The sequence below is a fragment of the Eschrichtius robustus genome, chromosome 19, assembly GCF_028021215.1.
Source record: "Eschrichtius robustus isolate mEscRob2 chromosome 19, mEscRob2.pri, whole genome shotgun sequence".
Classification (NCBI taxonomy): Eukaryota; Metazoa; Chordata; class Mammalia; order Artiodactyla; family Eschrichtiidae; genus Eschrichtius; species Eschrichtius robustus.
This window is the reverse complement of record NC_090842.1, coordinates 20151440-20395093: the sequence shown is the minus strand read 5'-3', so window position 1 is coordinate 20395093 and position 243654 is coordinate 20151440. Positions and strand designations below refer to the sequence as shown.

The 243654-nt window shown below is 42.3% G+C and overlaps 6 protein-coding genes and 4 pseudogenes across 7 annotated transcripts; 5 read left to right on the top strand and 5 right to left on the bottom strand.

The window, feature by feature from the left end:
• The first annotated feature begins 10628 nt into the window (after positions 1-10628).
• CMTM2 (CKLF like MARVEL transmembrane domain containing 2) lies at positions 10629-30637 on the top strand. Its single transcript, XM_068529410.1, has 4 exons — positions 10629-10889; positions 11030-11188; positions 29716-29817; positions 30302-30637. Exons 1-4 carry the CDS (start codon positions 10629-10631, stop codon positions 30536-30538), a joined length of 759 nt encoding a protein of 252 aa, XP_068385511.1. The 3' UTR covers positions 30539-30637.
• Positions 17748-18029, top strand: LOC137753595 (HIG1 domain family member 1A, mitochondrial pseudogene; annotated as a pseudogene).
• Positions 30638-44278: 13641 nt separating the features above from the next.
• Positions 44279-52197, top strand: CMTM3 (CKLF like MARVEL transmembrane domain containing 3). The gene is made up of 5 exons (XM_068529412.1): positions 44279-44546; positions 47198-47353; positions 48410-48505; positions 48911-49031; positions 51046-52197. Exons 1-5 carry the CDS (start codon positions 44400-44402, stop codon positions 51072-51074), a joined length of 549 nt encoding a protein of 182 aa, XP_068385513.1. The 5' UTR covers positions 44279-44399; the 3' UTR covers positions 51075-52197.
• Positions 52198-59779: 7582 nt separating this feature from the next.
• CMTM4 (CKLF like MARVEL transmembrane domain containing 4) lies at positions 59780-121201 on the bottom strand. Its single transcript, XM_068529411.1, has 4 exons — positions 120845-121201; positions 68976-69152; positions 61633-61731; positions 59780-60560 (listed from the first exon to the last, which is right to left on the bottom strand). The coding sequence occupies exons 1-4, from the start codon at positions 121028-121030 to the stop codon at positions 60396-60398; spliced, it is 627 nt and encodes a 208-aa protein (XP_068385512.1). The 5' UTR covers positions 121031-121201; the 3' UTR covers positions 59780-60395.
• Positions 121202-139981: 18780 nt separating this feature from the next.
• Positions 139982-164128, bottom strand: DYNC1LI2 (dynein cytoplasmic 1 light intermediate chain 2). 2 transcript variants are annotated; one of them, XM_068527335.1, is made up of 13 exons: positions 163980-164128; positions 163761-163834; positions 161637-161753; positions 157249-157479; positions 151812-151981; positions 150998-151091; positions 149646-149781; positions 147367-147478; positions 146662-146721; positions 145870-145911; positions 145346-145463; positions 144398-144514; positions 139982-142967 (listed from the first exon to the last, which is right to left on the bottom strand). In XM_068527335.1, the coding sequence occupies exons 1-13, from the start codon at positions 164084-164086 to the stop codon at positions 142867-142869; spliced, it is 1479 nt and encodes a 492-aa protein (XP_068383436.1). In that variant the 5' UTR covers positions 164087-164128; the 3' UTR covers positions 139982-142866. The 2 variants fall into 2 exon arrangements, with proteins under 2 accessions (XP_068383436.1, XP_068383437.1); XM_068527336.1 differs by lacking the exon at positions 144398-144514.
• Positions 147397-149627, bottom strand: LOC137753529 (uncharacterized; annotated as a pseudogene).
• Positions 164129-168472: 4344 nt separating the features above from the next.
• TERB1 (telomere repeat binding bouquet formation protein 1) lies at positions 168473-212707 on the bottom strand. The gene is made up of 17 exons (XM_068528923.1): positions 212644-212707; positions 206560-206670; positions 206242-206370; positions 204389-204520; positions 203410-203470; positions 203200-203315; positions 202992-203114; positions 198355-198507; positions 196926-197057; positions 195635-195760; positions 194341-194498; positions 180772-181121; positions 179399-179463; positions 179011-179106; positions 172813-172962; positions 172003-172068; positions 168473-168710 (listed from the first exon to the last, which is right to left on the bottom strand). The coding sequence occupies exons 1-17, from the start codon at positions 212684-212686 to the stop codon at positions 168523-168525; spliced, it is 2199 nt and encodes a 732-aa protein (XP_068385024.1). The 5' UTR covers positions 212687-212707; the 3' UTR covers positions 168473-168522.
• On the top strand, positions 183773-185461 carry LOC137753527 (inhibitor of growth protein 1 pseudogene; annotated as a pseudogene).
• LOC137753526 (large ribosomal subunit protein eL20 pseudogene) lies at positions 185502-186332 on the top strand (annotated as a pseudogene).
• Positions 212708-217959: 5252 nt separating the features above from the next.
• NAE1 (NEDD8 activating enzyme E1 subunit 1) lies at positions 217960-241876 on the bottom strand. Its single transcript, XM_068528733.1, has 20 exons — positions 241747-241876; positions 238471-238574; positions 238322-238382; positions 236563-236593; positions 235746-235817; positions 235428-235507; positions 234716-234825; positions 232608-232717; positions 231652-231714; positions 231188-231251; positions 230447-230538; positions 228399-228458; positions 228172-228305; positions 226057-226132; positions 225778-225817; positions 224430-224516; positions 223836-223928; positions 220440-220554; positions 220305-220354; positions 217960-218195 (listed from the first exon to the last, which is right to left on the bottom strand). Exons 1-20 carry the CDS (start codon positions 241797-241799, stop codon positions 218086-218088), a joined length of 1605 nt encoding a protein of 534 aa, XP_068384834.1. The 5' UTR covers positions 241800-241876; the 3' UTR covers positions 217960-218085.
• Between the last annotated feature and the right edge of the window lie 1778 nt (positions 241877-243654).

The following is a 243654-nucleotide window of genomic DNA, read 5'->3' as shown; positions in this document are numbered from 1 at the left end:
TAAATTACCAAAACTGATCCCAGAACAGAGAAAAACCTAAACAGACCAATATAAGCACAGGGGGGAAAATGAGAGTATCTTTCAGAAATGTGTCAGGCCCAGACTTTTTCACAGGTTAACTCTTTTCAAACCTTCATGGGATGCAAGTCTGATACTATTCAAACTTTTTCAAAGAATAGAGAAAGAAGAAACACTTCTGAACTATTTTTACAAAGTCAGTGTAACACTGATATCAAAACCTGACCAAGTTCAGAAAAAGAAAACTAAATAGAAATCTCAATCTCTTTGTATCAAAGCAGCAGTATCAATATATTAACAGAAAATGCTCATCAGTGCTTCTTCAAAACACACCATGAAGAAGAAACATAAGGATGATTCAATATTAGGACTCTATTAAACTAATCTGCCATAAGTAAAAGGAGAAAAAATTAGGACACTATCAAATAGGGTACAGAACACATTTGACAAAATTCAACATTCATCTCTGAGTGAAAAAAAAGTGAGCAAGGGAAGAAGAGAGAGACCAGTTAAATAGGAATACACAGATATTTCAGTGACATTATAAAAATAAACCCAAAAGTCAGCATCATATATAATTAAACCTCAGAAGTATTCCCATTAAAATGAGGAACAAAGAGGATGCCCACTAGTCACCACAATCAGACAGGAAAAAGGAATAAGAATATTTGAAAAGAAGAGGCAAAATATGTCATTTCTTACAGCTGATATGATCAAAGATCTAAAAAATAAAATCAACTGGGAAACAATTTAGAACAAGATAATTTCTACTAACTCATTAGTAGAAATGAGCAAACAAGAACTTAAAATAGAAGAAAATATTTCTCTTTACAATAGCAATCAAGATGACAAAATATCTAAGATTAAATGAAATAAATTTGAAAGACCTATATGAAGAAAACTTTAGAACTCTATTGAGAGATATTTTAAAAACCACTAAAATAACCGGAAGGATATACTTTGTTCTTGAAGAGTTAAGACTAAATTTTGTAATCTTTCCATATTATAAGTTAAAGGAAATCCCAATTAAAATACCAACAGGCTTAGCTTCAGGAACTTGACCAAGACAAAATTGAGAAACATAAACAACCTGAGAATGAGTACCGAAAGGGGGACTAAATCAGACAATAATACAACATAAAATGAGTTGCTTGTAATTTCAGAAGTACTAGAAAAGAAATCAGCAACTCAATAGAAGAAAAGAGTTTCAAAAGCATCCCGAATACATACGAAAATTTAGTATATGATAAAGGTTGGATTTCAGATCAGTGCTGTTTCCCAATAAATGATGTTGGGATAATCAACAGCTGTTCAGAAAGAAAGAAAGCTGGGACTCTACCTCACTCTTTCTATCAAAATCAATATATTTTTACTTTACTTGACCTGTATATACACAATTCTTTCTAGTATGAAATATACACTGTTAACAGTGATTACTTTTAAGGAGATAGACTAGGGTTGGGATGAGGGAGGAGAAAGAAACTTCTGTACTGTGTGCATTTTTTGTGTGTATTATTTCATTTCTTAAACATGTAAGGAATTTTAAAAATAATATGTATGTGCAAAACAATACAGGCAATTGCAATATAATCAGGTTTACAGTCTGACTGTTTATGATTTTATTTTGTTTTTTAATAGCCCATTTGCATTAAAACAAATCCTGTTTCTTTTACTGCAGGGCCTTCTCATAGGGGCACTAGTTTGTTTCATCATTGCTGAAGCCCAGGAGTCCTATATAGCAATCACAGTCCTGGAAACCTGCATCGTTCTTTATTTCATTCTAATATATATGCTAACCCTTCACCACTTGATGACTTATTTACATTGGCCCTTACTTGTAAGTGTTCATTTTCATAATTTTCATATAAGCTTTGCCCTCAGCCCCACAGTAAAGGCTCTCCTCAAGGAAGTGCAACAGAGAGATGTCTCTGGACAAGGACATAGCTGAGCTATGACAGAGTGTCACCCTCATCCCAGAGAGGAAACTAGCCTAAAGCCCAGAAAGATTCCTTGAACCCCTCTGTCTTTAGGACAACCAACACACACACCTGCTTCCATCTCATTACGGCCCTAAACACGTGGTACTTTTCAGCTGGTCCTAAAGAAAATTTTACTCAGTATGTTCAGTAGTATATTGCTTGTAAAACGGCACATGCTTCTTCTACTTGTCAAACAGCACCCTCTCTAACAGATTACAAACGTCCCTCTGAAAAGCATGTTTCTACAACATGGCTAAGTGGCAGAAAACTGTCACGTGTGCCTTGAAAGAGTGCAAGAGTCAAACTTTTCACGTGTTAAGGGTCCATCTTTTCCAAAGGGGTGCCGTATGGTGGAGTATTCAGGAAAAGACACTGCATAGCCTTCTTCAATAGCTTTTTCCAGAATTTCATACTCCTTACCAACTGAAAAATTCCCAAATTCCTCAGGTCTCAGAAAAATCCTTTTTATTCCAGAGTCTGAGGCTCTGTATCCTCACAGACTGGAGAGGAAGCATAGTTTTGTCCAGATACAGACATGGGTCCAGTTCCTGGCCCTGCCACCTTACTAGCTGTGAGAACTTTAGCCTCAGTTTCCCCATCCGGGAAATTCAGAGAAGGAAAAGTGTGAATGATAAGAGCTGTCTATAGGGGTCCTGTAACATTTAAATGTGTTTAAAGCAAAGATCACAAAAGGCTTGCCACAAAGTAAATATTCGCTACAAAGTGTGGGTCGGACCCCCTGAGGCAGTTGGGTGGCTTTTACCCTTTTATCTTTTGCACCGTGAACCATCCTAACTCCGAGCCCATGCCTCTTCCACATCATACTTTTTTATGGTACCTGTTTTAAACTGTAAGGTAGGATTGGTTGCTATTGAACTAAAACTCAGAATACTTTCTTCAAGCGTCTGAGGGATTTTCTGAAAAGGCTGCTGAGCTCTCTCTGTCCCACAGAGTGCTGAGCAGCAGAAAGCACACGAAGCAAACTCTGAGCAGCTTTAATTGGACACGTGGAAGACCCTCTCAGTTATGGAGAGCTATAACCATGGAGAGGTTTCTGAGGGGAAACTAAAATCTCTGTCCATGGAAATTTTCAAGAGGGGAAGGTAAAATAACTGTTTTTGAGCACATGCCACATACCAGATACTTCTTCATATAGATTACCTTATTTAATCCTCACAACAACCCGGCGAGGTTGTGGTCATCCCCCACTCCCCCTTGAACAGATGAGAAAATTGAATTAAAGAGACTGTGTTGCCCATGGTTGTATCTAGGCACATGGAAACTCAGATTTGAGCCCAGGTCTGTCTGACTCTAAAGCCCAGACTCTTTCCAGACTTTATGCCCTATAGCCTTGTGATGGTTTATCTTCACCCTCCCTACGTCTTTGTCTTCCTCACATTCTCAAAATCTTATCTTCTCTGAATCCTCTCCCATTTTCTCATGGTTTCCTTAAAATGTGCTACGAACGGTGAATTGATTTTCCTGGAGTGGAGGGCAGGGTACAAGCCTCTGGGGGTCGGCGAATGAGGGCTGCACCAAGGTCAGCAGCTGTGGTCAGGTGGGCCGGAGCCCTCTAAAGGTCCACGGCCATAAAGCTGGAGAGCTGGAGAGAGCCTCAAGGCACCGTGCTTTGCTGGAGGGTCCGGGGGAGCGTCCAGGAAGAGTCTCAGGGAGAGGCAGGAGCCAGGGTCTCCTAAGCATGAAGCAGGTGCTGCGAGAGGAGCTGTTCCCACAGTCACGGGCAGCTCAGGCCAGGCTTGTGGAGAGCTGCAGGCCTCTAGGCAACTCTGGTAAAGCCAGGCCCCCTTTTGCTACCTCTGTCCTTGGGGGAGGGCGTCCTCTTTTCTTTGGATAGCTATGGGAGCCCAGAGCGTGATACAAAGCCCCTGCCTTTTTCTTGCTCCTGTCCTCCAGGGTGTGGCCAGCTTTCCTCACCCCACCTGTGGTGGGGTCACTGTCTTCATTGTTAGATTTCATTATCAACTTTACCCACCCTAGTCTTATGTCACTAATCAGGGTACCCAAGAAAAGTATGAAGTATAATTATTGTCTTCTGAATAGCCCATATTTTAAACACTTCTACATTGTAAAAAAGGTATTTCCCCATACAGTCCGAGAAACTGAGTTCTGGTCAAGCTGATGTTTTTTCCAATAGAAAGCAATTTAGAAAAAAGAACATAATAAACATATTTAACTAGAACTCTATTGAAGGGATGATTCCAAAACTACCAGCAATATCTTTACATTTATAAGTAAAAGGTATCAGCTTCAGAATGTCCCCTTCAAATTCTGGTGATGACTGATCAGGTCTGCCATGCGTTTGGAGAACTCCAAGGCACAAATACCGCATAATGTTTATTGTATATACATCCTTCTTACAAATACCACATTTTGTGAAACAAAGTGTAAATGTTTGACTTCTTCCTAATATTCAGTGATTTTTAAAAAAAATAAGCATTCACCATCAAAGCATCTTTTTTTTTCCCAATTTTAATTCTATACGATTTTGTTTATCTCAGGGAACGGTTTGCGGGCTTTACAGAAAAATAATAGTCAAGTCACAAACCCATCTCTCACTGTGTCAGAGGCAGCTACTTGAGTCAATAAGGTATTTAGTCAAAGGGAGAAAGAAAAAGATGATGAGTAAGGATGACATTTATGGGGAAACCAGAAGTGCTTTTGCACATGGCAAGACTCAGCTGTAGTTTTACCCCATCTGGGAGAACATATCTTTCTCTCTGTCAAAGATGAGGCCAACAAGAGGGTCTGTGTATAAGGCAAAAGGGAGGGGGTGTTAGTCAGGAGAAGACCCGTGGGCTCTCAAGTCAGACTGAGGAGGGTCATAGCCACTTACTGGCTGAGCAACCCCAGGCAAGTTGCTTACCCATCTGTAAATTGGGGATAATGAGTTTGTTGTGAGAATCAAATGAGATCACATATGAACACCTTGGCACCATATGTGACACACAGTAAGTGCTCAAGATATGTGAGCTACGATAGAAATGTTAGGTACAAAGAAAGCATTACTTCCAAGGGACAGTTCAGAAGAGCACTTCCTTGCAAGTAAGGACCACAGTAAACTATAATGTCCAATAGTCCAGCGAGGAGATGGAATTCTGATGGGGAGTCAACAATTGGCTAGGGAGACCGAGTCTGCATTTGTTTTGTTACTTTTATCATTATTAGTGTGCATTCATCCAAATTCTCAATGATCTAGACCGCAGTTAGTTAATTTTTAATTTTATAAGTTTACACTCCGCTTGAGTCCTTGTTCACATTTTTTGATATCTTGGTTTACACAATCCTCAGATCCTATGCTTCCTGCAAAGCTGCAAACCATTGTACCTGCCCCAGTGTGGGCAGACCTCTCACTCAGCCTACAGAACCCAACTGGAACTGACTTCCAACCCTCACCAGCCCTGCACCATGTGCCCCGTCCAGTGTTACTCACCAGGCGCCCAAATAACAGACTCTACTGCCTTTCCAAGAGGCAAGTCCCATTCCACAACAGGGCTCCTTGCTCAACAGTCTCAACAGGAAGAACACCTGAAGTTCACAGAAAAGTTTACTATCTTGAAGGCAGATATCAGGAATCTACTCTTTGATGCATTCCCACTACACCTCATCTGATGCTTTCAGATTCATTGTGCCACTTAATCGTCAGAAGAACCCAATGAATCCCAATCATCATCCGCATATTAAAAATTAGCCTGTTGGGGGAATTCCCTGGTGGTCCAGTGGTTAAGACTCCGCACTTCCACTGCAGGGGGCATAGGTTCATTCACTGGTCAGGGAACTAAGATCCTAGCCTGTTGGCACAGAGGGGTGATAAAACACGCCCCAGGTCATACATCTAGGAATTGGCAGGCCAATTATTTGTCCTTATTTGTCCCATACCATTTTGACCCTCCATTACCCATTTCACAGAAAATGCCAAAGATGGATGCTGCACTTCCAGCCTTGAGGGATAGATCATTTCCTCCTTATTTGGGTGTCCCTGATGGGAGGAAATAGTGAGTTGAGTTCTGACTCCACTCCTTGGCAGATATTCAATCATAGTCAATTTAATGAACTTCTCTAGGCCTCTGTTACATCTTCTTAAAATGGGGATCCTAGCCATACTGACTTTGGAGGGTGTTTGTGAGGGTTAAATGAGATAACAGGGGAAACGCTCGGCACGCTGAGGAGCTCCACTTAGACCCATTATGATTAGACAGCAGGGCTCTTCGCTGGGTTTGGGCAAGCGCACCGGACAAGCTGACACTACCAAATCATGCCACCAAGACGTAAAAACTTAAAATATTCAGATTAGTTACCTGGGCCATATGGAGGTTATAGGACCCCGGGGTTTTACTCATCCTCCAACACTAGTGCCACTGACTCAGTGAGTACCTTCTATTTCATTATCACTGTGCTACCAAAGCCCAGGCTCTGCTTATCCTCAGGAGTGTGCCCCCTCCCACTCATCCTCATCCTTTATTTAGCACATGAAGAAACAGATTGGGCCAGCATTTGAAGAACCCAGTACCAATGTCCAAAAAGAAGGACACAGATAGCCTATAGATGTCAGTGCAGACTCAATTCTGGCCATGTTTTAGGAAAGAGAGAAAGTCACTTTCACTCCAGAACCTCAGGCTAGCTCCTCAGATGGGTTCCTGCTTCTTGGGATGTGGGACCCTAAAGAATAAATATGATCCAACTTCCAAAGTAACAGTTCTACTGATTTGCAGATTTGGAAGTAGAATTAAATCAGTAAAGTGTTCATCTACATTTTTATTTTTATATTAAAACAAATGTATTATGGAATAGAATGCAGAATTTACATTAATTTAAAATACAAAACATCAATAAGATCATATTTATGGAGGGTCAATATGGGTGAGGCCCCTAGACCTCTAGGTTTTTTTCTTGCCCATTTTCCTATGACCTTTAAAAAGTCTGATGGAAAAGTTGTCAGTTTGTTTTTTTTTTTAAGAGTGTTGTTTAATGAAGTTAAACCCATTTCTGCTGACGATCCTATCCAGAACCTTATAATCACATAAACTCATGTCTCTGGAAGATATAAGAATTATGCTGCTGAGAGTTCCTCTTAATATTAATCAAAGGGAAAGGTTTTTTGGGGGTTTTTTTTGTTTGTTTTTTAATAGATCTTTATTGGAGTATAATTGTTTCACAATACTGTGTTAGTTTCTGTTGCACAACAAAGCAAATCAGCCATATGCATACACATGTCCCCATATCCCCTCCCTCTTTAGCCTCCCTCCCATCCTCCCTTTCCCACCCCTCTAGGTCATCGCAAAGCACCAAGCCAACCTCCCTGTGCTATGCTGCTGCTTCCCACTAGCTATCTATTTCACATTTGGTAGTGTATATATGTCGATGCTACTCTCACTTTGCCCCAGCTTCCCCCTCCCACCCCAAGTCCTCAAGTCCATTCTCTATGTCTACCTCTTTATTCCTGCCCTGCAATCACGTTCATCAGAACCATTTTTTTTTTCTTTTTAGATTCCATATATATGTGTTAGCATACGGTATTTGTTTTTCTCTTTCTGACTTACTTCACTCTGTATGACAGTCTCTAGGTCCATCCATGTCTCTACAAATGACCCAGTTTCGTTCCTTTTTATGGCTGAGTAATATTACATTGTATATATGTACCACATCTTCTTTATCCATTCGTCTGTTGATGGGCATTTAGGTTGCTTCCATGTCCTGGCTATTGTAAATAGTGCTGCAATGAATATTGTGGTGCATGTCTCTTTTTGAATTATGGTTTTCTCAGGGTATATGCCCAGTAGTGGGATTGCTGGGTCATATGGTAGTTCTATTTTTAGTTTTTTAAGGAACCTCCATACTGTTCTCCATAGTGGCTGTATCAATTTACATTCCCACCAACAGTGTAGGAGGTTTCCTCAAAGGGAAAGTTTTTAAAAGGCATCCATCCTTAGATGGGTAACTGACCAATTTAAATATTTTATGAAATTACATTTTCATGTAAAGTTGACAATTTTCAATTCTGTATTGCAGGATCTTATCAACAGTTTCATTACTGCTGTGTTCCTTTTCTTAGTTGCCGTCTTGGCGATGCAAGAAAAGGAAAGAAGTCATTTATTCTACGTTTGAGGGGTAAGTAGAGGCCTTCATGACTCCATTTAAGATCAGTATTTCAAGACTCTTTGAAAAAGGGAAACTGGCAGACTATCATTATTTCATTTATAGAACACCATCCCCACCACCACCCTTTCTCTTTCTTGCGCTGACTTCTTCAGAAGATTTGAAGTTGCACAAACTCTAAGCTCATTCTCCAAATAGGTACGAAAACAATCTACAGAACCTCTTTTGAAAATCATACACACTATTTTTTTAAATGTTGCAACAAGATGTTCTTATCTATAAGTAGGACTTTGACTTTTCTGGACTAGAAAATCATACTTTAAATCACAAGAAAAAAATGATTGTAGAAAAGAAAAAGTGCATTGTCAAAAGTGAGTGACTCAGCCTGTTGAGGAAGGAAGAAGAAGTTCCCACACCAGGCTAGGCACATTCTGTTTTAATCTTTATAACTCTCATTTTTACAGATATGGGAACTGAGGTTAAATACCTTACCCTGGCTCACAAGGCTGGGACAAATCCTCATCATATGAAGACCACAAGAAATGGCAGATTAAATGCTTGGAAGATAGGGGGTGGGGAATGGGGTGGTGAGACTTTGATTCAAGAAGTTAAGCTATGGGAACAGAAATTAATCCAGAAAAAAAAAAGTTTAAGTTCTTTGAATTCATTCTATGATCAGTAAGTATTTGTTGATCCCATTCGACTGCGCCAGGTCTGAGCTCAGTGTTGGAGATAGAGTCCCTTCCCCCTTAGGGAGCTCATAGATTAGCTAGAGCAAGACCTACCTAGGAAAAGTTCATGAAGGCAGCCAAGGATTAAGTGACCGTAAAGAGAAACATACAAGGTAGACAGGAGCTGGGGAGCACTTGGAATCTAGGGTGTTGTAGCCCGCTGACCCCCATCTGCTAACTCCGCCACCAAGCCTTCTCCTACCTGCCAGGAGCTCCCACCACCTGGTCTCCATCAATTCTTACCTGGATGGCAGGGGCTCCCACCACCCCCCACTGGTCTCCCTGCCTCCAGCCTGGTTCTCTTTCCATTCATCTTGCGACAAGTGGGCTTTCTGAATCTGGAACCTCCCCTCCCCTCTTGATGAAGTCCCAGATCCTGCACCTCCCCAGCCTCAACTCTGCCCCCACCCTCACCAGCTCCAGACGTCTCACCCACACCAGATTCCTTGGAGACCCCAGTCCAGTACCTGGAGTTCTTCTCCTCCCAGTTGGTCCCCTTGGAAACGCCTTCCTGCCCTTTCAAACATAGCCCAAGAGTCCTTTCCACTGAGGGGCCTTCTCAGGACCCCACTGCCACCCGAAGCCTCCTAGGATCAGTGCCCTACTCCCGTCCTGGTGCCTCAGACCTTAGGCAAGTCCGTCACTGGCAGAAAAGCCCATTTCCAAAAACCCTTTCTCTGGGAATGCCAGAATAGGCTGCAGCAGCCAACTGGGCAGACACCAGGAAGGTAGTGGAGGGTCAGAGGGGGACAGGAGGCCGCACGCCCGCCGCCCGGATAGGGAGGCCAGGCTGCTGCGGAGCTGCAAAATAACCCCGCCTTTCCTTCCCGCATATGGTCTTGTGTCTGACAGTCCCTGTGTCTCACAGCGGCAATCGTGTGTCTCATCGATGCGACTGTGGTCACCAAGACGATGAGGAATACCATGAAAAAAGCCCTGGGAATCGAAACCAAAGCCAGTGCCTCCGCCGCCCAAGAACCCATCCCACCCACAAGGGTACCCACAAGGGGAAGCCCAAGGGCACCTACAAGGGCAACCATGAAGCAACGCGGCCTGTCGGAGCCACCCTCGGAAGCACCCTCGCGGGCACCCTCTCAGCCACCCTCTTGGGCACCGTCGCGGGCACCCTCTCGGCCACCGTCGCGGACACCTGCGCAAGCACCATCGTCTTCTCCCTCCCGCCGCTGAGCTCGCACGCTGTCACCCATTTCAGCCCACATGTGATCATAAAATCAGGGCTGCTAAACCCGGAACACTTCTGCTTGCTCGTGCTGCCTTGTGTAAAAGTCGCGTTACATTTTCAGGCGAGTGCCAATGCTACCGCGGGGCTCTGGGCGCGGCTGCCCCAGGAGGCCACAGTTTCAGCCAACCCGACCCGAAGGCGGGAGCAGCGGCTACAGCCCCCGGCAGCCCCCAGAGGCCTCGCGAGGCCGCGTGGGGAGTGCTCCGCGCGGAGGCGGGGCCACCACCGGAGCCGGCGTGGGCGCGGGGGCTCCCGCGCAGGGTCTGGGCGGCCGCGGACACCCGAGGTGCTTGCTGCCGGGCGCGCCGGGCCCCGCGTGGGGCGCCGGCGGCGGGAGGCGGGGGGCGGCTGGGCGGAGGGGACTCGCGGCGGAGACTAGGCGCGCGCCGAGAGGGCGCTAAGCGCTGGCCTTCGCTCGTCCTTCCCGGCCGTTGGCTGAGCGCGGCCTCTAAGCAGGTCGGTGGGCATCCGGCTCGCTCAAAGGCCTGGCCAGAGACAGCAAAAATTGGGCAGGCCGTGAGAAGCTGAGAACTCCACGGCAAGATGGCTGACAAAGGCAAAAACAGCAAACCCGGGGCCGCAGCAGCGCCGTCCCCGGCCCCGGCTGCCGCCGCAGCCGCGCCGGGGGCGGCCCCTCCTCCGGGCGACAAGCCTGAGGAAAAGACAGAGGAGAAGAAAAAGTCTGAGCAGCCCAAGGATGAAGTGGGAACGAGGAAGGGGTGTCGCCGTTACAAGTGGGAATTCAAGGACAGCAATAGAGAGTTCTGGGTTATGGGGTACGCTGAGGTCAAGCTCATTAGCTTGGTAAGTGGGCCCATATCCCTGGGCAGGGCGTGGGGGGTGGGGAGTGCCCAAAGACGGGAAGGGGGAGAAGGAGCGGGCTCCCCGAGGCCTCCTCTGGCCCCAGCCCTCTGCCGTGGCTCAAAGGGCATGTCTCCCGGCAGGGCTGCCTAATAGGTTCGCTGATAATGTTCACGGGGACCACTGTGCACCCCCTCCTGACACTCATCATCACCATGGAGTTGTCCATCTTCACCTTCTTCATCATTATCTACACCTTCGCCATCCAGAGATACATGCCCTTCATCCTGTGGCCCATTTCTGTAAGTGAGGGGCGGTGGGGAGTGCCTGAGCCTGGTATGCGTTCACGCGTGTATCTTGGCACCTGGAAAGTGACTGAACAGAGAGATACGCCTCATCTCCCTTATTTGTGCTCCGGGCATGGGCTCAGACCTTCCAGTGGGGCCAGAGCAGCGGCAGCTGAAGTTAGGTAGAAAAGGCTTCCAGAAAGCCCAGCTTGGGGGTGGAGGGCCTCTTTCCTACCTGGTGGTCAAAGGAAGGAGTCTTTGCCTTCCTGAGGCTTTGCTCTCCTTGGGAGCAGGGGAGGTGTAGCAACCAGTGGTTCCTTCCAACCCCTGTGCCAGCTCACACCTGACTGGAAAGACCACTCTGAAGGTACCCCATCCCCAGAATTCAAAGAAAAAAATCAGTAATATAAAATGAGAATCAAAAAAAAAAAAAAAAAATCACATCTAAAGCAGCCTCAGATCTCCAGTGACTATCCCTGCAAGGGATATTAAGCCCAGAAGGATGTTCAGCCCAAAGCAGTCATCCACTGGAATGGGACTGAGCTGGGCAAGTTACCAACCACTCCCAGACTCTGTTTCCTCATCTGTAACATGAAGACAGTAATAATCTTGTGTGAGATTGTTCCTTAGGAGTAAAAGTAAAGCCCTTGATGCTGTGCCTGAAGACTCATGGACTTGAATCCCTGCCCATTACCTCTATAATCACAAAGCTTACCTACCTAACTCCGGACTAACCCAAGGTCCCTTGTTTATTGCACATTCACAGCATGTCTCCAGAGCCCTATGTTCACTGTTTCATTCACTTTATACATGAAATGGGTTCAGAATGGCCAAGTAACTTGCCCCCAGGTAACTCAGGTAGTAAGTGGCAGAAAAAGGATTCAAACCCAGCTTTATCAGTAGAGTCTTGAGTCCCTAACTACACTCTGTCCTGCCTACTTATTAAAAGTTATTAGGGTCCAGGGATCCACAGGTCTCAGTGGGGTAGATGAGGACTTCCAGTATCAGGAGAAAGGAAAAGAGGGCCATATAAGACTCTTGGGAAACGGATACGCAGAGGACAAAGTAAAGAGACAGGCAGAGGACAGATTCCCAGCCAAGGTGCTTGAGAAGATACTTTTAGTTCCAGCAAGATGAAAAATCATTGAACCCTGAAAATCCTCCTGCTGCACTTTCCTAAAACTACTAGAGGAAATGTAAACACTATTGCTTTAACTGAATGGCTGAGCTGGCAAAAAAAAGAAGGGGAAACACAGAGGTGCTAGAAATGGAAAACAGGAGCAGTGACAAATCAGCTGCTTCAATGTGGGTGGAAATGACCCACGAGATATTATCCCAGGAACCTAGAATATGGATTCTCATATACTCTCAAGTTAGGAGATGAGGCCTTGGTCCCAAGCAAAGTGGGGATTTAGAACTGAGAATCCTGCATAAGGCCAGTACCCTGCAAAGACTGCACCCTAAGGGAAAAGACAGAGAAGATACCTTTCACCCACACAGAGGAACAAGAAAGCATGTTCATCTCTGCCCGAGTTTTGAGTGGGGAAAAGCAAAAAAGACCACCTTGAGAAATACAAACCTTAAGCCTACACTTTGTACAGATTTGGTTTAAGTTTTTCCTACCTTCAGCCTAGAAACCTTCATGCAGCTTAGAAAATGTAGTGCCTGGGAACTGGCATAAAAATCGATCCCAATTTGATGGTATTCTGAAGAAATCCATGGGACTCCTGAAAAACAAATGCAAAATCATAATCAAAGCATAAAGAGATTCTCACAGGACAGATATGGGTGGGGGGGTGGGGGGGTACAAAAATGAACTCACAGTTCAAAACTACAAAACACCTGATTTTTAAATCCCCATGACTAAGAATCAAGAACCAGCAAAAATAAGAAATGGGAGGATTAGAACCCTGAGAATATGAGATAATAAAAGAGCTGTCAGAAAATAATTTAAAATACACTTAAATTATAAAGACATAAATAAAAGCCCTAAGAAAAGAATAAGACATTATTAGGATGGAATAGACAGATTTTTTTTAAAGTACAAGATATAATGTCTAGAATTGAACATATAGTTACTGAAATAAAAATGTCAATAAATGGGTTAAAAAGCATATCAGACAAAAGCTGGGGAAGTAATGAGCTGAAGGATGTGGGGAAATTACCCAGATTATAGTACTGACAGATAAAGAGAGAAAATATGAAAGAGAGAAGTTGAAACATAGAGTATGGAATGAGAAAGTTCATCATAAGCCTAATAGGAGTTCCAGAAGAAGACACTCAAGAGAATAGAGAAGAAATATTCAAAGTGATAGTGACTGAGAACCCGCCAGATTTAATAAGAGTGACATCACTAAAAATGGCAGAGTGGGGACTCCAAATCTCTGTCCTTCCACTAAAGCAATGATCAGGTTCTCAAAAACTGTCAGAATCGACTTTTTCAGAACTCTGGAATCTAATTCAAAACAAAACAAAACAGGAGAATGCTCAATGAAGAAAGAGGCTGTTGAATTTTGGTAAGAGAATGTTGTAGCATTTTACTTAACCTGCCTGCCATCCCTTAATCCCCAGCTTGTCAGTGGTCATGAAGACAGCCCACATTCCTGGCCACATTCCTTGCTGGTGGCAGAGGGAACAATAAAAATCTTGTTCCCAAAGAATTAGAGTTGTGTGCTTGACCTGTCTGGTGGCTCCCTGAGGGAATAGCCAGGGACTTGCCTTTGTTTCACCTGCCTCAGAGTTTTCTCAGGGCTGAAGCAGTCTCCTAGATAGCATTTGTTAAAGCATTTAAAGGCATATATACTAATCATAGCCACCCGGGGCAAGGTTTCCCAAGCAGTAGACAGACCAGAAGTTTGGGAAGGAGATGCATGGGAGAATAAGAGCTTTGAAAAGCTCCCACCTATACCAGGGAATCTAGAAGGACTGCACATGCCCAGAGCTGGACACATGCCCAGAAAAAAAACCTAAGCTTTCACCTTTGGTTGACCTTTAGGCCCTACACAAGCAGCAAGTAAAAACTAAGAGCTCTAAACATCCTGGAGAGGTGTTGAAGGAGTGCCCCAACACAAAGGCAATCTGCAAAGACTTGTTTGTTTCCAGATATTTAAGGAAATCTCCATCAAATCACTACCTGACCATTACGCTAGTGAAAAACAAAGACTTCAGTGGCCACACAAGAGAAAGAATAGTCTTTCAAAACATAGTTTAGGAAAAATCATTAAACATACAAATGACTTTAACTCACAACAAGCAGCAACAACAAACTCTGGGGAGGAGAGGCAATATGATTTCCAGAGTAACTATATTATAATATTTAAAACGTACAGTTTTCAAAGAATTATAAGGCACACAAAGAAAGAAGTATGGCCCATTCACAGGAAAAAAATATTAATAGAGACTGTCCTTGAGGAAGCCCAGATATTAGACTTACTAGGCAAAGACTTTAAATCAGCTGTCTTTAAAATGCTCAAAGAACTAAAGGAAACCAGGAGAACAATTCATGAACAAATATAGAATGTCAGTAAAGAGAAGTTTAAAAAGAAACCAAATAGAAATTCTGGAGCTGAAAAGTAATATAACTGAAGTGAAAAATTCACTAGAGTTGTTTAACAGCAGATTTGAGCAGGCAGAAGAATGAATCAGTGAACCTGAAGAAGGTCAATTGAGATTATTCAGTCTGAGGAACAGAAAGAAAAAAGAATGAAGGAAAAAAATGAACAGAGCCTAAGAGACCCATGGGACACCATCAAGCATACTAACATAGGCAGAGTCCCAAAAGGAGAAGAGAGAGAGAAAGGAACAGAAAGAATATTCAAAGAAATAGTGGCCAAAAAACTTTCCAAATCTGGTAAAAGCTAGGAGTCTACACATCCAAAAAACACCAAGTAGAATAAACTCAAAGTGATCCACACTGAGACACATTATAATAACTGTCCAAAGACAAAGACAAGGAGAAAGTCTTGAAAGTTGTAAGAGAGAAGCAACTTATCTTGTACAAGGGACCCTTGATAAGATTAACAGCCAATTTCTCATCAGACACCATGGAGGCCTGAGGGAGTGGAATGATGTACTTAAAGTCCTTAAAGGAAAAAAAAAACTGTCCACCAAGAAGTCTATCTTTTAAATTTGCTATCTGTTATAAGTTGAATTATGTACCCCCCAAATATGTTGATGTCCTAACTCCCAGTATCTGTGAATATGACCTTATTTGGAAATAAGCTCTTTGTAGATGGTCAAGTAAAGATGAGGTTATCAGTGTGGACCCTAATCCAATATGACTAGTGTCTTTATTTTTAATTTTTTTTAAATCTTTATTTTATTCGGTTGCTCTGGGTCTTAGTTGCGGCAGCCAGGCTCCTTAGTTGTGGCTTGTGGGCTCCTTAGTTGTGGCTTGTGGGCTCCTTAGTTGTGGCATGCATGTGGGATCTAGTTCCCTGGCCAGGGATCGAACCCAGGCCCCTTGCACTGGGAGCACGAAGTCTTAACCACTGCACCACCAGAGAAGTCCCAACTAGTGTCTTTATAAAAAGGAGGAATTTGGACACAGAGACAGATATATACAGAGGGAAGACAATGTGAAGAGACACAGGAAGAAGACAGGAAGGCAAGACAAGCCAAGGAATGCCTCAAGCTACAAGAAGCTAGAAGAGAAGCCCAAAACAGATCATTACCTAGCACCTTTAGATGAAGCAGGGCCCTGCCAACACCTTGATTTCAGACTTCTGGCCTCCATAACTGAGAGACAATAAACTTATGTTGCTCTAAGCCACCCAGGTGGTGGTACTCTGTTATGGCAACCCCAAGAAATGTATACAATATCCTTCAAACTTGAAATTATCCTTCAAAAATTACCATTCAAAAATGAAGGAGAAATTAAGATATTCCCATGTAAACAAAAGTTGATGGAATTTGTTGCTAGTACACCTGCCCTACAAGAAATGCTTCAGGCTAAAACGAGAGGACACTAGACAATAACTTGAAGCCATAAAAGAAATAAAGAACACCAGTAAAGGTAACTAAAATAGGTAAATATAGAAGCCAGTATTCTTGTGTTTTTGGTTTGTAACTCTTCTTTCTTTTCTGATATGATTTGAAAGACAAATGCATAAAACAATCATTTAAATCTATCTTAATGGACCACAATGTATAAAGATATAATTTGTAACAATAATAATGAGTTTTTGTGTACTGTTGAAGCTCAGCTGGTATCAGTGCAAATGAGATTGTTACATATTTAAGATACCAATTATAACCCCAAGGTAACCACTAAGAAATTAACTAAAATATATAGAGAGAAAGGAAATAAGGGAATAAAATTGGTATATTACAAAATATTAAACACAAAAGAAGGCAGTAACAGAGACATTGAGGAACAAAGAGATATGACATATAGAGAATAAACAGCAAAATGACAGAAATAAGTCCTTATCAGTAACTACTTTAAATGTACATGGATTAAATTCTCCAATTAAAAGGTAAAGATTATCAGAATGGATTTAAAAAAAACATGATCCTACTGTATGAGGATCACAAGAGAGTTACTTTAGATCCGAAGATACAAATAGGTTGAAAGTGAAAATGGAAAAAGATACTCCATGCAAACAGTAACCAAAAAAGAACTGAGGTGGCCATATCAATATTAGATTTAATGAAAGACATGAATTCTCAAAGAGGGACCAAGAAGAATAAGTAAAAATAAAGCCACACCTAGACATGTCATAGAGGCACAGCTGATCATTAGAGACAAAGGAAAACAAAATCAAACCAAAAGAAAAGACAATTTACCTTAAAAAAGAAAGCTCAAACTATTAGACTAACTTCATATTTTTCAACAGCAAAGAAAGTGGCCAGAAAACAATGGAATAATTTCTTTAAAGGGCTGAGGTGGAAAGAGTAAAAGACACAATTAGACAAAGAAAAAAAAATTTTCCTTTCACCGACCCTCACTGAAGGAACTACTAAAAGACTTCAGGAAGAAGGAAATTAAACCCAAAAGAAATGTTTGCAGTGTAAAAAAGGAGCAGTAAATAAAGAACCTAGTAAGCTTGTGGATTGACTTAAATAAACATTAAGACAGAGGTTGCTTGGTTTTTTAAAATATATTAATAGCTTAATTGGGGGGAGAGAACACTAAAACAAGGTGGAACTAAAGCAGTAGCAACACGATAACATGTAAGACCACAGTGGTGGTATATGATAAGAAATAAAAGTCCTTTATTGGGAGTGGTGGTGGGGGGATTTGGTAATAATATTAACATTAATATATTAAAACCGAATACTACTTTACTAAAGAACAGAATTCCAGCATATATATAACATCAAACCTGTTGAGGGGAAAGGGTGAAAAGAGAATAAAGAGAAATGACTTAATAGAAGGTTAAAAAGGGAAAAATAAAAAGGAATGTTTGTTATATGTTAAATAGAAAAAAAATTAAATCGTAGACATAAATCCAAATATATCATAAATGACAGCAAATATAAATGGACTATATTCTTCACTTAAAAGACAAAGAAGGAGAAGCTGGTTGGAGCCTGTGACGCCTTGTCGTTGTCTAAAGATTCTTCAGTCACTATGTCAAGCGACACAGATGTTTCTCTTTCTTCATATGATGAAGATTAGGGATCTAAACTTATCCGAAAAGCTAGAGAGGCACCATTTGTCCCCATTGGAATGGCAGGTTTTGCAGCAATCGTTGCATATGGATTATATAAATTGAAGAGCAGGGGCAATACTAAAATGTCTGTTCACCTGATCCACATGCGCATGGCAGCCCAAGGCTTTGTTGCGGTACCAATGACTCTTGGTATGGGCTATTCCATGTATCGAGAATTCTGAGCAAAACCTAAACCTTAGAAGAGGGGATGCTGTCTTGGTGTTGTTGGTGGTGCTTGCTTTAGTTAGACATCTCATATTGAGGTTATATGTTTATGTTGAAAATAAATTCTGTGGGTCGGACAATAACATGGTAATTTGAATATTGGCTTCCTTTCTTGCAGGCTTGATTTGCCTGGTGACCAAGTTACTGGTGACTAGTTCACTAGCTAGGTCATTCAGGGGAGTCAGATTAGCACAAAAACATGTCACTTTTAAATGCACTTGACAGTGGTACAATGTCCACCTTCTGATAAAATTAGTTGTAAAGAGGACAACATGCCAGTCCTGAAAATGCTCCCAGTTGCTGCAGAATATCATATGCTTTTGATGTAATGTAGGAAGCCTATTTACCCCAGTTAATTTAACTCTTTCTGACTGCCTTGTGAACTGAGTACTGTTTTTAAGGGCTGGATGGCTCTTGAAGAACTCTTTCAGAACAGTGCACAGGATACAACATTATAAACCTCCCAGCAACTATGTGTGTGTTTTTAAACCAAACCTAAAGAGCTGGTAACAGAGCTGCTTTGAAGTAGTATCTATTTCAGAATCATAGTTGTAAACATGAGAATAACTTAACTGTAGATCCCCATTTGCTCTTCTGTAATTGCAGAATTATATTTTGCTGCTGTTATATTAGAATAAATTTTAAATGGCATTTTGAAATAGAAATGTATATTTTAAGTGCTAATGCAAAGGTAAATGAAAAATACTTTTTAAATGTGTGCAGTCTTGTTTATTTTCTCTGAAAGAATCATAAATGTTAAACAAAATAAATTGCCTATAATGGAAGTGATTTATGAGCAAGCTGGTTTGGTCAGCCATTATACAAACTTCAGTATACTACAGAATGCTTTGTCGTACTTGTGAAATTCTCTTGTCTAACCTGAATTTACATTCCATGGTGATAACATGGTAAATGTAGTGTTATTAAAGTAAGTGAACACATCAAAAAAAATTTTTTTAAATAAATAAAAGACAAAGGAGGACTTCCCTGGTGGTCCAGTGGTAAAGAATCTGCCTTACGATGCGGGGGACATGGGGTTCGATCCCTGGTCAGGGAACTAGGATCCCACAACTACTGAGCCTGCACGCCACAACTACTGAGCTTGTGCACCTCAACTAGAGAGCCCACATGCCACAATCTACAGAGCCCACACTACCTGGAGCCTGCGCGCCACAACTAGAGAAAGAGAAAACCTGCACACCACAACTAGAGAGAAGCCCATGCACAAGGAGCCCGCGCACCGCAGTAAAAGATCCCACGTGCCTCAACGAAGATCCCACGTGCCGCAACTAAGACCTGATGCAGCCAAAAATAAATTAAATTAAATTAAAAATAATAATAAAATAAAATGAAAGACAAAAGGACTTTAAAAATAGATTTTTAAAATCCAGCAATGTACTAAAATACAAGGCATGTGGAGAAAGGTTATAAGAGATGGAAAAAATAAGATGAAAATACTAACTAAAAGAAAGCCAGCATAACTTTATCACCAGATTAAACAAATTTTATGTTTAAAAAAATAAGTATATAAAGAGTGTCACTACATATAGCAATTCTGAACTTGTATGTACCGAACAATATAGCCCCCCCCAATATAAAAGACAAAAATGGACTTAATTTTAAAGAAGAATTGACAAGTAGGAACCATATTGGGAGATTTTAACATGTCTCCCTCAGTAATTGATAGCTTGATCCACTGACATACATAGAACATATAGAACCCTACACCCCAGAGTAACAGGCTAGGTATTCTTTTCAAGCACACCTGGAACAATCATAAAAATTATCTTCAATGAGACCACAAAGCAAAAATAAACAAATAACAAGGAACTAATATAATACCACATTCTCTAACTTCAATGCAACACAATTAGAAATAAATCAGTAAAATTTAAATCTTTACATATTTAGGAGGAAATCTAATGTTTTCCCACACACATATGGGGATTTAGTTATATATAGTATTAGCAAATACTATCTGTAGAATGCAGCTAAACAATTCAAATTTAAATCCATATACTGAGAAAAGAAAAATGAAAATTAACAATTCATATGTCTATCTCAAGAAGGTACCAAAACAGAGGGCAGACAGCAGAAGCAAGTAGAACTACAATCCTGCAGCCTGTAGAACAAAAACCACATTCAGAGAAAGATAGACAAGATGGAAAGGCAGAGGGCTATGTACCAGATGAAGGAACAAGATAAAACCCCAGAAAAACAACTAAATGAAGTGGAGATAGGCAACCTTCCAGAAAAAGAATTCAGAATAATGATAGTGAAGATGATCCAGGACCTCGGAAAAAGAATGGAGGCAAAGATCGAGAAGATGCAAGAAATGTTTAACAAAGACCTAGAAGAATTAAAGAACAAACACACAGAGATGAACAATACAATAACTGAAATGAAAAATACACTAGAAGGAACCAATAGCAGAATAACTGAGGCAGAAGAACGGATAAGTGACCTGGAAGACAGAATGGTGGAATTCACTGCTGCAGAACAGAATAAAGAAAAAAGAATGAAAAGAAATGAAGACAGCCTAAGAGACCTCTGGGACAACATTAAACACAACAACATTCACATTATAGGGGTCCCAGGAGGAGAAGAGAGAAAGGACCGGAGAAAATATTTGAAGAGATTACAGTTGAAAACTTCCCTAACATGGGAAAGGAAATAGCCACCCAAGTCCAGGAAGCGCAGAGGGTCCCATACAGGATAAACCCAAGGAGAAACATGCCGAGACATATAGTAATCAAATTGGAAAAAATTAAAGACAAAGAAAAATTACTGAAAGCAGCAAGGGAAAAACGACAAATAATGTACAAGGGAACTCGCATAAGGTTAACAGCTGATTTCTCAGCAGAAACTCTACAAGCCAGAAGGGAGTGGCATGACATATTTAAAGTGATGAAAGGGAAGAACCTACAACCAAGATTACTTTATACCTGTCAAGGATCTCATTCAGATTCGATGGAGAAATCAAACGCTTTACAGACAAGCAAAAGCTAAAAGAATTCAGCACCACCAAACCAGCTCTACACCAAATGCTAAAGGAACTTCTCTAAGTGGGAAACACAAGAGAAGAAAAGGACCTTCAAAAACAAACCCAAAACAATTAAGAAAATGGTCATAGGAACATACATATCAATAATTACCTTAAACATGAATGGATTAAATGCTCCAACCAAAAGACAGAGGCTTGCTTAATGGATACAAAAACAAGACTCATATATATGCTGTCTACAAGAGAGCCACTTCAGACCTAGGGACACATACAGACTGAAAGTGAGGGGATGGAAAAAGATGTTCCATGCAAATGTAAATCAAAAGAAAGCTGGAGTAGCAATACTCATATCAGATAAAATAGACTTTAAAATAAAGAACGTTACAAGAGACAAGGAAGGACACTACATAATGATCAAGGGATCAATCCAAGAAGACGCTATTACAATTATAAATATATATGCACCCAACATAGGAGCACCTCAATACATAAGGCAACTGCTACAGCTATAAAAGAATAAATCGACAGTAACACAATATTAGTGGGGGACTTTAACACCTCACTTAAACCAATGGACAGGTCATCCAAACAGGAAATTAGTAAGGAAACACAAGCTTTAAATGACACAATAGACCAGATAGATTTAATTGACATTTATAGGACATTCCATGCAAAAACAGCAGATTACACTTTCTTCTCAAGTGCGCACGGAACACTCTCCAGGATAGATCACATCTTGGGTCACAAATCAAGCTTCAGTAAATTTAAGAAAATTGAAATATCAAGCATCTTTTCTGACCACAGTGCTATGAGATTAGAAATCAATTACAGGGAAAAAAACGTAAAAAACACAAACACATGGAGGCTAAACAATACATTACTAAATAACAAAGAGATCACTGAAGAAATCAAAGAGGAAATCAAAAAATACCTAGAGACAAATGACAATGAAAATACGACGATCCAAAACCTATGGGATTCAGCAAAAGTAGTTCTAAAAGGAAAGTTTATAGCAATACAATCCCACCTCAAGAAACAACAAGCATTTCAAATAAACAATCTAACCGTACACCTAAAGGAACTAGAGAAAGAAGAACAAACAAAACCCAAAGTTACTAGAAGGAAAGAAATCATAAAGATCAGAGCAGAAATAAATGAAATAGAAACAAAGAAAACAATAGCAGAGATCAATAAAACTAAAAGCTGGTTCTTTGAGAAGATAAACAAAATTGATAAACCATTAGCCAGACTCATCAAGAAAAGAGGGAGAGGACTCAAATCAATAAAATTGGAAATGAAAAAGGAGAAGTTACAACAGACACCACAGAAATACAAAGCATCCTAAGAGACTACTACAAGCAACGCTATGCCAATAAAATGGACAACCTGAAAGAAATGGACAAATTCTTAGAAAGGTATAACCTTCCAAGACTGAACCAGGAAGAAATAGAAAATATGAACAGACCAATCACAAGTAATGAAACTGAAACTGTGATTAAAAATCTTCCAACAAACAAAAGTCCAGGACCAGATGGCTCCACAGGTGAATTCTATCATTTAGAGAAGCACTAACACCCATCCTTCTCAAACTCTTCCAAAAAATTGCAGAGGAAGGAACACCCCCAAACTCATTCTATGAGGCCACCATCACCCTGATACCAAAACCAGACAAAGACACTACAAAAAAAGAAAATTACAGACCAATATCACTCATGAATATAGATGCAAAAATCCTCAACAAAATACAAACAGAATCCAACAACACATTAAAAGGATCATACACCATGATCAAGTGGGATTTATCCCAGAGATGCAAGGGTTCTTCGATATATGCAAATCAATCAGTGTGATACACCATATTGACAAATTGAAGAAGAAAAACCATATGATCATCTCAATAGATGCAGGAAAAGCTTTTGACAAAATTCAACACCCATTTATGATAAAAACTCTCCAGAAAGTGGGCATAGAGGGACCCTACCTCAACATAATAAAGGCTATATATGACAAACCCACAGCAAACATCATTCTCAGTGGTGAAAAACTGAAAGCATTTCCTCTAAGATCAGGAACAAGACAAGGATGTCCACTCTCACCACTATTATTCAACATAGTTTTGGAAGTCCTAGCCACGGCAATCAGAGACGGAAAAGAAATAAAAGGAATACAAATTGGAAAAGAAGAAGTAAAACTGTCACTGTTTGCAGATGACATGATACTATACATAGAGAATCCTAAAGATGCCAGCAGAAAACTACTAGAGCTAATCAATGAATTTGGTAAAGTTGCAGGATACAAAATTAATGCACAGAAATCTCTTGCATTCCTATACACTAATGATGAAAAATCTCAAAGAGAAATTAAGGAAACACTCCCATTTACCATTGCAACAAAAAGAATAAAATACCTAGGAATAAACCTACCTAGGGAGACAAAAGACCTGAATGCAGAAAACTATAAGACACTGATGAAAGAAATTAAAGATCATACCAACAGATGGAGAGATATACCATGTTCTGGGATTGGAAGAATCAATATTGTGAAAATGACTATACTACCCAAAGCAATCTACAGAGTCAATGCAATCCCTATCAAATTACCAATGGCATTTTTTACAGAACTAGAACAAAAAATCTTAAAATTTGTATGGAGACACGAAAGACCCCAAATAGCCAAAGCAGTCTTGATGGAAAAAAACCGAGCTGGAGGAATCAGACTCCCTGACTTCAGACTCTACTACAAAGCTACAGTAATCAAGACAATATGGTACTGGCACAAAAACAGAAATATAGATCAATGGAACAGGATAGAAAGCCCAGAGATAAACACACGCACCTATGGTCAACTAATCTATGACAAAGGAGGCAAGGATATACAATGGAGAAAAGACAGTCTCTTCAATAAGTGGTGCTGGGAAAATTGGACAGCTACATGTAAAAGAATGAAATTAGAACACTCCCTAACACCATACACAAAAATAAACTCAAAATGGATTAGAGACCTAAATGTAAGACTGGACACTATAAAACTCTTAGAGGAAAACATAGGAAGAACACTCTTTGACATAAATCACAGCAAGATCTTTTTTGACCCACTTCCTAGAGTAATGGAAATAAAAACAAAAATAAACAAATGGGACCTAATGAAACTTAAAAGCTTTTGTAAAGCAAAGGAAACTACAAACGAGATGAAAAGACAACCCTCAGAATGGGAGAAAATATTTGCAAATGAATCAACGGACAAAGGATTAATCTCCAAAATATATAAACAGCTCATGCAGCTCAATATTAAAAAAACAAACAACGCAATCCAAAAATGGGCAGAAGACCTAAATAGACATTTCTCCAAAGAAGACATACAGATGGCCAAGAAGCACATGAAAAGCTGCTCAACATCACTAATTATTAGAGAAATGCAAATCAAAACTACAATGCGGTATCACCTCACACCAGTTAGAATAGAATGGCCATCATCAGAAAATCTACAAACAACAAATGCTGGAGAGGGTGTGGAGAAAAGGGAACCCTCTTGCACTGTTGGTGGGAATGTAAATTGATACAGCCACTATGGAGGTTCCTTAAAAAACTAAAAATAGAATTACCATATGACCTAGCAATCCCACTACTGGGCATATACCCAGAGAAAACAATAATTCAAAAAGACACATGCACCCCAAAGTTCATTGCAGAACTATTTACAACAGCCAGGACATGGAAGCAACCTAAATGCCCATCGACAGACGAATGGATAAAGAAGATGTGGTACATATATACAATGGAACATTACTCAGCCAATTTATTACAACGAAATTGGGTCACTTGTAGAGATGTGGATGGATCTAGAGACTGTCATAGAGAGTGAAGTAAGTCAGAAAGAGAAAAGCAAATACAGTATGCTAACACATATATATGGAATCTAAGAAAAAAAAAAAAAGGTCATGAAGAACCTAGTGGCAAGATGGGAATAAAGACACAGACCTACTAGAGAATGGACTTGAGGATATAGGGATGGGGAAGGGTAAGATATGACAAAAAGAGAGAGTGGCATGGACATATATACACTACCAAACGTAAAATAGATAGCTAGTGGGAAGCAACTGCATAGCACAGGGAGATCAGCTCTGTGCTTTGTGACCACCTAGAGGTGTGGGATAGGGAGGGCGGGAGGGAGGGAGATGCAAGAGGGAAGAGAAATGGGAACATATTGTATATGTATAACTGATTCACTTTGTTATAAAGCAGAAGCTAACACACTATTGTAAGGCAATTATACTTCAATAAAGATGTTTAAAAAAAAAAAAGAAAAGAAAAATATTAGTATAAAGAAGAGGTTTTAAAGATCACAGGGAAAATATGAACTTTTATGCCAATAAATTATAATATGAATAATTTCCCAGAAAAACATATGATGTACAAAAATTGACTCAAAAAGAAATAGAAAAACAGGGTATAAAATAATTCATCCATGTTTTCATCTGGCACTTGTTTCATTTTTTACATTTAAATCTTTTGATTTATTTGGAGTCATTTTGGTATATGGTGTGAACCACGGCTCCAGCTTTGTATCCTGATGGCTCTCCAGCTGTTCCACCTTATCACTCAGTTTATTCATTTATTGGACAGTACAACTTTCCCCCACTGATTTGAAATGGCATTTTTGTTAAATGCTAATATCCCAAATGTGGGACTTCCTTGGCAGTCCAGTGGTTAAGAATCCATGCTTCCACTGCAGGGGGCACCGGTTCAATCCCTGATTGGAGAACTAAAATCCCCCGTGCCGCGTCGTGCAGCCAAAAAAAAATAAAAGAATAAAATCCCATATGCAGTTCATTTCTAGATTCATATTCAGTTCCACTTGTCTGTCCCTTTTTTCTCTTAAAAAAAAGGGGGGGGGGGCTTCCGTGGTGGCGCAGTGGTTGAGAGTCCGCCTGCCGATGCAGGGGACACGGGTTCGAGCCCTGGTCTGGGAGGATCCCACATGCCGCGGAGCAACTGGGCCCGTGAGCCACAATTACTGAGCCTGCGCGTCTGAAGCCTGTGCCCCGCAACAAGAGGGGCCGCGATAGTGAGAGGCCCGCGCACCGCGATGAGGAGTGGCCCCCGCTTGCGGCAACTAGAGAAAGCCCTCGCGCAGAAACGAAGACCCAACACAGCTAGGAATAAATAAATAAATAATTTAAAAAAAAAGGGGGGGGGGTTATAATATGTTGTACCATCTGGTAAAGCTTTGATCTTAAAACCAGACATGATAAGGAAAGTAAACTATAGGCCTATATTATTTGAATACAACCATAAAAATTCTCAATAAAATACTAGCAAACTAAATCAAGCAATATATAAGCAAGCAATGCATCAGGATCAAGCAGGGCATCTGCCAGGAATGTAAAGGTGGTTTCGTCTCAAAATTCTGTTAATGTAATTCACCATCTTTTATTTAAAGGAGAAAACCATTTAATCATCTCATAAGCTGCAGGAAAACTATTTAGTAATATTCAATACTAATTTTTGGAAGACTCTTGGCAAACTAGGAAAAAAGGGAACCTCCTTAATAACAGAAAACTACCCAAACCTAAAATGAACATTGCATTTCATGGTAAAATGTTAGAAGCGTTTCCTTAGAGATGCCTATTATCCCCACTTCTATTTGACATTGTGCTAAAGATCTTAGTACAATGTGACAAGAAAAACAAAGGGTATATGGATTGGGAAGGAGAAAAAAACTAGCATTACTCACTGATAATATGATTCTCTACACAGAAAATCCAAGAATCTACAGTCAAATTACTAGAACTGATTGAGTTCCACAAGGTTACAAAAAACAAAAATAGTGTTTCTGAATACCAGCAACAAATAATGAGAAAATGTGGCTTCTCAAAGAAACCATTTAAAACAGCAACAGAAACTACAGGTGTCTGAGAATACACCCGTTCAAAGATTGTAAAACTTTACATAGAGGTTATGACATTTTGTTAATGGACATAAAAGAAAAATCTAAGTAAGAGAAGAAATATACCACATTCACAGGTGTGAAGAGCTACTATCATAAAGATGTCAATTTCATTCCAAAGCAATCTCCACATTAAATGAAATTTTATAACAGAGGTTGTTTGTGGAACTCTGCAAGGTGATTCTAAAATTCTTATGGAAGAATGAAAAGAATTATAAGGATGGATTCACCCAACGAGATATTGGAATTACTCTAAAGCTTTGGTACTAGCTCAGGGGTTGACAAAGACTAATGGAATTGTAATGGACTGAATGTTTGTGTACCCCAAAAATTCATATGCTGAAATCCTAATCCCCAGTGTGGCTATACTTGCATATGGGGCCTCCAGAGTGGTAATTAAGATTAAATGAGATCCTAAGGGTCTGATAGGATTAATGTCCCTATAAAAAAAGACAACAGAGACCTCCCTCCCCCTTCCTCTCCCCTATCCCTCCCCGCACCTTGCCCACCATGGAAAGGCCATATGAGAAAATGGTGAGAAGGCAGCCAGGCAAACCAGGAAGAGAGTCCTCACCAGAAACTGAATTTGCTGGCACCTTGATCATGGACTTCTGGCTTCCAGAACTGTGGGAAAATAAATGTCTGTTGTTTAAGCCACCCAGTCTGTGGCATTTTGTTATGGCAGCCTGAGCAGACTAACATAGGAATAAAAAAGAGAACCCAGAAATAGACCTACATACATATGGCAACTTGGCATATGACAGAGGTGGCATAACACAGCTGAATGGAGTATTTAATAAATGTTCTTGGGACCATGAGAAAGAGAGAAAGAGAAACTAGGCATACCATTAAAATTAAAACTTTACAACAGAAGACATCATAAACAAAATTTTTTAAACAAGCCAATAGAAAAATGGGGTAAGGGATATGAATAGGCAGAAAACCCAACTGCCTAAAACATGTTTTTAAAAATGCTTCATTAGTAACCAGCGATCAGGAAATTAAAACAACAATGAGGTACCATTTTGACTCACCAGATGGGCAAAAATAAATGAGCGTGGTAATCCTGGGCTTTGGCAAGGACATGGGAAACAGGAGCCCCTATACGTTTGCGGGCATGAGTGGACACTAGCACAAGCCCTTTAGAGAGAAACTTGGCAATACCTCAACAAGGAAAAGATGTGCGTGGGAGGCACAGACAAGAGTGTTCACTGCAGGCACAGTCGGCAATAATAATTTCCTAAAAGGGAGAAACACCCTAATGTCTCCAGTTTGGTTTATTCATACATCAGCTAAAATTAATGAATTCAATCTCATTAATCTCAATCTCATATATTTCTCAAGATGGGTAAATCTCAAAAACTTTATTAAGTTTAAAAAGCACGTGCTATAAGATATATCTTTTTATTTAAATTTTTGAAACACAAAATAGTATATATTGTTTATGAAAATATAATATGGAGGAAAATGCTACTCTGCACTTGGGAAGACTACCCATAGGCTTGGAACACATGCAGAAGGCAGGTAAAGGGATGGAATGGTGAGACTGTAGCTCATTCCACAAAGTTTTTTTGTTTATGGTTTGTTTTTGTTTTTGTTTTTGTTTTTGTTTTGAGAGCCCTGAGGCAAATATTGCAAGACATTAACATCTGTTTAATCTCGGTGGGTCACGGCGGGTGGAGGTGGGAGTGGGGATGGGATGTTCTATTATTTTCTGTATGTTTGAAGTTTATTAAAATCCAAAACGTTGAAGAGGAAAAGAAAAGGCCTGAGACAAAGTGGCCAGGGAAGTACAACCCCCAGAAAATGGCATCAGAGAAATCAAGGGGAAAGATGGGCGTCACCCAGCACTGCAGGGTCAGCTGCTGCCCATGGGATTAAGAGGATGCGCAAGCTCTGGGCCAGCATCACCGCAGGAGTGATGGGAGACGAAGCCGGCTTGCCGTGGCCATGGTTTGGCCAACTTTGAGTTAAGTTTGGCTGTGCCGGGGAGTGACAGTGGGTGGTACTTGAGGGGAAGGCAGCATGGGAGGCAGCCCTTTTGCCCAGTCTGGGAACATCTGGACCATATCAGTATAGGGTAAGGGAAACAAATATTGAGCAAGGGCAGGACTGTGGCCGCAAGGGACGGGAAGGAGGGTGGATGATGGAGGAAGTGATATGGCCTTGCAAAGGTGGGGGCGGGGGGGAGGGGGGGTTGGTGTCTAAGAAGTAAGGTGGGGGAAGGGGTGAGCAGGGGGAGAAGAGGCAGCTGCCAGGCTCCCAATGAAGGACCAGAGTCCAACAGAACCTCCTGCCAGCAACACAGCGCACTCTGGATTCAGAAAGAGGAGCTGGCCTTCAGAGAAGAAAGATGTTGTGAGGTGGTATCCAAGCGGGACATCAATTAGTTGGAGAGTCGTGCATTTATTTAAGTGGGCACTGGAAGGGGGGAAAACATAGCCACCAAATGTGTGATTTCACAGACAGGATGGTAGCTGACGTAGCCCATAAAGGCAGTTAAGCATCCTGGATTTTGTGTCTCAACTCAAAGAGTCCAGCTGGTAGGCCACTGGTATGTCCACCTAGCCCAGTAAATTATTCATCTTCCTATATTTTTTTTTTAAATCAGGCAGAAGTTTGAAAACCATTCCCTTTGGAGGAAGCTAGGCCAGGTCTGGTGTTGACGGGGCCTCGGCTCTAAGGCTGACTCATCTCTCCCATGCTTTCAGGACCTTCTCAACGACCTGTTCTCCAGTACTTTCCTCGTCGGGGCCGCCGTCTTTGCCGTGAAAACTCGGCAAACCATGCCAATGCACTACATTTATGGTGTGGTGAGTCTTTCGTGTTGGGCTGTTTATTTGTTCAGAAATCACCTCATTTGGAGAATGGTTATTTCCCCCTAAGGAAAAGGGTCTCTTTTCACAAAATCTTGGGATCCAAGCAAAGTTTAAAGGTAAAGTGGGTCAACGTTGCCGGGGGAGAAGCCATTGAAGGGAGATGATGTCCAGGGAGCCCACCCAGCTAAGAGCTTCCCCCTAGAAGCTTGCCTGCCGGCCCCAGAGCGAAGGGCCCCGCCCAGGCGGGGTCCAAAGAGAGAAAGAAAATGTGGTGAGGTGACCCGGCCGCAGGGCTGGGGATCAGAATCGGGGAGCTGAGGCCAGGGGAGGGGCAAACCCAAAGTCTCTCTGGGGTCTGGCAGTTTGAGGGGTCAAGGGGAGGGGTTAAACAGCACCTACGGACAATCAGAAGCCGGGAAGGAACTGTGACAGCTTTGGAAGGAAAAGCACAAGTAACGAGGATTCTTTTGTTTCCCAGATCCTCATCGGTGTGGCTGCACTTTTTGCTTTAATAGATGTTTGTCTTCAAAAGAAACACTTCAAAGGCAAGAAGGTCAAAAGGCATGTGCTGATTCCTCCAGGAAAGGATAAACAGGGCGAAAAGCCAAAGGAAGGAGAAAAACCAGGGGAAGCAGGCAAGGGGAGGGCAGGGGTACCGCCACCGCCGCCGCCGCCGCCGCCGCCGCCGCCGCCTGCCAAGGGCGGCAAGAAGTGAGGCCGAGGCGCCCGGGGTCGGAAGTGGCCGTGTATCTTACCGCAAAACATGTTTCCACTGTCTAACTTGTCTTTTCTCTAGAATGGTCTTCCTTTCCATTTCAACAACTCTACCTTTGCTTGGAAAAGAAATTTCTCCTTAAATGGATTTTAAAAGCTTAAAGTTGACGTAAACGTTATTTTGTTCATTCAACAAGAGTAGCCGAAGGTTTTGGCGCAGAGGGTGAGGCTGGAGTGGGGCCTCTGGAGGTGCTCAGGGCACGGAAGGTTTGGGGGACCAGAGCGTGGGTGATACCAGCTGTCAACACCGACCAGCCAAAGGGGCCAAAGGAAAACGAGAGACTGGAAAAGAAAAGGCTGCATTTTGTTCACATTGACATTTTCATGTTACATTTCTATACATTTCAAGAACAGGGAAAAACAGACATATCACTCTGCAGGGTCTCTGCACAGAGAGGAAATAGAAAGCAAGAGGCGTTGGCACAAAACAGTTAGAAACCTCTGTGGGTGGTCTTGCTCTCCTGGTGTCAAAATGTCAGGAAATCCAGACCAAGCAAAAAATAAGATTTTCAAGGTCAACATAAAAAGAACCTGATTTTTTAGTACTTGCAAACATAACTAAGCACAAGTGCCTGGAAGGAGATGAAGATGGCAGAGGAGGAGGACGCTGAGCTCACCTCCCCCTAGGAATACATCAAACCTACATCTACAGGTGGAGCAATTCTCACTGAAAACAAGTTGGACACTGGCAAAAAGACTCTTACACAACCAAAGCTGTAAAGATAGATCCATACAGAGTTGGGTAGAAGGGAAGAGAAGCGATCAGGTTGGGACCTATTCCCCTGGGAGGGGACACAGAAGAGGAGGGGGATTACACAGGCTCAGAGATCCTCCCTGGGGAGTGAGCAGTTCAAACCACATATGGGAACACCCCACCCCTGGGCTCTGACACCAGGAGTCTCCTTAGCTGGTCTGAAAACTACTGAGACTAACAGGAAGGGTGTAAGAAACCTAGACTCGGTTCGTGAAGAGCACACATATGCTTCCTTACTCCCGAGAGCAAGACAGAGGAAGCAGATTGAAATTGCCCAGAGCTCTAGCCAGTTTCCCACAACTGCCCCTGCGTGTGCCCCAGTCCACGACGAGTGCCTGCTCCAGCCTCTCTTGCTTCAGCACTCCTCCCCTCTGGGGTGAAGGTCTCAATACTGGGATGGAGGCGAGTGTGCACTTAGAGGGAACCTGAACTTCAGGGCTTCTGCTCTAGTACCTTCGGACCCTCCCCAACCCCGCATAGGGCGGTGTCAGCCACTGAGCAGAGGAGAAGCACTGGCTCACACCAGGCTCTGGCTCTAGCCCCTTCATCTCCAGCCCCACCTCTGACCTCCCAGCCCCATCTCCAGCAGTGTGTGACAGCTGCCAGCACACCCCGCGGAAAGACGTGACCCATGCTCATTTCAAACCCCGCTTTCCCACCAAAGCCACTGGGCACACGTAGTCGGCATAGGGACGCTCCCACACAAGGACACCCCTTCAAGACCAGAATAGGTAACTGTTTCACCTAATTTCATAGAGAAAAAGTTAAGCAAAATGAGAGACAGAGGAATTTGTTTCAAATGAAAGAATAAGAAAAAAAAAAGCCTGCAGTATAGCACAGGAAACTCTACTCAATACTCTGTAATGGCCTATATGGGAAAATAATCTAAAAAAGAAAAAAAAGTGGATATATGTATCTGTATAACTGATTCACTTTGCTGTACACCTGAAACTAACACAACACTCTAAATCAACTATACTCCAAAAAAATTTTTTAAACTGAAAAAAACAACTAATGAAACAGGGATAATTTACCAGTTAAAGAGTTCAAAGCATTTGTAACAAGAATGCTAACTGAATCAGGGAAAAGAACACAGTGAGAATTTTAACAAGGAACTAGAAAATATAAAAAAGAACCAGTCAGGGACTTCCCTGGTGGTCCAGTGGGAAAGAATCTGCCTTCCAATGCAGGGGACACGGGTTTGATCCCTGGTTGGGTAACTAAGATCCCACATGCCATGGGGCAACTAAGCCCGTGTCCCACAACTACTGAGCTCACACACCTCAATGAGAGAGCCAGCGTGCTGCAGACTACAGAGCCCACGTGCCCTGGAGCCCATGCACCACAACTGGAGAGAGAAAACCCACACACCACAACTAGAGAGAAGTCTGAGCACTGCAACAGAGACGGCGCACCGCAGCAAAAGATCCCTCATGCCTCAATGAAGATCCCTCATGCCGCAACTAAGACCCGACACAGCCAAAAAAACAAATAAATAAATAAGTATAAAAAATAAAAAAAAAAGAACCAGTCAGAGCTGAAGAATAAAATAACTGAAATGAAAAACACACTAGAAGGCATTAACAGCAGACTAGGTGATACAGAAGAACACATAAGTGATCTGGAAGGTAGAAAAATGGAAATCAGTCAGAACAGCAAAAAGAAAATTTTTTAAAGATGAGAATAGTTTAAGGGAACTCTGGGACAAGATCAAGCATACTAACATTCACAGGAGGAAAAGAGAGAGGGAAAAGGGTAAAAAAAATTTTTGATGAAATTATGGCTGAAAACTTCCCAAACCTGAAGAAAAAGATATCCAGTACAGGAATCACAGAGAGTTCCAAACAAGATGATCCCAAAGAGACCCACACCAAGATATATCACAATTAAAATGTCAAAAGTTAAAGAGAAAATTCTAAAGGCAGCAAGAGAAAAACAAAGAATCACACACAAGGGAACCCCCCAGAAGTCTATCAGCTGATTTTTCTGTAGAAACTTTGCAGGCCAGAAGGGAAGTGGCATAATATATTTAAAGAGCTGAAAGGGAAAAACCTACAATCTAGGATACTCTACCTAGCAGGATTATCATTCAGAATTGAAATTAGAAATTTTCTCACACCATATACAAAAATAAACTCAAAATAGATTAAAGACCTAAATGTAAGACTGGAAACCATAAAACTAGAAGAAAACGTATGCAGAACACTATGACATAAATCATAGCAATTTTTTTTTTTTGGATCTGTCTCCTAAGGCAAAGAAAACGAAAGCAAAAACAAATAAGTAATTAAACTTAAAAGCTTTTGCACAGCAGAGAAAACCATCAACAAAATGAAAAGACAACCTACTGAATGGGAGAAAACATTTGCAAATGGTATGACCGATAAGCGGTTAATATCTGAAATATATAAACAGCTCATACAACTCATATCAAAAAAAACAACCTGATTAAAAAATGGGCAAAAGACCTAAATAGACATTTATGTACACACACACACACACACATACATACATACACACACACATATACATACATACATACAATGGAATATTACTCAGCCATAGAAAGGAATGAAATTTTGCCATTTGCAACAACATGGTGGACCTGGAGGATATTGTGCTTAGTAAAATAAGTCAGACAGAGAAAGACAAACACTGTATGTTATCACTTATCTGTGGAATCTAAAAAATAAATGAATGAATATAACAAGACAGAAACAGACTCACAATATAGAAAACAAACTAGTGGTTACCAGTGGGGTGTGGGAAGTGGCAAGGGGCAAGATAGAGGTAGGGGATTTAAGTTTATAAAATAAATAAGCTACAAGCATATATTTTATAGCACAGGGAATACAGCCAATATTTTATAATAATTTTAAATGGAGTATAATCCATAAAAATATTAAGTCACTATATCATACACCTGAAATGAATATAATATTGTAAGTCAACTACACCTCAAGAAAAAAAAAAGAACAAGGAAAAATATTGTGAAAGAAATGGAAACAGTAGTTGCCTCAGGAGGTGGAGAATGGGCAGGAAGGAGCTTATGGGAGTATGAGAAAGTTTTATATCTTAATTGGGGGAACTGGTTACAAAGGTGTATACATTTGTCAAAACATCCAGCTGTATACTTAAGATCTGTGTGTTTCATCATAGGTAAATTTTATCAAAAAGCATAAGCTAAATATGACTGTGCTCAGAATCCAGTGGAAAAGGGTGGACCTTGCTAAACTCCTTTGTGTAGCCACTCCTCTCAATCCCTGTGGGTGGCTCTCTGAAGCAGGAAGTTTCTCCACACCCAATCAGAGAAGGTGTGATGTGCTGGTAGCCACTTGTTCTGCTGAGAAGGGGACTCCCGGTCAGGGACATGGTCACCACAGACTGCAGGAAGATGCCCCTTCAGAGCAAAACTACACCAGGTAAGTATCTGCCAGGAACAGCCTGCGAGTGGGCATATCACCTATGGATCTAGTAGAAATGCATATTCTGAAAAATCCTAACTAGTACATTCAGAATAAAGATGGATGCTGTGTCCTTAAAACAAGAGAGACCGTAAAAAAGGGCAGTAAGCTAACAATAGTTTTTTGGCGGGAGGGGTGGGGGGAACATGACAAAGATTTAAAAATTTAACAGAAAGTTTGAATACAGTGGAAAATCAGAGCTCTGGAAGATAAAGTCCAGGAAAGCTCCCAGAAAGTAAAGCAAAAAAGGCAAGGAGATTACTTTAGGAGAACTTAAGAGAGACAGGGAGGATAAATCCAAGAGGTTCAACAACCGTCTCAAAGGGATCCCAGAATGCGAGAACAGAAAAAAAGGGAGGGAAGAAAATAACCAAAGAAACAACTGGAAAACATTCAGCTATAGAAAAGCTAAAGTCTTCTGATGTAAAGGGGCCACCTAGTGGTGAGCAAGTTTACTGGAAAAGGATCCTCACGTCCACATTTCTTGGTGAAATTCGGGAACTCTAAAGATAAAGAGAAAATCCTAAAAGTTTACAGAGAGAGAGAAACAGCAAAAAGATGTTACTGACAAGAGAACAATACCAAACATCAAAGGCCACCCTGGATATTAGAAAACAGTGAAGCAGTAGCTTCAAAGTTTGGAAGGAACTAGCACTTAAGTGGAAAAGCAAATAAAAGTCTTCCCTGCCCCCACCCCCCCAACCGGTAATGACTCCAAGATTACCACTGACAAATACTTGCTAAAAAAAATAAATAAAAATGAAAAACGTAATACAACAAAAAAGGGTTTTATTTTGTTTTGTTTTGTTAATTGTAAAGGGAACTCCCTTTGTCAAATCCTTTATTTAGCTATAAAAAAGCAAAAGAAGAAAATGAAAAAAGAACTGCACCTCAGTTCAACTTGAAATTTATGGTAAAATATCAGACATATCAACTTGAAATTTATGGTAAAATACACATAAAATATACCATTAGTGACATCTAGTACATTCACAATGTTCTGCAACCATCACCACCCATCTAGTTCCAGAACATTTTCATCACTCCAAAAAGAAGCCCTGTACCCACTAAGGAATCACTCCCCATTCCTTCCTCTCCCCAGCCCCTGGCAACCGGTAACTTCCTTTCTGTGTCTATAGATTTGACTACTTTGGGTATTTCATGTAAATGGAGTCATACAATATGTGGACTTTTGTGTCTGGCTTCTTTCACTTAGCATGTTTTCAACTTTTGTCAACGTATAGTGTGTATCAGTACTTTGTTACTTTTTAAAAAGGGATAATTAAACATTTTATTGAGGTAAAATTTATATAATATAAAATTAACCATTCTAAAGTGAACAATTCAGTGGCATTTGTTACATTCACATACTTGATGTATGAAGAACCAGACAATGTCTCATGAAGGAAAAGACAGACAACAGAAAGTAATCCCAAGAATAACACAAATGTTAGGATGATTAAACAGATTTGAAAGAGAACATTATAACCATGCTCTAAGAATACATGAAATAAATGGAAAGATAGAAAGTCTTAGAGGAGAAATAGAAGATAATTTTTTAAAAAAGAATCAAGTGGGAATTTAAAAACTGATAACAATAACCAAAATACAAAACTCACTGGATGGGCTTAATGGCAGAATGGATATGACAGAAGAAAGAGTTAGTGAACTTGAAAGATCAATAGAAATTATGCAATCTCAACAAAAGGGAGTAAAAAGATCAAAACAAAATAAACAGAGTCTCAGGGACTTTAGAGATAATTCCAAAAGGTCTAACATTTGTATAAATAGATACTTAGAGGAGAAAGAGTGTGGGAAAAAAATTGAAAAAATGATGGCTGACAACTTCCCCAAACTGGCAAAAGACATAAATTTACAGTTTCAAGTTCAGTAAATTCCAAATAGAATAAATTCAAAAAATCCATGCCCAGATACATCATAATCAAATTTCTAAAAACTAAAAATGAAGAAAAAACTCTTGAAAGCAGCCAGAGGAAAATGAAGCATTACCTATAGAGAAACAGCAATTTGAATAATTGAGGATTTCTTATCACAGACCGTGGAACACAGAAGGAAGTGGCACATTTTTCAAGTGCTGAAAGAAATTAACTGTCAATCCAGAATTCTATATCCAGTGAAATTACCTTTCATCAAGGAAGGCAAAATAAAGACATTCTCGAAAAGAGTAAAACTAAGAGAAAGCATTTCCAGCAGATCTACTCTGAAAGAACTGCCAAAGGAAGTTCTTTGGACAGAAGGGAAATGATACCAGAGGAAAATATGGAATTTCAAAGATGAAGGATGAGCAACAGAAATAGTAAATATCCGGGTAAACAGAATATCCTTCCCCTTGAATTCTATAAAATGATTTTTGAAAGCAAAAATCATAACATTATCTGATGGGATTTCCAATGTATGTAGATGTAATATGTATGACAACTATAGCATAAAGAGGGGAGGACAAAAGAACGAATATGGTGGTCAGGTTTCTACACTGTATTTGAAGTGGTAAAAAAGTAATTCTATGTAGACTGTGAAAAGTTAAACATGTATTTACAATCCCTATAGAAAACACTAAAAAAACTGGACAAAGAGATAGAGTAAAAAACCTCAGTAGGTAAGTTATAATGGAATACTAAAAAATATTCAAATAATCCAAAATGAGGCAGAAGATGAGAAATGAGAACAAAAAGAAGGAACAGACGAAAAATGGTAGATCTAAATCCAAATATACAAATAATTAGGTTAAATATAAATGGTCTAAATACACCAGTCAAAATAGATAAATTGCCAGATGGATAAAAAAAAAAAAAAAAAGACCCAACTATATGCCATCTGCAGGAAACCCACTTTAAATACAGTGCTATAGTTAGACTGAAAATAAAATGATGGGAAAAGATATTCCATGCAAACACCAGTCAAAAGAAAACTGGAATGGCAATATTAATATCGGACAAAGTATAAAGCAAAGAAAATCACCAGGGATAAAAGGGACACTACATAATAATTAAAGGGTCAATTTGCTTTATGAAGAAGATATAACAATACTAAATGTTCCTAACAACAGAGCTTCAAAATGTATAAAGCAAACACTGATAGAACTGAAAAGAAAAATGGACAAATCCACAGTTATTGTTGAAGATGTCAACTCTTCTCTCAATAATTGATAGAACAGGTACAGAGAAAATCATCAAGGATCTAGAAGAACTAAACACCACCACCAATCAACTGGATCTAATTGACATTTACAGAACATTTCACTCAACAAATACACTTTCTTTTCAAGCATACATAGAGAATTCACCAAGATGGACTATATCCTGAATCACAAAACAAATCTCAATACATTTAAAAGAACTGAAATCATACAAAGTATGCTCTCTGACCATAACAGAATTAAACTGGAAATTAATAACATAAAGATAAGTAGAAAACCTCCAAATGTTTAGAAATTAAACACACTGCCAAATAATCTGTGGGTCAAAGATAAAGCCTCAAGAGAAATCAGAAAATATTTTGAAGTAAGCAAAAATGAAAACACAACATATTAAAATTTGTGAGATGAAACTAAAGTAGTACTTAGAGATTTATTGCATCAAATACTTACATGAGAAATGTATAAACAAGAATGCCGGGAACTTCCCTGGTGGTCCAGTGGCTAAGACTCCACGCTCCCAATGCAGGGGGCCCCAGTTCGATTCCTGGTCAGGGAGCTAGATCCCACGTGCCGCAACTAAGACCTGGTGTAGCCAAATAAATAAATAAGTATTTTTTAAAAAAACAAGAATGCCAGATAAATGCTAACAAAAAGAAAGTAGGGGTGGTGAACTTAATATTAAATGAAACAGAATTCAAAGCTAAAGGCATTCACTAGGAAAAAGAAAGATGTTTCATTAAGACAATATCTAGTAAAAATGACTATATGCTAGGCACTGTTCTAAGATACTTTTATACATTAACACATTTCATCCCTACAATAGTCATATGACTTAGGTAATATTATTATCCTCATCTTGCAGATGGAGAAACTGAGAACAGAGAAGTTAAGAAAGTGGTAGAACCAGTACTTATGCTCTTAACTGCTATACTCCACTGAATAAAATTACGTTAACATTTGTTCATCTAACATCATATCTTAAAAAAAAAAAAGCTCAAAAACTATTAGAAATGCAAGGACAGAGTAATAAATCTAAAACCTTAGTGAGGGCTTCCCTGGTGGTGCAGTGGTTAAGAATCTGCCTGCCAATGCCGGGGACACGGGTTTGAGCCCTGGTCTGGGAAGATCCCACATGCCATGGAGCAACTAAGCCCGGGCGCCACAACTACTGAAGCCCGCACACCTAGAGCCCATGCTCCACAATAAGAAAAGCCACTGCAATGAGAAGCCCACGCACCACAACAAAGAGTAACCCCCGCTCGCCACAACTACAGAAAGCCTGTGCGCAGCAATGAAGACCCAACACAGCCAAAAATAAATAAATAAAAATAAAACCTTAGTGAGTAGCTCTAATATACCTGTTTTAATAAGTCAAATATATCAAGTAAAAAAGGATAAGTATACAGAGGGTTAAAATTACACACTTAATAAGATATATAATAGATAAATTTTGTACCCAACAAGTAAGAGAAAATATTCAGTCTTTTTAAACACATATGGAACATTTACAAAAATTGACTCTCTGTTTATTAGGACACAAATCTTAACAAATTCCAAAAAGCAGAACATATAGAACTATTCTCTGAATAAAATACATAAAATTAGAAACTAACCACAATGTACAGTCCAAAATTTATCTAATTAAAAATGTAAAAATACCTTTTTAAAATTATTCTTGGGGGACTTTTGGTGGTGCAGTGGATAAGACTCTGCGCTCCCAATGCAGGGGGCCCAGGTTTGATCCCTGGTTAGGGAACTAGATCCCACATGCATGCCGCAACTAAGACTTCGCATGCCACAATTAAGGAGTCCGCCTGCCGCAACTAAGACCAGGTGCAACCAAATAAATAAATAAATAAATAAATATTTTTTAAAAAATAAAATAATTCTTGGATTAAAGAGGAACTTGAAACTGAAACAACCAGCTAATTAGAAATGGATACAAACTAGAGCAATATTTTGGGGATGTGTATGAAGTGATCTCCAGAGAAAAATTTATAGCTTTAAATGCCTTCATTAGGAAACAATAAAGAATAACACAAAAAATAAAATGAAATAAAAACTAGAGATCAATTCTATTTATGAAAATCAAGGCCAAAATCCCAAATAAAATACTAATAAAATGAATCCAGAGGTTTATCAAAAGAGCAAAAACACCATGACCAAGAAAGGCACACCCCACTACATCTAAGAATGGTGAGCATCATAGACCCTGCTACTGTCATTCACTACATTTATATTTTCAAGGAGAAAAACAGCAGGTTCTAAAAGAAAAATCTGTATGGCAAAAAAGCAAAGCAAAAGACAAATGACAAACCAGAAAAAAATATTCATAACTCACATTTCAAGATTAATTTCCTGAATATATGTATTCTTAGATATCAATTTTTAAAAATCAACAATAATAGAAAAATATGTGAAGGATGTGAAAAGTCAGTTCTCAGAAAAGGAAATGCAAATGGCTCTTACCATGCAAAAAACCCAAGTTTGAGCCACTCATAACTAGAGAAATGCAAATTAAAAGTGCCCAAAGGGGGCTTCCCTGGTGGCGCAGTGGTTAAGAATCTGCCTGCCAACGCAGGGCACACGGGTTCGAGCCCTGGTCCGGGAAGATCCCACATGCCATGGAGCAACTAAGCCCATGCGCCACAACTACTGAACCTGCACTCTAGAGCCTGCGAGCCACAACTCCTGAAGCCCATGCGCCACAACTACTGAAGCCCACGCACCTAGAGCCCGTGCTCTGCAACAAGAGAAGCCACCACAATGAGAAGCCCGCACACTGCAATGAAGAGCAGCCCCCGCTCACTGCAACTAGAGAAAGCCCACGCACAGCAACGAAGACCCAACTCAGCCATAAATAAATTAACTAATTAATTTTTTTTAAAAAACTGCCCCAAGGGACTTCCCTGCTGGTCCAGTGGTTAAGACTCCACGTTCCCAATGCAGGGGGCCCGGGTTCCATCCCAGTTTAGGGAACTAGAGAACTAGATCCCGCATGCCACACCTAAAATAGCCCGCATGCTGCAATGAAGATCCCATGTGCTGCAACTAAGACCCAGAGCAGCCAAATTAATTAATTAATTAATTTAAAAAACAACTGTCCGGAGAGATCTTGGTTGCTAAACACCATTCTCCAGTAAAAAGCACTGGAGCTTCTTGGAAGAACAGCTGATCCTAGGGCTGGGATGGGGAGAATATAAGATGAACCTGAAGCATCTTACAGGGTCAGAAAATAAGGAAATGTATGGGAACTCCCTGGCAGTCCAGTGGTTAGGACTTCACGCTTCCACTGCGGAGGGCAAGGGTTCGATCCCTCATCGGGGAACTAAGATCCGCATGCTGCATGGCCAAACAAAACGGAAAAAAAACGGAAAAAAGACAAAAAGACGGGGCATGTTAGGTACAGAAGCACCCACCTGAAGGAGGTCCTAATGGCCAAAGATGGAGCTACTTAACCAACAAAATTAAGCACAATAGTACATAATTATAACCCAAAGAATAAGATAAATAAATAAGTGGAGGAGAACAGAAAATATTCCTTACACAAAGAATGTAAAAGGAAAAGGGCCACCCCCCTTCATTCCACAACCGACATTTCTTGGTGCCATCCTGTGTGATGGGTTCTGAGATGGGGCGGGCCATGATGACAGGCCCCTGGGGAGCGCAGAGCCTGCGGGGAATGCACAGTCGTCATGGATATCTGGTCACCTCACACAAGGGTACCCACCCGGATCTGCGTGCCCTTTCCTAGGCCCTCTCAGCCACTCTAGTCAGTCACTGTATTTTCTTTTTTTCTCAGAACGCTTTCAGTAGAAGAGATATAAATTGCATGAAATACTAGGCACCCATTTTAAGTGCACAGTTTGATGTGTTTTGACAAACGTACGTCCCTGTAAAACCATCACCCCAGTCAAAATAAAGAACATTTCCAGCACCCCAGAAAGCTTCCTCCTGCCCCCAGGTAACCACTGATCTGACTTCTGTCACCACAGCTTAGTTTCGCCTGTACTAGAATTTCACAAAAATGGACTCATACAGTATCATCCTTTCGAGTCTGACTTTCTTCATTCAACATAATATCTGCAAAATGCATCCATGTTGCTGCGTTTGTCAATGATTTATTTCTTTTTATCGCTGAGAAGTACTCCACTGTATAAATGGCCCACAGTTAGTTTATCCCTTTACCTGTTGATGGACTGTGGGTGGTTTCCAGTGGGAGCTATTAAAAATAGGGCTGCTACAAACATCTGCCTACAAGCCTTTGTAGAGACATGTGCTTTCATTTCTCTTGGGTAAATACCTAGGAGTAAAATGGCTGGGTCATATGGTAGGTCTCTGTTTAACTTTTTAAGAAACTGCCAAACTGTCTTCCAAAGGGGTGGTAACAATTTCCACCCGTATCAGTACCGTCTGAGAGTTCTGGTTGCTCCACGTCCTCACCAGCACTTAAATGGCAGCATCCCCTTTTACGAAGCCATTCTGATAGGTGTATAGTACAATATGATTTCATTGTGGCTTTAATTCACATTCTTAGGTGTCTAATGATATTGAACATCTTTTCACGTGCTTCTTGGATGTTCATATATCTTTGCTGAATCATCTGTTCAGATCTTTGGCCCATTCTTTAAATTAGCTTGTTTTCTTCTTATTATTGAGTTACAGTTTTGGGCATGTTTTAATTAACACAGATCAGAACCAGGTCATCCTCTGTTCTAATCTTCACCTGGCCTCCTCCCAGGGAATTTGGAGCAAAATCCAAACACCAAGGCCTGGTCCTCCACAATCTGGCTCCACCCCTTGTCTGATTCATCTTCACCCCCAGCCCTTAGCTCAGTCCTTTCATCCACACAGGCTGCCTGGCTGCACTCTGAACCAGCCAGACATCTATTACCAGGAATCATCTAATTCAGGATTCTCTGGACATGCTTAGTGTTTACCCATCCAGCCTCCCCGCAAACAAAGCTGGGGTTTCCCTGCATCCTGGGCTTCTAGCACTGCTGTAGAATGAATAAATAAATGAGTGAATGAATGTCTCCTACCTAGCTGGAAAGGTCGGGGAAGTCTCCTCTGAGAAAGTGACAATGCAGTATGATCACAGAAGAAAAAGAGGAGTTAATCAGATAACAAGGTGGAGAAAGAACATTCCAGGTAGAGGGATCAGCATGTACAAAGGCCCTGTGGCAAGAGGGAGCATGGAGGAGATAAGAAGTTCTATAGGTGGGAGAGACAGAGGAAAGGGTAGCAAGGGGCTGTTTTTACTCTCTATACCCAGACCCTGAGCAAGATGGAAGCTCCCAAGGTTTTTCCAGGTGAGGAGAATGGAGGTGACTGTGACTGATGATTGAAGCAACCCTCTGGCTGCCAAGAGAGTAAGCAGAGAGGCCTCCTAAAGACACCCTCACAACAGTCCAGGAAAGAGACAGCAGTGGTCTGAGATCTAATGGAGGCTGTGGTGATGAGATGTGGACAGAGATCTAAGAAAGCTTTAGGAGGCGAAGACGTGCGCGCCTTGGTGACAGATGGGGGGTGAAAGTGAGGGTGGGGTCAGGGAGAACGAGGCCAATCCCCAGGTCTCTGGCTCTTGGGGGTGGAAGGGCAGATGGCAGTGCCCTTGGCAGAGGCTCAGGCATAGTGAGAATGTCATGGGCTGGGTCTTGGTCACACTGAACTCCAGATGCCCTGGAGACATGTGTGTGTTGTATAGGGGCTGGGGCTCCGAGGTCTCTATCTGGGAGTCCTCCTGGGATGAAGACGGGGGTGGTGCCGAATCCAGGGCTGGGGCAGCCAACAAAGAGGCCGCAGGAGGCTGGGCTGGCCAAAGATGGGAGGGGTGGCCAGGGGAGAAAGAGAGAGGGAGTGGGGCAGGGAGCTGACAGTGGGGTGAAAGCCGCAGGAAAACAAGAGAGAGGTCTCGCTGTTTGAAGGCCTAAGTTCCTGGATCTCCGACGCGAGCTAGGGCAGGAAGCTAGACGGGAGACAGCGAATGCAGACAATCTTCTGGGCAAGGAGAGATGGGTGGGAGCTCCGACGGGGGCGGCAATAAAAAGGTCTCCAGCCGCCAGGACAAGGGTGAGGGGAGAATGCGGGGGTGGGTCTAAGGAAGCCCCAAGCCAGCATCACTGCCAGTCGGAACAGCGAGGGCCTAAGCAGCCCCGGCAGCCAAAGTCCGAGGCGGGAGGAGGAGAGGGGAAGAGGAGGAAGGCGGGCGGAAGAGGGGAGAGAGGAGAGGAGGGGTCAGGAGGGGGGAGGAGGGGAGGAGGGGAGGAGAGGGCAGGAAGGGAGGAGGGGCGGGGCGGGGCGGGGCGGGGCGAGCTCCCGCGCCCAGCTAGTCTGGCTCGGTTCTCCTTCCGCACAGTCTGGGTTTCCGTTTCCCTCCTGTGCGTAGGGTGAGAGGGAGCGAGGCCGAGCTCCGGCCGCCGCCGCCATGTGGCCCCCAGACCCGGAGCCCGACCCGGACCGCGAGCCCGCCGGCCGCTCCCAGCCCCGCGCGGCCCTTCCCGGGCTCCGCGCCCTCCTGCCGGCGCGCGCCTTCCTCTGCTCGCTCAAAGGCCGCCTCCTGCTGGCGGAGACGGTGAGTGCGGACCCCCGGCCCCCTCCCGGCGGCGCCGAGACCCCTGCGGCAGCTCCCGCCTGCAGCTCCCGGGCGTGGAGCTAGGGGCGCCGCCTTCTGCACGCCCGGGTCCTGGCGCCCCGCCCGGCCGACGCCCCTCGCAGCCCCGCGAAGTTGGGCTGAGATCGGCAAACTTCCCCGCTTTGGGACGGGCTCGCTGAAGCTCAGCCGCGGGTCGGAGGCGAGGCGGGAGCCGCAGGGAAGCTTGGGGAGGGGGCCCCCGACGCGGCGGCCGGGCCCCTGGGAGCTCGGCCCAGCACTGTGTGACCTCCGGCGCCTCCGCCCTCTCTGGGCCCCTGGGACGGGCTGCGTTCCCGCATCTTCTGGCCTCCATCGCGGGCACCCCGCTCCGCAAAGCCTCTCGCCACGCCCGGGCCGGGCCTGGGAGGAATCGGCCGTTCGCGACCCCCAGGTCGGGGGCCAGGGTCGTCTCTCTGCTCCCTGGCTCGCTTTCTTGGGCTCAGGGAGGACCGGCCGGGCCTCGAGCTGCAGGGCGGAAGCCAGAGTGGAGTCCCGCCAGCTGGGAGGGGGGACCCCCGGAATTGGGTGAGGCCCGGGCCATACAGTGGGGGGCGCGCAGGGAGCCCACACCCACCCAGGCTGCTGAGAGGCGGCCCAGCGGGGTGACTTCATCCTCCTCCTCCTCTCCCTCGCTAGGATCCAGCCGTCCCGCCCCCGCTGAGCTCCTTCCCGCACCCGCCTCCCGCCCCAGGCCCATCAAGTGGCCTTTGTCCTCGGGACACTCCGAAAACTCACGCACTGTCGGCCTGTGGGGTTGGGGTTTGGTGCTGGGCCTCTGTGGAGGGAAGGGAAGAGGCCAAGCGGAGCGGAGGCGGGATAAGAGTGGAGCACTTGTTACTCAGATTTACAGCAATTTGATAATCTGTCATTATTCCCACTTCGCAGACAAGAAAGCTGAGGCCCGAGCCTCTAGGGGATTTGACGTGGGTCAGTTGAGGGCCAGGGGACAGCAGGGATCAGAGAGAGGAGGATTCTGCCCCAGCCTCTCCTTTGTACCACCCAGGGCAGATGGCAGGAGGCCGTCCTACCACCTCCTCTGCCTCTGGGGTCAGCCCAGAGGTCACCAGCCTGGCACCTGCCGGACTCCCAGATGAGGCATCAGGGTCCAGGACTCGCAGCTCACACTCCAGGGAGTTGCCTCCTGGTTGGCCACGCAGCCCCACTTTGGAGATTGATGGGAGCCACTTTTTCGGAGAAGCCTTGAATCCACCATCCCTAGAGGGGACCCCAACCACATCCCCACTCAGGCTCACCTCATGGGTGGAGGGGATGCTGGCCAGAGCCTAGAGGAGGCCCTTGGCAAAGCTGGGCGCCGAGAATCTAGGTCTAGGAGGATGAAGTGGGGAGGAAGGACGGATGAGGAGTGGGCACTGAAGACGCAAGGGGAGCCACTGGAGGTCACTCCTGCCCCCCTCAGGTCACCTCTGGCTGCCCCCAGGCCCAAGCAAGTGGGGAGGCTGACATGGGCAGGAAGGGGGAGGAAGTTGCCACCAGGAATCAGGGAATGAGGAAACAGAATCGAGAGGGGGATCCCCAGAATCAGGCTTTGGGGGTAGGGGACAGGAAAAGGAGGGACAGAACAGCATTTAGCAGAGGAAGTAGAGGATAGGGCCAGGCCAGAGTCCTGTGGCCTTGCCTTCCTGGGAGGCCCTAGCAGCCTCTCAGCCCATCTCTATGCCTTATTTTCCCATCTGTTCAAGTTGGGCTCAGCTACCTCCATTGTCATGTTCAGACCAGATATGGGTGCTCTGCAGCTCATTTGTCTGAAGCTACCACAGGGCCTCCTGTGGGGCATCTGGGTGTCATCCCCACATAGCCCCCTGGCCCACTCTGAGCTACTCAGCCAGGGACCTGCTCAAACCCAGCCAGAGTGACCAAAACCAGGACAGATAAAGGCCAGCAACCACAGGGCAGTGTTGCTTAAGAACTCCAGATGTGGAGTCAGCCAGGCCAGAGTTCAAATTCTGATGCCCTCTTACTAGCTGTACGACACTGAGCACAGCACTTCATCTCCCTGAACCTCACTCTTCTCATCTGCATCAATCCGTTTTATTATTTGATGCATTCAAAGTAAATTGCAGACATCAGTACATTTCAACTCTGAATACTTCAGCATGCGTATCATTAACTAAAGCGCCACATTTGTGTACTGTTTTTCAGGTAAATTTTTCATTCAAGCACAAACCTTGGGTGTTGGGTGTAATTTTCTGAAACTGGCTCCTGCTTAGTGGACTGCCTTTGAGACAGGTTGGGTTTGATTTTCCCGTTGGGCACCATCTGAGTTGGGTGGATTCTGCCATAGAGCCTCTGGGGCAGGTGGGAGTGGCGCAGCCCCAGGAGGCAGCTTCCTGGGGGGTTGGACGCAGGAGAGGCTGGGGCTTCCTGACTGGGTCCTGCAGGGAGCTGGCCTGAGGTCAGGATGCAGAGCCATGCCCAGAGACACTGGGGGCAGCACAGGTGTGCGTCTGATAGAGTTCTAATCGTGCAGCTGCAGGACTGGGCAGGTCACTTCACCTGCTGGAGCCCCCTCTAGTCCTGCCTGCAGGGAGGGGCTGTGCAGGGCTCTGACTTCTCCCTCCCCCACCTCCCAGGGTCTCTCCTTCATCACCTTCGTCTGCTATGTGGCGTCCTCAGCATCCGCCTTCCTCACTGCGCCCCTGCTGGAGTTCCTGCTGGCCCTCTGCTTCCTCTTTGCTGATGCCATGCAGCTGAACGACAAGTGGCAGGGCTTGTGCTGGCCCATGATGGTGAGGGCTGGGGCCCCGGGAGGAAGGGGTTGACTGGCCATCACGGAGAGGTGTGCATTTCGGCCCTCACCCTTTCTTCAATGCACTGGAGGGGCCATTTGCAGTTGGTTGAGCCTGGTGGGTAGGCCTGGCCTCGGATGATCCAGGCCCCACCACACGGTAGCCACATGACCCAGGGCAGGTTGCCCTGCCTCCAGGGCCTCCAGTGTCCCTCTGTGAGGCTACGAACCCCAGACGGCATCCTCCCCCCTCGCCGTCAGGTGGCGCTGGTGTTCCCAACTGGGCCCATCGGCATGAGTCTTTGCCGCAGGAATTCTAGCCATTTCCACATGGGGCAGGGCGGGTTAACTGAGGACTTGCAGGGCTTACCCAGATCTCAGCCACCTGACAACTCGTTTTATCACCTGGGAGGGCCCACAACCCCATCCCGGACTTTGCTGTATGAAATGGGTAAGAGAGAAGGGACAGCAAAGGCTGCACTTGAACTCTGGTCTCTTGACTTCATACCCAGCATTCTTCCTGATGGGCTGCACCCCGTCCCCATTTTAGGGACCGGTAGACAGAAACCATGATACATAAATGATCTGCCACAAGTATGTGGCAAAGCAAGGTCCGGGGCCAGATCTCCCTATCGGAGAGCCAGAGGGAGCAGTGACAAGATTTCCAACTTCTCCCTCCCCGCCAAACGGGGAAGTCTGCATCTGGGCCAGGCCACAGGGCAAGCTCCAGCCTGGTCCGTACCCTGCTGTCCACCTGGCAGAGGACGGCAGCCTACAGGGGGCCACTGGGCAGGGGCGGGGTGGAGGTCCGGGGAGGACCAGGGAGTGCAGGTGGGGCCAGGAAGAGGGGGAGCGCCATGGACGCTGGACCTGGGGGCCGGGTGTGTCCAGGCTGCCAGACCCATCCTCCCCTGACAGTGGGATTCCGGCCCTGTTCTTGGCACACAGTGCCCTTCTGAGCCCCTCTCCCCTGCCTCGGCTCCCAGTGGCCCCCTTCCCATGCTGTGCCCCACTCCAGGGAGCTCAGGGCGCTGTGACCATGCCCCTCTCTCCCCAGGACTTCCTACGCTGTGTCACAGCGGCCCTCATCTACTTCGCCATCTCCATCACAGCTGTGGCCAAATACTCGGACGGAGCTTCCAAAGCAGCCGGGGTGAGTAGCCACTCTACCCCTGGGAGGGGGGATGCCCAGTGATGCCCCACTCAAGTTCACCCCACTCCTAAGTGGGTGCCCCTCTTAGCTTCTTGGGCATATTTTGCCTCTGCCTAGGTACCTTGGACTTTCACATGGATCTCAGCGACTCCACTGTCCTCTTATTGGAGATTTACTCTGCCCGGAGTTCGAAAAGGCTGTTTGCCAAACCAAGTTAACAGCTCCTTTTCCTATCTGTCGTTAACGGGAGGGGTCTGTGTCCGCCAATCTGAGCTACTTATCCAAGCAGATAAAGACAAAGCTATGCGGATGGGGCAGCGGCTGCTCCGGGGCTGGCCCTCCCCATTCCCAGGCTCCCAGCTCCTGATGACGCATCCCATCCCCCCTGTCCCCTGTATCGCACAGGTGTTTGGCTTCTTCGCCACCATCGTGTTTGCAATTGACTTCTACCTGATCTTTAACGATGTGGCCAAATTCCTCAAACAAGGGGACTCCGCAGATGAGACCACAGCTGACAAGGCAGAAGGTAGGTGGCCACCCTGTGGGTCCCACCAGAGAACCCAGCGCATCACCTGGAACGGTTGATGCAGGGGCCCTGCTCTCCCCTGGGGACACTTGGCTAGTCTGAGGCTGGAGTAAGAGCATTTCCTCTCTCCCCACGGGCAGGACGTGTTTTCACAGCCTGGTCCTCCTATCCCTTCATGCGGCACTGATCATAAAGCCGGTCCCCTCTGGGAAGCACAGGATTCCCCAGGGCCACAGCCTTTCCAGAAGGGGCAAGCTGAGGGCACGCCCGGCACCTCCTCCTCATGAAACCTTCCCTGACAAGCCCCCAGGACGGCCAGTCACTCCCCTTCAACTCCCTGGACGCCATCCACTGGGCTGCAGCGTGGCCGCCTGTCCCACAGCAGCACCCCCGGTCCCCAGTCTCGCCTGCCCCCAGCCCAAGGGCCAGCGAACCCAAGCTCTCATGCTTATCCGCAGCGCCCAGGCAAACACAGTCAAGCTCGGGCTTGTTTCACTTTTTAGATCCAAAGAAAGTGCCACAGACTTTTTGGCCCCTCAAGCCATCCTTCAGCTCAGAATGGCTGTTGTATCGTTACCTGATTTAAAAAACAAAAACAAAAAAATCCCTGCAAGTTGGATGGCTGGTTTTTCCATCCACGACAGCAGCCATACCAACGTGTCACATCCTCAGGGTGCATGCACCCAGCTGGGGGCCCTATAGGGGTGCATCCAAACTCCAAGCTGGTTTGGAGCTTGTGATCTCCCTCGGGCCTTCCTCAGCCACAGCCCAGGGCTCTCCTGCCCAGGGAGGACACCAGAGGAGGTGGAGGTCCCTGCCCAGGGGGCAGGAGTCACAGGGGCGGTGGAGGCTCCAGCACAGAAATGCCGGGAAGCCCAGGAGCTGACCTGGGACCGAAGGCCCAGGCCATTTACCTGCCCCTTCCTCTCCACACCCCCAGGCCGGCTTTAAATGGAGAGGCAGATGTCAGCTTCCTGCAACTGAGTAAATCGGATGTTTGGCTCAGCACCAAACTCCCCCAGCCTGGTGTCCCCTGATCCCTCGCGGCCCTCTGTCAGCCTCTGTTGACCCAAACACCTACAGAGGCTGCCATGTGCTGGGCCCTAGGGATGTGCAGACGGGCAAGGCCAACTACCTGCCCTCAGGGAATTCAGCCCAGACAGGAATTAGACCCAGAGACAAAGTGGTGATGTACACACACGGCATAAACGGGGGCACGAGGAGCCCAGAGTAGATGTCAACCGTAACAGTACAATGAGAGCTGACAGAGGTAGGGATGAAGCAGCTGAGGGAGCACCCATCCTATGTGCCAGCTAGGAGGCTGTGGAGGTGACCCCATTGCTGGGTTTTGATGGATGTATAGGAGTGTGCAGGCAAAAGAAATGGGACAGATGGAGGGAAGACAACAGAGTATAAAGGGCAGGTGCTCCCGTCCAGGTGAGGTGTTTCTCTGGAACAGGTGGTCGCGTCCTGTGAGGATCAGCAGTGACATGTGGCTGGACAGAAGGACAAGGGGGGCTTTTGAGGGGCCTGCAGGCCCTGCCTTGGAGTTGGCATCTCTCCACTGAGTGCCTGCGGTCCCCAGGCAGGTGACATTGAAACTCCTGGGACAGGGGAGATTGAAACTATGAAATGGCTAAAAAGAAGCTTCCTGATTTTCCGGTATGTTTTACTTTCTTGGGCAATAGCTAGCCCCATCTTGACCTGCTGAACTGCAGGTTGGGGGGCAGATATACAACCCTGACACCTCCAGGTGAGAACGGCCCAGGCAGATTTGGGAGGGCCTGGAGCCCCAGAGCAAGGGGCATCTGGGCTCCCCACCTCCATTCGACTGCACCCGGAGGGTCCCAAGCACTCGACGGTCCTCACGCCAAGCAGACACCACCCACAGCGCCATCAGCTGCGGGAGCGGCCTGAGCCCCGGGTTCCAGCCGCCAGTGCCTCCCCAGAGACGGCTCCCGGGCACCGGTGGCCCCGAAACTCCTGCCAAGCATCCTCTTTGCTTTCCTTTCAGAAGAGAATTCCGACTCTGACTCTGACTGAAGACCCGACCTGCCCTGGCAGCCTGAGCCACGCAGGCCTCCGCTCCTGCACCTTCTGACCATGCTGGCCGGAGTGTGGCCAGGGGACCGTGCGTGTTGGGAGGGAGGCTGTGACTTCTCGAGCAGCAGCGGGAGTTGCTGATGGAGCAGGCCTCCTCACAGCCCCAGGGTGACGTTCCTGAGCCCGGCATACACGATGGCACCCCTCGGCTTAGCACTCTCCAGCCTCTCTGCTCGTGAGGGCATCGTTCCGCCACTTCTCGTTTCTGTCCCACAGACCTTAAGCCCTTAAACCTCTGCCAAAAATAAGCACAAGGGGACAAAGCAGATAGAGCCTTGTTATACCATCCCAGGAAGCACTTCACGCTGCGGTGAGTGCGGGGGAGAGACAAGGCAGAAACCGGCGGAGGGCCGTCCCCTGGGCCCCAGTGGTTTCTGTCTGCATCTGGTGCCCCTGCTCCCGGCAGGCATCTTGTGGAGAACGATGCTTCCAAGATTCTTTTGTTCAAGGAGCAACAGTTCCCTCTTCATTCTCGAAGCAGGGAGAAAACTGGCCTTTGCTGTATGATCTAGGAGAGAGTGGGTCCCAGTGCCCATGAGTGATACCTTACACCCTTGGAGACCATATCTTCTTCAGATGACATGCCTCTTCTGGGTCTAAGACTGTTTCAAGAAGAGCTCGTAGACTAGCTTACCAGGTCCAAGAGATCGAGGGCTCCAAACGACGAAGTGGCAGTGACAGCCCCCAGGGCAGCTGGGCAGGCCCAGCCAAACCCTGTCTTTTCCTGGGCCGTCAGCAGGCGAGAGGCTCTTGGGCCCTCAGGACAATGTGCTTCTGAACACCTGACCCTCACGAGGGGTGAGACGTGCCTTCTGTGTTCACCTAAGGACCTTATTATGCTGTGCATGTATCTTCAATGGGATTTTGTAACTTTATAATTTTTTTTTTTTTTTACACAAAAGCAGCTTCTTAAATGGCATTTCCTGTGACCCAAGAGGCCTTGTGAATGAGCCAGAGTTCTGGACCCATGTTTTGGGCATTTGTAATCTTTTTGTTCTTCTCTTGCATGTGAATCTCCTACCCTGAAAAAAGCCATAATGGATTAAATCAGACTGACTTCCTGCTTGGAGTGTGTGTGTTTGAAAAAAACCTTACACACCCGGAGCAACGCTGCCGGGTGTCATGCGTCAGCACAGAGTGGTCCCACGCGCCGTGTGGATCCTGGCAGCTCCAGGTTACAGCAGTGATGCACGCGCACTTGCTCCCCGCCAGGTCCCCGCTAGGCGTCTGCACGTGTACTCTACACCCCACACAATCCTCTTTCACAGCTCAGGAAACTGACGGAAGGTTCTGTGACTTGCCCAGGTCCTCACAAGAGGCCCAGGGTCTCACCCACGCATCAGGCTAACGTCCCATGGTAAGTCAGTGCTTTGGCCCCGGCGATGGAAAAGGATCGAGGCATTCTGCCCCAACTTTCACACACAGTGTGTTCTGAAAACACGTATGAAAGTGGACTGTGCGGAAGCTGACGGGCCTGTGGGTGTGGCCCCACCTCGCCAGGCCCAGCCAAGCTGCCTGTGGACAGCGACACCGCGGAGTCCTCACCCCCAACTGTGGCTGTGTTCAACCCCCGCCCTACGGGCCTGTTCCAGGATCTGGGCCACAGCCTTTGAAAGGGCGGGAGGCGAGGCAGAGCGAAGAAAGAGATGATACTGTTTTTACATGTCCGTTTATTAAACAAGAACTCCTTCATGACAATTTAATACAGCATTTATTAGCGATTAGTGTTGAGAAAATTATTTCCCTCTACATACAAAAATACAGATTTGAACACTATGAAAACAATCAGGACAAGTACCGTGAAAAATTGGTCCTTCAAAAGAAATAAAGAGGGAAAACTGAGGGCAGCACAAGGCTTTGTCTGCTGTCAGGGACAAACCAACAGGAGCAAAGGCTTTGGGGCCCCGAAACCACTCCAAATGGATAGAGTCAAACCTGGGAGCCTGTGGGAGCCGGGTGGTGTCCACCCCAGGGCATCCACACCAGCTTCAAAAGCCAGGATGGGAGCTCTGACCTACCAACAGCATAAACCAAAGTTTGCCAAACAGGCGGCACCTCAGGTCGCCCTGCAGCTGTGTCTACACTGCTAAAGGAAATAGACTTTTAAGAAGCAAAGTGTAGTAGTTGTTAAATTAACATTGCCCCTCTCCCGAGTACCACTGGGCCAAGTACCGAGTAATCACATGGGAATTATCAGCCATCTGACTCGACTTCCTTTGTTAGAAAATAATGACACATTCCGACCCTTCAAAGCGACAAAAAAAAAAAAAAAAAAAAAAGCTACAGTTGTATGTTTTAATAAATCCATTCCTTCATTTTAAATGGGCTCAGCTAGTTTACTCAAGACTTTTCTTGACCAGACATAACTCAGTCCTGCAGGGGTGGGAAAGCAAAAGGAGCAGTCGGCATGTCCTCTGTGTCTTAATTTCATCAAGCTTGTCACAGCAGGGAATCTATTATGTTTGGGCGGGAAACCAGGAAGGGCCACGGAACCTACCCAGGGCATCCACAAACCAATCTGAGATCCGAGTGGAAGGTGAGCCCGAGACCAGCAGAGATTTCCCCCCCCCCACCCCACCCCAGCACGTCTCACGCGGGCAGAGGGAGGCTGGCCAAGGCGGAGGACGGCGGCCTGAGCTGATCTGGAAGACAGACACCAGCCAGAGAAAAGGGCTTTTTTCACCGTTTTAGACCCAAAGATGGGGAAGTCAGAGCACCGAGAATGTTCTGTCCTTTTTTTATGGAACCACTTTCCTCTTACTATTTGAGATGAGCGGTGGCTGCTCAAACTGAAAAAGTGGTTTTAAAATGCCAAATGCAGTTATACTGATCAATAACTACTTCACAGCAATATATTCTCACTCTCAGGCTGTTTAAATAAGCAGAAACAAGATGTTGGGGAGAAAGCAGCAGAAAACAAGACCGAAAAAGCCGGGGGTTTGGGGTTTTTTTTTTTCTTCTTTTTTAAAATATATAATGAAGTTTAAAGGGAAAATGACCAAACCTCAAAACCAACATTGCTGGAAGCAATATTGAAAGGACACAATCTAAAATCATGCTACAAAAATAGTGTTATCTTGTTTAACTAAATGTACATCTTTTTTTTTCAATTCCATGATTGACAAGAGTGTTCATGTGACTGACACACGGAAGGCACCAAAGGTGAAGTGATTATTATTTGTCTTAAAATATACAAAGACATAATTACCTACTTTGGGAAAAGAAAAAATACAGTCATACCTGTAATAAATAGTTAAGTGTTTTTGCCACGGGTTCCTGAACCCCTACAAATTTCAACATATACAAATAGTTTCGACCCCTAGCATTCTTTTAGAGGAAACTACATCAGAATCAAGTTATGAAAAGCACTGCTTTTATCCACATACGTCAGTTTCATCATGCGGCAGGATTTGAAAACTCGGTTTTAAACGGGTTACGGAGTGACAGAGTTGGAGGCAGGCGAGAGGCCTTAGCGGCCTGGGCCAGTCCCGAGAGGCGGCACAGGCATCCTGCCCTCGCGCTCCCCCAGGAACCCTTGGACCAGCCAGTTCTCCCTCCAAGCACCGAATATCTGCCTTCCTCACATCTGCAGAAAGGAGAACAGAGTTGAAACTTGCAAAATCAATTCTGGAACACGCAGGAAAGCAAAACGGCCCACGAAGGGAAGCAGCCAGACCCGGCCCTGCCTGCGTGGACACCAGGCCCCCATGCTGTCCTCGTTTCCTGACCGTCCCTTCAGGTGGCTTTCCTGATAAAAGGGGTGCTTCCTACCGGGTTTCAGCAGTGTCCTCCAAAGACGACTCAGATTGGATAGTTCCAGGCTATTACTGAAACCCATACAAACCACTGGCAGATCAATTGTGTCACGCGTTCTCTCCTCTGAGGTGCACTTATGAAAAGAAACTTTGGGCCTCTCCTTAATCCCACCAACAAAACTGATTAAGGTCATTTGAGACAAGTTCCTACTCTAAATTAGAACCATGAAAGTTCTGATGTAGCTCACTAGAGTCCAGGCTATTAACCCCTTAATGAAGGCTCTCGGCCTTGTGTAGAATGCATCCCAAAGAAAACACAACACTCCAGGGTGTCTAGATAGCGAGTCACCCAAATTAAAGTCTTGGCATAAAAACTAGACAACAAACTAACCCTGTGAAAAAGATAGACGATTGAAGGATCCATAAACTAAACTTTATTCTAGGCAAGTTGCCACTGATTTACTCAGCGGACTTACGGGTAATTTTTTTTCTTTACTTTTATGTTTATAGAATAATAAAAACTAGAAAGGAAAAAATAAATCCCCAAGGTTGAGAAATTATATCCAAATGGAATAAGAATCTAGACCAAAGGAAGGGAAACTATATCAGAACCCACCCCTCTGTGTCAAGCCTAAAAATATATAAATGCCATTTACTGGTGTGAAGAAAAGTTAAACAAACATTCAACTTTGAGAAGAAAATTCTTCTAGATCTAACAGATATCGAGGGTATTTTCTTTCAGAGACAGTTTCTAAATAAAAGAAATGATGTAAAGAGCCAGATATTTCAAATTACCTTCTCAACCAGACAGTTATGATTTCAGCGATATCTGCTGAGAAGAGAAGAAATAGGAGATTTTATAAAGAGCCAGGAGCATTTACAAAGCTCAAGGCAGGCGGTGTTAGGCCTGCGTCCTCTCTGAGGGGCACCCAAATCAGAATCCGAGTCACCTGTCCAGACCTGTGAGTCCCCAAACTCACACTAAGAGCCCGGCGCCAAGGCACGCTGTTCCCCACGCTGGCTCCCGCTCTCAGGTGGGCTCCAGCACACAAGACCTCGCTTTTCCAAAGAGGGCAGGAAGTACCCTGGGTGGGTAACCATGTCCAGTGCCCTTGACAGGCCCACGGCAGACGGTCTGAGCCTCCCCCTCCTTCCTCTCCCCTCCCAGACCCGCCCCTGCTCCCACTTCACCGGCTGTCACCTAGCTGGTCCTGGGAATGGTTGCTGATGAAATAAGAGGGAGCCCCTGAGTTCTGCGAACTTCACTAGGAGCCAGAAAAGTGTCTGGAGACCTCACACGCTAATGGCAGTCGCTGGAGCAGGAAGCAACTTTTTATTTCGCTTGAGACAGTCAATTGGCAGCAGCCTAGAAGGTGTTTTCACCTTTTGCTACCTGTGTAATGCCACATTTTCCTGTAAACCAGAGGTGGAGAAAATGACAATCTGGCAGTGGCACGAAGACTTCATGGTTGCTTTGTTTTGAACGTGGACGGCACAACGGGACCCACTTCAGTCGTCACGGCCTCCCAGAATCACTACAGGGGCCACATGTTGTCTCCACACTTTATTCATCCGTTAGGACAGATTCTGAGAACAACCCACAGAACATCTTGTACAGCCCGAGATTAGGAACTTGGTCCGCCTCTTAAACACGTGGAGAGGTGAGGGGTTTCTTCCCAAACAGCACATGCAAGTCTACAAGAAAAGGTGAGCTTGGGCCACACACACCTGAAACAGGGAGGGGTTATTCAAGGGTCATTCACTGCAAGCAAGAATTCACATACATGTGCAGACAAAAGGGTTAGTGCTTCATCTCCTCAGAGGCCGCATGTGGCTTAACCCAAGATTGAATCACTAAGAAAGCTTCGAAGAAAGGCAGATGCAACTGCAAACTTTAAAAGAGTAGGAATGTTTTCAACTGAGTCACAAAGCTCTCTCCAGAAGCATCCGACACAGGGTGGGGTCGGATACACTCCATGCCTGCCCACGGGCATGAGCCTTTAGCCAAGGGGCAGTGATGGTGCCCAAAGGGCAGGGGGTGGCATCCACCTTCCAGAGCCGAGCTCTCAGAACCAGGCTGTGTCCTTGGCTTCCCTGGGGCCAGGCCGGGCTTCGTCCACACTGGCACTTTGGTTCAAGTTGCCATGGAAGACATGGCCATTGGGACTGCGCAGGCTACTACATTCTTGCCTTTCTGTGGGCAAAGGGAATCTCTCGGACGACTGTTGCTGTAGAGTGAAAATCTATTTTCTTTGCTTTAAATCGAACTTCTGTTGTGAGATTTTAATCTGTAACTGTCTTTGTCTTTCCCCGGCTTTATATGGAGCCAACAAGTATCTTTAGGCTCTCGTGATTAGAATCTCCCTGTATGAAAGGGAAAAGGTACTTACCCCCGCCCCACCCCATGCCTTCAGCAGTGTGAAGGCAGTGTGAAGGGAGGCTAAAGGAGAATCAGAGAAAAGAAAAAATACCGCATCAACCAAATCGATGCCAGGATAAACTTTCTCTGAAGACGTCAGTGTTTGCATCCATCTAAAACCACCAGAGTTTCCACCAAATGCTTGAGGGTTTCAACCATCCAGTCTCCAGGAACAAATTCAAACGTACACAAGTCTGGCACCAACTATGAAAGCCAATATCATCCCACCAGAAAATTGAGAAACACTAAGATTGCCTCAGCCTCAAAAATGCCCCAAACCAAACTGACATGGGTCCATATTGGAACTATTAAATGCAAAAATAAGCTTCCTTCAGTTTGCAAAAAACAGTCCTTTTAAGCCCCCCAAATCTAGATTGTCTTGTTTGTACACAGAGACAACATAAGGAAAATGCAGGGGTCTTTCCATTCACACTGGACAACCATATTCCTTCCTTCTCACCACACTGCCACACGTGACAGGACTTATGACTCTGCATCACACCAATTTGCATACCTGGCCACTTCCGGTTGTAGTGGGAGCTTATTAAATATAAAGAAATATATTTACAAAAACCATGGGAGAGTCTCATGGCACAAAGGACATTAAATAGTTACAGGGGAATAAATAATTCCAAGATTCTAACACTAAGATGCAAATTATTCAATAATCCCTAAGTGGCCTATGGCACAAGGTGTCACCACTTTTTATCATCTATCAGCGTTTACAACTGCGATGGGCTTCAGAACCGTTCCTTGCAGCTGACAACACATCCTCAGGAGGCCAATAGGCTCCTTTCAACCAGATGATAAACTGGTTTTACTGAAATGACTTGGGAAGATTTGGGCAACAACCCTGCCTGAACAGTCTTCTTTTTTTCAATCTCACTTCAAAGGTGGCTTTTTTATTGAGGCCAAGTAACATGAGTCCCAGCAGGAGATTTCTGATACAGTTCAGGGTGGTCCTTCTAAGTGGGCCCCATTTAATGCAAGGCTGAGTCTTTGTGACCCTGTTTTTAAATGGAACTCTCAGAGGGAGATAAGCCCCATTTTGACTAAGCATATACACTCAACAAATGCAAAATAAATACATAAAATGAACAGATAAAATCCAGATGTCATAATCTCCTCAAAAATCACTACACATAATAGGTACAGAGTTTGTGAAGCATGGTTTGTACTGCCTCACAACATCCATGGGAAGAGGGCTCCGTCAGACCCGCTGTGACCAGGCCTGGCTGCCCTCTGCGGGAACAGAGGGAGGGGAATTACCGCCTGATGAGCTGGGTCTGCATCTGCAGCCCACGGCCCCTGAGCAGACCAGGGGCTTGAACAGGTGACCTGGGTCACGGCCCTGGAAAGGAACTGCGGCAGAACTCAGATTGTATGGGATGTTCAGTTCAGGGGGCCCAAACCCCGACCCTTCAGAGATAGCACAGTACCATTTCCTGCGGAATCCCCAGCCAAGCTGCGCTACCTGATCAATCTACCCGCGCGGGGAAATCAGACGCTGCTCTGCTAAGCAGAACGTAATGCCATGTGTGCACAGCTGGACATTTCTCACACAGGCTCTGCTCACCCCACCCCCAGACCGACCCAGACCCTCTCTCTCGTTAACACTGCATGCTGCTGAAGCTGTAAACACTCACTAGGACAAGATCCTGGGGACTCTCCACGTTAATGCAAAATCTTCCCACCAGCAGTAAGCGTTTTTTTCCTCGGTCATGGAGAAACACAAAATATTAGAGCTAGAGTGAGGTTTGTAAACATTAAAAACAGTTCAGAGTGAAAACCTGACAAGTTAAAACAATTTTTCCATAAAAGAGACAATTAGTCTCCAACAGAAAAAAAAAAAAAAAAAACTACAGCATTGTAGGGGCTCATTTAACTCATTCACCACAATAATCGTCACTTTATCGAGAATCAGTTCAAAACCTTACATAACTGGAACTTTCCCCGACAGATTCCAAGATCGACATTCATGGTTACGACCCTGAGGCACAGGGATGACCGTGCCTCTGAAACATCAGTGAAAGGGTGTGTCATGGTGCAGATTCAAGTATTTTCAAATCCTAGACAGATCGACTCAGAATCACTCTAGAACTCTTCTCAGGCATTTGAAAATCAGTGCACACCCCTAAAATAGAGGTGTGTCCCCACCTGTGGTCCATGATGCCAGCAAATGGGCAAGGGTTCGGGCTGGGGGAACGGACTGTATTTCTTTCGTGGCTTTTACCTGGGAAGGTAAAATGACAGAAAATCTGCAGTCCAGCCTCAAAGTATTCAGGAAAGGGAGGAAACTGGAAAAAAGATGGTCCCCACATTCAGGGAGGTGATTCATTTGAGGAAGCATCAAGGGATTTCTCAGCAGGGTAGGAAACAAATGGTGACCCTCCCACAGGTCAGCAGTGCCGCGGCGCCGTGCCAAGAGGATGCCAGCTTTTCCCACCCCCCACCCCCCCGCAAACCCCAGACCCAGCGAAAAGCTCCGCCAGCACACCCACCGCCAAGACCCTCGGTGTCTCATGTGGCTTTCCAGGCTTGTGCTGGTGTCTCGATGCCCCAGGCGTGGAAAACAACGGGGAGAGGGGGATCCTGGCAGCGAGACTAAAGCTGACATGGGGCAGCTATGGGAGCTGCCCAGGAATCACTGCTCACCGACTGTTCCAACCATGTACCTTCATTCCTTGATTCCAACCCCCCCCCCCTCCTAGCAGCCCCCATTTAATCCAAAGTCCTGACTTGTCACAAATACATATGACAGGGTGGCTCAGAGTCAGACGTGAAGCCTGTGCTCAGGGACAGTGAAGTGGACACGGCAGCCTGTGAGGCCAGCGGCTCCCAGGGCCACCAAACCGGAGGATCTGGGCACCTGTCCCGCCCACCTCTTTCTGAACAGCTGGGCACGGGGCTCCCTGCCTCAGGCACCCGCCACAAGGGCCACTGTGAAAACCCTTTCCCAAAATGAACTTTTACCGAGGAGGACAAAATTCAACTTAGTCACATGAAAATCTGACGTGATGAGGGACAGAAAAACTTGATTGAAAGGACGGGCACGAGGAGCAGAGGGAAGAGGACTCTGGCGCGTCCTCACGTGTCCAGGCGCTGGATCTCGGGCCGGCTGTCCACGTCTCTGGACTCCGTGCGGGCGCGGATGTAGTCACTGGCGCTCTGCTGGCGGAGGCTGACCCTCCACTTCTGCGCGGCCAGGAACGCGCTCACCGCGTGCGCCGCGGTTGCCAAGAAGCCGAATATCTACGAGACACAAACCCGGTTAGTCCACGGGCACGTCTGCCGTCTGCGGGGTCTCTGGGCAGCTTACAGTGAGCCGAGCTGCGGCAGCTCTCCCAGCTCTGACCCCAACACGCAGCCCCGCTGAATGTTCAGCTTGTCATGGCCAAGTTCATAGTCGTGTGACCCACAAAAAGGCAGCCTAAGGTCTCTTTCAAAGTATTCTGGATCTACAAGGAAACAGGTCACAGAAGTGCCTCTTTTACAGACCTTCACGACACTGGTCCTCGGGGGAAAATACAATGTAGATGAAACGCCGTGAGATGAAAAATCAGGGTCTTGCTGTGTGAGCCCCAAATCAAACCGCAAGACCTGACATTCCAAATCACAGCCCCCAGCCCCCACCTGCTATCCAGCTGCCGCTCACCCGGGCAGCTCTGGGTGGGCAGCTCCAGGGTGAGAAGCAGTGGAGTTTTAATGATAAGATAATGACTGATGAATCTACTGACTGATACCTTGGAGAGCTAACAGTTTAGCATTTTTAATAAACCTTTTAACCATCCCCCGCAATTACAAAAGTGCTACATATTCTTTGCAAATACAGAACAATAAGGAAATGCAGAGCACAGAGGGAGAAAGTCTTACATTGTCTGGCCCCGTCCTCCCCACCCCCACCCCGCATTCTGCAAGATTGCATCTGCCTCATTAACACCCCATCCCGGCAGGGAAGGCCCTTAAAAGCAACACCACTAACAGACATCCAGGGCTCCATTGGGAAGAGACTAAAGCAGAAGTTCTCAAACCTGAGTGTGCATCTGAGAGCTTGTTAAAACACATTTCTGATTCGGCAGCTCTGGGGGAGGCTGAGAAGGGCATTTCTAACACGCTCCCGGGTGATGCTGAGGCTGCTGTTCCGGGGACCACACTTTAAGAACCGCAGCACTGAAGGAACTGGGACCTCCGCTGGCCCAGTAACAGTATCACTAGCAAAGACAAAGCTGAAGGAGAAGGAGTAGGACACAGGCCAGGGGACCAGAGGAGCAAGTCACAGAAAGTGTACAAATCAGCCCTGTTTTAACCTGTTGAGTTCACTTACCACGGCAGCAATTTCTGCTCCGGTTTTGTGGTTTAAAGCAGCCAGTACAATGGAAGCAATAAAGAAAAAGAAAGTGCTGAGTCCAGTGTTGACCAAATCCTAAAGAATAAGATAAAATAAAATCACTTGAAAAGAACCATTTCATGCCTTGCCCTAAAAGCAACTGAAGAACTTTCTAAATAAAAAGCACAATACCCTGCCTCTCTGCTGGCTCCATATTTTAGTCTTGATGGCCCACAGGTATTGGTCACACAGAGGAAGGCAAAGAGGATAACAGTTAATGATGCTATTTGATAAATCACCACAGCAAAATCCACATTTTAACCAACCACGTCATGTTACCATTTCTTAATGACCTATTATGGAAACCAAACTGCTAACCCACAAGGACACGCACACTAATTACCCAAAACACATTCAAATCCTCTTGGCATGGAAAAGAATGGACTGAAACTGGTGAAATCCCCTCATTCATTTGTGACATGTCAAGCACACTGTTTTCAGACCTGGAGAACACACTTAGCCAGGCCTCATGCTTCTCTTTCTCATGCATGGTCTTTCAAGTCTCCATGCTGCTAAAGCCTAGAGGATTTTCCCCTAAGCTTCTTGCAAAGCAAATCAGGTTACAAATCCAACGCTTCGAACATTTAACTCCTGTCTTACTTGTCGAGAGGAACATAGCACAGTGATTAAGGGTCACAGACGGATGAGGGTCCTAACTGACCATGACTGTGGACAAGCCACTTTGCCACTCTGTGTCTTATATGGGCGCAGCCCCCCACCCCACCCCCCGGAGGTGCTTTAAGGATTGGGTGGAACAGCCCATGTGAAGAGCTGAGCATTGTGCCCGGCCCATGGGAAGGGTTCCCTGCACATCTATTGTTACTTCTGATATTACTACCTGGGCATTAGGCCCCCCACAAACTGGGCCATACCAGAGCGCCCCTGTGACCTCTACAGGGAAAGAGAATCCAGGCAAAATCCTCAACTGCTTAAGTGCCAGGTTGACTGTGCCATCAATACCAGGTGAGTCCTCCTGGCTGGGCTGGTTTCAGGGGCCATCTCCTCTTTAAAGATGGCAAAAGGCAGCATTCACATCATAACAGTCCTGAGCCTGTGCAGCGGGACCCTCCAGGCACACACACGCTCCTGGCCAGCGCTTCTGCACCGGCTCACAGAGAGCAGCAAAGTACTGACTACAAACTCTATTCAGAAATGTCTGCCAGCAGGGCAGTTTTCAGTGGTGACCAGTGTGAAGCCATGGCAAATTTTTCACAGATTCAAATCAGCAAGTGTTTAGTTACACCCAACTCTGGGTAAAGAAAAATATAGGGATATTATAGGGATAAAGAAAAATATAAAATGTACTTTCCAAACCAAAGACTATTCAGAAACAGGGAAAATGTTTTATGATAAAATGCTGAGGCTGAACATCAAACAAAACAGTATGTACATTAATGGTGACAATATAAAAATATAAATGTGGTAAAGGGCAAATAGGTACTAAAGACTTTGAACTTTATTTGTCTATGAATTCCACATTTGGAAATTCATCTTAAATATCATACTAGCACAAAAAGGTCTAAGCACAAGGATGTTCATCATACTATTTTAAACAGCAAAAAACTGAAGGCAAACAAAATGCTTAAGAATCAGGGATTTGTTGAATAAAATGGTATTTCCATAACAGAACACTATGCAGTCATTAAAAATAATGATATAGTTTTATATTTAACATGGAAGATACTCAAGATAGTTTAAATGGAAAAGCATGACTTTAATGGTTCCATTTTTCTGCACTCACATATCACAACGTACATGCACATGTGAAAGACAGTCTAGGGAAAATATTCTAGAAGATTACACCCACATATTACAAATGGTTACTCCTGGATGGGTGCTATCACATATGATTTTATAACAGCTTTATTGAGATATAATTCACCACAATCTAATTTTAGAACATTTTTAGCACCTCCAAAACAAACCTCATATTCATTAGCAGTTAATTCTCCATCCCTTCCCTTAATCCTAGGCAACTAACAATCTGCTTTCTGTCTCTATGGATTTGCCTATTCTGGACATTTCATATAAATAGAATTATTATATAATATGGGATCTTTTGGGACTGGCTTCTTCCACTTAGTATAATAGTTCTAAGGTCCACTCATATTGTAGTATATATCAGCACTTCATTCCTTTTCATTATGGAGTAATATTCCATTGTATAGATACACCACATCTTATTCTTTCACCAGTTTTTGGACATTTCAGTTGTTCCTGCTTTTCAGTTACTGTGAATAATGCTACTATGAACTTATAAGCTTTTATGTAGACATATGTTTTCATTTCTCTTGGGTCATCACATGATTTTATTTTTCCTTTATTATCTGTATCTTCCACTTTTTCTATAACAAACACTTACTACTTGCACAGTTTAAAAGGCTTAAAACTGGAATACTGCAAAAGTTAGTCAGCATCAATCTCTTGAGTTCCTTGGCCATGAAACAAAATCAAGGCTTGTAGATTCACCCTTCCCATTAGGGAGCAGACACAGGCATGCCTTCAGATGTGGATTTGGGGAGGGGTTGGGTTTAGTCAACACTGGTGCTTTTTGTTTTTGGTTTTTTTTTTAACGCTTTTAATGGGACATGCACTCATCAGTCACATGCTTCATGTCTGGCTGCAGTCACTCCCCCTCCCTGCAGTCTCACACCCAGCCACATTGCTTCCTATGGGGAGGGGCCCTAGAATACCCAAGGTTGCAGCCCCTTCTTAGGCCAGGAGATGAGGAGGAAGGGCACCCTCACACACACAGGCTTTCCGGTCTCTCCTTCATTAACACATCAGTAAGCACAGGTGGGAGCCCAAGTAACTCCAATAACTGATCAACGGGATCTGGCCCACAGATAGGTTTGACTTATACACTGTTCAAAACAGATTTGAACAAGCCAACATTTAAATATCAGAAGACTGCACATAAGAAACTTCTAAAAAAAACAAACAAAATCCATCTTTCAGCTGCTCTTGAAAAACTGTCCTGAAGTCCCATGAAGTAACACAATAGGCTGTGACTGAGTAGAACGACCTCTCCGTCTCCCAGACCCCTGGCCCATCTTCTCACTTGCCCATTTCCGCCACATGAGCAGCCCCGGGGGACCCTGAGTCTGTGACCCTGATCCAATCCTAGAGAATGGGCCATCCTACAACGTGCCCCACCCTTCCATACTCTGTGCCCAGCGAGCACCTGTTCGTCCCTCAAGGCTCAACTGGAATCTGGCGTTTTCTCTGAATTTCCCCGACTGACCTGCTCCAGGCCCCCTGCCCCGAGGAATCCGTTGTGTTCTCCCAGGCCTCACACCAAACGGGATCACACAGAGCACACATACCACAGGAGAGCAGCTGGCATCTACCTACCCTGCCCTTTCAGTTCCCAAAACCTGGCCCAAAGCAGGTGTTCAATACCACTGGGCTCTGTGGCTAGCTTGAGTCAGCCCTACACATGGACAAGAGAGGAAGTTTACAACCACTCGGAACATACAGTGCACTGACTTGTGCCCAGATGGCCCCAGTATCAAAGGGATGATCGGAGTACTGATGACAGGGGCAGCTACCATCTACAGAGAGCCCACTGTGCCAAGCATATAACTCCCAGTGTCTCACTGAGCCCTAACCTAATTACCATCCAAAATACCTATAATAAAGGGCCTTTAGAGATGAGGAAATTGAGCGCTAGAAAGGATGAGTTTGGCATAATGAAAAATATATATTTGGTCTTTGTCCCAGATTCCTTGGAATTTCCTGAGTGATAGGAGTGTCTTGTCATTCTTAACGAGGCCCTTTCAACTGTCCCTGAGTTTATGCTAATGAAGTGACTCTCAAGCCCCTAGATAGTTTCTGGATGGGGACTGGTTATCAGAAAAACCAGCCAGGTGATTAGAGGGTTGGAACTTTCAGCTCCACGGCCCCTGTGGGTGGGAGAGGGGCTGGAGATTGAGTTCAACCTCCAAATGGCCAAAGATTTTAATCAACCATGCCTACATAATGAAATCTCCATAAAAGCCTGAATGACGGGGTTCCACGTGCCGAGAGGGTGTTGCCCCCCAACTCCATGGGGACAGAGACTCCTCTGGACCCTGCCCTATGCATCTCTTCCTTTTGGCTACTCCTGCTTTGTATCCTTTAGAACAAGCCAGAAATCATAAATAAAGCACTTTTCCAAGTTCTTTAAGTTGTTCTAGTTGACATTAACACACTCTTTCTGACTGCATCAAATAATGCTTGTATAAAATATATACTTACAAGCTGATATTAACACACTCTTTCTGATTGCATCAAATAATGCTTGTATAAAATATATACTTTGCATTGTCCTCCTTATTTACCATTTTTCATGCATATGTGAGTCAACTTATCTCCTGAAATGAGCCGGTTTTCTAAATCTATACCAATCACACCCTACGTCACTCATCAGCTGGCTCTGTTGGGGTCAAGAATACTCCTACCACCTTGTCAGAGACACACACACACCCAAGGCCAACCCACTGTGATGATTCCAGCCGGATCAGCTCTGAGAACTCACTTTTGCTCCTGTCCCTGAGAACAGATGACCTGGGCTCCCATCAGTAAGTACCATCTCCTCGAGTCCATGTAACTTACATACTCTTTTGTTGGATAAGCAGACACCTTCACCCGCTCTAAAAGGGTGGAAATCCTACAAAGGATCCCAAAGGACAGAAAGTGTTCTCAAGTGACCACGTCACCACCTGGTCATCGGCCCTAGCCAACACCATCCGAAAGGAAAGGAGGGATGTTAACTTTCCAGTGAAAAAGATGCACTTCGATATAACCCCAGAAATGTGGTTGTCAACCAGTGAAAAGTCTTTCACGGTGAAAATAGAAAAATCAGGATTTAAGAAAGCTCAACAAATAGGTATTTCTGTAGATAAAGGCCAGTATGAATTAGTTAGAAATCTGAAGTATGAAGTCTTTTTTGCTGTTGTTATGGTGATCTGTGATCCTTTTTTAATTAATTAATTAACTAATTAATTATTTTTTTGGCTGCGCCACACAGCTTGTGGAATCTTAGTTCCCCAACCAGGGATTGAACCTGGGCTCATGGCAGTGAAAGCGCAGAGTCCTAACCACTGGACTGCCAGAGAATTCCCAGTGATCCTTTTTATTTAAAATTGAAATGTAGTTGATTTACAATATTATATTAGTTTCAGGTGTACAGTACAGTGACTCAGTCTTTTTGCAGATTACACTCCATTATAAATTATTATAAGCTAATGGCTATAATTGCCTATGTTATACAATATAGTGAAGTATAAAGTCTTCTAACAGATTTATGGCTGCCAAATAAGTAGGTAAGACAGAATTAAGGGAGTGAAGTCCAAGCTGCTGGAAGTTTACAGGAGAATGATGTGGCTGACAGACACCAAGGGCCTCTGACTCACACAGTAAGGTTAATATTTCTCATACTGGCAGCACCCACTGCTTTGGAGCCTTTATATACACTGCCTCATTTCATTCTTAAAACAGCCCTGTAAGAAAAATATTATCATCTCAACTTGGGGCTCTAAGTGACTTGCCCAGGGTCATACACAGCTCTTAAGATCCACCTTGGACTTGAATGCAGACAGGTCAGCCTAACTTAAAGCCAGTGGGGTTTTTTGTTGTTGTTTTTTTTTTTGGCTGCATCGGGTCTTAGTTGCGGCATGCGGGCTCTTCGTTGTGGTGCGTGGGCTTCTCTCTAGTTGAGACACGTGGGCTTAGTTGCCCCGCAGCATGTGGGATATTAGTTCCCCGACCAGGGATCAAACCCGCGTCCCCTGCACTGGAAGGCGGATTCTTAACCACTGGACCACTAGGGAAGTCCTGCCCCTGGGTCTTAACCATCCTAGCAGCTGCTTCTTTGTCAAACAGGATCTCCAGCATGGTTTCATTCACAGCCCGGTCCAGCCCCTCCCTCAGAAAGTATTTATTGTGGCCTTAGAAACTCCCGGGGACCTGGGTCTCCAATGTACCTTGCCCCACGACAATGACCTTGCCCCCATGGAGCCTGCTTGTTAGTTGGGGGAGGTTTGTGAGGTTCTCTTGCGCTACCTGTTCATTACACTATCAATTTAGATCACAACTCTGTAAGCATTTTCTTATGGATAACACAGACTTCATCTGAAAAAGAGCTGAGACATTAAAATCTGTCACCAAAAACTGACAAAATGCCTCCAGTATCTTGAGGTTTTAGAGCTTTTTTCTTAGTTTTCAGTGCCGGGACAAAACCATCTGAGTTTGCAACTGACAACTTTTCTAGTCCAATTCTCTTTTTATTTTTCCTCCTAAGAGAGTCTGAACACCACAGAGAGCACTCTGTCAGGAAGACCATCTCCTCTTGGTCCCCCACATGAACACCATGGGAGTGGCCCCACCAGGCAAGGTGACCAGCCCAGGCCTCCTCCTCCTGGGCTCCTGCACTCGGGCCACACTTTCCACGGTGCTGCATACACCCAGCACCGGCCGCCAAGAGAGGAGCCTGCATGAGGGCAGGTGGTCTCAGAGCCCCCCCACCCACCCCCAGGCACAGAAGGAGAGGCAGCTGATAGCGCTTGCCTGTGTCTCCCTAACTGGTTCCCTGTGAGCTCCTGCACGTGTTTATCTGCAAAGAAATATCAAGAAAACCGAGGGCTGTGAAGTGCCCTTTTCCGTTTGGCACAGTAAGGACAAGTTACACAAGCCCAGGAAAAGGGGCCTGGGAGTGACCAGCCCTGAGATGCCTATGCCGATCAGAAGGTAAGGCTGTCAAACAGAGTTAAGACCCCCAAACCACAGAGGGAAGAGGACACGTTTCCTCAAGACTCTCTGATCAAACCAGCAAACCGTCTGGGACCTCCCAGCTGCTTTGAATTTAATAATATTCCTAGGTTTCACAAGTTAATGGCAATTTCATTCATATTTTCAATTCTTCCTGAATCAATACTTTTGCAAACAGCTTTTGGGTCCAGTGTGAAAAATATGCAAACGTATTAATTCCATGTTCTCTTTCCCATATTCTATAAATATCAACATTACCAATCTTCTCAGAGGACCCCAAAATCGAAATGACATCTTTAAAGAGGTCAGAATAACTGTTACGTTTCTCTCATTAGTGAAGATTCCATTAATTTTGTAGTCATTTGATTCAACCCAGTAAGGAGGTTTAAAATTTCACAGTTGCATTACAATGGAATATTTAAGTATCAAAATGAACTGGAACCAAACATGCCATGGACTGCTTCCTACTTTCCCTGGGAGCCGTGCAGCACCCGATCCTTTCCTAATCTGAGAGCGTGACTTCTACTCACTGTCAGGTTCCAGTTGATCTGGGGGATCCTCATGTGAAGGTTGAGACTGAACAGAATCAGCAAGACTCCAGTCACCACAAACGCACTGCAGCTCACAAACTCAAAAAAGTAGAGGCCTTCACACGGGGAGCACTCCATGATGGTCTCTATGCAGATGAACGCGATCAGGGCCAAAATCTGGGAAGAAAATCACAAACACACATGTACGTGTACGTTCAGCACACATCTGTGGACACACGTGTCTGCCGCGTTTAAATAAAACTCCACCACCGCCGCCACATACAGCCCCAGAGTTTTTCCCCTGGGGACGGCAGTATCACGGTCAGGAATGTGACCTGATCCAATTCTTACCTAAGAACAGGTATAGGGGCCTTAATGAAAGGGTCAGATTCCTCACGTGAACAACCAAACCCCACCACAGGACACTGACACCAGGCTGGTGCCGTGCAGCTCCTCGTGAGGAAGCAGACAGGAACGTGCCCGCAATGGTTTTAGTCTGCCTCTGCCACGAGTAAGTGGACACTGCCCACACACGCTTCTCATGTATAGTCCCCACCACAAGGATGCCAAACATCAAGAGAGCAGGGTCCTGGTGGTGTCCATTTCATGGCATCTGCAACTACCTTGCTGGTCCAGCTGAGGTCACACAGGCTGACTGAGACCCTTGATGGCTTTAGGAGAAGGATTTTCATAACCCCCTTCCCCCATTTAGAAGTCCCACCCCAAAATAAGGCCCACCTAATTAATTCATGAGCCATGCTTTTAAAAAGTTTATCATTGGACTTGATAATAAAGAGACAGCCTGGCAGTTTATAAAAACATTTTAAATCTACAAACAATAGAATCAATTTCTTTCTGAAGGACCAAAGTAACACTCTAGCAGTATGTCCCAAGCGACGAGAGATCATGAAGGCAAACAGGTATCAATGGAAATCACCAGGTCAACTTTCAAAGGGAGATTTCAGGAACAGGAGGCGGCAGAGGGGCTGAGTTAATGGCCCTGTGATCAAGGAAAAGTCAGGTGGCCTTACACCTAAAACCAGACCAGTCTTGGGCTCCTGGCCTGTACCCCACTTCCGCAACTAAGCGCCTCGCCGCCCACTACCTGTCAAGCCTGTGCCAGAGCTTCCAGGCCGCCCCCCCCAAAAGTCAAGGAAGCACAGGCAGGCAGCTCTGTGGTTCCAGATTGGTCCTTAGAACCAGCAACGTCAGCATCACCAGGGAGCTTGTTAGAAATGCAGAATCTCTGCCTCCCCTCCTCGACCTCCAGAGCCACAGTCTGCTTTTTGGACAACATCCCTAGATGACTGAAGTGTGGGAAGCATCGGAGGCACAGGCTGCTCTGGGGCCCTTCTCCACCTCCAGGAGTCCCACTCATGCCTTTCAGTGCTGCGCTCAGCTCACATCTTCCCCACGCCCTCCCTGATTGCACCTCTCCCCGCCAGACGTGACTGATCCCAGCCTCTCCCAGGAAAGCTTGCAGGTCTGTGGTTGCGTTCCATCTATCACACTTGCCACCATGGATCTCTCTGCCTCCTGAGCTCTTTGAGGGCAGGGACCAGTCCATCTCCCTCCACTCCCAAGGCAACAAGCTCACTAACCTGCACAAAGCCAGCGAAGGGGGGCCCGGGGAGCCTCTTCAAACCCACCCCAACAATTCCTGACGGACTTGTCAGTTTCCACATGAAAGGAAGGGAGGCTCTGCTTTTTCCATGCCTTTCTAACAATATGGGGTCTTTCCATATTTCCATTCTAAGTCAACACGTAACAAATATGGGCCTTACGGCACACTTTGTGCTTCTCCTAATGGCTCTCCTTATAATTCTCTACAGAACCAGACACTTTCATTCTCAATCTGAATTACATGCCTGACTTGCAATCAATTCACAAAGAAAGAGTTCATATAAGGGAAACTCCTAAAAAAATTTTTCTTTCTTTTTTTTTTTTTACCCCTGTAACTGGACCTAGTAATCTTGGGCAAGAAATAACACACATCAGTATAGAGTTACAAATGTCTCTGGTATGCTAACTTCAACCGTATTTGTGTGGGAAGGTAACATCTACATTCTTAAATATTTAAATAAAAATGGTTTCAAGAATATGCAAATCCAATAGGCAGTTCAATACAGAAGACAGACAAAATTACCTGCTCTCTAGCTCATATGCTAATGAAGGAGTTTTTAAAAAGTAGATTAAAAATATAGCATGTTAGACAGTGATAAATACAAAGAAGAAAAATCAAAGCAGGGGAGGAGAATGAAATGTAAGCAGGCAAGGGTGTTCAAAATTTTAGGCAGAGTGACCACGGAAGGTCTCTCTAAGAAGGTTCTAGATTTATTACAAAGGACATTAAAGTATACGATTGAAGAGCCAGATGAAGAGATACACAGGGCAAGGTCCAGAAGGGTCTCAAACACAGGAACTTCCGTCCCCCTGGAGTTTGGAGTGCACCCCCCGCCCCCCATCACCTGGATGCGTTTTTGGTTCACCAACCTGGAAGATCAATCCTCGAGTTCAAGATTTTTTATAGAGCTTAATCTGGAGCCCCTCCCCTTTTCAGAGGTCAGTGGCTAAGGTTGAAAGTTCCAACCCTCTCATCACCTGGTTGGTTCCCCTGGCAACCAGCCCCCATCCTTAGGAGCTTTCCAAAAGTCATCTCATTAACACAAACTCAGGTGTGGCTGGAAGGGATCTGTTAAGAATATCAAAATTAGGGGACTTGCCTGGTCGCACAGTGGTTAAGAATCTGCCTGCCGGGCTTCCCTGGTGGCGCAGCGGTTAAGAATCTGCCTGCCAATGCAGGGGACACGGGTTCAATCCCAGGTCCAGGAAGATCCACATGCTGCGGAGCAACTAAGCCCGTGCACCACGACTACTGAGCCTGCGCTCTAGAGCCCAGGAGACACAACTACTGAGCCCGTGCGCCTAGAGCCCATGCTCTGCAACAAGAGAAGCCCCTGCTCGCCACAACTAGAGAAAGCCCACATGCAGCAACAAAGACCCAATGCAGCCAAAAATTAAAAAAAAAAAAAAAAGAATATCAATATCAAACACCTCTTATCACTTAGGAAATTCCAAGGGTTTTAAGAGCTCTGTGCCAGAAATGGAATGAAGACCAAATATATATTTCATTATTATAAACCACAATATCACAAGTATTCCCATGTGTAAAGATACAGATACATAAATACGTACATATGCACAACTATATACATACAATAATTTAATCAATCCCCCACTGATAGGTAATTAGGTGGTTTGTAATACTCTAATAAGCTGTACACTTTTTATAAAACTTATTATATTGAAGTATAGTTGACAATGTACTGATCTCTACTGTATGGCAAAGTGATTCAGATACATATATTTCCCTGTGCTAAACAGTAGAACCTTGTTGTTTACCCATCCTATATATAATAGTTTGCATCTACTAATCCCAAACTCCCAATCCATCCCTCCCCTATCCCCCCCCACCCCCTTGGCAACCACAAGTCTGTTCTCTATGTCTGTGAGTCTGTTTCTGTTTCACAGATAAGTTTACTTGTGTCACATTTTAGATTCCACATGTAAGTGTCAAAGAGTGTTCTGCCTATGTTTTCCTCTAAGAGTTTTATAGTGTCCAGTCTTACATTTAGGTCTCTAATCCATTTTGAGTTTATTTTTGTGTATGGTGTTAGGGAGTGTTCTAATTTCATTCTTTTACATGTAGCTGTTCAGTTTTCCCAGCACCACTTATTGAAGAGACTGTCTTTTCTCCATTGTATATTCTTGCCCCCTTTGTCATAGATGAATTGACCATAAGTTCTAGTAAGCAGTATACTTTTTATGTGCCTGCGCTTTGGCACAGCAAATCAAATTTCTTCCAGCATGTTGAAATCTAACAATCACTGCTGAAGCAAAACGTATCAATTGGCCAATAAGAAAATAGGGACTGGGGGAATTCCCTGGTGGTCCAGTGGTTAGGACTCCATGCTCTCACTGCTGAGGGCCTGGGTTCAATCCCTGGTTGGGGAACTAAGATCCCACAAGCCACGTGGTACGGAGAAGGAAGGAAGGAAGGAAGGAAGGAAGGAAGGAAGGAAGGAAGGAAGGAAGGAAAGAAGGAAGGAGGGAGGGAGGGAGGGAGGGAGGGAGGGAGAAATAGGGACTCAAGAGTTATACTGGAAGCCAACAACTTCAAAGCGCCTAAAGAATCAAAAGTAATTCAACTTATAACAATTCTGAAGTACACAAATACACATGGAAAATTGTACAGAGATGTTCAAAAAGATGTAAATAAGGAATAGCTATTGCAGTTGCTAATCGGGAGATCACGGGTGCGCCCTTGAAGAGAGCCCTTTCCGTGTAGCATCTACCAACTGACCAGGAGCAAATATTTGCACAGTTGATAAGTAAACTGATATTAAAACGGTGTCAGATTTCCACAACTATGGCTAATTATGATTGGCAACGTCAAAAAGTGGGGGGTGGGGGGGACACAGCTGGCTGATTAAGGTAACATAAAACTTAAAAAAAATTCATAAACCCCGTTACCAGTGGTGGGAGTGAAAACCATCAGGACTCTTCTGAAGGGCTGTGTTAATAACAGCATGGTTCACAGTACATCCCGTTCTCCTCCCTCAGGGCACACTGTAGGGTTGGAGATTTGTGCTTAGTTTCCTGGGGCGGATTTACTCTCAAGATGATGAAGCTTATGCTCCAACATCCCATCCATCACAACTCCTTTTCCCAGGTGGTGATGGAGTAACAGTGGGCGTTTTGGGGATTCAGCTAACTGGAAGTTTGTTTTTTTTTTTTTAGGATTTTTAAAAAATTATTATTTATTTTTCGGCTGTGTCGGGTCTTAGTTGCGGCACGTGGGCTCCTCGTTGAGGCAGGCAGGAGCTTTCATTGCGGCACACGGGCTTCTCTCCCGTTGTGGCGTGCGAATTTTCTCTTCTCTAGTCGTGGCACACAGGTCCAGGGCGTGTGGGCTCTGTAGTCGCGGCGCGCAGGTTCCGCAGTGCATGGCCTCTGTATTTGCAGAACACGGGCTCTGGTTGAGGCACCAGAGCTCAGTAGTTGCAGCACACGGGCTTAGTTGCCCCGAGACATGTGGGGTCTTAGTCCCCGACCAGGGATCAAACCCATGTCCCCTGCATTGTAAGGCGGATTCTTTACCACTGGACCACCAGGAAAGCCCCGGCTAATTGGAAGCTGAGTGAGAGAGACGGTGAATTTGGGTTTGGTGGTCGCTTTCATGTACGGCTATTGTAGCCTTCCCTCTGATCTGACATCATGAGGAAGAAAAAGGCGCTAAAATTCACAAGATCAATGTGCCTGACAGCGCCAAACTAAAAGTGTGGGTGGTGAAGGGGGAACGGGGTTTGAAACATATGGAGCCAGAAGTTAGCATTCTTTAGAAGGAGAATTCTTCAGATCATCAAATGCCTAAAACAGCAAGTGGACAATTCTGTTTTCACTGGTGCCTAAATGGAAGTTGTGCCCTATCAGGAATATATCCAATAATGCAGAGTATGCAATTATAAACACACTATATACCTTTCCTCCCTTTTTGGTGGGAATCACATGAAATAGAATCTATCATTATTCTGGGGTTCGGGGAATTCCCTGGTGGTCCAGTGGTTAGGACTCTGCAATCTCACTGCCGAGGAACTGAGTTCAATCCCTGGTTGGGGAACTTAGATCCCACAAGCCATGCGATGCGGCCAAAAGAAAAAAAAAAAAAAAAAAACACACACATTAAAATAAGAAATTCCAGCAGTGGTACTATAAAGAGCAAGTACATATATGTGGGAGATTATTATAATTTATGCATCCCCGTGTATCAGATCACATCATAAAGTATCTGACAAATCTTGAACTGATAAAGTCTGACAGTCCCAAATAAAATGGCACACAAAGTTGCCTCCAATGAATGGAAACAGCCTGAAGAAACAAATGTTCCAACGACAACCTCCTACACACATTCACCAATAAGTTGACGTCCGCAGTGTAAGAGGATACTGATCGTGTAATGATGCTGTGCAATACAATGGAGTGGCAAACTACAACGTGCATTGTTCTGGGTACCCCTAAATTTCAGATCGGTTTTGTCTACTTTTTCAGAATTAACTGATCATACTAAAATTCAAATACCGTCGATCTTAGTGGAGGCCAAAAGTAAAAACAGAAAGAAAACACTTTAAGAATTTGTAATTTTGTAGGCTTCTCATTCTTAAATAGTCATTATTGCACCCAGTTTTATATTTTTAATTTCATATCTTTTTCCTTAGAGTGGGTCTCCAAAGTCATATGAGTCTCAAGCCTCTCAAAACCTGGCTCTGCTTCTGACTTTGGGCGATCAAAGGTGAGTGGATAAGTTATCTGTTACTTCTGGCAGCGGTCTTCAGGAACTGTGAGCAGTTTCACCACGCTCCCTCCCCCGCCAGCCGGCAGTGCTCCTGGTGGGGGTGGCCTCTGAGTAAGGCTGATGGGCAGCCAGCTCCCAACTGACCTGAGATGAGTGTGTAACACAGGGGAGAAGGAAACCTCCCTCGGGTTAAGTCATGGAGATTTTAGGTTTGTTTGTTACTTCGGCATAATCCAGCTCATGCCGACTAGGGAGGGCACCTGGGCATAATGTTAAATTTACACAACACGTCCTGGGTATTTAGTACAAAACTGCAAATTTTTACAGGATGAATATGTTACCACACCACTCACTCTTAAAGACACCCGATCCAAATGGTTTTACAGACCAATTCTTAACAGACTGTCAAGGTAAAGATACTGCCTATGTTATTTATAAATTTATTTATTTTTGGCTGCATTGGGTCTCTGTTGCTGCACGCAGGCTTTCTCTAGTTGCGGTGAGCGGGGGCTACTCTTTGTTGTGGTGCACGGGCTTCTCATTGCGGTGGCTTCTCTTGTTGTGGAGCACGGACTCTAGGCGCATGGGCTTCAGTAGTTGTGGCTCACGGGCTCAGTAGTTGTGGAACGCGGGCTCTAGAACACAGGCTCAGTAGTTGTGGCGCACGGGCTTAGTTGCTCCGCGGCATGTGGGATCTTTCCGGACCAGGGCTCGAACCCGTGTCCCCTGCATTGGCAGGCAGATTCTCAACCACTGCGCCACCAGGGAAGCCCAGTCCCATTTCTTTATCAGAAGAGTTCATCATCTCCAAGGCCTCCCTGACCTCAGACCATCCTGTTTCCTGGCCACCACTGCACTTTTAGCGCAGGGAGAGGGCACATAAGAAACAGGGCAGCCTTCTATATATATAAAGTAGATAAACAACAAGGATGTGCTGTTTAACACAGGGAACTATAGTCAGTATCTTATAATAACCTATAATGGAAAAGAATCTGAAAAAGAATATATATACATTATCTGAACCACTTTGCTGTATACCTGAAACTAACACAATACTCTTCGCTTAATTTAAAATAAATAATTCACACTGTATTTATTTCAGTAAAAAAAAAAACAAAAACAAAAAACAGTGTCGCTTTTTCCAACTTCTGAAATACTGTCCATTGGTTTTTTTGTTGTTGTTGTTCTCACTTATAAATAAATCAAACTGTATCTCAGTTAAAAAAAAAAATTTAAATATAAATTTCTTTTAACAAAAAAGAAAGGAAAAGAAAAAGGGCAGCCTTACTCTCACCAATGGGATGGCAAGGACCCTCCCCCCATGCCTCCCAAGTGAACAGTACTGTCCTGAGTATCTATGAAGGCATCTTGGAAGATTAGACAAAATCCTAACCTCCCTTGATCACCAGTTTATCAAAGGATTTAATGAAGTTCATTTTAAAATACACCTGCAAGCAAAAATCACAGCATTTAAAAACAATTTTCAGGGGACTTCCCTGGTGGCGCAGTGGTTAAGAATCCACCTGCCAATGCAGGGGACATGGGCTCAAGCCCTGCTCCAGGAAGACCCCACATGCCACGGAGCAACTAAGCCCGTGAGCCACAACTACTGAGCCTGCGCTCTAGAGCCCACGAGCCACAACTACTGAGCCTGCGTGCCACAACTACTGAAGCCCACGCGCCTAGAGCCCGTGCTCCGCAACAAGAGAAGCCACCGCAATGAGAAGCCCACGCACCACAACAAAGAGTAGCCCCCGCTGGCCGCAACTAGAGAAAGCCCGTGCGCAGCAACAAAGACCCCAAAACAGCCAAAAATAAATAAATACATAAATTGGGGGGAAATAAATAAATTAAATTAAAATAAAAACAATTTTCAGGAGTCTTAAAAACCACCATGTGCAAAAATGACTCTCCATTTGAAGATGTCTGTCACAACGTGAATCTGTGGTGGCTCCTATGTAGCCAGACAACTTCTTCAGTGACCCTGACAGCTCGGTGGCACCTGGGGGATTGCTGTGCTCAAAGTCTCTGTTCCAACCCAGCCAACACACCCCATGATACACGCACAGACAGGTAACTAACCAGGTACCAGGGGCTCAGGGAGGGGTTGAGGTTTGGAAGGCAGAGGGTCACTGAGGGTTTGGGAAACAGCAGAAGGCTCTAGAAGGCTTCCTGGAGAGCACTGGACTCAGTGATGTTAGAGAAAAAGCAAGAGAGGAACATTTGTGCATGGTAGTGCCTCGCTTGCCAGCTGAGCTCCTTGGTTGGGGGTGAGGTGGAGGGTAGGGACAGAACCCAGCCCCTCACCCAAGTACCTTTGTTTTAGAGGCTCTTAAACTCTTCTGACCAAAGAACAGAACACCTGTTAACAGTCTCCTGAACCAACGCTCCAGGAAGCATAGCTTGCAAATCAGCAGTCTGGTTTATACACTGGGAAAATATTTCTGTTGTGCTTTAAAAAAAAAAACTTTTTTTTAAGTTTGAAAACTACTATGGCAGTCTGACCCTTCCAGTTACAGAGAAGCAGTCCTGAATTCGCACAGTGTGCTTCGGTGTGGCCCCCATGGCCACCCACCTTTAGGTTTTCTCACGCTAAGCCCCATGCTGTTTCCATCATAACAACATCCCTCCTGGTCTTGGGGTCCTCACAGCACATCGGCATATTAACAGTTCTGAAAAGGCTCACAGTAAAAAAACCTGTTTACCTTTATTTGATGTGTGGATTATGTTACCTGAACACAGAATGTTTTTATTCCTCAGCACACCTATCAATACTACATAGTGGGAAAAAAAAAAAAAAAGTACTACATAGCGGTGTTTGGAGAGAAATGAGTTTGGGAAACACAAAAAGCATGTGCTGGTCAGTATTCAACTTTGTCAGGTCATACACAATTTAAACGCACAGAGTAAAATACAGAAGCTCATTTACTCAGCAGGGTAGCAACTACTAAGGACCCTGTTAACTGAGTGATACACACACACACACACAGAGCAAGGTCCAAAGTACCTTCAGAATCAGACCAAACTCTAATCAGCTCTAGCACGTTCAAAATTAAAATGTCTCTCTTCCCACCAGTACTGAAAAATTATTTGAGAGATGAGACATGGCTTGTATTTAGCCACAAAGATCCAACAGGCAAGTTGTTAAAACGCCGCTTCTTCTGGAAGACCCCACAATGTGCAGAAGAGAGAACCCAGAGAGGGCAGCAGAGGGCACTTCAGGAAGCAACTCCATTCTCATCACTCACAGTGGATGCTAAGATTGGGTCCTGGGGCCAGAACTGCAGAAGAGGCGCAGGAGCCCTTTCCCTTCCACCTCTCTGAGTCTGGAGGCCAAGGAATTTAAGTTGCTCTATATAGGGCCAAACAACAGATCACCTTAAAGCATAAGCTCCCAGGCCAGAAGCCATGTGGCCTGATCTGCAAAGGGTCTCAAACAGCTAGCTGTGCAGTGCCAGGCACCTCAGATTGACAATGGCTTGCATTTAGGGAGCATCAATAATGTAATCAGGACGCTCTCAGGCCCTGTGCTGGGCACGGTCCATTTGTCATCTCTGATGCTCATGACCACACCTCCATGGTGTGGCCCCGAAGCTCTGTCCCAGGCCCCAAAGGTAGTTTCTCCACATACCTCGTTCTTCTACACCAGATGCCTAATGGTTGATTTATCCAGGGTCCAGAACCTCCCCACACCCTTGGCCATGGGAAAAAGCATCAGTGTATAATTTCTCTTCAATGAACACAGCAGGAGACCCGGGGAGCCAGTGTCATGCGGGTCTCTGACAAAGCACGCAACTTGATTACTCAAAGGGATCTAACAACAGTGACATCTCACATTTTTTAAGCAAAATAATCCGTGAGTTGCTCCGCTCAAGGGACGCCATCCCACGAGGAAGGGAGATTTAAGGTATTACCCTCCTCTCCCCTGAGACAATAGAGCAACGAGCAAATATTTTTTGGTTCCGAAACAAAGGAGCTAATTACAAGTGTAAGTTATTTAACCTTCAATCAATACTTCTTGCATGCGATCTCTGGTTCCATTGTTTTTCTCCAGCTAAGTAAACAGTGTCCAAGGTACAGATCTGAGAGATGCAGAGAGTTAAAAGAAAACTACCTGCTCTGGAAATGCAGGGACGCCCCCAGGAGCTACAGCCACCCAGGCCGGCAGGGAACACTAATTAGGCAGTAGTTAAGCAAAGGAGCCAAGGGGCAGAGGCAAATAAGTTCCTGATTGTTGAGAAGAAAGGAAGAGGTGAGGACAAAAGAGAGAGAGGCTGCCAAGGGCTCCGGGCAGTCAGAAGAAAAGAGGGGACAAGAGAGGCCAGCTCTGCCAGCCACACTCCAGGCTGTGGTCACTTCAAACCTCTGAGGGCTTTGTCTTTGATTGAGGACAGAAGGACTCAGGCTGTTGCTGCTCCAGGGAGCTGTCTGTTGGTTGGTCTGAGCGTGGCCCGGGTCACAAGGCCCACTCCAGCCAGTGCTCTGACATGTTTTTCAAGCTGGGTTCTACTGTGTAAATAATTTTGCTATTTTGGAATCCTAAAGCCATATGTAAGTTAAGAGCTGAACTCAGCAGATTGCATTTCGATTTCTTCTTCTGGCAAGACTCTCACCTTTCACATAAACTATTATACTTAACAGCATAAGCGAGCTCTAATGCACACGTATTAAACCCACACGTTACTTGTTGGCAACGGCTGGCCATAGCCTATGACAGTCTCAGACAAATTAAAATAGGCTTATCTGGGGACATCCAACAACTGAAAGCACACAAACAGTATTATCCAATGAAATGCAAAAAACATTTCCTTGTTTTTAAAAAAAAAAAAAAACAGTCTAGAAAACTTTATTATCTGGTTGATGATATAATTGCACATGATTTCAGAAAACCACAGGACGGTCAGCAACTTTTTTGCCAAAAGAATGCCCACAACATTTTACTGCAAATGCCATCCTGGCCAAAAAGCTACATTTTCAGACCATCTAAATTAGTAATGGAGCAAAAACAATGCACATGTAGAGGACACAGGAAACAAGCGCCTTCAAACCATACACATCTGAAGATGTTTAACTACACTGCTGGCATTTGGATTTTCCTTTCCCCCTTCCTTTCTCATATCCTAGCTTCATGCATGAAGCTAAAATCCCGGGAAGCAGCGTCACATCCCCAACGTGATTCAAAAGCAAAACGCACCCCCCCGCCCCCTGCTCTCTCTGCTTTAATTCCCGGGCGTCTCCCGGCCCCAAAATCTCTGACAAACCACCTTGACAGATGGGAAGAAGGGGACAGCTTTTCTCAGTGAATGAGAAACCAGCAGGCCATGAGCAGCTTTTTGCTAAAGATTAATTTAGGCCAAAATAGCGACCTACATACTTTAAGAGGCCAGGAGGAGGTGTGCCTAGAAAACCCAACTCAGCCTTAAGACCCACAGCTGTAACGGCCCCCAGCACCTCAGCGTCATCCAACTGAGGAAGGGTCCCGCAGGAGAGGAGCCAACTTAAGTGGCCAAACCCCAGGGCCCTGAGCACAGATTCAGAGACTTAAGAGACTCAGGTAACTTCCTCCACACCTTAGCACACAAATCAAGGCACTACGGTTCAGCAGAGTCTTTATAAACTGGTGTCCCTAGCGCCACAGACAATAAGGACAGTGCCCCTAGAATGTGTGATCCTGTGGCCCTCCTAAAAAACCCAACATTTGCTGAGTCCTTCTACTGTGGGTCAAATGCTGTGCTGGGCACTGTCACAGGATTCTCTCCTTTTATTTAACCTCCATCCAATCCTGGGAGGAACATGGTTGGTTTGCTTGTTTTTAATTGAGATGTAATTCACCCATACCACAAAAATCATCCATTTAAAGTGTACATACAATTCAGTGGTTTTTTAGCATATTCAAAGTTATGCAACCATCACCATTATAGAATTGCAGGACATTTTCATCACCCCAAGAGAAACATCGTTTTTTGTTTGTTTGTTTTTTGTTTTTTATTTATTTTTGGCTGCGTTGGGTCTTCGTTGCTGCGCGCAGGCTTTCTCTAGTTGTGGCGAGCAGGGGCTACTCTTCATTGCGGTGCGTGGGCTTCTCATTGCGGTGGCTTCTCTTGTTGCGGAGCATGGGCTCTAGGTGCGTGGGCTTCAGTAGTTGTGGCAAGTGGGCTCAGTAGCTGTGGCTCACGGGCTCTAGAGCACAGGCTTCAGTAGCTGTGGCGCACGGGTTTAGTTGCTTCGCGGCACATGGGATCTTCCCGGACCAGGGCTCAAACTTGTGTCCCCTGCACTGGCAGGCGGATTCTTAACCACTGTGCCACCAGGGAAGTCCCAGAAACATCCTTTTTAATCCCCATGCTATTGATGAGGAAAATGAGGGAACCATGTTAAGCAACCCATCCAGGATCACAAAGTCTCCAGCAGAGCTGAGGTGAAACCCAGTCCCTGAACCCCTCACAGCACTGGCCACCACAGCACTGATCACCCCTCCATCCACCCATGGCTTCCGCCACTCCCTTCCCATCCTACCAGCCCGCAAACGGTGGGTGCTCCCCAGGGCTTTACCTCTGCTGCTTTCTCACCAGATAAGCATACCCAACAGATTTCCCTGATCCTGACTCCCACTCCCAAATCTACTTCTCTAGTCTGAGCCCCCCCGGATCCAGGCTGCAATACTGTCCCACTGGGCATCTCCACCTAAATGTTCCCAGGCACCCACAAATGTGAGAGCAGAAATCTCCTTCCCTGATGCAGTTAATGGCACCACCAGCCATTAGCAATAGCACTCAGCATAGTAGTTAAAGAGTTGGGCCTCTGAAGTCTCACAATCCTGAGTTCTGATTTCAGCTCTGCCAGTTATTAGCTCTATGCCCTGGGGACATTGCTTCTCTTCTCTGGGCCTCTATGGTTGCTTCGAGGATTAAACGTAAGACATTTAGGGCCACGCCCAGAACACAGTGAGTGTTAAGTGAATGGTAGCTGTTGTCATTACTATGTGAAAGGTCCAGCAGAACTCAGACACAGCCTCTGTCTTCACCAAGCTGACTCTTGCGGGGAAATGTGTCCATGTTGTAACATATGTCAGAATTTCCTTGTGAAGGCTGAATGATATTCCATTGTATGTATATACCACACTCTGTTTATCCATTCATCTGTTGATGGACACTTGGGATGCTTTTACCTTTTGGCTACTGTAAATAATGCTGCTATGAACATGGCTGTAGAAATATCCATTTGAGTCCCTGCTTTCAATTCTTTTGAGTACATACCCAGAAGTAGAACTGCTGGATCACACAGTAATTCTACTTGTAATTTTTAGGAGTCAAAAATTTAAGCTCCGGGGCTTCCCTGGTGGCGCAGTGGTTGGGAATTTGCCTGCCAATGTAGGGAACACGGGTTCGAGCCCTGGTCTGGGAGGATCCCACATGCCGCGGAGCAGCTGGGCCCGTGAGCCACAATTGCTGAGCCTGCGCGTCTGGAGCCTGTGCTCCGCAACAGGAGGGGCTGCGGTAGTGAGAGGCCCGCGCACCGCGATGAGGAGTGGCCCCCGCTTGCCGCAACTAGAGAAGGCCCTCGCGCAGAAACGAAGACCCAACACAGCCAAAACTAAATAATAAATAAAAATTAAAAAAAAAAAAAATTTAAGCTCAACATCACTAATTATTAGAGAAATGCAAATCAAAACTACAATGAGGTATCACCTCACACCAGTCAGAATAGCCATCATCAAATAATCTACAAACAATAAACGCTGGAGAAGGTGTGGAGAAAAGGGAACCCTCATACACTGTTGGTGGGAATGTAAATTGATACAGCCACTATCGAAAACAGTATGGAGGTTCCTTAAAAAACTAAAAATAGAACTACCATATGACCCAACAATCCCACTACTGGGCATATTCCCAAAGAAAACCATAATTCAAAAAGACACATGCACCCCAATGTTCATAGTAGCATTATTTACAATAGCCAGGACATGGAAGCAACCTAAATGTCCATCAACAGAGGAATGGATAAAGAAGATGTGGTTCACATATACAATGGAATATTACTCAGCCATAAAAAGGAATGAAATTGGGTCATTTGTAGAGACGTGGATGGACCTAGAGAGTGCCATACAGAGTGAAGTAAGTCAGAAAGAGAAAAGCAAATATCATATAACGCATATGTATGGAATCTAGAAAAATGGTATAGATGATCTTATTTGCAAAGCAGAAATAGAGACACAGACGTGGAAAACAAATGCATGGATACCAAGGGGGAAAGGGGTGGGGTGGGAGGAACTGGAAGACTGGGATTGACACATATACATTATTGATACTATGCATAAAATAGACAACTGATGGGAACATACTATATAGCACAGGGAACTCTACCTAATGCACCGTGGTAACCTAAATGGGAGGGATGTCCAAAAGGGAGGGGATATCTGTATGTGTATGGCTAATTCATTTTGTTGTGCAGTGGAGGCTAACACAACATTGTAAAGCAACCATACTCCAATAAAAATTAATAACATAAATAAAAAATTAAAATAAAAACAGCTGTATCCATTGAAAAGGGCTAGAAACAATAACTCAATAACAATGAGCACCTCAAGTACCCAGAACAAGGTCCTAAATATTATTTCCCACTAACAGGAATGGAAACTTCTTGGAGAAATGACTGATTCCAGGTCTGGGACAGGACGTATACAAGATAAGCATATCAGAAAGCAAGGATGCTATTAAAGACTACTGAGACTGAGTCAGAAGGACACAAGTGAACTTGAAGGGGCTCCCAATAGCCAACAAGAGGACAATATAAGCATCAAAATATTTATTTATTTATTCATTTATTTATTTATTTATTTAAAATAACATCCAAATCTTGGTTTCTAAATACCATTCTTTTTCACTGAAAGGAACCAGGGCTCCTTGGAGAATTGCAGGGCTGAGGAAGAAGAGTCTGAGATGAGTTTGGAAACCTTGTGTTAGAGAATGAAGGGAACACGTCTAAAGGACATTGGAGCCAATTCAAAGGGGCTATCATTGGCCAAATCCAGGACAATTCAATCATCAAAATAAATAATGATAATTAAGTATTAAAACCCACGACTAAAATATGAACTCATGAGTCCACACTGATATAAACAAACAGGGAAGAAGGGAAATCTCTTCTGTAAGATTGAAAATCCTGTTAATAAATACAGAAAGAACAATGGATTTATAAAAATGCCATTTGGCAACATCATAACAATACTTGATTCAAGCAAGAACCATCAATGGATATTAAAACTACTGAGTGAAATGCTGGAGAAGTTATAGGATATTTACATGGTCTAGAAGTATCTCTCCACAAAAATACTTACTAATTACATAGGAAAAAACAGTAATTTCACAGGAGAGAAGCCTGGAAGACATCATTTTAACTGAGTTAAGATCACCAGTGATGGAACGAATCTGTATCATTTGCTTCTACTATAATACACTGAAAAGAATACCTCTGTGGTATTCCTGACAATACTACAAAACAAGCAGAATCTAAACAGAATACGTCAGACAAACCCAAATTAAGGGACATTCTACACAATAACTGGCCTGTATTCTTCCAAAATGTCAATGTCATGAAACACAAAGGCTCCAGACCAAAGGAGATTAAAGAGACATGACAAGTGAATGCAACACCAATCCAGGACTTTCTTGTACTATAAAGAACAGTTTTGAGACAACCAGGGAACAACACTAAGGTGTATAGTTTAGCAATAGTATTGTATCAATGTTAATTTCCTGACTTCTATCATTGTACTATGGTTACTTAAAAAGTGGTCTTGTCTTTAAGGATTCTGAAGTATTTAGGCATAAAGAGCCATCAAGTGTGCAACATACTCTCAAAAGACTTAAAATATTATAAAAATATACATATACACATGTGTACATACACACACATAAACAGAGGAAAACAGAAAGGATAAAGCAAATGTGGTAAAAAGTTAACATTTGGAGAATCTAGGTAAGAGTATATATCATTTTGTACTCTTGCAACCTTTATGTAGTACTGAAATTATTTCAAAATAAAGTATTTTTGGATGACCACAAAATACTGAGATATATTAAATACATAAAAATTCACAAGTTTGTATGGACATTACCAGAGGGAAAAGCCCATTGTTCATTCACCTTTGGAAGTTGCTAAAGCATCAGCTTGCTATTAGGAAAACTGATAAATAAAGGAAAAGAATCAAGCATGTACCTTGCCTTTCCTGTACAAACTGTATTTCAGGGTAATCAAATGGATAATGAGGGAAAGTTCCTTACAGAATTCCAGCTAATAAATGCAGAAGGATGGATAGATTTAGAAAATCACCATTTTGTAATGGACAAAGGCCAGAGTTTCTCAATCCATTTGAAAACTAGAAGATGTTAACTTTGCTGGACTCAACCAAAAAGCTTTTTTTTCTGTCCGTTCACTTATCAAAGTCACTCTTCTATCTTCCTTTTGAGTCATCCTCCACTAAAGCTTTCTCTGGCTCTTTCTTCCGCCCAAACCAGTCTTATCTCTCTCTCTCTGATTTCCTGTAGCTCTTGGTCTATTACCAGTGTTTCACATCCTTGGTGCACTGGGGGATCATTTCAAAATTCTGATACCCACACTGTGCCCACCCTGTACTCCAGTGCAAGGTTTTCGCAAACTCAGCACTACTGACACCAGGGGCCAAACCATTTGTTGTAGGGACGGTCCTGTGCACTGCAGATGCTTAGCAGCATCCCTGGCCTCTACCCTCTAGATGCCAGCACTCACTCCAACCCCAGCGGTGACAACCAAAAACTGTCTCCAGATATTGTCAAATGTCCCCTGGGGGATGGGGGCAAAACCTCCTCCCACCTCCAATGGGGACCAGTGACCTAGGCCATGCTCATTAATGGCTGTTAGGCTACTAGGTAAAAGGATGATGAGGAATTTTAAATAGATAGATCAGACATCAGGCTCACAACACTTGCATCTGAAACCAAGTCCCCCTAAAACTGAGTTCCCCTACAGAGTTTATGATTAACCTCTCTATCCAAAACTTTATACCCTTTCTTGTCTCACCCCTGTTCCCCTCGAGACTGAGAAGTATCAGAGAAAAGGGGGGACTGAAACCAAGCAGGATTCTGCAGGACCCTCCTGGGTACAAAAGCCCCTCTGTGCCCCTGGTTCTTGTTTGTAAAAAAAGGCTTTTAGTCTCCTAGGTCTTCTAAAGAGCAGACTCAACAGTTACTAATTAGAGAAAAGAGGGAATGCAGAAACAAAGGAAAAGCAGTTAAGCAAGAAAAGTAATGATGGCTTTTTTTTTTTTGGCTGTGCCACATGGCTTGTGGGATCTTAGTTCCCTGACCAGGGACCGAACCCACGCCCTCAGCAGTGAAAGTGTGGAGTCCTAACCACTGGACTGCCAGGGAATTCCCAATCATGACTTAAACAATAGTTCAGCGGTAAAACAGAGTCTTCCTCAAGGGATATAGATAACACTCTGATGCATACCTTTGAGTTAGTCTGCAGAAAACTAAGACCCATACCCAAGTGGAGTTTGGTGACTACATGTAGTTCACAAGCACAGAGCCCCCAGACTGGCTAAAACCCCAGACTGGCTGATGATTAAGATTTCCAAAACATCACCCTGTTACCACCAACTAATCAGAAGAACGTCCATGAGCTGACCATGCACCCTGCAACCCTCACTCCTAATGTAAGCAGACAGGGTCGGGGGTGGGGGTCTCTGGAGAAAGAAAACGAGGCACGGCTTTCTTGACATAAGAGAAGCTGTTTTTGACCTAAGCCATTCTGTGATCTAAGCCAGGGCACAATGCTTGCCCTTGAACAGGTCTCAGTAATTAATGATCTTAAGGGAACAAAAGAATGCAGAAACACACAACTGTTAGCTGGCAAGAGAAGTAACAGTAGCAAAGATAATTTACCAGTTGTAAAGACTCCCAGTTTTGTTTCAGTGATAAAGATTAGCCTGAAGTGCTCAAGCATCAGATCAGCTGGAACCTAAGGGACGATGAGGCTGAGCTTTTCTGACCCTTAAGATTTCAATCAACTAAAGCTTGGACTCTGTCTACCACCCAAGCCCCTTCATGAATATGCATGAACCCTTAGCTTAAAACTTCCCCAGTTATGTTGTTGGAGGGGGAAATACTGCTCTGGGAAAGATCCCTGGTGTTCTCCCTATTTGCTGCAAATAATAATGAATCCTTCCTTCTCCCAGCCTTGCCTTGGCTGTGTCTTTTGGTTTGACACCCACCAAGAGGCAAACCCAGTTTTTCGGGTAACACTAATGTTGCTTTTTAAAACCATTCCTGAAAGCCACTGGGGAGTTTGGGTCTTTTGAGCATGAGCTGCCCGTTCTCCTTGCTTGGCGCCCTGCTATAAATGTTGTACTTTCCTTCACCACAACCCGGTGTCAACAGATTGGCTTTGCTTGGTGTTGGTTCCGTAACACACCCAACAATCAGCCTCTTGTCTCTAAAAAGTGAGGCAGTGAGACCCTACTGCCTTCTGATGTGGAGGCAGTAGGACATACACAGCAGCACCTATAAAGCTTTCTTGCAGGCCCCTCCCCCCAAATCAAGCCTCTAGAGTCAACCAGCTTACAGGAAATAGAAGAGTTAGAGAAACATGTTAAAACTGCACTAGAGGGGCCATCAGCCAAATCCAAAATGTGGGAAATTCTACATAACAAATTACCTCATTTCATCAACAAATAAATAGCATAAAAGGAGAGGGGAGCTGTTGCAGACTTACAGAGATTGAAAATACAAAGCAACAGAAGCAATGTGTGGATCTTGTTTAGATCCTAATTCATTCAAACCAAAAAGGCATTTTTGAGACCACTGGAGAAGAATGAACACATACTGGATATTAAATGATACTAAGGAATTATTAAGATTATTAATTATTTAGATGTGATAATTGTGAATGTATCATTTGGGGAAAAGCATCTTTAACTGTTAGGGATGCATACTAAGCATTTACAGTTGAAATGCTATGGCATCTGAGACTTGCTTTAAAATACTACAGCCAAAAAAAGGAGAGGAGTTGAAGAAACAAAAATGCAAAATGTTGATAGCTGTTGAAGCTGGGTGAAAGGTATACTAGCTAAAAAAAAAAAAAAAAAGGTATACTAGCTGATGGTTAACTTTGTGTCAACTTGACTGAGTCACAGGGCGCCCAAATTAAACATTGTTTCTGGGTGTGTCTGTGAGGGTGTTTCTAGGTGAGATTAGCATTCGAATCAATTGAGTAAAGCAGACTGCCTTCCCCAGAGTGGTTGCACATCATCCAATCTGTTGAGGGCCTGTACAGAATAAAAGAGCAAGGGGGATTTGTCTCTTTTTCCTGCCTCACTGTTGAGCTGGGACATCTCATCACATCTTTTCCTGCCCTTGGATTCATCATCAGCCCCCCTGGTTCTCAGGCCTTCGGACTCAGAGTAAATTACACCACTGGCTTTCTTGGGTCTTTAGCTTGCAGATGACAGACCAAGGAACTTCTCGGCCTCCATAATCACATGAACCAACTCCTCATAATAAATCTTTTATATCCTATTGGTTCTGTTTCTCTGGAGAACCCCGATTAATACTAGTAAATGTTTGAAAGTTTCCATAATAAAAAGTTAAATTTAAAAAGAATATTGAGGGGCTTCCCTGGTGGCACAGTGGTTGAGAATCTGCCTGCTAATGCAGGGGACACGGGTTCAAGCCCTGGTCTGGGAAGATCCCACATGCCACGGAGCAACTAAGCCCGTGAGCCACAACTACTGAGCATGCGCGTCTGGAGCCTGTGCTCCGCAACAAGAGAGGCCACAATAGTGAGAGGCCCGCGCACCGTGATGAAGAGTGGCCCCCGCTTGCCGCAAATGGAGAAAGCCCTCGCACAGAAACAAAGACCCAACACAGCCAAAAATAAATAAATTAATTAATTTTAAAAAAATAAAAAATAAAAAAAAAATAAAAAGAATATTGAGGGACTTCCCTGGTGGTGCAGTGGTTGAGAATCTGCCTGCCAATGCGGGGGACACGAGTTCGAGCCCTGGTCCGGGAAGATGACACATGCCGCGGAGCAACTAAGCCCGTGCACCACAACTACGGAGCCTGTGCTCTAGAGCCCGCGAACCACAACTACTGAGCACACACACCGTAGCTACTGAAGCCCACGTGCCTAGAGCCCATGCTCCGCAACAAAGAGTAGCAATGAGAAGCCCATGTACTGCTACGAAGAGTAGCCCCTGCTCGCCGCAACTAGAGAAAGCCCGTGTGCAGCAACGAAGACCCAACGTAGCCAAAAATAAATATAATAAATTTATTTTAAAATAATAATAATAAAATTAAAATTAAAAAAAAATAAAAAGAATATTGAAGGACTTATATCCAGAATATATAGAGGACTCTCAAATCTTTATAATAAGAAAACAATCCATGGGAGTTCCCTGGTGGTCTAGTGGTTAGGATTTGACGCTTTCAGTGTTGTGGGCTGGGTTCAGTCCCTGGTCAGGAAACTGAGATCCCACAAGCCAAGCAGCGTGGCCAAAAAATAAATAAATAAATAAAATAGAAAGAAAGAAAGGGAGGGAGGGAGAAACGGGGAGAGAGAAAGAGACAGAGAAAGGAAGAGATGAAGGAAGGAAGGAAGGAAGGAAGGAAGGAAGGAAGGAAGGAAGAAAGAAAAAGAAAGAAAGAAAGAAAGAAAGAAAGAAAGAAAGAAAGAAAGAAAGAGAAAGAAAGAAAGAAAGAGAAAGGAAAGGAAAGGAAAGGAAAGGAAAGGAAAGGAAAGGAAAGGAAAGGAGGGAGGGAGGGAGGGAGAAAGAAAGGAAGAAAGAAAGGAAGAGAGAGAGAAAGGAAACAACCCAATTAAAAGGCGGGTAGAAGGGACTTCCCTGGTGGTCCAGTGGGTAAGACTGTGCTCCCAATGCAGGGGGCCCAGGTTCAATCCCTGGTCAGGGAACTAGATCCTGCATGTATGCCACAACTAAGAGTTCGCAAGCCGCAACTAAGACCCGGTGCAGCCAAAGTAAATAAATAAATAAATATTTAAAAAAAAAAAAAAAGTGGGCAGAAGATATGAACAGACACTTCATGAAAGAAGATACCAAGATGGCAAATAAGCACAAGAAAAGATCCTTAACATAATTAGCCACTAGGGAAATACAAACTAAAATCACAATGACATGCCACTTCACACCCACTACAATGGCTATAATTTTTAAAAATTTTAAGTCAATAGCCAGTGATGGCAAGGTGCAATGTGACTAGAACTCTCATACACTACTGGTAAGAATGCAAAATGGTACAGCCACTCTGAAAATGGCTTGGCAGTTTCTTATAAAGTTAAACATACAGTTACCATATGGCCCAATAATCCCCCCTCCTAGGTAACTTCCCTAGAGAAATGGAAATTATGATCCTATATCTAAATATAAATGTTTATAGCAGCTCTATTTATAATCGCCCCCAAACTGGAAACAATCCAATGTCCTTCAATGTCCTTCAATGGATAAGCAAACAGTGGTATGGCCATAAAATGGAACACTACTCAGCAATAAAAAGGATCAAACCATTGATACGTGTAGCAACATGGAAGAATATCTCAAATACATGATGCTAAGTGAAAAAAGCCAGGCTCAAAAGGCTACACACTGTATGATTCTATTTATGTGACATTCTGGAAAAGGCAAAACTACAGGGATCGAAAAAAGATCACTGGTTGCCAAGGGTTGGATCGAAGTAGAGAGAGGGACTGACAACAAAACTGCAGCATGAGACAATTTTGAGGGGTGATGAAAGCATTCTGAACTATGCAGTGATGGACACATGACTACATGTTTGTCAAACTCAGAACTGTACACCAGAAAAAGTGAATTTATTGTATGTAAATTACAAATAAAGAAAAACAGAAAAAAGAAAATGCTATGAAGCCTGTTGGTAAAGAGAGGCATGTATAAAATTGTTGTTATAAATCAATTTGTAGTTAGTGTGCACGTGTTTGTGCATGTGTATGTACACACCCATATTTACACATTAATAAATACACACACAGACAAAAGTATTATATGTGCAATGTGAATAATGCTCATCTCTGATTAGTAAGATTCCAGGAAACTTGTTTTCTTCTTTTAACTTACTGGTGTTTTCTGATTTTTTTTTTCTAAAAAAATTAGTATTGCTTTTATTATTTATTTCTTTCTTTTTTAAAAAATAAATTTATTTATTTATTTGTTTTTAGTTTTGGCTGTGTTGGGTCTTCGTTGCTTCGCAAGGGCTTTCTCTAGTTGCGGCGAGCAGGGGCTACTCTTCGTTGTGGTGCGTGGGCTTCTCATTGTGGTGGCTTCTCTTGTTGTGGAGCACGGGTTCTAGGCACGTGGGCTCAGAAGTTGTGGCTTGCGGGCTCTAGAGCGCAGGCTCAGTAGTTGTGGTGCACGGGCTTAGCTGCTCCGTGGCATGTGGGATCTTCCCGGACCAGGGATCGAACCTGTGCCCCCTGCATTGGTAGGTGGATTCTTAACCACTGCATCACCAGGGAAGCCCCTATGATTTCTTTAAAAAGTAATTTTAAAACAAGCAGATAAAAAGAAAAATGCAAGCTCCTCTGAGACGCTTTTCCTGATTCCTCCACAACTAACCTTTTGCCTTGCAGGCCTCCCCTCCATCTCCTCCTAGCACCTACCACAGGCTGCCCTGCAGCCTCATTCTCTCTGTAGCCTCAGCCTCCCCTCCTGATGAGCTAAAGTGCCTCCTCACCCGCCTTGTTCCTGTGTTCACTCCAGTTTACTCCAGGGGGGCGCCTGTCTCAGGAATCACGTCCATCTGGTTCCTTGCTCTATCCCACCAGCCACCCCCAACAGGCACTCAGTAGAGAGCTGGTCAGTGACTCACCAAGCAATTGGGAATGAACAGGCATCTAATAAATGACCAGTAAACCATATCTACAGGTAACTGGACACTATCCAAAGGGTGATAATTAATGTTTCAAGTCAGCTTAGAATATGGACTCAGGTGAAGGGCCTTTGGGATGACCCCTGCCCACTTAAGTTTCTAGAAATTATTTGGGAGACAACATACAAGGCTGGCTTATCACTTACCATATTTGTGGATAAGAGACTTGGAACTGTTAATACTTAAAATGAGAACTTTCAGAATCATCCCAACATGTGATAAGGTAGACTCTAACTGGCTCATATTTAAGGTTCAAAGAGTCAGCTGTAGGAATACAGAATAGCAGAAAGCAGACCTGATAAAAGCAGTCAAGTGAAAACAGACCTGGTGATTTGAGGTGACATTAGTCTCGCTGAAGCTTACTGTCTGTCAGTAAAGGATGAAGTAAAAGACAAATTTTGGTGGCAGGGGTTGAGCTGAGTGATCACAGATCTTTTCTCATCTAGGACCCTCCATTTTCACATCTACAGGCTGAAGTCTATTCATTAGTTTGAAAAGATATTAAGTCCAAAACTTATTAAAATGGATATTTTTATGATTCCCTTCACATGCCAGGAATATCCAGAGTGATATTTTAAATGTCCTTACTTCAAAAACAAAAATAAACAACAACATAAACAAACCAAAATATCACAGCATTCTAACTTCTCTCTAGCCTAAGCAGACCAAGGTCCTAGCAGCCTGCAAGCCAATAACCTATTTGCTAAATAAAAACATATCAGAAAGCTTCCAAATATCACAACTTTGGAATTCCAGTTCCAGTTAATGGAGTAAGTACACTCTACCCTGAATGCTGCTATAATATCTGGAAACAATGCGTGGAGCAGCTATTTCAGGACTGTGAAAAATACATAGTAGTAGGTAAACGGGGGAAGAAGACCAGAATTCAAAGTTCCACTGAGCCGGCAGTCAGTTTCCTATTTTTCCTCCAAGATTGCCCAGTTTAGACTCAAAGCAGCCTCAAATCCAGAAAAGGGAACCAGGTGTGGACAGAGAGAGCCCCAGGACAATCCCTCCTATTCTGGCTGGAGATGTGGGCAAGGAGATTCTTAACACTATAAACACTGGAGGAAATTCTGTTTTTTGTTTTGTTTTTGTTTTAATTTTTTTCCCTTCATTCTCTCCTATTTCAGACCCCAGGCAAGCCTGAAGTGGCATAAGCAGCTGCAGCAACAGAAGCCTGAAGATGCCTGAAACTCTGATGGAGGGGACTCTTCCTGTATGATCAGAGGAAGGAGAATTCCAAGAGAATGGGTGAACCCCCATTGCTTTTTTCTATCCCTGTCTTCCCACTGTTTGGCCCCAGACAAACAGTAGTGATAGTAACTACAATAGTAACTAAAGTGGCAGCTTTCTGGACACAGACCTGAAAGGGGAGTTACAGAGAACTGGAAAGTACCAAGGAGACAGCAGAAAGAGAAAGCGAATCCATAAAGCTGCTTATAAACGTGGGGCCCACTCCAAGCTGTACATGCAAAGATCTGATTCTAAACAGCATAATAAAGACTTTAAGAACTGAACTATGGGACAGGTCACCACACAGGTCTCAGATCGGCCATTGGGTGGCACACACAAAGGAAAGATCCAAATAGCATTGCAAAGGCTTTGAAACAATTGACACTGAATTCTCAACCCACAGAAGACTGGCCACAACTTGCCACCTGAACCCAATCAGGCTGACTGCCTTCTAAAACAAAACAAAAATCAGCATTCTTCACAGGATTTAAACAAGACCAGAGTTTCAAAATATAATACTCAAATGTCTGTGATATAATCCAAAATTACTTGAAATACAGAAACTAGGAAAATCCCAGCTCACATGGAAAAAGACAATCAACAGATGCCAATGCGGAGATGACACAGTTGTTGGAATTATCAGACTGTAAAGTAGCTATAACAAGAATAATCCAAGAAAAAAAGATGGACACTCTTGAAAAGAATGGAAAGACAGAAAGTCTCAGCAAAGAAATTGAGATATAAAGAAGAACCAAATGGAAATTTTAGAACTATAAAAGGCAATATCCAAAATAAAAAACTCAATGTATGAGCTTAATAGCAGAACAGAGCTGACAGAGGAAAATAATCAGTGAACCTGAAGATAAATCAATAGAAATTACCAAATCTAAACAACAAAGAGAAAAAAATGAACAGAGCCTCAGGGAACTATGCGATAATACCAAAAGGTCTACTGTTTGCGTCACTGGAGTCCCAAAAGTAGAGGTGAAAGAATGTGGAATAGAAAAAAGTATTCGAAGAAACAGCGGCAGACAACTTCCCATATTTGGCAAAAAACATAAATTCAAAGATTCAAGAAGCTCATCAAACTCCAAACAGAAAAAACTCAAAGAAATTTATGCCCAGATGCATCATAAACTGCTGAAAACTGAGAAAGAAAAAGTCCTAAAAGCAGCCAGAGAAAAATGATGCATTATACATAACAAAACAATGATTCAAATGATGCAGATTTATCATCAGAAACCACAGAGGCCACAAAGAAGTGGAATAACATTTTTAAAGTGCTGAGAAACAAACTGACAACCCAGAATTCTACATCCAGCAAAACTATCCTTTAAGAATAAAGGTGAGGGCTTCCCTGGTGGCGCAGTGGTTGAGAGTCTGCCTGCCAATGCAGGGGACACGGGTTCGAGCCCTGGTCTGGGAAGATCCCACATGCCGCAGAGCAACTAGGCCCATGCACCACAACTACTGAGCCTCTGCATCTGGAGCCTGTGCTCCGCAACAAGAGAGGCTGCAATAGTGAGAGGCCCACGCACCGCGATGAAGAGTGGCCCCCGCTTGCCACAACTAGAGAAAGCCCTCACACATAAACGAAGACCCAACACAGCCAAAAAAAAAAAAAAAAAAAAAAAAAGAATAAATGTGAGGACTTCCCTGGTGGCACAGTGGTTAAGAATCCACCTGCCAATGCAGGGGACACGAGTTCGAGCCCTGTTCTGGGAAGGTCTCACAGGCCGCAGAGCAACTAAGCCCATGTGCCAAAACTACTGAGCCTGCACTCTAGAGCCCACAAGCCACAACTACTGAAGCAAGAGCGCCTAGAGCCCATGCTCTGCAACAAAGAAAGCCACCGCAATGAGAAGCCCAAGAACTGCAACGAAGAGTAGCCCCTGCTCCCCACAACTAGAGAAAGCCAGCCTGCAGCACCAAAGACCCAAAAATAAAATAAATAAATAAATTTATTTTTAAAAAAAGAAGAAACGTGAAATAAAGACATTCTCAGACAAAAGAAAATTAAGACAATTCATAGCCAATAGAGGAGCTCTAAATGAAATGATACAATTTCAAATCTTCAGATAGAATAAAAATTATACCAGAAAGAAACTTGGAACATCAGGAAGGAAAGAGGAGCAACAGAAATGGTAAAAAGCTGAGTAAATATAATAGACAATTTTTCCCCTTTTGAGTTCTTTAAAATATGCATGATGGTTGAGAGCAAAATTTATAACATTGTCTGATGGGATTTTCAATGTATATGACAATGAAAACAATGGAGGAGGCTAAAGAGGTAAAGGAACCTACATGCTAGTAATGTTTCTATATTTTACCTTAAGTAGTAAAATAGTAATTATAATTAGACTGCAAAATGTTAATGTTAGTGTTCTGTTAATTATGTATTATGTAATTTCTAGAGCAAATACTGAAAAACCCTATGTAAAGAGATATAGTCAAAACTCAGTAGATTAATTCTAATGGAATACTGGCAAATAGTCAAATAATCTAAAAGAAGAGAGTAAAGGGAAAACAGAGGAACAAAGCACAGAGGGAACAAATAGGAAATAAATCATAAAGCTGTAGGCCTAAATCCAAACGTAATAACAACATTAAATGTAAATGGTCTAAACACACACCAACTAAAAGATGGAGATTGTCAGAATGGATTTAAAAAACAGGACCCAACTGTATGCTATCTATAAGAAACTTCAAATATAATGATTTAAGTAGGTTAGAAGAAAATGATGGAAACAAATAAACCATACAAACATCAATAAGAGAAAGCTGGAGTGGCTGTATTAATATCTGATAAAAGATACTTCATAAGTCAGAAAGAGAAAAACAAATATCGTACACTAACACATATATGTGGAACCTAGAAATATGGTACAGATGAACCAGTTTGCAGGGCAGAAATAGAGACACAGATGCAGAGAACAAACATATGGACACCAAGGGGGGAAAGTGGCGGGGGGGTGGGATGAATTGGGAGATCGGGATTGTCATATATACACTAATATGCATAAAATAGATAACTAATAAGAACCTGCTGTATTAAAAAAAAAAAAAAAGATACTTCAGAGCATACAAAATTACCAGGGATAAAAAAAGAGATTTCATAAAAATAAGTTTCAATTCACTAAGAAGGTATAATACAACAAATAACAGAGCCTCAAAATACATGAAGCAAAACTGATCAAACTGAAAGAAATGGGCAAATATAGTCAATGACTTCAACATTCCTCTCTCCAAAGAATTAGGAGACAGAAAATCAGCAAGAATACAGAAGTACTGATGGATCAAAGAATATAGAAGTATTGATGGATCAAACACTGAAACATAAGACCTAAGATAATAAAACTCTTATAAGAAAACATAGGGGAAAAGTTTCATGACATTGGATTTGGTAATAATTTTTTGGATATGATACCAAAGCACAGGGTAAAAAATAAAAATAGATAAATTGAACTACACTAAAATTTAAATTTCTGTACACCAGGGGACACAATCAACAGAGTAAAAAGACAACTAGAGAACAGGAGAAAATATCTGCAAATCATATATCTAGTAAGAGTTAATATCTAGAATATATGAAGTACTTCTACGACTCAACAACAAAACAACAACCAGATTAAAAAATGGTCAAAAGACTTAAATAGATGCATTTCTCCAAAGCTATACAAACAGCCAACAAGCACATGAAAAGATGCTCAACATCACTAATCATCAGGTAAATGCAAATCAAAACCGCAATGAGATACCACCTCACACCAATTAAGATGGCTACTATCAAAAGAAAAAAAAAACAGAAAATAACAAGTGTTGGTAAGGATGTGCAGAAATTGGAACTCTTGTGCACTGTTGGTGGGAATGGAAAATGGTGCAGCCTCTGTGGAAAACGGGATGGTGGTTCCTCAAAAGTTAAAAAATAGAATTACCATATGATCCAGCAATTCCACTTTTGGGTATATATATCCAAAAGAATTGAAAGCAGGATCTGAAGGAAATACCTGTACACCTGTATTCATAGCAGCGCTATTCACAACAGCCAAAAGGTAGAAGCAACCCAAGTATCCACTGACAGATGAATAAACAAATTGTGGTGTATACATACAATGGAATATTATTCAGCCTTAACAAGGAAGAAATTCTGACATATGCCACAACATGGATGAATCCTGAGGGCATTATGCTTAGTGAAATAAGCCAGGCACATAAAGATAAATACTGTACGATTCCATTTACATGAGGTATCTAGAAACAGAAAGTAGAATGGTGGTTGCCAGAGGCTGGGGGAGGGGAGAAATAGAGAGTTGTTTAATGGGTGTAAAGTTTTAGTTTTGCAAGATGAAAAAGTTTTGGAGATTGGTTGCACAACGATGTGAATATACTTAACACTACTGAACTGTACATTTTATTTATTTTTTAAAATAAATGTATTTATTTATTTATTTTTGGCTGTGTTGGGTCTTCATGGGCTTTCTCTAATTGTGGTGAGCGGGGGCTACTCTATGTTGCGGTGCACGGGTTTCTCATTGTGGTGGCTTCTCTTGTGGCAGAGCATGGACTCTAGGTGCGCGGGCTTCAGTAGTTATGGCACGTGGGCTCAGTAGTTGTGGCTCTCAGGCTCTAAAGCGCAGGCTCAGTAGTTGTGGTGCACAGGCTTAGTTGCTCCATGGCATGTGGGATCTTCCCTGACCAGGGCTCGAACCTGTGTCCCCTGCATTGGCAGGTGGATTCTTAACCACTGCACCACCAGGGAAGTCCTGACCTATACATTTTAAAACAGTTAACACATAATGGATAAAGATGGTGTGGTATACACACACACACACACACACACACACACACACACACACGTATACATATATATATAATGGAATATTACTCAGCCATAAAAAAGAATGAAATACTGCCATTTGCAGCAACATGGATGGACCTAGAGATTATCATACTGAGTGAAGTAAGTCAGAGAAAGACAAATACTATTTATCATTTATAGGTGGAATCTAAAAAAAATGACACAAATGAACTTATTTTCAAAACAGAAACAGACTCACAGACATAGAAAACAAACTTATGTTTACCAAAGGGGAAGGGAGGGGGTGGATAAATTAGGAGTATGGGACTAACAGATACACACTACTATATATAAAATAAACAATAAGGATTTACTATATAGCACAGGGAACTATGTTCAATATCTTGTAATAACCTATAATGGAAAAGAATTTGAAAAAGAATATATATACATATATAAATAATTGAATAACTTTGCTGTACAGCTGAAACTAATACAGTATTGTAAATCAACTATAGCTCAATAAAAATAAAATGCTTAAAACAGTAATTTTTACATTATGTATATTTTATCACAATTTAAAAAAGAATATAGACGTACTGAACAATATCATCAACCACCTGGATCTACCTGATCCTTATAAAACACTTCACCTATCAAAAGGAGAGAACACATCCTTCACAAGTATGCATGGAACATCTCCAAGATAGACAATATCTTTGATGAGAAAACATACTTTTTTTTTGGGCCGCACCGTGTGGCATGCGGGATCTCAACCAGGGGTGGAACCCGTGCCCCCTGCAGTGGAACCAGAGTCTTAACCACTGGACAGCCAGGGAAGTCCTGAAAACATAACTTTAACAAATTTAAAAGAAAATCACATAAAGTATGTGCTCTGATCATAATGGAACTAAACTAGAATTAATAATGGAAAGAAAATTGGAAAAATCTCCAATCACTTGGCAATTAAACAATATGTTCTTAAATAATTGATGTGTTAAAGAGCAAGTTTCAAGAGAAATTAGAAAATATTTTGAACTGAATGAAAATGAGAATACAACTTACAAAAAACTTGTGAGATATAGCTAAACCAGTACTCAGAGGGAAAGTTATAACACTGAATGCTTACAATAGAAAAGAGCAAAGATCTCAAATCAACAATCTAAATTTCCACCTTAAGAAACTAGAAAAAAAAGTAATCCTAAAATAGTAGAAGAAAGGAAATAATAAAGAGCTAAATCAATAAAATGGGAAAAAATAGAGAAATGTCAACGAAAACAAAAAACTGGTTTACTTCTGTAGCCAGATGGCCACAGGAAAAAAAAGAAAAAATTTACCAATTATCAGGAATAAGAAAAGATATACCAACAGACCCCCACAAACATTAAAAGGATAATAGAGAAATACTACAAACAACTCTACACACATAAATTTGACAATGATAGGGACCAATTTCTTGAAAGCCACAAACTACCAAAACTCACCCAAGAAGTGAAAGATAACTAAATCTATACTCCTCATGAACAAAGACACAAAACTCCTCAACAAAATACTAGGAAATCTAATCCAGCGATATTATGTAAAAAGAATAGTACACCACAATCATTGTGATTTACCCCAGGAACAAAAGGCTGCTTCAGTTTTCCAAAATCAGTAAATGTAATCCACCATAAAACACTTCATTATGTCAATGGATGCAGAAAAAAACATTTGACAAAATTCAACATTCATTCATGATAAATGTTGCCAGCAAACTAGGAAGAGAAGGGAACTTCCTCAACCCAAGAAAAGGGCATCTACCAAAAATCTACAGCTAATATCATACTTTCTGAAGAAAATGAATGCTTTCCCCCTAGGATAGGGAACAAAGCAATGACTCAATTCTCATCACTGATATTTCACATCCCACTGGAAGTGCTAGCCAGTGCAAGAAAAACAGATAGAAGGCATACAGATTGGAAAGAAAGAACAACTGTCCCTATTCACAGACGGCATGATTGTCTAGGTAGTTCCACGGGAATCTATAAAAAAGCTCCAAGGACTAATGTGTGAGTTAGCTAGGTGGCAGGATCCCAGGTTAACACACAAAAATCTATTTTATTTCTGTATCCTAGCAATAAATCATCAAAAACTGAAATTTTAAAAAAATATATATCAGTTACAATAGATGTGAAAAGAATAAAACACTTACATGTAAATCTAACAAAACAGGTACAGGACCTGCACAATGAAAACTACAAAACATTGAAAAAAGAAATAAAAAACAACCTAAATAGGTAGACAGACGTACTGTGTTCATGGACTGGAAGACCCAATACAGTTGCAATATCAATTCTCTACAAATCGATCTGTAGGTTTAACACAATCCCAAAATCCCAGCAAGATTTTTCTATAGATAGAAAGAAGTTGATTGCAAAATTTATATGGGAAGTCAAAGGAATGATCAAAATTTTGAAGAAGAACTAAGTTGAAGGATTCTTACTACCTGATTTGAGAATTACTATAAAGCTACAGTAGGGGACTTCCCTGGTGGCACAGTGGTTGACTCTGCGCTCCCAGTGCAGGGGGCCCCAGGTTCGATCCCTGGTCGGAGAACTAGATCCCACATGCGTGCCGCAACTAAGAGTTTGCATGCCACGATTGAGGAGCCCACGTGCTGTGACTAAGGGGCCCGCCTGCCACAAGTAAGACCCAGCACAACCAAATAAATAAATAAATATATTTTTTAAAAAGCTACGGTAATCAAGACAGTATAACAGCAATAAAAGGATGGACACATAGATCAATGGAACAGAATAGAGTCCAGAAACAGACATACACAAATATGACCAAATGATTTTTGACAAAGGTGGAAAGGCAATTTAATAGAGAAAGGATAGCCTTTTCAACAGTGTTGGAGCAACTAGATGTCAGCAAGTATATAAACCTCAAGCTAAATTTTCCAACTTGTATAAAAACGAACTAAATCTAGATCTAAATTAATATAAAACATGAAACTATAATTCTCAGAAGAAAACATGGAAAATTTTTATGACCTGAGATTAGTTCTTAGATATGACTCAAAGAGCAGAATCCAGGAGAAAAAAAAAAAGTGATAAACTGATTTTCGTCAAAACTAAAAACTTGTTCTGCAAGACATGGTTAAGAGAATGCAAAGACAAACCACGAAATGAGTTTAAAATATTTTCAAGTCATGTATCTGACAAAGCTCTTATATCCAAAGTATATAAAGAATTCTTAAAGCTCAACAGTAAAAAAAAAAAAATTGTCTAATACAAAAACAGGCAAAAGACTCAAATTCTTCACCAAAGAGAATATACAGATAGCAAATAAGCCCAAAATGCTTACATCATTAGCCATTTAGGGAAATGCAAATTAAAATCACTATGACATGCCACTACACACCTATTACATTGGCTTTAAAAAAAAAAAAAAAAAAAGAAGGGCTTCCCTGGTGGCGGCAGTGGTTAAGAATCCGCCTGCCAATGCAGGGGACACGAATTCGAGCCCTGGTCCGGGAAGATCCCACATGCCATGGAGCAACTAAGCCCGTGCGCCACAACTACTGAAGCCCATGCGCCTAGAGCCCCTGCTTGGTAACAAGAGAAGCCACCGCAATGAGAAGCCCACGCACCACAACGAAGAGTAGCCCCCGCTCATGGCAACTACAGAAAGCCCACGTGCAGCAACGAAGACCCAACGCAGCCAAAATTAAATTAATTAATTAATTAAAATTATTTAAAAAAAAAAAAAAGATAACACCAAGTGCTATAGCCAGGATGCAGAACAACTGGAACTCTCATATACTGATGGTAAAATGAAAAATAGTGCAGACTCTCTGGAAAACTATTCAGCAGCTTCTTATACATTTAAACATACACTTACCAGGGACCTCCCTGGTGGTCCAGTGGTTAAGACTCTGCGCTCCCAATGCAGGGGGCCAGGCTCGATCCCTGGTCAGGGAACTAGATCCCACATGCCTCAACGAAAAGACACCACGTGTCGCAATGAACATCCCGCATGCAGCAACGAAGATCCCACGTGCCACAACTAAGACCCGGTGCAGCCAAAAAAATAAGTAAATAAATATTCAAAAAAAATAAATAAACATACACTTACCATATGATCGAGCAATTTCACTCCTAGGTATTAACCCCAGTGAAATAAAAACCTATGTTCACACAAAAACTGTATATGAATGTTTACAGCAGCTCCACTCATAATCACTAAAACTTGGAAACAACCCCAAATGTCCTTCAACAGTAAATGATTATAAAGAAACTGTAGTACATACCTACAGTACTCAGCAATAAAAAGGAATGAACTACCGATAAAATACAACATGAATGAATCTCAAATGCATTACCTTAAGTGAAAGACAAAATCAAAAGGTTGCATACTCTATGATGCTCTGGAAAAGACACAACTGTAGTGATGGGGAACAGATAAGTGGTTGTCAAGGGGTGGGTGTGACCACAAAGGAAAAGAATGAGGAAGTTTTGTGGGTTGATGAAACTGTTCTGTATCCTGATTGAGGTAGTGGTTATGTGAATGTATATCTGTGTTAAAACTCATAGGCCTGAATGCCAAAAAAAGTCAATTTTATTGTATTTCAATTTAAAAAACAGAACATGGGGAGACCACCAACATCCTTAGTATGTCCCCAACCTCTAGAGCTCAAATTTCTGCCAGTTTTCCTATGCTCTCAGAAAGAAAATGGTGTGAACTCCCTTATTAAATTTTTTTTCTTGTTGGTTTAATTCAAAACCACGATGTGATGAATTTCAAATTAGCTTTTAAATGCTGTTTTTCCAGCATTCAAAATATAGAATAAAAGCCCTTCAATTTTGCCACTCAGTCATGAAACAAAACAAAAATAATCTAAAGAAAGAAACAGATCAATTTCCAAAACGGAAACCAAAACAAAAGCAAGACTGAGTCTACTGGACGGGGCCGACCAGCTAGAGTCTAAAACATAATGAATCATAATGTTCAGACATTAGCTGTGTATTTAAGACTTGTGCACTCCACAACAAGAGAAGCCACAGCAATGAGAAGCCGGCGCACCGCAACGAAGAGTAGCCCCCGCTCGCCGCAACTAGAGAAAGCCAGTGTGCAGCAACGAAGAACCAACTCAGCCAAAAACAAATAAATAAATGAAATAAATTTAAAAAAAAAAAGACTTGTGCAGTTTTCTGAATATATACTACACTTCCATAAAAAGTCCTTAAAAGCAATAACATAAATCTACAGTTATAACTCCAAAAAAAAAAAAAAAAAACCCACCACTCTGTGCCATACCCAAAAGCAAGTTATAGAACAGCATGTACAATATCCCATTTTTACAAATATGCACACATAGGAACAAAGTCTAAAACAATAGATACCTGTTAACAGAAGTTCTCCCTAGCTGATGAGAATACTGGTGATTTTTACTTCTTTCTTCATTTTTCTATAGTAGTCTTTTTTTTTTAAACCACAGAGACAAATACTTTTATAATCAGAAAAATTTTTTTTTCATTTTGGAAAATAGCATTCAAGTTAAAAATGTGATATTTATACTACAGATCAATTTATATATGACTTAGGCTGTGGGCTCCTTGACATAAAGGAGCTTTGTAAGCCTCATACAGTACCAGATTCCCAAAAGACATTTTACCAGATGTGTGTCTGGAGAAGGAAGAATAGAAATATGCACGGCTTCTCACGAGAAGTGGTAACTTCTCTGGCATCTCTGAATAAAAAGAGGGGAAGAAATCAGGCAAGTGGCAAAGGTAGGTCTGGATGGAGGGAGGCCTGTGAGTGATGGCGAAGAGGCAGAATAGATCCTGACACGGAACGAAGGCAGGGAAGTAGACCGAGAGGGAGACCAGGAAATCTGGAAGAGGTGTGAAGCAAAAGACCAGTGTGCTCACTAAAAATCAGAGGGCTAACTATTCCATCCCTCTCCCCTCCCCTGCCTTCCCACCCCTAAGAGAAGTGACCCCAAGGCTGTTCCTTGCACAGGGGTGCCATGCTCAGGACCCCGAGTGCCTAAGGGGGGCGGGTCCCTGACCCAAGGGCAGCCAACCCACAGGCTGGCGAGGCACCTCTAATTTGGCCTGGCTAGGAAAGCTCCACCCAAATAGAGACAGTGGTAATCAGGCCAATCAGACGCTCTCTGGAATTCAACCGCAGTCAGCAAGTTAGCGTCAGAGAGAGCAGACAGACCTGGGATGAACATTTTAAATAATCTATCAGAATATACTTATAAGATGTACATCAGAAAACGCAACGCCTGCGACTTTGCCTAAGCGTTCTTTTACGACTCCTCTGACCTTTTAGGAGTTGCTTTTTGGTTTATACTGTCGTTTACATAAAATACCTAAGTGCACACACTGCAGAGCCTGAAAATGCTGTCCTGCACTTTTGTGCTGCTACTTAACAGTGAAATGTGGTTTGTTCCATAGGGCCTCTTACTACGGCAATTCCTTACAACAGGAGATTGTGTTTCCCACTGCTAACAAGTTAGGCGGCAATGTTTTTAACATACTCCCCCTTGCAGTCTTTTCCTCAGCCAGTTTTCTCTTCTTGGAAGTAACCAAGCAGAAGGTTCACATTTTATTAAGAAAACTGCCTTCCTCTGCATAGTTTTCAACCTCCACTCAGGTCCTTGACCAGACTTGCTGATGGGATTCTTTCAGGTTGACGGCACCCCGTCCTTGGCTACCTGAGACAGACACCCTGCCACGTGCTGCCCTCCACCGCGGGGCATGGCCCCTGTGCCCCTCCAGCCAGTTCCCATCCCCAAGTTCTCAGACCAAGGCAGTCAGTGCTCACAAGCCCCTGCCAGATACGCCCAACGGACAGATCCCCGTCCCTAACTAAGCAGGCCCAGCTGGCAGCGGATGAGGCACTTGGCTGGCCTCGGGCTAGAATGGGGCCAGCACAGAGCTGGGCAGAGCCCAATCCTCTTTCAGATGTGATGAGGTCACAGGCCGGGCTATGAAGAGAGGACATGGGCCGTTTGTGGCCCAGGAGCCACGGGCTGCCCTTAACCCAGCAGCTAGAAAGAAAAACTGAGTCCTGCTGAGTGAAGCACTGACTCAAGTAAAACTCCCAAGATTCATGAGGCCCAGCTGCTTGGCCCTCCCAGGCTTCCCTCCAAGACCTGGTGTACCTGGTCCTGCAGTCAACCCCAAGGGACCCACATGTCTCTCTGTTCCTGGCAACTCAGAGCTGACCGACACTGCAGGCATGGGCTCAGCCCTGGGAGCAGCCCACCCAGTCAGAGGCGCCTCAGTGCTCACACCCAGACAGGAGCTCCTAGGGCGGCAAGTGTGTCAGGATATCTGCCCCAGCCTCGACTACCCAAGCACACGTCATCAGTTGTTTGACGGATGTTCTAACAATAATTTAGGTTCGGAGCGGGACCAAAAGTTTAATTTCAACAACGCGGGAGCTCTTGTTGAAATGAGTCAGAAAGTTAACTTTTTATCTGTGTTCATCCATTCAGTCATGCAGTACTGACTTCATCTTCATGCACACACCTCACAGAGGACCACACAAAAGGCTAGAAGGCCCTGCACATGCTTACCAATCTAAAAAAAAAATCTGTTTTAAATACTGTATCTGGAAAACTAAATTTAAAGTTCACATTTTTGTTTTATTTGGTCTTATTTTAAAAATGCACTCCCCTATCTAGCTTAAATATCATGGCTAAGCCACGCCTCTAAAATAAGTTTCCCAATTAAATAATCAAGACATAAGCTGCTTCACATGGCACCTGTGTGCCAGTTAGAAACATTCCAGTCTGGGTGGCAACTTGGCTTGGCAAGATAGCAAATTAAAAACAGCACCTGCTCTGGGCTGATGAATTGGGACGCTGCCTAGCACCAGGGCATGAGCCTTGGCAAGCAGAGCATGCAGGCTGGATCTCAGCCTCCCTCACCGGCTCGGTTAGACCCACTGTGCAGTGCACAACCTGCCCAACTGTACAAAGGAGCCTTGGACAATAGAGATTTAGAGCAGGATCTCGGAGACTTTCTTTGTTCCTCTATGACAATAATAATAATAATACTGCTAAACTAATCTTGCTAAATCCTGTATTTGGCCGGTCTTGATGATCTGATTGTCAAATATTAAGAAGTTTACAAACAGGTAGAATTTTAAAGTATTGTTTTACTTTGTTTTCATTTATATTGATCTGGTCTGAGACTTAATCATAGATTTCACAGTCCATTAAAAAAAAAACAAAGGGACTTCCCCGGTGGTCCAGTGGTTAAGACTCTGAGCTCCCAATGCAGGGGGTCCAGGTTCAATCCCTGGTCAGGGAACTAAGATCCCGCATGCTGCACGGCACAGCCAAAAAGAAAAAAACAAAAACAAAACTGCAGGTCTCCTACAGAACTCCATGGAGCTAAACACAGAGGAGACCCTTTACAAACTACTGGGCTCCCCCAGGCTTCCCTCAACCTGGCAATTCATCATTCTCTGTGGACTTCACTCATCTAACTAGCTTTGCAACCCCTAGGCCTGCAAAGTCCCAGGCCAACAGCTGAAGCTTTCCCAAAGCGTCTAGTGAGGCAGGCGCAGTATCTCCCCAACTACCTCACCAAAACCACCTCTGAGCACAACGCCAGTAATCCTCATCACCACCTCCACCACCATCACACACCTCGGGACCATGCAAACAGCCATGTGAATGAACTCACCTGTGACAAGTGGGGGGTCCGTCTCCCTAGTTTCAGCTCCAAAACCATACTTGAAAGGAATACAGATCAATTTGCTGGCAAATTATCCTGATGCCAATTTATTATCAGAGAAATTAAGGAACTAAAAGGCAAATTCTATCTACCAATATCAGGGTTTTGTTACAATCCAAACTTTGAGGGCTCCCAAGTCCACTGCCCGCCCCAGTACATTCACTTGGGCCATTTGCCTGGGCTGGGTAAACACCTGCACTTTTTTATTTTTATTTTTTTAATGTTTATTTATTTATTTATTTAGGCTGTGCCAGGTCTTAGTTTCGGCATGCGGGCTTCTTACTTGCGGCATGCCTGCGGGATCTAGTTCCCTGACCAGGGATCGAACCTGGGCCCCCTGCATTGGGAGCACGGAGTCTTACCCACTGGACCACCAGGGAGGTCCCAACACCTGCACTTTAAACAGAGTATCACAGGGGAATCCCCCGGCGGTCCAGTGGTTAGGACTCCCCGTTTTCACTGCCGAGGGCCTGGGGTTCAATCCCTGGTCGGGGAACCAAGATCCCCCAAGCCGCGTGGCGCGGCCAAAATAAATAAATAAATAAACAGAGTATCACAGGCAAAGACTTGATTTATCATATACAGGCTTTCCTAGAACTACTATCCTAGAAAATGCCTGAGGATGTTAACTATTCATCTGTCTTCCCCATAATCACATAAAGGGTAAGAAAGATTATCAGAATTCACAGAGCTATCCCACATCTGGCTTCACAGAAAGGAATCAAACTGTCACCCTAGAGCAGGAGCCAGTCACAGGGGAAAGAATGCCAGCCTGAGGCCCAGGTTCCAAGACGACCAACAAACTGGCTAGCCATAGGTAAGTCACAACTTCTCTAGTGTCAGATTCCTCACATGTAAAAGTGCCATAAATGTTAGCTTCAGTATTTCTTTGATTGAGAAATAAACAATGAAAAATAAAAACAAGGAATATAAATATAATACACGTAACTGCCACCTCTTTACTCCCACTTGCCACGGTCCCTCCCGCCCCCGATCCTCACCTGGACTACTCAGTCCCTCAGCAGGCTTTGGATCATCTCATCCTCCTCAAAGCCACTCCTCACACCCTCTAACCCAGCGACAGCCAACAAAAACACGTGAGCCACGTAAGTAATTTTAAATTTTCTAAGAGCCATATTTTAAAAAGTAAAAAGAAACAGGTAGAGTTCACTTTAACAGTAAATTTTATTTACCCCGATATAGCCAAAATACCACCATTTCAACATGTAATTTTACATTCTGCTTTTTTCCTATTACCTCTTTGAACTCCAGCATGTATTTTACACCTATGCACACCTCAAAATTCATACTAGCCACACTGTCAAGTGCTCAACTGCCACAGCTCTGACTGCTCCTCATCTCTTTCAGAAAATCCAAAATTCATTAGCCTAACAAGTCAGGCCCAACCTGGGTGTCCCTCATCCCTCCCCTTCCATACCTTTGCCTGGTGAACCATACCTGGTACCTCCTTCCCACCCCTTTCCTGGGCTCGCCCTCAACTCCCAGGACTTGGTATACTCCTTCTCCACAGGACACACCACACCTCCTAGCCAAGCCCACTGTCCCCAGCCCCTATTACAGCACTTGGCTCCGGTGATCAGGAAGGGTTGTGTACTTTCTCTGCCTCATACCAAACCCTCCTCCAAATGGACTGTGAACCCCTTGGAGGCAGGGATTTTTGTCCTATTTATGTATGTCTAACAGTATCTGGCCCAGCCTCGACGTTCACACATATATGAAGTATAGATTTTTTTTTTTTTAAAGGGGGAAAATATGTTAGAATTTTTACCAACATCTAGCTACTGACCTTGATCTAACTCTAAAGTTATTTAGCCAACTCTTAACCTGAAATTATACACATGTGTAGGGTTTGGACCAAAAATGGTTGAGAGAAAGTAGACAAGCTAAAGAAGCAACTACTGCTGGAAGAGCCATTGCTCCTTGGGGTTTGTTTTTTATCCACTGGCACAAAAAACTTTTAGCCTTAAACTGTTTTTCATAGCTGTGCTGGAATAAACGGGAAACCACAAAAATGAAGGCTTCCCCTGCACCAGTCATCAAATTGTAGTGGCAAGAAAGAAACCATTCAAAACTATCCACGTTTGATGAAACTCTGAACATTTTAAGTGTTTATTAACCCATTTAATTCCCAAATTTAACCAACCATTTGAAATGTTCAGAGACAAAATTCTGGATTCCAGTATTTTCTACGGGCCTCTCCAGTCTTCACTGGAAATGGAGGCCTCCCTTCTCAGGCCTCACAGAACGGCTGTTCTTTTATTTTCATCAGAGAGGTCCATAAAAACAAGCACAAGGACCCTCAGCCTCAATCCCAGTTGTGACTTCTTTACACATGTTAAGTGCCTGCTCTAAGGATTCTCAAAATACTGACGTGGCAGATCCTCAGCGACCCTCTCCCCCAACATGTTAATCAGAAAGCAGACAACTTTAGCAATAATTACAGAACCCCTGGTTTTCATTTTATACGTTCCTAAGCAAAAAGCTTGGCAAAGCCTCTTATGGTTCCCCCTCCTTTTACAAAAATCTGTCTCCTAAGCAAAAGCTTCTGTTTCCTAATAGCACTAGATACACTTAAAACTCACGGTTAAAAAAAGAAAAAAATAATCACAATGGCATTTTATTTCCATACTTTCTCCCCAATATTTTCCACTTACAACAGAGTCCAGAAGCTTATTTGCTTATAAATATATAAATGTTATTGTTCCCTTATAGATCCCATGTTTTCAAATAATTTGACCTTACGAACTATGTTAAATAATACATAAACTGTTATTTTTTTCTTTCTTCTGTGAAACAGATATGTATATTCACCTGTTCATTCGGTGCCTCACTGTGGGCCAGGCACTGTTTTAGACACTGAGGATACCTCAGGGAACTCAAAACACAAGGCCTCTGCTCTCGTGGAGTTGGTATTCTAGTTGGGTGGTAAATGCTGAGAAGAAAAGTAAAGCAGGGTGAGGGGGATAAAGAGCGGGGATGGGGGAGTGTCCTACTTTTGGCAGGTGATCAGGGAAGGTCTCTTGAGCAGGTCTCTTGAGCAGAAGAGAAGAACAGCAGTTCTGAAGAACAGAGCCAAGTGGGCATTTCTGGGAAGGGGTGGAGGGGATGGAAGAATAAACCTCAGATGCAAAGACTCTAAGGCAGGAGTATGTTAATCAAAAAGTTAATCAAAGCTTCTGGTCAAGTGAAATAATCAGTACCTTAAAACCCCAGTCAAAAAAGAAACTGGCCTTACTCTGTTTAATGCAGTTTATATTAGACTTTCTGAAACACAATTGGTACCCAGCCCCTCAGTCTGATTCTCAACCCCCATTTCTATATTAATAAACTTAGGGCTCCCAGGGGAACCCCCACTCTGAAAACCAGTGGCAGACCCCACCATTTTATGTGAGGACACAAGGCCACACACGAGAGGTGCTGAGAGGAGGGCTGGGCGCCTTTAAGTGAGAATTTTTCACACAAAAATCCCCCCCATCAAGAAGTTAAACCGCTTCAAAATAAGATAGTTTCCAAATGCTAAAAAGGCAAGATCTTCTCCCGAAGGAGGTGTCACTTTCTGACTTCTGTACCCTTCTACTTATCTGTTCCCTCTTCAGCCAGCTGCAGGCCTGTTCCCAGCTCTGGACCACTTTGAACTGAGCCTTTGAAAGTTTAAACTGGCTCTTCGCCACCAGACAAGATGCTGAGGCCATCCCCTCATCCGGAGGTGCCTTGCTCTCTTACTCTCTGCCTTTCCTCGTCCTTCTAGACTCTCTGAAGTCTCACCCTGCTAATGAATCCAAATCCCAGTTCATCTCGCCCTGCTTTTTACTTCTCTTGCACACACAGGAATAATCTTATTTTCCAAACAAAAACCTCAGGACTCACTGTCAATATATGGTACTTGCTGCTCTAATTTCAATGCTTGGAATATTTCATAATTTAAAAGTACAGTAATTTTTTAAAACTTAGGATGTACTTACATATGGTCTGAGACAGCACAGAAAATTGAGACTGGGAAAATTTAGGCTCTATGATCAGTTACAGGCCTTTGACTATTGCGCTATGCTCTAACAAACAACTTTATTTTCCAAAGAAATACGACATCACCCTACGAAAGGATTTGGAGCTACTTCCACGAATGAGGATAAAGAGGCAGTGAGTGATAGCTGTGGGTTGAAGGCCAGAATGCTGCTATTTCCAGGTCATTTCAACAGCTCAGGGAGCTAAATGGACCATCATGGAAAATAATCAGCTTTGGCAGCCATACAGACCTCAGCCCTTAATGGGGTGGATCACATATGTGCTGCATCTCAGGTAAATCCAGCACTACCTCTAGGCTGGAAATATGCCTCTCTCCAGCATGCAGGTAAGCATCCATTCATTCTACCAGGAGGGAGAAGCATCACGGATTTGGCAGGGCATGTACACTGCCCTTGCCCCCTCTAAGCATCCTCTGAAGTGCCATGACCTGGGAAAGGCTCTTAGTACTTTGTAATTAAGAAAAAAGGTCATCAGGGACTTCCCTGGTGGTCGAGTGGTTAAGAATCCGCCTTCCAATGCAGGGGACACAGGTTCGATCCCTGGTTGGGGAACTAAGATCCCACATGCCACGGGGCAACGAAGGCCTGTGCGCCGCAGCTAGAGAGAAGCCCGTGTGCCGCAACGAAAGATCCCGCATGCCGCAACTAAGATCCAACCCAGCCAAATAAATATTTTTTAAAAAGAAAGAAAAGATAAAATGTCATCACAATGATCATTTTGAGGTGTACAGAAATATCAAATCGCTATGCTGTATAACAAGAACTAACGTAGTGTTGTAGGTCAATTATACTTCAACATCAAACTCATAGAAAAAGAGATCAGAATTGTGGTTACCAGAGGCGGCACGTAGGGGAGAGGGGGATGGATCAGGGTGGTCACAAGGTACAAACTTCCAGGTACAAGATAAATAAGTGCTAGGGATGTGATGCACAACATGGTGAGTATAATTAACACTGCTGCTGTTATATATGAAAGTTAAGCGAGTAAATCCTAAGAGTTCTTCTCATCACAAGGAAAAAAAATTTTTTTTCTATTTCTTTAATTTTGTATCTATCTGAGATGGTGGATGTTCACTAAACTTATGGTGGTAATCATTTCATGATGTATGTAAATCATATCATTATGCTGCACACCTTAAACTTATACAGTGTCTATATGTCAAATATATCTCAATAAAACTGGAAGAGAAAAAATAATTAAATTTTTTTAAAAAAGAAAGAAAGAACAAAGGTTTCCAGGGCTGTCAAGAAAGAAATTTTTTTTTTTTTTTTTTAATTTTGGCTGCACCAGGTCTTATGGCATGCAGGATCTTTTAGCTGCTGCATGTGAACTCTTAGTTGCGGCATGTGGGATCTAGTTCCCTGACCAAGGATTGAACCCGGGTCCCCTGCATTGGGGGCATGGAGTCTTAGCCACTGGACCACCAGGGAAGTCCCAAGAAAAAATTAATTTGGCCCTATGACCCAGGAGGAGTCCCGAAGGTCTTACTGAGCTCAGCATTTCCCACTGGTAAGTACTTGTGGGTAAGCACAATGTTAACTTGGGATAAAGTGAGACCTTTACGTATGTTGTAGGACCAAGTCCATATATTTTTTTTAACGTTCAGAAATGTAATGATGTTGCCCTTTGATCTAGTAATAGCACTCCCTGAAATTTAACAAAAAATAGTCACAATTCAAAAGAAGAATGAAGGACATTTACTGAAGGATCCTTCCTAATAGCAAAATATTGGAAACCATGATCAGGGGATCTTATGCAGCCTTTGGAAGGGAAAAATTCCAAAGTGCTTTTCATTTGACTATGATTTTTCCCCTAATTTCCTTCAATGTTACAATGGTTTTTTTATTGAGATATAACTGGAATATAACATTACATTAGTTAAGGTGTACAACATAATGATTCAGTATTTCTATATATCAATATTTGTATCAATAATGATATACACATTATCACTACAATAAGTCTTATTTAACATGCTTCACCATATATAGTTTAAAAATTTTTTTTTCTTGTGATGAGAGCTTATCAGGTCTATTCTCTTAGCAACTTTCAATTACAATACAACTGCAATACAGTATTATTAACTATAGTAGCCAGCCTATAGGGTAGATTCCTTTCAAATGGGAGAAATTTTTTCATTAGCATCAACAAATTTATTAAGCACCCACAATTGTGCAGAAGGCTTCTTCTTCTTTTTTTTTTTTTACAGGAAAATAGATTGAAAAAACTTTTAAGCTTCAAGTTTCTTCAAGATGTCTGTACTGTATTATCAAAATCATTCTCCCCAAAAGGGCCTCCAAATTACAAAGTAAGTAAAGTAATAAAAGGTTAACTAAAGATTATGATTGGTATAATAGCTTTAAGGCTAATCTATACTAAGGTAGAGCTAGTAACAGCTGATGCTTTGGGAATTTTTGAATAGAAGATATCTGCGTGTGGTATACAATTCAAATACAGTGAAAAATAAATCTCCCTTCCACCCTGACCCTTGGTCACCCAGTTTCCCAATTTGTACCATTCCAGAGATATTCGATAGTACTAACAGGGTGGTGTGACTTCTATGTGAGAGACACTTTGCTAAGGACTTTGTATGGAAGGCTCACGGGCGCCAGCAGCCCTCTCATCAGCCCTGATCTACAAATAAGGAGACCTGCTTGCGGCCTGAAGTGAACAAGCAACTGGCCAAAAGTCTCATGGTGGTAAGAGACATAAAGTCCATACTCTCACAGCCCCTCCCCATCCCACCCCCCAACACACACACACACTCTCCTAAACTCCATGTTCTATCTTCATGTTGTGTTGTTCCCTCTGCCCTCAAAACCAATCCTTCATCAACCCTCTACCTGCCTAACCTGACTTTTCCATATCAATTTTAGAATCAGCTTCTTTATCTAAAAAAAATCTTGCTGGGATTTTGGGATTATGTTAAACCTACAGATCAATTTGTGGAGAAGTGATACATATTATTTTTAATTTATTTTTTTTAAAAAAGCTTTTATATATATATATTTATTTTATTTATTTTTGGCTGCATTGGGTCTTCGTTGCTGCACAGGGGCTTTCTCTAGTTGCGGCGAGCAGGCTTCTCACTGTGGTGGCTTCTCTTGTTGCGGAGCACGGGCTCTAGGCACATGGGCTTCAGTAGTTGCAGCACGCAGGCTCAGTAGTTGTGGCTCGCAGGCTCTAGAGCACAGGCTCGGTAGTTGTGGTGCATGGGCTTAGTTGCTCCACGGCATGTGGGATTTTTCTGGACCAGGGTCGAACCCATGTCCCCTGCATTGGTAGGCGGATTCTCAACCACTGCGCCACGAGGGAAGCCCAAGAAGTGATATTTTAATAACTATATTGAATTTTCCAATCCATGAGCACAGTATGTCTGCCCACTTATTTCAGTGGTCTTTGATTTCCTTCTTCGGTGATTTGTAGTCTTCAGCATGTAGATCCTGTACATGTTTTGTTAGCTTTAGACCTAAGTATTTCATTCTTTTCAGAGCTATCATAACTGATATGGGTTGCTTTTTTTTTTTTTTTTTCAATTTCAGTTTCCAGTGATTGATTGCTAGGATATAAAAATATGATTGATTTTTGTGTGTTGACCTTGTATGCTGCCACCTTGCTGACTCACGCATTAGTCCTAGGAGCTTTTTTATAGATTTCCATGGGATTGTCTACATAGACAATCATGCCATCTGCAAATAGGGACAGTTGTTCTTTCTTTCCAGTCTGAATGCCTTCTATTTATTTTTCTTGCACTGGTTAGCACTTCCAGTAGGATGTGGAAGAGAGAACAGACATGTGGTGAGGACAGACCTCATTGCCTTGCTCCCCATCTTAAAGGGAAAGTATTTTCACCACTAAGTATGTTAGCTATAGATTTCTGGCAGATGCCCTTTTCCAGGTTGAGGCAGTTCCCTTATCTTACTAATCTTCTTGGCTACATTTATCGTGAATGAATGTTGAATTTTGTCAAAAGTTCTTTTCTGCATCCCCTGACATAATCAAGTGTTTTTTGTGCTTTAAACTGTTAGTATGGCAGATTATATCTCCTGATTTTGGAAGACTGAACCAGCCTTTTCTTCCTGGGATAAATCACAATGATTGCCGTGTACTATTCTTTTTACATAACATTGCTGGATTCGATTTCCTAGATTTCCTAGTAGTTCGTTGAGGGTTTTTGTGCCTGTGTTCATGAGGATGATTGGTCTGAAGCTTTCTTTTCTTGAACAATCTTTGTCTGGTTTTATAAAACAGATGTGTACTAGACACTTTTCTGAGGTCTTGGATGATAATTTTACTATTTTTAATCATCATAAAAACTTAAGAGTGGTTTTAATCTTTGCTTAAATTCTGCTAGAATTTATTTGACTTCAAGTTTTTGACCAGGAAGACAACTCCCAAAGATAACAATCTGCCCAAGGGAAAATGGGACTGTTTTATAAGAAGCCACCTTAAGGTAGAAGTGAAAATCCAACACAGTGAAACTACTTCACCAGCCATTCTCTGCACACCCTTGCCCTGCTTCTGTACAGCCCAAGAAAGCCAGAAAGGTGAGGGAAGTGCTCACCAGCATGGGATGAAAAACTGACACAGTTTCCATCAAATAAAAGATACGTTATCACCCAACCCTGAAATGCAAACGCTCACATTTGTCTTTGAGTTACCTAAGAAAGCACCTGTCAAACATTAACCCTTTAGTTCTTACAATTCCTAAAATGCTCAGTCATTACCACTCACATTCTACTACTGAGGAAGCCAAGAAACAATGGGGTTAAGAGATTTCAAGGAGATCAGCAGAGCTAAAATTTGAATTTAAACATCACCTATTACCCAACTTTGTTTAAAAAATAGTCCTAAACAAATGCAATGCAATGTCAGAAGGTCAATCAGGCGTGGGAGGGGCTCAAGAAAGGGATCCAGAGACTTCCCTGGTGGTCCAGTGGTTAAGACTCCGAACTCCCACTGCGGGGGACTCAGGTTCGATCCCTGGTCGGGGAACTAAGATCCCACATGCCACGGGGCGCAGCCAAAAAATAAAATAAAAGTGATGTAGACAAAAAAGAAAAAAAAAGAGAAAGGGATCCGAAGCAAAAGAGCTCCTTGAGAGGTGTTTTCGGAACTTAAAAGCTAATTCTGCTCTTGGCTCTTTTGAGAAGGCCCATCCCCTCAAGGCGGAAAGTGGCAGGTCTGCTAGGTGAGGAGCAGGACACCACACAGGAACTGCACGCCTAGGAACAGCGCAATGGCCACTGAGAAATCAAAACCCTTGTTAAGTCACGTAACAAGCACGTAAAAGTCACCTAAAAGTCACCAGGCAACAAAGACCTCAGAAATGTCCTTGGACTCAAGGTCTCCTCTGCTCTGTGGAACAACTCAAAATGATGTGTTCAGGAGGCAGGAAAGAGCACACCACCCGGGTTCAAATCCCAGCTCCACCAACCACTAGCCACGTGACCTTAAACGAGTCACGACCTCGGTGCCTGTAACTTTCTCATCCATAAAATAAAGGTGATAACAGTAGAGTAAGCACTCATTAATGATGCCTGCTGCTGTGATTCAGAAAGTTGTCCCGTCTAGGTCCTGTCCTCTTCTGACACTGTCCTAACATCATGGTATAAGCGATAGTATGCCCCATCCCTATCCCAAGAGCAAAATTCGGCTTTCAAGCAAGTGCTTTGGAAAAAAATCTAAACAAAACAATAAACAAAAGGCCCACATTAACTATTCATTAAATGATGTCTGAGAGCTAAAAACCAATAAGCGCTCCCAGAATCCACATTCAAAAGAAAGAAGAAGGTATTTAAATCAATAGTTTAAACCTACTCTTTTCCTACAAAAAGTACATTTATATTGTTTGAAATAACCACAGGAGATACTCTCCCCAACTAAGAAATAGGTATGGGGCTTCCCTGGTGGCGCAGTGGTTGAGAATCTGCCTGCTAATGCAGGAGACACGGGTTTGAGCACTGGTCTGGGAAGATCCCACATGCCGCGAAGCAACTGGGCCCGTGAGCCACAGCTGCTGAGCCTGTGCGTCTGGAGCCTGTGCCCCGCAACGGGAGGGGCCGCGATAGTGAAAGGCCCGCGCACTGCGATGAAGAGTGGCCCCCGCTTACCACAACTAGATAAAGCCCTCACACGAAACGAAGACCCAACACAGCCAAAAATAAAAATAAAATAAATAAAGTAGCTATAAACTAAAAAAAAAAAAAGAAATAGGTATGAGTTTCATTTTTAAAACATATAATCTAGGACTTCCCTGGTGGCGCAGTGGTTAAGAATCCGCCTGCCAATGCAGGGGACACGGGTTCGAGCCCACATGCCTCGGGGCAACTAAGCCTGTGCGCCACAACTACTGAGCCTGCGCCCTAGAGCCCACGAGCCACAACTACTGAAGCCTGTGCGCCTAGAGCCCGTGCTCCGCAACAAGAGAAGCCACCACAGTGAGAAGCCCGTGCACTGCAACGAAGAGTAGCCCCGGGGGCTCGCCACAACTAGAGAAAGGCCACGCGCAGCAACGAAGATCCAACGCAGCCAAAAATAAATTAATTAAAAAAAAGATATAATCTATGAAAATGCACTGATTAATTTCCATAATATTTCAGATTAGTTTTACTATCAAATAGCATTCCATTTAAAATATCGATGTAACTTTTAAATCACTAGGACGTAAACTGTCTTTAATTCAAATATGTAATTATAATTTTGGGGTGGCATTTTCACCAAGTTTCTTTAAAGGCAGGAAGTATTACTTAGCAACAGTGACAGCTAACGTTTTATTACACGCTAACTAAGCACCTAATAAACTAGGTGCTAATTTCTACATACTACCTCGTTCTCTTAATCCTTTGAGAGAGATATAGGCTCATTTTACAGAAAAACCTCAGCCTTGAGGTTGACTATTTACAGTTCTGATAGAGAACTGATTGCTAGTACTGTGTAAGGTTTTAACACTAAAATGATACGGAAAGGTAAGTCTCAAACCTTAATGTGCACGAGAATCTCCCAGAGGATCTTGCTAAACTGCAGATTATGATTCAGAAAGTCTGGGGTGAGGTCTCTGATTCTGCACTTCTAACAAGCTCTCAGGTGCTGGCAATGCTGCGGACCACACTTGGAGCAAGGACCTGCAGGTGGCGACAGGCCACAGACCACAAAAAATGTCTCTAAAAACTAAAACCAAAACAAGTCAAATGTTTTCCCAAAAACCACAGAATTAGAATTTATATTAGACATATTTCTTGATGGGATTCTGAGCTTTGTAACATCTTAGAAATATCTTCAGGGACTTCCCTGGCGGTGCAGTGGACAGGACTCCATGCTTCCGAGGCAGGGGGCATGGGTTTGATCCCTGGTCGGAGAACTAAGATGCCCCACGCCACGGCCAAAAACAAAAAGAAATATCTTCGTAAGGACTCTTGTTTTCTTTTCCAGTTTAAGTTGAGAGTCCAATATCTTTAAGTTTTGTGGCGGTTTTTCCCCCTAAAAAACCTGATTTTTTTTTTAACAAGGCTGAAAAGCTAAATGCATGGAACTGTTTCACGTTGCCATACCCTTCAAGCAGGTCCCCATCTTTCACTCACCCACACATAACATAACCTCTCGCTGTTTAAATTCTAGAGATTAGACAAAAGACAAGAGTTAGGCGAGATTTTAGGGGCTGGGCCCCAAAGTTCTTCCAGATGAAAAGTAAAGCTCTACAAAAAAAAAAAAAAAAATAGCACCTTACGAAAAGGCAGTGATAAATACCACTGGCTTCCATTTCTGGCTTTAGGTGACAAAATTCCAGCAATGAGGTGATATCTAACATTTTATATAAACTACTGGATTTCATTCTTTTACCAGATCTTTTGAGTGGCAAGCTCTATGTACTTTCAAAAGTCCAGAGTAAACAAAACAAGGTACTTAACAAGGCCCTAAATTCCACCTGGGCCCACATTCCCTCCCATCCTGCTCTTTTATTCACTTCTGATTATCAGTGCTGTACTCAAGCATCAGCTAGCTGCCTATTTTTAAAGGCAGTTATACACCTCCCCCACTCCTCCATTCACTTTGCTAACAGCAATGCCTAACTACTGAACAAATATATCTCTTGGAACATTCCACTTTACCAGATAAGGTCAGTTTAAAATTCTAGAGAGGAATAACCTGCTCCGTTTGTCTTTCCTGAGAGCCCTTCAAAAATACCCTCCTGCAATCAGCAGAACAAGCCTTTCACCCCAGAGAGAGAGAAAACAGTCTATGATTCCGCAATTTACAAACACTGAGACCTTTATTTAAAGGATATCCACACATTAAATGATTCCCAAGGAACCTTGAGCTATGTACTCAAGTAAGCACAAGAAGACCAATGCTTGGAAGAAACAAAATGCACATACATTGCAGCTCTGTGCAATGGCTTCTCTAGCTGAGAAGTCTATAAAGTTTTGCTGCCAGGCCTCAGAGAAAGGCCTACCTGTGTCAGGGGATATCGGGACACAGTTTTTTCCGAACTGGAGTATGCTCTATCCACAGCAGAGCTAAGTAACAAACCAAAGAGGCCTGTTAGAAAACCACAAAAGAGGGGCAGAGGGGACAGGCCCCTGCCCTGAACACCCTGAAAGCTAAAAATAAGAATTCTGAGAAATGAGCTCTACCATAGACAAGCCCAAAAGAAAGTTCTCTGTTTCTGTTACCTCCAAAACTGGCTGCTCTCCCATAGTGATTTAACTCTGGGTACCAACTGGGCAATGCTAGCCACTGTGCTGGGGCGGAGGATTCAGGGATGCCGGTTCTATCTTCTGGGCTAATTAGAAGGAATCAAAACCTCTGCAGCAGGGACTTCCCTGGTGGCCAGTGGTTAAGAATCCGCCTGCCAATGCAGGGGACACTGGTTCGAGCCCTGGTCCAGTAAGATCCCACGTGCCGTAGAGCAACTAAGCCCGTGCGCCACAACTACTGAGCCTGCACTCTAGAGCCCGGGAGCCACAACTATCGAGCCCACGTGCCACAACTACTGAAGCCCGAGTGCCTGGAGCCCGTGCTCCGCAACAAGAGAAGCCACCGCAATGAGAAGCCCGTGAACGGCAACAAAGAGTAGCTCCCACTCGCCGCAACTAGAGAAAGCCCCCGTGCAGCAACGAAGACCCAATGCAGCCATAAATAAATAAATAAATAACAAAAAACAAACAAAACCTCTGCAGCATAAACTGGAGACTCTGGGCAGATCTGGGCTCCCCCAATGCATCTAGACTACATGCCTACATTCAACATTTATTTGAGCGTCTACTATATGCCCAGCACTCTGCTGGGCGCCGGGGAAAAAACCGAGCCACAGTCCCCAGTGGTGGAAGCCGAGACAAACGAGGACCATCCGGAGGAGTGGAGGATGTGCGGGCCCAGAAAACCTAACACAAGTTGCTATGACCAGCAGTACCCAGGGGAAAGCATGACCCCCGCCGGGTTTCGCGCACCACCAAACCCAACAGTGAAAGAGGCTCGCGACAGCGAAGGCTGGAGTGGACACGAAGGCCCGGGGGCAGGTGTTCAGGTAGAAGGCGCACACCTGAGGCGGCAGGGCTGGGGAATGCAGAGTCCCCAGGGGAGGCGGGAGGGCGGCACGGGGACCCAGAGAAGGAGAGGGAGCGCAAGGACTGGGGCCATGGGAAGCGAGTGCGCGGTGGAGGCCGGCCGGGCCTGCGCCCCCTGAAGCGGGAGCAGGGAGAGAAGGCGCGCGGCTAGGCCGCCCGCCGGCACCTGGGGCCCCGCCCGGCACCTACCACTTGGGCGACCTTGAGGCAGCCGAACGCACCGCGCAGGTAGTCCGGGTCGCAGCGCAGGCCAGCCAGCCCGCGGCGCTGGCTCACCGGCTCGGTGGTGGGCTGGTACGGACTGCTGGCGCCCGAGATCATGGAGGTGCTCGAGGCCTCGCCCTCGAAGCCGTCCAGCTCCTCGCCGCTCCGCATGCTGCCGCCCGGCCCGGGCCGCCTTGCGCGGCTGGCCTCCGGCGCCCGGAGCTAGCGGGCTCAGCGGGGCCGCCGCATTGCCGCCGCCGCCGCCGACTAACTGCCCTCACCACCACCGCCGCCGCCGCCTCTGCGCCCGCCGCCCGGCTGCGGCCGCGGCTCGGTCCGCTCGGGCTCGGCTCCCGCCGTCTCGGCAGCGGAAAGGGAGGGAGGCGGGAGCGGGCGGAGAGGGAAGGAGGCGGGAGCCGGCGCGGCCAGCCGGGAGGGGGCGGAGCGAGCGCCCGCCCGCCGGCCGCTCGGCGGCGCTCCGCGGCTCCCGCGGGTGGAGGTGGCTGCCCGCGCTGCGGGGCCTCCGGAGGGCGGGGCGGGGCGCCAGGGCCTCTGGCTCCGCCCTCACCTGAGTGCGCGCGGGGGTCGGGGCCGCGGCTGCGCGCCAGGCGATCGCGGCAAGGGAGGGCCAAGGTCCGGGAAAGAGGGGTAGTGGGGAGCAGGGAGAATGGGGGCTGACGGAGGGTCGAGGCGGACCTAGGGGTCACGGAGCTGCTTTCCCAGGGTGCTGCTTCCGTTTCTTCCCTGGAGGAAGTGGGGTCCTCTTCAGGTAGGCCAGGGGACTTACCGGTGAAGACCAAGATGTGCTGTGCGACCCCCGTGCTGGGAACAGTACGGGGCCCAGGGTGGGCCTGACTTGGACTGTTTGACAAGAGGGGGCTAAGTGTCTGGGCTCCCACACTGGGCAACAAACCAGTACCGAGGTCAGGGACTGAGCGGGACAGGGGTGAGAAGTCGGGGTGAGTGAGGTCGCTTAGTACTGGGTCTGTAAGACAGACACTCGGCAATATTTGTGAATAACTCCCAGTGTACGCTCTGGATTCACCGGCCTGACCGAGAATGGGAGCTAGCCCACAGGAGACCCTCGGTGACTAACATTAGTTTCCTCTCTTAGCTGAAAAGGTTTTGCGATGTCTGTCTAATCACCAAGGCAGGTTAAACACAGATTTTTGCACTGAAGGGCATTAATTAGGGACCAATTTGCAATTCAAGTGTGAAGGATAATTTTAAGCTTAAGTAAAACACCGACTTTCTAAGAATTGTCCCTTTGGTATTGAACTCTTCCACACCACAAATATCTAGAGCTTACCATGCTTTAGACACTGAGGAAGGCACTTGAAAGTGTTATTCCCATTTTACAGAAGACCAGACTAAGGTTTCAGACTGGTAGTCCCAGGCCACACAATTGGTGGGCAGAGCCCACTCACTTCCAAATTTTTTCCCTACACAGTGTTGCCTAGTATATAATTCAGATGGGCTTGTGAACTTGTGAAGTGAGAAGCAGTAAATGTCATAACTCAGGAGATCTCAATTTAAAGGGCTCTCACCTTTTGGTTACCAAAGATGGGAACGACACTAACTCTAACACTCCATTCAGCCCACAAATATTTATTGGGCACTTATATGCTAAAGGATATGCTAGGACCTGGAGGTTGCCAATGAAAGATAAGTTGAATGGTTGGATGCAGGCTCTGGCCTCTGCTTTCTCCCCAAATCCCAGTGAAATGACAGTTACAGGGACATTTTTTAAGGGCATAAAACCACAGGGACAAAGAATGGGAAAGGAGACAATGGCAACAAAATGTTGGAAGCAGAAAAGCAAATGGGCAAGTGGTAACTAACTTAGCAGATCCAAGAAAGCTAAACCCTAAGTTGACACAGGGGAAGGCTGAAACGCAACCTAGGTCATATCACAGGAAAAAAGGCTCAGGAATGGGCAGCACCAAGCACATCTAGAAGTGGGGGGTGAAAGCAGGAATTTAAAAAAAAAAAAAAAAGACCAAATGAAAGTCTTTTTAAGAAGCAAATGGGGAGGGCTTCCCTGGTGGTGCAGTGGTTAAGAATCCGCCTGCCAATGCACTCAACAGGTTCGAGCCCTGGTCTGGGAAGATCCCACATGCTGCGGAGCAACTAAGCCTGTGAGCCACAAATATTGAGCCTGCACTCTACAGCCCGCGAGCCACAACTACGGAGCCCACGTACCACACAAGAGAAGCCACCGCAATGAGAAGCCTGCACACTGCAACAAGAGTAGCCCCTGCTCACTGCAACTAGAGAAAGCCCGCGTGCAGCAACGAAGACCCAAGGCAGCCAAAAATAAATAAATTAATTAATTAAATTAAAAAAAAAAAAAAGAAGCAAATGGATCCCTGGATCCCCACCCATGACCATCCCCCAAGACTGGAATCTTTTTCTCTGGAGAAGGTAAAACAGAGGGCCCCTTAGCTAGGGATCACTAGGCACAGTTGAGGGCAGGAGTACCATACTAAAAATTATATATATTTACGTGTGTGTGTCCTTGGATACTAAATAAAATGAAAGCAAAAAAATTTTAATTCAATATAAGAGTTAAAGAAAACCTCACAGGAAATAGAACCAAAAGACAAAGAGATGGAAAATGAGAGAAAAGATAAGAAAATTAGAGGTATAGTCCAAGAGAATAATAGAATAACACTCTAATAAAGTTAGAACAGAGAATATGGAGGGAAGAAAACAAAAAATAATAATTAAAAAAAAAATTCAGTAACACTTTCCAGAACCAAAGGACATGAGTTCTGGATTTAAAAGACCCACCAGTGGCCAGCACAATGAATGAACATGAACCAGCACCAGGTACACCAGACGACTGGGGGCAAAGAGAAGATCCTCAAGGTTCCAGAGAAGAACAGAGCACATTTCATTATAAAGGATCAGGAATCAGAAAGGCAACAGACTTTTCCACAGCAGCTTTGGGAATGGAGTAAACCATTCTACATCCTGAGGAAAAATGATCCCCACTTAGAAGTCTGGTTCCAGCTGGAGTATCAATCGGGTATGAGGACTGATGAAAGACTCTTTGGGACATGCAAAGACTCCCTCTGTCTCTTCTTAGGAGGCTGCTGGAGGAGGACACCACCAGAACAAGGATTTAAACCAAGGAAGCAGAGGACCTGGGAGCCAGGAAAGGGTGAGAGAGAGAGATGATAAGGGTCCTATGGTGAAGGGGACAGAGGCCCCTGTGCAGCAGGGCTGGGGGTTAACCAGCCCAGATTGGAGCAGCCAGAGCTTCGAGAGACATCTTCAAGATGAAATTAAGAATGTGTTTAAATACACAGAAAAGAAAGATTCATAGTTTCTGGAAAGTTTTGAGATAAATTAGTGATAAATGCATAGAAAATTAAGCAAATATTCATAGATGAACTGCAGGAAATAAAATGATATATAGAAAAGAAGTAAGTATGCTAAATCACATGTGAATAACATTTGCATACTTATAACAATGTAAACAATGAGTGCGGATCTAACCAAAAGTACCTGACCATATTACGAGGAAAGGATAGAGGGACAGGATGTGTGCATGTATGATAGGGAGAAGGGGAAGGTGGGCAAGAGACCTGAATACTCATCATCCATCATGGGAGATCAGTAGATGCTTAAAACTGAAAACTCAACAGGAAGCAGTATATGCATGTTAATTAAAAATATAAAGGTAAAGGGACTTCCCTGGCGGTTCAATGGTTAAGACTCTGTGCTTCCAGTGCAGGGGGCACGGGTTCGATCCCTGGTCGAGGAACTAAGATCCCACATGCCACGTGGCGAGGCAAAAAAAAAAAAAAAAAAATATATATATATATATATATATATATATATATATATATATGTGTAAATATAAAAATAATTGGTTAAAAGTTAAAAAATGTCAATTCTGGGGAGCAGGATATGTAATGGGGGTTATAGGCCTTGTAGAACTATTTGATTCTCTCAACTATGTGCGCATATAATTTTAATAAAAGCTAAATTTAAAATGATTTTTTTAAAAAAGGAATTTGAGAGTCAGATATAGTCCCTGCCAGCACAGACATGGAGACCAAGCATTGAAACCAGTAAATACAACAGAGCATGTGCTGAGTATTGTTCATGGTGGTATGGGAATTTCCAGGAAGGATTTCATTGAGTCTGTGGGTCAGAATTTCCGCTGAGGTCTGAAATAGGAAGAGCAGTTAGCAAGGCAAAGAGATGGTAAGGGTTGGTAGACGAGCATTCCCGGAAGAGGGAACAACATGTGCAAAGGCCAAGAGATAAGCAAGAAAGCAAAGCACAGTGAAGAGGCTCGAGTGCAGAATTCAAGGGTGAAAGGTGGCCTTGGGTGTCCCTGCAGGGCCTCAGGGACCATATGAGAGGGTAGATTCTGGACTGAAGCGTGTTAAGCAGGAGAGTGGCCCAGTGAGGCCTCCTTTTAGAATGCTCTCTTTGGCTTCATCGAAGGAGGTAGATTGAGTGGAAGCAAGATTGGAGGCTCCTCTCCAGTACTTGTTAACTGTTGCCTGTTCCTGGACACTAGCCTACGTTTATTTTTAGTTCTGGGGACAGACTCGAAATGTTTACTTCTAGTTTTTAACAGAAGTTCACAGACTTCAACGGGTGTTATTGGGAATCCCACATTAATAGAGTAGATAAAACTTGGTATTGTGCCTTCCTCAAGTGTTCAGTCGTAATACAGCAAGAGTCTGTGGCTATAGCTGTGCCTCCAGGTGTCTACAAGTGAAGACAAAATGAGGATGATAAATGACAGAGAAGTGGGTAGCCCTCAGGTCCCTGGCTTCCAGGGTCTGGTCCACATATCCAGGGCTGACTCAAGGAAACCAGACTCAGACAAGACTGATGAAGAAACCAGATGCTACTTTGTTCATTGTTGCCAGTGGATAGGCTCTGCCAGCAACCATAATGCTGATTCTTATCTCAGTTCCTTAACTCATCCTGAAAAAAAACTGCTCAGAGTATAGCATCCTTAGATACACGCTATGCCCCAGTATATGCCACTTCACCTACATCGAGCCTGGCCTCTTCCCAAGTCTCTCAGCCTCTCATTTAGCCGAAGGGCAACCACCTCCAAGCCTGGGGGATGATTCCCCACTCTAGCCCTCCTCCCCAAGCACACTGATTCCATAAAGCATTGGTCCTACAAGGACTTTAGAATCTGAATTCCATGAAGGGCTGGGAGCAAAACACCTTCCCAAACTGGGGTCCCTGCGTGTTCTGTCCCTGGAGGCGGTGCCTGATAACGGTGAGGAGGGAAGAGGTTCCAGTTTCACTTTGTTTCTTACTGAGGCCCCTCCCCAGGGCACCCATTAGTGTTGGGGGTAGGGCTGCTTTTCCTGTAACTTCAATTAAGCAATAGCGCTCATCTACTACTTTTAATAAGCTCAGTAATTAGGAGGTCCCTAGAGACTCCTACTTCAAACACAAAAATATAGACAGCGGTAGTTAAGGAGAACATCGCAAGCATAAAGCATGCAGTGGGAAAACTGAGTTTATCACGAACAGCTATCAATGTTAAGCATGGACCAAACATCCAAGAAAATCATGTTTAATGTTTCAAGACTAACAGCTTGGTCTGAAATGATTCTCTACCTTTAAAGGGCCTTTTAAAGAAAGGTACTGGTATAAACTCCTAATGTCTGAGGACTGTAGTCAAAGATGTGAAAAACAACAATCTCTTTCTGTGTTTGAAAGGAGCAAATGTCCCTCTCCTCCTCCCGCAGTGTTCCCACGAGCCTGGAGGGAGGGGCCGGGCCTGGGCAGATTCCAGGCGGGAGCGGTTCAGGGGTTAGAGTTAACTGCTGCTTCTGAAAGAACTTGTCCCTTCAGCCGGAAAAATGCTCTCCAAGTCATCTCTAAAAATAGTGCTTGCCGGGATTTTCCAGTTTGACATTCCTTCGGTTCCTATGACCAAGGACAACCCCGGGCCAAACCATCCGCGCCCCTTATCGGGGCCTCCAGTGGAATCCCACCCTCCGTGGGACCCCAGTTTGTTGTTCCCGCTGCCTCCAAACCCTGCTGGCACTTGATTCAGGGGAAGATTCGCCTGCTCAGCAGCTGCCTGGCTTCTCCCTGGCTGCCCTCCTCCGCCTTCTCTTCCCAGGGCAGGGGATGGGGAATGGTTTTCTGGGGAAGAAGGCAGAAAGTGTGGCTACAAGGGAATGTGGACACTGCCTACACTCACCTCCGATACCCGTGGCCATGCCGGCCTGGGCTGGCTAAACTAGCCTGTGAGCCTCTGGGAGCTGCCCAGGTAGCCAGGAGGCAACGTACATACACCAAACATTTGCTGATGGCCCACCCCCCTGTGCCAGGCACTGAGCCACATCCTGGGACCTCAAGGCTCTCTGAAAAGAACTGTGGAACTGTAGCAGACATGCTTGCTTCTCTCTGCCTAGCACCATCTGCTGCTTTTAATAACAGCAGCCCTCCTTGTTCTGGGGCTGCTCCTCTTCTACTCCAACACCTGCCTTCCTCCTCCCAAGTGATGCCCACCTAGGAAGAGTCGGCACCTGACCCAAGAATGACCAATCTTGGTTCTCTTCCACCCTAGATTGGCTCAGGGTGGGCACGGGACCCAAGCTGAGCTAATGAGAATCCTACCCTGGGTTTCTTCTCTCTAGAATACTGGCATCTGCAAACTTTAATGTGCATAGGAATCACTCAAGGGGTAGATTTTCAGGACCTCCCCCAAGAGTCTGATGCTTAGGCCTCAGGTGGGGAACAGGAATCTGCTGCTGCAATATTTACAGGACTACAAGGCCAGTACAATTGCCCAGGGTGGAAGAGGCCAGGGAAAGCTTCGACGAGCTAAACTAGGTCTTGAAGGCTAAGTAGGAGTTTACCCAACAGCATGTGATCCTGCCAACTGCTTCTGCCTTCTTGTGACAGTCCCCTTGCATGGCATGGATGGCCCCAGACACTCCAGATTTTCCTCCCACCTCTCTGGTTGCTCTTTTCAGTCATTTTTATGGGCTTAGCCCCTAGAGTTCAGTGTTCCTCAGGGTGCTATCTTCATCCCCTTTCCCATGACCTTTCTCCCCCTAGACATCACCCTTGGGTGTCCTGAATTCCATTAGGCCAGAACATAACTCATACTCTTACCTGCTGTTCCCCCTCCCACAGTAAAAACATCCATTCCTTTATAAGGCCAAGAGGAGGAGGAGGAGGGAAGAGGAGGCAAAGGAGGCGGCGGTACTTTTATCATGCTTTCTACGTGCCAGAACCTGATCTACTTGGTTTTCACATACTAACGCATTTAATCCTCAAAACAGCCCAGTGTGGAGGGCTAACTCCTGCATATCAGGAACACCTTCCTGAGTTCCCAGGCTGGGTCAGGTGCTCCTGCCCTGGCTTCCATGGCCCCTTGTATCAAAGTGTTTATTACACTCTGTTATGACTCACTGTTTACCCATCAGTCTCAGACCATGAGCTCTGAGAGGGCAAAGGCCTCATTTATCTCTGTTGTACCCTCTGCGCCTGGCTCAGGACCAGAAAACGGGGTAGACATGCAAGGAAGCATTTGTGCAACACAGGATTGTATTCACTGGCTGTATGGCCTCAGACAAGTTGTGAACATCTGTGGGCCTCAGTTTCCTCATCTGTAAATTGTAAAGGGTTTAGAATTGTGTCTGAGACAAAGTAGACACTCAGCAAATGTTTACTCATTATTGTTGCCATTATTCTCAACAAGCAAGGCAGGGCAAAGCATTCTGGAAAAAGGACCCAGCCTAAGCAAAGGTCCTGATGGAAAGGCTTGAGAGGTTCAGAAAGAGGTGAGCAGTCTGGGTTCTTGCTCAGGCAGAAAGGGGTTAGAAGGCATGTGAAGGCAGGGGCAGGGACAGATTCTGAAGGCCCCTGTAGTCAGGGGAGCCATCAGGGCTGCACTATGCTCTTTAAGCAGGGTGCTGACATGATTGAATTTGGGTGAAAGTAAAGTGCAGATGAATAATTCAAAGTCTTATCTCCACTGTATCAAATGGGTAGTAGAGACTGTTGTCTTGAAAAATGTACAGAGCCCTTTATTTTTAATTTTAAAATTTATTTATTTATTTTTGGCTGTGTTGGGTCTTTGTTGCTGTGTGCGGGCTTTCCCTAGTTGCGGCGAGCGGGGGCTACTCTTCGTTGTGGTGCGTGGGCTTCTCATTGCGGTGGCTTCTCTTGTTGTGGAGTATGGGCTCTAGGTGCGTGGGCTTCAGTAGTTGTGGCGCATGGGCTCTAGAGCACAGGCTCAGTAGTTGTGGCACACGGGCTTAGCTGCTCTGCGGCATGTGGGATCTTCCGAGACCAGGGCTTGAACCCATGTCCCCTGCATTGGCAGATGGATCTTAACCACTGTGCCACCAGTGAAGTCCTACAGAGCCCTTTAAAAGAAGAAGAGTCTCAGAGCCCCCAAGAGTGTATCTGTGGATGCCTAGGGGGTCCCCAGACCTATCCAGGGAAAGCCTGGGAGAGCCAGAAAAGCCCCAGGAGTTCAGCAATCTGGTTCTTGGAGGGGGCATGGAGGCCCCCCGGATCAATGGGCACCTGAGCTAAGCCTCAAAAAACAGACAGGACTTAGGTAAGTGATCAGAGTGGGCAGGAAAGCATGATGGTAGGACACACCAAGGGCCAAGTCTGGGAAGCCAGGAGACTAGGGAAGGAAGAATGAAATACAAGCTGAGAAAAACACAAATAAGTCATGACAGTGGAAAGGTTTTAGGAGTTACTGTGAGTGGCCTGAATGTCACACCACCTGGCTCTTCAGTCCATATGCATGGGTAGACTCGAAGGTGGTTGGTTTGTTTTAATTAAACGTATTCATTTGGAAAGTCTCAAAAAAATAGTTGTAAGTGCAGAACGAAGAACTTTTTTCCTCTAAACTATTTGAGAGTAAGTTGCCAACCTAATACTGCATCACCCCAAATACTTTAGTATTTGTGCTTCTGTCCTATCATCCTAAAGGAGGATGTTCTCCTCCTTTACCAGAATACGACCATCAAAACCCAGAAGTTATTCATGTTGCATTACTACCATCTAACCACTGGATCCCATTCAAGTTTTGCCAAATGTCCCTGTGTCTTTGTAAGAAAATGATCCCATTGAGAATCACATGTTACCTTTAGTTGTCATGCTTCTTTAGTCTCCTTCAGATTGGAAGAGGTCCTCACACTTGCCTTGACTTTCACGACCTTCACACTTTGGAAGCTTACAGCCAATTATCTTGCAGAACATCCCTCAATTTGGCTCGTCTGATGTTTCCTCACCATTAGATTCCGATTGTACACTTTTGGCAGAAATACCCTACATGTGATGTTGTATTCTTTCTCAGTACAGCCTATCAGGAGGCACAAGATTTCTGTTTGTCCTATTGCTAATGGCATTCACTTTTGGGGATTAGGCTTGTGTCTCCCAGGCTTCTCCACCATTACTCTTTTTTCCCCCTTGTAATGAACAAACCTGGGACAAAGTGAGCAATCAAATAAGTATTGATTGTAATGGATTATAACGCATCAAAGAAATCACATCAACTGAAATTTTGATGAGGCAGGGAATGCTGTTTCTCATTAAACTTTCAATTTATTTCTTTATATCAATATAGACTCACGACTTCTTTTTTTAATGGGTTGTAATCCATTACAATCTTTTTTTTTTTTTTTAATGCTCAGATTGTTCCTCAAATCTGGCCACCGGGCTGCAGTGTTTTTTTGACATGTCTCCATTGTTCTCTGAGCCCTTTCCTACTAACACAGACATTCCAAGCTTATCTTATACTGTCCCTGGCCCAGCCCTGGAATCAGCCATTTCTCCAAGGAGCCCTGATTTATTTTATTGGAGAACGGTACCTAGAAACTGAGTCTAGGCATGAGGTGTGTTCAATGGGCCGTTGCTGCTCCTAGGCCTGAGCTCTCAGCGCAAACAGCTAGGGAATATATGTATATAAACACACAGTTATACATGCACATATTTACATCTACATATTTTTTCTGTGTGTGTGTACTGAAAATCATGAGTTCACACTGATACCTCCAACTCCAATTCAACATTCCAGTTTTCTCTCTCTCCATTCTTTGTAACTCCCTTCTCTGGCAGTGAGAAACCTGGCTATTGTCTTTCATATGGTAATTTGCTTGATCAATGCCTCTGTATTAATCCCTTTTCCATCTCCACCATCACCCCATCCCTGCACAGATGCCCTCCTACCACATGACCCCAAACTGGGCCACCCGTCTCTTATGGAGGCTCTCTTCACCCAACTCAGGTTCTGACACCCCCTCTGGATGCCTTCCTCAGCCCACCCAGGCTGATAGCCTGAGTCAGGTCAGCCCTCCATGGGTTTGCTCTCTTCACCCGACTTGGGTTCTGACACCCTGTGTCCCCCCCAAACTCCTGCCCTGCACAGGAAGCTGCCCTCTTCACCCTGCTTGGGTTAACACTCCATGCCAGGCCATTCCCTCATCCCTACCCATAGTTGGGATTCTCTTCACCCAGCTCAGTTTCCAAAAACCAGCTCTGGGTCACCACAGCTCCCCACCCCACTCCAACCTATCATGTTCTGCCCACCTAAAGGGTTTAGGGCCAAATCGGTGGGGAAGAGGAAGAGCAGCACAAAGACCTCGTTTTTTAATTTGGGCAGAGAAGCTGACTGTGGTGTCAGGGACAGCAGTTGGCTTGTCTGTTGCTCCCGGAAGACTACAAGCCCTGCAGGGGAGGACCCATCTGGTTCACCTATCACCAGCATACTGAATGTCACCCACTCCTGCCCACAGTTCCTTGGAAGAGGACAGTGGTTGCTGAGGAGAGGCAGGGAGGAGGCCACATACCTCAACCACGTATTCGGAGGCCCACACATGCAGATAGTGGAGAGCTGCCTTGTCCAAGCAATCAGGCAGTTGCCCAGGTGATGGAGTTTATGGTGCGCTGAAAGCCTGTCTGCCCTAAAATAGCTCTCTTGCTCACAGTCTAAACTAGCAATTTATTTCTTCAGATTTAAGACCTGGTGTTCAGCACTCCCCGGGCTGGGGAAGGGTATGCAGATTAGGTAGCAGAAGGCAGGGAAGGAGCAGCAATGACACTTGGATTCTCAGTCCCAACTCTGCTCCTTTCTGTGTGACCATTATAAGTAATTTCCCTCCCTGGCCTTATTTCCCCATCTTGAAAGTGGCGATTTCTAAGATCCTTTCAAACACTAAGGTCTGTCTCTCACACAATTAGTTCCGGGTTGGTTCAGTTTCAGGGCTGTCTGCACACCAGGCACTGTGCCGTGCACCCATCTCAATGCATCCAGCCTCCTTGTGAGGTAGGTGAGATTGTCCTCACCACTTTCCAGATGAAGATGCTAGGATTCAGAGGTTAAGTTACTTATTTGTCACCCAAGTCCGCTAGACTCGAGGTTCTCAGCTGAGACAGCCCAGGCGTCCGGGCTGGAACTGTGGGCAATGGTTTTCCCTTTTATGTTAGAGCAGTTCTAGTTCAGCTCAACGCCAGAAACTCTTCTGGTTCCAAGTGTGGGCAGACTGGCTGGTTTGAAGCTGTGTTTGGTGATGCCTCCCTTAAGGACCCGGAGCCAGCAGCAGGGCGGTGTTTGCTGGCCTCCTTTGTGTCTAGGCCCAAGCCACCCATGGGAGTCACTGGAGAAACCTGCTCCCAGGGGCAAAACCTCCTAGGGGTTGTCCTAGTTATGGCAAACCCACCAATTTACAGAAAGCTGATTTCCCCTGGGGTAGCGAGAGGGAAGAGAAGGTGGGGACAGGAGAGAGGATACTGAGAGGCTATACACAAAGATCACCAGAGTCCAAATTCCAAGAGTCATGAAAACATGGACCTTGACCAAGCCTTAGAAGCCCTGCATGTGGATGTTCTCAAACGGCACTCTGTGGAACCTAGAGGATGTCCACAGTCACAGTCGGCTGGGAAAGCCCACACTTGAGCCTTTCTGAAGACCCACACCTACCCAGTCACCCATAAAACAAATCAAAACAAAAACCTGTTTCATTTAGTTAAAACTTGAGTCTTCTAATCCTTCTTAACCACCTGTATGATATGCCCAGAACACACTTTGGGAAGCCTAGATTTAGGCTTCCACAAATGCAAAGAGGAATGTCAACAGCAAGGCTGCTGGAGAGGGGCAGAGCCTGCCCAGAACCAGGGGGTGTGCTGTTGGCCCAGCTACAAAGCAAAGCCTTGCAGTTTGCCCACCTCCTGTAGCTCTGCTGTAAGAGAGAACAGATCCTCTCAGATGGGTCTTCAGGGCGCAAAGCCACCTAACATTAATTGGAACCTCTGAAATACCTTCTCAACATGCACATATCATCTGTATACGCAGTTTAAACAATTACAGTGTTTAGTTTCCCATGTACTCCAAAGTCTAATTCCAGGCTAGCATTTGTTAGATGATTGAGTAGGTCAAAAATGGATTCACAGTAAAATGGCACCAAATATTTTAAATATCAAGGACAGATGTACCATGCCACGGGCTGCTGACAGATGTACAAAGCACCCCACTCTTTAAAATAAATAACTGCCTGAAAATGGGACATAGTTAAAATCATTAAATTTTTCCCCAAATGAAATTTAAGATCTTATAATCTGAAGTTCATATCTTGCTTGTCTAGAACTTTAAAATAGTTCCATGAAGAAGCTGATTGGGTGAGGTGGGTTTGCGGGGAGGCAGGGTGAGGAAGACAGTGGAGGCTGATGATCATTTAGGAATGTTAACTCAGTTCTACACAAAAAAGTTCAATTATATGTTCTAGGAAAACATCATACAATCAAATACCTCGTATCACTCTTGAGATTTATCTTGAGTTGATGAAAACAATCAAGATGGAATACAAAGTTAAACGTTCACATTACTGGAAAAAATTGTAACTTTACCCACATAGGAATTTCTTAACAAGATCAGAAACACTTGACAGGTTAGGCTCCTCTTGTCTGAAATGCTGCCCAAGGATGGGGAACAGACGTCATGACCTCTCAACCCTCCCACACAGAACCCTGGTCCCCAGTGATCTGGTGACCACCCCACGCCCCATTCCTAGCCTCTCAAACCCCTGCTATCTCAGCACAGTGTCTCCTCTCCCTTCAAGCTGTTGAGTCCCTCAGAGCCCAGGGAGAGAGTTCTGGGCTGTCTCAACTTCGGCCTGGCTCTCTGCACCAGTGGGGGGCAATGTCCACCCAAAGTGGGAGTTTTGGCTTCTTCCTCCTGCTCCCAACAACACTGCCACAGGCCTGTCATCTCCGTCTCCTCCTAGTCAGAACTCACCATCTGCGCCTCATCAACCAAGTCAGAAAGAGCATCCAGACAGCACTCTGCATCCTCGTGGCTATCTGCAGGCCTTTACAGGGTAAGGAATACAGTATTAAGTAACAAGCACCGTCCTTGCCTCCAGAATTCAGGGCTCAGGCATGGGATCCCATGGGAACTGCACCAGGTGAATGGTTACAGGATGGATATCCATCCCTCCAACCTCTATTTTCTTTAGAGATGAGATGGTATTTAGACCACTAACTGTGAAATGCCACAAATGGAAAGGGCAGATTCTACAGGGGTACAAATGGGGTTGCTGGGACTTCCCTGGTGGTGCAGTGGTTAAGAGTCTGCCTGCCAATGCAGGGGACATGGGTTCGAACCCTGGTCTGGGAAGATCCCACACGCCATGGAGCAATTGAGCCCGTGTACCACAACTGCTGAGCCTGCGCTCTGGAGCCCGTGAGCCACAACTACTGAGGCCCACATGCCTGGAGGCCGTGCTCCGCAGCAAGAGAGGCCACTGCTGTGAGAAGCCCGCGCACCGCAACGGAGAGTAGCCCCCACTCGCCGCAACTAGAGAAAGCCCGCGCACAACAAAGACCCAACGCAGCCAAAAATAAATAATAAATAAATAAATTTATTTAAAACAAACCAAAAAACCAAATGGGGTTGCTGGAATAACATTAACTGAAGAGTTTCCTAGAGGTATTTTTCAGGGTCAACCATCACACTGAAGACCTACCATATGCCAGGCACACGTGCACCTCCTCTAATGTTCACAATGACAGGAAAGAAATTTTATCCCCACTTTACAAAGAAAGGAGGCCTAAGAGAAGTGAAGTTCCCCAATTTTGACTGTTTTCTTGTTCTACTTCTTGATCAATTTCTCATCTGTCTAAACTGTACTTGCCTGATTCAAAAGTAATGAGCCTTCCATAGGTCAGAGAAAGCACCAGGATTGGAACCCACTGGAGCCCATGCCCTCCCCCTTACTTGTACATTCAGGAGTATTTGTACTGATGAAGGTCTACATCTCAGGCCCTGCCAAGAGCCCTTACCACAGATGACCCCCAAAGCCATTCATGCCTTAAGAGGCAGAGATCCTTCGAAGAAGGAGAGTGGCAGGCATCCCAACCTGCCTTTCTCAACAAAGTAACTGACTGCAATCCCGTCCCACTTTGCCTAGGTGATTGTACACCTTCCCTTTGGGTACATTCTCTGCCATTTTTCTCCCGCCTAAGAAGAATGGCTCCTTCATCCCCGACAGAAAGGGGAAAAGGTTGAACAGGAGCACCATGTGTGCTTAAGACCACAGATGAAAACACTTCCAATTGCTTTTATTTCCCCCCATTTGCTTTAAAAATGAGTACAATGAATACGAGCACAGCACCGCTGACTGGGTTCAAATTCTGGCTCTGACCCTGGTAGCTGCCTCGCCTATCCATCTTTAGTTTGCCTCACAGGGTCTTTATAAAGATTAAATCAATTTACATACAACATCTAGAGGAGTCACTGATTCCTCCTTGCTAATAGAGGAGATAGCAATCTCTAATATAAATATTTGCCATGACAATGTTACTGCTAGTATCATCAAATTAAGTAATTCCTAAAGTAAGTATTTATTCACAAAACTTCCTAAACTCAATTTTAAGGCAAAATACAACAAGTTAATAATTTCCACAACTGCTGATAGATAGTACAGAATGATGTGATCTTTATGGAAGGGATTCTGAAAACATCTAGCAAATAGATGTTTTCTAAAAACAGAACTACCATATGACCCAGCAATCCCACTCCTGGGCATATACCCGGAGAAAACCATAATTTGAAAAGATTCATACAGCACTATTTACAATAGCCAAGACGTGGAAGCAACCTAAATGTCCATTGGCAGATAAATGGATAAAGAAGATGTGGTATATATATACAATAGAATACTATTCAGCCATAAAAAAGAATAATGCCATCTACAGCAACGTGGATGGACCTAGAGATTATCATACTAAGCGAAGTAAGCCAGAGAAAGACAAATATATGATATTGCTTACATGTGGGATCTTAAAAAATAATACAAATGAACTTATTTACAAACAGACTCAAAGACACAGAAAACAAACTTATGGTTACCAGGGTGTAAGAGGGGTAGGGAGGGATAAATTGGGAGACTGGGATTGACATATACACATTACTATATATAAAATAGATAAGGATCTACTGTATAGCACAGGGACTCTACTCAATATTCTGTAATGGCCTATATAAGAAAATAATCTAAAAAAAGTGGAATATGTATAACTGATTCACTTTGCTGTACAGCAGAAAGTAACACAACATTGTAAATCAACTATACTCCAATTAAAAAAACAAAGGGGGCTTCCCTGGTGGCGCAGTGGTTGAGAATCTGCCTGCCAATGCAGGGGACACGGGTTCGAGCCCTGCTCTGGGAAGATCCCACATGCCGCAGAGCAACTAGGCCCGTGAGCCACAATTACTGAGCCTGCGCGTCTGGAGCCTGTGCTCCCCAACAAGAGAGGCCGAGATAGTGAGAGGCCCGCGCACCGCGATGAAGAGTGGCCCCCGCTTGCCGCAACTGGAGAAAGCCCTCGCACAGAAACGAAGACCCAACACAGCCATAAATAAATAAATAAATAAATAAAAATTAAAAAAAAAAAAAAGCAACAGTCTTTAAAAAACAAAACAAAACAAAACAAAAAAACAAAGGGAGGACTTCTCTGGTGGTGCAGTGGTTAAGAATCCACCTGCCAACGCAGGGGACATGGGTTCGATCCCTGGTCCGGGAAGATCTCACATGCCGCGGAGCAACTAAGCCCATGTGCCACAACTACCGAGCCTGCGCTGTAGAACCTGTGAGCCACAACTACTGAGCCTGTGTGCCACAACTACTGAAGCCCATGTGCTCTAGGGCCCTCATGCCACAACTACTGAGCCCATGTGCTGCAACTACTGAAGCTCGTGCGCCTAGAACCCATGCTATGCAACGAGAAGCCGCCGCAATAAGACGACACGCACCACAACAAAGAGTAGCCCCTGCTCGCCACAACTAGAGAAGCCCGTGCGCAGCAATGAAGACCCAATGCAGCCAAAAAAAAAAAAACAACAACAAAAAAGGGAGTATTGCAATAAAGGAAGTCACACGAAATTAAAAAACAAAACAAAACAAACTACATTTACCTTTTGACAAGGAAGACCCATGGCTAGGAATTTACCCTGAAGATGCATCTCCACAAATAAAAGCAACACATGCACAAGGTTATTCATTGCAGCATTATGTAAAAACAAAAGACTGGAAATGTCTTAAATGTCTATCTATAAGAGACTGGTTGAATAAACTATGATACATCCACATAATCAAGTACTATGCAGCCATAAACAAGAATACTATACAGCCATAAACAAGAATAATAAACTGAATTGATATATAAAATAACTTTTAGGCAATGTTCAGTGAAAAAGTACATATTGCATGTCCACTGAAAGAGCCTAGATGCAACAGCACCCAGTAACATTAAGCATGCCTACAGTCCAGATCTTGGTTTCTAAATACCAATCCCCACTAAAAGAAACCAGGACTCGCTGGGAAAATGGCTGATTCCAGGTCGGAGGCAGGGGAAATGCAAGGTGAGCCTGGAACATCTTTTTGTGCCAGGAAGTAGGGAAATGCTCAAAGAACAATGGGGGCGAGTCAGAAGGACACAGCTATATCTGTAAGAGTCTAGTATCCAGAATATATAAAGAACTCTTACAATTATGCAGTAAGAGAAATAATTTTAAAGTGGGCAAAGGATATGAATAGACACCTCTCCTAAGAAGCTATGTAAATGGCCAATAACAACATGAAAAGATGCTCAACATCATTAGTCGCTAAGACACCATTTCACTCACTAGGATAGCTATAGTTAAACAAACAAAAAACTCCCAGAAAACAAGTGTTGGCTAAGATATGGAGAAAGAACATTACACATTGCTAGCAGGAACATAAAATGGTTCAGTTGCTATGGAAAAGTCTGGTGATTCTCTGCTAAAATAGAATTATCATATGACCCAGCACTTCCACTTCTAGGTATCTGCCAAAAGAACATATGTTTACACAAAAACTTATATATGAATGTTCACAGCAGCCTCATTCACAATAACAACTGGAAATAACCCAAATATACATCAACAGATGAATGGATAAACTAAATATGGTTTTCCATGCAGTGGGATATTATTCAGCTACAAAAAGAAATGAAGTACTGACACAATGCTACAACATGGATGAACCTAGAAAACATGCTAAATGAAAGAAGCCAGATACAAAAAGGCCATATACTGTATGATTCCACTTATGTAAAATATCCGGAATAGGCAAATCCATAGATAGAAAGATTTGTGGTTGCTAGGAATTGGGGGAGGGAAGAACTGGGACTGACAAATAGGTATGGAGTTTCTTTTTGGGGTGATGGAAATGTTCTGGAATTTGATGGTGGCAATGGGTGCACAACAGAGTGAATATACATACTAAAAACCCCTGAAATGAACATTTTAAAATGATGAATTTTATATTGTGAATTGTATCTCAATAAAAGGGAAAAAAAGGACACAACTGGTTGAAGAGGCTCCCACTCATCAAATCTGGAGCAATTTGACCATCAAAAAGAATGAGTTATTAGATTATAACACTTTGAATTAAAAAAACAAAACTGTAAATTCACAGTGAAAACAACTACCCAAAAAGGGTAGAGGAAAGAAAACTCTTCTTTATAGATGAATGCCAGCTAATACATGTAGGGGAATGATGGGATAAGAAAACTACCATTTAAGAACTCCTAATGTGGTAACTGATTTAGATAAGATCATCAGTGGATGTTATAAATGATGCGGAAAAGGTGGCTGAAATCCAACATCTTCAATGGTATCACCCCACTTTGATAGATATGTGGGACACTACCTTAAACAAGGCATCGAACCCAGCATCACCAATACAGGGACAACCTGATGTGCAATACTGGAACATACACAATCTCACTTATAGCATTCTTATAACAATTCTTACAAAAAATGTTTAACCTAAATGAAATCATGAGGAAACAATAAGACAAATCCAGATTGTGGGATATTCTATAAGACAACTGGCCTGGACTCAGCTAATATATTTAGGGGTGAAATGCCCTGGTGTTTAAAACTTATTTTAAATGACTCAGGGGGAAAAAAGTATATGTGTGTGTACTGAGACAGATATAGGGAAGGAGGGATGGAGGAAGAGAGGGACAGAGAAAGCAAATATGGCAAAAAGTTAATAACTGGTGAATCTATGTAGAACATGGGTATTCAATATATTCCTCTTTCAACTTTTCTGTAGGTTTACAATTTTTCAAAATAAAAATTGGGGGAGAAAATCTGTGTAATAAATCAGCTTTAAAGAACAGAAAATTCAACATGCTTAAACTGTAATAATCAGAAACACAATTCATCTCTAATATAAAGTGTCCAATTTTCTTAAACATACTTTACTGTTGCCCATTTCAGCAGGTGAGAAGCATTATGGTACAGCTGCTCTGAAATTCCTCTATGAATCCTCAAGGCTTCTAAATTAGTTAAGTGAAAATTTCTTAGCCCAATTCAGACAGTCAAAAACTTATCTAATAGACAAGAAAATATGCTGGACAACTCACACTCCTTGCACTTTACTTACAGCCTGGAACTCCACATATCTCAAAATACGGTTTTAAAATATTCTTTAAGAGAATTTCTGATAATTTCAAATGAGAGAGGTATACATTTTTAGCTACATGGTAGATACCTTATATGACTAGCAGACAATTCAGTGTATCTCCAGTGGGATGATTTATCATAAAGAAAGTCACCAAAAATTGTAAGCAGTCTGGATTCGTGTTTATTGAAGCCAGTAATTAGAGACATCTTCTTTTCCAGCACTAGAAAGCAAGGTTCCACATGACTGCATACTTCATTCGGATAGAGCCACACCCCTGGACTAAGGCTGGTGGGGGAATAATCTGCAGTCCTAATTTTAAGTTAAAAACACCAATAAACCTAGTATAGAGACAACAGTGAACTTTCACTTACAGCATCAACATTGTTAAGGTCATGATGTACAGAGCAGTCACTTTCAACTTTGTTAAACTAATAAAACACATCTTCAGTTTAAATACTGGTTTAAAAATGCCAATCCAAAAAAAAAAAAAAAAAGTGCAAACAAAATTAAATAATTCTAGCAGCATACCCGTTGCATTTTTAGGAAAGACCAATTCATGGCCTTTATTGTGGCCATATCTTCAAGGTTGGGCTTATTTCTTTGACTTTTCCATTTTAAAGACAAACAGCAGATGTAACCACTACAATGTACATAAATAGTCATAAAATTATCTTTAACAGTCTACCATACAAGTGTATTCTGCAAATGAAATGAATTTTACTTTAAAAAGTAAAGGCTGTTTATTGTTTGGCCTTTGGTTCCAATGCACGAAAATACCAAAATAACAAAAAATATGCTCCCCCCTCCCACCCTCCCAAAAAAGAACCCTGCAGCTCCCCAAAGTTGGTAGACTTTGGCAACCACTGAGCACATGACACTATCTATACATCAGTTTCTTCTGATCCTAGGAGTATCCACTTGTTATGAGAAACTAAAGTGATCTCCAAGAAACCTTCCTTCACAAGACAGGTGTCTTAGCATTTCTTCAGTTTTAGTACATTTTATATTGACACCAAAAAGTGCTTCTCAGTTTAAATGATAAAAAATAAACAAAAAGTAAAGTTTTGCATTAAAATTTAAAATCACACTGTATCCCTCTTAGGCATGTGCCGTTCGAAGAATTCTTTCTTATTTCTGAGGTCACTCATTTTGTGCCCCCTGCCCCTGCCAGCTGCTATGGAGGGATTAAGTGACCCCATCATTCGTGTGGCCACAAGCTGTTCGGCATCTATTGGTCATTATACTACAACCATCATTCCAAGTCAGTTTACTGTCATTACCTGGAAAATCTGGTAACTGGAAGCCATAATACATTAAAAAAAAAAAAAAAAACTGAATTAAAAAGGGGGGAAAAAGTGTATTTTCAACAATAAGACTGGCACAAGAAACACATTTTTATGTTTGTCAGAAAGGCAAGTAAATACTCAGCTTTCTCCTTAACAGTGTTCAGACCTTTACAGAAAAGCAACTCAAGACAGTCTTAAGAGTCTTGTTATATAACATACGATATTAAGTTATGCCCAGTATGGTTAGTGGTCAGTCAAATCTGGCATGTAAAAGTAATGACACTAGGGAAGTTAGGCTTAGACACAGTACAACAAACATTCATATAAAAAAGGTAAATTCCACATAAGTGAACTGTAGTTTTTCCCTTGATTTGACAACAAATGTTTTATACATTAAATTAATGGTAGTGTTTGCATTTCAACGTTCTGTGTCATGTATAAAATTAAAAGTGCCGTTTAAAATCCACAGAAGTCACTTCCAGGATGATGGTGTGACATGACAATGTGCATGAATTTGCCCTAAATGGAGACACCTGAAACACTTATTTCCATAAGAAAAAAATGCTAGTTTATGAAAAACATAAAACAAGAGAAATGTATCATTTCCATTTTCAATATAAAACATTCACACTTATTTGTCCATCTGATAGCACTGATCAGACCAGGGAGCTAGGACAAAACCCTTTTGCATCAATGGAACTCCACGAAGGTTTCCAATGACCATAAGGCAGGGACTGGTGTAAGCCAATTAATTGGAGTGTATTTACATTAAAAACCTCCTTCAAACTTTCTGTAGCACACTGCATTATGGTAAAATGAGAGGTTGGTCACCCATTCTCTACTAGTAGGCCAGCCTGTGGTAGTTAAAAAAAAAAAAATTTAAAAACAAAGCAGAAGCTATTTAGAAAACACAATTCAAAGTAAACTAATTTTGTAACTGCTGACTTTAAACATACCCCCCAGTGACTGCCCCACGACGCACATGCGTGGAGCCCAACACCTCCCACGAGGACATGGCCTGGGCTAAGCACGTGCGTCCTGGGCAGCTGCCATCTTCCCCACCCCCATACCGGCTCCACCTGACTCAGGCATCCCCACACTTAACACATCTTTCATAAGTTAAAGATGCATTCAGAACAAGTCCAATTCCCATTTTGCTTAGTGTTTAGTTTGGAAATGCTTCTGATTTTAAGTCTTAAAAATGATTATTCGACTTCTACTGAACACACAGTATTTACTAACACTGCTCATCTCCTCCTCCTCCACTTCCTGCAACATTCAGCTTCCCTACCAACACTTCTCTCATTCCTCCTTTCAGTCTTTCTCTTTCCTGGACTTTCTGCTACTTAATCTGCTTCCCAAGAACAAGTGAATCTGTTAACATGCAACTGGTCGGACTAGCCACCATCTGATCAATGACTTCCTGGTCTCATTGGCTCCACCCTGAAAGTAAGTGGGCCCTCTTTCTCTCCATCTACCTTCCCCTCCCCAAGAAGCCCAGCTGCACTTGCTGCCCATGAGAGAGCCACATGCCTGAGAGTCCAAGGGTTATCCTTCACAAAGGGGTCTGACACATAACCTTCCTAAAGGTGCATTTCACACTCGGACAAGCCAATGAAGTTTTTTTTTTTTTTTTTTAAGTTCATCTCCCCTGCCCCAAAAAACTGATAGCATGTGCCATATCAGAAAAATCCTGGTCTTAGAGCAGATCAATATAGTTATTTGGTCATTTTACATATGCACTTTTTAAGGAGGATCAGGCTTCATTTTCTGTTGAAGAGTTTGTTACCATGGAGTCTGGTTTTCGAGTCATTCTATCCAGTTCTTCCTGAACATTTGTCAACACAGTCTTTTGTCCTTTAAAGAAAAAAAAAAAGCAGCAGTGATGAAAGCAGAAAAAAAATTTTTTTAAAAGGGACATTTAAAATTATACAGATTTCTATCATCATTTTTGGTGATAATAACTCCAACAAGAATGAGGAAAGTCTTTTTTCATTGCAATGGTTATAAGGAGACAGACTCTAATTCAGCCCTTCTTAATTCCAAATGCCACAGGTCTGGGCTCCCCGACTACATTACTGCCCCCTGCCTGGGGGTGCCTTTGTGCCAAACACAAAGGCCTTTCTGAAAACCCTCTCACCCCTATGCACTCTCATCACCCATCTTCCTAGAGGTGGTATTTGAGTTTCTGGCATGCAGCAAACGACTTTCTGTGCCTCAGACAGAACAGCTGTTTATGTTTTGTTACTAATTACAACTGACTCACATGGATATCCTGGAAACATCATATTTCAATAAGAATGTAAGACTAAGGTTGGCCATTTCGATACTGCACAAAGTTGGTGCACATATTTTTTGTTGTTGAACACTAACTGGGGCCGAGAAGTGACTCCTATTTCCTCCCAGGGAATACCAGCTTATAGCCTGGGCCACCAGATCAGACAGACTCTGAGTCTCCAAGAACTCAAGAGCACCTGAAGGCACAGGCTGACCTGAGGATGGAGTAATTTCTTGAGGGTTTCCTTTGATTGGAAAACACCAATTAAGGAAAATACTGTATTAATATTCCTTATAGCTAATGGAAAATTAAAACCCTTTGGAAATGGCCTCAAGCTTTCTGGGAAAATTTGTAATTCCCAAGGAACCTGGCTCTTTTGTTTCAGAGACCTCCAAGACATAGACTTGCCCTATGTGCCCACACGGAAGAACAGATGGGTGGGCTGCCACAGAGATGTCTATGTGTGACAAGGGTGGGGAGCTTCATGGAGGAGAAAATGACAACCCTCCAGTGAGACAGTGAGGGTTCACAGGCAGCTGACGGCAAGACTGGAGGCAGTAGAGTGAGCAAAATCCTTATAAAGCAACACAGAATATTAAAGAGAGTAAATAAAATGTCAATGGTACACTCTAGACCATGATTTCCAACTGACAGGACTTCTACACCCGGGCCATGTACTGGGTTGACCAAAAAGTTCGTTACGTAAGATGTTATGGAAAAACCCGAAAGAACTTTTTGGCCAGCCCAATATTTAGGATCTACCTCAACTCACCCAACAGTCAGTTCTTGAGAACCTGAATATACATAAATCCCACCTTAAATGTACCAAGAAACACGCATGGTAATAAGGTAATCCTACTGTAAAGTATACTGCTCAGTGTAAGGTGGAAATCTGTTCAGAACATCGAGGGGTCTGCAGGTCAGTGAAAGCAGACACTCCTGTCCACCACCCCACCTTCCAGCACTCATCGATCACAAGGGTCCTAAGTCTTTGGGGGCCCTTCAGTACCTGACTTCTTGGCTGTGCCCTGCACCCCACCAGCACCAGGACTTCCAGGAGAGCCTGTTTTTTTACTCAACAGACTATTGAAGAAGCTGGCCAACACCCCTTCACTTGCTGCATTATCTAAGGAAACATTAAGAAAAAAAGCATCACACAAACTGAATGACTCAATTAAACAGCAACAAACTATTTTTCAGCTTGGAATTATCCATTTGTGGTTATGATCTTCCTAGGACACTGAGCAGATTCATTCACTATGATGCCGTATACACTGCCACTGCTAAGGCTGATGATGTGTTAGCATAGTTAGTAAGTGGAAACCTGTTTATAGAGTTCCCACCTGTTCAGAGGCATAACAGGTAACCTGTGCTCCACATCATCTCCCTGTCCATGAAGCAGTGTTTTTCAAAGTTTTATAAGCCTGTAACATTCCAAAGTTGCTGTGAAAAGCTCTCATTCAGAATAGAAGACAGTCATCGAACATGCAAGAATTAAATATAATTTGAGGGTTTTACTGCAGCCAACATCTTGGGGTATTATTAAGTCACTGGGTAAGGGCTACTTAAACTAGTAAGTAACTGAGCTTGACAAAACAAGTGACAATTCATAAATGGTAATAATATAAACCTAATAAGCAACAAAACCAAGAACTCAAAATATACATTTTAAAGTGACTTCTTATGCTGTATTCTTCTCTGAATATAGAGAGGCCTAACCAAGGTCTTAAACAAAGCCAGGTGCAAGGGCCACCAATTCCAACAAAGGAACAGGCCTTGGTCTCTGCCAACCATGAACCCCCTCTCTCTCAGAAAGAGGAAGTGGAAAGCAGTCCTTCTTGGGAAAGAAAACAGCTCAGCTACCTTGAGCCTCCACCTTCCAAACCCAGCTACTCAGCCCCTAAAGTAGGAATGAGGCCTAGGACTAAACCACTCTCCAAAGAGACAGGATACATACTTTTGATGTTTGGGTCCGGCTTCTTTACTGACGTGCCTGGGGAGGCACTAGGCACGCTGGCTGGCCCTCCCCGGCCCTGGGTTCTTGGAGAGCCAGAGGGTCCTCTTGCAGGGGATTCCTAAGTCCAAAACCAGCCCAAGTCACACACAGGCATAAAAATAACAGAAAATACATATTCCAAAAATGAAGACATGCTTCTGCAGGGTATTTTTCAGAGTCTAGGGAGAAGGGTGGCAGTAATGGGAGTTTGCACCCAACTCAGTCCCTTTTTTAGATCCCAATTTTTCTCCTGAGAGAAGAGACACCAAGATAACAAAACCTGTTCACTCTAACTCCCAGAGCTGTATTCCTTCATCAGACGTTTTCTGAGTTCCTACCATGTTCCTGGCCCTGGGCTTTTAGGGGGACCAAATTCCCTCTGAATATACAAAAGCCCCCACAAATGTAAGCTCTCACAAATAATGGTATAAAGTTTGAAGACATGACATTGGGCCTTGACCCTCTGTTTAGTTTAAGGTACTCACGGAGGCTCTCGTGGGTGTGGCTGGCTGCTTGGCAAGGAGTGACTGCAAAGAGAGGGACACACCGACCGTTAACCAAGGCCTGCAGAGTGCACTGAAGGTCTGGAGAAACACTTCCAAGTATTCCACTAGAGGGCACCATTAACAACAACCAAGTCAGAGGTTCTACACTATAAATGCAAAATATTTAAATTGAGCAATTTGGTATATGGTGAACAAAAAATACTCCCAGTAACCAGTTTTGAAGCTAAAGAAGCAAGGAGAGCACAAAAGGGAGGAAAAGTTGGCAAAAAAAATCAACGCCCCCTGCTGACCTGCCTGCATCATCAGGCAAACCCATGATGTGTCTAACACCACTCTCAGTGAAACAGAAAGGTGGGACTGGGTCTGCATTCTGAACTGTCAGCTTGGGTTTACTCTCCTCACCTACAAAATGTGTATATCAGCTCACATGCCTTCATGCACAGGGCTGTGTGGGGCTATGTGAACTAACGGAAGTGAGGTCAGGGCGTTTGGTAAACTGTCAACATGGGAAATACTATGCCAGAAAACCTACATTTGCAGACGGAACAGGTACTTAATAAGATACTAAGCCTATCACTATAGGAGAATCTGCAAGGCAGGAATGCGATCCTCTGAGGGGCCCCCTACCCTGTACCAATCCTAGAAATGGGAGAGAACAAGAACTGGTAGCAACCCCTTTGTCCCTGCAAGCTCTTTGTGATACCCCCGCCTCACGCCAGGGAGCTGGTTTCATTCGTGAGAAGGCCTCTGCTCTGGCCTCACTGGTCTTACCTGTTGCTTCATTAGGAACACCTGCTCATCCTCCGCTGCCAACTCTTTGTCGTGGACCAGCTGTGAAGTGAAGTGACACACTCATTCGTGGTCATAGAGCAAGAACACCCCCAACTACTTGTCAAAATTCATGCTGAAAGGAGAATCTTGTGCTCATGTCTCAACATGGGTTTGGGGAGTCCCTGCAGAGACTGCAGAGGTCAAGTCTTTCTAGCCTGGCAAAGACCCTGTTCCCAGACCAGCCTTGGCATATGGCCAAATGACATTTTTAAGTCTGGCAGGTTCTAAACAATACCTCCCAGATCCGGGTCTGCAGGCGATCACAGGAGCAAGTGGGATCTACTAAGAGTAATCCAGACGCAGCAGTGGCACTCCATCACTCATGCTGTGCCACCCAGAGCCAATTACATAACACGACTTCATCTAAAGACTTTTTTTAAAAGGCCCTTGGATTATTTTTTTTTTACCCCCCCAAATGGTTCAATGTGTAAGACTTGTTTCTTTATAAGTTTCTTTTCCCATGAAAAAAACCTACAACTATTTCTTTTTTTTTTGGTGGGGGTGCCGCGCTGCGCAGCTTGTGGCATCTTAGTTCCCCGACCAGGGATCGAACCCAGGCCCTTGGCAGTGAAAGCGCAGAGTCCCAACCACTGGGCCGCTGGGGACTTCCCCACCTGCAACTCTTAAAGTGATTGATTTGGGTACCTTTCTCACAGGAGGTTTCACAATAAAGTCTTCATATGCATCTTCTGGCTTCACAGTTGTGAAATTTTCATGTAAAATAGCTATTTTCTTTTCATTGTCCCAGCCTGCAGGTCTAAAGGCAAAGACACAGAGACTGACTTGCTTTTCCTGGGACTGCCTTACGGAATACTCAGCACACTCTGGGTTAGAGAGGACTCCCGGCTGAGATCCCTTCCCACAAGTTCTGGTCTGTAGTTGCTGGGCCGGCTTGTAGATTCTGGCAGACAAGCCAATATTCACTGCAAGTGTAGTCCATCAGCTCAACCTCACAGGTCCTGCTCCATACTGAGTTCATGAGGCCCAAGGCCTAAGGAGCCAGAGCGAGATCTTACTGACCGTACATGCTGACCCACAGGAAGTGTTCAGAGCTTTTCCACAACTCTGCCGAGAAGAACAAGGACACAATGGGGCCCTGTTCTGACAGAGTGGAGAATACAGAGCAACACACAGGACAGAGCTCAGGATAGGGCTGTTTCTCTGGGCTTTGGTATGAAGACACCCCTGTGAGCTGTTTCTCTGAGAACTCTTCTTTCTGACAGCAGTTTTCTTATGGATTGGTTAATTTTACTGATGTGTGAATATCTACCCTGGAGCCAAGGGGAGTAGCAGGACCTGCACTATCCTGGGCCTCAAACCAAAGGGACACAAGGAGTTCTTGAGGATCCTATGTGGGTGCTGCCCAGCTTGACATCACAGGGCAGGATGGCACCCAGGTTCCATTAAGTTAAGCTGCAGCCTAGGGTAAGGAACGATTGTAAAATGCCCCACATGACATACTTTTATCTAGAAGCTCTAAAAGATGGCAACTGATTGTTCCCACAGGCTTCTCATTCTCCATCCAACTCCTGCTCCATAGCCCTATAACCGAGAAGGTGCTTAGCCAGGGCTCTCCACCCCAATGGCTCCGACGACTTCACCGGCTCCCCAACAGGCAACTACCAACAGGACCAAAGGTGCAAAGGGACAGAGCATGATCAAGATACTGCCATGACCCGTGTCACCTTCAGAAGCTCTGAGCTTCTTCTCCACTCCAGACCAGCCCTGAACACATCCAGTCTCCCGGATCCTCCTTCTCCTCAGGATCACAAGTGATCTGGGTACTGACTGACTCCAAAAGCATACCACTCACTGAGAGCTTGTGGCTTTGGTGCTGGCCTGACTGCTCTAGACAACGATTCTCTAAAATCAGTCTAAGTCTCTATGTCTGCTGTCTGGGAAGAGCCCAAGTGAGGCTCTCCCTAAATGTTGAGGAGGCAGCCTATTGGGTCCCCCGAGAGCTCTCGGCTTTCACACCTTCAGTCTTCTCCCAGACTCTCCCGCCCTTCCACCACTCCTTCTGGCCTGCCTGGCACGCACCACTCATCCTCCCAGCATCACTCCTCTGCTCTCCCTGCCACACTACCTCTACTACCCCAGTACTGCCCTATCCCTCCTCGGCTGTGTGTGTCCCTTAAAGTGCCTTGTGCAGGAACCACATCTCATTCATTTCTGCCCTCAGCATAGAACCTGGTCTCCGAGAAAGTGCTCAGTATTTGCTGAACAAACTGTAATTCTTTCTTAAGAGGATATCTAAGCCTAAAAACATGATACTAGCACAAGTCCTCTCAGAGACCACACCTTCAACATTTATTTATGCATCCACAACACTCACCATTCTCCACTGAGAGAATGACACAAATTCGGACTAACAGGTATCCAAGTCTCTGCCCAGGACAATCAGCCCCAGTGGCTCCTCAAATGTGAAACACCAGAAACACAACAGGCATTCAGTACAGCCAAAGCCCAAGCTGATGGGGCGCGAGGGAGGGCGTAGGCAGTCATCCCTGTCAATGGATGCCAATAAACCAGATGCTTCAACAGAAAACGTTCAGGATCCTCAAAGCGCCAATTCCCTATACTGCAACTCCCTCACTCAGCCGGTATTCTACCAGAGTTGACAGTAAGTGGCAAAAATGTTTTAGCAACTTGCTCTCAATGAAGAAAGGCAGCACCCCTGACCTCACTCCACCCAGTTCCCTCAGACGGGAAGCAGAATGGCAAGTAATCTGGAAAACAGCAGAGATGGAAAGGTGGGTGTATATATCCCCTATGAGGTCCAACTCCAAGCACTTTGCCCCAAGGTAGTAGAAAGCTGGCTGTATAAGAGAGAGACAGAGCCATCTTACTTGGAAGGATAAAATGTAAAGAGCAAATGTACCAAGAAGAGAAGCATTTGAAAGCATCACCTATAAAGAACTCACATAAAAACTGCTTCCTTTTCCACAACTAAGGCAGGCGTGGTAAAGTGGAAACCGTATGTTTTATGAACAATGTACTTATACAACAAGTCGAGGTTTTTCTCTTCCTTCACTGATGTGTAAATCAAGGCCGCTCCATCTAATCAATCTGCTTAAGGAAAACCAATTCACTGCAAGAGGAGACAAAAGCAAATACATACAAGCACAATCCTCAAAGTATAGTCACAGGATACTCAGTTTTTGATCAACACACGATTAATAGAAAGTGTTAAAATTTTAAGAACTAAAAAAGTAATAGTAGCAGAAGCAGCAGGTCAAAAGCATAAAGCATGTTGATGATAGTGGGCCACGTAGTTCATTTTTGAACATGTAAACTGTTGTCTTCTAACCCATCAGGTTGCGTCCCAAGCAGTCAACTTAATGATTCTGAGGGTAGCCCAGGATAACCCTCAGCATATCCAAGGTACACAGATTCTTTCCCAGACAGATGCCCACATGTGATCAAGTTGGTCATTAAGCATACAAGAGTTGGGTACCTACATGTTATTGGCACCCTCCACTGAGCTGGACAAGCTTAAGAGCCCAAAGGAAGTAGCGGAACCCACCCTTACCCTGCCCCGCCCAGGATGTGGGATGATGGCACCAACTGCTATTGGATTTTTACAGAAACAAGACTCAAAAGTCTGCTGACACAGCATCTCTCTCACGGACAGCACAAAACATAAACATAAAGGAAACCCTGTAGCAGCCAAAACACTATCATGTTGGGTAATTAACCTTTTCTATAAAAAAAGCAAAGTTTAAAAAGATTTCCAAGATATGATAAAAATAATTTGCAATAAAATTATCATATCAGCTTTCTTCTTAATACAAAAGCTTATCAAATGTACACCATTAAAAATAAAAAGTAATCAAAAATAGGCACAAATTATTAAGTCTCAAATTCCAACACAGTAAACTTTTAGAAAGTAAAATGATGTATACCACGGGTCCCCAACCCCGGGTCCACAGACCGGTATTGGTCCTCGGCCTGTTAGGAACCGGGCCACAAAGCAGGAGGTGAGCAGTGGGCAAGCGAGTGAAGCTTCATCTGCTGCTCCCCATCACTCGCATTACTGCCTGAACCCTCCCCCGCCCCCCGTGGTCCGTGGAAAAACTGTCTTCCACGAAACTGGTCCCTGGTGCCCAAAAGGTTGGGGACCGCTGATGTATACAGTTTCACCCTGGCAAAAGACTATTCTGGATTCAGGAAGTACTGTATCTCTTTGAAGATGCCCTATTTGGAGGAAGCCTGGATTAGCACACACAGAGGGGAGCCTGTGCCCCTGGACCCCAACACAGCGCCCCAAGGATACACTGGAGGCAGAACCTCCGTAGGTGTGACTGGATGAAGTCAAAGTGCTCGTCCCTGTAATCATGCTCCTTCTCCAGGACACTCACCGCATCACACTGCAGGTAAGATAGAAAGAGAAAGGAGTCATCTTTTTGCCTGTCTGCCTGATAAGGATGGGAACACTGTCTTTGTCAGTAATAAAGTATCATAGCTCCAAAGAAGGCAGCCATGGGACTTCCCTGGTGGTGCAGTGGTTAAGACTCCATGCTCCCAATGCAGGGGGCCCAGGTTCAATCCCTGGTCAGGGAAATAGATCGTAGATGCATGCTGCAACTAAGAGTTTGCATGCCACAACTAAAGAGCCCGCCAGCCGCAACTAAGATCCAGCGCAACCAAAATAAATAAATTAATTAAAAAAAAAAAAAGAAGGCAGCCACAGCCCAAAGTCCAAGCATTAATTAAATAAATAGACAAGAGTGAAAAGCAACTGGAGATTCTTCTTTCATCCTGGGCCTCGGTTTCCACATCTATAAAGCAGGGATATGATAGCCCTGATCACCTCACAGTTGCTCTAAGAATCAAACAAGGTCACATCAGGAAACAGGCCCACTGGACATGGCTGTGCACTGCACACTCCACAGGGCTCCATTCTCACAGAATATGATGTGAATGGCACATGCTGCAGTTGGGCAACCTAGTGGCTCTGACTAGGATCAAAGAACTTTTCAAACCCCCCATTTTTTTGTTTGTTGTTTACTGGATTTTTTTTCTTAATGCACTTTATTTATTTGCTGCACTGCCAAACCCAGCCAAGCGTACAATTCCCTGGCACACACCTTTGTGCACACCACCAACACTGGGATCCCCAGGTTATGAGTCAGCACGTTGTCACCAAGAGGCAGGGCAACATTTTCTTCATCAGGACCTGAGGTCAGAGGCCCTCTTCTCTGTGGGGAACCTTGACAACCTTCCTCAGGCTCAACATAGTCTTGAAAATCTTTCACAACTACAGGTGAAAAAGAAAAAGAAAATTACACACACACACACACACACACACACACAATAAAAAATGCACATGCCAGCTTTAGAAAACTGAAGCAGGTAGTGATAAGCACAAAACATAAAGAGTTGTGACAAACTTCCTAACTGCATCTGACTTAACTGCAATATTAGGGATTTAGGGGTGGTGATACAAAATCCCAATTCTGACATTTTCAGTCAGTCTGAGCAGTATAACTTCAGAGCAGCAAAGATATTCCCCTGGTCATCTTTAATTGCATCTAACTGTTAACAATTAAACAGGTTTTTAAAAACTCCTAAGGCTTCAATAGTTCCTACTATGAAAAACAAAACAAAACACTCTTTTTTGGGCCACGCTGCGAGGCTTGCAGGATCTTAGTCCCACTACCAGGGATTGAACCCAGGCCATGGCAGTGAAAGATCCAAGTCCTAACCACTGGACCACCAGGGAATTCCCAACACTTTTCCTATATATTTTACATTTTCAAAATATTAGGATAGTTGAACTGTGCTACTTCAACAGACGCGACCACTAGAATAGGTTACAACTTATAAAACTCCTCAGAGTTCTCATTAGAAACCACCTGAATTACCAAGAACGTGCTGTTTCCATACAGCTGAGGTGCGTCCGTGCTAAAGAGCGAGGCTGGACTTGCCAGCACCATCTGCATCTCCTCATCATCCTCACTCTTGTGGACTCAGTTTCATCTTCAGGAAATCCTGAGTCACATGTATCACGGACCTGTTCCTGCCTAACACAAGAAGGGGTGAGTGATACAACATCTACTTCTTGGCACTACTTTGGCCATGGGTGCAACCCCACAGGAGGGCCTTCAAGCTGAGAGTGGTCCATGGTCTTGGTTAAGGCAAGTGAACACAAAGTCCACAGACCTGCACCTTTTCCTGGGTGCTTAAGGTTACATGTCAGGCCAGAGAACAAGGACATGATGATTAAAGCTACTTCGAGCCGGCAGCTCTACTCTTCTACACTCAACATGCCTAAAGGACCAAAAGGACTTTCACTCTCATCCACAACATGCTCACTGAGAAAACACAGACAACTAGATTAAAGAGAATCTAGAGAAAAGTGCATGTACTCTTCTTCACCCACAGAACAGGTTTCAAATATTTTAAAACAGTGAGTCCTAATTTACAAAGACTTTAGGTTATTGTTATATAAGCTTCTGGAATTATCTGGGAGTACAATGTCTTTCATATAATACTGGGAAAAAACCACTGCCTAAACCCTAAAGCGCAGATATAACATTTCATCTCTACAACTCCTCTTTAATTAAGCTCATTCATATAATTTCATTGCCAATATAAATAATCTACTCATGGGACTTCCCTGGCAGTCCAGTGGTTAAGACTGCGCTTAAAATGCAGGGGGCGCAGGTTCAATCCCTGGTCGGGGAACTAGAATCCTGAATGCCGCGTGGCCAAAAACAAAAAAAAACACACAAAAACAATCTACTCAAGAGATTTTTTTTTTTTTTTTACCATCAGTGCAGTTTATTTCTTCAGATTCAATAAATGAATACTCAAGAGATCTTTACTGCATTGCATTTTGAACAAAAACAGAGAAGGATTTTCTGATGATTGTTGAAGGCTCTTAAGAAATCAAAGGCTCCCACATTTTCTCTTTTTTTAAAAAAATCTGCTTTATTTTAGCTTTATGGAGCCAAGATTGACACACAACAAACTGCGCATGTTTAAAATGTAAATCTGATTTTTTTTTTTTTTTGGCATGCCTCACGGCTTGAAGGATCTTAGTTACCCGACCAGGGATTGAATCCGGGCCACGGCAGTGAGAGCCTGGAATCCTAACCACTAGGCCACCAGAGAACTCCCTAAATTTGGTATTTTTGACATATGAATACACCCATGAGTCAGTACCACAATCAAGATAGTGCATTTATCTATCACCCCCAGAAGTTTCCTTGTACCTTTTGGTAATCTATTTTCCCCACCTCTCCTCAACACCATCCCTAACTCCAGGCAGCCACTGATCCGCTTTTTTTTTCAACACAGATTAGTTTGCATTTTCTAGAGTTATAATATAAATATAATTTATATGTATGTAATTACATTTATAATATAAATATAATTGAGAATATGTACTCTTTTTAGTCTTCCCACATTTTCTCTTTAAAAGCATTTTAACAAATCTTCAAGTCAATGAAAAATACAATGGCTTAACTGTTTGGGTAATATCTATGATTGCCCAAGGTCACGTGAGGCACTCAACCAGGCTTCCAAGACAGTGAGCATGGCAGAGCCTGGAACAGGTTACAGGTAAGCTAAATGACTGTGGGAAGGGAGGCAGGGATGGGGCAGCTCCAGCAGTCTGCTCCACAAACCTCCACGACCCAGCATGCTGTATAAACTGCTGTATTCTACATAGGCCATGATATGAAAATGGTTGGGAAACCCTGGGCTAGGCTATTCATTCTCTGAAGGAATGACTTAATTACGGCTATCCAAAAACAGTAGGAAATGCACATGTGTTTTTAATAACTCGGCATTTTAGAAAATAAGTTGGAAGGCAGAGCAAATATTCATAACGGAGGTGGTGAAAAGGAATGATAAAAACATAGTGAGGACTGTGTAATTTGGATAATAAAATGTGCATTTCCCTTAGGGTACACACATACCACAGTATTAGCAGTTTCTCTCTAGGTGGTGGGATGGCCAGTATTTCACAGCAGGAGCCATCAGCCCACCAGGGGCTCCCCTTTAGCATCAGATGGGAGTGGCTATGGGAAGGAGACTGCAGAGCGCCGCCTTTCTCTTCTTTTCCCTTCTACCTCATTGATCACCGGTTGGTTCCACAGTTCTGAGAAGACCCAAGAGACTGCACCTAATCTTTTTCCTCTACTTGATAAGCAAGTGAAGCCCCAGACACAAAGCAGGAAAGACAAGACTAACCTACACACAAGCACCACCTTCTGGCAGCTTTAGGGGTTGCTCTGCCCTCTCCCTCAGACAAACCCTGCAGCCAAGCAGCTGCCACAGATTCAGGACCACTGAGGAACCTAATCCGGAAAGATACTGGCTGGCCATGGAGCAGCTTTCCAAACTCAGCAGATTGGAGACTGGTGTTGGATCAGAAAGCAGGTTGGGTGACAGCCCTTTGCTCATTCAATACAATACCTAGAGTCCAATTAATCTGGAAAGTGGGAGTCCTCTACGCAAGAGGATGGCCAACAACTTTATTAAAATGTAACCTAAAACTAGCTAACAAAGGCACTCCTTCAACGGGTAACAGAAAGGCGTGAGTACCATTCCAAACACCTCAGAGGAAAGGTGGTGAACACAAGAGAGGCTCTCAGAAGGTTAACCAGAGTCATGAGGCATGGATGCGGTTCCAGCAATCGCTAGCTGCCCTCCAGTGTCCTCTCCTCTTCCTCCTTACAACCAAACCGAGCACTGATACTTAGAACACACGGCCACACAGACTACATTTCCTTAGGAAATGTCTCCTTAGGAAGACAGCAGGCACACACTCTCCAGCCCTTCTTTCCTTTTCCTCCTGTTGCCTGCAACACAGATGTGAAGGCTGGAGCTCTGGTTGCCAAGAGGAAGAGAACCACACCCTAAAGATGACAAAGCAGTAAGCACAAAGGAGCCAGGGTCCTTGACTTGTCTTCCTCAAGATGCTTTCCAGTCCTGAACTACCTCTGGATTTCATTCACAGGAGAGAGAAATAAAACCCAGTCTTGTTTAGGCCACTGTTATTTTGGGTTTGTGTCACATGCAGCTCAATCTAATCCTAAGCAACACAGACATCAATGACTAAGGCCACAAAACAAATCCAGTGTGTCATGGGAGCACAAGCTCCCCAGGAGCGGGCACCTTGTCTGCTGTATGTATCCCCAATGCCTTGAACAGACCTGGCACCAGGCAGACACTCTCCCTAGCTGGGAAAGAAAAATATCCTTGGCTCAATCTCTTCCTTTTTTTCTGTTTTAACAAATCTTTACAAGGTTATGACTCTAAGAAAACAGGTTCAGAAACTGAAATCTCCTGTGCATTAACCCACTAGTCTGGGTACGATGGTAAATGCGCAGTGAAAGGAGAACAGCTCTTCAGGCTCAGAACTATTCTCAGAAGTTGTCTTTAGGGTCTCTATTTCAGGGGAAAAATAGGCTTTATCTAGAAAGGTCAGTGTTTGAGGACAGATGCGCTGAGCTGCATAACAATCACTGCAGCACATGTGGGTGTCCCAGGAAACACACATGCACACAGCAAACTAAAGAATTATATGTTAAACTCCCTGTTTTAGCTAATGTAGTCAGGAGCAAGTGAAGTTATGACAGGAAGACACACAGCAAGAAATCTGATTTGAAAAGCACATCAAAATTTCTGAGCCCTTCTGCCAGTAAGTTTGTGTGCCATGCTCCAGAAGTCCTCATTAATTCACTAAAGGGAATGATGTCATCCCGTGGAAATAAGCCAGGCTAAGCTAAGCCAAGACTGCCCTGGCCAAGACAGCACTGCTGCTGCCACAGCTCCAGCCCCTGCCCCTCCCATTTCCCTGGCAAGTGAACAGAAGCTGATGTAACTGCACAGAAGCAACGAAAAGGAAAAACAAGCTTCTGAACCACATTAAGGAAAAAAAAAACAAAACAAAAAGAACTTCCTTTAAAGTTCTCTGTTCTCACAAGGGCTTGGATGCCCTGAGTCTTAAAACATCCTTTCATTTTCATGAAAAAAAAAATGACTTTCCTATTTCTAACTAAAATCATATTTGCTGGATCCCCAAAGGAACTAAGGTAGGAACTGAAAGATTTATCTTTTGTGGGTCTTCCTTTAAACTTGTCAACAAGAGGGTCCATAGGATCTCAATGGAATCCCAGGGAAATGGACTCAAACTGCAGAGATCCCAGTAAATCTCTATACCCACTGATACTAACTCAGCAGACCACGAGTTAACAGAACAGCAAAAAGACTCACAGAACTGATCACATTTTGGGGGTGAGGGAAGAACCCTTATTATAAAAGAGAACCAATGAAAATAATAAGGAATACTGATTTATTTTCTTCAACTGTGACAGCTGAGATAAAGACTGCTTTGAAGACTTTTTGACTACTGAATCTACAAAAGCAAATCTGAAATAAATGGTGCAAACAAAACACAAACACTCTGTAAGGGAAGCTTTGCAGCCTCTTGACACTGTGAAAAGGAAGGTGGCTCGAACCATCCAAAGAGACGAGTGAATTTTCCAATTAAGAAAATCCTGTTTTACTTACACTTCCGTTCCAGCTCCCTCATTTCTTCTGGTGGAATTTTCATTTTATCAATGTGCTCACGTAAAACACTAGCCCATTTCTGTAGAGATTCCATCATAGTCCAAGGCCTAGACATGTCTGCAACAAAAATCACCAGGGTCTCCGGCAAGAATTCAGCAGAAACTGCAAATTTCAGCAGGCCTTTGTGATACAAGTCTCCATCCAGAATCCACACATTGCAGCGTGTGTGATCTAAGAAAAGAAGTGAAGCTAAGTTACTGACAATGACCATCAGCACAGCTGAAAGAGCCACATAAGGAAGAACTTAAAGGTGACAGCCACAGAATTCCACACAGAACAGACAGAAATCCTAACCAGAAAAGGGTCCAAGTGCTCAGTGGACAGCAACTCTTCATCAAGGTGCCTTGTGAACTGTCTAAACTATAAAATTTTTTAACAACCATAATATACTGTGTCCACATCCAAAAAGATTCCAGCAATGTCTGAGTAAATTGTGAAGGACATTTTAGCTTTCAGTAAGAATCAAAAGATACTAATAAAAGCTACAAATGTTCCCTGGACGACTGTGCCATAGTCTAAATAATCCATTCTTCTAAAATATCAGCAATCTGTGAGGCAGCAAGCTATGCCGAAGAGCCTGTGGTTAAACAAGCTCTTCTTGTGTCAGTCACACTAAACAGTGCGCTCACATACCACAAAGGGTGCCAAAGAGACAGGACCTTTGTATTTAAACGCCAAGATAAACTCATTACTTATATAAACTGAGATATGAATTACGGGGTGCCTGATAATATTAAGGAATTACACTTACTTTTGATATGATATGATTATGTTTTTTAAAATCCTAATCTTTTAGACATACATATGGAAGTAGTTACAGATAAAAAGATATAATGTCTGAAATTTGCTGTAATAATCCAATGTGGAGTGAAAAGAGAAGAAGGTGAGAGTATAGCTGAAATAAAATTGACCAAGAACTTGTAATCTGAAGGCAGGTGATAGATATATTGGGGTTCATCAAAATAGTCTATGCTTTTATGTAGTTCTGTTTTCCACAGTAAAGTTAAAAACATATACAGACAAATGTGCAAGTGCTGACATTTAATGAAGCATGTGATTCTAAAACTACATCTGGATGATCAAACTGTAGAAGATAATTCTCCAAATTAATAATACACTTTTTAAAAAATTTTAGACACCTTTTTGAGAATTTTTTTTTTTTAATAAAAGCACCATGAGGGAGAAATCCTACTATCAAAAATATCATTTCATTAACTTCTTCCCCAGTAAATTGCAACTTACCCTTTAAAAACCTGTCTTCTGTTAGCTATCTTTTTTTGGGTATAGTCAATTCACTAACATGCTGTGAAAAATTTTATATTCATAACTTTATTTCAACAGTACAACAAAGGTATCTACATCTAGATATACTTTCAAAACTCTAATGCATTTCAGATAGCGGTTTTGACTTGGATTCTACCAATGCCTTCAAAAATACTGCACTGGGCTTCCCTGGTGGCGCAGTGGTTGAGAATCTGCCTGCCAGTGCAGGGGACACGGGTTCGAGCCCTGGTCTGGGAAGATCCCACATGCCGCGGAGCAACTAGGCCGGTGAGCCACAACTACTGAGCGTGCGCGTCTGGAGCCTCTGCTCCGCAACAAGAGAGGCCGCGATAGTGAGAGGCCCGCGCACCGTGATGAAGAGTGGCCCCCACTTGCCGCAACTAGAGAAAGCCCTCAAACAGAAATGAAGACCCAACACAGCCAAAAATTAATTAATTAATTAATTAATTAAAAAAAAAAAAATACTGCACTGTTGGGACTTCCCTGTCGGTCCAGTGGTTAAGACTTTGTGCTCCCAATGCAGGGGACACGGGTTCGATCTCTGGTTGGGGAACTAAGCTCCCGCATGCTGCACGGCGTGGCCAAAAAAACCCCCTAAAAACAAGCTGCACTGCACTGTATCTGAAGTCTACAGATTTTAATGTCTGCCCCTCACCAGACACGGTTCTTTTTTTTTAGCCTTTCTTCCCACTGCCCACTGCATATAACTCACCCATGTGCATGGAGATTACACATACCACATGTGGCATTAAATGGATGCCCCCAACCCTGAAGGCAGAGGTCCTTTGACATGCCATGCCCTACCACAAAACAAGGACAAGCCAGAACCGATTTTCTCTACCTGGGTGATTGCCTGCAAAATGTATATTTATAACCTAGTCACACCACACAATAAAAAATACTGGGGCTAAAAGATGTATAATTAACCACAGGTAAGGGCAACTCTTTCATCAAAGAGGAACTTGCAAGTAGGCAGCTTAAAAAAATCCCATAAATGCAGAGATCAAAGTTTTTAAGGCAACCTTAAGGAATCTGAAATAAAAATTAACATGTATTTCAACTCAAAGGTAAGTGAATATAGTTACTTTGATGCTTGGCATGAAATGTTTATGCCCCTTTGAAACAAGCAGCTATAGCAACGTCAGAGTATCTACACCATGTTTCATGTACTTTCAAAAGGGTACTAGACCTACCACCTGTCTCAAGCACTCAGCTACACTTGACACATGCCACCTCTCATTCTGTCAACCTACAAATTGGTACCATCGCCCAATACTACAAATGAGGAAACTGAGGTGCAGAATGGTTAAGTCAGTCACAACTAGTGACTACCGGAGTGGATTCCGAACCAGTTCTGCCTGGCTCCAAAGCCCAAGTTCTTTCCACAATAATCATCAAAGACAGGAAGCAAAACACTCAGACATATGAGGCCCCTTAGCCCAGCTCAGTGACCCCTGAGTCCCAACCCTACCTACACAAACTCCGGTGGGCCTAGGTGGGCACTGGAAAGCCTCTGCTCTCCTTATACAAGGAGAGCCCTTAGCACCAGGTCTACCTCCTACCTTTCTTTCACATCCTTCAGAGAATGTTCAGCATGGCAAAGGAAGCCAGGGAAGAAGGAACAGGAATAAAATCTTGGGGTTCTAAGATGACTACTAAGTTAAGATTAAAGGGTTTTTCCCCTCTATTTAAATGATTCTTGGAGCTTGAAGAATTAAGGTGCAAGGAAGGACCTGGGTTCAGCTTCTTCATTTTAGCAATAAGGAAATGGGGGACCAGAGGTGGTGGGATTTTCCCCCTTATATAATCACCCCTACATCATGGTCCTTACTGTACAAAAGGGTAAACGCAATTTTAAGAAAGTAATTTAATGAAGATATTTCATCCTTAGGTTACATGGTCACTTTTCTACAAATAAAAAAAGTAGGCATTAATAATTATTTATTTTAGAGCCATTCAAGATCTAACACAAAGCCTAAAAGTTTACAAAGGAGGTATTACTGACTAGTGGTAACTAAAAACCATTATTCCAATCCAACTCACAATCGTACTTATCACAATTTTAAATGATATCTAATCCTCATAATAGAGCTTACCGTGCACTTTTTTTTTTTTTACCATGCACTTTTAACCATCTCAATTACCCAGAAGGTAGAAAACGATTATTATCCACATTCTAGACATGAGAAATTAAGAGAACATTATTACCTCTGAGCCTCTATTCTCTCCACTGGGGGATAAAAACAAAACAAAACAAAACAAAAACCCACAAGCAATCAGCATTTCTACACTGTCACAAAAAGACTCAAAACTCTCTTGTGAATATCTGTTAAGCTTTTATACTCTAAACCACATCAATTTCAGATTCTCCACTAAAACCAGGCAGAGTAACAATGGTGCCCAGATCAGTCTGCCAAGTGTTTCTCTCATAGAAAAGTCCAAAGCACTTAAAAACTTAATTTTTTTTTTTTTAATAAATATTATCTATCTATCTATGGCTGTGTTGGGTCTTCGTTGCTGCACGCGGGCTTTCTCTAGTTGTGGCGAGCAGGCGGCTGCTCTTCGTTGCGGTGCACTGGCTTCTCATTGCAGTGGCTTCTGTTGCAGAGCACAGGCTCTAGGCGCTCAGGCTTCAGTAGTTGTGGCGCACGGGCTTAGCTGCTCCACAGCATGCGGGAGCTTCCCGGACCAGGGCTCGAACCCGTGTCCCCTGCGTTGGCAGGTGGATTCTTAACCACTGCGCCACCAGGGAAGTCCAAAAACTTCCTTCTCAGTTTCTTAACTTTTATGTGCATTTGAAACTTTACTCTCAGTCTCTCCTTTTAAGTAAGGGCTACCCAGAGCAGCAGGTAACAGGCCCATTCCCCATTTTGCTAACATACTCTATAAAGAAAAGTAGGTGAAGTCCTACAAAGAGATACACTTCATCTACTCCCCTGTGACTAATTCTCTTAGACCTAAAGAGAAAATTGAGAATGCCTGGGCATGTTGCAGGAGTGGCAACCGAGGAGTCAGAGACCTGCATGGATCAATGCTTCACTCACCATCTCGGTCCTCGTCGTGGACACTGAGGTAGAGATACTCTAGGCCTCTTCCTTTTTTGCCATGCTCAGCTCCTTGAAGTTTAGTCATGAGGGTTGTTTTACCAGAACCATCTTCACCTATAAGTGATGCATGTAAGAAGACAAAGCGTACCGTTTATTCTAGGCAAGGATGGGGAGTCTGGACATTCACACAAGGAACTTTCATGTACAGCTTGCTATTGAGGTCTCACCTGTATTCATAAACAAAGCAGGACCTGCTGTAAGAGTGGGCAGGGTGGGGAGAGGTGATAAAAGCAGCAATTTCCAACATCTAAAATGACAATCTACTGCAGTCATCCTTACCTCACAAGGAAAGGAAGAAGGCAGGTCCGCAGGCCCTACCTATAATTTATAAGACACGCATCTGGAAAAGTGAAAGTAAAAGGTGGGGCTAGTTTCTCACAAAATAAACTTTTACCACAAGGAAAGCAAGAAGTCTTTAGAATATAATTAACCTTAAAGCCTAGGAACTCTGAACTAAAAAAGTCTGATCCTGCCTCATAATCATGAAGAATGAAGCTGTTATTCACTGTTGATTTTAGTACATTTCTTTCGGAAGCACCCTGAAGGCTAGAAAACTGATGAAAAGAATTACAGACCTAAGCAAAACTCTTAAGCACTATCTTAGTAATTACCAAGCGCCTCCTCATCCCCCTCCACCCAGCTAACAACTCTCCCTCCCAAAAGAAACCTTAAACATCAGAAAGAGCCACCACCAAAAAACACTACTAAGCACCCCTGGGGTTTACTAATATGGAATTACAGAACATGAGAACTGAAAGGCATTCCACAGGTCAAAGTCCTCCTTTCCACCCCCAATGCCACTACCTTACTCAGGCCCTCCACATCCTATCTGGACATGGTGAGCACTCAGCCTGACTTCAGTACCTGCTCATTTTGAGCCACCTGCCACTCTGCTGCCAGCACCCCCTTTCTAAACACAGATCTGGTGCCCTTGATCCCCCAGTTCATGAAGACCTCTAAAGGTCTTCTGTTACCTGCTGCAGTGGTCATCAACTAAAGACCAGCCACTCCCCTCAAAAACAGTGGGAAAACCACCCTCACAGTGATTCCCGTGACAATCAGAGAATGGAGGTAAAATAAAAGGCCCCTGAGAATCAGGTGCCTTCAGGAAAAAGCATCGACTCTTCAGCCTTCCACATCTGCCTAGAACTCACCTCATCAGTCACCTTCCACAAGGAGGCTGTAGTAGCTTCCAACGCCCGCCCCCGCCTTGTCACCTCTGTGTTCCTGCAAACACTAACCCTCTGGGTCCCTGCATGTTAACACCTACCCTTCAAAACACCTAACTCCAAACAGCATCAAGCCATATGATGTGCCCCGAATGATCTATGCCCAACATAGTGTAGTGCAATCACCAACACATCTATTTGTGTCTCATTAAACTGAGATTCTCGTGTAGTGTCTGAGGGGTGTCTGTGCTGTCCCAGTGCCCAACCGACAGTCAAAGACCCACTCAACAAATGGGTCTGTTGTATGAATGAACCCAGCCAAACTCCCTCACTTGTACGAGGAAAGGAGACCAGAGACGCTGAGGGACCTAACCCAGGTAACCCAGCAGTGAAGGCTAAAATAATGTAGGAAAAGTCCCTGGGGAGGACTCCAAGGCCTGCTGTTCTTTGCAGCGCCCCTCCCACCGCGCACCGCTCATCAAGATAGAGAAATGGCTCCTGTGGCATCTCCCCACAGCCCGACGACCCCCAGTCACCTCGTTCGCCCGCTTCCTCCGCTAACCTCATCTACTCCCTCCCCTCTCTACGCCCGCAGTTCGGTGAACTTCAAGGCTATGAGCGCAGGAAGTCAGGGACATTTAAAGCAAAGCTGATGCTGCGGCCAAAAGACTAAGGAATGTGCCGACGAAACCTTGCCAGCATCCCTGGGCTCTCGAAAAGGGGCAACGTCCTGACCTCGGCCGTGGTGGACTTGGCCACTCTCAGGCTGTGAAGCCAGGGTCTCCAGGCCCTCCCGGGCAGGCAGCAGGGGAGAGGAAGGCTGGCACCAGTGAGAGGGCGCCCGCCTCGCCCACCCCAGCTCCCCGGGCAACGCCCCGGCGCCGGCGCTCACCGAAAACCAGGATGTTCTTGCCGGACGGCAGCTTGGACCTGGCGCGGGTGGACACCTCGCTCAGGATCGAGGACCTGTGGGGACAATGGCACAGCGGTCGGCCCCAGGGCCAGCCTGAACCTGACCGGCCCGCGACGGCCCGTTAGTCTGTCCGACGGTCCGGCCCGGCCGCGCCCTCCCCGGCCCGGCCAGCCCAGCCCGGCCGCCTTGCGGTCTCACCATAGGCTCTGGCCCTCCTCCTCCTCAGTGGTCAGGTCGCCGGCGGCCGCCACCGCGGGCCCGTTAGGGCCCAGCAGCAGCTTCTTCTCCACCCCCACCGGCGCCATCTTGCCAACTGCAGCCACAAAGAGGGCCCTCCCCCGGGCCCGCCGAGGACCCGCGAGGACCCCGCCGGCCCGTCCGCGCCTGCCGCGCCCCCAGCCGCCCGCCCCGCAGGGTCCGCGCCGCCCCCTGCGCTCCGCCGGGCTTGCAATGTCCGCGGGCTCTCGCAGGGTCGTGAGACCACCGCGGTGGCGGGAGATGGGAGGCGGTCAGGCGGCCGCCGGGGCAGCCCTGCTCGGGGAGGCGGCGGCGCGAGCGGGAGCCACCGGGGTGGAGGGCGCGCTAGCGGCCTCTGCCGGCCGAGGGGCGCAACGACACCCGTTCCCGGTCCTCCGTCAGCTGGCCGCTCCAGCTGCGCCGTCGGGGGCCGAGGCACCTGACGCACTGAAGCAAAAAGCTCAGGCCTTGGGATGAGATCAGTACAGGATAGCGCCGTTTACCGAGCGCTTACCGTGTGCCAGAGTCACACGTTATCTCACTGAATCTTGTCTAACTCTTTTACGGTTGAGGAACCTGAAGCTCAGAAATCTTGAGAAACCTGACCAAGGACCCAATGCTTTCTGGCTATCTTCTGATAGCATCCCGGTACTTCCAATTTTACCGATCTTAACCTATTCTATCATGAACTTCGCTTAATCCTAATCGAACCACGAATTGAAAGACCGGCCTTAAACTAGACCCCCAAATCCTCACAAATATCCTGCTTTTCACCTCCTCCTTCCTTGACCCTATTAAGACCACGAGGTAGTGATCTTTACTGTAGTGAGTAATTTGTTTGGTTTTACTTATTAACAGGTGTTTGGTTTTTTTTTTTTAATAGCTACATTATTTATTTATTTATTTATTTATTTATTTATTTATTTTATTTTTTTAGCTGTGTTGGGTCTTCGTTTCGTGCGAGGGCTTTCTCTAGTTGCGGCAAGCGGGGGCCACTCTTCATCGTGGTGCAGGGACCACTCTTCATCGCGGTGCGCGGGCCTCTCACTATCGCGGCCCCTCCCGCTGCGGGGCACAGGCTCCAGACGCGCAGGCTCAGCATTCGTGGCTCACGGGCCCAGCTGCTCCGCGGCACGTGGGATCTTCCCAGACCAGGGCTCGAGACCGTGTCCCCTGCATTAGCAGGCAGATTCTCAACCACTGCGCCACCAGGGAAGCCCTTTTTTTTTTTTTTTTTTTTTTTTTTTTTTTTAGTTAATTTATTTATTTTTGGCTGTGTTGGGTCTTCGTTTCTGTGCGAGGGCTTTCTCTAGTTGCGGCGAGCGGGGGCCACACTTCATCGCGGTGCGCGGGCTCTTGTTGCGGAGCACAGGCTCCAGACGCGCAGGCTCAGTAGTTGTGGCTCACGGGCCCAGTTGCTCCGCGGCATGTGGGATCTTCCCAGGCCAGGGCTCGAACCCGTGTCCCCTGCATTGGCAGGCAGATCCTCAACCACTGTGCCACCAGGGAAGCCCCAGTGTTTGGTTTTTTTAATGATATTTTCTGGGAGCCAGCATTTGACACCAGAAATAGGAGGCTTTAATGTCCTTTCTTCAGGAAAAAAGAAAGAAAAAGAGAAAGAAAGGAAGGGAGGGAGGGAAAGAAAGAAAGGAAGGAAGGAAGGAAGGAAGGAAGGAAGGAAGGAAGGAAGGAAGGAAGGGAGAGATATGAAGGGGGAAGGGACAGGGGAGAGAAGGGGAAGGAAGAGGGTAATGGAAGAAAAGGAAAGAAAAAATACATTTCACCTATCGAGTTTCACTTTAGGTCTGGCCGCTACCTGAGAGGGCTCTTGCTAGCCTCTGTGGAAGCAGAGGCATTTTACAAGGCATTTCTAAATATCACAAGAAAGTAGGATATGTCAGAAAAGCAACCATGTATGTGGGATTCAGATGAGTAGGATTCTGATCCTGGCTCTGCCAGAATTTTGGCAGCATGAATTACAGATCCAATAAATGGGCATATCATCTGCCAACCTGAATGTAAGGTTCAAACAAGACAATGGGAGTGAAAACCTATTAAGAATTATACCCTGGAAGTCTAGGAAGAGCAGGAAAAGTGCTGTAAATCATAAAAAGGTAAGCAATGTCTGAATTTTCACAGGACAAAAGATGGAGTTGAAAACTACAGGCCAGTGAACTTCATCAGCCCTAGGTGAAATTCTCTAATGTGACCAGTTGGAAAAGGAAAAGACAGCACCAGATTTACAGTTTCTATTTTGCAGGAATAGCAGGTAGGAGGATGCTGCAGACCTGGAAAATTCGGATTTCAATGGGGCATTTGCCAATGCACATCATAGACAAGAAAGTGAATGTAGGCTGGATGATAGTGTTGAGGCTTGTTAAAGACCAGGCCCAGAGGGGGCTGATGAGCAAGGACCACCAGAGGAGGCTGCTAGGGACCTGACCCCATCTCCTGCCCTGGCCCAGCCAATTCAGGGTGCCATCCATGACTTGGATGAGAATGCAGCAGCACACTCATAGAAGCTGTAGATGACCTGAAGCAGGAAGGGAGGCCTAACACACTGGGTGACAAACTGAGTACAGACTAATTCTAACAAGATTAAATTTAACAGGGGCCACTGAAGTCCTGTAGTGGAGTTAAAAATAAATGTGTAAGAACAAGATAGGAATTAATAAAAATTATAAGTCTTAACTATATCAACTATAATCAGAGAGTTGATCATGTGGAATGCCAAGAAGTATCTTAGGTAAGGTCCATAAAACCTCTTTGGTCCTAGCAAAGAAGCTGATCCCCCTACTCTGCCAGTCAGGCCACATTTCTTTCTGGACACAGTCTATAAACAAAAAGGTATCCAGTGGTCAGTGACTAAGCTCATAAGGGGACATGACACTGTTCAGCTGAAACAGGAAGTAGCTGGGGCTCATCAGCATGAAGGATAAAGGACGTAGAGGGGAAAGTGATAGATATCTATCTGTAACTCTCTCAAGGGCTGGTATGTGGAAAAGAGATTCAACTTTTGTGGTTCTGCAGGAGGTACTCCAGAAAAGTATATTTCATTTTAGCATAACGAAGAACTGACCATCAATTATCACCCTGTGAAATAGTATAAATTCCAGGTTCCTGAGGATATATGCAAAACTAAAGATAGCCAATGTCCAGATCGTTGTACAGCAGTTTATGCCTCTGGCAGGGAACTATAACTGAGGTCAGCCCCGAATGCAAGGGTCTGACATTATTGAAATCCCTTTTTATTCCCTGTTGAACTGGCCAGGTCTGAGTCCCTAAAGTCAAACAGTCCTCTAATATGTGATCATTCTTTGGCTTTCCTTTTGATGTATATTCACTTATTTTATTACCAAATTCCATTTGAGGGAAAAAAGCAGTTCACATTAACCAAAAGTTAGCCAAGGGTTAGGATAAAATTTCAAGGTTTCAGAAGGCAGTATAGGTTATTTTAAATATAGTGTCAGTGACTGACACAAAACAGTGTCCCAGCTACAGTATGTCATACTCTTGGGGATGCTCTGTAAGTAGTATTTGATTTTCTGTTACATAGATAATTTCCAATCAATAAAAAAAAAAAAGCAACTATTGCCAGTAAGGCTGAGGCAACAGACAAAATGTTTTCCCCCTTGACCTAAAACTACATTCACACATCTTGAGAAATACACATCAAAATAACCCAGCAGACCATTTAAATCATCCCCATAGTGCTTAGGAAATACTGACAGATAATGGACTAGAGTCATTCACACTTTAAATGATGCAAAGAATTTTCCTAATTGTAAATTATTCTCATGCTTAAAATTTTTCTGCTTATTAACCCTCTGGAATTTTCATTGTGGATCAGAATAAAAGATATTTAATAAAAATTCTGCTTTATCTAAGTAGACATAGTCATGATCTGAAAGGGTGAAAGAATACATGCTTATAGGGAAATACCCTTTGGTATTTATAAGAATGACATGAAGCAGTGACCCAATGAGTACATAAGCACAACTGAGCTTTCATGCCCTGATACTTGATCACTTTGCCATAGCAACAGCATTTTAGGTATAATGGAGGATGCATCAGCATGATGGAATATAAAAAGAGTAAGAAAAATAGAAGTTTGAGATCTAGTAGTTTGGTTTCCAACTAGAAGAAAACTAACTTAAAAGCAAACAATAAAAAGTTGTTTTAAACAATTTTTGTTGTTGTTGTTTTGGCCGTGCTGCGAGGCATGTGGGATCTTCGTTCCCCGACCAGGAATCAAACCCATGTCCCCTGCATTGAAAGCGTGGAGTCTTAACCACTGGACCACCAGGGAAATCCAAAAGTGTATTTGTTTTATAAATTATTTTAATAGTTTGATGAGCTACAGCATCACAAAAAGTAATTAAAACAGTATCCCCATTGCCACATTTCCTGTCTCATAAGAGTTTATAAGAATATTTTAAATTTTATATTTTCAACACACTGTATTTTAAGATATCAAACTAAAAACTGACAAGTCTTCTTCCAGTCAAGGAGCCACACACTTGGGGCGTTTGGTCAGCTTGTGGTATTTGTGAGCAAGGTCGACAGCCTTCCGTCCTTGCTGAAAGGGGAAAGACCACAAAATTAAATTCCAGTGATTTCCCATTTTCTTAACTCCATTGAAAAGGTAATTTACTTCTTCTTCAGTAAAGTTTTTACGAATTCTTCTTTTTTCTGTAATTAATGAGAATTGTAGAATATATTAGTACTTGCTGAAGAAAGAGTTCTTGAGACCCAAATAAATGCCTAACTTATTCTAAGGATATGGATTACACAGTGAGAAAACATCATGCCTGGACTACTCATCATATAGAAATCCACTTCAATTAAAACAAAACAAAACTGAGTGCCTACTATTAAACTAGATGCTATCACTGTGATCTCTTCAATAATTGTAACAATCCTATTGCAATAATATTCGCAAAATCCTTCAATCAAGAAACACAAAATTTTATAAACATTTGATTGTTAATTCTCTCAACATTCCTGTGAGGACAGTTAACAAACAGCTTACCTATCTTACAGATACAGTCTTCCCAAAGGGCTCCATAACTTCATAGAATAGAATCCGCATCCCCTGTGTTGGAAGGCGGATTCTTAACCACTGGACCACCGGGGAAGTCCCTTAAGCTTTTTAATTCACTGTTAATGCACGTTATCATTGTGGGTAGATGCTGATGAGGAAGAGTTTTTGTATTTCCAATTAAGGCTGCTATTTACTTTAGTAGGACCTTGAATAGCGATGCTGGGACAACCTTCTAAAATCTTGCCTTTGCATGTCATGACTGTTAGTCCATCTATCCTGAGATAGAAGCCATAGTTCAGATCTTTTAAAGCAGGAGGGAAAAATCTTACCAGCAGAAGGCCAAGAAATCAATGAAAATAATGTCTAAATATTACTTAATGGTATTCCTTAGAATGCAGGCTCCATGAAGACTGGGATTTTTGTCTGTTTTACTCACCATGTGTCCCCAGTGCCTAAGACAGTGTCTGACACATAGTAGGTGATCAATAAATATTTGTTGACATAAAAATGTTACTACCGGTAAAAACTGTTTTAAAATTTATCAATGAAGTTACTTCTTACTTGGGTCTACTGGAAAACTGTGGTTATCCGAGAAATAGATGATTTCAACTTCACTTGCTAAATGATTTGAACTCATTATAATCAGGACCAGATGGGTTATTATAACATTCAAGATATTGGGTCCTGAGGTTGTTCATGTAGAGCCAATCCCCACTTTTCCCCTGCAGTTGCCGTCTGACTTCTACGCTTAAATTAGCATCTGTGCCAAATACCTCAAAGGTTACCACAGCAGCATAGTTGGCAGCCTAGAAGAAGGAAACAGCTCTCTACACCACAAGACTCCCTTCTGTGACTTCTTCAGTGCTCCTCCTAATACTGATTGGTCATTAGAAAAAAGCAGGGAAAAATAGGCAAGAGGGTTCAGTCCTAGAGACTCTTTTTTTTTTTTTTTAAACTTACCATTTAAAAAAAATTTTTTTTTAAATTTTATTTATTTATTTATTTATGGCTGTGTTGGGTCTTCGTTTCTGTGCGAGGGCTTTCTCTAGTTGCGGCGAGTGGGGGCCACTCTTCATCGCGGTGCGCGGGCCTCTCACTATCGCGGTCTCTCTCGTTGCGGAGCACAGGCTCCAGACGTGCAGGCTCAGCAATTGTGGCTCACGGGCCTAGTCGCTCCGCGGCATGTGGGATCTTCCCAGACCAGGGCTCGAACCCGTGTTCCCTGCACTGGCAGGCAGATTCTCAACCACTGCGCCACCAGGGAAGCCTTCCTAGAAACTCTTATTTTTCAAACCCTCTCAAGATTATCAATCCATCCTAAAAGAGAGCCTTGCCCCCAAGGCTCTTTAAATACTTAGATGCTGCAAATGGTCCCTTCTCAAACGAAGAGTCTCAAATTTGAGTGTAACCTATAACCAAATGAAAGGTGATGAACGTCTCTAGTATGAAAGGGAAATTTATTAAGAGGGGGAAAAATGGCAGTACATCAAATATTCCTGGCCTGCTTGTAAAAGAGATATAAGACCAATCTAATCACTACCTCCTCAAGATGCCTTTCTAAATTTGAAAAAAGCAGGCCAACTTATTAACTATTGGATTTTAGCTAAGCAACTGGAATCTACAAAAAAGATGTAGGTATTTACGAGCTGAAAGTGACTTAGCAGCATTTAGGATCCTTCTGTATAATCAATATATAACCATAATTATGTATATTTCATGATGCTCTGCAAATGATTTTACTATGAAAAATGATTATAGAATAATTTTAGCTGTTATATATTTGCTTTTAAGACATGCTGCTCAAGAAATTCTATTATTAATTTGATGCCAACTCCTTGTCAAAAAGATTTCCAACTGTAACGTTTCTATGGAAAAATACCCATTTTCTAACAGTTTCTACAGAAAATATTACTTCAAAAAGTGGGCTACCCTGTAGTGGTACTGCGCTTAATTTTAATTTGTATGCAGAAATTTTAACCTAGAAAAAGACCCAGTTAGAAAAAGTAAATTTGAAATTTCTTTCAAGGTTCTGGCAGTGAAAATGGCCAAACAAAAGTATGTGGCAAAATGTTTCCTGGATGGATCAAGTCCAAATGTCTTCACAATAAATAACAGAATGGCTCTACAGATATTACTAATTTCTAGGTGACTTTGAAAAGTAGTGTACTCAACTGCTTAGTCTTACTCTGCACATACTAATTCCATATGAACAGAAGATAATGGTAATGTTCTTTAAGTCTTGTGATAAATTTGAAATGGTGATAAACCTGAAATGGTGATTAACCCTTTAGTTAAAGAAAAACTCCTGTAAATTAACTCATAGTTTAGAAGTATTTTAATTTTTAAACAGGGCTCTAAGGTTTATACTATTTGTCTCTTCAATTTTGATTGTTTGAAGTGCTACAGATGTGAACCAAAATCTTCCGCAAAATTTTTCTGAAGCACTTGTGCATAGGAGAATAACTTTGCTCTTAAAATAGAAAAGTGATCCAGAGGATAGAAAAGGGAATTCTGGAGAAAGACAGGCTTGCATCTGAATCTAAGTTCTGCCATTTGCCAACTCATTGGCAAATTTCGGCTATTTTCCTACTGCTATGCAACCTAAAAGAAAACAAATTAAAGTGGGAATAAAATAATAGCTTATCTTACAATGTTATTATACGAAATAAAGCAAATAACATGTATGAAACACCTAACACATAGGAGGTTCTTAATAAATGTTAGTTTTCTCCTGCCCCTTCCCCAGCTGGAAAGTAACAGATGAGCAAGCAACATGAAAAAGGGAAGAGGGAAGCCTCTTTTGTCAGGAAGTATGACCCTCATCAGAAGAAAGGGTTATCATTTAAAAGCCATTAATGATGTGACTGAGAACAATCATTCAGCTGTTCTTTTTCAGGAATATACGAAATTTATACTTATTTAAAAATTAAATATATTCACTTATTCCTCCAGGGGTAGTAGATTCATTATTGAGTTGTCGTCTTCTACGTGGGGTCAGCAGAATTTCTGAAAAATACAGAAAACATTTAGTGTACTTAGAGTATCAATCTGAGTAGTATCACATCAATCCCATCAGTATGATATTCCCTTTTTCCCCCTTCTAATGGGAATCCTTAGGTGGATTAGGATGAATTTTTAAATTACTAGAGACTAAATCTACTCCCTGGGAACATTTTAAATCACAGCTGCTCAGAGACAGATTTTCTTTTCAACATTATTTTACCCTTTATCTTTTAATATACTTAATGTTCTAGATCATAGTTCAGAAGGTATGGTTATAATTACAGTTTTGTGTTTTTTTAACATCTTTATTGGAGTATAATTGCTTTACATTGTGTTAGTTGCTGCTGTATAACAAAGTGAATCAGCTATACATATACATATATCCCCATATCTCCTCCCTCTTGCGTCTCCCTCCCACCCTCCCTATCCCACCCCTCTAGGTCATCACAAAGCACCGAGCTGATCTCCCTGTGCTATGCTGCTGCTTCCCACTAGCTATCTATTTTACATTTGGTAGTGTATATATGTCCATGCCGCTCGCTCACTTCGTTCCAGCTTACCCTTCCCCCTCCCCGTGTCCTCAGGTACATTCTCTATGTCTGCGTCTTTATTCCTGTCCTGCCCCTAGTTTCTTCAGAAACTTTTTTTTTTTTTTTTAGATTCTATATACATGTGTGCTAGCATATGGTGTTTGTTTTTCTTTCTGACTTACTATAATTACAGTTTTAAAACTGCTGAATTAATTACTTTTGTTACAGATAAGTGATTTCCTTAGTCCACTTTTATATCTGTCTTCAGCTTCCACAATGACTTTGTGACGATCACATTGGTATGGGCAAGAGTGTAAGAGCTTGCTAAAATTTCGGCTATTCAGGGATTTTCCTACTGCTGTGCAACCTAAAAGAAAACAAATTAAAGTGATGTATAGATGTTACAAAATATCTAATAACAAATTTATGAAAACAAATATCTTTATGATAGTAACTGAAGTGAAATCAGCAACTTAATTATAAATACGTCAAGAAACTCCAAGTCATGTCATGTGAGAGAGTAAAGACAACAAATATAATACAGTGAAATAAGTGTTGCCATAGTGGTGTGAACAGAGTTATGGTGATATAGAAAAGCAGCATCTACCTTGGCCTAATTCTGAGCAGGAGTCACTATCAGGGAAGATATCCAAAGGAAGTGACCCTTATGCCCAGTCGTCTTTTTTTTTCTTTTTTTTCTTTGTAATGTTTTACTATGGAACATTTCAAACACATGAGAATAAAGAGAAAAGTATAATTACCCACCACATATCCATCATCCAGCTTCAACAATTATTAACTCATGGCCAGTCATATTTTATCTACCCCACCTACTCAGCTCTGTCCCCCATGTACACACTGGACTATGAAGGCTGCAATTTGCATTCTAGTATCATTTCATCTGTAAATACTTCATATGCATTCTTAACAGATAAGAACTTTTTTAAAAAAAACACTTACTTTGTTTTATTTTTTTAAATGGCAAAACCACTATCACACCTAAGAAAATTATGCTTAATACAATCTAATATCCAGTCAGTGTTCAAATTTCCCCATCATTTCAAAACTTTCTCTTTACAGTTGGTTTATTTGAATCATGATCCAAACAAGGTCCACCATTACACTCAGCTGATATGTCTCTTGAGTTTCTTTTAATCTACCAATTCTCCTCTCTTCCTCTTTGTCATTTACTTGTTGTAGACCCTGGGTCATTTGTAATGTGCAGTTTCCCAAAGGCTGGGTTTTGCTGATTACATCCTAGTTGCATCCTTTAAAATATTCCTGTGTGCCCAAGAAACTAGTAACTAGATCTAGATGATTGATCAGATTCAGGTTCAATTGTTTTTAGTAGAACTCCTCACAGGTAGTATTGTGTACTTCTTACTGCATCACATTAACAGAAACATAAAGTCTGACTATCTCTCTTTTTATGATATTGATTGATCAGTAGGTTCAGGTAATGTTAGCCACATCCATCCATTATAAAGTTCTCTATCCACCTGTCACCTATAGGAAAAGTTAGCCAGGCAGAAAGTTGGCAGGGATGAGGACATTTCAAGTACAAAGAACACGTGCAAAAGCACAGAAGAGTAAAAAAGCATAGTGTGTTCAGAGAATCACAGGTACTGTGTGTGGCTGGAGTATAAGGTATGAGAGAACTGTGGGAGAAAAGTTGAGGCTGGTAAGGGTTGCAAGGGGCCAGGTCAAAAACGGTCTTGAGGGCTTCCCTGGTGGCGCAGTGGTTGAGAGTCTGCCTGCTAATGCAGGGGACATGGGTTCGAGACCCGGTCTGGGAAGATCCCACATGCCGCGGAGCAACTGGGCCCGTGAGCCACAACTGCTGAGCCTGTGCGTCTGGAGCCTGTGCTCCACAACAAGAGAGGCCACGATAGTGAGAGGCCCACGCACCACGTTGAAGAGTGGCCCCCGCTTGCTGCAGCTAGAGGAAGCCCTCGCACAGAAACGAAGACCCAACACAGCCCAAAAAATAAATAAATAAATAATAATTAAAGGTGCTAAAAAATAAATAAATAAATGTATTAATCTTAAATGAATTAAAAAAAAAAAACGGTCTTGAAAGTCATCTTAAGGATTTTTAACTACTATCTTCAAGTCAATGGGAGGAACTGAAGGATATTTATTAAGCAGGGAAATGACAAGATTTGTCTACAGAAAGCTCAACTGAAGGTAAGAGGATCAGTTGAGGGGTAACTTAAACAGTCCAGATAAATGAGGGGATTCTGAAACACAGCATTTGCAGGGAGAATGCAGAGATTTCTGAGGTAAAATTGGTGAATAATGAGCTGTCGGGGTAAGGGAGATGTTTAGGACAATTCTATTGTAATGGATCGAATGGCAAAGTTTGGAATAAGCATGGCACATTTCTGGTGGACTTAAACAGAACAAGTTGCAGTAAAATTTAACAAGTGGAAGCAGGACAAAGTTCCACACAATTCTGAAAGCCAGGCAGAGAGTTCGATTTAGTGAGTTACAGAGAAGCACTGAGGGTTCTTTAGTATGGTGACATGATACAAAGCACATATGAGGAAGAGAAGTTAATAGCAATACACGTTACTTGGGGGTTGGTGAGACTTGAGACTGAAAGACTGCTAGTAATTTAGGCATGAAGCAAAAGGGGCCTGTGTGGGAAAGAAAGAAAGAACCAAATATGATAGACTAGAAATAGGGGATGTAAGGAGAAAAGATAGTTATAGATGATTCAAAGTTTGAAATCTGGGGGGCCTTCCCTGGTGGCACAGTGGTTAAGAATCTGCCTGCCAATGCAGGGGACACAGGTTTGAGCCCTGGCCGGGGAAGATCCCACATGCCGTGGAGCAACTAAGCTCGTGCTCCACAACTACTGAGCCTGAGCTCTAGAGCCCGTGAGCCACAACTACTGAGCCCACGTGCCACAGCTACTGAAGCCCGCAAGCCTAGAGCCTGTGCTCCGCAACAAGAGAAGCCACGACAATGAGAAGCCCGCGCACTGCAACGAAGAGTAGACCCCGCTCACCGCAACTAGAGAAAGCCCGCGCACAGCAACAAAGACCCAACACAGCCAAAAATAAATTAAAAAAAAGAAAGAAATCTGGGGGGTCAGAAGAATAATGGCAACACTAATAAAAATGGAGTGGCTGGAGGGGGGGCAGTTTAAGAGGGAGAAAGATGTTGTGCTTTGAATACATTAAGCTTGAAATAACAAAATATTAAAGTGAGTATGTCCTAGGTACAGCTGGAAATGGAAGAATGACGCTATAACCCGAGGTAGAAGCGAAGTGTGGAGATACAGATTTGAAAGTCATTGGTAAAATGATAGATGATGCCACAAAAGTAAATGCTGCAGCAGAGTTGAGTAAGTGCTGTAGACTATATATTGGGGGGAGTATCTGTAGAAATTTGGCAGGAAGATAAGATAAAGGAATAAAGGTGATAAAATGGAGAGCTTTATAGACTGTAAACTTCCTGAAGTGAGGACTGAGTTCTATTCATCTTTGATTCTAGTGCCTGCTGCAGAATAAACACTCCCTAAGTGTCTGCAGAATGAATGGTCACTGAGGGAGCAAAGCAACTAGGAAGGAACTATCTCAAACAAACTAAGGGATGAAAGGGAGTTAACAGTTATAGAGCATCCATTCTACCAACTGGAATATTTTTGACCAGAGGTTCCCAACTGTCTCACTCTGTGGCATCTTTAAGATCTTGGTGATTGGGACTTCCCTGGTGGCGCAGTGCTTAAGAATCCACCTGCCAATGCAGAAGACACGGGTTCGATCTCTGGTCCAGGAAGATCCCACATGCCGCGAAGCAACTAAGCCCGTGCGCCACAACTACTGAGCCCACGTGCCACAACTACTAAAGCCCCTGCACCTAGAGCCCGTGCTCTGCAGCAAGAGAAGCCCGTGCACCGCAACAAAGAGTAGCCCCCACTCACTGCAACTAGAGAAAGCCCGCGCGCAACAATGAAGACCCAACACAGCCAAAAAAAAATTTAAAAAAAAAAAAAAAAGATCTTGGTGATTTTTTCACAGCACCCGTAGGCCAAAAGAAATACCAAATGTTCTGTTAGGCCCAAAACAACTCAATACGTATTTATGTTCTAACAAGTTGGTAGCCATTTAAAAAAATAATAGACCTAAATTTGAAATATATATATATTTGTATTTCATTCTTATTAATTACAGCTATTTCCTAATGGGATTTGTGCAACAATTGGGTACAGCACAAGTTCTCAAAACTTGTAATCAGACTGGACACTGCCACCCTCATTTCCTTTTCCACACTGATTTTCACGTGGTGCTTGCTTTTTAAAAATCACAACAACTGGGACTTCCCTGGTGGCGCAATGGTTAAGAATCCGCCTGCCAATGCAGGGGACACGGGTTCGAACCCTGGTCTGGGAAGATCCCACATGCCACAGAGCAACTAAGCCCGTGTGCCACAACTACTGAGCCTGCGCTCTAGAGCCCGAGAGCCACAACTATTGAGCCCACGTGCCACAATTACTGATGCCCACAACAATAGAAGCCACCGAAATGAGAAGCCTGTGCACCACAACGAAGAGTAGCCCCAGCTCGCCACAACTAGAGAAAGCCCGCGTGCAGCAACAAAGACCCAACGTAGCCAAAAATAAATAAATAATTAATTAAAAAAAAATCACAACAACCACTGAAAACCCAGCTCCACAAAGTGACATCATCAAAAGAGATGTAGTACAATCTAATGGTGAGACTGTGAACTACTTTGAGCTAGTAGTTTACGTGGTGTCCAAAAGATGTTGACCATTTTGTGTTTCACTTATAAATTTTTAAATATTGTGTAGTGCCCTTGGAGTTCACTGCAGAGCCCCAGGGAGCTTGGGTGGACAGTTTGGGAACTATAGTTTTCAAATGAGAGGAGAGGATTTCAAGGAATGGTAGTTGACAGTGCAGAGATACTAAAGACAATAAGAATCTTTTAAAAAGTCATTGGTTTGGGGGTTAAAAAAGAGGTTTCAGGTAACCTTTAACATTAAAGTTTAGTAGAATGGCAATAAAAGAAGCTAGACTGCAGGGAGTTAAGAAGGGAAAGAATATGCTGAAAGAGAAGGGAACAAGAGCAGGAATCTGGTAATAGACGGTGGAAGAAAGAATAGATGAATACTTGAAGGGATAGCAAATCACACAAAGTATTTGGGTTTTTAAAAAAAATTTTTTAAATAATTAATTTATTTTTATTATTTATTTATTTATTTATGGCTGTGTTGGGTCTTCGTTGCTGCGCGCTGGCTTTGTCTAGTCGCGGCGAGCGGGGGCTACCCTTCATGCGGTGCGCGGGCTTCTCATTGCAGTGGCTTCTCTTGTTGCCGAGCACAGGCTCTAGGAGCGCGGGCTTCAGTAGTTGTAGCACACAGGCTCAGTAGTTGTGGCACACGGGCTAGTTGCTCCACGGCATGTGGGATCTTCCCAGACCAGGGCTCGAACCTGTGTCCCCTGCATTGGCAGGCGGATTCTTAACCACCAGACCACCAGGGAAGTCCCTTGGGTATTTTTTAAGATGAGGAGAAATGAACATAGTTTAAGGTGGGACAAATGGAGTTAATGAATAGAAAAGGACTAAAGAGAAAGCCTACACAAGTATTATTATCAAATGGGGAGAAAACATAGATGGGATTTGGATTATAGCTAGATATCAGTTTTAGAGTAAAAGAGATAAACCCTTCATCTAAGACAGAAGAATAGTAATATTTTGAGCCTAATGTGGAATAGCCTCAGTTTTGTCCAAAGAGCAGGGTGCAACAGTAAGAGTAAACAAAGAGCAAATACTGGGATATGAAGGAGAAGAAGTGATGGAATAAGCACTGTGGAATTCTGGATTATTCATAATCCAGAATATATACCTATTTATTGGCTCACTGAAAATATAAAAAATGTTTACCTTACTCAGTGAAGTTAAACTTATAGATGGTGACAGAAAGAGAATAATAAAGTAATTTTTTAAGAGTATTAGCTGCTGAACCGGTTTGCAGGGCAGAAACTGAGACACAGATGTAGAGAACAAACATATGGACACCAAGGGGGGAAGCGGTGGGGGGAGGTGGTGGTGCTGTGATGAACTGGGAGATTGGGATTGACATATATACACTAATATGTATAAAATGGATAACTAATAAGAACCTGCTATATAAAAAAATAAATAAAATAAAATTCAAAAAAGAAAAAAAGAGTATTAGCTGCATTGATTCATATGAGCAAATATTGGGAACACAGACTAATGCAGATAGAAGGTATTAATTTGAGTGTTTTATGAGACCCCAGATTGTTATTTGTCCAAAGGAAATGAATTTTAAATCACACAGGTAGAACTATCACAAATTCTAGTTAATTAATATCATATAAAGCTTTAATTATGAAACAACTACAATTAAAAAAATATTTACCTGAGCATCTATACTTCAATATTTTGGAACAATTGTCTGTTGCTAGAAAACCAATGACTTCTTTATTTATTATATCTGAACATAATGTAAATGGATCTGGGGAAAAAAATTGCAAAATGCAAGATATTTCTGATTAGTGAAAAGGACCTGACGTTTATAAGATTTATTAATTCTCAGGAGTTTCATAAACTGTAGCACAGTACTACACTTCCAGTCATCCTAGTGGATATACAGAAAGGATATCAATAAAAGGTGACTGAGGCATTTAGACCAGAAAGAGAGTCAAAGGCATGGCTTATATGTTAGAGGGAAGATATTACTTTTAGCTATATTAATCACCTAAATATGTTTTCTTGAACAATCAAAGAAGAAACATTTTTAGTCATACCTGTTACTGGTAACTGCTGCTTTGTGTTTTTGGCAATAGGAGTTGGATGTTTAAAAATATGGTCGCTAAAAGAAAATAGACACCAGATTAATAAAAGTAAACATATTGTTTGGTGTGTGAACAAATCTTTCCGTAAGCAGTAGTGTGATTCTGATGTTTGACAGGCAGAAAGAGCTGGAGTCAGGATCTACCAAAATCTACCAAATTCTGCCAAAGTATGGTATGCAATGGTTATAGCCTTGTTTCTAAAAGCGGAGTTAACTACTATATATAATAAAAAATAGATAAACAATAAGGACCTATAGTATAGAACAGGGAACTTTATTTAATATCTTGTAATAACATATAATGGAAAAGAATCTGATAAAGTATATATATGTGTGTGTGTGTGTATGTATATATATAACTGAATCACTTTGCTGTACACCTGAAACATTGTAAATCAACTCTACTTCAATTAAAAAAAAAAAAGTGGAGTTAAACAAGACTCCAGAGGTCAATAATACTGATGCCAGCAGAAACATGGAAGAAAAAGTTATAAAAGAGGAAAACAGGAAGGAAGGAGAGCAAAAAAGAGAAAATAACAAATTCATTGGGCCAAAGGGCAAGAAGGCTGGCCCAAGAGCATATCCCACTACTTCCCAATTCTATATCCCTGAGAAATCGGGTTAAAACTACATGAAGAACGGTTTTGAAAAGGAAAAAGGGGGTGTGATGATGTAATCCATCTGTCTAACACTTAGTTTACCCTGCAGCCTCCCCAGAACATAGCACCATTCTCTTCAGTTTCCCTCCTAGCCCAGTAACTATCAGAAGAGCAGAACACAAGGAAGGCTTTAGGAAGAAAAGCTGCAATTCCAGGTCCAGCCCCACAGGCTACCCGTGAGCGAGAAAGGACATATACTGGAGGTGAGGTACAGGGAACAAATGAAAAGACAAGCCTAAACCAGATTTTCATCACACCTTACTCCCTTTTATCAAGTTAAAATTACAAACTGGCTTTTGCTAAATTGCTGATGGATTATCAATATGTGCATTGTTATTTCAGCTACAGAGGTTCAGTTTAAGTTTTCTGAGTATCCCTTCTAAAATTCAAATCTGATCGTGTCACTCAATCTAAAATCGTCAGCGGCTCCCTATACTCTATAAGTTATAACAGAAAATCTTGAGTATTACATGCAAGGCCCTAGATGAACTGGCCCATACTGGCCCATCCAAACTCCTTTCCCAACATTTCCTACATTAGGCTCCTCCTAAAACCATGCTTATCATTTCTATGTCCCAGTGTTTAAGAGTATGGCACATAGTACTACACACACACATACAAATGCTGAATAAATAAATAAAAGTTAGAAACAATTATTAAACTATACCTTGATTGAGAAACAAAATTCTTTTTTTCAAAGGTTGTTTCTTCATGTAAGTTTTGATTGCAGCTTGAATTGGCTTTACATAAAGTCTTATTTTGCCCACTCTCCCTATAACAAGCATTAACTGGATTTGCACTCTTTAACAGGGTCTTCATTTGATCATCATTTGTACATGCTTTAGACATGACTTCATGGGACTTATAACTCTGAAGCTTTCTAGACTGGCTTTTATCCTTATCTTCTGCTTTGGGACCTCCACCACTGCTATCTGCGTGAAGGTGTTTCAATGTATTTTGAATATTTATGTTCATAGATGAAACATAATCCTTATATTTTTCTCTTTGTACTCTTTCCTGTAATGTAAAAATAAGTAAATAATTTCAAAATAATCATTTGCTTTATAATTCAATTTACACTCCCTTTAAATAATGCAGAAAAAGTTTATGATTGTCAATAGAATATACATTATAAAAGGGGTAGTTTACATTAGGAAGGAAGGGGAGAATATTCATTAAATGATTTGGGGACATTGGGTAGTCAACTGGGGAAAAAGATAAACTGAATACCTATCTCACAATTTACACAAAAATAAAGTAAAAATTAACTAAATATTTAAATATAAAAAAATGAAATTATATATGTTCTAAAAGAAACCATGATGTTTTAATATTCTCAATGGGAGGAATACCTTTCCAAGTATTACAAAAAATCAATAAATCATAAAAGAAAAACCTATACTTTACCACATAAAAAATTTTTTTTAAGTTCTGCTAGAGATGAAAAACAATGTTGGGGGGTGGGGACCCAGAGGAAAAAAGGGCCAAAAGCAAAATCAAATACAAATAAAAACAGCTAGAAAGAATATGTATGTCATATCTTGAGCTACAGTAGAATTTTTCTAATAACATTTATAAAAAGCTACTACAATGAACTATGAAAAAGATCAGTAACAGTGTAGAAACATAGGCAAAGGAGATGAACAGTTCACAAGAAAGGAAATATAAATAAATAGCTCTTACACATATGAAAAATGCTCCATCTCACTTTAATAAGAGAAATAAACATTAAAGGTAAATGAGATATCTTTCTTTATTTTATTTTTTTTACTTTTTGGCCCCACCGCACAGCATGTGGGATCTTAGTTCCCCGACAAGGGATCAAACCCGTGCCCCCTGCATTGGAAGTGTGGAGTCTTAATCACTGGACAGCCAGGGAAGTCCCATAGACATCTTTCTTCATCTATGACTTTGGCAAAGATCAAAAGGGCATAGGGAAACATTCTGTACATTATGGGGGAGAGTGTAAACTGATACATCTCTATGGAGAAACAATTTGACAGTATCTTTCATAATAAAAACTGTGGGACTTCCCTGGTGGCACAGTGGTTAAGAATCCGCCTGCCAATGCAGGGGACACCAGTTTGATCCCTGGTCTGAGAAGATCCCACATGCCACGGAGCAACTAAGCCTGTGTGCCGCAACTATTGAGCCTGAGCTCTAGAGCCCGTGAGCCACAACTACTGAAGTCCGTGCGCTCTAGGGCCCACGTGCCGTAACTACTGAGCCCACGTGCTACAACTACTGAAGCCCGTGCACCTAGAGCCCATGCTCCGCAACAAGAGAAACCACCGAAATGAGAAGCCCACGTACTGCAACGAAGAGTAGCCCCCGCTGGCCACAACTAGAGCGAAAAAAGCCCACGTGCAGCAATGAAGACCCAATGCAGCACAAAACAAACAAACAAACAAAACACTGTGTATATCTTCTTTTAAAATCCTATAGATATACTTTTACATGTGCAAAATGTTAATGTTATTAACTGCAGTATGGTTTGTAATAGCTAAAAGTTGGAACCTGAAAGTTCGTCTCAAGGGGAACTAGCATATCCATCAGTGGAATACTCTGCAATTGTAAGATAGATAGGTAGACAGATAGATAGACAGGGCTTCCAGGTAAAGATGATGACTTTAACACCCATATTTATTTTCGTTCCTTCCAAAAAAACAATTAGAACAACAGTTCTTAAAAAGGCATAGGTGGACTTCCCTGGTGGCGCAGCAACGAAGACCCAACACAGCCAAAAATAAATAAATAAACAAATTTATTAAAATAAATAAATAAAAAATTAAAAGGCATAGGGATTTCCCTGGTGGCACAGTGGTTAAGAATCCGCCTGCCAAGGCAGGGGACATGGGTTTGATCTCTGGTCCAGGAAGATCCCACACACCGTGCAGCAACTAAGCCCATGTGCAACAACTACTGAGGCTGCGCTCTAGAGCCCGCGAGCCACAACTACTGAGCCCACGTGCTCCTAGAGCCAGTGCTCTGCGACAAAAGAAGCCACTGAAATGAGAAGCCCGCGCACCGTAATGAAGAGTAGCTCCCACCTGCCGCAACTAGAGAAAAAGTCCGTGTGCAGCAACGAAGACACAACGCAGCCAAAAAAAAAAAAAAGGCATAAACCCACAAGGAGAAGCATAAATTCCACAAGGAGAAATGGAAGAAGATACAAATGCAACAAAATTTTGGAATTGGAAAGCAGATAGGTGAATGACAGCCTATTTAGCAGACTTGATAAAGTTGAATTTAAATAAATAAAGCAGGGCTTCCCTGGTGGCGCAATGGTTAGGAATCCGCCTGCCAATGCAGGGAACACAGGTTCGATCCCTGGTCCGGGAAGATCCCACATGCCGCGGAGCAACTAAGCCCGTGCGCCACAACTACTGAGCCTGTGCTCTAGAGCCCGTGAGCCACAACTACTGAGCCCGCGTGCCGCAACTACTGAAGCCCGCGTGCCTAGAGCCTGTGCTCCACAATGAGAGCAGCCACCACAATAAGAAGCCCGCGCACTGCAACGAAGAGTAGCCCCCGCTCGCCGCAACTAGAGAAAGCCCGCACACAGCAACGAAGACCCAACACAGCCAAAAATAAATAAATTTATTAAAAATAAATAAAAATAAAACAGACTTGTAAGCTGACAATGGGAAAAGCCAAGGAACTAAAATATGCTGCCAAACTCTCAAAAGACTTATGAACTGGAGGTAGGGTGAAAGTGGGGTTAAAAACAGGAAGGTTGGATGAAAGTTCAAGTAGTTGGATTGCTAGATCCTGACCCCCACATACACACACTCAGCAGGCAGCTGACGGACACCAGAAGGTCCCCTCCCTCCCCAAAGATCCAAGTTTAATCTCTGAGGGGGATAAAACCGTCTCTACACTGGAGGACACCAAGCAAAGCTGAAGGCAGAATACTATTGAAAAACAAAGACTAAGAAAATATTTACATACTGAATACTAAGACTCCCAAGCTATCTTTCCCCATTTTGACTCCAGAATATTGGCTCATAATTTCTAGGCAGGAGATTAGACATTGGAGGTTCTCCAAAAAATGACCCACCAAATTAATTCTACAAGAATCCACAGTCAAAAAATTTCCAGGAAAGGCGGCAGCGGGCGGCGCGCGCCCCTTCCCGCGCCAGCTCGGCCCTGGCCCTGGCCCCGGCGGCGTGGTGCTCGCCCGCACGCCCGCCCGCGCCCGCCACGCGCCTGAGGCCGCAGAGCGCGCCGCCAGGTGCCGGTCCCCGGGCCCAGGCGCTGTGGCTCGCAGATGTAGCGGCGCGGGGTCGGCCAGGTGAGTGGCACTGGCAGGCGGGAGCCTTGCATTTTGCAGCGCGGGGCTCCAAGGGGTCGCGGGCCGGAGGAAGCGGAAAGCCGCAAGCCGCGCAGAGTCACCGGGGACCTCGGTAAACCATGTTGAGCCTCCCAACGGGGAGCAGATCCACCCGGTGAACTAGGAGGAGGACTACCTGGACTCCATCGAGTCTCTGCCTTTCGATCTGCAGAGAAACGTCTCTCTGATGCAGGAGATCGACGAGAAATACCAAGAAATCCTGTAGGAACTGGATGAGTATCATGAGAAGTTCAAGCGGGAGACGGACGGCGCCCAGGCGAGGAGAGTGATGCACTGCATTCAGAGGGCCCTGATTCGGAGCCAGGAGCTGGGCGACGAGAAGATCCAGATCGTGAGTCAGATGGTGGAGCTGGTGGAGAACTGGGCCAGGCAGGTGGACAGTCACGTGGAACTCTTTGAGGCACATCAAGAGGTCAGTGACACCACTGGCCACAGCAAAGCTGGCCAGGGTAAGTCAAAAAATGAGACAATCACGCAGGCAGAAAAGCCCAACAACAAGTGGTCCCAGCGACAGTGCAACAACGCAGCTAAAAATCACGACCATGATGACATCACCTCCGGAATGCCTAAGGAGAAGAAGGCAAAGGCCTCCAAGAAGAAGGAATGCTCCAAGGCCAAAGCCATGAGGGAAGCATCCCCTGCAGACCTTCCCACTGAGCCAAACAAGCCCACGTACTGTCTGTGCAATCAGGTCTCCTATGGAGAGATGATCGGCTGTGACAATGACGAGTGCCCCAAGTGGTTCCACTTCTCCTGCGTGGGGCTGAACCATAAAACCAAGGGCAAATGGTACTGCCCCAAAGGTTGAGGGGAGAACGAGAAGACCATGGACAAGGCCCTGGAGAAGTCCAAAAAGGAGCAGGCCTACAACAGGTAGTGGCGGGCCTGGCTGGCCCGAGGCGAGCAGGACGAGCCGTGTAATTATTGCATCGCCACCTGGACGGGCGCGGGGACTGCACGTGTAGCCTTCTAAAGACTGTTGGAAGAGAAGCTCTTCCTCTTGTAGGGACACTGGAGCTCTCTTTGCTTTTCCGTTGGTGCACATGTGTAACAAGAGAGTGGTCTGTGGATCAGCATTTTAGGAACTGCAAATATAGGTTTGAATTAAACACTCAAAAAAAAAAATTTCCAGGAAGGCTTTTAGCATATGACTGTTACATATTAGTAGCAACCAAAGATCACCAGAAATTTGAAGAAAGCTAGAGACCAGGAAAGAAAAAAACAAGCAAACATCAACAACCAAAAAACACCTCTGAGGAGTAAGATGAAATATGGATTAGAAAAAAAAAAACTTTAAAAATGAGAATTGTGCCTTTTCACAGGAGGCATCGAGCGCACACAGAGCACCACGAAGGCCTCAGGCATACTGCGAGAGTACAAGGTGGTGGGGCGCTGCTGCCCACCCCCAAATGCTGCATGCTACCCCTCTATCACATGAGAATCTTTGCGCCTAATCATGTTGTTTCCAAGTCCCACTTCTGGTACTTTGTGTCTCAGCTGAAGAAGATGAAGAAGTCTTCAGGGAAAATTGTCTATTGTGGACGAGTGTTAGAGAAATCTCCCCTTCAGGTGAAGAACTCTAGCATCTGGCTGCACTATGACTCTCGCAGTGGCACCCACAACATGTACCAGGAGTACCAGGACTTGACTGCAGCAGGTGCCATCACCCAGTGCTACTGAGACATGGGTGCCCAGCCTCGCACCTAGGCCCAACTCTATGCAGATCAGGAAGGTGGAGGAGATGGCAGCCAGCAAGTGCCACCAACCAGCAATCAACCAGTTCCACAACTCCAAGATCACCACTGCCCCACTGGGTCCTGTGTCAGCAGCACAAGCCACGCTTTACCACCAAGAGGCCCAACACCTTGTTTTAGATGCAGGGCCTCCCCATCCCCAGGTCTGCCCAATAATCTCTTTGGGAAAACCAGGAGAAAAAATTAGAATTGTCATTGATATATTTAAAAGAAGAATGCCTGTTAAGTCTTAAGTGCATGAAATGAGAATAAGATAATTGAAAAGGAGTAAAAAAGAGGCTTTGGTAACTACAAATATAATAGCAGAAGTGAAAAACTCAATAGGTTAGTTTAAAAAGTAAATATGAGAACATTTCCCAGAATGTAGAACAAAAAAGAGAAGAAAATAAGAGAGAAATGATAAGAAGGAAGACCAGCTCAAGAAGTCCAACAAATAAATAATAGGAGTTTCAGAAAACAAGGAAAGAGAAAACAAGGAAGCAATCATCACAGTATAATGCTATAAACTTTCCCAGAACTGAAGGACATAAGTCGACGGATTGAAAGGGCCCACTATGTGTATAACACAATGAATGAAAAGAGACTGACACCAATGTACCTCACTGTAAAATTTTAAAACATTGGGGATAAAGATTATATAAGCTTCCAGAAGGAGAACACAGGTCACAGCAAAGGATCAGAATGGCTTTGGACCTCAAGAGTAACACTGGAAACTACAAGACTATGGAACAACACGTTTAATATACTGAGGTGATTTCCAATCTAGAATATTTTGTCCAACCAAACTATCAATTAATTCTGAAGGCAAAATAAAATTATTTTCATATTTACAAGGTCTCAAAAAAATTACATCCTATGTACCCTTTTTCAGAAAGCTACAGAAGAATGTACCCCATCAAAATGGGAAACTAAACCAAAAAAGAGAGAATGACACAGGATCCAGGAAATCAGGAATCAAGGAAAGATACAAAGAGAATCATTAAGATGATGGTAAAGGAGTATCCCAGGGTAACAGTTGTGTACATGACATAAAGGATGTACCAGTTCTTAATTTATTGCTCCTCAACTCCAAACCTATCCTCCTTTGTCCTGCATTGTAAAACTTAAACTAGACTCTATAGACCACTATTCTAGGGCTAGCCAGTGTTACACTCTGACATCAGAATGTGCTAGAGGGGCAACACAAGGATGGAAGAAAAAGAAGGGACTTTTTCTTCTTTTGGTGTCGTGTTGTTTTGAGTGGTGGCAAGTGGAGGCAGACTTGTACTGTAGGAAATGTTAAAAGAGGTTCGTAATTTCTGGGACTTCCCTGGAGGTCCAGTGGTTAAGACTCCACGCTTCCACTGCAGGTGGCATGGGTTCGATCCCTGGTGGGGGAACTAAGATCCTGCATGTCGCACAGTGTGGCCCAAAAGGAAAAAAATAAAAGGAGTTCATAATTTCTTTAAAATATAATTGTCCAGTGATTCTGCTCTTACGTATTTATCGAAGAGAAATGAAAATGTACACTACAGGCACAGAAGTGTACACCAATGTTCACATAACATTATTCCTAGTAGCCAAGATCTAGAAGCAACCCAAATGTCTATCAGTTGGTGAATGGATACACAAGTTGTGGTGTGTCCATACTATGGAATATTACTCAGCAGTAAAAAGGAACAAAATATTAATAAAACAACATTGGTGAATCTAAAAAACATTGTATATTAAGTGAAATAAATCAAACACAAAATATTATATAATATATGATTCCATTTACATGAAATTATAGAAACGGAAACTAATGACAGAAAGCAGATCAGTGAATTGCCTAGGCCTGAGGATGGGGAATGGGCCTGTCTATAAAAGGACACAAGGAAACATTTTAGGGTGAGTGGACTGTTCTATATCTTGACTGTCCTGATAGTTACACAACTGTAAAAAATTATCATAACTTGGGGACTTCCCTGGCAGTCCAGTGGTTAAGACTTTGCCTTCCAGTGCAGGGGGTATGGGTTCGATCCCTGGTTGGGAAGCTAAGATCCCATATGCCTCACAGCCAAAAAACCAAGACATAAAATAGAAGCAATATTGTAACAAATCCAATAAAGACTTTAAAAATGGTCCACATCAAAAAAAATAAATAAGAAACAGAAATATGAACAGAACAATCACAAGCAATGAAATTGAAACTGTGATTTAAAATCTTCCAACAAGCAAAAGTCCAGGACCAGATGGCTTCACAGGTGAATTCTATCAAACATTTAGAGAAGAGGTAACACCCATCCTTCTCAAACTCTTCCAAAAAATTGCAGAGGAAGGAACACTCCCAAACTCATTCTATGAGGCCACCATCATCCTGATACGAAAACCAGACAAAGATACTACAAAAAAAAGAAAATTACAGACCAATATCACTGATGAATATAGATGCAAAAATCCTCAACAAAATACTAGCAAACAGAATCCAACAACACATTACAAGGATCATACACCATGATCAAGTAGGATTTACCCCAGGGATGCAAGGATTCTTCAATATATGCAAATCAATCAATATGATACACCATATTAACAAATTGAAGAATAAAAACCATATGATCGTCTCAATAGATGCAGAAAAAGCTTTTGACAAAATTCAACACCATTTATGATAAAAAAAACTCTCCAGAAAGTGGGCATAGAGGGAACCTACATCAACATAATAAAGGCCATATATGACAAATGCACAGTAAACATTATTCTCAATGGTGAAAAACTGAAAGCATTGCCTCTAAGATCAGGAAGAAGACAAAGATGTCCACTCTCGCCACTATTATTCAACATAGTTTTGGAAGTCCTAGCCATGGCAATCAGAGAAGAAAAAGAAAGAAAAGGAATACAATTGGAAAAGAAGAAGTAAAACTGTCACTGTTTGCAGATGACATGATACTATAGAGAATCCAAAAGATGCCACCAGAAAACTACTAGAGCTAATCAATAAATTTGGTAAAGTTGCAGGATACAAAATTAATGCACAGAAATCTCTTGCACTCCTATACACTAATGATGAAAAATCTGAAAGAGAAATTAAGGAAACACTCCTATTTACCACTGCAACAAAAAGAATAAAATACCTAGGAATAAACCTACCTAGGAAGACAAAAGACCTGTATGCAGAAAACTATAAGACACTGATGAAAGAAATTAAAGATGATACAAACAAATGGAGAGATATACCATGTTCTTGGATTGAAAGAATCAACATTGTGAAAATGACTATACTACCCAAAGCAATCTACAGATTCAATGCAATCCCTATCAAATTACCAATGGCATTTTTTACAGAACTAGAACAAAAAATCTTAAAATTCGTATGGAGACATGAAAGACCCCAAATAGCCAAAGCAGTCCTGAGGGAAAAAAATGGAGCTGGAGGAATCAGACTCCCTGACTTCAGACTATACTACAAAGCTACAGTAATCAAGACAATATGGTACTGGCACAAAAACAGAAATATAGATCAATGGAACAGGATAGAAAGCCCAGAGATAAACCCATGCACCTGTGGTCAACTAATCTATGACAAAGGAGGCAAGGATATACAATGGGGAAAAGACAGTCTCTTCAATAAGTGGTGCTGGGAAAACTGGACAGCTACATATAAAAGAATGAAATTAGAACACTCCCTAACACCATACACAAAAATAAACTCAAAATGGATTAAAGACTTAAATGTAAGACTGGACACTATAAAACTCTTAGAGGAAAACATAGGAAGAACACTCTTTGACATAAATCACAGGAAGATCTTTTTTGATCCACCTCCTAGAGTAATGGAAATAAAAACAAAAATAAACAAATGGGACCTAATGAAACTTAAAAGCTTTTGCAAAGCAAAGGAAACTACAAACAAGATGAAAAGACAACGCTCAGAATGGGAGAAAATATTTGCAAACGAATCAACGGACAAAGGATTAATCTCCAAAATATATAAACAGCTCATGCAGCTCAATATTAAAAAACCAAACAACCCAATCCAAAAATGGGCAGAAGACCTAAATAGACGTTTCTCCAAAGACATACAGATGGCCAAGAAGCACATGAAAAGCTGCTCAACACCACTAATTATTAGAGAAATGCAAATCAAAACTACAATGAGGTATCACCTCACACCAGTTAGAATGGGCATCATCAGAAAATCTACAAACAACAAATTCTGGAGAGGGTGTGGAGAAAAGGGAACCCTCTTGCACTGTTGGTGCAAATGTTGGGAATGTAAATTGATACAGCCACTATGGAGAACAGTATGGAGGTTCCTTAAAAAACTAAAAATAGAATTACCATATGACCCAGCAATCCCACTACTGGGCATATACCCAGAGAAAACCATAATTCAAAAAGACACATGCACCCCAGTGTTCATTGCAGCACTATTTACAATAGCCAGGTCATGGAAGCAACCTAAATGCCCATTGACAGACGAATGGATAAAGAAGATGTGGTACATATAAACAATGGAATATTACTCAGCCATAAAAAGGAACGAAATTGGGTCATTTGTAGAGACGTGGATGGACCTAGAGACTGTCATACAGAGTGAAGTAAGTCAGAAAGAGAAAAACAAATATCATATATTAATGCATCTATGTGGAACCTAGAAAAATGGTACAGATGAACCAGTTTGCAGGGCAGAAATAGAGACACAGATGTAGAGAACAAACATATGGACACCAAGGGGGGAAAGTGGTGGGGGTGGTGGTGGTGGTGGGATGAATTGGGAGATTGGGATTGACATGTATACACTAATATGTATAAAATGGATAACTAATAAGAACCTGCTGTATAAAAAAATAAATAAAATTCTAAAATTCAAAATAAATAAATAAATAAAACTTAAAAGATTATCTCTTGTGGAATAAAAAAAAATTATCGTAAGTCAAACTGAATGCTTAAAATGTGTGATTACCATTGTATGTAAATATTATTTTATTAAACAATAAAATATTTTAGAAAAAAGATAGCTGTTTAAAGCAAAAATAATAACATTACTGGGCAGTTTATAACAAATGTAGCAGTAAAACGTATGGCAATAGCACAAAGAACAAATGGAAATGTAAGCACACTATTGCAAAGGTCTTACAATATTACATGAGTGGAATGATATTATCTGAATATAGACCATGATGAGTTAAAGATGTGTATTATAAATCCTAAAGCAATCCCTTAAAAAACCAAGAATGTTTAGCCAATAATCTAACATGAGATATAATAGAATATTTAAAAATAATATAAAAGAAGGCAGGAGAGCAGGAATAAAAGGAACAAAGAACAAATGGGACAAATAGGAAGCAAATAGCAATATGGTAGACTTAAACCCAAACATATTAGTAATTACATTAAATGGAAATGGAATGATCACATCAATTAAAAAGCAGAAATACACAGGATAATAAAGACCAAAGTATATACTGAAACCCATGCTAGCTATAAAGACATAGGCTATAGGTAAAAGAGTATGTCCAGGGACTTCCCTGGTGGCGCAGTGGTTAAGAATTCACCTGCCAATGCAGGGGATATGGGTTCAATCCCTGGTCCGGGAAGATCCCACATGCCGCGGAGCAACTAAGCCCATGCACCACAACTACTGAGACTGTGCTCTAGAGCCCACGAGCCACAACTACTGAAACCCCCGTGTCTAGAGCCTGTGCTCTGCAACAAGAGAAGCCACCGCAATGAGAAGCCTGCGCACCGCAACGAAGAGTAGCCCCTGCTCGCTGCAACTAGAGAAAGCCCATGCACAGCAACGAAGATCCAACGTAGCCAAAAATAAAAAAATTAAAAAAAAAAAAAGAGTATGTCCATCAACTGATAAATGGATAAGTAAAATGTAGTATACACAATGGAAAACTCTTTGGCCATAAAGAGCAATGAAATATTGATACATGCTGAAAGATGAATGAGCCTTGAAAACATGCTAAATGAAAGAAGCCAGTCACAAAAGACCACATATTATGTGATTGCATTCTTATGAAATACCCAGAATAGGCAAATCTATAGAGTTAGATAGAAGATTGGTGGTTGCTTATGGCTGCGGATCGGAGTGTTCAGGGAAATAGCTAAAGGGTACAGAGTTTCTTTTTGAAGGAATAAAAATATTCTAAAGTTGACTTTGGTGATTATTGCACATATCTGTGAATAAAAACTACTGAACTGTACACTTTAAATAGGCAAATGGTATATGAAGTACATCTCAATAAAGCTATTTTTTTAAGAAAGGAAAGAAGTACTGATATATACTACAACATGGATGAACCTTGAAAATGTGCTAAATGAAAGAAGTCAGTCACAAAAGACCACATATTATATAATTCAATTTATATAAAAAGTCCAGAATAGGCAAATACAGAGAGACAAAAAATAGATCAGTGGTTGCCTAGGGTTGGGGGAGGATGGATGGGGGAATACAGAGGGTGACTGCTAAATGGTATGGAGTTTCTTTTTTGGGGTGATAAAAATGTTTTAAAATTGAATGTGGTAATGGTCACACAATTCTGTGAGTATACTAAAAACCAATGAAATGTATACTTCAACTGGGTCAATTGTATGGAATGTGGTTTACATCTCAATAAAGCTCTTACAAAGATATATATGTAGCAGGATACTTACTCGAGAGTTGGTTACACTGGTGAGAGATTAAATATTTTCTAAATGTCCAACAATAAAAGACAAGTTAAATCAAATATGGTAATCTATGATATTGAATACTACTCAGTCATTTAAAAGAATAAAATTACTATACTAAATTGGATACTGTGTTTTTATTTTTTAAAATGCATGCACATACAAAGACACAAAGCATACATATATAGTAAAAATATAGAAATGGGGCTTCCCTGGTGGCTCAGTGGTTAAGAATCCGCCTGCCAATGCAGGGGACACAGGTTTGAGCCCTGGTCTGGAAGATCCCACATGCCATGGAGCAACTGGGCCTGTGAGCCACAACTATGGAGCCTGCACTCTAGAGCCCGCGAGCCACAACTATTGAGCCCGCGTGCCACAACTACTGAAGCCCGCATGCCTAGAGCCCATGCTCGGCAACAAGAGAAGCCACTGCAATGAGAAGGCCACACACGGCAACGAAGAGTAGCCCCCGCTCGCCTCAACTAAAGAAACCCTGCGGGCAGCAACAAAGACCCAATGCAGCCAAAAATAAATAAATAAATAAATAAATTTTTTAAAATATGGAAATATGTGTATGTGTATATATACATACATAAACGTGTATATATACAGTTGACCATTGAACAATATGGGGCAGTCGAAAATCCACATATAACTTTACAGTCAGCCCTTCAAATCCACAGTTCCACATCCATTGAATCAACCAACCTGAGACCCTGAGACTGTGTAGTACTGTAGTACATATTCATTGAAAAAAATCCATGTATGAGTGGATTCAAGCAGTTCAAACACCTGTTGTTCAAGGGTCAACTGTATGTGTGTGTGTGTATATATATATATATATATATATATAGAGAGAGAGAGAGAGAGAGAGAGAGAGAGAGATTATTACTTCTCCATTCTTTCTCCTTCTTGAACCCTTATTATACAAATGATAGATCTCTTGGCTCTTATCTTCCATGTCTCTTATTTTATCAGTCATCATTTCCACTTTTTTTTTTTTTTTTAAATATTAATTTATTTACTTATTTATTTTGGCTGTGTTGGATCTTGGCCCCTGCGCGAGGGCCTTCTCCAGTCGCGGCAAGTGGGGGCCACCCTTCATCGCGGTGCGCGGGCCTCTCACCATCGCGGCCTCTCTTGTTGCGGAGCACAGGCTCCAGACACGCAGGCCCAGCAACTGTGGCTCACGGGCCCAGCCGCTCCGCGGCATGTGGGATCTTCCCAGACCAGGGCTCGAACCCGTGTCCCCCGCATTGGCAGGCAACCCCCAACCACTGCGCCACCAGGGAAGCCCCCATTTCCACTTTTTAAAAATATTTTTTTCTGTGTTCAAGGATGATTCCTCAAGTATTACTAATGAATTTTAAATTTAAAACCATTAAAATAAAAAGTAACTTGGCAAGAAAAATATTTTATCCTCCAACCTGTATTATTAAAAAATATTTGAAAAAAGTTCTACATTCTTTGAAACAAAGAAGCCAACCTCATTTCCTTCTCTTTCAAGCTGTTCTATTCTGTGTAGAATTTCCTTCGCTTTCTTCCAGTAATCTTCAAGATTCTTCTCTTTCATATTTACATCCTTTAATTGTTCTTCATTTTCGTCAAAAGAATATTCTCCTAGACTTAGAGATAATTTCTCAGCTTTATAATATGGGAAAAAATAGTGAGTTTATCCATTACTAGAAATGTTATTTTAACACTTTAAATAAGGACAAACTCATACCCCATACCCCCTTCTCTAAATTTTGCACATCCAAACCATCTTAACTGCCTAAATAGTACTGAAAATAAGTGGAAAGCAAGTGCTTGGCAGAGGCTGAGGACACAAAGAGTCATAAATTAGACTTTACTCTTCAGAATTACAGGGAAAAAAAAATGGCAAGAAAACACGTTATGCTGGGCATATAAACACCCTCAGGTTTATGGCTACTGGTTTTAAAGTAGTTTTTTTTTAAACACAGTTTCCATAAAGTGGTTCCTTGCTATATTCTTTTAAATTCTCTTTTTACATATTGTGGCAGCAGTTTTCTTCCAAAAGACCAAAATCCTTTTCATGGCCACTTCCTCTATGCTCCAGCCATCAATTCCTTCAATGCACCAGGCTCCCTCCTCTCACAGGACATTTATGCCTCACTGTTGCGTATGCCTGAGACACTGGACCATAACAAACTCCCTTCTTTTCACCTAATTAACTCTCTACATTCAGATCTCAGCTGAAGAATCACTTCCTCCCAAGGCCTTTTCTGCTCCAAGTCTAGGTCACAGTCCCTGTTACAGGTTAAGATCTGTGCTCCATCCATTCTTAACCTGTATGTTAATTTATAATGACACATTCATTTTTGGGATTATTCAATTACTACCTATTTCTCTAGTTACACTAAGCTCTGTAAACACATAGACTGTTGTATCTTATCACTGTATCCCTAATGCCTAGCACAGTGCCTGGCAAATAAGAGACACTCAAACATTTTTTAAATAAATAAACGAAGGTACTTTACGTTATGATTTAATCATAAGTCACTTGTAGTCCTCAAATTTAAGTCCTACAGCTACATCTGTCCACACTGCATTAAATAAGAGAATTATCTATACTGTTGTTCTCTTCCTTATAAGTTTTTTAAATGCTGTAGTACTCTAGTTGTCACGTCAAAATTATATAATCTGCTTTTCAAATGTAAGAAGAGCTTGGGAGCTAAAGGGGCTTGGTTCATCAAAGCAGATATAATTCTCTTGCATAAACTTTGGTTGGTATTTTTTTAAAGTAATAGTAAACTTACTAATTTTTTTGCAGTTGTGAAGCACAAAAGTGGCAGCTTTGTTTAGTTCCTCGTTCTGAGATTCAGTTAAGACTTGTATCATGAGTGGAAGCCCATTGCTTTTAAAAAGGTCATACTGATTTTCCTCTGGAAAACACATCAAAGATTAAAGCAGAAGAGAGTTACTTTATTTATTTATTTATTTATTTTTTGGCCACACTGCGCGGCTTGCAGGATCTTAGTTCCCCGACCAGAGATTGAACCCTGGCCCCGGCAGTGAAAGCGTGGCGTCCTAGCCGCTGGACCACCAGGGAATTCCCAATAGTTATTTTATCTTAAACTATATGCATGAGGTCATAATTCTTCCTTGTGATAATTATGAACACAGTTCAAATTTTAAACTACAGAAAAACAAAGTTTCAAAGGTATTTTCAATTTAGAAAATAATCTACTTATATAAGACACCTAAGTCTCGTAAGTGATAATCTCTGAAACATAGCCACGGAGCAGTGTCACACCTCATAAGAGTAAACAAACTGCCCTCACTTGGTTTAAAAAAAGGTTTCGCTGTCAACTATACCTCAATAAAAAAATAAAAATTAAATTAAAAATTTTAAAGGTATAGTGAATCCTAAATTATACAGAGGTGAAGAGAAAGTATAGAGAAATAAACAAATGGAGAGAAAGGAAAATGAGGGAAGAGAGAGCAGAAGAAGCAAGAGAGAATAAAAAGAGGGAAGTGGAAAAGTGGGAGGAGGAGAGAGAGGAGATTGGAGGAAGACAGAAAGGAGAGAGGAAAGTGAAGAGGGTTGGAAAGGAGGATAGTGGAAAGAGGAAGAATGGCAGGAAAGTGGAGAGAAGGAGAAAACGGAAGGGGAAGAGAAAAAAGAGAGAGAGGAGAGAATGTTAAGTAGAGAAAGAAAGATAGACCTTTCTAAGGTTTTCAACAAGGGAGAACACGATCGTATCTGTGCAGCAGTGTGAAGAGTGGATTGAAAAATGGAGATAGAAGGAAGAGGACACAGGGAGGAATCTATTGCAATAACATTGGTGAAAGATGTTCAGGGGCTGAGGGCTTAAATGGGGAAGATAGCACTAGAACTGAGCAGAAGGGGATGAGGAGGGGTAAACAGAAGTAGAGCCACAGGTCTTAGGGACTGACTGAATACCACGGCTGAAGAAGTATGAGGAGCAAAATGACTGGTTTGGGGACTAGGAGAAAGGCAATACTTTTAAGCTGGGTGGGTGGGGAGGAATAGTGTATTTCCACTCCACCGTTTTAATAAACACACTAAATAAATCCAATACTTACCACAATCCTCTGTACAATGACCAACAGTAAGTATGATACTAAATTTTTCTCCTGAATCCAGACTTTCATGAAGCAGTAATGCCAGAAGTTTTGAAACAATGTGGTACTTGGATAGTACTACCCCAAAAGTAGCTAAAAAAGGAAAAAAAGAACAAGTACAAACTTAAAGCATATAACTATACATATAGTATTTTCCAGATATTACATTATACTATTTTTCAGATCTTATCCTGGGAGAATGACATTATATATCTACGTAATATCTAAAATTCACATCTCATATAATATCTAATATATATGTATATATATGTGTGACTATAAACAAATTCATTGTAATAAAATGGTGGCTTATATAGCCCTCATTAATTCCTCTTCCCATACTAAAGACATGATGCTAAAGCAAGTTATTTGAAGAATGCTTTCTTCTAAGTTGTCCTGCATAATGTTGTGAATATGAAGTAATAATACTACCTTCCTAAAAGCTACTTACTCTCACCTTACATACCTCATCTTATCTAGATTGACAGTAAAGACCTTCCTATGAAATCGATTCCTGCCTGTCATTGAAATACACTATTAACTGGCCACGGTTCTACTGATGTTAATGATGCAGTGAAGCATACCGAAGCGATACTGAGATGTGAAAAATTCAAGAAGTCCACCAACTTAAGCTACACTTCTCACGGTTTTGTTCTTCGTGTGTATGTGTGGTGTTTCGTTTTTTTTAAACAGAGTTCAGAGTTTAACTACGGACAGCAAGAAAAAGGTTGTGAATTCCTCAGCAGACTACATCTTAATAATTTTTGTATCTCTAGAGCTCACATAGAGCCCAGCACATAGCAGGCCCTAAATAACTGATTTTTTTTTTAAATGATCTACTTTTTTCAGTTATTTGTGAATGTCGAGAGTTGCTTATTACAGAGATTTATAGACTATCATTCCTCAGTATCTGTACATGTGAGAAGCAGCCATGAGTTCAAGTTTGGTTCTGTTACTCACTGGTTACAGCAGGGTAAGTCTATCTCACGCTTATCAGATTGAGGCATACCTTAATTCTTTACCTCACTTTTTAAAATCTATAAATTGGGCTTTCCATTCCCTATGTCTCCAATATGTCCCTTGATTTCTCATCTAAACTTTTTCATTTAATGCAGCTTTTTAAGTGAAACAAAGGTTTAGGACTGACAGACTCTTATCTTGATTCTATCATCAAACCTGAAGTCAGAAGACCTAGATTTGAATTCTTACGGAAGTCATAACCTCCATGAGAAAATAAGGAGTTGGACTAGGAAATTTCTAAGTTTCTCTCCCACTTATGAGAAACTGGAAGTCCAATCCATGTTAGCATTCAATCTATCATTTCAACATTCACCATGCTGAACTGAAGCAAAATGCAATTGCAGAAAAATTACTAAGCGTTTTCACTCACGATTATCAGCAATACATGCATCCACTGTCTTTGTCACCACCACTGCAAGCTTAGCACTGGAAAGAGTCTTGTGTGAATCAGATTCCAACTGCACAAGAACTTGAGACAATACATCCAGTCCACCCACAGATATAAAGTATTTCTGCACATATGCTTAAGGAATAAAGTAGCAGAACTATTATACTTCAAACAAGACAAGTATATGGTTTCATTAAATTAATTTGCACTAAATATAACATTAACTTGACTTTTTAAAATATTTACTAAAAATCCCAAAATTAAAAAATGAAAAATCCAATCTTTACCTGTGCATATATATAATCACAAGATTAATTTTATTTACTTACATAAGAAACTCACTTTGACATAGTACAACTACATGTACAGTACAGTACTTCTTTCTTGTATGTTAGATATCTTGTTTCATTTAGCAACAACTGGTATATTTTGCAAGAATGACATTATTAAATTCAAGTCCTTCAAGAGCTATAAAGAATAGATTCATTCATTTAGCTTGGTATTACAAGTAGCAAGCTGCCTATTTTCTGAATTCCAACATAACTCATTCCTCAAATCTGAATCAACAAAGGGCAAAGTAATTTAACTGTTTCCAAAAAACCACATATTTCATCCATCTTATTTAAGCCTAATTCTTTTACTTCTTGGAGCATAAAAGTATAACATATTGTTGAAAGTCATAACAACTATTCCAAGCAAAGATTGGATGACAGATACATTTTTTAAAAGCCTTTAGTCTTTTGTTCCCCTGTAGGAAATGATTCTGATGGGAAAGTACCCCACAGGTCTGTGCATTCAACAGCCCCTATCCCAGCAATGGGCATATAACAAAAGGATATATGGGCTAGTGATTATAATTCTGTCACAAACCTTCTTCCCAGTCTACCCTAGTACCACAAATTGAGCCAGGATGATTTAAACACAAAAATTACTTTTTGTATTGTTCAATAAAACACAAAAATCTTAATCTAAAAACATCATGCTCAAAAATTTCTACATCTGGGAACCGAACTGTTAGGAAATGTTATTTAAGGATAAGCAAACATTTTCAATATTATGGAGACTCCAAAATAGGCTTCTTTACTACAAAGTATTTTCATTAAAAAAATCTTTAAAAAAGGAAGTATCTTAAAATTCTTAGATGAAATTGGGCACTATGTTACCACAAAGATTTTCAGTTATAGCTTATGTAATGAAAATTCAGGCTTATAAGCAGAAGAACATCCTAGTCTACACCTGTACACTGAATATTTCAAATTACCTCTAATCTATTTCATGTCAGTTTGCTCAGAGTAATAAGGTCCTATAAGTAGGACACAGCAGTATTACTCATCTAAGTTGGTACTTAAAGAAAGAGGAAATGTCAAAGCATCATGGAAATAGATTTCAATTTTTGAAATTATAGAGATATGCTCCTTTGCATGTGAAACATGACTATTTGCTTTAAACATCTGAATATAGATACACACCAGCAACGTGTGAGAAGGTTCTAGTTGTTCCACATCCTCATCAATATTTAATATCACTAGCCTTTCTACTTTTAGCCATGCTAGTGGGTGTATAGGGGCTATCTCCTTGGGGTTTTCCTGGGTACAAGTTCTTTATCAGATGTACATTTCACAAATATTTTCTACCAGTCTATGGCTTGCCTTTTTACCTTAACAGGACCTTTTGAAGAGCAAAAGATTTTAATTTCAGTGCAGTCCAATTTATAATCTTTTCTTTAGTGGCTCATGCTTTTTGTGTCCTAAGAAATCTCTGTCTACTCCCAAATTATAAAGATTTGCTCCTATGTTTTTGTCTAGAAGTTTTATAGTTTTAGTTCTTACACTGAGGTGTAGGGATCATTTCAAGTTAATTTGTGTATACCGTGTAAGGTAAAGGTTAAGCTTCATATTTCACAGACAGATAAATACTTTTTCCAGCACCATTTGTTTCTACCTTTTCCAACACAGAGTTACTGTGGCACCTTTATAGAAAACCAACATTTGTAGAAAATCAATCATATATATATGTCTATTTCTAGGTTCTCTACTTTTTCCATTGATCTATGTCTACACTTACACCAATGCTACACTCTTGATTACTGTATAGTAAGTATTGAAATAAGAATTAATATAAATCCTACCATTTTGTCCTTTTTCAAAATAATTTTGACTATCCTAGCCCCTTTGCATTTCCATGTAAATTTTAGAATCAGCTTGTCAATTTCTGCAGAAAAGCCTGTTGAGATTTTGATGGGGAGTGCCATGAATCTAGAGATGAATTTGAGAAGTGACATTATAACAATATTGAATCTTACAATCCATGAATATGATATCTCTCCCATTAATTTAAGGTTTTCTTTATCTCAGCAATGTTTTATAGTTTTCAGCATATAGACATTGCAGATAGACATTGCAGATGAAATCACTAAATGTATCCCTAAGTATTTTGGTTTTTTTATATTATTGTAAATGACAGTTACTTTAAGTTCCCAAGTGTTGCTAGTATTTCCATATATGACCTTGTATCCCGCAACCTTGCTAAAATCACTTATTAGTTCTGTAGCTTTTTGTAGATTCTTCGGACAATCATGTCATCTATGAATAAATACTATATTTTCTTCTTCCTTTTCAATCTCTATGCCTTTTATTTCATTTTCTTGCCTTACTGCACTGACTTGGATGTCCAGTCAAATAATGAGAGTGGCCATCCTTGTCTTTTTTCCAGTCTTAGGGGGAAAGCATTAAGTCTTTCACCATTTAAGTATGTTAGCTGTAGTACTTTGTAGAAGCCCTTCATCACATTGAGGAAGTTCCCTTCTATTCCTGGTTTACCAAAATCTTTTGTCATGAATGTATGTTGAATTATGTGAAAAGCTTTTCCTGCATCTTTGGAGATCATATAGTTTTTCTTTTCTAGTCCATGTATATGGTGAATTTCCTAATGTTAAACCAATCTTGCATTCCTAAAGTGAATGCCACTTGGTCAGAATATATTATCCTTTCTATATATTGCTGGATTGATTTGTTAATATTTTGTTACGGATGTTTGCATCTATGTTCATAAAGGATATTGGCCTATAGTCTTCCTGTAATGTCTTTTTCAAGTTTTAGTATGGAAATAATGCTGCCCTTAAAAGTTTGTTGGGAAGTGTTTCTTCTACTTGAATTTCCTGGAATAATTTATGTAGAATTTTTTTTCCTTAAATGTTTGGTAGAATGCACCAGTGAAGCCTTTTTTCTTTTTCTTTTATTTTCTTTTATTTATTTTTGGCTGCGTTTGGTCTTCGTTGCTGCGTGCGGGCTTTCTCTAGTTGTGGCGAGGGGGGGCTACTTTTTGTTGCAGTGCGCGGGCTTCTCATTGTGGTGGCTTCTCTTGTTGTGGAGCACAAGTTCTAGGCACATGGGCTTCAGTAGTTGTGGCACGCGGGCTCACAGTTGTGGCTCGCAGGCTCATAGTTGTGGCTCGTGGGCTCTAGAGCACAGGCTTCAGTAGTTGTGGCACATGGGGTTAGTTGCTCTGAGGCATGTGGGATCTTCCTGGACCAGGCCTCGAACCCATGTCCCCTGCATTGGCAGGCGGATTCTTAACCACTGTGCCACCAGGGAAGCCCCAGTGAAGCCTTTATGACCTGGAATTTCCTCTGTGTTAAGGTTTTAAACTACAAATTCAATTTCGCTATCAGATATAGGAATATTCAGGTTATCTCTTTCTTCTTGAGTAAGCTTTTGTAGTTTGTGTCTTTCAGAGAATTTGTCCAGTTCATTTAAGTTATCAAATTTAATGGTATAAAGTTGTTTCTACTATTCCTTTGTTATCCTGTTAATATCTGTTAAGATATAGTGATATCATCTATCATTCCTTATAATTTGGGTCTTCTATTTCGTGGTTAGTCTGGATAAAGGATCCATTTTAGTGATCTTTTCAAAGAACTAGCTTTTGGTTTAATTGATTTCTCTACTCTGTTCTTTTTCTATTTCATTGATTGCTAATCTTCTCTTTGTTATTTCCTTTGTTATGCTTACTTTGAGTTTAACTTGCTCTGTTTTCTAGTTTCTTAGGTGGAAACAAATATAATTGATTTGAGACCTTCCTTCTTTCCTATGCAAGCCTTATTGCTATAAATTTCCATCTAAACACTGATTTTGCAGCATCCCACTGTTTATTTTTGTGTTTTCATTACCATTAAGTTAAAAACATTTCTAATTTCCTTTATGATTTATTTTGTGATTCATAGGTTTGTATTTTTATTTTGATGTGGGTTTTTTTAGTACTGTGTTGCTTAATTTCTAGATATTAGGGACTTTTCTAGATGTTTTACTTTTATTAATTTCTAATTTAATTCTATGTGGTCAGAGAACACTCTCTGTGGGTTTTTACAGTTTTGCTGTCTAAGTGTTCTGTTTTGTGAGGATATATGGGAAGATTCAAAACTATGCTCCCACCACCATCTTCCCATATCTTCATAACAATATCTATTTTTAAGATTTTCTATGTATAAGATTTTAACTTATACAATAGTATAAATGCATCCAAAATGACACAACTTACTGGAATTCATTAATTCAATAGGTTTTTGTTATGCTTTAAAATATGTTTTTTCAAGTATAACCTAGAGAATAATGAATACTTACTGTTATTTGCAAGAGTGAGTCCAATAAATGAGCAAATAGGGCGAATTATCTCAGGTTTCATGCAATTTATTAGCCAGTCATTAGCATGTGGAAAAAGTGAAGAGCAAAACATTTGATTTTCATCTGAAAGGAGAAAAAGGCAATCATATTTTAATATACTTGGAAAATATCAGTTTTTTATTTGTTTATAAATATTTGAGATAATTACCATTTTGAGGATTGTTGACACAGACACACAGAGTACTACACACTGAAGACCACAACTGATAACTCTGGAAAACATTTTCATCTGACAAATTCAACTCATATTTTGAAAGAACTGTCCTATTAGGTTAAATAGAAAAGGAAGTAATTAATACAAATGTGTTAAGGTCTTAAGAAATGAATAATTAATAACAAGAAATGTATATTTACTTACTTGAACAACTGTGATAGAACTGAAATACAACCTGTTTCTCTCACAAGCGTCTGTCCAGTCCCTTAAAAAAATAGCCATATATTACATGAATATGACTTCTGTTTAGAAAATAATTTTGTGGAAATGGAGAACAACATTTAAGTAGTATTTTTTTAAGTAGTATTTTTAATAAATAACTTTCAGTCACTTTAAAGTATTATAAAGTACAATACAGAATTACAGTAGGTAAAAATCTGTAATCAAGATTATTACGGAAAATACATTACTTACGCTTAGAGAATGATAGTATTCAAATTTCCTCTAAAAATTGCAAAACACTTATTTTGCATGGTTCTGTGTTACAATACCAAAATATGTTCCAAAATAGAAAAAAAATTAATTCAAAATATAAAAACAGAAAAAATAAAATCTAGAAGCATTTAAAATGCATATAAAATTTCTAACAATTTGAAGATTTAAATAAGCAATGTTAAAAAAATAACCTTAGCCTGGGCAATAGGTATACAGGAACACTCTATACACTACCCTTGCAACTTTTCTGTAAATCTAAGATTGTTCCAAAATAAAAACTAAAACAACAACAAAAACAAAGCAAAACTTTAGCCAAGAGCTACATGAAATTTAACGCCATTGCTGACTGATAAAATGACCTTAAATACAATGATAATTAAATGGCCATTTCAGTGGAAAATCAACCAAACTAATTCATTAAATGCTTCTCTTTTGCTTTTAAAGCTGTTTCTTTTCAATGTTAATTAAATAATGCAAATCACTTTAGTATTTTTTTACATACTAAATTAATAAATATCAAACAATTAAATGCATGCTATTAATTCTCCTTTCTTTAAAGCCGTAGTTCTCAGAAGTTAGTAAGATTAAAAAAGGTACTGACATAAAGACTAGAAAAAAAGGACTAATAATGACTGTTCTAATTTATTATTTTTTAAAATATTTCCATAACATAAGAGAATGTACTTACTATTGTTCGAAACTAGAACCAAAATAACATAGACAGACATTCTTTTCAAATTTGTGTTTGAATCATTGTTGGATAAGAACCAAGTTAAGTCTTCAAACAATTCTGAAGTGCACAAAGTCTGCTGACAGTAAACTGAAATATGAAAATATAATTTTAATTTCTATGTATTAGCACAGACAAGTTTTAAAATATGCTGAACAAAATATAAAATTTCCATATGGATGATTCTCAACCAGATCTCATTCCACTGACATTTATTAGTCATACAACAAATTCTGACAATCTTATGTGCTTACTCAATTAACAGACCAAAGAAGCAATATTTTAATCAGAAGTACTTGATCTAGGTTCTAAAACATGTACTGCAATCTCATAGAATTTCCAATAAAAGCCTAACTGAACAAAAATTTAAAATAAAACATGACCAAAATATTGAGGATAAGTAACAAAACATAGCCAAAGAAAAATTTAAGAAAATTCAGAAACCTGCTTTAGAAAAGAGGGACAAATGATACTTGTGGTATTTTTAAAGAGAGTTTTCTAGATATAAAAATATCTTTCCCAAAGACAAAAATGATACCTACATGACAGGAGAGGTTTTTTGGTGATAATCATGCAATAAGCAGAATTTTTAAAAAATAATTTGAACACATATATCCAGTGTCTAGAACAGCTTTTAGACACTCTCAAAGGCAAAGGCAATGTCTTATTTATCCCCAATGCCTAGCACACAGCTTGGTTCTCAACAAGTGGTGAAGAAATATTTAACGGTTGAAAATATAAGAATATAAAGTTATTTGACAAACTGATAGTTTAGATTTAACCTCATTTCAGGTATGCTACAGAAAAATATTTTTGTTGGCCATACAGAAAGCATATTTATCCACATACAAGATGGCTGTAAGTTATCTTCATATTTTGATTCAAGTACCTGGATATATAGATAATGAACAGAATAGGAAAACTAGAAATAGACTCATTAAGTGATAATGGTAGCATCTCAAATCAATGTGAAAAAGATCTACTTTTAATAAGAAGTGTTGGGATAGCTGGATTGCCATATTAAGAAAAAGATAAAACTGGAACCATTCATCACATCATATCCCAGGAAAATTCAAAAAGAATAAAACATGTATAACTAAAAAATAAAATCACACAAGTACCAAAAGAAAACATGGATGGATTCCCCTATAATCTGGGAGTATGGAAAAATTTCCTATGATTCAAAATCCAAAAGCAAAAAAGAGAAAGAATGATGAATTTTATTTTTATAAAAATAAAAAACATTCGTATGGCAAAAAAAAAAAAAAGATAAGCATAGTAAAAGACAAAGTAAAAAAAATGTTTCCAACTAATGGCAAGAAAAATTGTGAAAGATTTTGAAATGGATGATAACAACTACTGAATGTCCTGTCTAGCACACCCTTCTAGATTATTTGTGTCTTTTACTGTCTTCAGGCTATTTTATAACTCTGTAAATTGCAGAAAACTGATATTAACGCAAGTTATTCTTGTCCACAGAAATGCAAAACATTTCCACCAGTAGAACATAATTGATTTTTGACCTGCAGACACTGACCAGTCATGTGCTTATTCTTAAATTTCAGCTTTCCCAAATGCCTATAGTATTGTTTTTTGCCATTACTTTTGAAACAGTTGTAACATTTTACTCGTTCCCTCATTAGTTAATAAGATAAATAAAATCTTTGGTATGCATTAATTTAAATAAAATACCTGGATAAAACTATCCAGACATGTAAAAAAGGAATTGAATTCTAAAATTATTTTTTAGTAGTTTGTTAAAGTATAACACAATGATTAAAGGATAGTGAAATAAAGTTTTCATATTTTACCATTTTGTTCTGCAACAGCTCCTAATGTATATAATGCTGCTTCTTTTACCATACTATGTTCACTTGACTTTGCAAGATTTTTTACAAACATCAAACCACCAATTTCCCGAAAATAAAGACTTGCATTACCTGTAGAGTGCGCAGACAAAACAAAGAAGAATATTTGTTATAATTATTATTTTAAGGACAATAAATCACATGAACCTAGTAACATAATATGTAAAGTAACTGAGTAGAAGAGAAAGAACTATGCTTATTTCATATATCACAATATTAAACAACTAGAATCACAAATAAAAATTCACTATCATGTCTTACTGTTTTGTTGGCAAATTGAATGAATAGTGACAAGAGCTTCCTTTTGCGAAAAAGCATTGTCCATTTGATACTTCAGACACTCCAATAATAAGTTCAGGTCAGTCTTCATTTCTAAAGAACAAAAATTTCATTATTTTAAACCAAACATTTCCTTTCAAAAACTAACCATTTAAATTTCACCCTCTAAATACATATCTTTGTATTTGCTTTTTAAATATGTATTACTTTTTAAAATCTAATAAGCAATAAAGATATGTAAAAGAAAGATGTTCCTTAGATAATATAACTCGAAATGAACTTCTTATAATTATTTGATTTTCCCTTTGCATGAAATATAGGAAAAGAAAATCCAAATATTATTTTCTTTAATTAAAGCCACATTGGTTTAAATATCTGCTATTTAGAGTGAACTGAATGAAAATGAAAATACACCATATTAGGGGCTTCCCTGGTGGCACAGTGGTTAGGAATCCGCCTGCCAATGCAGGGGACATGGGTTCGATCCCTGGCTCAGGAAGATCCCACATGCCACGAAGCAACAAAGCCCGTGTGCCACAACTCCTGAGCCTGCTCTCCAGAGCCTGCAAGCCACAACCCCTGAAGCCTGGGCGCCTAGAGCCCATGCTCTGCAACAAGAGAAGCCACCGCAATGAGAAGCCCACGCACCACAACAAAGAGTAGCCCCCACTCACCGCAACTAGAGAAAGCCCACGCACAGCAACAAAGACCCAATGCAGCCAAAAATAAATACAATAAATAAATTTTAAAAATACCTTTAAAATAAAAATAGTGTTTTCTGAAGTGTAGAAAAGATAAGCCACAAATGGAGAAAATACTTGTAAAGCACATATCTGATAAAAACATATCCAGAAAACATATAGACCTTTCAAAACTCAACAACGAGAGCAAACCACCCAACAAAACAAGGAGCAAAAGATTTGAACAGACAAAAAAGATATACAGATAGCAAATAAGCACATGAAAAGCTGCTCAACATCATTAATCATTAGGAAAATGCAAATTAAAACCATAAGGAGACATTATTACATGCCCACTAGAATGACTAAAATTTAAAAGACTGACCGCAACATATTTTGACAAGGATACAAAGGAACTATAACTCTCATATACTGCTGGTGGACACATAAAATAGTACAACCACTTTGAAAGTTTAGCAGTTTCATAAATTGTTAAACATACACCTAAAATTTGATGCAGTCATTCTACTCCTAAGTACTTACTCAAAATAAAAGGAGATATATGTACATACAAAGACTTGTACACAAATGTTCATGGTGACATTATATGTAATAACCAAAAATTGTAAACAACTGAAATGTCCATCAGCAGATGAATGGATAAAGAAGTTGTGGTATAACCATACAATGGAATACTATTTAGCGATAAAAAGGAATTAACTATTCATACATACAACCACATGGATAAATCTCAAAATACTTATGCTGAGTGAAATAAACTACACACAAAAAAGAGTATACGATAGTATACTGTACAATTCCATATATTGAAAAAACACAAACTAGTCTACAGTAACGGAAGGCACATCAGTGGTTGCTTGGGGAAAGGAGGTCCAGGAAGGGACAGAAGGGAGGTATTACAAAGGGACACGAGGCTATGTTCACTATAATGATTGTGCTGATGTTTACACAATGCTGGGTATATACATATGTTAAAATTTATCAACATACAAAATTTAAATATTTATTTACAACTAAAAGGAAACAATAGACAATCATTTTCCTATAAAATTCTTTACAATAGCCTTTAAACAATTTCTTCTCTTGGTTTTAAGGATTTAAATAAAATTGTACATAGATTGACATAATGCTTGAATTAATATTTAAAGTTTTCAAAGATATAGGATGAAGGGAGGAAAAAAATATAGAGAAGCACACTAAAAAAAACCAACTAAGATCTATTGTGAATCAATTAGTCTTCCCCTTGACAGAAATTCAACTGGCAATTTGGTTCAATGAAATAATTCATGACTCAATTTGTTAGTAAAATATCATAGTACAAAGGTTATCACTGAGTTGTCTTGGAGTAACAGCAAACTTTTATTGATCATGTTCTACATTAATATAAACCATAAGAAGGTTAGTGTGACTGTATAGATATCAATAAGCCATTCATCATCAATAACATGCCAAAGAGGATTTTTGATGGGGCATGGTGATTTTCAATTCTAGGCACAGAAACTTTTTATGTACTTTTCTTAATTCCTTCTGTACTTCTTTTTCGTACTTTAATATTTCCTATCATAATCCCTCCCTTCCCAGACAAAGCACCTACTGATATCTACAACTGGGTTTTTACCTTCTCCAGGCTATGCAAGCTAGCTCCTTCAATAATTCCTGAAGACAATAAACAAGCAAACAAAAACTGAAGTGTATACAATACCAAAACCACAAGCAATAAAAGAAAATTCAATAAATTGGACTTAAAACTGAAAAGTTCTGAGCTTCAAAAGGTATCATTAAGAATGTAAAAAGACAACTCACAGACTGAAAGAAAATATCTGCAAATCAGATATATCCAATAAGGGGTTCGTGTTCAGAATACATAAGGAACTCCTAAAACTCAACAGTAAAAGACAACCCAATTAAAAAGCATGCAAAGGATTTAAATAGACATTTCTCCAAAGAACATATACAAATGGTCAATAAGTATATGAAAAGATGCTCAGTATCATTAGTTCTTAGGGAAGTGCAAACTAAAGCCACAATTAGGTACCACTTCACATCCACTAGGATGGCTATAATCAAAAATAGTCTAACATTCTGACCAAGGATTTGGAGAAATTGGAAACCTTATACATTGCTGCGGGAATGTAAAATGGTACAGCTGCTTTCGTAAACAGTCTAGCAATTCCTCAAAAGGTTAAACATAAATTTACCATAGATTCAGCAATTCCACTCCTGGGTATATACCCAAAAGAAATGAAAACATATGTCTACCCCAAAACTTATACATGGATATTCATAGCGGCACTATTCATAATAGCCAAACAATGGAGACCCAAATGTTCATCATCTCTTGAATGGATAAATAATATATGATATATCCATTCAATGGAATCATTCCACAAAAAAGAGGAATGAAGATACTGAGACAACATGGATGATCCTTGAAAACATTATGCTAAGTGAAAGAAGCTAGTCAAAAAGGCCCACATATTATATGATTCCATTTATATAAAATGTCCTGAATAGGCAAATTTAGAGACATAAAACAGATTAGTGGTTGTCTAGGGTTAACAGGGGTGTGTGTGGGGGGGGATGTGACTGCTAAAGGGTACAGGTTTCTTTGAGGGTGACGAAAATGTTCTAAAATTGATTGTGGTGATGGTTGTACAACACTGTGAATATATGAAAACAAGTGAACTGTATATTTTAAATGAGTAAATTCTGTGATATGTCAATTACATCTTAATAAATTTATAGGTATACATATATATATATATTTTTAATTACTGGTATGCTCTGCAGTTGACCTAATGACTGAGGTAGCCCCAATCACAGTTATTTTGGGTGATTGATATGGATGCTGGGAAAGAGACAGTCTCTCTCCTTTGCAAGTCTCAAACTGTATGTAAATTTGGCTATTCACTTCCAAGGCCAAATCTGGACCCTTGTCATTAGTCAGAACAGCTCTACCACTGATATTTTCAACTCCATTATTTCATTTTCTGACTATTACTCCTAATTCTTTCAACTGTCTTACTTCCTTATTCTTATATTTACTCCTTGACCCCTATGATCTCTACTTCCTTTACTCGTGTTCTCAGAGACTTGGTTTCATTTCCTTCCCTCTTCATCCCAGATCCCATGGTTCATCACCTCAACCGTTATCTTGCTAGGATTTCTTTGACCCCTTGTCCTTCTACCAAACATGTTTTATAATCCTAATTGTGACTCAAAACAGTTTCTTTTCTCTGCTCTTTCAGCTCAAATTTGGGCACTGCTAAAAGGAAAAAAAAAAAATTCAGCAGTTATACCATTGCAAATATTTGGTATGCATTCCAGGTTACACTCCCCAACTCTACTCAGCAACCCCATCCATGGTCAGCTCCATCTCCAATTCCCTTCTGTTGTTTCTCCCATTTTCCTCAATGGCTACTCCAAATCTTCAGCTCTCTTCAAACCTCATCTCTTTCTCTTCCACTTCATGTTTTAATTTCGGGCCCCCCAGAAGTAGACCATGAAACAAAAATTTGAGTGCAAGTACTGTTTTGAAAAGATGAAACAGAAAGGGAAGGTAGACACAAGTAACCCCACCAGGAAACTCTGGGAGCTAAGGTAGAGCCATGTGTCTCAGAGTCATCCCGGTCGAAGTGTGAAGAGTATTTATCCATCAGCTCCCGTCAGTTGTTTAGGGCTGATTCCAGAGAATAAGCCATTAATTATTTGGCATCTCTGGCTCTGCCTTGCTCTCTGGGCAAAGCAGGTTATAAATGCTATAATAAACTCTCAGTCAAAAAGACACAGATGTTAGGCTTCACAGAATTCCCAGAACATTTTCCACAACACAGAATTCCTACAAAAATATCTGCAGCCACACCCATTCTTACCTCTTCCTCTACAATATCAGACCAGGATCCAGCTCCCATCCTGTTCATGGTTAACACATTCACCTGTGTTTTGGGATCCTGCAGTGACTACAACTACAGCTGGCCCATGAACAACACGGGGATTAAGGGCACCGACCCTCCACTCAGTTGAAAACCCACATATAATTTGTAATCCGCCCTCCATATTTCCACATCCTCCTATTCAACCAACCTCAGATCATGTAGTACTATCAAAAAAAAAACCTGAAAATAAGTGGACCCACACAGTTCAAACCCATGTTGTTCAAGGTTCAACTGTACTATAGTGTTTTTCTTGCCCAGAATGATTTCCCTCTTCCTTCTTGTGGTTCCTTCGGAGAACACTTCCTCACAACTCTGAGTTTCCCAGTTGTATGAACTGATACGTTTCCTTTTTTTTCTTGAACTAGTTTGAGTTGGATTTCTCTCGCATACAACTCAAAAGGCACTATTACAGGCCTATGACCTTCTTTAAAATATATTCATTTAACAAATCTTTATAGAATGTCTACTATGCATCCACTCTGTATCAGATAGGGATTCTGATTCCAAGGAACTCACAATCTGGTGATAGAGACAGAAGAGGATGTAAGTAATTCCCATGGTGTGATAAATGATCTGAGAGGAGCATCTCCAGCAATTATCCCGTCTTTCCAGTTTCTTCAATTTCTCCCTCTCCATAATCCCCATCCCCTTTTCACATATTCTCTTATCTCTATACCTCTTATAAGACTCCTTAACATTACATCCTCCCTCTAGTTAATGCCATATATCTTCAGACAAGCTTTTAAGAAGAGTAAACTATTCATACTGTCTCCAGACTATTTCCCACCCAGACCTCAATATACTGCAATCTGGCTGAAATCTATTGAATTTACTATTAATAAAACAAAAGACCTCCTAAATGAAAAATCCAGTGGATACTTCAGTCTTTATCTGTGATATTTAACACTGAGGCTCTTGGGTAATCTTTCTCAAAGCATTCTCCTAAGGCTGATTTCCAAAATACCACATTCCTGACCTTTCTGAAATGTTTTTCTCGGTCTTTTTTTGAGGGTCCTCTTCCTCAGCCAAACCCTGATGTGATGGGGTGCATTAGGGAATACTATTCCCCATCCTTTTCTATTTTAATATTTCCTCTCTGGTTAACCTCCTTTATGCCCATGAATTAAATTTCCATTTTTCTGAGGACAGCTCTGAAATTTGATGGTGGTCCTCTCAGGTTTCCACTGTTCTTATATATACCTCCATTAAATCAGCTGTCATATGGTATTCTAATTATCAACATGCCATCTCCCATTAGAATGTCAGTTTCCTGAAGTCAGTGTGACAGGCACAGAGTAGATGCTTAATAAATATTCATGTAAATTGCTGAACAATTCTTTCATTTCCTGGAGCCTGTCAGATAATCTGCAGTATATCCCACAAATACACTATAAAACAAATTCCAGATATATGATCTATAAATTTCTCACCTTGTATTTTCTTTGTGTCCTCACTTTCCATGCTTGTCTGCATTCTTTTACCTTATATTTCATCTATAAGATAAAGGTATTTTCTCAATTTAAATCAATTTTGAGAATTCCAGAATTATATATGCAAAGGGGTAGGAAAAGAATAGTTTTCTCAAACCAGAAGAGCAAAGATTGAATCTGAAACTTATTAGGTGTGTGGTATTAGGTATGCTTAAGTTCTCTGAGGCTCAGTTTCCTCATCTGTAAAATATAAATTTCCAACTTCATAGAGTTGTTGTAAGAATTAAATTTGAAAACATACATAAATGCACCTCGCACTCTTAAGTACTACAGGCATTCAACACATTTTATTAAACAAACACACGAATGATTGGTTGACTGAATCTAGCTGCTCCACTTCTGGTTCTCCTTCCTTATTTTCTTTTCTGTAAATTTTTATCCCATCATTTCAGATTGGGCACTCCTCCATGAATCAGAGGTTTAAAACACAAATAAGCACACACTCTTTAGATGTGCATTTCTCTTCACAAGCTTAGCTTAATACTAAAATTTTTTCTAATAAATCATGGTTATTTTCAAGCTTAAACCTCTGTTTATATTCATTAGACGAATTTAAAAAATAACTTGCAACCCTAATACGGCCTCTCACATTCTTTAAAATGCTAAACTGATTTTTTAGAAAAATACATCAGAGTCCAGTTAATTTCTTTGCGCAATAAATCAGGACTCACAGAACTCTAAAATTCTTATTTACTCCAGCACTGGGTGGTTAAAGAGAGATAGTTAATTATCCTTTCTATCTTTCATTTTAACTCTCAAACTGAAAATTCCCAAACAAAAAATTTAATGATAAATATGAGAATCTTTTACAAAGTAATATACAAATATTTACTAGTTTTGTCATTTTTTTAACCTAAATATTCCATTTAAAAAGGAATGGGTAGGTACATCACAGTATATCCACAGGATAGGATATTGTTACAAGAATATTGACATTTACTTGAAATGTTTGACAGTATGGAAAATGCTTATGTTACAATGTAATCAAAAGAGCAAGACTCAAAATTTTATCTACAGTATGACCCCAATTATGTAGAGGCAAACATAAAATAAAACTAGATGGAAAATAGCAACAATATTAACACTAGTTGTCTTTAGCTGGTGGTGTTTTATTTCACTGTTTTTCATTTTTCACAAGTTTTATAATAGAAGCTTCTAATGTTCAGCCCAATGATAGGCCAGGCTCTATAAACCCCTATAAACCTTATAAATACTATCTTTTTAGTCTTTACAACAACCCTGCAAGGGAGCTATAAGGATAAAGATAGATGAGGAGAAAGTAAACAATTTGCTCAAGTTCAAACAGCTAGTAAGCGCCAGAGCTAGAATGGGAACCAAGAAAATCTGAGGCAAGGGCTACACTCTTATCCTGTTATACTGTCTCCTACATATAATTTGGAGACATATTATAAACAGACATACTATATATAAATGAAAATTTACAGGAAAATTTACATCCTTTTTTAAAGGTTGCATTATCTTTGAGCAAATGGGTTAGGATTTGGAAAAAGACTAGATTAAAAAATAGCCTGTTAAAAAAAAAAGACATATCACACATGGAGGTTTTTCCTTTGTGAGGGAGTTTAAGGACTATTTCCTTAGTTTTAATTAGTCAATCTATTCTGCTTTTTAATATAATTTTCATATTTAAAGAGGGATATGTTTTAAATTGAAGCTGACAACACAAACTACCTTCTGCTCCCCTTTGTCTGTCTTTCTTATACTGTTTTCTAATAAATGGTTACTTTGCACAGTAAAATAAGATAAAGTGCGCCAAATATCTAGTAGCATTAATACAAGTCATCTATTTACCTGCTACATGCTTAAAAACATTCACAGCAAAGGACAAGTTATAACTTCCAAGGGAGGGATAACTATAAAATTATATTTAAAAGTATAAAATATAGTATAATCCCAAGAACAAAATCATCTGCCCAATAAAGCATATTATTAAGTATTTTCAGTAACTTAGTGAATAGATGCAAACTGCCATGAACAAGATTTCAAAATTATTTACTGTATTCTCACAGGGGGAAAAAGGGATTTTTTTCCAGGTAACAGGAAGAAACTATCCTACTTACGGGTTGCACTCAATCAATTCCCCAAAATAGTACTGTTAAATTCAAATTTAAGCAAGAAAATGAGCTGAACATTCCTCTTTTACGTGGCCTAGAAAATGTTAACAGGAAAAGCCTTTTGAAATCTAAATAGCACTCCCCAAAATATCTGAAAGATAAATGACATCTTTCTGTGCATCAGGCTGGCAGGGCTGAAAATCCCACCATATCTGCCACCACTGAGTTGTTGACAGTGGATCCTGAGCTTGGGCTCGTACCAAGCGGAAACTTTCCCCTAAAGTAGGAGAGGCAAGGGAGAAACGGCCAAGATGCAAGTAATGTAATGTAAACTTTCTGTTAGAATAGTTTAGATTGAGAAAAAACAGTCGATCAGGTCCAGAAACAGTCTGAGGGTACCAGGAGCCATTTCACTACAACATCAACACTCCCGGTCTCAGGAGACTGGAGCAGCCGTTCCGCATTCATCCTCATCACCTCATCCCAGTTTCCACAGGTAACCGATAGACATCTTTCCCAGGAGAGAAGACTAACTCCACCCTGTTTCGTCAATTTGCGCTCATTAACACCACGGCCTGGCTCACCCTAACAGCTGGAGGAACTCCTTTTGAAGAGCATATGTGGTCCCTCGGGCCCTTCCCTCTTAGACCAGGGTTCTCCAACTCCTGCAGGGACGGGGCCGCTGGTTAGCGACCCGAGGCCGGCTCCACCACAGGCGATTCACCGGCAGGGCAGCGGGTGGGTCTGAAAGTCAGTCCCGTTAACGTGCCCTCCCCTTCAGGTGATGCGGAACACAGGGTCCCACCCCCGATCTGAGAAACAACTGCCCCAGCAGCGCCCACCCCCTTCATACATCAGAGTCACCTGGGGAGGTGCCCGAGTATTCTGAAGTACAATCGGCCAGGCTCTAGCCGCCTAAGTGGTACGTGACAATTCTCTTTTTCCCTGTGCGGGCCTCAGCCCGGGGCGACCGCCTCCTCAGGACCCATCCCGCCTCATCACCCCATCCCCTCATGTGGGTCGGTTAAGAAGGTTAGAGCGGGGCGTTCTGCATCCCAGACCTTCCACAGGAGGCGACGGGCGGGTTCCGAGGCGGGGCTGAGGCAGGACCCGAACGCGCAGGGAATGGAGGCCGTGGCCTTTACCCTTAAGTCGCAGCGCCCTGGGATTCGCCCTTTTTCCCTTGCCGCCCGCCTAGCACGACGCCCGACCTGGTTTCCCGCCGAGAAGACCTGGCGCACTTCGGTGGGGCGGGACTTCCGGCCGCCCCGCCCCCACGCGGAGTTTCTCGCCGGCCGCTACTCACCCACTTTCCAAAGGGCAGCGGATAGCAAGTGTGCGCCTGTTTAAGTAGTGGAAAGTCACAATATGAAGGGGAAATCCTGTAATCTCACTGCTCCCTGTGTAAAGGGCTTTCTTTGCTCGGAGGGGCGTTCGCCCGAAGGAGTTAGGAGAACGGGCTCTGGGGTCGCTGAGGCCGGCGTCGTGGCCTCGGGTAGGTGTGCGCAGGCGTGGGGAGGAGGCTGTCTGAGCCCCAAGCGCTGCCATCATTAGTCTTTTCCAAACTTCCCTCCCCTTTGTATCCTGTTCTTGTTTTCTGATAAAACTATACATCTGAAATATTTGCCTTTTTTAAATTGTATTTTTAAAAATTTATTTATTTTTGGCCGTGTGTGGGCTCTGTCTAGTTGTGGCTACTCTTCGTTGCAGTGCGTGGGCTTCTCACTGTAGTGGCTTCTCTTGTTGCAGAGCGTGGGCTCTAGGTGCACAGGCTTCAGTAGTTGTGGCACACGGGCTCAGTAGTTGTGGCTTGCGGGCTCTAGAGCGCAGGCTCAGTAGCTTGTGGCACACGGGCTTAGTTGCTCTGCAGCATGTGGGATCTTCTGGAGCAGGGCTCGAACCCGTGTCCCCTTCATTGGCAGGTGGATTCTTAACCACTGCGCCACCAGGGAAGCCCCCTTTTTTTTTTTTAACATCTTTATTGGAGTATAATTGCTTTACAATGTTGTGTTAGTTGCTGCTGTTTAACAAAGTGAATCAGCTATATATATACATATATCCCCATATCCCCTCCCTCTTGGCGTCTTCCTCCCACCCTCCCTATCCCACCCCTTTAGGTGGACACAAAGCACTGAGCTGATCTCCCTGTGCTATGTGGCTGCTTCCCACTAGCTATCTATTTTACATTTGGTAGTGTATATATATGTCAATGCTACTCTCTCACTTCTTCCCAGCTTACCCTTCCCCCTCCCCGTGTCCTCAAATGCATTCTCTATGTCTGCGTCTTTATTCCTGTCCTGCCCCTAGGTTCTTCAGAACCGTTTTTTTTTTTTTAAGGTTCCATATTTATGTGTTAGCATACAGTATTTGTTTCTCTCTTTCTGACTCACTTTACTCTGTATGACAGTCTCTAGGTCCATCCACCTCACTACAGATAACAATTTCTTTTTATGGCTAATATTCCATTGTATATATGTGCCACATATTCTTTATCCATTCATCTGTCGATGGACACTGAGGTTGCTGCCATGTCCTGGGGGAAGCCCCTTTTAAATTGTATTTTTACAAACAGTGATGGTATTAAGATGTCCACAGCTAAAATCTGCACGTGCCTTAAATTCATTATTTAAGATTATAAGAAAAAATATTTTAAGCTATTTCTAATGTAACACAAGACCTTTTTTTTTTATAAATTTTTGATTTATTTTTGGCTGCATTGGGTCTTCATTGCTGCGTGTGGGCTTTTCTCTAGTTGTGGTGAGCGGGGGCTACTCTTCGTTGTGGTGTGCGGGCTGTGCGGGCTTCTCATTGCGGTGGCTTCTCTTGTTGCAGAGCACAGGCTCTAGGCGCGTGGGCTTCAGTAGTTGTGGCACGCGGGCTCAGTAGTTGTCGCTCACAAGCTCTAGAGTGCAGGCTCAGTAGTTGTGGCGCACGGGCTTAGTTGCTCCACGGCATGTGGGATCTTCCCGGACCAGGGATCGAACCCATGTCCCCTGCATTGGCAGACGGATTCTTATCCACTGCACCACCAGGGAAGTCCATACAAGACATTTCTATGATAAGTAACTTTGAAATAGCAAGCCAGAAATAATGAACTCAGTTAGAAATGGATAGCTTTTATTCTCTGAGAAAACTGTTTCCTTCCTCCCTCCACCTCAGCTCCCCAAAGAACAAGACTACATTATTACAAATGAGAAAAATATTTATTAAGGAAACAACAGTTCTCCCTTAGCAGAACTTTACAGACTAGAGCACAACCTGAAGACAATTACAGTTTCAATCATTAGCACACTATAGGGTACTTATTCTACAACTGGAAAGTTGCTGAAGTTTGTGACATGCCACTATAAATGTAAGTATTATTAAAAATTACAAATTGTTTGGTGATTACTTTGATAACCTCTTGAGCAGCAGCTCCTGCAAGGAAAAAGGAGAAAAGCAAATCTTTGAAAAAGGTAAATTTCAAGAGTTCTATAAAAATATTCAATTCTGTAAAGAAAACCTTTCCTTTCCAAAACCAAAGATGTTTAAAAGTAATCCAAAACAGACATAACTTACTGAGTCATATCAAAACAAAGGACAATTTTTTATAACTATGTTATTAAAGGAAATAAAAATTTTGTTCTATACATTCACACCCTGGGGTATTACGCCATAGTTTAAAAGAAAGAAGAATTTTAAATTATGGTGGTTTAAAAAGACTGGCAAAATATATTAAGCAAGAAAAAGTCAAAACAGTAGTATGCATGACTGCACTTTTTTTAAAGGCTAAATATAGGCAGAAAGGATTCTCAAAGGATAGCCTTCTGTTGCATTTGAATTTTACCCTAACCATGTTTTATAATAAAAAGGGGGTAAAGGGGCTTCCCTGGTGGTGCAGTGGTTAAGAATCCGCCTGCCAATGCAGGGGACACGGGTTTGAGCCCTGGTCCAGGAAGATCCCACATGCCGCGGAGCAACTAAGCCCGTGTGCCACAACTACTGAGCCTGTGCTCCAGAGCCCGCGAGCCACACTCCTGAAGCCCGGGCGCCTAGAGCCCGTGCTCTGCAACAAGAGAAGCCACCACAGTGAGAAGCCCGCACACCGCAACTAGAGAAAGCTTGCGTGCAGCAACAAAGACCCAATGCAGCCAAAAATAAATAAATAAAATAAATAAATTTTTTTAAAAAGGGGGGGTAAAGGAATATCTGTAATTTGGAAAGGATCTATATTAGATACCAAGACTGCTATACTCAGTAACAGTCTGAGTATATAGTAACAGTAACAAGTTTTAAAGTTACTATTCAAAACAAAACAACAGAAAAAAAAAAAAAACAACTACCAAGAAAACAAGTTTTCATTTTTTATAATCTGAAGCTTCCACTTTCACATTCACTGATTCAATAATATTTGAGACTCTAGTGTACCAGATACTGTCCTAGGCACTAGGGATACAGCAGGGAACAAAAGACAAAAATCCTTATCCTCATGGATCTTACTTTTCAGTAGTGAGGGAGAGAGAATTTACAAATAAGTAAAATGTCAAGTGACTAAGTGCTAAGGAGAAAAAGCAAGGAAGGGGGATATGATGCAAGAGGAGGGACTGTTTTAAATCAGGGAATCAGGGATGGCCTCACAGGGAAGATAATACTTAAACAAAGACCTGAAAGAAATGACTTGTGCAGAATGATTATAGAATGCACATGTTATAGACTGAATGCATGTCCCCCAAAATTCATATGTTAAAGCCTTAACCCCCAATGTTACCATATTTGGAGATGGAGTTGGAGTCTTTGGGAGGTAATTAGGTAACTGAGGTCATGGGGGTGGGGCCCTCATGATGGGAATTAGTATACTTATAAGAAGAGACACCAGAGAGCCTCCTCACCTTCCTGCACAAAGAAGAGGTTATGGCACACAGCAAGATGGTGACTGCCTACAAGCCACGAAGAGAGGCCTCACCAGAAACCAACTATGCTGGCCCTGACCTCAAACTTCCAGGCTCCAAGGAGTTTTTTTAAGAGATGGTATTGTTGAGTTGGGTCCTGAAGAACAGGTAGATTTTAGACATGCAGGCAACAGGGAGACTTAAGGCAAATGGGCCCAGAGTGGGGTAAAGATTCAAGGAGCAGGAAATCAAAGGGCATGTCTAGGGGAAAAGCAAGTAACTTGAAAAAACCAAGGCCAGAAAGGCTGGGTAAAACCAGAACACAGAATGTTTTAAATGTCAAATGAAAGACTCTGGATTTATTTTCCGAGGACTACTGTAGTGTATATGTGTGTACTGCCAGGTCAGAGGGTTAGTTAAGTGAGAGACACAATCAGAGCTATGCTTTAGAAAGATTGATTACTCTTCAGGAGTTTAAAATGGACAGCAGTGGGAGAGATGGAAAGCAGGGAGACCAGTTTGGGGGCTACCAAAATAATCTAAACTCAATATAACATTGTGCTTCACTGACCTCCCTAGTTAAAACAGCTGGGAAAACAAAACTTCATAACTGTACTATATAACAACAGGTGACAGTCTTCTCATCTCTGGAACTCACCCCCTAAGAATGCAGCAATGGTGTGTGGTTCAGCAGCTCCATATCGGCAACTACAGGAAAGGATGGAGACATGAACATAGATTAGCCTTATGACAGGACAGTATTGTCTCTTGCATTCCCTAAAAAAATACTCACAATTCATGGACATAATCATCTTTCACCATTATGGATAATCCATATTCCTGAAGGAAGCCAGTGAGACAAGACTTCAACTTGCCTGTATCTTCTTCAACTTGATAGTTAGATACCCCTAAAATATATATATGTAAATTAATTTTCATTAAAATAAATATGTGACTCAAAATTATTGGCTATCTCCTTTATTTAATCCACTTTTAGGTGTTCTAGTCAAAACATTAAGGTGTAAAACTGAAATAAGAACAAAAATAATGTAAAGTTGAGACTAATATTTGCAACTATCACAAATCTATAACAATCAAAGAAACCGTCTAAAATCTATTAAAAATTTGAGTTTGACAAATCTGCTTTGTTTAGTGCTCCTTACCCAGTATCTAGAAGAGTATCTGACACGTAGTGGTGCTCAATAATTATTTGATAGAACTGAATGAATGAGAAAGTAATGTCCTATTTATACCCTTTATAAAAATTATAGTGGCGCAGTGGTTGAAAATCTGCCTGCCAATGCAGGGGACACGGGTTCGAGCCCTGGTCTGGGAAGATCCCACATGCCGTGGAGCAACTGGGCCCGTGAGCCACAATTACTGAGCCTGCGCGTCTGGAGCCTGTGCTCCGCAACAAGAGAGGCCGCGATAGTGAGAGGCCCGCGCACCACGATGAAGAGTGGCCCCCGCTTGCCACAACTAGAGAAAGCCCTCGCACAGAAATGAAGACCCAACACAGCCATAAATAAATAAATTAAAAAAAAATTATAGCGTTTATTACCCATTTCCAGGAGATTAAATGACACATATAAAACTATAATAATAGGTAACACTTATGGAGCATTAATAGATGCTGGACATTGTTCTAAACACCATCTAAAATATTAATTCATTTAATCCTTACAGCAACCCTATGAAGTAGGCACTATTATTATCTTCATTTTACAGATAAGGAAACTGAGGCACAGACAGATTAAGTTATTTGCCCGAGTTACTTAGCTCATAAGTAGGAAAACTGCGATATGAGCCCAAGCAGTTCTTAATGATTAAACTATAATGTCTCCAAAGGTAAGCTATTATTATTATTACTACTGGAAGGAAAAATGTAATTGCCATAATATCCAGGTATTACTAAATCCCTCTAGTTTATTTTGTTTTTTAACCCCTCTAGTTTAAAAACTATCATCGGGACTTCCCTGGTGGCGCAGTGGTTAAGAATCCACCTGCCAACGCAGGGGACACGGGTTTGAGCCCTGGTCTGGGAAGATCCCACATGCCGCGGAGCAACTAAGCCCATGCGCCACAACTACTGAACCTGTGCTCTAGAGCCTGCGAGCCACAACTACTAATCCCGCATGCCACAACTACTGAAGCCTGCACACCTAGAGCCCGTGCTCTGCAACAAGAGAAGCCACCACAATGAGAAGCCCGCGCACCGCAACGAAGAGTAGCCCCCCACTCGCCGCAACTAGAGAAAGCCCCTGTGCAGCAATGAAGACCCAACGCAGCCAAAAATAAAAATAAACTAATTAATAAAAAAAAAAAACCTATCACTCCTTCTCAAAATAGTAGCATCTACCCTTTATTGAGTACTGAAAAAAAGCTGAGCAGTATGTTAAGTGATTTTCATATATCACGTATCTAACCCTTACTATCTAATAGAGTAGTTATTATTATCACCTTTCCATACTGAGAGAACTGAGACTTGGAGGGAAATAGTGACTCACCCGAGATCAAGCGATAAGTGATAGAACTTGGATTTGAACCTAGGTTTAACTCCAAAGCCTGTGCTCTATGTAATAGCTAATCTCCCATGATGGCTCCCCAATGAACACCTCTTCGTGCCCTTGTGTGGTCCCCCTTCCGCTCTTAATCTAATGTGACCCTGTGAAGCCAACAGAACATGACATAAGTGATGCTGTGACTTCCAAGGCCAAGTCGTAAAAAGCCTTGTACGTTCCACCTGGGTCTTCTGGAATGTTAACTCTGGGGAAGGCAGCCACTATGTAAGAAATCTAGGACTCCCATGCTAAAAGGAAGCCCCAAGTAGCCATGTGGAGAGAGAGGCCTGACCAGCACCCGCCCGCTCCCCCCACAGCAGTTCCGGATATCCCAACTAAAGTGCCACACATGTGAGTGAGCATGTCTTCTTGGATGACTCCAGCCCCAGGCGTCATGCAACTCTGTGAGATCCCCTTCCCCCAGTGAGAACTGCCTAACCGAGCCCAGCCAATCCACAAAGTAATGAGACAGAAAAACTGATTGTTTTAAACTACTAAATTTGGGGATGGTTGGTTGTGCAAGAGATAACCAAAAATACATTCTAAGCAAACAATACAAATAAAGCAATACATATTTGGTGTTTATTCCTTTTCCTTTTCTGGTAAGCTTGTCATTAAGATTATAACTCAGTGGGTATACTACATCAGTTGGGGCAACAGGTTTTATGACACACCCAGAAGGTGCTGCTATGCAATAATCCTGCACAATTAAAATTATCATCTTAATAAAGATATCCTGGGCAACTGAAGACCTTTGAGCATATGCCAATTCCCCAATTACTACATTTACAGATAACAAAAAATAGATACTGAGCCAAGAAACTTCTTCAGAGTTCTGAGCTCAGAAATCACAGGCATACTTCTTGTGGCTTTCTCATTCCACTATATCAAACTCAGTGTGAGTCTTAGGAGTAAACTGTACAAACTGACAGGAAAAAATTTTATCCTATATGCAATCAACAAACAGTCCCCTGTGTTGAATCAAACACTACTTGCAACTGGTTACACTTAAAAAACAAATGGTATTTCCTCACTGAGACGAACCAGGTGTAAATTGTTTACAGTGTGACTTCAAGCATCACTACTGCAAACACCCCAAGAATCCTTTAAGATTTCATTCTATTTAAGTATTTATTTAAGATTTTATTGGGGACTTCCCTAGTGGCACAGTGGTTAAGAATCTGCCTGCCAATGCAGGAGTCATGGGTTCGAGCCCTGGTCCAGGAAGATCCCACATGCCGCAGAGCAACTAAGCTCGTGTGCCACAACTACTGAGCCGTATGCCACAACGACTGAAACCCGTGCACCTAGAGCCCGTGCTCTGCAACACAGACAAGCCACCGCAATGAGAAGCCCGCACACTGCAAGAAAAGTAGCCCCCGCTCACCACAACTAGAGAAAGACTGCGTGCAGCAACAAAGACCCAACGCAGACAAAAATAAATAAATTTAAAAAAAAAAAAAAGATTTTATTGGGAATTCCCTGGTGGTCCAGTGGTTAGGACTTAGAGCTTTCACTGCTGTGGCCTGGGTTCAATCCCTGGTCAGGGAACTAAGATCCCACAAGCCATGCTGTGCGGCCAAAAAAAAAGATTTTATTGTATTTGATAATTTGATTGCTATTCTTACCTGGATATCTACCATGTTGTTTATGAAATCTATCAACAGCCCGTAACATTAAGTATAATACTATCTCATTATCTGGATTGTCCATGCTGGAAACTGAAAGGAAAAAAATTTCAGTATAATTTGTGTAATTCATGACATAAAAACAAGGAAGGCCTGAATTTACTATATACTCAAGTTTCAGAATACAAGGCAATTCTATCATAAAATTTAAATATTTTGTGACAATAAAATAGAAAATGATAAATAATTATAAAATAAAGGGAGATACGTTACTGAGATAAAACTCAATGGTCTTATGGACTATTAGCTATGGTCACATAACCTCTACTAAGGTAGTATTATGCTGACTTTAGCTCTTCTACATATCACACAACTTACTCAGTGACCTAAATAGGATTTCATGTATGTATATATTAAGTTTTATATTTGAAATTACGAGTTCTTGGACAGGTTTATAGAATAAAATTTAGAGTATAAATATTTACATTATCCTTTATGTTATCACCATACACTCTACTATACATTCTGTTATACACAAAATATTTACATCCTTAGAATTAATTAATAACCTAGCATCAAAAGGTTATTACTTACTAATTTCATCCTTGTTAACTGTATGCAAGCCATATTCTTCAGCTAAGGATCGACATCTCACCACTCGAAGAAATGCAGAATTGCTGCCTGAACACAGAAAAGACATTATGGAAGTAAATGGTTAAGATACATGACTATCCCGATTAAGAACAGGAAATTCTGTGTATCCTCTTTACAGACATGGAAGTATGAAGAAAAGGTTCTAATAGTTAGCAGAGACGGCATCAGAACACAAGTTATCTTAAATTCATGTCCTTGGCATTACAACCAGTTCAGCACTGACTACATAGATGATGGCACTTCTCTGAGCCTCAGTTTTCACTTGTAAAATGGAGATATATTGTTTACCTTTGAGCTGTTCTGTGGACCAAAAGTGTAACTGTGTACAGTACATACCAAGGAGAATACCTGATAGGGCTCAATGAATAGTAGTTTTTATCATTATTATGGACAAGCAGTACTGAAGGAGAGTGTTATACATACTGTGCTCTGAGTATATGTAAGGCTTTAAAAAAAAAAAAAAAGCAAAAAACTTTGTATTATGGAAATTTTCAAACATATCCCAATAGAGGCCAGAATAATAAACTCTCAAATACCCAACACATCCAGCTTTTAAGCTGGTATCATATAATCTAGTAGCACAAACACTAATGCATAAACACGGTGTAAGATTAGTAGTGGAACAAAACATTGAAACTAAGCCTAAACAAACATGTTGGAGAGTCTTAAAATGAATAATTTGGATAAATAATTTTAAGGATGGGTAACATACAAAATATAGACTTTTGCAGAAACTAGGGGTCATAGCTACAGGGAGAAATCCTTAGATGGCATGTAAAACAGATTTTTATTATTCTTAAACTAACTCTTAAATTCTCTGGGCCTACTCAGGAGTTATCAAGAAGACCCCAGGAGCCTAGCCACTCTGAAACTAGATGGCAAAATTCTTAATTCTATCACAGTCCTTCAACACTGATCAAAGTTACTATTTAAACCAATACTGTCAATGTACATGTGACTCAAGACTTCACACCCAAAGTCTTCAGATAAAACTTTCCCAAGTTATTTAAAATTAGTAAGCTGAAAATAATTCTGTATTACTGATAATTTTCAATTAATTGATCTTCATGTCTTTTTAGCATTAGATAAATATGCTCTACCTCTGACCAGTCTTAGAATACCCTCTCCATTTATTATAAGAAAAAAAAACCTTACCCAATAATTACCTATGTCAATACCACTGAGACCATGGAAAATTTTTAATTTCAACCATTTAAAATTGCTGGGAACATTTCCCATGGCACATTTTTATCAAACAAAATAAGGAAATTAAGTCAAGGTGACTTACAGAGTAATTTTAATTCTTTCTCTGAAATGGACTCTGGTGCCTGTAAAGAGATAAATGCAGATTTTGCTCCAGTATAAAAGCAGATTAACAGAGGGTGCAGCACAAAGCCCATCACTATGACAGGCCTTCTCATTAGCAGGCAAGTGAGGACCCCTCTAAAGAAGCTTTGAGCCAGTGCCACACCTTCTCTCTAAGCCTTTTCTGGCTGGAGTTACATGATGCAATCAGGCCTATATGCAGCTGTACTGTCCATCAAAGGCAGTGTGCCCAGCAGCTTACCTGGCCTATAGACTGAAGCAATTTGGCAACGTGATTACCCACAGCAGCAGCATCTTTCTTTGCTTTTTCACGGTAACTGGAAAAGAACAACAAAAAGCTACCATTAACGAATATTTAAATTACCAAATTTGGGGACTTCCCTGGTGGCACAGTGGTTAAGAATCTGCCTGCCAGTGCAGGGGACACGGGTTCGAGCCCTGGGCTGGGAAGATTCCACATGCCGCGGAGCAACTAAGCCCGTGTGCCACAACTACTGAGCCTGAGCTCTAGAGCCCATGAGCCACAACTACTGAGCCCACGTGCCACAACTACTGAAGCCCGCGTGCCTAGAGCCCATGCTCCGCAACAAGAGAAGCCATGGCAATGAGAAGACCGCGCACCGCAACGAAGAGTAGCCCCCACTTGGCACAACTGGAGAAAGCCTGTGCGCAGCAACAAAGACCCAAAGCAGCCAAATATAATTAATTAATTAATTAATTAATTACCAAATTTAAATATCACCATGAATCAAACAAAAAATGTCTTTCCCTTTCATGAAAAAATACTGATCTGAAAACACATGGAATGTGACAATGCCATGGAAATGCTACCAGCACCTGTTAGTGGTTGGTGATGGATTCTTGGACTCCACTAATAACCTAGGCTCCCTCAATAATTGACAGCACCTAACTTAAAAACTGCCCTCCTAGAGAGATCCATGATCCATGCTTCTCTGACAGAGGACCTAACAAAATATGTTGCAAAAGAATACAATCTCCTTGAAGTCAAGTCCAAGGAAAGTTAAATACTTCAAAACTGTCCATCTACAAATTCATGTAAAACTTTTCTTTAAGTCTATTTACATTTTCACCTCTAGAGATGATGTGTTAAGCTGACTACCTCTGATATGAGGTCATAATTCTTTTGTCCTCAACTGACTTTTCCCAAGTTTTAGGTAGTTGAACTTTTAGGCTAGGGCAATAAAGATGTGTTAGAGAATGACTGAGATGAAGAGTACAATCTGTCTAGGGAACGGAGACCTCTGTGTGTCATTATCTGGCCCCTGAAGAAACAAGGCCGGTGGCCCTGGATTCATCAGCACCATGCCCGAAGTACACAAGGGTAATATCCATTGAGACCTGTCCTTATGACAATCTACCTGGGTTCAGGCTAGTGATACCTGGATAGCAGGTGTCCATCTATAGTCATGAACTCTTTAAATTATGAAAATTAATGACAAAAAATTCATCAAAACTAAAGACTTCAAAGTTTTAAATTACAGATAAAAGAGAGTATAGGGCCATGGTTAAGAGTACAGAGGTGAGTTTCATAGATTCAGGTCTTGGTTTTGCCATTTCCCAGTTGTCAGACCCTGAAAAAATTACCTCTTCTATGTCTTAGTTTTCTCACCTGTAAAACTGGGACAATAATAGTATCTCTCTCATAGGGCTGTTGTGAATATTAAATTAGTTAATACATAGAACAGTTGATAGCACAGAGTTAAGTGCTCAAATGTTAGGTTTTATCTTGAAATACGAAAAACAATATCTGACCCCTCAGGGGATATGTGGGAACTCTATACTTTCTGCTCAATTTTGCTGTGAACTTAAACTATTCTTAAAAATAAAATATATTAAAAAAAAATCTGCCCCCTAAGTTTTTTAGCTTATTTTTATAAATTTATTTATTTATTTTTGGCTGCATTGGGTCTTCGTTGTTGCACGCGGGCTTTCTCTAGTTGTGGCGAGTGGAGGCTACTCTTCGTTGCGGTGTGCGGGCTTCTCATTGCAGTGGCTTCTCTTGTTGTGGAGCACGGGCTCTAGGCGTGCAGGCTTCCGTAGCTGTGGTTCGCAGGCTCTAGAGCACAGGCTCAGTAGTTGTGGCGCACGGGCTTAGTTACTCTGCGGCATGTGGAATCTTCCCGGACCAGGGATAGAACCTGTGTCCCCGCATTGGCAGGGATCGGATTCTTAACCACTACGCCACTAGGGAAGTCCCTTAGATTCTTTTTAAAGTGATAAGATTATAACAGGTTTCCATTTGATTTCTGATTTCTGGTAGACTGATAAAATATGTTCATCTCTAATATAAACAGATTGATTTTTCTACTACATAGTTTGAAAACAGGTGACTTACACATTTTGCAGTTTTATATATTTGCCTGAATCTGCAATCATATCAGGAATTGTGCCTCGAACAGGTAAATTTCCTTGACCCTCTTTGGCCACAAATTCCTTTAAGGCACGAGCTAAAATCCAAAATGTCGGAGTCTAAAAGAAGCAAAAAAAATTAATATTAAGTGACATCTGAATTTGACCCAAAGGTTAAGGTGGCACTATTTTTACTTTTTTTGTTATTGTTACCTGTTTGGTGATATTTATGCAGCGATCATCATTAAATATATCTTCAATACTGCTTGGGATCTAACAAAGGAACATGAAACATTTACTTATACTAAGAATTAATATAAGTTCACTTTTATTTTCACTGCCCACTTTAACTTTCACTGCAGTTTTCCAAACAAGTTCAAATACAAACTTAGACTTTTATTCAGAATCACCACCAGATGGAGATTTTTGGGGAAAGAGCGAATGGAAGAAAGTCCCCTCCTGCCCACTGCTGTTAGCATTAAAGACTGACCTATTCTCTTACATCATAAAGAAGGAACCTAAGTAAATCTTTTTATAGTCATATTTGAAGACAGAACAAAGATAACAGACATTAATACCAAGCTAGATTTGTAGTCCTTCATGTTTTTCCATCTTGGCAAAAATCTGAAACCCTTACGTCCTAATTAGTGACTGCTGAAAGAGACAACCACTCTGACAAAAACGAGATAGTTAAATTAAGGACTTTTAATGCTAGCAAGAACATCATACATTAATAAAAACTATAGAAATCTTAGGCTTTGATTCTACTGTTGTGTGGAAAAAAGAACTTTCTTACTGGTAATTCCTAACTGCTCTGCTTCCACTCCCAGTCCCCTACAGTCTTTTGTCCTCACAAGAGCCAGAATAATTTTTTTAGAAATATAAATCAGGTCACTCCATTCCCCTGCTCAAAACACTTTAGTGGCCTGCAGTGCCTTTATGATCAGGCCCTTTCTGCCTCTCCAAACTTAAATCCCTCCCACCTCTTTCCCCCTTGTTTACTTCATTCCAATCACAGTGGCTTTCATACTGATCCTTGAACAAATGCCAAGCATCATCCCACTTCTGGGCCTTTGCACATGTGCTTCCTTGGCCTGAAAAGCTCTTCCTCCAGACCTTTGCATGACACTTCACTTAGGCTTCTGCTTAAACACATCTCTTTGAGAGTCTCCCTGGCCCCTCCTGATCCCAGACCTCCTATCACGCTCTACCCCTTTGTTCTACTCTAATTTTGTTCACAGCACCTGGTACATTTGTCTGTTTGCTTAGTTCACTGTCCCCCAACCATGAGAACCTTGTTTTTTTTTAATTGGGGTAAATTTTACATTCAGCAAAATGTACAATTCAATGTTTTTTGATAACTATACACATACTTCTAACCATCACCCCAACTGAGACACAGAAAATTTTCATCACCCCAGAAAACTGTGTGATTCACAGAGCACACATTTTTAATCACTCAGCAACACTACCTCATTGTCTCCAAAAAGTATGTAATGACACCTTGAGTGCTCTCCTAACTTGAAAGGTAGCATTTTTTCCTGTTTTAAATTATAAGAAAATTCTGGGAATTCCCTGGTGGTCCAGTGGTTAGGACTCCACACTCTCACTGCTGAGGGCCCGGGTTCAATCCCTGTCAGGGAACTAAGATCCCACCATCTGTGTGGTGCAGCCAAAAAAAGATTAAAAAAAAAAAAAAAAAAAGATTAAAAAAATAATAATAAAATTCTAACTTATACTACCAGTTGTATTATTCCAAAGTTCCCCAAAAAACTCACTGGACAGAATTCAAAAACAAAACAACAACAAAACAAAGAGCATCTAAACTAGGTTATCCTCCAAGTAATTTTTAAGGTATACAATGTCATTAAGAACATCTTCCAATATATCCAAATAATTACTGTCAAAAGCAAAGCAGGGTAAGATTTAACTTTTCAGGCAACACTATTTTGGACCAGCAAAATACCACCTTCATTATATAAGTCCTACCCCCAAACACTTACTATTCACAAATCATGTACTTCAAACAATTAATTTATATAAATCACTGTATCAAATTATATGCTGAAGCACTGAGATCCATTTTAACAAGGACAATACAGAATCTTATTAAAAGAATATTCAAGCTGTATTATAGATATTAATTTCTAACCAACTCTACAATTTGAGAAATATTAAATTAAATCTAAAATCAACTATTTCACATATGAGGACTTCAGAAAACACCTTTCATTTGTGAATACCTCAGCAGCTCTTAATACCTGAGTTGTATTTAGTGCTGTGTTCACATTTTTAATAGCTTCTTCAAAATTCTCTTCATCTTCCGGAGCCCCATTTTCATTCTTTAGAATTCCTATTAAAATAGAAATTGATTAGCAAACAACGGCCCTTTTCTTTTCATTCTTTCTCTACCCCCAGCATTATGGAGATAACCTTGTCAGATTCTGAAGGGAGGATTGGATACTGAACCTTAAGAAGAAATATGGCTAATCACTACTCATTCTTAAAACTACACAAGGAGTGGCTCCTTAACCTCCCGAGGAAAATAAAATAAAAGCTCATGATGGGGGTTTCCCTGGTGGCGCAGTGGTTAAGAATCCACCTGCCAATGCATGAGACACGGGTTCAAGCCCTGGTCCGGGAAGATCCCACATGCTGCGGAGCAACTAAGTCCATGCGCCACAACTACTGAGCCTGTGCTCTAGAGTGCACGAGCCACGACTACTGAAGCCCGCGCACCTAGAGCCCGTGCTCCTCAACAAGAGAAGCCACCGCAATGAGAAGCCCGCGCACCGCAGCGAAGAGTAGCCTCCGCTCGCCGCAAGTAAAGAAAGCCCACGTGCAGCAACGAAGACCCAATGCAGCCAAAAATAAATTAAAAAAAAAAAAAAAAAAGCTCATGATGGCATCATCTGACAAAGGTGTTGACAGAAATCCAATAAACATTAGCTTCAAGCAATATGCTTTTCAAACTTTATACATTTAATCACATCCCATATTACCTTGTCTAATCAAATCTCTGAAGTCTTCTTTTTCTTTATACGTTTTAGGTATTCGTCCATTTGTCTAAATTGGGTTAAAAAAATTTTTAATCTAGTTGTAAAAACTCAAAATATGGAAATTGAAAGTCCAGTTTCCCCCTATCCATATGAGATTTCATCAGCAAATCTATACCTCGGTGAAATCAGCTGACTTGATAGAAAACAGAAACTGTGGGCCATTTCTCTACATTCATTCCCCACTGCCAGTTTCAGAGTGACATTTGTTCAAATTTCATTTTGTTAATAAAAATGTCAGTATCAAAAGAGAAACTGCTAGATTTAAATTAGCAGTTTAAATCAGCTGCCCTATAACCACATAAGGAAAAAAAATCAATGTCCCACCCCCCCCCCCCAATGAAATTCTTTATAATAAACTGAAAAAATACAGTCACATATGGAATTTCTTTTTTCAAGAAAGGACATACTTCACTATACCACTGTGCTAAATATTTAGCTATGATCACAATCCATGGAGTGTGGCTATGGTCCTAAAAATAAAAGAATCAAAGGAAATATCAGTATTAGTTAACATTATTTTTCACTATACCATATCATTTTCAACAAATTCAACAATATTTATTAAATTCAATTACTCAACAATGTTTACATCTCTCAGTATATGTGGAATAATGAGCGAAGGAAAATGAACTGGGTTAACAAAAATTGCTTTACAAAGATTTTGAAGGCAGTGTCCAATTTAATTCTAATCAGGCAGGTATATACTATGATTGTCCCCATTTTACCATTAAGAAAACTGTCTCAGGGACTGCCACCCAAAAACAAAGCTCAAGTATCTTGATTTCAGATACCAAACCTAGACTAAGGAAAAGGGATCCTTTCTGTGTTTTCTGATGAACCAAATACCTGCATTTAATTAACGTGTAGTCAGGAAAAAAAAAAAAAAAAAAATATATATATATATATATGCCTTAAATTACATGGCCTGTTATAAATATCATTATTTCTATAATGAAATATGCAGTTGCCTTGGTAATTCTCAAACACTAAAAATAAGTTTTAAGAGGTGTCAATTTCAACAACCACCACCCCAAATTCAAACTGTTTTAAAAAGTACATCTATTTGTTTAGGAAAGAGCCATGAAGAGGGCTTCTGGGATATGTTAATGTCCAATTTCTTGACCTGGGTGTTGATTACACAGATATGTTCAGTTAATGCACTTTTCTTCAATAAAAAAGTTTTTAAATTTTGGGGAAAGATAGATTTATTTAAAACAAATTAGGTACAATGTTGTTATTATGTGACCTGGATGACAGGACTATGGAGGTTTATAATATTTCCTCACTTTGTAATTCAAAAACCTTAGGTTAAAAACAAAGTTTTAAGTATACCTATAAATGGAAGGTCACACACACTACCAACCTTTTTCTCCATATGATCCAAATCATAAGACTGAAAATGTTCTCTCAGTTCAGGAAATGGCTTATCCAGTCGTAGATCCTCTAATGCATTATCTGGATGAGATTCTATTACTGTGAAACAAATAATTCCAAAAGACTTACTTCTTTAGCAATACTGCTGGCAGTACATACATTATAGGAACTTAGGAAATCTGTAAGTTTTAAATGGACATAGGGCCTACAGGTTTTTCTCATTGTTTTGTTCATTACTGAATTAAATTTACATATACATATAAATTTATATTTTACTAAATGCACAAATTTTAAGTGGACTATAGTTTTAATAAAAGTAAAATCAAGATTCCTTTAGTGAAGAATTTTCTTGTTATTACAATCGGAAACGATCAAAATAGGTAAAATTTGTGTTCCGATAGCACCCAACAACCTACCCTTCCTCTGCCTGTGGTCTCCAACAGACAGCATCACCATCTACCTAGACCTCTTCCCTAGAAATGTGATGGTCTTCCCTGACTTCGAGCTTCCTTGGGCCAGTATCAGTCACTCCCCACACATCCTGATGTCACTTCCCACACAGCTCTCCACATAGGGGAGCATGGGAAAGTGTGCAATTTCAGTGAGTGTTTAGAGCTAGGCTCCATTCTGTCACTTGCTAGCTGTGTGACCTTAGGCAAATAACTTAATCTCTCTATGCCTCAGCATCCTTGTCTGTAAAAAGCAGGTAAAACAGTATCTGCCTTACAAGGATTTTGGAAAGATTAAATGAAATAATCCACATAAAGGCAGGCACACAACTAGCAATGTTTTTTTTTGTTTGTTTGTTTTTTTTTAAGCAAGGGATACTTTTTTTTTTTTTTAATTTTATTTATTTATTTATTTATGGCTGTGTTGGGTCTTCGTTTCTGTGTGAGGGCTTTCTCTAGTTGTGGCGAGTGGGGGCCACTCTTCATCGCGGTGCACGGGCCTCTCATTATCGCGGCCTCTCCTGTTGCGGAGCACAGGCTCCAGACGCGCAGGCTCAGTTATCGTGGCTCACGGGCCTAGCCGCGCCGCGGCATGTGGGATCTTCCCAGACCAGGGCTCGAACCCGTGTGCCCTGCATTGGCAGGCAGATTCTCAACCACTGTGCCACCAGGGAAGCCCACAAATAGCAATGTTAACCTTCATTACCATCTACCCCCTCTTCCCTATCCTTATAACATCTGCCCTCAGTCAGGGGCTCTCTCTCTGTCTCTCTCTTTCTCTCACCTAGACAACTGACAATGTCCTAAAAGCAACCCTTGTCTCTAATCTTTGCCCCTTCAAATCCATTCATTCTCCACCGGGTTTCAGAGTGACCGGTTTAAAACAAAATGTTTACCTCGTCACTTTCCTACTTACAACTTTTAAATGATCCAGCACCACTGCCAAAAACTTATCCTCAAAAGCCACTCCTTAGCTGCCCAAGCAGATACCACTTTTCAGTGATGCTACCAATGCCAATGACTGTCATTACACTAGTAGAGTACCTGGCTCAGAGCAATGCAGGAGTTCTGAACGAAAACTTTATGATGATTTAAGATTAAAATTTTCCAAATAAAGGGACTTGAGCTGATGCAAGCCTGCCTATGGATGAGTTCAGTCTCCTATTAACACTGTTTCCTTGGAACAGTAGTTAGGTAAATGCCTTGCTTGCTGTGTGCAATTACACCTGAACTGGGGAAGCCTAAGGCCTGTATGAGAATGGAACAGAAAACTGGTGGGGGAAAAGGTGGCATATCCTTTCTGTGTCAGTGTAACCCACATACCTTGGCTCTTACCTGTGACAGACATACATGCCCTATGTAGGTTAGGAGGCAAAAAAAGCTAGGTATTTGCATAGCTGCTGGGCCTCCTAATAAGATGAAGAAGCTGCACCTGTTGTGTCTCCTGCTTTGTATCCTTCTATAATGCTAAGTAAAGGAAATACAAAGATTAAAGCCTACTGATTCTGACTGCCACTTTGAACGTGTAACCAGAGTTGAGCTGCTACAAATTTACTCTGTGATTTAAAATTGACTTTCTAAATTGTCAAGTTCCTAAAATTATAGCTAAAGCAACCAATAGGAAGCCCCATATGTGCAACAATTTTACCTGGATGTTCTTTTATAATGATCCTCATATAACCAACTAGTCCATATGTCCTACAGATCAAAAGAGGGATTTGGGAATTCCAGAGGACATCTGCTAAATTTAGTAATGTACTGTAAAAGAAGGCACAAAAGATAAGAACATAAGCAAATGGAAACATGCCAAATGTGAAAATGCTTTAAAATAAAGCAACTTTCTTACTAAATAATAAATGCAAAGATATATTCTATTGCATTTACATAAACAGCATATTTACATAAAGATATGCTGAAAAGCAAGCAATTCCACAAGGCTGCAGTCTCAAAGAAAGTATATCTTTTGGACTAGAGAGATATGAAAACCTAGTCCTTTGTATTAGGGAGAATGCTACTGAAAGACATCTCCTAAACATTTCCATAATAAAGAAGAAAATATTTATAAAACCTTTGTATACAGCGCCAAGCACTCCCTATAAGTAATTCTAACTAGTTTTTTTTTTTCACTAAAAAAATAACCAATGTTCAATTTAACTGTTCTAAATATATTTTTTTTAAAGTTTCACATCTCAGTATTTTTCTCTTCCCTATCTTTTTAGTGCTGGAGATCTATAAGCACTTCTAATTAAAGGTTTCTATGGAGTTTAAGAATTTTAAAGACCACAGACTCTGCAGAGAAAACAAAACTATGCAAATCTAATAAGAGATTAAAATAAAAACAAATTAACTTAAAAATTTACCTTTCAGGAAGCTGAGTTGCAACCACAATGGTAAACCTACAGAAAAATGAAGGATCATTGTCTAGAAGGTTTTCTGGACTCTAAATAGGACAGGGGAAAGAAAATCCAACAATTTCACAATCATATTAAAGATGACAGAAACAGTTAAGCTACTTTAGAACAAGTGAGGTAAATGCTAGACTCCCATGTTAAAATAATTCAACTCTCAACATAAATATACAAAGATTCAAAATTCTAAATTCCTAGGACTCTGAATTACTAAAAAATTAAATTTCTGACCAGAAATAATAATGTGTATATATATATATATATATATACCTCTTCCACAAAACTCCCAGAGACATCGTTATTTAATTCTTGTAAGAATTCCATGGCGGCTTGAGCTCGGTTCTTTATAAAAACAAAACATTTTACTTGAATTAGAAAAAAATTTGGTTAAAATGTAACCCCCTAATTTACAGATCAGGCAAAAACACTGTAAAACAACCCAAATTCCATACATAGATATGACAACTCTGCTTTTCATAGTGTTTAACCTGGGACTAAACCAGAGTATTACTTAAAACAGAGCTAAACCATCATTATTCAGAATTCTTAAATGCTTACGTTACTTGCACTCTACTTTTCTGATTAGGCAAATGACCAGAAAACCCTGGAGAGCAGGCAGGGAGATTCTGAGTCAAGTTGAGACTTACTCTAACCTCCCACATTTACAGTCCTGCACATGAGAGATTAGTCATTAAAGAAACAGTCATTTCTATTCAGAATACTATACTAAGTTGACCCATATGGTTTTGTAAGATTTTTAATATGAAATACAAAAATAAGACACATTCTGACTAACTCTTGGTAAAAAAAAATCTTCTTAACCACAATACTCCAACCTCTGAACATTAACATCACTGAATATTTAGTTTTAATACAGGATACAGTATAAAAACACGAACAGTACTTCTAAGTTCTTAAACTACCAAGCATATAAAGATTTACGAGATCAGAAAAAAATGAGATAATTAGCTTTTTTCTCAGAGGAATAATAAGCTCTTTTAAAGTAAAGCTTTTCAAACAATCAAAACATAGTGGCATCACTAGATGTTCAAATACAACTATATTCTATAACAAACTGATTTTTTACCTTGCCAATACTGCTTCTCTGAAGGAAAAAACTAAAATAGAATAAAAACAAATTTAATGGCTTCTCTGACTATAAAGGAAAGGTTATTTGTAATACCAGGTGCATTTCATTCATAGTTTAAAACAAACTATATTTTAATTTCAGACTGTAACAGCCTTCCTGGAGGAAGAAAGCTGGATGAAACTTGTAACCAAAGACAGGCTAATAAATCAATGTTTCCCAAAGTATGTACCACAGAACATGAATTTCACAAAATGCTCTGAGAGAAAAGGGTTCCCGGGCTTTAAAAAGTGTGGGAAACACCATATGTTATATTCTCTCTTGGAAATTCATAATATACATAATACGCATGATATTAAAGTCTTACACTAAAGAAATATTTAGTTTCATTTGACCCATTTCCCAAACTCATTTGACCATGGAATCCATTTGCCCATTTAACAGCTACTGACCACACTTGGGAAATGCTGCATTCAACAGTCTGCTTTTGCAGGTAACTATAACAGATTTATTCAGGCTTCCTCCCACACATACCCTTGTTGTGCCCCAAGGTCCAGATCTGAGTCTGCTGATCAGAGTCAAGGTACCCTTGGAGCACAAGCTCAGCAGCTCCACAAGAGAAAGAAACCTCATTCTTACTACACCCTGTTCTAACCAACCAAGTAAGCAAAGATAAAAGGACTTTTTCTTTATAGATATCAATAAAAGGGTGTTGTGGTAGTGAAACTTGTATTACCACCCAGAGAAAAGATAACAAAGCTCAGTATGAACCAAATTCTGATTTCCCTTCTATTTACTCATTGTTGTTGTTTACTGACAAATATAGTGAGAGATCCCAGACTCCAAGTCCCTGAAAAGGCAAGCATGAAATCCAAGTTGGGGAATGCTCTGAAAGTCTAAATATGATCATCTTTAAAGAATGATATACAGGCCATCTTTAAAACAGCATTTTTAGGGCTTCCCTGGTGGCGCAGTGGTTAAGAATCCACCTGCCAATGCAGGGGACACGGGTTTGAGCCCTGGCCCGGGAAGATCCCACATGCCGCAGAGCAACTAAGCCTGTGCACCACAACTACTGAGCCTGCGCTCTAGAGCCCGCGTGCCGCAACTAGTGAAGCCCGCGCACCTAGAGCCCGTGCTGCGCAACAAAAGAAGCCACCGCAGTGAGAAGCCTGCACACCGCAACAAAGAGTAACCCCTGCTCGCCGCAACTAGAGAAAACCTGCGCACAGCAACGAAGACCCAACACAGCCAAAAAAATAAAATAAATTAAATACATAAATTTATTAAAAAAAACAAAACAAACAGCATTTTTACAGACAGTGTAGTGTAGAAAGAGACATACCTGGACTAAGCCTAGAAGACACCACAAACAAAAGGTAGCTTTTACTATCTTATAATCCAAAAATACAATTATTGTTAATTATATACTAACATCTAGGAATCAATAATAAGGACTCAGGAAGGATCCAGATTTCACAAATAAAGTAATAATGACTACCCTTTTTCATTAATAACAAGAATAAAGACAGTAATGATGGGTATCTTTTACTAAAGGCCTATTTGCCAGACACTGTGCTAGGACTTTACCTATGTTAACTCACTTCATCCTTGCCATGATCCTAAGCATAGGGACTATTTCCACCTGGAAGTTAAGTCACCCTGATTGAGGAGTTGAAGCTGGGGTTTAGGCCTTGCTCTCCCATGACAATGCACTGCCTTCCCTAACATGCAGGTATTTGAAAAGAATAGAACATACTTATTTCCAGCATCTTCTCCGCTGACCTGATTTCCATCAATAATTGTAAATGAACCAATACCTGGGAGACAAAACAGAGTCAGTCAAGAATATATATTTCTAGCTCAAAACCTTAAAGAAGTAAATTTACAACCACAAAACTATAATACCTGGTAGTACCAAGTTTTTAAGAATTTCAGTTCCTGTAGCTGTTGCATTTATTAGGCAAACATGAGCAGATTCTAAAGCCTCTTGCCCATGATCACCCCACAACCTACAAAAGAATACACAAATTTAACATTTTAAAAACTTTCATGAAAATACAACTTTATTTGAATCGTGATCTTTGATCTTTAAAGTGTTCTTGTATAGAATAACTGATGTGACAACCATGGCAAATATGTGAGACAGGAACAGCAGGAGTTGTTACAGGGGTTATATAGCTGACTAACCTGAGACTCAAACAGGTTGATGCCCGGCATGGTTAAAGGGGGGGTTAAATCAGAACTAAAAATCTGGTCTTCCAGCTCCTAGTCCATTACTCTTTTCAAGCCAGATAACTTACAGAACAGAAAGTCTCTGTAGTCATTAACATTAGAGAAGAATCTTAGATTTATTTATTTATTATTATTATTCTTTTTTTTGGCCGTGTCACGCGGCATGTGGGCCATGTGGGATCTTGGTTCTCCTCCCAGGGATTGAACCTGCGCCCCCTGCAGTGGAAGTGTGGAATTTTAACCACTGGACCACCAGGAAAGTCCTGAGAAGTACCTTAGATTTAAAACCTATTATTCTCAATTTCATTTCTCCTTAAGTTATAGAGATCCAGAATATTTAAGATCTTGACATAGGACTTATCACCAAGACATCTGCAAGAGTGAGAAAAGCTTTACCAAGAAAACTGAATTATCATCTGAAAAGCCTTCACACTGACTTCAATAAGAGTGCTGTAAAATGTAATTCCCAATGAACATTCTAATAGCATGATTAATAAATGCATACATTAACAAACAGAAAGATGTAATAAGGATTAGAAATATATGTTATAACCTGAAATATATGTTATATCCTGTCACATCAGCATATCATCAACATGGCAAGGTACATGATCAAATAAGCATCATGACAGCTGATCCAACCTGGTTACCTTCACCCAGAAAGCCTATTAACTAATGTATCTTTTCTTGTCAGTATAGGAACTAGTATAGGGGGAGCCCAAATCATTAGAAAAATTTCATAGCCTGGAGGACTGATAGACTTTAAGGTGCCTTCCCTGTCACCTGATCTAAAGCAGATTCCCTCTTTTTATGTAGCCCATATGTCCTCCAGAGCATATCACAACTGTAACTGCCTCATTTGGGTTTTTTTTTTTTAATTTATTTATTTAATTTATTTAATTTTGGCTGTGTTTGGTCTTCGTTGTTGTGCCTGGGCTCTCTCTAGTTGCAGCGAGCGGGGCTACTCTTCGTTGCGGTGCGGTGGCTTCTCTTGTTGCAGAGCACGGGCTCTAGGTGCACGGGCTTCAGCAGTTGTGGCTCGTGGGCTCCAGAGTGCAGGCTCAGTAGTTGTGGCGCACGGGCTTAGTTACTCCGCAGCATGTGGGATCTTCCCAGACCAGGGATCGAACCCGTGTGCCCTGCATTGGCAGGTAGATTCTTAACCACTGCGCCACCAGGGAAGCCCTCATTTGGTCTTTTATTTGCTGAACAGCCATCTCTCCATTCCACTCTAAGCTCCATAAGGGTCCAGACCACTCCCTCTGTTCACCACTGGAACCACAATGCCCGATAGTGCCCTGCCCAGGATAAGTGATCACTGAATAGCTGTCAAATGCATAGAGGAATAGCCTAGAAGAACCAGACAGACTGGAAATGTCTGTTTTTTCTGTGAAAGTAGAGCACACAGAAGACACCTGACATATTTGGTTGATGGATACCCGGGTAGTTGGAAAGTAAGCCTAAAAGAATACTGGTGCATCTCTAGGTAATATATTTCAAGAAACGGCCCACACAAGAAATCAGTCCTCTCTATTCTCTTGCTGGCCTAAGGAAAGCAGGGCCTGTTGACTGCTAGCTGGCTGAACAGCTTTGCTTGTAACTGCTTCCCTCTGACACTTCAAAGCCAATAAACAGTTCTCACGATGAAAGGTAAAGTTTGGTCCTTAAATGGACTGGACTCAGCAAAAATTCTTTTTTGTCACAGTTACTTAGTGATCTAAAGTATATTCTCAGCTCTGTCATGTATGGTTACATCTGCACTCAAAACACAAGGACCTCCAAGAATTTACAAGAGAACACAAGTTGGTTACAAGGGCTCTGCCACCTTGCTTCTTTCCCCAGAAGCTCAGGAGCAGACAGTACCAGCTCTGAAAAAGCCAAAAGGACCTGAGTCCTGGTTCAAATACATGGGAGACTGGGCAGGTTACCGAACTTCTCTAAGACTCAGTTTCCCCATCTATAAAGCAGAGAGAATATCTACCTTCAAGGCTGCTCTCAGAATTGAGTGCATAAAGCCCCTAACACAGCACTAAGCTGTAGGTACAAATGGGTTCCAGTCCTTAGGGACACACTGTAACTTCTGGCTTGGGGGCTCCAGAAAGGAAGGGGGCCAAACATTTGTGTTACTTCTGCTGCCTTAACACACAGAAGATGATCAATAAATAAGGAATGGGGAGTGTTACGAGAAAAGGCATGGGAGAGGAAGTAGTCAAGAACCAGCCCGATGGCTTAGACCTGCAGTGTCCATTAAGGTAGCCATTAGCCACATGTGGCTACTGGGCACTAGAAATAAGGCTAGTCCAAACTGACATGTGCTAGAAGTGTAAAATGCTGGATTTCAAGGACAGAATGGAAAAAAATATTAAATATCTCTAATAACTTTTTATACTGATTATGTGTTGAAATGGTAATACTTTGGATATATTGGGTTAAATAAAATAAACTGCATGATAAAATTATTTTCACCTGTTTATTTTTCCTTTCTTAATGTGGCTACCAAAATATATATATAACTACACAGGTGGTTTACATGAGACTAGCATTGTATTTCTAGTGGACAGCTCCGGCTTAGAACAATACCTAACACTCGGTGCTGCTCTCTGCGGCCGGGATGGGGTATTCCCGATCCCCTCATTCTGCAAAACGAGAAGCCTGAGCACAGCGAGGTGGAACTGGCAGCCGCCCCGGTGACCCGGCTGACGCTGGGACGGTGCACCTCGACCTGCACACCGCGTGGCGAGCGGGCGGGCGCGCCCCTCGGGGAAGGCGAGTCCCGGCCCTCGAGAAGCACCGCCGGCCCCAGGCCGGAACCCTGAGCGCCGGCCGCACGGCCCGGCCCAGCCCGGTGGGAGGCCTGAGGGAGGCCCAACCACGCCGCCCGCTCGCTTAGCCCCGGCCCGGACGCAGAGGAACCCGCTGGCCCGCCCGACTCGGTGAGCCCTGGCTCACCTCAGCTGCCGGTCGTACTTCTGCTCCTTAAGCAGCTTCCCGGGCTGCGCCATGGCCGCGCCCGCCGCGCATAGAACCGCTGAGCCACTACAGCGAACGGCCACCACTACCACGAGCACGCAGGCGCACTAAGCCCCCTTTCGCTGCAGCTGCCTCCCGCGCGCTGCCCGCAGGGGGCGCCGCCACTGCACTGCGCACGCGTCGCCTGTACGCCAGGCGTGTGCGGCCAAAGCTCAGACTGGGGGCTGGTGATCTAGTCCTCCCCAGTGCACCAGCCCCTCTAGTCCGCCAGTCCGAGACTATGTACGCAGTAGCTGTGGGGAACTCGAGCTTTGGAATCAGGCAGATTTAGATTTTAACCACTTACTGGTTGTGAGATCTGCTCTTTACCGCTCATATCCTCAGTTTGTTCCTCTGTGCAATGGGGATAAATGAGCCTCCTTCACAGAGTTCTATTATTCTTAAATGAGATTTTGAATACACAGAACAAGACTCACAAAAAATCATGTCTGAATAATAACTTTCATCATTATGATCATTATTAATCACCCATCTCTTCCATCCTGTCATTCAACAAGCTCACACTAGGGCAGGTTTCCAATCACAAAGCTAGCTGCTCCTGGATGCAGATGCAAAGAGGAATAAGTCCTGGGCTCTGTTCTAGGGGAGTTCATTGTCCCAAGACAGGAGAGGGACAGTAAACGAGTACTCACTAGACAATGTGAAGCTGGGGAGCTGAGAGGTGGGCAGAGGAACCCCACCCACTCCCCCTCTCCAGGAATGTTTCACGTGTTGTGGGCAAGGTAGAATGTTTTAAGCAGAAGGAACAGCAGGTGTCATCCCTGGGAGGCAGAGAAGGCATGACAGGCTGAGGCACTAAAGTTTGGTGTGGTGTGGAGTTAGGTGAAGGGTAGGGAGTGGTCAGGGGAAGCTTGAGGGACAGCAGGGGCCAGGTCACGAGGACTGAGAACATAAAAGCAAGGTGGAATTTAAAGCCCTCCACTTCCTGAAAAGAAACATCCCTTTGGGGATGGGTGCCAAGGAAGGGGATTACCCCATGAGGAAGGGGGAGAGAGAGGAGACTGGAGGGACATGAAGATTCCTTCCTCTCTATCTCCCAGACTCTACAGGCATCTTCAGGTTAATAATTACCTGAAATAAGGTGAAAATGGGCACAGATCTCCACCCCAACCCACCCTGGAATGGGAACAGGGAAGGGGCACAGTTTGAGAGTAATGATGCAGCGATGATGGATGTAATTCCCCCTAGGTGCTGTCTCCGGGATCAGGTGGGGGCACACCCACTCATGACTTCCCTGACCCCTACATAGCACCCATGGAACACAACTGATGGGAAACAGAGGCATGAGACTTTCCCAGTTTGTCATGTGCTTATGCTGTCACAAATCCTCCAATTGGAAAGTGAAATATAAGGGATAATAAAATACACCCACGGAATGTGGGAAGGTCAAAAGGCGACAGGTGAGAGTTCAGTGCAATCATGGACTGCATGAATGAAAACATCCCCAAATTTGGCAGAGGGGAGTCATACTGCCTATGAAGAAATATAAGATTTTGAAAAAGGTTTGTGTTGGTGGTTTCCCATAAAAAAGATACTTCAGTGTATTATTTTCCTAAAGCGGCTGTAACAAAGTACCACAGACTGGTACAAACTATAGAAATTCATTGTCTCACAGTTCTGAAAGGTGGAAGTCCAAAATTAGTGTGTGCAGTATGCTCCCTCTGAAGCTTAAAGGGAAGAATCTGTCCTGGCCTTCCTAGCTTCTGGTGGTTTGCTAGTGATCGTTGGTTTACAGCTGTATGTAACACTTCAGTCTCTGCCTGCATCATCATAGATATTCTCCCCTCATGTCTCTGTATTTCTTCTCTTCTTATAAGTCGCATTGGA

Coding starts and splice junctions, on each gene's coding strand:
- TERB1 (XM_068528923.1), bottom strand. CDS start 212,686: ATGCAGACAAGCATGGAAAGTGAGGACACAAAGAAAATACAAG. Junction 181,122..194,340: donor TTGAAAGAGAAGGAAATGAG/GTTGGCTTCTTT, acceptor TTTACATTACAG/GAAAGAGTACAAAGAGAAAA. Junction 168,711..172,002: donor TACTACCCCTGGAGGAATAA/GTGAATATATTT, acceptor CATTAATTACAG/AAAAAAGAAGAATTCGTAAA.
- CMTM2 (XM_068529410.1), top strand. CDS start 10,629: ATGGCTGACAAAGGCAAAAACAGCAAACCCGGGGCCGCAGCAGCGCCG. Junction 10,890..11,029: donor AGGTCAAGCTCATTAGCTTG/GTAAGTGGGCCC, acceptor GTCTCCCGGCAG/GGCTGCCTAATAGGTTCGCT. Junction 11,189..29,715: donor TCATCCTGTGGCCCATTTCT/GTAAGTGAGGGG, acceptor CCATGCTTTCAG/GACCTTCTCAACGACCTGTT.
- CMTM3 (XM_068529412.1), top strand. CDS start 44,400: ATGTGGCCCCCAGACCCGGAGCCCGACCCGGACCGCGAGCCCGCCGGC. Junction 48,506..48,910: donor GAGCTTCCAAAGCAGCCGGG/GTGAGTAGCCAC, acceptor TGTATCGCACAG/GTGTTTGGCTTCTTCGCCAC. Junction 49,032..51,045: donor CACAGCTGACAAGGCAGAAG/GTAGGTGGCCAC, acceptor CTTTCCTTTCAG/AAGAGAATTCCGACTCTGAC.
- DYNC1LI2 (XM_068527335.1), bottom strand. CDS start 164,086: ATGGCGCCGGTGGGGGTGGAGAAGAAGCTGCTGCTGGGCCCTAACGGG. Junction 151,982..157,248: donor GAGGGAGCTGGAACGGAAGT/GTAAGTAAAACA, acceptor TTTCACCTGTAG/TTGTGAAAGATTTTCAAGAC. Junction 145,464..145,869: donor CCACACCCACGAGAGCCTCC/GTGAGTACCTTA, acceptor TTTTGGACTTAG/GAATCCCCTGCAAGAGGACC.
- CMTM4 (XM_068529411.1), bottom strand. CDS start 121,030: ATGCGGAGCGGCGAGGAGCTGGACGGCTTCGAGGGCGAGGCCTCGAGC. Junction 69,153..120,844: donor GCCTCAAGGTCGCCCAAGTG/GTAGGTGCCGGG, acceptor TTTTCTTCCCAG/ATTTTGGCCCTGATCGCGTT. Junction 60,561..61,632: donor GAGCAGAAATTGCTGCCGTG/GTAAGTGAACTC, acceptor TGTGTCTCGTAG/ATATTCGGCTTCTTGGCAAC.
- NAE1 (XM_068528733.1), bottom strand. CDS start 241,799: ATGGCGCAGCCCGGGAAGCTGCTTAAGGAGCAGAAGTACGACCGGCAG. Junction 235,818..236,562: donor AGAGAAGCAGTATTGGCAAG/GTAAAAAATCAG, acceptor GTTTTTATAAAG/AACCGAGCTCAAGCCGCCAT. Junction 220,555..223,835: donor ACAACATGGTAGATATCCAG/GTAAGAATAGCA, acceptor TATATATTTTAG/GGGTATCTAACTATCAAGTT.